Raw genomic sequence first — 228,026 nt, forward strand, 5'->3', positions numbered from 1 at the left:
TCCAATCACCCTATGCATGGCTCTGTGCAAAAAAGCATGACAATGATTGCTCCAATAACAGCGCACTCACAGCTGAGAAAGGTTCAGGCCACACACAAGGCCGCAGCAAGTCCTCAGTCTGTCACAGATGCTCCCCCACAGAGAGATCTGTACAACAGTAAGACTTCCTGCATGAAGTTCCAGATCCCTGATCAACTACCCATGTCTAATGCTTTGGAGTATAATGTTAAAAACTAAATAAAGATTTAGGTTTTGTTCCCAGCACTTTTCCTAGCTTCCACATGCAAGAACAGACAAAGATTCAAGCTGGAATTTTTCCAGACATATGCAGAATAAGCATTCTCCCAAAATTCTCCTTATCTTTATCCTTGTGGATTTGAATGCCTCCTTGAGAAATCTGTCCCTCATTCCCTATTAATCAGAAAAGAGGACATAACAGTTACAATTAGCTTACTCGAACAAAGTTTACAGCCTTGTAGTGGTACCTACCCTACAACTAATAATTTACCACTTGTCATTGATGCCACAACTGCCATTCATTTCTAACTTCCACTTTCCCAATGTAGTAGATCAGAAACAAATGACAGATATGCCAGATCAGTCAGAAGTACTGTCATAACTGCCAACAAATCCTTTGGCTGATTCAACCATTTCATAATCATCTTACATTTCAGTGCACCGAGCCTCAGCCAAAAAGCCTTCATACCCGTGTCTCAGTCCCTACCACAAAAAAGCAAAATCTGAAGACCTGGAACTATAATGCCACTATCAACAGTGATATAGAAAGCATCCAAATTCAATACTTCTGTGCTAATAGCCCCCCTCTGAAGAGAAACAAAAGGCAATTTTGGGGGATGCCAAATGAAGTAGCCCTCAAAATAGATGAAGTTTCTATTTATTCTACTACTTGGGGAAAGTGTAAAGAATGGCAATCTACAATAAAATTTACACATCCGTTCTTGCAGTTTTCAAAGCTCTCCAGACATATCAGTAAACACTCATGGTCAATTCCATACAGATTTAAAAAGCCGCATGAACTCTGAATATTCATCCATTTGCAAGATATATCTGATGTTGTTTTGTCGCACTGTTTCCTTTTAGTAGCACAAGATTTAAAAAAGAACTGATGAAACTCTTTGTATTTAAGAGATTTCTTACAGAAAGATCTACTAATTCCTTTCCTCAACATTAATGCCCTCCTGAGAAGCATTGCTTACTCCCAGGAAAGCTATGTTACTTCCTCAGTAGCTTCTATTAGGCAGCATGTTCAAGTTACAGTTTCTCACCTGCTCAACTCAGAACATATCCAGAATGTTTGTATTTATACATGAATAACTATAAAAACAAGTCCTAGGAATATTAGAGAATTCTGCCTCTCAAAAATAACTTTTTAACAGTATATGTTGCAAAGGAGACAATGAAGTGACTTGTGCAGTGCCCGACAGAATGTGAAGCACAAGCCATACATCAATCTAAAAGACTGTGACCTTGGTTAAATTCTCACGGTAAAGCCTTACCTTGCTTCTGAAATTCCACTCCGCTCCTCCTGGAGCTGCAGTTCCACCATCTCTGCCTTCTGTAGCCCGATGAAATGCGAGCAGCACATGGACACGTGCAGTTTAGCTGCTGTTTTGTGACCACTGCCTAAAGGAATGTGACTTGAAATTTCAGGGTCTTGGTGCTGTTGGGGCAGCTTATCCTGCTCACATTAGAGAAGGGGCTCTTCGCACTCATAGGAATCTTGTTTTATTTGAGGAAGAAATGAAACGTGTGAATAAAAACAGCGTTCTGTTTCTCCTTAGCTGGTAAATTCAGGATTTAACCTAATAAACACTTCTATAGGGTAAGGACATCATCCTCTGTTGTTTTGTTTTTTTTGTTTAAATCCACAGGGTTTCTCTTCCCCTCTCTTCTTCACGTATTCCAGAGGAGAGAAGCTTCAGTGAGCACAGCTACCAGCATTCCAATTTATTCAACAGCAATGCCTGTGGACTGCTACCAGCAGACTGTGATTCTGCTTGGATTACAAGGCGTAGATTAGTAATTCCATCCTTAGTCTCTCACTGTCAATACCGGTAAGGGAACAACTTTTACCCGTGAGAAGTCAGGCAGAGGAAAAGATTGAGACTGGGGGAAAAAAGTGTGGGGCAAAAGGACAGAGAAAGAGAGAGGACACAAGTCCATTAAGAGCTCTATGCGCAAGTGCATGCGGTTAGTAGGAAATGAGGGAATGAGACAAAGGACCAGGGTGCTAACAGAAAAATAGCAAACAGGAGAAAAGAGATAGCCAGATTCCAAGCAGATTTTTTCAATAGCAACAAAAATCTCACTTCCAACATAATCTATGCCTTCTATTACACCGATCCCAGTGTAAAATGGTAGAGATGTTTGAGACCTCACAAAATGCTGATGGATACGACTACATTACAGCCACAATCAATAAATCTCAAGTATACCATAAGAGAGCCTCAAAGCCTTCCCATACAGACCTGTCAGTAAACTGGGACAATATTACAAATAGACAACAAAGGATAATGCAAAGATTGCAAAAATGGAACAACACAGAGACAAGTGAATTTCTTGGACAATGGAGCGGAAGGCAGGAAAGATGAAAAAGGAGGTAAGCTATTTAGACATAACTGATGGAGCACATCAATAACCGCACACCTGTTTTATGTGATGGAGGATTCAGGAATGGAAGAGAAAACAGTGAGAGCAATAATGAGACCTGGGATTAATTTTTCTTTTCCTTTTTAGAGGAACCCCTAGTAGTCAATCCATCACTATACTTCACTACAGTCATCATCTACAATTAAAGACTCTGCCCACTCAGACTAGAGAAGTCCTCTTCATATTTTTATCACAGAAACAATGAGGTTTATATGCATACAAAAGACTCCTTTGGTTTTGCTATAGGTACCTATTATTTTTATGTTATTTTCTTGTCTGGCTTGATGTCTAGCAGGTATGTCACGTAGTCCCAAACATGTAAAATGGGTCATTGACACTAGAAAAGACCAAAAAAGCTGCCTTCTTAGCAGGCACTACCTTGAGGTTAAAATAAAGCTTGGAAAAATTTATTTTCAACCAACTCTACTCTTGGAATGTCCAATCTTATAATCCAAATACAGATGCATTATTGATTACTCTCTTCTTCCTGAGCTTTCTTAGTGCTTTTCATAATAAGCAGATTCTGTGCTCCACACTCAACAACCCAATGTGTAGCCAAGCAAAGTTTATACCCTGAAAAAGTATTGTTTGTTATTGATGACAGGCTTTCTAGCAGTGTTAAGATCTTCCAAAGAGATTGGAAGGAGCCGAAAAACCAGGAAGCTTCAGAGTCAGCTTTTTCAGCTCTAACCCAAACCTGTCAAGTTTGACTTGGACTGCTTAAAGAAGACAGAAGATCAGTTTAAAGATTAAGAATAGGGCATAGAAATAGTTTAAGAGTAGTCAAGGTCAATCTTGGTAAAATTTCTTGAAAAAGAAGAAAAACAATTAAAGGAACCACCTATTGCAGTGTGCAAGATTACAAAAATAACAAAGAAAGAGTAAAAAAAGGAACAAAATTCTGAGGTACTAAGAAGAAATCAATTAAGAAATCGGTGAGCAAGAAGAGAACTCTCTCTGGGAGAAAATAACATAGTGAAAAGAAAAAGCATGAACCGGAGCAAAGGGTAACACATCAAATGTCGACCCAGGATGAGAAGAAACATTGCTCAACTTCCACACCGGACACACAGGCCTCATAAACGGTCTGTTTTAAACACGCTGACCCAAGCAACACTGAAATTCAGGAGATCCGTGGCCGACTTGTAAGCAGCTGCAGCAAAGAACAAAGCGGGGTGCAGACAGGGGCGGGGCAGTGCCAGTTCCCGCTCCGATTTGACTCCAGCCTGAGGGAAAAGTGACCCAAATCACGGGACTCCCGCTGTCGGTGACAGGACACAGGCCCCTTCCCTCCCCGTGGGTGCACCCCACACCCCCTGCCCCACGGCCGTCCTCGCTCCTCAGCCTGCACAGCTGACACCGGCCGCCGCGGTCGCCCGCCACGCTCCGCGGCCCTTAACCTCGTGCGCATGCGCGGCGCAGGCGGGCGAGAATGGCGCGTGCCCGCTCCGCAGGACGGAAGAGCCGGAGCGGGGAAGGGGGAGGAGGAAGATGAGCGTCCGATCGTGCGCATGCGCAGGGAGGCATTCAGCCAGGCGTGCGGGTGAGGACGCTCAAGCACGGAAGATCGCATTCCGGGGGATCACAGGCAGGAAGCGGAGGCTTCTCTCACTCGTTGTCACTTGTCTTTTCCCTCCTATTACATAGTTGTATGCCCGTAACTTTATTATTTTCTGCCCTGGCCTCAGTGGGTTAATTTCGACTACGTGGTACGGTCCCCTGTGTTCTACCCAATAACAAACCGGCTCCTGATAACGTACTTAGTTGATAGGCAGAAACTACTCCTTTGTCCCGTAACGACACTGCACCATGCGCTGCGCGCGCTGCCCCGCCGTAGATATTAGAAGGGGAGGGGAGTCGGGTTTGAATGATAGGACGCTTAGTGGGAGGGAAAAGACAACAGGACCAATAACAACTCCGGATAGCATTGATGAGCAGAGCTTACAGCCAACCCAGCTGGGCGGGCGGGCAGTAGCCTACTGAAGGAGGCGGGGCGCTCGGTTGCTAGGGCCGCGCTGTTGCTAGGGCCTCGGCAGGGCGCGGTGGCGGCAGCCGCTGCCCTCCTCGCCCGCCGCCGCCTTCCCCCGGGTCGGGGAGATGGTGAAGCTCGCTGCCAAGTGCCTCCTGGCAGGTGAGTCCGGCCCCTCCGGTCCCACCCGCCGCGCTGGCGGTAGGGGCCTGGAGCGGGCTCTGTGGGGTGGTGCAGGGACGCCCGGGCCCCCTCAGCGAGGGGGGAGCCCTGGGCGGGCGGTGTCAGGCCGCGCCGGGAGGCGGCCTGGCTTCTCTCAGCCCTTCATCGAGGGGTCAACCCGACGGCGAAGAGGTGGGGAGAGAGGCGACAGCAGAGGGGTGGGGACCGCAGCTCCCGCGGGACGGGAACGGTGGAAATCACGTTTATTGTCACCTCCCCCGTACCCTCTCCCTCCTACCACATGCGGAGAATCAAGAGCTGTGTCCAGGGAGGGTGTGGAGGGTAGTTGGACCAGCTGAAATGCAAGAGCAGGATCTGAAAAAAAGAAAGGAAGGGGGGGGGGAGGGGGGAAGAGTGTTTCTACAAAGTGGAAAGGTGGGCTGAGGATGGAGAAAGTGTGAAGGGAGCAGGGTAGGCAGCCGAGTCCTGCCTCTTGTGGGAGGCTCCCTTTGTGCTGAAGGAAAAATTCATGTCAGAAATTGGGATGATTCTGAGAGTGTGATGGAAAGGTAGAGCCTTAGCAAAGAGTAGAAGGATGAAGCATGTGTGCTTCAGAGAGGTGTCTTTTCCCCCAAGCAAGCTGAAGATTAACCTGGAAAACAAGTGAGGTGAAGACACTGGTTTAGTCAGTATGGATTACGGAGGTGTTGAAAGTAAATACAACTGACTGTTAACACTGAGGGAAGAAAATTTTCTTTTTTTTTTTCCCCTCCTTCTACATTGAAGCTCTGTGCAGCCTCAGCCAGAAGCACAAATCCATAAAACCTTTGTGTGCAGACAACTCCCAGGTTTAACTCTTTGCTCCTTACCTGTTTTCTTTCATCCAGAATAAAATGTTTGCCTTTTTTTAACCTCAGAAGCAACTAACCATCAACTCACACAAAGTCAGGCGTGGTCTTTGGCAAATGCAAAAGAATTAATCTCCCTCGTGCCTCTGTTGATAGTTACTGTGAACAGTATGAGTATCTTGCCTGTCTCTAGATTTGAAACTTACACATCACTTCTAATTTGGAAGTTTCCAGGTCCCAGTACATAGGCTTTGCTTAAGTCTTTCAAGTTTTGTTGTTTAGTGTTACCAAAGGCCAATTCCATGACCATTTTAAATTCATATAGGTTTTCTTTGGATGACCCAGTTACGTGCTTAATCCTCACTGGGTCTGGAGCTGCCTTTTCCATTCTGTTCACAGCACAAACAACAGGAAGGTCCTGTCCCACATGTAGTGTTCCTCAGTGCTACAGTAATATCCATCTATTATTAAAAATAATAAATGAATGAAGCAGACCAGGCAAAATAACTTCTGTCTGGCAGAAGAGACCAATACAGTGAGAGACATAAGAGATGAGTAACCACAACAACCTAAAGAGAACAAGAAAATGCAATTACATAGGTAGGAACAAAAATATCAAGAGATGGAACAGGGAACTCTTGTGTACCTAAGGAAATGGTTATGAAGGACAGAGTGGCTCACAGCATTGGGAGCTGCACCAAGGTCAAAGAGAACAACCGGGGAAAAGGGCTTTTATTAGCAAAAGAGAGAGTATTAGCCCAACAATAGAAAGCAATTCCTGTGTTATCTCAAGGGTAATTTACAGACACACAGTAAAAGATACTGTTGTTTGCACTTACTATGAAAACACTACGAAAAGGTTTTCATTTTAGAAAGACAGTTGGCAGTAGCAGGCATTTTAGAGACATGCTACAGATTCTGGCAGAGTAACAGAAACATGGATGGAATAAATACTGTGGGATGCAGTACTGGCAGATGAGACCAAACTAAATGAAAAGGGCAAGGAAACTTATTTTGAGAAAGTATAGTGATGTAATGGGCAAAGAGGGTGGCAAAGAATAAGAAGAGGGAAAGAACAACTGGGGCTATCAAATTGAAGAAAGGCAACACATTAGCTAAGAATTTGCACCAGATGATGCCTGCACATTTTGGAGCAATGTGTGCCTCTTGATCTCATTTTACAAAGAGAGATCTAATTGTCTATTGAAATACAGAATAGCTTCTGCTCAGAACAGAGTGTTGTCTTCAGCAAAAGCTTGAACTGATCAGGTAACAAACAAGCTGACTTACCAGATTTCCCTGTCTAAATATTATGAGCCCAACTCATCTTAAAGTAAGCAAGCATGCTAAAAACGTTTAAACATGAACTACATTTGGCTAATGCATCTAGGAGCAATTGTCACTATCCAAAACACCCTTCCTCCTCTATAATATTATGTGAGCAGATAGCTTTTCCAATTTCTTTCAAAACACCATCTAGAAAGCTGTAATAGGGTCAAAATATACCCTTTCTGGGTTTATATATTAACAACATAACATAAAAGACTTGTATTCCAGGCTTGGCTGTCATGAGTGTTTCTTTAAGGGTAAAGCTGGAACCACCGAAGTGTTTAATTCCTAGTTCCTGTCCTTTGAACTATCCAGGCTAGTGAGGCAGTATGTGAAGAGAGGATAAGCCCTTTGGGAACATTAAGTAAAGTCTTTGTTTTGCAAGGATTATTATATTTTTCATGGAGTGATATGGGCATATGTGAATTCTGCAGTTCCCTGCCATTGCTTTGGATCTTAAGGAGTTTTGTAACAGAAGGCCAAAGCAGGCAGCTGCTAGGTTTGCCTGAAGTGCACAAGCCATACCAGAAAGCCTTGGCTCTAGAAGAGCAAAAACTAAAGCCCTTTGGTTTTCCTTCCATATAGGGATGAATCAGCAGCCTATTTCTCTCCAGCCAAGTGACGTTTGCTTCTGTTGTGCCTAGGATGCAACTAATGAGCCACCAGCAGCATTGAGTCAGCAAGAGTTGCTCTCTTAGCAGGGGCAGCAAGAAGAGTTCATTGAGGAATGTTACCAGTTTAAGCAGCTTTGTAATATATAAATGACCTGTCTCTTCCCTAAACTCAGTATATAATAAGGATTTGAATCAGGGGAAATGGGTAATCTAAGGAGAGGAAATAGTCTCCTATGCAGCCCAGTTTCCCTTATCACATTGTGCTTTTCTGTACATGATAACATATCTGGGAAATTTTAATTCTTAAGTAAAGGCTGTAGGGTAGACATGAATTTTAAACAAACGGCAGTTCCACCTTGATCTGGGGGCTGTTTACTGTCATTCACAGAGCAGAAATCTGATGTCAGCACCAATATGCATAATGGCAATATTCATTTCCTCATGTGGGTATTGCCTTTTAGATTGTTTTGTGCTTCTTGTGACAGTTATCTTGCCTGTATTCAGAGTTCTAGCATCCAAGCTCTTATGGCATGTAACAGTAACAGAACTGAGGGAAAATAAGATTCTCTATGATGAAACAAAAATCTTTTATGTTTGCGGTTTTGCAGGAGATCCAGCTGTGGGGAAGAGTGCTTTAGCCCACATGTTCCGCAATGATGGGGCTCATTTTCAGAAGAACTACACGCTGGTAAGCATACAACAGGCTCAAACTGCTATCCAACATTTTTCTCAGTGCATGAGAAAACTAAGAAGGTCTAGAACAAAATAAATAATACAATTTTAAGTTGAGGCGTTCGAGGTGGGGTCTTACACGGTTTTCTTTCTCTTACACCTTAGATTCTGAAGAGAAACCTTTTAATATTCTGTAAGTCTTTCCATTACGCGGGTGCTGGTTTTGAAACTTAATGCAGAGTAATTTAGTTAATTTTCTAATTTTCCTGCTGAATCAATATTTTCACAAGCTTTTGTGGTGTTAGAGAGCTTCCCCCTTTAGGGAATGCTCTAAGAAAAAGCATTGCTGAAGGAGAAAGCTTTCAATTCCAACTATTAAATGTGCATGTGGACAGTGTGCTTATCACTATGCAAACATGAAGATGTGCTGCATAGCCCCAAGATAATTATAATCTACAGAAACTGTTCCCAGATGAAGAGGATACAGTTTGCAGTCTTTCAGTGTGAGAATCAATGGTGATGACTAATCAGAAGCAGGATAAAAATAAAAGTAAATATAAGTAAAGTAAAAAAAAAGGAAAATATGAGGGTGGAGGAAAAAAACCCTAAGATACGTTTATTCATTGAAATAAAGATGGAAACCAGAAGTTAAGGATAGAAATAGAACAAACAAACAACCTACAAAGTAGAATGAGATAAAAGGTAGAAGACGCACAAATAACCTCAGTCCCATATGTTAGCTGATCGCATGGTCGGTGCAAAATGTTCTAAGGCATGCTTTAGAGTAGCAATGAGATAGTGAACATAGCCCAGCAGATTTCAGCTAAGTTGTATATAAGCAAATCTCTGAACATTGTTTTTTCTCTGTCTTTCTCCCCCATCAGAGCAAATCTACGTGGCTTTGACATGTGGGTGGGAGTATGTTACCAGAGTTATGAGGCATTCCCAGCAGTTCTATGTTTGATGGGATTGTAATGATTCACAAGAATTGCCTCAATCCAATGCATAGTTGGTATGCAGTTGGACAGGCTCTTAAAAACTCTTCTGATCCTTGTTTTCCTGATTCTTCTTGACAGACAACAGGCATAGAATTGTTGGTGAAGGCTGTGTCAGTTCCAGAGACAAGTGATAGTGTGGTGAGTTTTTCTGTGACATAAACTAGGTCAGAAAGAGACATCCAGAGCTCAAACCTCACTTCAGTCTCCTTCTGGTGGAAGATTGGTTTGCACATTCATAAGGCCGTTAAGTTGCATTAAGGAAATGAGTCTGATCATGTACAATTGCTGATACTTCAGGGTTAGTTTAATCGTAAAAATGTAAGTTTACATACTTGTATCCAACATGACATCTTAAACCAAAGCTGTTGCCAGCTTTGGTAGGATTCTGTTCTGTCCTTCAGGGCAGTCAGGTTTAGTTCATGTTTCCTAGAGCTACAGAACTTACCTGTTATTTTTCCTTAATGCCCTATACTCTCACTAGTGGAATGTGGACCATGTGTATAATTTTGTATGAATAGTGCAGGTTACTGTCCACTCCACATATTCTGTTTCCAATAGGGATGGAAACCAGATCTGGGGCCTTGGAGTAGCCAATAACCCTCTTATTGGTTATACATGAAAAATAGCTATTTCTTTTCTCATACTGTCTGAACTGGGGTATTGTCAGTGCAGGGAACTTGTCCCTTAGGGACATGACACTGCTGTACTGTACAAAATGCAGGAGTTACAAGTTCCAGTATTTACTTTCAAAACCTTTTCCTACACTGCATTTTTTCCTGGCAAGGGCCTTCTTTCTGTTTCCACTTTCAGGAATTCTTCATTTTTGACTCTGCAGGAAAAGATCTATTTTCTGAAATGCTGGAGAAACTGGTAAGTCTTACATAACAGTCCTCTGCTTCCAAAGAAGTGCTTTTGCTTTGAAGATCTGTACTCCCCGGTCTGGCAGATGTAGCAAACTTTGTCTTTAGTGTAAATGGGAGCAATTGCCTCAGTTGCCAATGCATCCTGTTCTACATCTCTAAAACCTGTAAAAGTACTAGAAGAAATACTTTCCAGAGGAAGGAAGGCAGATAGTCATTCAGTTTTCTTACAAAAGAAATAGGGATGTTTAACTGAGAGTCACTGTTTACTGTTGGTTAAAATTTTTTTATTTCTTAGAATAACATTGTTTTGCCTCCACAACCCACAGTGGGTTTTTTTTTTGTGTTACGGTGATGTGTTTGATCCAACAGGACTCATTCTTGTCTTTGAGCATAATAGTGCCCTTGATTTTTTCCTTCACGCATTTGTGTCCTTACTTGTACAGTTCTCCATTGTGTTATCTCCTTTTGAGACATAGGATCAATTAATTGATGTGAGCTTTCATAAGATGGCTAAGTCAACCTAGTTGTTCACTGCTCTACAAGAGGCAATTCCAGTTTTGCCCCTGCACTAGGTCTGGTTTGCAAGGGACCCCTCTAGAAACTGGCTCAGCTTCTCAAACTGGAAGAAAACCTTTCTACTTTTTCCTCTAGGATTAATTTTGTGCTGATTCAGCATGAAGAATCAGCTTCTCCAGGGATCAGATGAATGCCAGAGCTGAAACAAGTAAAGGAGCAGGACTGTGCAGACAGGAATGGGGAAAGAGAGCAAACGACCTTTCCCAGTGCCAGCTATCCATTTAGTCAGCTCAACTGAAATGTGAAACCTCAGCCAGGGCGTAGGATTCCTGTATGTTAGGCTTTTTATTTTTGTCTTAGCATCTGTGTTTGCTGTGTTTACAGACTGGCTGTTGACCACATCAGTTTCATTAGAGCTGACAATGTTCCTTTCTTGCTGTGCAGTGGGAGCAACCCAACGTCCTGTGCCTTGTATATGATGTCACTAATGAGCAATCTTTCAACAACTGTGCCAAGTGGTTGGAGAAAGTGAGGGCTCAAGCAGTTGGAGTGCACATCCCAGGTAAGAAACGGGTGACATTCTTGTTATCTACTCCCCTCTTGTATGACAGCAGTTGTTACCGTTGAGATGTGGCATAGAGCATTTATTTTAAGACAGGGGCAAGCATGGCTTCCTCCAACTCATTTGCTTTTACCACAAAGCAGATAAGGCATGACTATGTTTCCTTTATGGAACCTTTTCTAAGTAGTTGTAGACTGTTCTCCATGCCTCCAACTTTTTCAGCTACTTCTACAAATGTTCCAGCATTTGTTGCTAACAAGTCAGCATTTCTGGGTTGTTGTTTTTCCTTTGCTTAGTTTTGGTTTGTGTTTTTTTTTTTTTTTCTGTAGGTGTGTTAGTGGGGAATAAAACAGACCTGATTGGTCGTCGAGTTGTGGAGCAGAAACAAGCGCAGGAGTGGGCTGAGAAATATGGCCTGGAATACTGTGAGATGTCAGTGGTGAGTGTGTGCTCCTTTCACCGTCTGTGGAAGTGGGTGTCTGTAGTTATCTTCTCTTTCAGGTAAAGAAAGATAATTGGGGGCTCTTTTCCACTTGTTTGTCATTTAACCCTCAGTTTTAAATCTGTCTTTTGTGAAGCAGTTAGAGCAGAAATAGTCAAATGCTTATTCCATCTGTCATTCACAACTTTCTTGTTTCTTTACAGAAGGAGGTGAAAAATTTTGAGGCCCCTTTCCACATCCTGGCAAAGTCATTTCACCAACTGTACAAAGAGAAAGTGGAAACTTTTCACTCACTAGCTTGACGGCTGTGACTGGGATGACTTATTTATCCTCTAAGCTGCTTCTAGTGCCCAGAATCCTGCAGGATGGAATACAGAGGGAAGAAAAAAAGATGAGCTATTTGCTTCTTCATGGTCATCTTCTGGTAATTCAAAATAAACTAGAAATAAGCACGTGGAAAGACACTCTTCTGAAGCTGCTACCTCAACATTCGTTTCATGTCCTCTAACTTGGTTCTCTGTTCATTGCAAGTCTGCTAGGTTGGAGGAGGCGAGGAGTAAAAGGGGAGGGCAGAATGGAAATTGCCAGCTCTTTGCTTTGATATTGTCTTGTTTCTTGTCTGAACAGACTTCCTGCTGCTATGAGCAAGGATTTAGAGGTTTGGAGAAGGAGAGAGGAGGCTGACAGGATATTTTTCAATTTAGGCAATCCAGCCTTGATACATATGTTGCAAGGCAGGACTGATTTGGCCCTGCCGCTTAAAAAGCATTTTCAGTAGGAGACCTATGCTTTAAAATCAAGACATGGAGACCGAGATGTGTGGGGACTGAGCTGGATTTAGGTGTGTTTCTAGGAGCACCCAGAGTTTGAGGCCTGTTTTAACAGCGTTACCCTTATCTGTTGTAGGACTGATATGCTGATGACTAATATGTGTTTCTGACTTAGAATCTGGTTCTTCAGCGTGGCTCACTTTCACTGCCTGGTAGGAACTGTATTGCATCTGTACTGCTGTCACTTGGTAACGCAGTGCCCTCTGCTGGTCCCAGGTCACAAGATTTCTCAAGAAGCTACCTCTCTTGAAGTGAGCAGGACTTCCTGCAGGCACATCCAAACTGGCTTATCTGCAAAATGGGGTCAGATAGCAAGAATACCGCTTTTATTCTAAAGACAAGTCCAAAATTTAAAACAAATTATATTTTCTTCTTCATGTCTTTGTCATTTTATGTGGTTTTGTGCCATTTTTTTTTGTCAGCTGAACTTGGCAATACCATGTTCTCATTAGGTTCAGTTCTCAATCCCTTACTAGAATCAGAGTCCTCTTTCTTGTTAAACTTCCCCTGCTTGTCCTTGAATTTTGGATTAAAGACCACGATTCTGATGTCACTGGTGGAAACAGGACTCAGGAAATGAAAGACAACCTGGCTAAGTTATTCTGACTCAGCCATGTTTGGCTGGACGTTCCATATCAGAAAGGGTAAAAGCCTAGAGAGAACTGCGCTTTTGTGTGGAGTACTGATGTTGCATGTGTAAGAGTCCATTTGCTAATGCAGTATGTGAAAACATCCGTGGTAAGGTACTGTCTTGTAACTAAGCCTGACATTGAGGAGTTCAAAACTGTAACCTTTTTCTTCTTCCAGATTATGTTAACCTCCTTTGGGCAAGGGAAGCTGAATTTTGTAGAGAGTAGGCACTGAGTGATTTTTCAGGCAAGCTTTTCAGGAATCTGTGTTTCAAGACTTTTATATGGGCATTTTATAACCATTTTTATGCCCAAAGTTACAAAAAGTACATTGGATTGAACATAAGAAATATGGCTGCAGATGTTGTAGCTGAGTTTATGAAACACTTAAAGAATCTAGAGAAGCAGCTGGGCTCGTTTCACTGGCAAAAGTGTGTTGGTGCTGGGAATTAGCTAGGGAGCATGAATACCAGCTAAAGAGGTTAAGTAGGAGCTCAGCCCACAAGAAAAGAAAATGAATAGGTTCTTTTACTAGAAGCCACCTCAAAAAATGATGGAACCAGCTGGGAAAGCTCTTGCTTCCACCAAAGAAGGAAGGATTCCTCCATGGGCTTAGGGTAACTAGAAGACTCACTCTTTTTTGAATTGGATTAGCATTACTAGCATTTTTATCTTCCATGGGTTGTTTTGTTAATTCGTTGGGAGGGGGCGGTGTCTGTTGATTTACATGGGCTGAGTAGAGTCTTGCGTGCAGGAGCTAGTACCTCTGACTATTAAAGACTAAAAGTTATTTTGGATGCTGTGCTGATCTAGCTAAAGAACTAAAGAAGACTTGTTTTGATTTGGTAGCTTATTTCCCCCTGGTTCTGTAGATGATGTGATTACAACACAAGACAGATATTTTTTCATGTTGAAACTAGCATGCCAGGTGTGCATGCCACCTGTGACATGGTGTATAGGGGGGATGAACACTGTGGGAATGGGTGATAAAGTGAATCCTGTGCAATCTTTAACCAGGGAGCTCAATCTCTCTGCACCAGAAGGACCTCCCATAACTTCAAATAAACAGCCTAAATGCACCAGAAAGATAAAGATTGGTGAAAGCTGTTTTATTAAATGAATGCAAAAGCTCGAGAATCTCATTAAGGGAATGCTTGCAGTGGTGATTTGTGATTTATAGGGAAGCTGCTTTTGAGAGCTTAGTGAGGAAAAATGCATCCCATGCAGGGAAAGATATATTGCCTGAAAGAGGAAATGTATGATCTAATTAGCTAGCAGTAGGGATTCACCCACTGCCCCTTTCCCTCTTTCCACAGGCCATGACTAGAATTAGAAAAGAGGTTGTGTCTAAAGCATATTGCCCAACTTGCTTTTGACAGGACTATTTCAAGCACTAATGTAGACACAATTTAATGTCCTTCAAAATGGTATGTTTGACAATAACCATCTCAGTCCTTCTGAATGCACTTTAAAAGCATAATATATTGTCCTTCCTGGCTAATGTGGTATACAATACCTGCATGATGCAGGTGATGCTTGTTGCTATTTTCCTAGCTTGTTTGTGACCTTGGTTGTAGAGGCTAGTAGTGAAGAGTGGGTAGAGAACATGGGAGCCAGATATGGGAAGGCTGTGGAAAATAGTTTTGTGTCTGTCTGAAGGAGTTTAGGGTAGTGAGTAGGTGAGCTGGACAAGCAGGATGAGTAAGTCTGAAGCCATTATTAAGTTTCTCTTACTGTGTTCAGTAACTGTTGCGGTCACATCTGTAGGGTGAGGATGCACATTTGCTGCTTATAGCCTTAGCATCACTCTGAATTACAGACACCATGGAGAACAGTGGGAGGAAGGCAGAGAGCCTGTCTGCTGACCAGGAAGCTTGTTGCCTTCTTACAGCTCCCCTACTTTGTCCAGCTGTGCAGTGCTGCAGGTGCTCAGCATGCATATTTACAACCCAGAAGAGACCCAGCTCAACCAGAACTGAAATTTCAAAGGAAGGGGGAGGACACAAACAGTCCTTTAACTGTTCTTAAGAGATACATAGTCCTTCTTTTTCCTGCTTGCTTGTCTGATTAGACAAAAAGCATTCTTTTCTCATTGGAGTCCCTCCTTCTTACTTTTCCTTTGGTCCTTGTGGTTCTGCTGCACAGAATCCCTGTTATACTTGTGCCCTGCTTTACTTAGCTTGATACATCACTAGCTGATTTTTTTTTATCCTTCTAATTTCTGCATTACCTATTCCCAAGGCTGCAAGACATTTCTTCTTAGATTAATAGATGAAAGGAAACAAAAGTGGAATTTTTAGTCAAATTGTCTTGGAAGAAAGAACCTTAAGAAGCTGACTGACATTCTGAAATTTTACTGGAAATGTGTTTGTGTAAAGTTGTCATGTTAAAGATGCTTTAATGGTTTTGTTTTGTCTTGCCAGACATGTTCTACTGTGGAGTGAAATGCAGGATGTAAAATTCCAGAAAGATCAGGTTTTATTGTGGGAGTTAATAGGAGTTTCAAAGCTGATCATACTGTGATAAGATCTGTTCAGTCTTAACAATGGAGTGGTCACTGTTTGTCCTGGTTTGGCCTAAACCAGGCCGATTTTCCTTTCAGTGATTTTTACTTTCAGCTAAGTCTCCTCTAAGTAACTGCACTTTCTGAAACTAACTGCATGTTTTGCAGACAGTGTCTGCTTCCAGGACTGATAACGCTCGAAGTTTGTAGTTATCGCTGAGGCACCGGTAGGGATGTTGTGCAGAAAGGCTCTTGCTGTACTTAGTCTTAGAGAAACCAAGGTCACTGCTGAATTCCTCACTGCTTACGAGTGAAGAGCCGAAGGGGGGTCGCAGCTGCAGGGGGGAGCGGACAGGGCAGGTGACCCAAAATTGACCAACGAGGGTATTCCATCCCATACACGTCATTCTCGGTATAAAGGGGGGGGATCACGAGGGTCTCGCTCTCTTTCTGCTATGGCCGGTGTCCAAGGAGGACTCCGTCTGTTTTCCTGCTGCCCCCGATCCCGATCCGTGCATCCCTGAATCCAGCTCTCGACCGTCGCTAGGCCCAGCCTGGGCCTTCCCAGAGCCTGCCCTGCAGTGCCGGTGGTGACGTGGCTGACTTCAGGGGAGCTCAATCTTGGTTTTGTATATATATTTGTATATATTTGATTATTTCTATTAATATTATTATACTCTTTTCCATTATTATAGTTTATTAAAACTGTTTTAACTTTCCAACCCGGAAGTCTCTCTCCCTTTTCCCTTTCCCTTTCCCTTTGGGGGGAGCGGGGGAGATAACAGAGAGCATCTGCCGCAGGTTTATTATAGCCGGCCCAGCTTTAAACCGTGACACTGCTGTTCATAAAAAAGCATTAAATATACTGAAATGGGGCTCTCAGAACAGTTTCTTCTGGAGATTTGTTCATTTTAGAGACTTAAAACTTAAGAAAGGACATCTTTCAGAAAACTGATCTGATAAATGACACCATTTGTACCAGGGTTATTTCTGGTATAACTTCAGTGACTTAAAGGGCTGGATTTAGTCTTTTATGCCAATTGACTCCCCTGGGTAAGCTTCATTTCTTTACCCGCTATACATCTTGGACCGATCTGACCTGATAACAAAAGACACATGATGTTGTTGAAAATGAAATACTGCCTTGGGGAAGAAGGATAAACTGTGTGGCCTCCTGAGGTCCTCGCAGCAATACTTTCTATAATTCTATTAGATTAAGTGGGGAAAGAAGTAGCGTGGAAAGCACAAAACAGGCTAAGTCATAAACTAGCAATTAAACTGGGAGCTGGGCTGGGCTACAGCAGAAAACGTAAAATCTATCCCAATTAAGAGCTGTATCTCAAGAGAAACCAGGAGCCTGATGCAGGTGCTGACAGCAGGGAAAACACTGCATTTCTGTTCTGTAGGCAGCAACTGCTTTCTGCTGGTGCTTGCACAGATCCATGGGGGTCCACACCCCACTCAAGACTGTGCTCTGCTTTTAATAATTACTGTATCTATGATATTCAGGTGGCAACTGCTTGCAGTTGTTGTTTTATCTGCCTGAATAAAGCCAGCAGTGTGATGGCAGATTATCTGCTAGGAGCAGGAAGACATTCCTATTCTTGACACCATCCATGATGGGATCCCTCTCTCCCATGCATTCTCAGTCCTTCTTTTCCTATCTCATATCCACTTCTTGTTGGAGAATATCCACCTCTGCTTGTTCTTAGCAAGTAATTTTTCCATCTTGCAGATGGTGCTTCATGGAAACTGGGGCTAAGGGACTTCTAGGACCTTCTGCAGCCAAGGTGGAGTCTGAGCAGGAGCTCTTCAAGGGCCATGTTGGCCCCCGCAGCATCTCTTTTAGCCCAAGGGCACATCATCTCTCTGCTTCTCACATCCTATTTCCTTCTCCTGCTGTCATCTTGCCTTGAGAACTATGTCTTCTGTGCCAGTTGCCCTTGGCTCTGTTGACCCGGAACAACAATGCTTGGGGGAGGGAGAAAGAAGATTGCTACTCAATCTTTAGTCTTTGCAGGGTTCTTTAGGTATTGTGACTCCCTGTTGAAGTCACCCGAGAGATGGGGATGTTGCTCAGTCTAGAGTGTAATTTCCTGGCAGGAGACTCCCAGCTGAGTCCTGGCAGCCTCATCTTGGCTGTTCAGAGCTTGCCGCAGTGTAACTTTCGCAGACACTGGCTGTTCTCATTCTGACTTGGAGTTTCGGGTTGGGTTTTTTTGACTCGTTGGGGGGTCTTTCTTTTATTCTTCTGTCACAGCTTCACATGTTTCCTTCCCTAGAGCTGTTTGTCAAGAGAAGCCTGGAATTACTCTCTGAGATCAAATCCAAATCTGGCAATATGTTTAAAAGGGAAATGTGACAGACCCTACATGCCAAGCTGGGCTCAGGGATGGGGTCAGTTTGATGAGTTTCCCTCCAGACAGATATGCATCAACTAGAGAAATGTGGAGCCTGTAATATTTCTGCACAAGTACTGGAAAAATACACGATACGAGGACTTTGAGTTAGGGACTGTGAGCAGAGCAGGTATATAGGCAGAACTGATCAGCTGCTGTGTCCCAAACAGCAGAAATGCACAGGAGCAGTAGGGTAATAGGAATATGTAGGAAAGAGTGGGGTTTATATCCCTTCATGAAGAGCCCAAAGTATTTGCTGAGGCAGAGTGGGAGGGTGGGAATTAGGGGTGGGAAGACCTAAGGCTTTTCCTGGCTTGTAGAATGATGTTTGGAAATAAAGTGGGAGGAAAAGTAATTTTTGCATGAGCTGTTGAGGGTAAATGAGGATACAGGGTAGAGCTGGATGACACTGCAGGTGGGAGGGCAGGTGGTAAGAATAAATAATTGAAGAGACATTTTCAGGGCCAAAATCTCGGGGCCGAGGTCAGTTTGGGGAATTCAGAGCCATGATGAGTAAGGTCAACAGTAGCCATCAGTTTAGATTCAAGATGTAGGGCTTGCATTAGAACAAAGCAGGATGAGTTAAAGTCTGCATGACAGGGTTGACGCTGGGCTTTGATACGGCAGTGGTGAGAATCCAGAATGACAAGCCTAGGTGTTGTGTGGGGAGAACACCAAGCTGTGATGCTATGAGGAGCAGTGGCTGGAGACAGCATATCCAGATGAGACCAGAAAAAATAGAGTAGGTAAGCTAAGGACACTATCAGACTAAAAGGGTGGAGGGTGTGAAGAGATGTTGGAAATTCAGACTGAGTACAGTTCTTCCGAAGGGATTTCTAAGTGGAGGGAAATAGATGCCTACAATTGTTACCCACACATCTTTGTATCATTTAAAACACCAATTAGTTCTAGCCCTATCTCGATTTTCTTTTGCCAGAAAGTGGGGTGGTCTATTTGCTTAAACCTTTTTTTTTGAGGGGGGAGGAAGCAACACATAAACTTATGCCTAATTGTGCTGCAGCATCCTGAATACATTATGTTCATCCCTTCAGAGAATGGAAAGAGGACCTGCATCTCACCTGACCAAGCAGAAGTGCCCACTACAACTTGAGCATTGACATCTCACAACAAAAACTTCATGATCAGTTCATACAGTGGAAGACCTCTCCAGAATATCAATATTTAACCTCAAAAAATAGAAAAATGCAATGTGTGTGAGGTCAGTGTAAAGCAGATAGAAATCACACTGTTCATGAATAAAATTGCCTACAATAAAAAATGCCTTCAGCTCTGCATGGGAGGAATCTCTTCTGTATTGGTTTCCCTTCTCTTCTCTTGCTGATTTGATTCTTGTGACGCATCCCTTTCTCTTAGTCTAACAGTTGTGTGTGGCCATTGTGTGCTATTTCTAGGACTTTGTTTTTGTGATGTTGGGTGGCTTCAGTTTGGGGACTGTGAAACTGGACGTTTTGAAATTCAGGTTGCAGTTGAAGCATCAGGCATAAAATCAGCTTCTAAGGACAGCAGAACAGAGTGTCTAGGAAAGACATCTTACTGGGTTAAGTGCTATTGTCAGCAGAGGGAGATCAAGCTGCAATGAATGTGAAAATGTTAGAAAGAATGCTAGAGGGCTTGGAAATGGGTAAGCAAGTGTGGGTTTCTTGTAACTGAGGTAAATGCAGAGGAAAGGATGCTGCAAGTCTCTGGATGCAGATGTCTGGGGAGGTAGGGGAGGAGGTAAAGGAGCATTCTTGGACAATGTCATGAAACTGGATGAGGGCAGGAGGACAGTTCTGGTATGAGTAAAAGCAGAGTAATGCAAAGTCTGTCCTCTAGTTTCTGCACCTATTGAGACCTGGGAATAGTTCCCTTAAGTGGACTAAGTCATTGCTCTAGATGGCCCTCCCAGCTAAGACTGCCAGTAGGGTGGCTTTCCCTCTCACCAAGACAGAAGTGATCACTGGATGCCATCTTGGTCCACAACCATTTTGATATCTGATTCCTCTATACTGTCCATGCCTCTTGCCTTTTTCCCCTGTCTCTGCACATGGAAGTCTTGTAACTATATGTCCCCACAATTCTGTTACACCTCCCATGCTAACAGCCCTTCTGTTACCTTAAGACTGCTTGGATCCTCCCATGTATTTTTCTTTCTGGGGTTATAAGCTGCTGTCAGGAAAAAAAAAAAAAACACTGGCCTTTTTATCTACTCGCACCCTCTCCTACCCTTCTCCTCTCCATCTGGTGCAAGGGTAGAGCTTGTGCCTTGTTCAGCTGGCTAGTTCTGGCACGAAACTGGACTGGTATAGGAGCGAGAGAGCTGTGCCCATGTTGGATGTGTGTCTCTGTGCGGGTGAGGGGCATTCGAGGCAGGCACCCTTTCCTCCTTTTATCAAACTGCGCTCATTTATTACACCATCTGCTTTCCCAGTGCTGGAGATGATGCTGGGGATATGTGACTTGGGGCACTCAGGCAGAAACTGGCCTGCACAAGGCCGGCCATGTGTTTGCCTCCTAGCAATGCAGCGGTCAGCAGCAAATTCTTTGCCACCGCCTCCTCTCAGTATGGGAGAGAGCAAGCGTGGGCCTTGGTGTGCAGGAGACACAAAGAGATGAAATGTGTGGAGGCAGGAGGGAGAAGGGGGGAGAAAGAGAGAGAGATGGACTGGGGTACATGTGTATCAGCTGGAGAGAACTGTGGGAAGGAGGGACAGACAGACAGATGGGTAGAGTGGGGGAGAAGGAAAGAGGAATGGATTGTAGAAAGAATCAGGCAGGGGGAGACAAAGAAATGGACGGGCTGGAGGACAGTGAGAGAAAGGCTGTGAAAGAAAGAAAACCAGACAGATTTGGCAGGTGTGTGTGTGGTGGGGAGAGAGATGGGTTGTCTGTGGGAGAAAGATGTGTGTCAGTTAGGTACTACAGTAATAGGAAAGCGGATAACTACAGAGATGGAGATAAAGGGGGGGGGGGGGGAATGTTTATATGCCTGTGTAAGGAGGAGCTGAATGAATGACAGTGAGGAAGAAGAGCCGTGAGGGAAGAGGAGAGAGATAAAGGAGAATTATAAGCAGAAGCGGAAGAGCAAGGCTAGAGATGAACTGTGGGGAAAAGAGAGACACGGGAAGGCAAGGCAGCCCTCAGAGTGCAAGCAAGAACTGGGATGGGGCAGGGGGGAGGAAGAGGATTTATATGAGAAGAAGGGAGTGTTTGGGGGTGAGGTTTTCTTATTGGGACCTGAGCGAAGATGCAGGGCAGAGATCAGAGCACAACTCCCCAGTACGAAGCAGAAGCATTGTTACGAACACAGGGCTCGCTGCCAGTGCACAGAGACCCAGCGGACCTGGGAGTGTAAATGCCACTGTGCTAGTGCAGACTGTTTCCTGCCTGCTGAACTGCAATGTGTACCTAAGCATTTGCAACCTGTGGGCTGCCTATTTCCAGTGCACCTGCCTGACTGCCTGGAGCTGTTTAAGATGGCAGCTCAGGCATTTATTTATCCTTTTCTTCCCCCTCCTCTTGCCCTTTTCCTCACAGTGTACTCTCAATGGAAAAGGAGGCGTGAAAAAGCAGTGCCCAAATTCACAGGTGCCTTCTTAATTCTTCTTCATCGTATCATAGACACCATCTTGCTTTGCTGCCTGTCTCGACCTCCCTCCCTTCCCTTTGACCATTTCTTTTCTCTTCTGTCCTCTGTCTTTTTTCATCTTCTTCTTTATCTCTTCCTTCAACTTTCTATAATTTTAAATTTTTACTCTTCCCTGTAACTCCATCCCCCATTCTCTGTTGTGTTCTGGACTCTTAGTTTACATGCCTTCCCTTGTTGTTGCAGCTTGTTCCTTCCAGTTGCCCTGTTTCTTTTCTTCTACTCCTTTTTATCTCTTGCTGATTCCTTCATCTCTGTCTGTCTGCGCCTGTCTGCCTGCTTGCTTTCACTCGCTGTGTGTCTCTCTTGAACTGGGTTGTGAATTCTGTTGGCATCAGAGTGGGACAAACTGTAAAACCGAGGTTCCCGGAGGGCCAGGTTGTGATCATTTTATTTTTACAATGTCCTTGGATGTGTAAAGGTGTTTGTTTGAGGGGGAGGAGCGGTGCATGTGCTCATGTGGGAGAAGAGAGAGGAGTGCAGGCCAGAACGAATGAAGCTTATAACCAATATAGGTCAGTTGCAGAGAGGAGTCCCAATGGTCTGAAAAACACAAAAGTAGTTTGTCACTTCAGACTGGCTACTGGAAAGATGGCAACTGAATAGTTTTATCTAACAGACACCAGCAACCTGGAAAAGTGTCCTGTCAAAGAATGCAGTAGTGGTGAGCATAGGAGGAGGACCAACTCTGCACAGGGGACTGCTCATGTCCCAGCCACCCCCTTAACCCAGGGAATAACAAGCCTGAGATTCCCTTTGCTTGCCTCTGAGCTGTCTTCTCCTGTGCATGTTCCTGTGTCACTGATATGGAGTGGGGAGCATGGCTGAGATAGATACGCTTCCCTGTGCCCCTTGCCAGACTTGCTTACTGTGTCAAAGTGGACAACAACAGAGCAAAAGCAAATTAGAGAAGCACAAAGGAGAACCATACCCCCACAGCCTTGAAGGACGGGCTGGAAAGTCTGGCCAGCCTCTACTGGGATTGGTGCTGTGAAGGAGATCCACATAGCCAGCAGAGAGGCATCATCAAGGTCCTGAGCTTGGTCTGGTGGAGCTGGATGAGCCAAGTGCATTGCTGGGAATTGCTTTGCTCTGCAGTAGACTCCTCACTTCCCATGATTTGCCACAGTATGAGTAAACTCTGCTTTCAGAGCACTCCTAGAGATTTTCACAAGTGGTCTGTAGCTGCAGTGAATGACTGAAAGTGGCAAATCTCCATGAGCCCAGCTTTTGCCCTTGGGACTTCTGATTTCATTTCTATTAAGAAAGCTGTTGTTATACAAGGTCAAAGTTAATCTGCTAAGATGACATTTAGACATTAAAACAGACATCCAGATTTTCAGAGGTGTTTGGAGCCTCTACGTCTCTGCAAAATCAATGTGAGATGCTGACTGCTCAGCACAACTGAAAATCAGGACAGTTCTTCGATGTCTAAACATGGAGTTAGAAGCCTAAGTAGACATATGTGTTTTGCTTTCTTTTTAAAATAGGCTTCCATTCCCAAGGCAGAAAATATCACCTCTCTACCATTTCTATCCATGGTATACTCTTCTGTGCATCACCATAATGCTCCGGTCTAGCATCTGACTGGCTTAATCTGATGTGTTTAACCTACTTCCTCCATAGGAATTCACATTGGGGATCCCAAACTGTTACAATGGTAATGTAAAACTAAATCCTAGGAATTCATATAATGTCTCTGTGGGCACAATACACCAGCTGGCTTCCCCTGAAAAAGTGTCTAGAGTACATGTACATCTCACAGGATGCCTCCCTGACCATGTGGGACTACAGAAAGAAACCCTTCTCACATTAAAATCGGTAGCCCGTTATTGACATCAGTGGGACCTGGTGAAAAGTCACAGGGACTAAATAACCTGTCCGAGAGACTAACCATTTCTCTTGTTTGGCTTAGGGTGTTCCTTCAAGAGTCTCTTTTAACCCTGATTTATTACTGAGCATCAGAGAAATTAAAGGTTCAATATTTCTCCCCTGATACCCTCAACTATCTGACAGGAGAAGAGCTGGAGATGTCCTAAAGAAGATAAAAGTGCATATAGCTGGTTTGCAGAAGGTTTGCCTGCATCACAGAATCACAGAATGGTTAAGGGTTGGAAGGGACCTCTGGAGATCATCTAGTCCAACCCCATCTAGTCAATACCACCAGACCTAGGAGAGCAAGTCTGCCCCATGCAGGAAGCCCCAGTGATACCCCTGTGGCTGCTGAGGACCAGACGGCAACAGGTCATGCTTGGTCTGGATTGTGGCTTTAAATGATGATACTGAATAGATGAGGGTGCACAGGATCCTCTTCTCTGTCCCCATCTGTGCCCTTTACATGGGAAGAAAGTCTGATATCACAGAATACTGAGCAGTGTCAACATGAACCCTCCTCACTATAGGCCTCATCTTTCCCTCAGCATTTGTCATTGTGCTGATGCTTCCAGGAAGATTCTGACAACCTTCAGTTCAGAAAAAAACAAGGCCTTTCTCGTTTTATTCTTTGCAATTGTCTGGTAACTGCTATGTTTACATGAAAACAAGCTTTTTTCTTCTTTAAGAGTCAAACCACAGCTGCTGCACATTTCCTCAATAGAGTTTCATAAACCTGTTTGTCAAGAAATTATGACTTTTTTAACTTGTGCATTCTGAAGTTGACCAAGAGATGCCACCCCTTACCATGAGAGGCAGATCAGGAGCGAGGGTCTGTTCTAGTTACAGTGAGTGGATGGATGGCCAAAGGATTTATTGGGAGCAAGACAGTTACTTGTGCCCATATTTCATGCACAATGGGCAGTGAGACCCATTGCTTCTCTGATCCGTTCTGGAGACCTTTTCCCTCTGCTTTGACTTTAGAGCAGATTCTGATTACAAAACCTGTGTGTAACCTTTTCACCAACTTTTTGTTTCCTGGAATATGCTTCCAGGGTTGGTTGTATGTGGATCTCTGTGGGAATTGTCTGTGCCTGATTTTGCATAGAAATGGGAAGAAAGAAGAGGATTTCCGTGAAGGATCTGGGGATACAACAAAGGAGAAGGAATGGCTGTATGCTCGTGAATAAGTGGGTCCCAAATTGTATTTCTATGGTGCATGGTTTTTGCAGGAGTAAGGGTGTGTGGAGACATGTATTTATTTATATACAAGATGGTCCAACATGAAAGGAGCCTGGGATTACAGATCACATGTAGAAAAATGTGTGCTCTGTAGTGGAAAAATATGAGGGACAGCATCTGGGTGGAGGGGCTAGTGTCTTTAGTTTAACATAGTTATGCAAATACTTGGGCATAGACATGCTGGTGGGATGGAGGAATGTTCTCACAACTGATTTTCTCTGCTAATCTTACTCAGTGAGTTTGTATCTATATATATGCATATATCCTCACTGAGGATACTTTACCAAATACTGGAATTCCAGCTACAGTGACTTGTTAGCAGCCTGCCCTCTGTTAGAGCTAATGGGTTGCAGGCATTGATTTTTTTTTCTGTTGCTATTGATTAGGAGGCCGCTGTACATACAAACCTCAGCACAGCATGGAAAGAGAAAGAGAAGCAAAACAGTTCACATCCCAGCAATTCATCATGCTGGAAAATTCATCCTGGGAATCCCAGTCTTCTCCCACTCTCTCTCTCACATAAAGAAGGAAGCCTTTCCCTTTTTGAAGATATCAACCCACAGGACTCACGAGATAACATATTTTTTTCCAACCATCTTCAAGTAGCAAACATTTCAAAGGTTACCATTCAATGGAAGAAAAGGTTGCATGACAAAAAGGAGTCTTGCATGGAAAGCACAGGAGTTCTAGCTTCAAGACTCAATCTGCAACAGATTTCTTGGGTATCCATGGCTACTCAAGTCATTTATAGCAGCACCTAGATGCCACTAAAATTGGTGCGAATACTTTGGTGGGCTTTGGGATTATGTTCTGAATTTTTCAGTACCTCAGTGCCTCCACAAACCAGTGAAAATTTAGCTTGGAAGAGGATATAGGTCAGAAACTGAGGGAGTTACGTATTGCAGCCTTATAACCTCATACTTGATCCCTGCCAGAGTTCCACTCCTGTCTCACACAGGATTTTTTTCTGTACTCTCAGGGCAGCACCAACACCACTTTTGCTTGGAAACCTACTCATTTTGTTAGACCTCTGTACCCTGTATCTCCCATCTTCTTTCTTCCTTTCTGGTCACAGTGTGACAGTAGAGATGAATCTCCTGTAGTATTTGAATATTTGATGTTTAAACTGTCTTTTATGCTGGTCCTTAAGTTATATGAACCTGAAGATAAGAAGAGAGGACCACTGAGGCTTTTTCCATCTGTATTTATGTCTCTATCTCTCTCATGTCCACCTGCGAGTCTCTGGCAAAACCACAAATCTTCTTTCCTCAGTTTGCCAGTTTGTTAAATTGGTCTAAGAAAACCACCAGCATGCAGATATGATGTGAATAATGTTTCTTAAGTGCTTTGGGACCCTCAGCTTTGGATGCCAGTGATGACTGCTCTGATCACCCCCTCTGCTTGTCTAACCATACAGATATGTGACTTTTTTCAACTTTCTCCAGTGAGATCTCTTAAATATTAACTCTCTTTCTGCATCGTATCTCACTTCTATCTTTCCTCTCCCATTGTCTTCCAGTTCTACAATCATCACCCTAACCCCAATTTATTTTTCCTAACATCTCCTCTGCTGGTGCATCTGTCTATTAACACCTCTACTCTGCCTGCGAATACAGCTGCATCAACTCCATCTCTTTTACATCTCATTACAGGAGCTCCTTCTGAGCTGGCCTCCCCAGGATGAAGATTCCTATGTACCAGTTTTCATACACTATCACTGTCTGATTTTCTCCTGTGTGCCAAAAAGCTCCACTGCAGCACTCAATCCACAAACACTCTATTCAGTTCCATTACCATCCCATGGAGTTGCTTCCGACTTCGTGCCCTTCATCTCCCTTCCTGCATCTTTCTTGTGTCCCTTTTTTTCCTACAGCACTGCCCCTTCTCTCCACAAATAGCAGCACTCTTGGTTTGCCATTGGAAGCAGACTTCCTGCGGCTCCCTGTCTCATCAGCTTCTCATTTCAAGTAATTTAAAATGTAATTTAAAATCTCTCTATTTCCTCCAGACTATTAATTTCTCTCTCCTTACTCTTCTATAGATGTCATTCTGTGTTGCACTATCCAGTGAGATGCGATTGTTGTAAAAATCTGCCACAGCATTTCTAATCTGTATTCTTATTTTGTATTATAATTTTTAATGATTCTTTGCAGGAAAGATGAAATCTCAGCACAGCATCTAGCCACAGCACAAGCAGTCACACAGGACATTCTGGTATTTGCATTGCCTTTGTTCCATTCTTCTCCTGTGGCATTTAGAACTGTAGAGGGATTATTGTGAATGGTCTCAGAGTCTATAAGTAGGTAGCAGGAAGCGAATTATTTCTGGAAATTGGGAAGTGTGAGGCAGGAAGCCGTGTTTAGTCCAGATCCTGGGGTATACTCAGTCCTCATAGGTCTCACTCCTCTTAGCCAGAGATTAAAGAACTCACCACCCTGCAGACCTGGCCTTCTTACACTGGCACTTTCTTTGGGGAGAACGTGGTCCTCTCCTGTTGCTGTATTCACTTGAAACCAAATTGTCAAAGCTGTAGAAATGTGTAATAAAGGCAACAGGTCTGGATTGGTTTGAGGGTCTCTGTTTTGGCCCAGCTGCTGCTTCATCCTCTGTATCTGATTGGATTTGTTAAATGTAGAGATAAGTAATCCTGACAGTTCAGCAATATTTTTCTTGTTATAGATGAAATCTGTAACTTCTCACAGTGTTGGGATCCCCTGCAAGTCCAAATCCACAACCTCTGCAGTGACTGCTTGCTCACCGTGCTAGTCTCACTAGACTCAGATACCAACAGAAGCAAGCTCCTCGAGCCAGAGACAGCCCCTGTCTGTGCAGCCCAGCATACCCTTGACCCAAAGCAGCTCTACCATTTGTAGCAGTAAAATAAACGCTTAACCCCATGGGCTACACAGGTGAGCCCTAAGTGAAAACACAGAGCATCGTCCCTTCTCTCCCTCTACTCTTTGAATGACCTTGCTGTGTAAGCATGGGTGAGTTTTCAAAGGGCCTGAGAACTTTTTGCTTCCGCTCCAGCCAGGTTGCTTGTGTGGCATTACTAGAAGAACTATGCCATACATTTGTGAGAGTTTTTGAGAGTAACTGAGGAGCCCAACTTCCTTCGAGCTTGACAGACTTCCAGAGTCCACACATGCAATGTTTGTGCCTGATGGATTTGAGCGACAGAATAGCCAGATGAAGTTTTTTCCTCTTCAGAGTCTTTCAGGCTCCTGGCCCAACTTTTGTACCCTCCTTTGAAGAACGAGAAGACCACTGGGGTGGTGTTGGAGGGGCACAACCACCAACACAAAAAGAAAATGGCTCAGGGTCCCAAGAATTACTTATTCCTCCTTTATACCTTCCCTCTTCAAGGCCCCTCCCTTCTTTCAGCGGAAATGTCTCAGAAGGGAAGGAGAGGTTCTTGCATGATCTTCTCTAGCTTCCCCAGTTAAGAGCCTCACAGAGCCTCCTCCTCACCACAGGCCATCCCTGTAGAGCCATAATCTCCCATCAGCTTAAGGGTGTTCTCTGCATCTCTCTGCCTCTCAAATTCCTTTGAATCAAGAACAACAGTTCAGAAAGCCTGTCCACAGCTACCATCCTTCACACTCTTGCAGCAGCCTGTACTCAGAGTGCTAAGGTGCATTGGGGCCACCTCCCCCCTTGCCCATCCTCAGCTGTTTGGCAGCTCCATGAGTGGAGAAAGAGACCCCCAGCTCCTGTGGCAAAGGCCAAGGCCAGGAGTCCCCCAGGTGAGGCTAGAGACTGTGTTTGCCCCCCCAAAATGTGTCAGTATTCTCAACCTGCACTGTCTCCTATCACCCTTCCCTCTATCCCTTCTCCTTCCTCCCGCAGGTCCTTTCCTGCCTGCTGGTGGTGATCTGCGTATGGCTGATGCAGACACCATGAGTGCTTGCTGGTAAACACTCCTATCATGGTCTCAACTGCGAGGGCAGCCTGGTCTGTGCCCTCCAAATGGGGGAAATGATCAGTGGTCTGTAGGGCAGCCAATGAGCCCCCTGCTGCTTGCTATAGAGCCCTTCATGTCCAACGGTCCTGGGGGAGATTGTCCTGAAAGGGCAGGTCCGGTCTGCTCCCAGAGAGGGAGAATGGAGGAGAAATAAATGGAGTTATGAAATTGCAACGTGGCTGAAGCCCTCCAACTGGTTCAACTTCCCAGCACCCCCTTCCTTCAGCCCTGTTCCCCCGCACAGAACAGCAGTGAACCTAAAGCAGCTCTTCTGGTCTCTTTTTCACTGAACAATGAATCCGATCAGAGAGAAACAAAATCGGTAGCATCAAGAATTAGATTATTTCTTTCCTTTATGATTGTTGCATTAATGAGCAGCTGCATGTATAGAACCAGGAGGTGAGTAATGTAATTAGCCTGGTGTAATGATACTGCTGAGGAAGAGAGAGAGGATTATGACATACTTAGATGTCAGTATTGCACAATTTTGTATATGTTCCCGGTACTATCGGGTTGTGTCTGACACAGGAAACTTAAATAGTGATAGATTTCAGTCTGCATCCATTCAGGTCATGCATCTTTCTGTATAAAATGAAAATATGAAAGGTGGATTGCATTCTGGGGGGTAGGGGGAAGGGATTCAGTTTGGTGGTTCCTTTCCTTAACAAAATAATAGTAATAATAATAAATTGTCCTTTCTCGTGAAGAATCTTCCCAAAATGTCTGCTTCTTGGAGCAGGCATTGGGATTTCACAGAAAGCTACGAAGTCGAAGTGAGAACGCGGGGATTCACACAGCACTGGTCAGGGGGAGACAGAGGGACGGAAATCGAGCAACACCAAAACATATGCAACTTGCAGCGAACCCGAGAAGAGTGAAGAGCAAGCACTTAAAAAACGTAACAACAGCAATAATAACAGTAATAAAGGCTTATTTTTAAATTACCCTTCCACGTTACATTTCACCCAACTCCTGGGGAGAGAAACGGCTGACCAAAGTTTTGCGCGGGTCTAACCGCGGTGTGCGGGTTGCACTTGCAGCTGCGGGCACGTTCGGCGGGGATGCGAAGGAGGCTGAGCTGGGGCGGGGGGGCGCGGCGATGGGGGAAGAAAGGCTGAAAGCGAGAAAGAGGGAGAGCCCCGGCTACTCCTTCCTCTGGGCTCCTCGGCAGGCCGGGGGAGCAGCCCTTCCCGGGGCTGTCAGCGGCGGGCTAGGCGCAGGGCGGGGGGGAGGCTGCCCCCTCCGCCCCTCCCCGCCCGCCCGCCCGCCCGCGCAGAGCGGAGGAGGGCGGCTGCCGCCCGCGGATGCTGGGGCGCGGGCGGCGCGGGCAGGGCGGGCGGCGCGGGCAGGGGAGCTGTCCTTCAGCACCGCGGGCCCGGCAGCGCTCCTCCCGCCGCTCCGCCGCCCGGGCAGCGCTCCCGCAGCACCGGGGGGCCTGGGACCGCTCCTCCCGCCGCTCCGCCGCCCGGGCAGCGCTCCTGCAGCACCGGGGGCCCGGGAGCGCTCCTCCCGCCGCTCCGCCGCCCGGGCAGCGCTCCCGCAGCACCGGGGGGCCTGGGACCGCTCCTCCCGCCGCTCCGCCGCCCGGGCAGCGCTCCTGCAGCACCGGGGGCCCGGGAGCGCTCCTCCCGCTCCGCCGCCCGGGGAGCTGTCCTGCAGCACCGCCGGCCGCCGCCGCCGCCGCCGCGGGGGAGCCGTCCAGAGCCGCGCCGCCGCCGCCGCCTTGATGCAGTAGCGGGGCCCGGGAGTAGCCGGAGGCCGCCGCGGGGCAGAGGGTGCCGCAGCCGGGCTCCGCTTCGCGCCTGTCCCCCTCCTCCCCCCGGCCCCCTCCCCAGGAGCCCCCCTCTCTCCTCGCCCACCTCCGCCGGGAGCGAGCGCCGCGGCTGTGTGGAAAAGCCATGGGAGGCAAGACCTCGGCACCTGTTCAGCTGAAATCAAGGGCTTACAGTATACTGGGCAGCCTGGCTTGGTGGTAGGAGCGAGCGAAAGGAAGGAGAAGCAAGCGAGAAAAAGTGAGAGGATTGGAGCGACTGCCGCTGCCAGGGGAGAAAAAAAAATAAAAACCCAAGGAGGATAACTGGGAAGGAAAAGGATTTTCATGGCGCAGGCTGCAGAGCTAAGCAAGAAGACTGAAGGTTGCATCTCTGCTCTTACAGTCTCTAACTGTCTAGGTCCAGATAATGAGAGATTGTGTTGAGGATGCTGCTGCTGCTCCCCTGTTCACTGTGGAAGCCATCTCCAAATTAGCCATTACATATGGAAACTGGAGACCAGAATTTTAGAAAAAGGGATTAAGGCGTCTCATTTTGGGAGGGGTTCTCTCTTTATTTGTTTGGTTTTTCTTGGTTCTTTTCTCTCTTTGTTTTTTTTCTTTTTCCTTTTTTCCTTTTTTTATATTTCAACCAGAACGTTTCCAATTTAAAAGGCAAGCCTCTTCCCGTGTGGTCTTTCTAATTTACACTCTTTTCCGTGGGCTTTCTTACCTCCCTTTTTTGATATCTATCTCTCTATATATACCCATTATATTATTAGTCGGAATTATTATTATTTTATTTTATTAAACACACACACCCCAAGAATCAGAAGGCGGTTGGGTATTTGTATAATGAAGAATTATGGGGCTCTTTGACAGAGGTGTTCAGATGCTTTTAACCACCGTTGGTGCTTTCGCTGCCTTCAGCCTGATGACCATAGCTGTGGGGACCGACTACTGGCTTTACTCCAGAGGGGTTTGCAAGACTAAAACTGTCAGTGAGAACGAAACCAGCAAAAAGAACGAGGAAGTCATGACCCATTCTGGATTATGGAGAACCTGCTGCCTGGAAGGTATTTGATTCTGGATCTCCACACCACCCCCCATTTCCTCTCCCACCACCCCATGTTTCTCCCCCTCTCCAAATAAATCCCTCCACATTCCACCATTTTCTCACTTCATTCCTTTCACCACAGATCGAGAGCGGTGGGCTCAGTCACTCAGAGTACAGAGGCAAGAAGACAGGCAAAACATTCTCTGCTCCGTTCCCTTCTCCCTTTCTCTTCCCCACCCTCCCCAAAAATTCACTTCCCCCCTCCAACTTGAATAATGTGTGTGTTACAAAAACACCGAGAGCCTTTCAAAAAGCAGCTGTGCAGTCTGCCTGTCTTCAGCTTGTTTGAAATGCCTGGGAAAGCGATGCCAAAATGCTGTATTATTGCTGTGCTGGGGCTGTACCCACAGAGTGAAATAATTGCTCTCTTTGCAAATGGCTTATTTGCAAAGACAAGACCTGGAGTGAGGGGTGATGTGGGGAGGGGGTGACTGCAAAGCACTTTGGATGAGACTATTAGTTCACTTTAGGAGGGGAAAAGAGAGAAGGGGAAGCAACCCTGTTATGTCCAAAATGCGTCGTACAGTAAATCTAACGGTTCCAGTCATCTTGAGCAGAGTTCAGACCATTTCGTAATGTCTGTAAGCAACCACATCTCACTGGGCTGGGTGCAGAGGGGTCTAGTTTGTGGCTGATTGGTTTGGTTTGGGACTGGGATTTTTCTCCCGTTTGTTATTTATTGGGGGGTGGGTTTTTGTTTGGAGCCTTTTTTTTTTTTTTAAGGTTTATGGTATAGGCTAAAAATAAACAAGTCTCTGAATGGAAAAATCAGCCTAAGTCTGATGTGGTGAAACTGAACAGCAACTCAGTGACATGTCTGATGGCAGAAGAGACACTGCCACAGCCAACTTCTGGAATCAGACGTTCCTAAGGGAGGGGGAAAGAAAAGAGGGGCCAGTGATTCGCTTTTAAATATGTGTTGCTCAGTACTGCTATTGGTGTACGTGTGGGCTGGGGAGGTGGTCTTCAGCCTGTGCTGGAGGGATAGGGACAACCAATGTAAATGCGTGGTTTATGTTACACACGTAGCGAGAAGGAGAGATCGAGAGCCCATTGTAAAAGCCCTGTTTATGAATCAGCTCCTAGCTGGAGGGTGGGCTGCCGGGGGTTTATGGACATCCAGGGGTGATGTCTGTGTCTGTTGGTGTCCACCAGAGCTAGGTGTGCCTGGAGCTCCCCGGTGGGAGAGAACGGCGAGTGGGTGCCGCAGAACTGATTTTCTAAGACCGGCACTGGGAGATGGAAGGCAAGGGGGAGGAAGGAATAAACTATGTATGTCCTAACGTCTCTCACCAAAGCAAGCTAAAGCTGCTGTTTGGAAATGGTTGTGTCTGGGAAGAAGCGCGAATTTCCCCCCCGTTCTTGGTGCAAACGGTTGAGTGATGGCTGGACATGTTTTGAATAGCTAAGTGACTTCATTGAGCGATGGTCTATTTGACGCATACTGCATTTAGTGCCCTTTGTCAACCCAAACTGCTGCCTTTTAACATATCCTGCAGAGGAGCTCTATGCTGAATACTATATGCTGTCTCCACGCCAGAAAATCAATAGCAGTAAATTAATGGGGGATGTTTTAAACACACTCGCTCACACACACGCACACATTTCCTCAAAATAGGTAAATATATAGAGACATATATTAATAAAAAAATGAAAAGCCTTTCACATAGCTATTCATTACAACCAGGGAAAGAGACATCTCCTTAATTAAAAATTAATGAGCAAGGGAAGAAAAAAAAAAAGAAGCCCAAATGCAAAGCCATGCGGGGAACGGAGGCTGTGGGGAAGAACTCCCTTCCTGAGCCGTGTCCCCAAGCTGGAGGGCAGAGGGAGGCTGGGATAGAGACAGGAGGTATGAGGACCCTGGCCGGGAGAGGCACTGAATTCAGATCATTTCTATCTGCCCATAGAGCGGTACCCGGAGGGACGCAGTCTGAGGGGGAGGAGGAAGGGGTGGGTGAGGTTTGTCAGATCCGAAGAGCTCAGGGCTCCTTCTCCTTTACATCTGACAGGACCCCACAGGCACTGTGGAGAAGTGGCTTGCATGGCAAAGGAAAGTACCAGGATGCTTCCAATTAAAAGCTCCGAAGTGCCCCCAGCCCCCATCCCCGACGCTGCGCTACCAGTCCAGTCCCCCTGCCCTCCCTGTCGATGCTCTCCGGCGGGCTCATAGTGCAGCCTTGCACGACAGGTGTGAAATGCAGCCTGCAAGCAAGCTGCACGGCCCTGGCAGGGTGCTCTGGCTTGCGCCAGCCATGTGAAGGTTGGACTGGCCCGTTCCTCAAGCCTCTGGACACTGGGCAGAAGTGGCAAGCGGGGCAGGAGGATGCAATGCAATGCACAGGAGCTGAGCCCAGCTCCCAGTCCCTAGCCTGGGGGCACAGGTTGCACCAAAACATGAATAAGGGCCAAGTAGCAAGAGCATCTCATCAGGAGGCAAAACCAACCCTATGGCCACGTGCTGAGCAGGTCCTGGGCACAGGTTTGCCTCATGGGCTGGCACGGCACAGGGCTGGCACGGCTGCTGCTGGGCTACCACCGCTTGTCTTCCTAAAGCCCCACAACCTGCATGGGCTGGTGGCTGACACTCTCTTGCTCTCAGGATAGCACAGCCAAACAGCCCCACCAGCCCCTAGACGGCAGGCCTCTTGCTGTTATGTCTGATCTGCTTGCAGGGAGGTTTTCTTCTTTCTCGGCAGAAGGAATGAGAAAGGTGTCCCTGATTGACTTGCTCTCCCTGGTGAAAGCTGCCTGCTGGCGAAAGGAACAGAGAAGGGTGCAGTAAAGACTCCTTTCCCCATGATGCAGAGGGTGGGAAGATTTGTGGAGGGAAGGACTTGGTCCCAGGAGGCTGTAAAAAGGGCGAAACCCTTGGACTCTTCACACCTTGCCCACAGTGTGGCAAAGGCACCTGACAAAGGGTGTGGGTCAGACATGCTTCTGCTGCCTGGGGTGGGTGTCAGGGCAGGTCTGTAGGGTGAGAAGAGGTAGTGAAGAGGAGGGCAGGAGGATTTTTAACATGCAAGTAATCAAAGAAGGAGCCCAAACTGCCTCCTGCTACTGGTAGGAAGCCTCTGATGAGGTTGTCTTCATTTTGGGGGATGTGGGGCAATGCTGGCATTAGTCAACGCTGTAGACTGTCAGAGATGGTGGACTCCTCATGTTCAAAATATTGTGCTAAATTGTCTTTTCTCTTCTTGGCCAAGATATCAAACAGCAAAAATGGACGTGAGTTCTCAGTCTCAGGCTGTACACACAGATACGCTATGGTCAGAACTGCAAGTTCCTCTTGAATTTTGGTCCCTGGGCTTTCAATATTCGGGTTCCCCTCTCGTCAGTCATTCTGTTCCCCACAGTGGACTTAGATTCAGCATTTTCAGGTCTTTGTATTGCTCCGAAGAGGAGTGTAATTTGGGATGTTCCTCTTCTATCGAGATTGCTTTCCCCCCTTTCTTGTGTCCTAGAGTGAGCCCCTGTCACACTGTGGGGCTAAAGGTGAAAGGTGGTGTCAGTTCACATTACTGCAGATCACATGTCTGATTTTTTTCCTAGTCTTCCTCAAGATAATCCTTTCTCAGACTTTGGGGTTGCCCCATATGTGTCCCCAGGCCATTCAAAAATCTTTGCTCTTCAAGAAAATTGGCCTTTCTCAGCCCTTTGTCTGCATAGGCACAAAACACACACGTACACCAAGCAATTGGGATCTGTAAGCTCATGCAACACATCGATACTGCACCTCTTACAACTTCGAAATGGCTGCGGATCTTCCAGCCTAATTCCTTCTTGGCCCCGAATGCTTTAAAACCACTTTTTGAGTGATGCCTTGTCTAATTCCTTCATTAGCTCCTGTAGATCTCCTACAGGATCTCAAAAAGTGAGCGACGATGCCTTATCCCGGTCTTATGAAGCAAGCAAATGAAATGTATTTTATATCTGTAGGTTATTGGTTTTGTCATGTTGTCATTATTATTAGGAAAGGGATAAGTCTGGGAGGCTTTTATACCAAGAAGGAGGGAGAGAAGAGTCCAGGGCAGGCAGGCATGAGTGATGCGCATGGGGTTAGACATCCCTGTAGATCTGACTGGTGTGAAGGCAAGTAATTGAATGGATGTTGGTGCAGAAAATAATTCCTGCCTAGAGACCCTTCCCAAGGAAAATTAATGAGCTGATCTGTTCCCTTTCCAGCTTGTTACATATGAACAGCGCATGAGAGTTAAGCGCAGTTTCAGTGTTTGCAAAAATGAAAAGCTGACAGCAAAGTGAGGCAGGGCACAGTCAGCGGACAAGCTTCTGCCAGACAATTCTGGTGCTGCATTGCTTCCTCACGCTGCCTTCTCCCACTGCTGTTGCTCCTGGGCCACCTCTTTTCTTTCACACCCATCTTATGAGTGTTTTTTCCCTCATCTTCCCTCTTACCTTTCCCAATTTCCTTTCTTTTACCCTTCGTTTCTGTTAGCACCCCCAGTTTTGCGCTGCAGAATTGCCTGCTGTCCTACATCCAAGGATCCACAAATCTGCCAAGGTCCTTTCCCCTGACTCTTGCTGTCCTAATCCCGGGGCTTTTCTGAACACACAGTGAAAATAGCAGTAGATTAAGTCAAAGTCTCCGTATCTTCATGATTCAGGAGCAGGAGCAGCCTAGCACAGCCCTGAGATGCAGCAGGAGAGGCAACGGCCCGGCACATAGCTAATTGCTGCTGGCATTGCATCTGCTGGGGAGAAGGAGGATGCAGAGCTGGACAGGCCTTGGATGAAGAGGAAGACAAAGGATTTTAAAAAGTGGGGTGGCATATGGTGAGGGAGAATTACTCGGGATCCCAGACTTGATTGGGTTTGGTTCTCCTCTCAGCTTAAATTCACACCTGACTGTAAGTCACCGAGAAGCTAGGGATTTGAGGGGCTGAGACCTGCAAGCTCAATTCTTTTGTAAGATTTGACAAGGAATTGCTGTTCCTCACCAGTGAGTTGCTAGAATTGACTTTTAAATTGCTTTTAAATTATGAATCTTCCTACTGACAGAGAAAGAGGAATGGGTTAATGTTGTCCTGAAATGCACCAGAAATTGTCTTGCTGAAGAGAGTGAGAGCGAAATGCAGTGGGAGGGACACGGAGATGCAGTGTGGCAGCAGTAATGTATAAAGAAATTACACAGAGATAGAACAAATGTCTCTCTGCCAGGGAGACCAGGAGCTATTCCTATCTAATGTTTCCCTTTTAACCCATCCCTTTCCCCATTCGATCCTCGGAGCCCCCGTCTCACTTCGCTGCGGTTCGGTATGATCTAAGCAAGAGTTTTGGGGGAGGAGGACCACTGAGGTTTGCCAGCAGAATCTCCATATTTATTTAATTTAAAAGCAGTAGCGAGGAGGTTGCCAGGGGCATCATGGAACATTTCAGACTCTCAGAAGGCTCTGCCCCCTGCCCCTGTTTTAAGAGCAGATTCCCAATCAAGCATACCCGGTTTATCCCAGGGGGGAGCCCTCGCTGCTCCATTCTGCGCTGCTTCTCCCTTCCATATTGCACTCGTTGTCAGGGGATGTGCTGCTGCCTTTCATGGGCATGAAACCTTCCCCCTTGCAGGGGGCTTCCGAGGAGGGAAGGGGTCTGCTGCCGGGGGAATGGGTTAGCAGCGGGGCACTTGCTCCCTCTCCTCTCCCCGCAGCCCCCATCCCAGGGCGACAGCTACCCAGCAGGGGAAACACAGATAGCAGAACAGGTCAGGTGTATGCAAAACGTATTGTAAATACAATACACCTAAAAGTTATTTTTCCCTTGCCTGTATGACCCCAGCTTTTTCCTCGCCCTCCATCTTTGACTCATTCTATCCATCTCCATTTTAGTTTGTTCTCGTTTCCCTCCCCTGTTTTTCCTCTTTATTTTTCTCTTTCATCTTCATGTCTCTTCTGTGCTTTTTCTCAAAAGCAGCTTCTCCTTCATTATTTCTCCCTGTTTCTCTCCAAGTTCTCTGAGGCCCATCCCCCTTGCTCTTTCCTCTGTTACATTATCTTGTCCTTGCTCTCCTCTGTCCCCTTTGCTCCTGCTGTCTCATCTGTCTGTCCTCTTTCCTCTTCTCTCTGCCATCATTTCCCCCTGGCTTTCCCCCATCTCACACACAATCCTTCCCCCCCAGCTGAAGGACTCCATCCTTTTGGAGCTGTTCTGCCTCTCCACTCTAAAGCAACTCTCTTCCAACCCCTCTCCAGCTCTCCCCCTCCTCGAGGGGCCAGTGTACCCCCCTCCTTGAAACAGTGTATGACACTGGTTGCTGTTGCTGTCTTCTCTTGCCCCAGTGGCAGCCTGGCTGTCTCTGAGGGGGGTGAGACCCAAGCCCCTCTTTCTGCTCCCCTCGTTGCCTCATTGCCTGTGGTCAAGCCAACATCCCTCCGCTTTGCTGCCTCCAACCTCCTGTGGCCGGAGGGCTCACTGGCAGCTCAGCTGATGAGCTGGCTCATCTGCATGAGGCCAGCAACTGGGCTGGAAGGAGCTCATGGCAGCCCTACATACCCTCCCTGGCAACGCTCAGACATGGATCAGGCCAGGATCCAAATGGAAAATAAGGGTCTCTGTAGCCATAAGCCTGGGGCAGCTCTTGTGCACTACAGTGAAGGATCTCCGGTTGTCAGGAAGAAGTGTCTCAGCAAGCAGTCGTCCTTTTTAAGCTGTTTACAGGGGAATGTCTTTCTCTGAGATTCTCAGGAACACCTCAGGGAGTGAGGTGAATGGGGCTGGGGTCTCTCAATGATCAGCTGAGTGAACCTCAGTGAGTCAGGGCAGAGGGTACTGTTGGCCAGTGGGAAAAGGGAGACTGTGTATCGTGCAGGGCTCTACATGAACCACAGCATCTCACTGCATGCCAGAAACAGGGACACTGCTGTTAGCTGCCCAGTGCAGACCACAGCTGTAGACAGAAAACACACCACCAGCAAATCCTCAGGCATAAGGGATAGAGCAGGGGGGACGGAGAATGCAGGAGCAAGGCCCATCCAAGGAGGGGGTTTGCAAAGTCAGAAAGGGATTCATAAAAGGGGGACTGGGACAAGGAGGAGTAGGAAAGACGGTATGTATGAAGGCAGCCTGCAAGACTAGATGTGTTTGCCTGGAAAAGGAGGTGAATGAGAGCGAAAGCGATTGGATTGTATTGAATAATGAATGGGCTAGAAAAGATGGATCAGTAGCTCTTGATTTCCCCATTTTGTAACACACAGACAAGAGGACCTGACTTGAGTCACCGGAGACCCAGTTAAAGCTTTCTCATTTGATGCGTATCAGGGCTGTGGATCTCATTGCCACTGGAGCTCCTGTGGCCAAGATTTTAACAACGTTTAGCAAGCAAGTGGGCATTTACGAGGGAGTTCACGAAAATTAAACGTCCTCCTAATGGATGTGAACAGCATTTTGGGTGTTTCGTAATTCAGCAATTAAGGCAGTCGCAATAAAAACTAGGATAACATTTCACAAGGGCACTCTATCCCCTATCTGACTGCCATGTGGTTCTTGCCTCTTCCCTGAAACATTTGTCAGGGATTAAACGGAGCTCAGATTTACTTAGTCTGGCATTTCTTTTGTTTCTAGATGCTATGCTATGCAGCTGCGATATAAGATGCAAACTAGGCCCTGCGTTTCTGCTGGTGTCAATGACTGCCCTAATTTGACAAATTAACAGGGAGTTTAGGTATTTCTAGCATATTTTGCTAGGAAAGATCTGGGATAGAGAGCAATTAAGAGCATATGGAATTAAGTGGAGTCCTTTTTCTTCACACCCTAGGGTATAAAGTAAGTAGTTAGCAATGAAGGTGCTATATATGTGCGAAGAATTATTACTGTCGAAGTCCCTGCTTCCCAGAAAGCAATAGGCTTTGGGTCTCTTTGATGCTATCATGACTAAATTAGAAATAAGGTTGCCTCTCTTCTCTTGTATCTGTGGAAATGATTACTGAACTGGCATCTGATGACGTATAATACTGTAGTGTTTGTATGCACAAGAGACGAAGGCCCAATTCTCTCCTCGTTTGCACTGATGCAGCCTCACTGACTTGGATGGAGCCACGCTGCTTATGCTGTCTGTGTAGGCAAGGGGGGAATTAGGCAGAGGAAGGGCTGTGTGTGCTTTAAACAGCCATGCCCCCAAGGTCACTCTGTCTCCCTGCTTTGCCAGTGCCGTACCCAACAAACCAGGAGCTAAATTCACTTCCAGTGTGAGTGGATGCAACGACCCCAAAGTTAATGAGGTTCTTCACTTATTTATGCCAGCTGTTCACCCAGTCCAGTCGTTCCCTTTTTTAACTGCTTCCACTTCCATCACCTTTCACTCTCATTAGAAAAAATCAACGTGGTCGCCCTCCCTGTGAGGCAAAAAACCTCTTATGGACTCCTCACCTTGGATCGGTGAGCGTGTAAAATGGCATCAGTGTCCATGAACCCCCTGGCATTCACCCTTCTCTTTTTCTTCTTTCTGCTTTTCTTTCATTGAATCTCTTTTATTTACTGACAGCTTTCTGTCGCCCAGCCCCATTTATCCCCTTTGTGTTAGAGAAAAGCTCTTCCATAAAATTCCAAACTACATAATCAGAGTTTTCATAACAAGCCCTGCAGGATAGGTGAAATCTACTTCTGTTTCTGTGGCACAGGCTGTTGAAGTTTTTATACTGGCTTCCTATCAAACTATAACTCCCCAGAGAAGCATACGGACTTTATCCTGCACCTCCTATTCCCCCAGAGCATATACTCCTATCCACTAGTTGTGAAAAACAGAAAATGAGGGTGGTATACAAAATCTTGAGAATGCAATGCCATCCTATCCATGGGTAGGAATTTTTCTGATGTGTGTTTTTGCTAGAAGCAGAACAACTACAAATTTCTGATTTAGCGTGTTGTATAAAGTATACATTCTGTCAAATAAAGAATTACACTATCCACCTCCGTCCCCTGGATTTTCTATTCCTTTCTGATTTTTCTCTTCCTATTTCTCAGTTTTCATTCTCCTCCTGAACATGATTTTTTTTTTAGTGTCTGTTTTATTTTTCTCCTCCCACTGCTTCATAACTACATTTCATTCTTAAATTTGCTACTGCTCAGAGAACCACTCTCTTTCTTCAGATCTTGTTTATACTACCAAGGTAACTGCAGTGCAATGGATCATGCTTGAACATTGAATATTTCCCAGGTTTATGGTCATGTTCATTCAGTACCATAGACAAAGCACTGTCAATCAAATCACTTCTGATCCAACCCTGTTTGCTGACTCCTGCAACCTTACTGTGACCTGTCCATTGTAACCAGTAAATTTCTTAGAACCTTTTCCTGGAGCTTTATTTCCTCCTGAAGATACTTTTCTTTCTTTGTTTCATTCTTGGTTTCAATTTTTCTTCATCAGTCCCCTTCAAAGTTGACTTTCTTCTTTTCTTCCCTTTTTCTCCACGTCATCTCTCATGTCTACATTTTCTCCTCCAGCCCTCACCCCTGATGACATTTCTTCTCTTCCCTTCACATTTCTAGCCCATAGTCCTCCTGGGGAGCAACTACTCCCCTTGATCCTATCCCATTCAGCCTTTCTGGAGAGGTGATGGAAAAGGATTGACAACTAAGTGTGTGTGTGTGTGTGTGTTTGCACATGCACACACATGCACACGTGCATTTCCTTTCAAACACAGTCGGTATGAAAGCTTGGTGGTTGCGATGAAGTGGCCTGGCTCTGACTTTTGCCTTTCAGACAGCCATGAGGAGCCATTTCCAAATGCAGATACCCCCCAGAACTGCCTTCAGAGTACAGGGTCTCAAGGGATCAATCATCAAGAAATTCTGCTGCTTCCTTTTAGATTCAAGCATTGCCCTTTTCCTTAGGCTGAGGGTCACGGGTTTTTGAAGGGCAGTGGCAGAATCATGAAAGACGACATTTTTCTCTTCTCATTTTTGAGTGAATGAACTGTGATAATTATTTTTCTGTATATAGCTAGAGCTGTCTCAAAGAAGTGGCAGAGGAAACAGATGGCAGAGGCCCTTTATAGGCAGCTGCTGTTGTCTCTTAAGGTGTCACCATCACAAGAAAAGTGGTTGTAATTGGGGATCTTCAAGATCAGTAGCGCCTGAAAGGACTCAAGCAGAAAAGAATGTCATCCTTCATGAAGGGAAGGGGGTGGGGAGACAGAAATCAAATATTCAGAGACTACGAAATGGTGCTTTAGAGGTGAAATAAAGAACAGGGAATAGGTTGAAGCAACTATGAAGTTTAACTGGATGACATGACTGCAGGATGGATGGTTTCCCTGCTTTTGGGAGTTCATACTTGGCCAGAGACAGTGGGAACATCGTAGGCAGGGTGAAGAGCTGGTTTAGAGTATTTGGGGGACAGCAAGAGGGGCTGGTGTCCAAAGGAAACAACTGAATGAGAGACAGACGTTCCCAAAGCACTGTGGAAATGCAACTGGGGGAGAGGAAAGGTCCAGGAATAGCTATCTCCAGGCTCCTATCTCCTCCAACTTGCTCCAGAGCACTCCTGCAGTGTGTGCTTTTGGGATGGGGAGGTGCTACAGTTTGGTGTAGAAGCCTCTGTCCCAGATATTCCTCAAATAATTTGCATGCCTGGAGCCCTATCACCTCAGCATACACAGCACAAAGAGAAATTGTAAGTTGACCTGTAAAACAACAGAAGTGGAGATGTGTAGCTGCTCCCTCAAGAAATAACCAGGGCTAAGTTCCTTCATATCTTCCAGGCTGGGAGGGATTGCACAGTGGGCTAGACCCCTAAGTCTTCCAGTCATGGAGTTGTTTAAATGTCTTCTGCTCCTCTCGTGTCTCCAAAAGTAGGAGCCACGTAGTCCTTTCAAGGAAGAGAAAATTCACAGAAAAGTTCAATAGGAGGTTTGGGAGGAAACCAGGAAGGATGAGAGGGTCTATCATGAAGTGCAAGGGTTTGGGGTAACAGAGCAGCTGTGAACAGGGTTGGTGTTGGAGACGATTAACTGGAGATTAGCTGAAACACCTCCATTGCAACTGCAACAGTCTCGAAGGAAACAACTGCCAAGAGCAGAGCAGAGCAGTGCAGCTGTTTTGCTGTTGGGAAAGGGAGCAACAGAGAAACTAATATGTCTACTCTGCTGAATGAACTGCAACAGAAACAGCAGCACAGCACACAGGAAAAGCACGGGATTGACAATTTTCCTAAATTTCAGGTGACTGCATAATCATTGCACCACTCTTCCCTAATCGCCACTCCACTCTTCCCCTCTTCAGTCATCACTTTGTCCGTGTGTTCGCAGGAAAGCACAACTCAGAAAGGCCAAGAACAGCTTTCAAGGAATTAATTCCAGGGGCTGTCTAAGATCACAGGAGAAAGGTGTTTTTCTGTGTGCTGCATCATTACAGCTTGGCCCACATTTACAGGAATAGTGAGGGGGAAAGCATTCAGAGCAAAGCAAGACTGAGAAAGAGCACTGTGAGGATGTAAAGGCACCAGGGCCAGTGAGGATTTATACTCTTCTGCAGAAACTGAAGGGATGGGTTGTTTCTGGGAGGAGACTGACTCAGCTGTGGAGGAAAGCATCTCTGCATACTGGAAACAGAAGGATGGTTGGGGCTGGAAGGGTCTGTGACAGCTGGAAAACACAGGGGAGCCAGGACCTGGCCACGGCATGGCATGGGGAGGTGGCAATAGGAATGCAGTGGGAGTGCTAGAAGGACATAATTGAGAAATATGGTCTGAAAGAGGAGAGTGAGTCAGGAGAAACCCTGGGACTCAGAGGTAGGAGAGAACTGAATTGCTGAGAGAAGCAGGAATATCAGCTGGACCTGATGGATGGGGAGACAGACCTCCTCATCCATCTTTGCTGCCTTGCAGAATGGGACAGGTTTTCTCCTGTCTGATACCAGCATCTGCCACCCCTAATAGCCTTTTCTCCCTCTCACAGCTGGTCCAGCCCATGGGAGAAAGAACAGTTTAGACACACATAGACAGTGCAGGATCAATCATATCAACCAACCACAGACTGCACCAATTTGGAAAGCGTGACTAGTCGTTGCCAGCTCCATGCGGTAAAGTCTGACAAAGAAAAGCTAGGGGGAGGAAGAATAAAAAGAGATGGAGTGTAAAACTTTTGTCTCAACTTGTTCTTGCTGAAGAAATTTATCTACGTAAGCAACTTAAGGCAGACGACCACCTCCTACATTGAGTGTCTCTGCTGGTCTCACAGCTGTAAGCACATGAATTTGTCCTTCTCCTGGAGGCCTGGGGTACAGTTTTCAAGGCAGAGAACCCATGGTTTCACCAGATTATCTTTGGTAAAGTACAGGAACCAAAACTTAATGCTCCTCTCTGGCTGCTGCTCTTTGGCAGAGGGTTTCTGAGTATTTCACCTTTTATTGCCATTGTGCCATTGCAGCTGCACCAAATGCTTCACGCAGGGTGGAAACACCCTTATGCTAGACACTGTGTGTACACAAAAGTTGTCATCCCTACATCAAAGAAATGACAATCTAAGATGACAAATGACATATGAAAGGCAGCAAAGCAGAAGACAGCAAACGTGTAGAACTTGTTTCTGCATTGTTGCTTTTGACTTCAGTGAGAGGGTATTACACCTAGAACTTCATTGCCTTCTCCAGAGCAGGCAGAGCAGAATGCAGAACAGGGCACGTCTGCCCTGCACCAGGCAGTGCCAGAAGGAGATACTTGAATAACTCTAAGCAAGCTAGCTTAGGTATTTCAAGCCCTAATGGCTACTCAAGCACAGTGCTCTGCACAGGCAAATTAGCAGCATGTCTGAGAGCTGTCAGGATGCCATGCTTACTCAGGTGTGCTGCTTCCAAGACCCATGCGAGGTCACATTACAATGTGCCATGGAGACTTATAGTAAGAGCCTCTGTCAGCTCTCAATCCAAATCTAACTCTCGTATCCCCATATGGGCATGCCTATGTGGTTGGAGGGGTTTTTTCCCCATACTTGGTAACCACAGGTGGTCTGAAAAGAATGAATGATCACATCTCATTCTGTTCCTATGGGAGGGGTACTGTATTATTTAGGGTTCTGAAAGGGAGCTTGGTCCCAGACATGTCTCTGAGTGCCTGAGAAATCTGGAGCCAAAGGATGCCATCACAGCTGGATTTCTCCTTTGCAGTTTTAGCAGGCAGGGCTGAAGGACACAGAGACTAATCTCCATGTGACCTGCAGATCCTGTCCTTTCACATGAGGGCTGAAGCTTGCTGAAGAGGCAATGCTGGAATGCTTTTGCCCATGTGGTATCTGCCCTGGGGATACACGGCCACTTCTGTCTCTAGGGTTGTCACTTACCAGTGAAAATTCATCGGATTCATGACAAAACTGCAGGATTTACCAGCAAAGAAATAGTTTGTTCTGAAAATAAGTAAAATCTGATCTGGAGGTGGTAATTTACTCAGACACCCAAGAGATCACTTATTTTGAGTATCTTGTTTAATTCTCACTGAAACTGCTAGTTTTCTGTCATTCTTGATCTTAGTTTCCTTGGGAAAAGGTGTAATATGTTACATAGCTTCTTTCCCATAATAAAAACAAAGGAAAGCACTCAAGGAGAGGAAAGCTCCATGGCCATCACTTCACTGGGCTGCACCACAGCAGGGACAGAGGTTGAACCCACATCCATACAAATTCTTAAGACCTATACGAAGCCCTGCTCCTCTTCGGGATCCACAAGAAGAATTAGATCTCTGCAATGGATACACAGTCAGTAGCTTTTCCCAAATAATGAACTAATCAGGAATACTAAAAATAGGCTACATTGGAACATCAGTTCAGCCATTTGGAATGTAGAGCAAACGGCACTGAATGTGTTTAATGAAGTGAAAGAGCTTTGTTTTTAATCACTGAGCTATTGATAAATTGTTGGTAGGTGATCAAATGTGGACTTTGCTTTCAAATGTTGTGACTTCATGAACCTGTCAAGACCCTCTTGAGCTACCCTTGTTCCTTTCACTGCTAGTGTACTAAGACTTTCTGCCCTTTTCAGGACCTAAAGTAAGAATAATTGTGATGTCATTTTTTTTTTTTTCTGGATAACAAACATTTAGCCTCTGGGCCAGTGATCAATTTTCAAGAATAAATGTTCATAGTTGTACAAAATCAGACCCAGGGAACTGGGTCGAATATGTGAGAGAAGATGACAAGATGGGAGACAGATCAGTTCACATCTCTACATGCTGTTATGAAAATAACACCAGGGCATTAGATTAGGAAGATGGTGAGAGCGAATGAGAGAGAATCTGTTTTTTAATTGTACAGCAGCAAAACCAGTGGGGAATCAGGGTAGAACCTACAGCTGAAGGGATATTTCATTTTCATGCAGGGAAGGAAGTAAGCTGGGACCTCATGGATGTTAGGGAACATGCAAAAGGAGTTAGGGAAACTGAGGCTCTAATAGGAAATGTTAGGTCTATTATGAGGGTTGAGACAACACTATTGAACCAGTTTAGTTCATGACAGACCCTATTGGCTGTCCTTCACATGTGGACTAGATATTCCAGCATGTCTGGATTATACTTGGTCCAGAATGACAGAAGAGGAGAAAAGAGTCTTAAACTATTGTCACATTCACATGTCCCTGAATTTATGCCATCCAGGGTTTCCTCTACATACAGAGTGTCTTCAGATGGAATTTAGGCAAAATTATTTGCTATTTTGTGTTATTAAATGGGGTGAAACAAATGGAATGAATTTGAGGACTTAGCCCTATATCTACACTCCAGATGACATATGCTAATACATTAGTGATTTTAGTGGACAGTTTGCTATGCACCTTGAAGCTATCTTTACTTTTCCTTCCAGTGGAGAAGAACCACAGTGTCTTTCTCATGGTTTGCAGGAAATCTCAAACCATATTTGAGATGAAGTTTACATACTTTACAACAATGTTTTATCACTGGTTTGTTTAGCACATACAGTCCTTAACAGTTCTATGTTAATGTTACTGGGGTGAGGGACATCATCCAACCTGTACTTAGCCAGTATAGTAATTCATTAGCTGAATGAACATTTATATTCTGATTATAAACTCACAAATTATTCAGCTCTATCCTATTAGGAACCACGTTTTCCTTTTAACCTCAACTGCAAACCAGCTGTCCATCAATTATGATGTGCTCATACCTTAGGGTGATGAGAGCAGCAGAAAAGCCTAAATGGGTTGCTAGAAAGTGCTACAAGTGAAATAGAAATGTATTTCATTAGCGTTGGGAGGACTGGCCGCTCTTTAATTGGATGAATCACCCAATGGGTGTGTTCCTGAAGCCAATCAGAGCGTGCCAGTTCAGTAGAGACACAGTGAGCAATGCTGTGCTGCGTCATTCAGCGTTCTCCAGTGAGTGATTAAATCCATGTCATTTGTAATAAATCAAATGTTGTCACAGGGTCAAGCTGGTGGGTCATGCTAGGTTATCGTGGCTATTTTGCACTGGTTATATCAGGTACTGCTGTGTCATACATGTTTTTGCTGGGTCATGGGGTCATGCTGCGTTCCTCAGGTACCATCTCTTGAACTCACCAGGAGACCTGCTGGAGTACGTCGGGGGAATGATGAGAAGGGTTTGCTGTGTAGCCCTCTAGTGCACCTGGTTACAGCCTCTTCTCATGAATGAAGTATATCTTCCCTCGAAAATGTGCATTTGTCTCGTTTATTAGTTTAAACAGCCACTGTGACTTTTGTGATTGTCCCCTCCAAAATGACACCTGCCTAAGGCCCAAAACAGGTGAGACCTAGTCTTGAGCCAGTGACTTCAGAACAGAAAACATCATGCTGTTCCACTTAATTATATTGCTGCCTGACTCCATAGAGTCAGAAAGAGATCCTGCCCTCTGCTAACATTGCTGCACATTGCTGATTTAAGTGCTTACTTGGGGATCATCCTGTTACAAGGAAACACCCACATAGCCAAGAAATGCATAAACCTCCTCTCAGTTAGGGGATGTGGCCAAAGGAAGAATACTACAAGTAACAAGACATCATATTCCAGGAGTCCCCTGCTTCATTGGTGTCTTGTTTTGAGTTATGATTTGGTCAGGTATATGTTAGAACAGCCCTGAGGGGACTTTAACTTGCATCAGAGACTAAGCCAATCTCTTCTGGTCTGACGGTGAGAAAAATACAAACGCAGCACAAAGCCACCTTTAACCCCCACACCATCCATCCTGTTTCAGATACCACCGAGAAAGCTGGAATTCCCAGCTTCCCTACAGAAGTCACTTTGAATGGCAAGAATTTAAAATGTTGACATTTTTATGCACAGCAAGACCATTCTAGGATTTTTTACAGATCGTTATGGCCTCCTGTGAGATCTGTGTGGTTAGTTGAGTAGTAACGGATGCTTGCTTTCACAGAGAAGGAACACAAGAATAGTCCTAATAACATTTTTAAACCTCTCAAAATACATTTATTTTCCATGACACACTTGGCACCTACAGAATAGAGAGTGGCAGATTGTAGTATGAAAGTTTTACTGGTACCAATCAGGATGACATTCCCAACCCACTAGTGACATTGCTGGTCAGGTAAACAAAGACTAACAGATGATTTACTGAAGGAAATGTCCCATTTTTCATCAGCAAAAACAGTGCTGCTGGTGAGGTTTCAACTTGTGCTTTCTATGCATGCCATTGTTGTCCTCTGCTCATGGCAACAGAAGTCATTCTGTTAGTGCATGGTTTTTCACTCCTTGATGCATTTCAGCACCCAGTGCCCCTGGAGCACAAGAAAATGCTCCCATGCCCATTCTATACGTGGAAAATTTTGGACACAGGAAGGTGAAGTGGTTAGCCAAGTATACACAAAGACTGAGGCAGAGCTGAACTCACTTTTCGTCAAGTCTTAAGTCCATAACCAGCTCACTCCACGATCCTTCCAGAGCGCTGTTTATATGACCCCACTGCCTATCACACCACAGAAGGGCATTACCTGTTTTCCAAGTGTGAAGTACATAGATGATCTCTAAAGAATCACGGAAATGTCATGGATTGCAATCAATAACGTATTAGAGCTGATTCAAGCTCTACAGTACTTCTTTCAAGCTCCCAGATTCTTTGAACATGCGAGGTCTCTGCAGGAGCTGCATCAGATCTTGCTGGTCTTCTATTGGAGTCAGTGAGTGAGCCAGGAAAAAAGTTATTCCCTCTGCAATTGAAATCAAACTCATATTTTCTTCAGCAGAGCTATTTTAAGTCATTCATTATTACCTTTTCTCTCCAAAGCAAAGCCCATTTGATACTCTGAGGTTGTTAGAACCAAAGGGGAAAGGGAGAACACTGAGGTATTGTTCTTGCTGCAGTTGCAGACTTACTTGGTACCTAAAAAAGTTTTTATTAAAAAACAACTCTACAATGCTTTGAGTGAGAAGAAGAAAATAACAAAGGAAAAAAGAAAAAGAAAATCCATGCTGTTGAAGTCTTGGGCAGTGTCAGGGAAGCAAGGCCTGAAGTTGACATATTGGGTAAAATCCATAGCTACTACAAGTGAGCATAAACCACTGATTCTTATGTTCAGCGGTGATGTGTGTGAGGCTAAGACACAGATTATCTCATTTAACCTTCATGAGGTAAGAAGGATCCAGTACTGAGTTCCTGTGTACATCTGCAACAGATGGTGTTTAATAGCAACAACAGTCACTGTGAGTATGCCTTTCCACGTCTTGCTGGATTCCAGCTTCCTCTTCAGGCTTTCCATGTCAGTTGTAACTCACCTGGAAAAATTCTCAGGTGTGTTTTTCTACTACGAAAGCAAGACATAGAAATGCATCCACATTAACTTGCCACCGCAGCACAGCCTCATGTGTGCTACATGATGCAGGCAAAGACACTCGTTGCCACCTCACATAGCTTGCTTTCTTCCACAGACCAGCACAAGGAATCATCTCACTATCATCCATTCATTTCTTTCTTCACCTGCTTGTCTGTGTTTTTTTGCTTTCTCATTCATGTTCAGCAGGTGCCTTCAATTCCTGAACATGTTCCCAGATCTTTTCCAATGTCAGCTGTGGAGCTAAAAAGGGATTTTCTGAATTTGATTGATCAGGTTGTCACAAACCTGGCTGGGAGCCATTTGTTGGACATTCATCAGATCACTACCGCAGAATCCAGCTGCTGAGCTTCCAGTGTGCTTTTAGCCTCTGGAGCGTAAAGAGAGACAAAAGCGCTACACCTGACTGGGCATCTCCAGGGATGTTTGAGGGGCACGGAGCCTTTATTGACCATCCCCTCCTGAGAGCTTGACCTGCTACTGCAGTTGCCTCTCCCTGCAGGCTTGCACAACTCTCCCAGGTAGCTTAAGTGCAGGCTTTCACAGAATCCTATCAGGAGGCATGAACCTCCTGCCTTACACTTTAATTCATCAGGCACTGCTAGATGTAACAAATGTGTGATAAAGATGAACTTTGCACATAGCGTCTGAACCCATCGTCTCTCAGAAAATACAGATCATGAGAAAACAACATACACAATGTCCCCACCCACCGCTCCCTCTCCCTTTGACTCAGTGAGGGATCTCCTGCCTTCAGATTGCCAGCTCATAATTTGTCTTTTCTGAACATGGTTATTCCCATCACTAAACTAGGCTTTTTCTTTCAAAGACCATTCACTCCCCTCTCTGCCATCCATTCTCTTCTGTGTCTTGATGAAGTTTCCTGGTTTGTTCCTTGCCCAAGTCTTTCTTTAATCTTTTCCATCCTTACTTGGCTTTGTTCAGCTTTTTGAAATGTGCATAGGTCTCAGCAATCCCACCACCCCTGTGTTCAATCTCAGTTGTCACCCACCAGGGTCAGTTCAAGGACCAACTACGGTAGATTATGTATGAAAGACTCTTCTGCCCAATAGTGAGCAGGCATCCATACTGAAACTGCTCCCATAGTAACAGCAATGTAATAACACCGTGATGTCAAGGAGAGCGTGCAACTCACACAGAAGTCCCGCATCAACATGAGGCTCAGGACCAGCTGTTCAACAGCTGGCACCCAGGGAAGAGGCATTTAAACCTAGTGCTATTCTAGTAGCGTTGCAGGCTCAGTAAGTACAAGGACTTTGAAAGAGGTAGAGATATTTATCTCAACAAGTGATTGGGGCCTTCAGCTGCTCATCTGGCAAGTGTTCAGAGCTGTTGGTTCTGGAGGATACCTGCCCACCTGGGTCACCTCCACCCTTTCAAGTTCCTTACACAGGAGCTTGAGGACACAGGTTATCTTCTAGCTGTCACATCAGTCAGGGACCCAGTGCGCAGCATAACCTGCACGTTTTTATAGAGGGAAATAGGTGGAAGCATCACATTATTTGTGGCTGCAGCTCAGCAAATGCACCATTTGCACACTACAATTTATGAGCCATGCTGCGGTATGATTTAGAGGGTGGAGGACAGAGTGCTTTGTTTTCATCAGGGACATGGAGGTAAGGGAAGGCTTCTCATGAACGGGCTGTGAATACAGCTTAGGGTATGAGACGGAATCTTCCTGCGCTGACATGCCCACACACAGACCAATGCACAGATCACCCTTGGAGTAAGGATGACTCAATGGGCTCTTATTATAAATGATCCTTGGCTAACGACATAGACAAAGTAATTTATGGCTTTTCCTGCATTTCTGAATAATCTTTAGTAGGTTGAATTGTCCATAAATCTATTGCTGTTCTTTGGATACAGATGTGAATCCAAGGACTCTCTGACTCTTAAAATGATGAAGTTTGGCAAGCAGAAATCACTTTTTAAATCAAGGATTCACTATTGTCTCATTTAAAACTGCAGGGAGTGGTGACACACTTACAGGAAGTAAGGTCTGATTCTGGTAAACTGGGCTGAAAAAACTTTCCATTTTCAGAGCAGGATGAAACACATGGCAATTATAATGCAAAAAGCATTATGAGGATGTAACTGTTTAAAAGCTGATTAGGAAAAAGAGGGACTTGGCAACCAATCTGGAAGGGTAGTAGAGGGAGGGATGGCTGCATGGCAGGACTCCTGTTGGTGTATGAATGTCTGCACCATAGTGGCATTGTTATCCCCTTCTTGTCCTGACAATATACAGTCAATGGCACTTCAGGAGGTGGGTGGGGGACATCTGGTTAATGAGGAACAGATGGACATCATCGGACGTGCACTATACCTGCTCTTTTCTTCACTGCTCCCTCCCTTGCTCTCTGATTCCTCTATTCTCTCTTGCAGCTGAGCTCTTAAACAGGCCTCCAGTAAAGATAAAGGAAAGTTTCAATTTTGTTCTATTTTATAGTTGATGGGTGGTAGCAGCCATAACTCTTAATTTTCTTTTTTATGCAATATGGAAAGAATTACAATATAGTGACTATTTTTTACAGTACAGTCTTCCCATTGTAGGGTACTCCTGAAATACTTCTGTTTCTCATATAATCCTCATAGAGAAAATGGTGAAATATGGGCTAGACAAAGCAGACAGTGAGGTGATTCGAAAACTGACTGAATCGCTGGGCCCAGAGGGTGGTGATCAGTGGCCTGAATTCCAGCTGGAGGCCAGTAACTAGTGATGCACCCCAGGGGTCAATACTGGGTCCAATCCTCTTTAACATCTTCATTAATGATCTGGATTATGATGCAGAGTATACCCTCAGCATATTTGTAGATGACACAAAATTGGGAGGAGCAGCTGATACACCAGAAGGTCATGTTGCCATCCAGAGGGGCCTTGACAGGCTAAAGAAATGAGCCAACAGGAACCTCATGAAATTCAACAAACAGAAGTGCAAAGCCCAGCCTCTGGGAAAAAAACCTGAGCCACCAGTACATGCTAGGGGCCATCCAGGTGGAAAGCAGCTTGGCAGAAAAGGCCCTGAGGTTCTGGTGAACATGAAGTTGAACACAAGCCAACAATGTGCCCTTGCTGCAAAGGTGAATGGTATCCTGGGCAGCATTACGAGGAGTGTAGCCATCAGACTGAGGGAGGTGATACTTCCCCTCTACTCAGCACTGGTAAGACCACACCTGAAGTACTGTGACCAGTCTTGGGCTCCCCAGTACAGGAGAGAGATTGACAAAGTAGAGAGAGTCCAACAAAAGACCATGAAGATGATGAAGGGACTCAAGCATCTCTCCTATGAGGAAAGGCTGAAAGAGCTGGGATTGTTTAGCTTGGAGAAGAGAATGCTCAGCAGGGATCTTATCAATGTATATAAATACCTGAAAGAAGGGTGCAAAGAGGATGCTCTGGAAGAAGGGTCGGGTAACTTGGGAGGTCTATAGGTACATGGCCAGGTCGTGTAGGGAGAAGATTAGAAGGCCCAAAGCTCAATTAGAGCTCGATTTGGCTGCTACAGTCAAAGACAACAAAAAAAAGCTTTTACAAATACATCAACAGCAAAACGAGGGTCAAGGAGAGCCTCCACCACTTGCTGAATGAGGAGGGTAGTGTAGTGTCAGGGGATGAGGAAAAGGCAGAGGTGCTCAATGCCTTCTTTGCCTCGGTCTTTAATGTCAAGACCGGTTGTCCTCAGGAGACTTGGCCCCCAGAGCCTGAAGTTAGGGACGGGAGGCTGTGTGAACCTCCCATGATCCAGGAGGAGACGGTTAGTGACCTTCTGTGCCAGTTGGACACCCACAAGGCTATGGGCCCAGATGGGATTCACCCCAGAGTAATGAAGGAACTGGCAAATGAACTTGCCAAACCACTCTCTATTATCTACCGGCAGTCCTGGTTAACTGGAGAAGTTCCAGCTGACGGGAAATTAGCAAATGTAACGCCCATCTACAAGAAGGGTCGGAAGGACGATCCAGGGAACTATAGGCCTGTCAGCCTGACCTCGGTGCCAGGCAAGGTGATGGAACAGATCATCCTGAGTGCCATTACACAGCACGTGCAGGACAATGGGGGCATCGGGGCCAGCCAACATGGATTCATGAAAGGCAGGTCCTGCTCGACCAACCTGGTCTCCTTCTATGACTAAGTTGACCCGCTTAGTAGATGAGGGCAGGGCTGTGGATGTAGTCTATCTAGACTTCAGTAAGGCATTCGACACTGTGTCCCACAGCATCCTCCTAGACAAACTAGCTGCCCGGGGCTTGGATGGGTGGACTCTTCAATGGGTTAAAAACTGGCTGGATGGCCGAGCCCAGAGAGCGGTGGTGAATGGGGCAAAGTCCAACTGGCGGCCGGTCACTAGCGGTGTTCCCCAGGACTCAGTTCTGGGGCCGGTGCTGTTCAATATCTTTATAGATGATCTAGACGTAGGGATTGAGTGCACCCTCAGCAAATTTGCAGATGACACCAAGCTGGGTGGGAGTGTCGATCTGCTGGAGGGTAGGAAGGCCCTACAGAGGGATCTGGACAGGTTAGATAGATGGGCCGAGACCAACGACGTGAGGTTCAACAAGAACAAGTGCCGGGTCTTACACTTCAGCCACAACAACCCCATGCAGCTCTACAGGCTGGGGGAAGAGTGGTTAGAAAGCAGCCCAGTGGAAAGAGACCTGGGGGTGCTGATCGACAGCCGGCTAAACATGAGCCAGCAGTGTGCCCAGGTGGCCAAGAAGGCCAATGGCATCCTGGCCTCTATTAGGAATAGTGTAGCCAGCCGGTCTAGGGAAGTGATCGTCCCTCTCTACTCGGCACTGGTGAGGCCGCATCTTGAGTACTGTGTCCAGTTCTGGGCCCCGCACTTCAAGAAAGATGTTGAGGTGTTGGAGCGAGTCCAGAGGAGGGCGACCAAGCTGGTGAAGGGTCTGGAGGGTCTGACCTATGAGGAACGACTGAGGGAGCTGGGGTTGTTTAGCCTGGAGAAGAGGAGGCTCAGAGGTGACCTTCTTGCAGTCTACAACTACCTGAAGGGAGGTTGTAGTGAAGTGGGAGTTGGCCTCTTCTCCCGGGCAACTAGTGATAGGACAAAAGGACACAGCCTCAAGCCTCGCCAGGGGAGGTTCAGGTTGGACATCAGGAAGAATTTCTTTTCAGAAAGGGTTATTAGACATTGGAATGGGCTGCCCAGGGAGGTGGTGGAGTCACCATCTCTGGAGGGGTTTAAGAAAAGACTGGACATGGCACTTAGTGCCATGGTCTAGTTGACAGGGTGGTGTCAGGGCAACGGTTGGACTCGATGATCCCTGAGGTCTCTTCCCACCTGATTGATTCTGTGATTCTGGGTGATTCTGTGATTCTTTCTTCTCCTTCCTTTTAAATGGGAGGGTTTGTGTGCTCCAGAGAAAGAGCAACGAATGGCTCTGGTCAGAGCCAGGTGCAATACCAGCAAATGCAGTTAGGAAGCTGCAGCATGTGCCTTGCTCTGGGATCCCTACAAGCTGTGCTGGTCCACACTTACTGCGTCCCCTTTCCACTCCAGTCCCTGGACCCATCATGACAGCAGGCAACAGAGGCCATTTTCTCACGTGCCATTTCTTTGATATGACTTGTTTAATGATTTGAGAAGTACTTTCTTGAAGCCCATTTTTGGGACTTGGCAGTTTACCCCACTGTGAAAAGGTACTTGTTTATCCATCCCATCTCTCCTCTCCTTAGCTCGTGAGGGTGATTTTTAGAAGAGGTGCAGTGATTAGAGCTGGCAACCTGAATTTCCCTTCCATCCTTCTGAATCCCTCACAGCACATAGGTAGGATTTGTGTCTGTGCTTGTGTGTTCTCATACAGTTAACAGGTGCCAGTAAAGTGGGTTTGTTCGTCTCCCACAAAAATCTGAAAAGCTGAATACAAACGAGATCCTGAGAGAAATACAAATTCCCAAAGGCTTGTGCATCTCACAGCTCAGAGGAGACAGCACAGTGTTCCTAGATGTGCTTCTACAAAGGAAATCTTCCTAAATCCCTGTGTTCCAACCAACGCTGACAAAATAGCAAAATAATTCCTATCAGGTTCTAATTGGCTTTCATTAATACTGGTGGCTTTCATTGAGATTTTCTTCCTGAGAGATATGACAGAAAAGTCAGTCCCTAAACCCCTTCTTGCTCCTTCTTATAACAATTTTACTTCACTACAGTTATGCCTGCTCACAGTTACAGTGCTGAACTGATCTCTCAGTTTAAGTTACATGATGTGCTTATGTAGCATCAGGACAAGGTTTTCCACCTTCCACCTTCCTCTAACTCACCAAGTATGTTAATGTGGGTGAGCAAAGTCCCCTGAATCAGTCCCTTTCAAGGGCAGCAAGGGCAGTCAGCAATACAGCCGTGCTACCTTCTTCTGTCTCTCTAATCTGAGAGCTGTTACAGTGTCCAAAAACGGGATTAATTTTCTGTGTAGGTCTGTTTTGGATAAAAGGCCTCTGTGTCCCTTCTGTGGTTTCTACTCCAGTTGCCTTTGAGACACATTGGGTTTTATATATAGGGCACAAACACAGCATGAACGAGGAAGGAGAACTTCAAAGGAGGATGATTTAGGTTGGGTGAGGTGGAAACCAAGTTAATTCACTTGAGTTGATAATTTCAATGAGGAAAATGGACTGAGTCCCCATGGTATTCTCACCATAGCACACAAATGCTGAGCTAGCATCCAGATCCATCCTCTGCCAGGATCTTGACTTTATGGGCAACTCGGAAGTATTATTCAATATACATCCCAGCCAAAGCATCATGACTCTATCTAATTGTCCTTGGCTTTCCTTCCAAGATCTTTTCCATACTCCCTCTCTTCCTGCCTTTTCCCAAACAAGCCCTCACTCCTCTCTTATATCCATGGGGAGTTAACAAGCAGATTCCAACACAGTGAGTTAGCAATACCTCAGCAGCCTTACAGAGTCCAATAACTACTGGCAGGACGGGGCAAAAAAAAGGAAAAGCCTGTTCATCCCTCTCCTTCTGCCATTCATCAGAGGCTGAAGCATGCCCATCTTAGCTTTATTCTGTAGGACCCTCTGGGACTCTTTTCCTGCCTAGGACATTTCCTTCATTACACTAGAGGAGTGAAGATCCTGACCCCCAAGTAACCTCTGAAGTCCAGAGTGGCAAGACTGTCTTTATACCACTCCTCTCAGCTCAGGTGCTAATTAGTTTTCACAATCTATGCCTGCTTTATTCTGAGGGAACACAAATCCAGCTTTCTGCTGAACACCTTCTTGAAGGGTCCTGCTGTATGATGAAGTAGCCGAGGAATGTTGCAGCCTTGTATAATGCCCTCTTCCTCGTTATCAGAATTGTTAATTTGCCATAGTAGCTGTGGAGGTTGATGCTTCTGCTGCTTCTTGTTGTTGTTCTTCTGCTTCTTCTGCTGCTGCTTCTGCTGCCGCTGTGTTCTCTGGGATTGTTTGAATTCCTTCTCTCCTCGAGCCTGGAGATGTTTTATCTCTTGATTGCTAGGACACAGCTGTGTGGCTTCCCACATTTCCCCCTTTTTTGCTTTTATAACATGTGTTTCACAAGCAGTAAGGTTATATACGGAAGGCTAAATTTACCAATAAAATCCGATGTTAAAAAAGCAGAGCACACCAGCAAATAATGCAGTAAACATTTCTTTTTCAAGTGTGCAAATTGTGAGAATTAGGTCCTAATGGGGATAAAGTAGAACAAAACTCTTTTCCAAACAACCAGATAAGTATTTTTAGCATATTGTGAAAAGCAGTTTTACATTACATCACCCTGCTTGTAACCCCCTTTTTTTTAAAAAATTTTTTTTTTCATCATTTGAACTTTATGAAAGAATAGAACGAGTTACATACATAAGTTACAGGTGTAGTTAGCAACACAGCATTATTTATCATCTAATAAAGCAAACCTAAATAATTTTTAAGATTGAAACCTAAATCATTTTCAAGATTGAATTTGCAATCCTTTTGTATCTGACAGAGAGAAAGTTATACCAAACCCCTCCCCTGAAGGCTACAGCTTGCAAACATTTGAAACTTTTTAAACACATATGCCATAATGCAGATTGCAATACTAAGGAAAAGTTTTTACTGATAATCTCAAGCAAGTATTTATGACCTTTTGCACCAGTGTCCAAAAAAAAAAGGCAAAAAAACCATCCAAAACCATCTTTTCAGTTTGTATATTGATTTCTATCTAATTCTCCCACTTTCGCCCAAATCTTTGCATTGTAGGTCCCTGATACAGGGAACCAGGTACAGTTGTCTTTGATCCATGCTAATAACTGCACCAATTCCACGAATCGAACCTTATAGCCCCGTTCACGCAATAAATGCTGTAATACCTCAGTGTAGAGCTTATGCTCTTGGGAACAAACCTGTCCCATTGTGGAGCTCACGGGTTCCTGGGAACTAGCCTGTCCCATGTTTACTGCAATCATGAAACTCACCGGTTCCTGACGCGCCCTTTACCCCGACAATCGTTCGATCGCAGAGTCATCTCCGGTTTATTGATCAGGTCCCTGTTCGGGCGCCATTTGCCGCAGACTGCTTCCCAATTTTGATGCGGGCTGGATGGAGCTCAGGTGCTGATTAGTTTTCACAATCTATGCCTGCTTTATTCTGAGGGAACACAAATCCAGCTTTCTGCTGAACACCTTCTTGAAGGGTCTTGCTGTATGATGAAGTAGCCGAGGAATGTTGCAGCCTTGTATAATGCCCTCTTCCTCGTTATCAGAATTGTTAATTTGCCATAGTAGCTGTGGAGGTTGATGCTTCTGCTGCTTCTTTTTGTTCTTCTGCTGCCGCCTCTGCTGCCGCTTCTGCTGCCGCTGTGTTCTCTGGGATTGTTTGAATTCCTTCTCTCCTCGAGCCTGGAGATGTTTTATCTCTTGATTGCTAGGACACAGCTGTGTGGCTTCCCACGGAGAAGTGTCTGCCCAAGTTCACTGATCATTCAGTCCTGGAATGGAGTTGGTGTGGTCTGGGAGTTTCTTATCAGCATAACCTCTCTATTTGTCAGCTCCCTTCTCCTCAACCTCATGGTGCAAGTCTTGGCAATAACACCATCTTCAGTGTTCCACCTCTAAATAGTCTTCCATCTGCTAAAGAGTGAAAATTGGTGTCAGTGCACCTGAACTTGTTCCCTTGCAGGGACATTTTCTATGCACTGCCCCACATTTGTCAAGTCCATTATGAAGAATCCTGTTGTGCAGAACTTTGATTCAAGACACACTGCTTTGTAAGATAAATGCAGGTTGAAAGCATGCAGCTGCATTCCTAGAGAAAAGGGCTACAATTCTCCGGAGACCCTCGAAGGTCCAAGGTAACTGCAGTCATGACCTCATTGCCTGCACCAGTCTCATCAGTGCAGTAATGGAATGAACTTGTACAAGCCCCACTGGAGAAGGGGCAAAACTAGTAATCCCGATCGCCTCTTCTACAGCAAGTGTATGCCCAGAAATGACCTGGCGTGCCTCTGAGGAAACCTTACGCCCAGGGAAGGAACTGGGGTTTACTGGTGGTTTTAAGAGTCAGGGGATTTTGGATTTCTTGCTGCAATTTCTTGTGAAATACAAGCTGATTTTTTTACTTTCCACCAGAATGCAGCAACATCCAGTGAAGTGCGTTGCTTTTTGTCTGTTGAAACTACCTCACTGGGATTTCAGGAATCCAATTTTCTCGCTTTGTGCACAGCACTGTCAAATGGGGTGGGATCCATGGTCACCCTAAGCTGAATAAAATGCTCCTGGCCTGAGTTAGATTTCAGCTTCAGTCCTTTTCTCCCATTCAGTTTCAATGGCAAGTTGGAAATAATAATGCATCATGAATTTTAGGTGAAGTCTTGTTTTCCATCCCAAACTGTTCTCAGAGGTTTGCCAGTTGTGAAGAACATCATGACCAGCCAATGGGGTGGGTCAGCTGGAGCACTCATCCTTTTCCTATGTTTAGACTAGCATGGAAGCCCCTCTTACTTTAATATATGATGCACTGACAGAAGTCTGTCAATATGTTTCCACCCTGGGAAAGTCTGTTTTCCCCTATACATGTTTTTCAATCTGATTCCTTTTCTGCTTGTAAGTTCTAGTTACAACACAAGTTCAGCAGCTGGATCCTGTGGTAGGATGAAATTTTACAGTTGCTCCATAGGTATTTATAGTCTGGCCATTATCATGCTATGTATGTATTTTAGCACTGGCTTGTCAGGCTTTGTAATGACATAGCACTGACTTTCACCTCCAGTTGTGCTTGTTTAGATACATCCTCCAATCACAGGGTAGTGGGTGTTGGAAAAGAAAAAGTCGGTCAGACAGTCATGTTAGTTAAGTTTGAATCAGAGGATCACTGAAGCATTCAGGTGGGAAGGGACCTCACAAAGTCTCTAGTCCGGGTGATCCTCAGAGTCCTGGGAGCCAGGGCAGGTGTTTGAACCCAGTGAAGTTGTCTCTGGTCAACCTGGATGATACTGGATCTGGATTCCTGCACCAGGATGTAATGCCCTGTTGATGTCAGAAGGCACAAGGAGAAAAATATCCCTCTGAAATCCCATTTGTTTGGCTCCTTATTCAGGAAATTGTACAACAGCTCAGGGAGTTTACTACCCTCATCACGAGGTGCAAAGTGGACAGGAAAGTTTCAACAGCAACACCAACCAATTTAGCTGTTTCAGATAAAAAGTTGTGGGGTTTTTGCTAAACGTGGCAAAGCATCATGGTCCCCATGTGCTAAGGATCTACTGCTGTAGGTCTGAGAGCTGCAAAACTGTGTCAGCCAGAGCTGCTCAATAGTTCAATGGCCCACTGGACAAATGAGAGGATGAGAAACACACTAAAAGCAATGTGTGAACGTCTGTCAGCCAGTGCCACCATTCTGGAAAACCCTGGGCTGTAATTAGAAACAGTAAGTATTTCATGAAGCACTATCTCCTACTGTGATACATGTTAGATAAACACACAGAAAAGGCTTTAGGCTCTCCTACTGTGATACATGTTAGACAAACACAAAAAAGGCTTTGGGCTCTCCTACTGTGATACATGTTAGACAAACACACAGAAAAGGCTTCAGGCTGGCCTACTGGATCCAGTCCAGTCAGGGCAGCCAAACCTGCAGCCAGAGGAGCCTTCCCAAGCTCCATGCTTCTGGGAGAGGCTGCACCTCTGGGTGGTACTGGATGCTGATGCTCCAGAGACAGCGGCCATGGAGCTGCAAACAGCTTTATGCAGACCCCTGGTAGCAGCTTGGGCCTCTTGTATGATCAGAAGCTTTCCACTTTTCAGTATCGGTGGCTGCATTGGTCACAGGCTTCTCCTCTTTACTGTCACCTCCAGTAATTCCTTGCACACACGTGTATCAGTTACTATTAACCCTACTTTCCTGGAGCCGAATGCCCAGGCCAGATAGGAAAAGGGCCTATGTTAGAGAGAGATACTGTGCTCCAAACCTAATGCTGTGCAGCCAGAGGAACCCAGTCAAATGACTTTACAAATGGCCCCAAATTTGCTTGCTCGTATTGACTAGTACACCCTGTGGCACAGTGTCGCTGTGCTACATATGGCAGATGAGCACTTGGTGTTCTGTTGGTTTTGAAATGTGTGTGATTCCCGGAACTGCTTATCAGTTTTATAGCTGCCTTATAATCTATATGTTAGGCATGTAATGGTGTACGGTAGCACGACTGATCCAGAGCTAGATGTGGTGACACTGTCATCTCTGTCATCTCTCTTTTAAACAGTTCATCGGATGTTTGCAATAGAAGTTTCCAGTACCAACTTTATTTACCCACAGCCATTACTTTGCACTGCAGCCATTTCACTGCATGCAACATCTGAGATTTAATTTCAGGACTTCTCCACTCAGGAGCAAAGGCCTTTTGTCCAGCAAGCTACAAGAGCAGTTTCACTGGCTCAGATTGAGAAGATGGAAGTTTATAACTAATAAAAATGCCAGCAAATCGTATACATTTGGCTGCATTCACAGCTGGAGCCGAGTGAATTGGAGGCAGTGTGAGCTGCTGTAATGTGTCATTTTCTCTGTCCTGCCAGCACATAACTCACACAACTTAAACTACTTTAACTACCACTGGACTCCCCCGCACTTGTCCCTTGCTGCCCAATAAAGAGGATAGTGATGTGGTGCTCCTAACTGCACCTGTAAGACTACCCTGCACTACAACAGTAGCGTTCCTGGAGCAGCCAAAAAAAGAAACATAGCTGGGCAGACTAGTAATTGAGAAAGCTGATATATTTCCACCAGGAGAAGGTAGCAATTCATACCCTCTACCTACCGTTATCCTTAAGTATTGATTCTCCAGTCACATTTTCTTTGTTAAATGGCTTATTTCATCAAGGAGGGATTCTGCGGGTGCAGTCAAACTGGGACAGAGCATATACGTGCATTTGGAGTGAAAAGCGTGTGTGACCTGAATTTTAGACTAACCTCTAGGACCACCCTTTTAATGAAAACTCAACATGCTACATCTCCCACTGTTGGTTAGCTCCTATCATTTGAAGGGATAGTTTACACTTTGATGGGCCTGTTGTCAGGATGTTGTATCCTTATGTGGTGGTTATCAGATGCTCAAGGAGATAGGTTTTAGTAAATATCACATAAAATATTTGTGTGTGATCATTCAGTTTACTTTAAACAAATTTGATTCAATTGTGTTCCCACTCCATTTGTCTGCCTTCTGTGACTGTTCCAGCAACATATTTACTGGCACGGATTTTCACTCAAACAGCAACATTTAAGTGAATATGCTTGTAAAAAGCAAATGTTGAATCTATAATCAAAAAGTATTCACTCTGATGAGGCACTACTATTAACAAGTTAAAGCCAGTACCAAATTGTCACTGGAAATTTTTTTCTGAGGGAAACAGAATTTACACACAATGACAAGAGCTGCAAAAGTATCTGTTTTTCTCGGTGTATTTTTGGTATGTTCTTCCTTTTGGGGAGGCAATGGAAATGAAAACATTTTCCATTTCCAGTTGATAACATAGGATAAAAGTCATTTAGTATGCGTGTCCAGTCAGAAAAGAACTGAATTTCACATCTCTCATACATGCTGGCAGAAATGGACTAGCAAACAGATCACAGGTTGAATTGCCCTTGTGTTGTCAAAAAATGTCAATCAATCAACAAATAAATTAAGGGAAATAATTTTCCTCCAAGAATTATTTGAAAACAGATGGGAGTGAGAGCTAATAGTTTTGAGGGACTGGATACCTCCCAGGCTCTTCAAAAGAGAGAAGGGCTTTCTGTTGATCATGCATGGAATTGTACTTTTATATTGTTTTCAATCCCATCTTTTGTAACATTCATACAGTGTGCTAGAAGAACGCAGGCTGGCCTGGGTTCACAGTGGAAAAATACAAGTCTAAAGTTTTAAAAAACAATTGAAAACAAATCTGAGATCAATTGAAATCAAGACAGAGGGGAAAGAGAGTCCAGAAAAGCAGAGACATGGAAACGTTAATCCAGGACAAGGAAGCAGTATTGGAAAAAGGTATGTCAATAGCTGGAGATGTGGGACACTGAGGAAGTCAGCGCTAGCAGAGAAACATGAGTAATGGCACAGGCTGGAGCAAATCAGCTTGGAAAATGAAGGAAAGGAATTTGAAAATTTGCCTCAAAATGAATGGGAAACCAAGCGTTTGAGATGAAAAAGCAAAGGTGTAATACTAGTTGTGTTTATTTGTACACACAAATTTGGAAAAGCCCTAAGTAAGAACATTTCAAAGGTCAGACCATGCTGTAGACATTCTGACTGGTAGATTTGCTGTTGTGACATACCTAGGTAGAGAAGATGAGTTAATTCACAAAAATGCCCAGGTTATGCCTAGCTTATGCAGAACAGGTTTCAAAGAGGGACAGGAAAGAAATATGGATTACTTGAAGCATTTTAGATTAAGAGGAACTATTCTACCTGTGAAGGAGTTAATTGAGTAAAGCTGATAAAAATCCAGAAGTTTTCTTAGGCAAGAGAGGCTGCAGGTAAGAAGGGAAGAGCCAGTGTAGTTATAAAAGGTATGTGTATTTGAGTACTATTGACATTAAAGCAGCTGGTAGAGCTCAGGAAGTTTTTACTGAAATATTTTTTGTCTGTGAATGTCAGTTTATTGAAGCTGACACTCTGCAGGAACATACTTTCTAGTCTCAGCAGAAATGGTTGCTTAGATCTGAGATGGGATCACTAGTCAGAAGAAGAGAAAGAGAAGAGGCAATCAGAAGAGCCAAATAATTAATTAACTCATCTAGATTACAGGAAATCCCAGGTGAAGTCTTTGCTGGGTGAGAAGAAGAATTTTGAACGTGTTTCCACCATTTCAATATTAATCCTAGCTGCTAGACCACTAGTTCTTCTAGGGCAGGATTGTTTTCTCCCTTCCTCACAGAGAAAAACAACTGAGGAGGTATGGATATATCACAGTACAAACTGAAGATTTATTCTGAAAGTTCTAAAATACCCTGATGCTTTGCACCATCACATCTCTCCACCGCTTACGGCAGAAAGAAGACCCTGAAGCAGCAGTACACTCGTGAATGGCGGTCTCTGGCCCTGATGCCAGAAGTAACTGAGCTCTGTGTGGTCTTGATCAGATGGTATACAACTACATTTTCATAGGTACTCATTTCTCAGTGCCTCATCTGAGATATTTTGCACCTACTGTTCTACTCTGTGTTGTTCAAAGGTGCTGAAGACCTACTGCTCCCTTTCAAGTCCTACAGCAAAGCAATTAGGTTAAGTTATTTCAGACTGGGTTCCCAGAAATGAAGATGCATAAAATGAACGAACACATGAAAATATTGGCCCTAATATCTCTGTGACTCAGCTTTTCCAGCTCTACAATGAAGAAAACTATGCTTACTGATTTTGCTAAATGCTTTGAGCTCTATGGATGAAAAGCAGTATGAATGTTAAGTATGATTATAATTTTTATTAGAAAAAGATTTAAAAGATCATTTATCCCCAGAGAAGGGATCCCAGCACAGAAGAGGCATCCCTGTCCGAAGAACTGCTTGAAAGTTGAGCAGTTGCTAAGAAACAAGAGTACCTTCATCGCAATGAATACCCTGAGACGGATGGAGTGGGCAACCATTTCACAAGACTGCCACGAGGTAAAAAAGAAATGGGACTAGGCGTCATTAGCAGAAAGGAGATCATTAGATTTCTGCACTACGGTCTGCATGAACCTACAGCAAAAATGGACGAGGACAGTCATGTAGGAGAGATAAGAGGGAGTGACTCTCTTAAGCGCTCTATGAAGAATAAGGAGGCTCTGGGTGCTTGTTAAATGGAACAGCGTTGTCGGTGGAGGAGCCTGAGGACACAGCAGATAATGGCTTATTTTCAAAGAGCTGAGCAGCGTACCAGAAGCTAAGGAATTACTGGAAACAGGAGTAAAGTGAAAAGCTGGAGTAAGGAGATAGGCCTAAATGATGAGAGGTACCAGGGTCAAGAGAAGTAGCTGTTTTCTTGAGTGACTGAATTATGTCAGATGTTTCCAGGGCTGCAAAGAGAGTAGGAGGAGAGGCATGAGAAAGGTTTAGGAAAGGGGGGTGTTAAGCCTAAGTGAGATAGATCAGGGCAATCTGTGATTGAAAGATGAAAAAACTATATTGTATTTGTCTGGAAAAGGGCTAAGAGGTGAGAACAACATGGGTGTGCTGGGAAGAATACCAGTGTCAGAGAAACAGGGAGGAAGGGCTAATTGCAGCTTGAGAAACAAAGAAGAAATAGGAACAAAGCTATCCAAAATAAACTGCCCCAAGTCTCCTGCTGGATGTGGTGGAGGGACTAACACTGTTGTTTCTGAAAGCATAATCCAAATGATTGAAAATCAGAGACTGGACAAAGTATCCTGAAGAAGATCTTGAAGTGATGGATTTTGCTTGGTTTTCATTTTGGTTTTTAATGCAGATGGTGTTGGACAGAAACAGAGATTGACACAGCACTGCAGGTATTGCCATAATGGACTAAGAGAGGAAAGGAGGGAGCCAGTCAAACTGCAGATGAGCATTAAAAAGCATGTGGGGAGAATGCTTGGAGTAAATCAAAGGTTTAGTGTAATTCTGAGATGAAGAGACTGGTGCAAACTAAGCAAGAAGCACCAGGCAGAGAGGGAAAAGTTGGGCTTATTAGGACAGAGTCTCAGAGATCAGGAAGCTGAAGGTGAGAAACTGCATGCCAGTAGTTAGGAAAGAAGGAGAAGAAACAGGAAGGGGCAGCATGAGGAAAGAGTCACCACAGTTGGAGTAATAAAGCAAAGACTGTAAGAAGTCTGAAAGATCACAGAAGGTAAGAAAATAGAAGAAATTCACACGCAGAAAATAGCTTCAGGAGTGAAACGAGAGATGAGCTGTTAAAAAAAAAAAAGACATAGGATCTGCTCAGAGTTTCAGAGATGGGAGATGGGGCTTCTCCTGGGTAGGAGCCACAGGAACAGGAATGTTTCTTGCTCGTGCTGGCAGTTCTGTCCTGCGGGAACACTTGGTAGGACATGATCTAGGGAAGCTGCAATAAACAACAGAGACAGTGGTATTGATCTCCTTGGGAACCTGCAGAATGTGGGAAATACTCTGCTGCTTGGATTATCCCCTTGGTCACCTTTGGGGAGGTCCTGGGTTTGGAGGCGATCCCACTGCTTTCCTCTCTGTAGAAATGCTCTGCACCCTACAACCTGTGGGCCAGGATGGGAGATCCTCAGCCCCTTGGTGTCATGTTGTTCTGCTGCTGTGATGGCACCCATCCCACTGCTCACAGATAGCCCTTTCCCTGTGACTGCCTCCCCTTACAAATTAACACTGCTGATGTGTGGCTGATTGATTAGGCAAAAGCAATATATAGACAATGTTTTACCAAGCTATTTAGACCAGATCACGAAAGCACAAACCCACTCAATTCTCAGAGGCAGAGAGGCCCAGCAGGACTGTAGGGAAGGCTTAATACTCACTCTAAAACACCCAGTGAGCACCAGCTGCATTATCTTTTCCTTACCTGCTGTTCCACTTGTGTCACTCTCTCTTCTCGAATCCCTGTGCTCACTTCCAGTCTCCTTCTACATCAAAGTTCAGTTCCTCATTTCATCTTCAAGGCCTCACGTGGGTCTGTCGGAGCTTGCTCCCTCCTTTCTCTCCCACCCTACTCGGTGCTCACTGAGCACATCTCCCCCTCCCCAGCCCCCCTCCCTCTCCCTGCAGCAATGACTCTGCTCCTTCTCTCCTGCTGCCCTCTCCCCTCCCTTCACCGCACAACTTTATTCACCTCCCTCCTGCCTGCCCTCAGGACTCATTTACTGCAGCTAGTCTTTCTGCGTTAATGACTTCCACTTCTCCTACGCCCTTGGCAAGCTTTGCCCCTTCTGACTATTAACTTTGTTTACTATATTACATCTTTAGAATGAGGAATGATTCAGAGATACCCGGCCAAAGACAGGAGCAAACAAGACATGAACATGCTATAGCTCAGCTTGTGACCTTTCTCAGGCACTTCCTTCCCTCATTCCAGCCTGCACATCTCAGACCTAATCTTGTCCCTACTGTTTTCCCGCAGACCTCACCAGAAGCAGGATCCAGGCCTCGTAGTTGCTGCCTAACAGCTGCTGAGAGCCTCTTCTGAAGAGCTGAGCATCCTCACTTGCTAGTGCCCCAAAGGCTGAGGTCTTTGTACTGTGAAATCCTGGGGGCAAAATCCTGCCTTTTTAGCTGCCAATGAAACACTGTGTACACATGATGGCATGTGGAAATCCATAATAATGCCTAACACTATGAGCAGACAGCATTAGCAGGGAAAGGCTTTCCCCTCCCACTCACCCTTTGTCTATCTGTTTCTTTCCCATTGTCAAGATTTAGCATCCTCCACTGAGAGACTCAGTTTTGCTCTGATGCTTGGAAGGCATCCAGTCCCAGCTCACTCGCTTTCCCTGCCAGTCTCCACAGGTATTCTGTACACAGGGCTTCCAGCTAGTCAAGAAATGCTCTCTCTTCTCCCCCCCACAGGGGAATCTCCAAGTGCCAGGGTTGTTACAGGATCCCAGTGGTTAGGCAAAGTCATTCATTCTTGCTCTGATGTGTTAATCACCTCTGCTCCACCTCACACTGTGAAGTGCACTACAGGAAAAGAGGAGCCCTTCAGTAGGAATGGAGGGCAGCCCTGAAGAGGCATTTACACAATGCATTTGTTATGTCAGGCCAGAGAGGAAGTGAGAGGAAAACCCACACGGTTTTGGTTCTAGCGTGGCCAAAACTCATTTTGATTCGCTAAAAGCGGCTGCAGGAGAGATAGTTTCCATCAGAGACTAATGCATAGGCTGAATGTCATGGTGGAGGTTGACATGACTCTAACGTTGGCTTGGCAAAACCAAGGCCGCAGCCTTCCAAGGCTGTGCTGATCAAGAGGGCCAAGAGGACAAGGTCTTGGTGCACAATGTATCTCAGAGGTCGGTTTTGAAGAAACAGACTGATAGACTGAGATGTGACAACTGTGGGTAGATTAAGTGGACAAACAGTCCCCAAGGAACAGCTGGCCAGCTGTGCCTTCAGCAGCAAGAGCTGTCCCAGCAGGACACAAAGAGAAGCTGCAAACATGCTAAGTAAGGTGCATGGTAGCTGACATGAAGTCAGGTAGATGCAGAGACCAGGCTGGAAAAACATGGAGAACTATTTTCCTGTCCTATAAAACTCTGATATTATAAAGCTTCCTGTTCTACGCTGGAGTGGGACAAAGTTGGTTTTTAAAGGATTTTTTTTAGACCAAAACCATTATTTAGATGCATTGAAATTATCAGTAAGCCAGTAGTTTAGGTATTCTCCCTGTTCATCTGGGATTCAGGTGATCAGGTCAAAGTCTCTATATCCCTCTGAGCAATTTTCATTGAAAAACTCTGACCAACTTCAAGAGAGAAAGACTTTCAGCAGTGGCTGTAGCATGGGCAAAAAAAAGAATTTACTCATGGAGAGACAAGCACACCGTGAGACTGAAATGCTGCCGTTCTTTGATCTTGGCACATTTCCTGACTGGCAACTTCAGTTTGAAGGTAAGATGATGAGGTTAAGATCTAAGGTGCAGCACATTTGTTGTTGCTTCACAGGCTGTTGTAGCTAATAGCAGTAAATTACAAACTGAGGAAGGGGCTGGAATTTCAGATCAGTGATTCCAGTGGACAACTGGTAATTTTTTCAAAGAAAAGTGGGCAAATCTGGAAGGAGTTTGGGTTTTGGCAGTCATTAGGAGATAAGTTCTTGTTTTACAGACTTTAAAGCAGGGAAGTTTCAGTTCTGAGACCTACATTACCCCACTTGTGGGGTACATGAAGAGGTACAGTTTGGTGTAAGAAGCTCTGATGTCTCCAGGTAACACAATCTTGGCCACAGCATGTGGCTTGGTACCTGGCTTGGACATGATTCAAAACTCTGTAACGGCCTTTCAGGTTTCTAACTGAGTGTAACTGGACCAGATCACATTAGAAATAATATTCCCTAGTCTAGTATTGTGAGTAAATTTTATCCCATTATGAATAGCCTCCTCCCCAGGACACAAGAGTAATGTTATGTGTAGAGCAGCTGAAAACGCTTCAGAGATTAGCCCTAGCACATAGCTTACACCTACAGACTCTTCTGTAATAAATTAGCGTTCTCAATGGATGAAAAAATATTGGTGCGGCAGCACGGCTTGCAGTCAAGCTTCAAAGAGGTTATTATGACTGAGCAGCAGTACCTGATCCCCCATATGCCTTCTCTGGCTGTGCCACAGCTAGTTTCATGTTCCTTCTTCACAGCCTGCCCTTCAACGTCCCCTTTCCAAATCATCCTTCCCTCACTGACCTCTGCTCACCTTTCTTGTGGACATTGTCCCTAAATCTAGCACTCTTTTCCCCTCCACGGCTTTCTTTTTAAAATCCAGGATAAACTAACAGGATACACATGCACACACAACCGTGAATGTCTCATGATCCTGTGCTGCTACAAACCTCCCTCTTCCAAACACCCCACTGGCACTGTTTGCTTGGTAAATAAGCCCAGTGCTGTGTTTAAGTCTAACTTTTGTTGTAAGCGCTTCAGGAGAGGGCCAAGTCACTTTGTTTCCTTGTAAATCACTGGGGTACCTGCTACCCAGTGGAAATAACAATAATAAAATTATTAATGTTCTAATAGCAGCCTCTAAAAGCTAACACCACTCACAAGGCTTGGCATTTGTTTTTTGCTCAGCTGCATAAAAGGGGACCTAAAATCAAATCTGTGCAATATCTACTTTAACACCCAATGTTTGCTGTGGATTATGAGTAAAGCAGAAAGTCAGAACAGCAGCAGCTCGTCTGGAGACATTGAGAGCCACAGCATAGCTGTGCTAACACAATTTGATCAGACTTACATGGGCCAGCTACCCTGTTCAGCCCTGTGGGGTATAGACCGTGTTTACCAACACCTTCTGAACTCCAGCGACCCAAGTGAAAAATAAGCATGATGTTTTTTTTCATGTGTAACAAAGCAAACTCTGTGTCCTGATTCTTTTAGCACAGAGAGCACTTCTTTCCTACAGCTTTCACAGACCAGTCCAGTTGTTACTTGGGATATTTGCCCTGACAGCGATTGCACCAAAATAATCCCAGGGAAGTATGAGCCTAAAATTGTTTAGGACCTATACATGCAACCCATGCAACTCTTCAAATCCCAAATCCCAGCATAGCTGGAAAACACAAGAAACAATATTAAGCCACGTTTGGATTCAGTGTTCAGGCTGATTGGGAAGGGGCTGCAATGAGAGCTGTCCCCACCCTGGGGACACTGTCAAGGCAGAGAGCTCTGCTTTCTGAGATAGATGAGAACACCAGTGGTTTCCTCCCCAGCTGCCAGTAAGAAGGGGCTTGCTGTACATCAGGTCAGCCCTCCACTCTTCCTGACATGTCTTCCCTCCAGTTTCTTACTCTTTATTTTTTCAGAAGCATTTGGGAGGCTTTGGATCATTTTGTGAGTGAGGACCAGCTGAAGAGTGGATTTGCCAGGGCTGAGCATCCGAAAGAGGTTCGGCACACTCACATTCCCCTCATCCCAGGGTGCTCCCCAGAGCACAGCGCTGGCTAGCCCTGGCCCAGCTGAGGAGCTGCTCTTGGCTAGGCTTCTCCCAAAACACCGGTGCTGCAGGGAGAGACGCAGATACTGCTAGAGGAAAATGCAGAATTAGGAAGTCCTGACCTCTTCCTTGGAGGTTTCATTTTCTGGTTGTAGGCGGTGCATTTCAGGGCATGAAGGGCACAGGGCAGAAAAGCTCCATGAGTGCATGGCTCTGCACATTGCAGCTCAACCTGAAGCTCTGCAGTCAGCGAGGCTTTCTGCCAAGGAAATCCTATGCCGAGTTCCCTCCTGGCCGTCTCTGGTGGGCTGCCTGAAGGGACAGCAAAAATCCCAGCACACTTTCTGAACAGAGTAAGGGACAGCCAATATTCCCTGCCTGGGTAAAGCTGCCTCTGCTCTCTGAGGGCAAGCGTGTGCAAGCTCAGTGAGCGCATAATGGCTGCCATGCTCGTCTGCAGAGCCACCGCACTGGGGGATCTTTCTCAGTGTTGCATGAAGGGCTTTGGGTTCCCTGGGGTATAAAAAGTGCTAGAGAAAACCCAGCCCTTCCCTTATTCTATTTCCTTGCCTAAAATAAACTTCATGCTCATCTGCAGGGCTGGAATAGCCAAAGCAGGTTCTGCATCCACAATGGAGCTGCTCACCCCAACTCAGACGACCGTGGCCAGACCCCAATTCTCACCAAGAGATTGTTGAAGAAAGCAAGTGGTGCCTACCTGCCTTGTCCTTTTCCCAGGAGCAGGGAAGGCAATGACATGAAAGGCCCTGAGGACCACTGGGGCAGGGTTGCAGTTTTCCCATGGGAAGGAAGCTGAGGTATTCCCACACCCTGCTATTCCCCAAAATTTCTACTGCTGGCTGTCAATTATGTTACAGATTTGACAATTCCTATCCCAGGCTGATGATGTTGCGTTGGAGAACACAAGAGACTTGCTGAAACTGCCAAATTGCTAAGCATGTGCAGTGGGGGTCTCTCCCTTCCTCCATGTGTCTGAGCCTTGGAGGGGAAGAGGGAAGAGAGCTTAAGTGGCGCAGAAGAGGGAGGATGGATTGAAAGGTGCCTCTGTCATTGACTTGCTCCATTCTTTGGATTATTTCCCTGGGGGTCTCGGGTATTTTTATTATTAATAACTAATAATAATTTTTATATAGCGCTTTGCATCCTGAAGGACCCTAAAGCACACCACATACTTCATAAGCTAATTACCAGATGCAAGCCTAATTCCTCTCTTTGCTGTGACCACATCTGCTGAAGGAGCAGCTCAAAGTCACACTAGATTTGCACCGGTTTAACTGAGGACAGCGTCTCCCTATAGATCCATCTGGATATGTCAGAGACAAATGCAGTGTGAAGTTGGAGATGAAAGATTTGAATTGCCTTTTCTCCTCCTTCGTAATTTAAAAATGACTAAGGAAATTGCATTCAAAAAGCCTTGTGAACACAGCATTACAATTGCAAGATTCAAGATTTGGAGTTTATGGGAATAGCCAAGTCCAAATTCTCACTGGGGTAGGGGCTCAGCCCACATCTGAACCAAGGCACTGTACAGCTCATGGCTGTGTCCCAGCCTGCACAGGCCACTTTTCACGGTGTAAGGAGGGCTGGTTTTCCCTCTTTTCTTGCCTGGTAAATCTGTGCCTGTGCATGGTAACTTCCAATCACCCTACCACTGACCCAAAACATGACCCACTGTACAAGGTGAGCCTGGCTCTGTCCTCTGACGCATGCTCACAGAATAGCAACACAGTTACATCTGAGGAGAAAAATGCAGCCCAATAGGATGAGCTGAATTATAAATTTTCTGGCACATGGATTTTCTCTGCGTACTTCTAGGGAGAGACTAACCCACCTGAGCTCTAGGTCTTTGAGTTCAAGTTCGAGATGGTTCAGGCCCTATGCCCTCATCCAGCTACGATGTTGTTTACATGCTCTGATTTCTGAGAGTTTGCAGTTGTAACCCTATATGCAAAACCTGTCCTAGTTACAATATTGTTGCCGTGATAGGGAAAAAAAAAAGCAACAGCTCTTTAATAATCCCTTCATCCCATCCACACCATTCCCTCCAGGCTTGCATTAGTATCTCACTTCCTCTGACATCTGGATGTGCAGCCACGGATTGGGATTGCCTGTGGTAGCTATCGAGCATCTCCTCTCCTCCCACACCTTATGCACATCATTTCTCTCTCACTGCAGATAATTGCATCACCCTTCCCGTCACTCGGCTCACAGTTGTAGTGTCACATTTGACTCGTTACAAACACACACAAATGTTCTTGCCACAAATTGCCAGATTTTTTTTTTTAATCCTCTGTAATATCTTGTTTTCTTTCACTTGCCCTTTCTGCTTTGCTTAGACTTCTCTCCATGTCCTGATCAACTTCTGCCTTCACTTTTCCATCTTCTACCCCAGCAGCACCAGCACTTAAGTTGTGCTCCTGGAGTTTAAAACCCAACATCATGCTACAACATCTGAGCACAACTATTTACAAACCTTTTTCTCAATTCTTTTTCTGGCTCCTAGCTCATTTAAAGACCAGTTCTGCCTGTTCTTGCAAAGCAAAGGCAATGGCTTTTACCAACTCAGCTGAAATACCTTGAAAACTCTGCAACAGGGCTCGTATGCCACAGAGTTCATGTGTTTTTCCTACCTAGAGTGACACTAGTCACTCTAACAGCTGTAGAAATAGTTTCCTCTGCTGAGGAATCAGAGATATTGTCAATGCTTTACATATTCACTGAATCACACGGGAAAATATCAGTTAGAAAAACCAAATTATTTCACTGACATCTGTATGAAATCATAACATGCATTTGTTATGTATGTATATATAAAACTGTTTTCAATTCCAGAATGCCAGCACAGCAGGGAAATGTAAGAAATGCAATATTAGGAGGAGCAAAGTAATCCACAGATTTAGATGATTTAGATGAGCCTAATACATTTTTATGTTTAGTACTATTTTCAGAAGAAATACAGCTCAGGTTTGATTCTGCCAAAGTCTAGAAAACAGAGGCAATTTTTTACCAGGGGAGATGTTTGTACTGGATGTATGCAAAAAGGCTTTTTTGAATGATTTTTATTATTGCTATGTTGACGTTTTTCATTTGTAACTTAGACAGATGTCTAGCAGTCCGTGAAAACCAGCCACACACAATGTTTCAGCTTGTAAAGCTCAAACGTGCTGGATTTGTGTTTGCACCAATATGTATTCAAGAGCCTTTGCCCAATTTTCTCAGCCAATCTCACTCTCTGCCTGTGACAAAGCATGGGAAAATTCAAGCCACAGTGAGAATATTTTTGAAAGTTACAACCCTTTAAGAAGAAGGTGTTTATAAATGGAAATCTTCATATAATCTTAATAATAGGTTTTGCTGCCATTGCATCTCCACCCACGTACAGGGAATAGCTGTAGGCAGCTCTGAGGCAGAGTCTATCGGCTACTTAGCAGCACGCAGCAGCGTTACGGAGCGGGGTGGGAAGGCAAAGAGGCTGCCGCCTCCAAGGAAAAATGCAAAGCGATTGAAGGCTGCGAGCAGGCGCAGGGTCCGACCGTAATGCAGCGCGATCCCCGTTCGCCGCCGCAGCCGCAGCACCAGGCAGGCGGAGCGCTGCAGGGGGACCATGCGGGTAGCGCTGGGACGTGATGGGGCTCTTCCGCACTCCCACACTGCCAAAGATCTATGCAGGGGACACAAGCCGCCTCCAGTGGCACACGTGGTGTCTTCTTCTGTCATTAGCCCCCTCTCCTTCGCTAGGTGACTGTCAGGGAGGGATGCAGAGAGCAAGCCAGGAGCAAGAGCTGAAAAAGGCAGAGCAGGCGCCTGGTATTGGCTTGGATGGGACTTCTCTCCCCAGTGCTCGCTGGCCATTCACTCTACCTCTCTCCTTCCACCTTATCATCTCCTCCTCAGTGCTACCAGATACTGGCTTCTCCCACTTTTTTCTCCCCTGCCCATGTATGACTGCACTTGTTTTTCTATTTATTAACCATCTCCTGACTAAACTCATCTCCTCAGAATCGGTATTATCAGGCCATTTTACTGCTGTAGCTTTGGTCATAGTTAATGTGCTGTGCTATACCCCTTCCTTCGTGCTCATCAAGGCAGCAATGGTCCGTAAGGCAGTGTTTGTACCATTTTTACTGCAGTAAACTCCCTTTATCACCTGATCCTTGGTAACAGCTGTAATAAAAATGGTTATTAATAACAAGATGAGGAGAGCTGGTATAATGGTTCTACCTTGTAGGCAGCAGGGATATTCTTTCATAACTATAAGATCAATTTCTATCTTACGTCAGTTCTTTTACAGGCTTCTTCACCACAATATCTGAATGATTTCCAGGGGCACATTAAGTGATGGGGCTTGATACCAGTCACATGTGGTTTGTTCTTTTATCCTCTCCCCAGGGAGAGAATTATATGTGCAACATACAGGTTATGTTGCTAGGGTTTTGTTTGGGTTTTTTAACATATGCACTGCTGCATGTTCATGTTGGAGAAGGCCACATCAAAGCAGACACATTACATTTGGACAGGAAGGTGGCAAGATCTCTGATGGGCCTTTGTTCCCATGGGAATGCTGTTGTCCCAGGCTCACCCCCACAGACCCTCATTTGTTGCCCCCCTGAGCTTCACCTTGTAGTGGGAAGTTCCTCTGTCCCTGAGGAGAAGAGCTGTGGACTCCTTGGACCTAAAATTACTCACCTGAGTCAAAGGTATTGCCACTAGCACATGTGGCACTACCCCGCTGTGCAGGGTCAGAGCTGCTAGAGCAGCACCTGATCAAGCCCAAGAATGACCATCCCTTGTGGCAAAGTGACTACGTTTGCTGGTATAACCCTATACCTTGTAACCAAGGCCTTTAAATGCATATGGAGGCATGTGAAAAGATGGCCTGATTTTCGTAAGGTGCTATGTATGGAGAGATTCCCCAAGAGGGATAATGAGCACTTTTGAAAAGCCAGCCTCTCTTTTGGGCATGTCAGCACAGGGGGGTAAATGCAGATGTCTGTGTTCCCTACCACCGTGCTCTTCACCAGCTCGAAATCTCCCAAAATGATGAGTGCTCTCAAAAGCTTCAGTATTGGAAGGGCGGAGAGAAGTCAAAGGGTATTTCCTGAGCTTCCCTTGGCACTTCATGAATCCTCACTCCTCCCTCTTGAAGTCATGTCAGGTTGAACGTTAAAGCCCAGAGAGACAGAGTGTCACTAGTATCATTTTTTGACAGGGCCGGCAAACCTCCACTCCTGGTTTCAAAGCCCTTTGCCAATATGTGTAAGTAAGACACGCCAACAGTTTGCCACATAGCTGTGGAATTTGTCTTCCCAGCCCAGAGACTAGCTCTGAGTCCCACTTCACCCACTGGTACCAAACAAAGTCAGCTCAGAAATGAGGTCCTGGACCAGAAAAAATGTTCGTGTTTGTGGCTGACTACCCGCCCTTCGTGTGCCGTTTCTCACATTCCTTTCAATGGGTGTATAGCAACTATTAGTTTAATCTGTAATGAGGATTACTTCTAAGGCAGGAATCACAAGTGTGTATTTGGGAGATCTTTCACATGTGTGTAGCCTTCATGTTTATCTGGGAGAAGGTCACATCAAAGTTGAGCATGTTATGTTTGAACTGGCAGGTGGGGAGAAATATCTGGCCCAAATGACTCTAGTGTCTGATCACTTTCATATTTTTAATATAAATATATCCTCAGGCTATTTCCCTGAGGCAGGGAAATACTGTTATTCCCATTTTGAGTGAAAGAGCAGGGTTAAGTGACTTGCCTAAAATGATACAGGGAACATGTGGCAGAAAGAGGTACTGAATCCTTGGCCAACACCAAGCCATCTTTCTGATCTTTTAGAGACAATAGCTATATCCAGCCCCCTTTATTTATTTCTCTAGAAGCCAGCATGCCAAAACCTCTGCTAAATTAGAGAGTGAGACTAAAGGAAAGCTTTCAGTGGATTGCTTTTTTCCATAAATGGAAATATCACAAATCATTCCAGGAAAACAGGTCTTTCTGTTCTCGTTCCTCTTTGTCTGCTTCTCTCCTTTTGGACGTCTTTTCCTCTTCCTCTGGCTCCCAGTTTTCAGATGCACAGTCCTGACCATTTAAAAGTGTTCCTACCCTGCAGGAAGGGAGTAGCTTTTCATTCTTTGGGACTTACTCTTTTGCGATGGATTGCACTCTGCAGGCAAGCAGGATTTCTGAAAGAGACAGGGCTGCACAAAGCGGCACAAAAATAAACCGTATCACCAACAATACTGAGCCAGGTTCTCATCGGGGGTAACTCGGTCTGACTCTCGCTGCAGCAGAGCTGACGGCTGCCAGCTGTCCTGGATAGACAGCATGTACCCAAATGATGACCCGGCCGCATCGGAGGAGGTCTCTCTGAGGGCTGAACACGCACTTAACGTTGATTTTCATGCATCTTGGACATTCAGTCCCTCTTGGCAGTATGGCAGGTTGTCTCTGCTCTTAATGCCCCAGCTGGGCAACTTCTGTCCTGGTCCAGGCACTGGGGAGGGTGCCTGTTGCACTAGTCCTAGCTTGTCCAGACTGCATTTTCCAGAGCTTGGGTAGGCGACGAGCAAATGGTGAGGACCTCATCTAAGGACTCCCAGTAATACCCAGGGGACTTGGCGGGGGTGGGGGCGGTGCTCTGTGATTTTCCATGGACCTGGGCATCCCCAGCCTTTCTGTCCTGAGACAAGTCAGAGCTTCTCCTCCTCGCTTCCTTTGCAGCCTGCACATCCCAAAGCAGGCTGCTTGAAGGATGCCCACACTGATATGCCAGGCTGCAATGAATGAGAGAGAGACAGAGAAACAGGAGGAAGATCTGGTGGGTGGGCACGAGAAAGAGGATGAGAGGAAAGCCTGAACTGCGCTGAGATAGCTGCAGGGAGGAGGTGGAAGCATGTGGCTTAAGTTTCTCAGAGAGGCTTGCAGGAGAAGCCAGAGAGCTCAACCTCTGCCTGTTTCAGGGGTCGCAGCATGAAATAGCTCAAGTCGGGAAGAATGGGAAGGGCAAAGGGACAGAAGTACAGAGGAGACATTGCTCTTACTTCCTTGAGGGCATCTCAGAGCCCTACACGCCCTCCCAAATAATGATTTGCTCTTGCTCAGGCATTCAGGAGTATTACTTATAGTATTACCTATAGGTTGGCACATGGCTCTTCCTTCCCTGGCTCCACAATCCACATGTGTGGCATGGGAAAAGGCTGTTGTGTCAGACCTTGGCAATGCTGCTGAGCTGCTCCATCCCCCTCCCCACATGTGGCCACAGCAATTCCACCAGTACAGGTGCCAGGGAGGTTGCTGCACCATCTCAGCAGGCCACAGATGTCTGTCAGAGAATTGCCGAGTGACCTTGGTGCAAGAAGGGCCATCGAGGCCTTTCCTGCACTGGGATGGCTTCTGAACCATTGCCATCCATCGCTCACCTACTCCGTGCGCTTGCACAGCCACTGGCACCAGCGCACCCACACCATGCCCTCTTTAACACGTCCCCATATGGGACGAGTCAAAGGAGAGCCGTGACCCCCATTTTACAGGGTGGAACTCTAAGGCAGAGAGAAGAAGTAGTTTTAACAGCATGCCTGTGGCAGAGCAAGAACTGAATCTTGTTCTCTTATATTCCCAGTTACTGCATTAATGACCTAAATTCTGCATCCTTTCCCCATCCATCGCCCAGAGGAGCTAAGAGGCATTGGAGAAGACGGTGTGGTAGCACAGGCAAATAGTCAGCATCCAGAGTCACGGCACTCTGTGCTGAGCATAGACAAAGCAGGGGCTAAAGTGGGACCAACGCTGCCCACCCTGCCCTCACAAACACTGGCAGGGCTGAGCCAGGAAGGGGGATCAGCCTGGCACAGTGTATCAGCCTGCAGTAAAGGGCAGCTCCTCAATGCCACAGCATTTCAAGCAAGCCAAGGCTTGGACCCCAATGGCCAAGTTCCCTGCTGAGCCACATTAGTAAGACCTTTTGGACACTCAGTACCAGAAGCAGATTTTCAAAGAGCCTGCATGTCCCCTCACCCTGCCTAAGTGACCGAACCTCTAACTAGCTATCCCACACAAGTCCATATAAGACACCCTGGACAAGATGCAGCATCTTTCCCAAGCAGCTTGATTCTTCACATAGGAATTAAACAGGCTCAAATACAGCAATAAATGGAGCAGGGATAAGGGAGAAGAGAGGAAGCAGGGAAAGGACGGCACAGGGTGAGGAGGTTTCCAGATGCAGTGCCTCTTCCCTCCATGGCTAATTCCAACTGGGGGCTCTGGCCGTGCACCAGGAGCCTCGCCTGGGAGGTGCACACAGGCTCTGCCTGCTCCCCCAGCGTGTACGGGCAGGAGGCACTCAGCATTCAGGATCTGCTGGGCAAAGAGCTGAAACCTGAGGCTGGAGACTTCTCTGATGTCTCAGAGAGCAGCAGTGTTCACGTGCAATGTACAGCAGTGACCACAGCCAAAGGACCAGGGTGACGAGCTGCTCGTCTGTTGCAGGCAGATGGCCCCAGGCAGTCAGGGGCAAGCAAAGGAAAGGACCCCCTTCACGCTGTATCTGCCTTCCTTACAGGTATTTAAGTGGGCAAGTAGCAGGCTGGGAGTGTGGCAAGGGAATTTGCTTGGCTATGAAGCTTTCCTTCCAGAAGAGCCATGGTTGAGAAGCAGGCACTTCTTGAACAGGGTAACTGGATTGGGGATGGGTGATTAATAACCTCCTTTCATAATCCACAGTTTCAATGTGGGAATAACACTTTAGAGGTACAGGGAGAGGCTTTGTTCCTACTTTCTTCTCCTATTACTTACCTCTTACATGCACACACACTCCTCTCTGCTGTCTCTAGCCTCTTCATGGAAGCTCTTTGAACTAGTAGTTAAAGACGATAGGTATCTCAAAAGCATCAGACACAAGTTGACTAGATGCAGAAGGAGCCAAGCTTGGGGGCCAACCTAGAGGAACCCACCTACCTGCCTTCTACAGCTATTTGCTCAGCACTACTTCCCAAAGCATCCCAAACCTTACTCCAGCAAGGTTTGGCCTCAAGAAGAATCTCAGGGGGAATCCTTTGAACTTGGTCCTCCTTCCAGCTATTCCCAAATACCTGAAAGATCACTGCAATTCATCTGAAATGAACCTTCCAAGACATGGCTCCAGGACCTGACACGATTCCTGCAGGTCTCAGTCTGGGTAGGGTTGGCCTGGAAGAGCTCGGGGTTCCTCACAAGCAACGCTTCCCAGAGGCAACAACCACAAGTGTGGTGGCTTTATTGTCCCCTCGCCCTGTACACCCAGCAGGTCCAGCATCTGGGCTCAGGGCCAAGGTGGAAGGCAGCTTTCCCAGGTTGCCACAGCATTTGGTCACTCTCCAGACCTGGGCTCCAAACTCTTCTGCTGAGGGATCAGTCAGCCTGAGCCACTTTGGTGGCTGAACTCTGGTGAGTAGACACATGGGATCACTATGCCTATCCATGCACCTCATGTGGACACTGCATTCCCCCTTTCTGGACCGATTATGTCCATCAGTTCTGTGTTAATGGCCAGTCAGTGCAAGAGTCTAGAGGGAAATGTAAGGGAAGGCAGGAGAAAAAGTTTGGGGGAATCCCACGAGGTATAATGAAATTGCCTTCCACATGGTCACCCCTGTACAAGCATGAACAACCTGATCCTTTGAGATACTAGTCAACCAGTGGTCATGATGACGACATGACTTGAGGATTACCTCTCTGGAGTGGTATTCCTGATTTCAAGAGGAGAGAGACATGAATGACAAAAGTAACAGTCTGGTAGATATCACAGACAACAAAAGACCAGGAAGATGTCACTGGCCTCCTGCTGGGAAGGCTTTGCTGGTCGTGGAGTGTGTGAAAAAGGGTGCCCCATGACTAAAGCTAGCAGAAGGCCCAGTAAGTAAACCAGTCTGACGAAACCCAGCTTCCCTCACTTATGGTGGAAGACTTTTCTCCCGCAGTGCAAAGGGAGTTTTGCTGCTGAGCTGCATACACACACTTGCACCAAACTTCTCATAGCCTTAGTCTGTGAGAGAACACAAAAGGAGGCCCGATAAAGGTACGCAAAAACAAGCAGTCATATGGAGAAAGTAGAGTGAGAGCTTTTGCTCTTCCCGTACCGTACCAGAACGGGATGTGTCCTGCCCATGAAGTGAATAGGCAGCAAATTCACAGCTGAGAGAAACGAATGCTTTTCCACCCAAACCTGATCACCCTGCCGTACACAGCGCTGCTGGAATCCACCGAGGCCACGCCAGGTGAAACACAAACACCCACTGTTATGCTGGTCAATGCTGAGGGAAGGGACCCTGACCCCCATGTTTTGCAGCATGACCCAGTCTCTGGCTCCTCTTCCCATCCCACCTCTCTCAGAGGCGGGCAGTGCTCTCCTGTCCGTCTGTGGCAGCAGTCATACCTGCTGGCCAAAGCCTCTGGTGCTCTCCAACATTGAGCGAGGGGCACTGGGCTAGGTGGGTGCCAGGCTGGATTCAGACAGCAAATCCCATGTTCCTGTGCAAATAAGAGGGAGATACATGTGCTAGTGTGTGAGGAGAGTACCTGGGCATTTAATGGGCATCCACATACGAGCGGGCATGCTGCCTGGGCGGAAGGCAGGGTGGACACAAAGGGCAACGCAGAGGGCGGCTGTTCCTGCGAGGCAGGTTTTGGTGTTCTCATTTGTTCTTTTTTTCTCTTGTTCCCTAGGGAATTTTAAAGGTCTGTGTAAGCAAATCGATCACTTCCCTGAGGATGCAGATTATGAAGCCGATACAGCAGAATATTTCCTCCGTAAGTCCTCAGGCTCTTCTTGCAATGGCTAGTAGGTGCTAGCGTTGGGTGCCTTTTGCTTTCTGAAGGTAGGGTGGTGGAGGTGCTGGGACCTGTGAGGCTCAGCAGGCCAGAGAAGGCGACTCCAGGGCCTCACCACCCCCCAAAAATGGCTCCACTCTCACGTCCCTGGGGCCCTGCCCATGACAGAGTGCAAATTTTGAAATCATAGCAACAACCAGTGGCATTTTTCATTAACGGCAATTAATTACAATATAAATCCAGAATCTTAATTCAAATCCATTGGAGAGCTGCTGAGGGGGCATAAGATCAGGACTGGGCTAGCTGGGGCACTGTGAGTGTGTGCAAGTCTGTGTGCATGTTCTAAAGCAGAGGAAGTTTATATTTCCTTACCTGATACTCCAGCTGCATCAGATTTAAGAAATTAGCTGGATTGTGTCCAAGGAGCACCTGTTTCTATCTTCACCTTTCCCCAAATACCACTCCCCTACAGAGGCTGCAGATCTGATCTTTGCTGATTTTAGTGATTTTAGTGATGGGAATGGGAAGCAGGAATAAGGACAGTCAGAGTCCTTTGAAGAAAAGACCTGGTGCTCACCCAGAGCCCCTGAGAAAGGTGCTGTGCCCCAAGCGCACAGCATGTCTGTAAGGAAACCTAACCTGAGCTCCAAGTCCAGCCTGGGACATGAAGGTGAAGCTCACACCACTTTGCACACAGGGACAGGGAAGGCAGCCAGACCAGCAGGGCAGATCCACATCATGTGTTGCCCTCCCTGATCACAAGTCAGCATTTCCATCCATCCCAGAAGCAGGAGCTTGCTCTTCCTTTAGCACAGCTGAACAGGGATCACTCCTCCTCTTGGGTCCCCACCTTGCTATCCTGCCCTCCCTCCACAAGCCAAACGCCTTTTGACATCACGAAAAGATATCTTCTCCCTTCAGAAATCTGAGATAAGAGCTTTTGACCTCCCAAGGTTAAGCATCAGAGGTCTCCAAAGGCCGAGAGTCTTTCAGAATAGCTTCTTGTCATCCGGGTATGCTCCAAGACAGATGTGGAGACCCAGCCCTGCGGCAGGGATGAGAGAGATAATTTAGGCTCCGTGAGGCTCATTTGTATGTGAAAAGAGGCGGATCTTATGCTGCTTCCACTTGGTTTCTCAAACAGTTCTTTATCCACTGTAAATTGTAAATAACCCAGGGAGATTGCTTCTTGCAGATATCTTTCTGCAGCATTGATCTCTTAATCACTGTGTGGCCCCTGAACAACAGAGCCGAATACTGGGGTTTGATCTGGTTTGGCACAGCAACTGTGCAGGCTGCCTCTGAGGGCAAACCAGCTCTTGCAGAGTTGCTTGGGAGCAGGGAAGCTGCTTGCAGCATCAGCTGCACTTTAGAAAGAAAAGTTGGGGGAAGGGGGCAAACATCTCAAGAAGGATGGGTCTGTTCTCTCAGAGGGAACATGATCTGAAGACAAAAATTGGCCCAACATCAAGACCTGATGGTGTCCCCAGGATAGAGCCCTTTTTAAGAAAGAACCAGGCTCAAAGAGGGATTTGGCAAGTCAATAAAGACTTCTTGGGTGACTCCTGAGGGAAGTGGGATTTCTGCTGTCTTAGACCTGACTGGAGAGGGACCCCACTGAACAGCTTCTTCACAGGACTTCTGCCAAACCGGAGTCCCTGGGCACTCTGCATGGGCTATGCCTGGCAGTACTGGCAAGAACAGCAAGACAGCTGTTTATTAGTATCAGACTAGGCGATGCCCTCATTCAAGGGACCAGGACGATTGTGGGGCAGTGTCCATGGCCTGGCTAGAAGGGCTTAGACTTTATTTCTGACAGCTGTCCCCATAAGGTGTCTTAGGCTTTTTGAAATCAAATGCCTGTTGTCAGAGAGGAAGCAGAAGCATCCTTGCATTTCTTTGCTAGAAGACACTCGAGTTAGGGAGTAGACAGATGATACGAGGAAGCATTGGAACACCATCATGGGTCCCCTTCTCTTTAGACCAAAGGCTCTGGACCCAGGAAGACTGTATGAGATTCTGCCCCTCTCTTGCTGGCATGGTCCTCCTGAGGGGCAGAAAGCAGGGGCTGAGCAAGGCTGCTGTCCTCCCCCATCACATAACGCCCACAGCTCCCCAGGTGAGCCTGCAACTTTGTGTTCACCCAACAGATGTGAATTTCAGAATTAAGACCCAAATAAAACTAATGTGGTCAGCGCCAGGCTGCGACTGACTGAGCATCCCTCTAGAAACCCTCTGAACAGCCGCTGTCTGCTTGATGTTTGCTTACTGCCATTTAAGCTTCGTATTGTCAAATCCTGCCTTGCTTTCCAGAAGCTGTTAAGATGGTTATTATCACTATCCTGTTCCTTGAAGCACAGCCAGGCAGAACTGGAAAGCAAGCAAGAGAGGTTTGTCCCTGCCTTTTGCGTTTCCCATGCACAGGCAGTGGGCTAGGGCCCCCCCTCAAAGAGCCGATTGCTTGTGCCTGGTAGGATCCTGATGCCAACAGGGTCTTTGAAGCACAGTCTGTGCCCACTTAGGAAAAAGTCCTGTGCTTGCTTCAGTAGGGTTCATTCTTGCAGGCAAGGAGGGATCAGCTTTCATCCCCCCTTCCAGATCTTTGCTCCACAAGCAGAATTGCACCAGCCCGTCTGATACCTTTCTTTATCAAGCAAGGTTTCATTTCACACTTTAACAGCTTAGTTTTCTCTTAGGAAGGGAGAAGGGAAGGCCTTCCTAGTTAAAAATTATGAATATTGGCAACACAAACTCAGGCAGACCGTTGGTACCCACTGAACAGCCCACGAGCAGTGTGTGCATGCGTGGATGTGTGCGTGGGTGTGCATATACACAGTCCCGGCCTTCCACTGCGTGAATACGAGTCCCCCAGAAGCTTTGGGGTATGTTTTGCATGCGTGTATGAGCATATACGTGCATCTATGCCATTGCCCTCTGCTGGCTGAGCTCTTCCCGTATCGACCGATGGAGAGCGTGTGTGTGTGGGAGCTGGCACATCCGAACACATCACTGCTCTCTGGAAGGAGCCCAGTCATTTAATCACTAGGATAAGCCTCGGGTTTCGGCACACAGGGCTGGGACTTTCGCTTCTCAGCCCTCACTGCAGCCGCAGAGCAGTGCACAGCATCAGCACTGCTTTTCCCAGCCCTAAAAGAAAAACCTCTCTCCCTGAGATGCTCGTGCTCTTTGGGGAGGATTCAAGATTGAGCAGCTCCATGGGAAGCATTTGGGTTGCTGCTCTTTGAAGAGCGGGCTCGAGCGGCAGCGCCCCACAGGAAGAGAAGCTGGACAGTGCCGGGGATCCCCCTCCAGCCCATAGTCCCCCCAAAAGCAGAGGAAAAGTCAGTGTGAGGAGGGGCAGGCTCCCAGCTCAGCCACTGGCCCCGCAGTGCCCTCCACCTCCCTGCGTGGACCCACTGGCTTCACAGCAGCAGCAGCAGCCAGGGCGCAGGAGAGCTGCTTCGAACTGCTCTCTTTTTCTGACATACTTTGTTTCTCTCTCCCTCCCTCCGTCCCCTGACACCTTTATCCCTCCTTGAATTACTCCCCCCTTGGCACGTTGCCTTCCATCTCTCCCCTTCGCCCCCACCCACGAAATATGCTCGTGTTCCCCATCCCCTCACCCTGGCGCTGTTTCCGTGCCCCTTTTTCCTCTCTCTCACACCTGTGCTGTTCTTTCTGCCCCTCTCCCTCTCTCCTTCGCAGGGGCTGTTAGAGCCTCTAGTATTTTCCCAATCCTGAGTGTGATTCTGCTTTTCATGGGTGGACTCTGCATTGCAGCCAGCGAGTTCTACAAAACCCGACACAACATCATCCTTAGTGCCGGCATCTTCTTTGTGTCCGCAGGTAAAGTGATGCACAGGGCCTGACGCCCTGGAGATGGGCTCTGAGGGGTGGGGGTGGCTGCCCAGCAGGGACACGGTTGCCTAGGCAGGAGTGCATGTGTTTCACCCGCCCTGATGAGCATTATTCAGGGTGAAAGCAGCCTCCCAAGGATGCCTCTTCGCCCTGCCTGCTCACCTAGCAGAGGCAGGCAGCAGCGCCCTGCAGGCAGGGGCTTTCCTGCTGCTTGGGAGATGCTGGAGGGAGAGGGTTCCCCTCCATCCAGCGTCTCTCAGGGACCATCCAGGAGTGCAGTCCAGGGATGTGGAAGGCATGCGAGGAGGGTCTTGCCCAGATTTCCCAAGGAAAGTTGCCCACTGGGGAGGGGATGGGTGGCTGGGGGCCCTCCCGTCCACACCTCCTGAGGGCAGGGGCTCAACCCCACAGCCCCCACCACTGCCATGTGTGACCCTCCTGGCATCTCCCTCTCTCTCCCCCGCCGACCGGCTGGCAGGTCTGAGTAATATAATTGGCATCATCGTATACATATCAGCCAACGCTGGAGACCCCTCCAAGAGCGACTCCAAGAAAAACAGCTACTCCTACGGCTGGTCCTTCTACTTCGGGGCCCTGTCTTTCATTATAGCCGAGATGGTGGGAGTGCTGGCCGTCCACATGTTCATAGACCGGCACAAACAGCTGCGCGCCAACGCACGTGCCACGGACTACCTCCAGTCCTCCGCCATCACCCGCATCCCCAGCTACCGGTACCGCTATCAGAGACGCAGCCGCTCCAGCTCCCGCTCCACCGAGCCTTCACACTCCAGGGATGCCTCTCCTGTCGGGATCAAAGGGTTCAATACCCTCCCATCAACAGAGATCTCGATGTACACCCTGACCAGGGACCCACTGAAGGCAGCCACCACCCCCACCGCCACCTACAACTCTGACAGGGATAACAGTTTCCTCCAGGTTCACAACTGTATCCAGAAAGAGAACAAGGACTCTATCCACACCAACACAGCCAACCGCCGGACCACCCCGGTATGAAGCCGTCACCAGGAGTTGAAAATGGGGCAGGAGCGGGCAGGAGGAGACGGGGTGGGCTGCGGGGTGGGGAGGGTAGAAAGGGGGCAGGGAGCAGCAAGGGGGTGGGAAGAAGGAGGTGGAAGTGCCCCTTGGGGGTTGGGGACCTTCCCAATGCAAAAAAAAAAAAAAAAATCCACAAAAAATAACAAAAACAAACAAACAAAAAAACACAACAAAAAAACAACCAAGGAACAAGCAGATAAGCGGACAAGCAAGCGAGCGAACAAAAAAATAAACAAACAAATGAAAAGGAAACGCGAGGAAAGAGACAACAGTGAAAAAAATTCTTTAAAAAAAAGAAAAAGAAAAAAGGAAAAAAAAGAAAAACTTTAAAACTGAAAGAGATTTAAAAAATAGAAATAAATTTAAAAGAAAATGCATGATTTCCCATGTACCATTATTTTAACATTTAATAAAAACAGACTTAAAAAAATAAAAGGGAACCAAGAAATAACAAATGACAATAAATCAAGTGGGAGGAGGAGGCAGCAGCTCTTTGGATTTTGGGGGGTTTTATTCTTTAATTTTACAGTTTGTTTCCAACTTACCTTTAACCCAGCATGGACTCCTTGGGGGACAGGGGATGGGGGTTCGGCTGGCAGCGACTTCAGTGTCCTTGGGCCAGTTACGGAGGATCCCGGGGTGCCAGGGTCAACCATGACCCACTCCTTTCCCCCCGGATCTGTGGGGAGCCACTCGTCCCTCACGGGTCCATAGGGATTAAAAGTGACTCCTGTCCCTAGGGAGTGCAGAAGCCGATGCTGAGTCACCCCTCCGCAGTGTCCCCAGGGGGAGTCCCCGCTTCCCCAGCCCTGGGGACCCTGGGGTCAACCGTGACAGTGCAACAAGCAAACAGACACAGTAAATAAAGACACACACACACACAGAGACAAAAAAAAGGACAAAAAAAGGTTTCTTAAAAAAAAAAAAGTGGCAATTTTTTTAATAAAACAACAGCTATAAATAAATGTAAATATAATAAGTGGATTTACTTGCAAGAAAAGAGATAGTATTTTTTTCTTTTCATTTTTGTTTCTCCAGCTTTAAACTGTGAAAAAAAAAAAGAGAAAAGCGAGCGGGGAGCCGGGTGGGAGGTGCAGGCAGAAGGCGGGGCGCTGGTGGAGGGGAACCAGGGCTCCATCCCCTCAGGATGCTGCTGCTGTGGTGGGGTGGGACATGGGACGCCAAAGCCGAGGGCAGTGTGCCGACCGGGGGGCGTTGGCACTTGTGCACACGCGTGCCCGTGCTCACAGACACGCGCCCAGGCATGCGCACGCTCTCCTGTGAATGCTCCAGAGGCTCCCCAGGGTGGCCACGCACCCCCCCAAATCTTCCCGGATCCCCCTTAGGTCCCACCAGCGGGGCTGCAGCCATGTCGGGGCACGGCAAGGCTCACCCAGCCACCCCTGAAATCGCTCCTGTCCCCTCCTGGGCACAGCCAGCCCGCCCTGACCCAAAGCTGGCCTTCGGCTGCTTGGCCTTGACACACGTACCCCCCCAGCCCTCATCCCAGGGAGCCCCTTGCTCCAGGCCTAAGCCCCCTGAGTCCCGGCGGCCATGGCAGGGAGAGGTGTGAAGCCATCGAGCGTCTCCATGCCCGCTGGGTTTTGCCCTCGTTCCCCCCTTGCCGGGGGCTCCCGGCCTGCTGTGGTCTCATCCGCAGCGGCGAGGTGAGCTGGGCCCCCGCCATGCCGCCCTGGGACCCCTGGCCTGGCCACAGCCCCCTCACTCCCTGCCATGCCAGGGGAACGGGGCACCAGGGCTGCCAGGAAACAGCAGAAACTGCTTTTAATCCTGCTCCCCCCACGATGGCTGCTGCAGATACAGGCAGGAGGGGAGGCGGCAGCAGGGGAGCACGGGGGGCCTCTGTGACACCCCCCAAGTTGCCAGCCAGCCCGGGGCAAGGACAGGGCCCCTTTTGGGGCGGCTCCCCAAAAGCAGCAGCACCTCGGGCAGGTGCCAGGCCCAGGGCGTGCAGGATGGGGCCACCGAGCCCTTCGGCAGCTCAGACCCACTTTTCAACTTTTTTTCTATCCCCGTTCCTGCTGCTCCAGTTTTAGGAGCCACGCAGTCCCCCGCTTCGGGCCCCAGTGGGGTTTCTGCTTAAAAGCAGCCTGATCCTCCCTGCACCCCCACCCCTGCTGCTTTAACCCCCCCTCCTCGCACTGGGGCAGGGCGGGGGGCAGCAGTGGGAGGGCGTCACCCCCAAAAACAGCATCACAGGGCAGGAGGAGGATGTAAGCGGCTTGGCTGGGTGTCCAGACCCTCCCACTGCTGAAATCCCCTCCTGTGACCCCCCAACCTTCTAAAAAAGATTCACAGGGAACCCCCCCCGCCCTGATGCCCCCAAAAGAATAAGTTAAAGCTGGAACATTCACAGGGCCAAGCGCACCCCTGGGGCCAGGCGGGAAGGGGACCATGCCGGGAAAGCACTGGGAGAGCACTGGGAGAGCGTGTGGGGGAGGCGAGAGCTGGTGGGGAAGATTTTATCTGAGGGTGTTGGTCATGTTCAGCTCAAACCAGTACAAGAAAGCGACCTCCATTTTCTTTATTTCGTGTTTTTTTTCAGACTGTTAAAAAAAAATTTTAAAAAGAGAAAATGACAAAAAAAAAAATCCTGGTACATGAAATAAAGATTTTTTTTTTTTATAACTTGGTCCTCGCTTATGTGGATTTATTGGGGGGGTTTTATTGTGCCGCTGTGCTGGAGGAGTATCTGGAAACACAGCAAGAGAGTGAACTATTTGTCTTCTTTGGTGATTCACTGGATGGTCTTGTTTCAACTGCTCTTCTCAAGCCGGTCTTCGAGATACAAGGAGGAAGGATGAGGCAAGAGGAGAAGGCTTTGTCACAACATTTTTTGAAGTAAGTGTGGGTAAACTCAAGTCACACGTGTCGGCTTTCCCTGCTGCCCTCCAAAACATCTGCTCCAGCCCCTGTTTAGCCCCCAGCACTGCCCCTCCTGTCCCGTGCCTCCTGGGGTGGTGTCACCACAAGGGATGACATCCCAACTCCCACCTGAAGACAGCGGCTCTTGTGGTGGCAAGCCAAGAACTGTCTGTGAGCTCAGAGTTCGCACAGGCTTGAGGGCTCAAAAAGGAAAGAGAAAAGAAAGTGGGCCTAATGTTGTTTTGGGGTTTTGTTCAGCCACTCATGGGATTTCTGGCGATTTCCTCCATAGCTGGGTTGGCAGTGGCTGCCTGGTGGAAATGCTCAGTGTCAGAGCCTGGAGCAGGGAATTACCTACAGCTGGAGCTGCAGACCCAGAAACGGGTGAGGGGGCAGCAGGGCAGGGAGGTGAGAGCCCTGCAAAGGGGACTGGACTCACAGCACGCCCCCTCACCTCCCACCCCACCACGGGCAGCAGGCGTGCCACCAACACACCGAGGTCTCCTTGTCCTCTGCTGGGCTCCCACTTGCTGTGGGACACTCCATGGCATTCTGGAGCAGACCAGGATCCCCATCGGACCCCATCACCACCAGTTTGGAGGGGTGACAGGGAAGGGCAGCCACCTGAGTGAGAAAGCCCCTCCAAAGTGCAGCCAGGGTCTGACTCATGGCAGGCGAGTGAGACCACGAGCTGAACGAGCAGGTGGGACCAGGGAGGTTAGTTTGGCAGCGGTAGGGGGGCAGTGGGGTGAAGGTACACCCAGCTCCAGGTGTCCTAGCAGACACTGATGGGTCACAGGGTGATCACAGCCCCCGAGTCCTCCCCACTGCCCAATACACCTCGAAATGGTGCTACCAGTGCTCAGCATCCAGATCCCCTGGCCAGCACCTGTGGGTCCCCACTCTGGCCCTCCCTGGCCCCCCCTCCAGCCCAATCCCCTCCAGCTCACCCCTCTCCTTTGGGCCCCCAGTAGCACCTCACACCCCCCATGCCTCCCCAGCATGCCCATCAGCACACACATTTCGTGGGCCAGCTGGCGGGACACTTCACCACCGAGGTAATATCAGGGGCACCCGCCGCCCCATTTCTGCTCCTCCTCCGGGGACCGTTTCCAGGAGCAGCCTCACCAAGAAGGAGGGCACGAGGAGGGGAGAGGCAGCAAAGCGGGCCAGGCGCCGGCACTGTGGGACACCCGGGAGCTCCCAGCCCCACCACGCACACTTCTAGGACGCAGCTACCTCCCTGCCCTGTCTAGCTCTCAGGCCTCAAAACCTTCTCACCCCCTCCTCATCCTCTCACCCAGCTCTGAAGCCGCCACCAGTGCTGGGTGCCCCACCCAGGTATAGGTGGGATGAGCTGGAGAAACCCCCCCTCATCTTCTCCATCCTCTCTGCGATGTTTCCAACTCCAGAGTTGTGCAGAGCTGTGGGCAAGAGGGTGCTCCCTTGTCCCTGCCATGACAGTGGGGCACTGGAGAGATGCGTCTCCACTTCCCACATGATGCCCTGCCCGGAGTGGAGGGGGTGCATGGCTCAGCTGCCCCTACACGAATCCATGAGGTGCTCCTTCCTCGCAGGGTGCAGATGGTCTTACTTGTTCCTCTCTGCTTCTCCCCTTCTCCTTCTGGCTTTTACAGGATGGGGCAACCGAGGGGGAGAGGCGGGGAAACAACACCAGCCTGAAATTAGGCATGGGGAATGCTGCTCAGACAGGGCCAGCCTCCATGCCATAATAATTAATACTAATATTCTGCACTTATACAGCACTTTTCATGTTCAAAGCACTTACAAACATTAACTAATTAATCTGTCGTATTAAGTGACGTCTTAAAGGGGTGGCATTGAAAGCAAAGGGCTTGTGTGTGGGTGGGAGCCTTCATTCCCCCTCTCTCCCCCAGGGCACATTAACACTTGGTTGGGTGCGAGACCCTAAAATGTTACCCTGTGCTCCTCCTGGTCTCAGTGCTCCCCACGCCACTTGCTTGCCTCTGCCAGTGCTGGCTGTGTGCTCTGGCAGGCCCTGGGTATACCAGGGGTGAGCAGGGCACCAGGGTCTTTTCCTCCACAGCACTGAGCCACTGAGGTCCTGGGGATGCCGGAGACTCGTGACTGAGAGGTCAATTAAAATATTTGGGTTGGAAAAGTCCCCTTGCCCCAGTCCCAAGCCCCAGCAGTGAGGGAGGAGAGCCAGCAGGCCCTTTGAAGTGCAGCAGGAGTGGAGATGCAGCAGGCAAAGACTGGTCTGATACCTTCAGCCAGGTCCCCATCGCACCCCAGGACTGGGACTTCTCTGGGGACAATGGCCATTCCCTGCTTTCAGGTGCCAGAGAAAAGCAGTGCCCGGCCCTGCATGGGGCTGATTTCTGACAGCCCCCCTCTCCAAATCTGAGGACACACTCTCAAATACTGGCCGGGGATGGGTGGAAGGCAGGCAGGGTATCTGCCAGGGAGAGTGCCGCCCCACTCAGATGGAGCAATCCCCTAGGATGGCTCTGGCAAAGGATCCGAGCTCAAGAGGGCAGGCTCTGCCCAAGGGATGCTGGCAGGCGCTGGCAGTGGTGCCAGGCCTTCTCTCACCGCAGAGGCAGCAAGGCTGAAGAGGGGATTGCCTTTGGGAGGCGGTACAGGGCAAGGGAGTGCTTCCTGCTGAGTAATGCCCAGCTCCTGGCACTGGTGGGTCTGCCATTAACGTGTGGTCACCACTCCTCTGCTGCCTCTCTTGTATGGACCACAGCCAGGCTGGCTGGGTTTTGCTTCTGTGGGAGACGCTCTGAGAGCTCCTCATGTGGGGAAACCCAGATAGCTGGCTATTAAATTAACACCAGGCATTTAACAGCATCATTGCAATAGTTTAAACACCTAGGAGTGGTAATTAGTAATAATGGTTTTGTGAAGGAGGAAATTAAGACCCAGGTATGGAGCCCTGTACTTTTCTCTGCAGATAATTTTTAGTGCCAAATGACTACAGAGAGAGGCCAAGCATCAGACACACAAGCCTACCGTCTTGATGTGTGTGAGGACTGACACTGGGAAGGAAGACAGCCATATATCTCATCTTTCAAAAGCCAAGCACCGAGACCAAGGATGGAGAGAGGCTCGAGAAGGAGAGCTGATGAAGAAAGGGGCTCTGTGAGGAGGTACAGTCAACCTAACGAAAGCTGCTAAGTGAGCAAGGCTGGCAAAGGGCAGGCTGGCTGAATGTCCTGGAGGTCTATCTGAGGGTCGAGGTGGCTCCAGACAACTCGGCATCCCCTCCCCGGGTGCCTTCCAGCTGCTGGGGGCTTCTCCCCTCCTTTCCGAGGCCTTTCTGGACACCCCCTGGAGAGACAGAAAGAAGAGGCAACAGTTTTGGTAGGGTAGGGAGGCAGAGAGAGGGTAATTTCAAGAGCAGCCAAGGACCTATACAGATTAAGGGGATATGAATTAAATGCCACTGGCCTGGGTTTTCCCTCCAAGAGTGGAGAACAAGTTATCTCTCTCGCTAAGCTGAGGCATGGAGCTGGACCCCGTGGGGGCTGCTGCCCAGTACGCCGCTCCTCACCCAGGCGGGGCATTTACAAGCAGTCCCAACCAAACCAAGCACACCCGCACCACATTTTGGTGGCTCTGCAGAGCTCCAGAGCAGCCGTCCAGCCAAAATGCCCCATGGAGACAAGAAACTCCCATCCAGCCCAGGAGAGGGGACAAGGACCTGTCCCCAGGACATGGGACAGGTTTTAAAAAGACCTTTTCCTGGGGATCTGTGCCCACAAAGGTAGGGCGGGCATCTGTGATGTCCCAGTGTCCATGGTGGATACTCCATCCTAAAGCCATCAACCACCAGGTGGTAGAGGGGATGCTGAGAACCTGCTGGGCACACAGCTGCAGTGAGGACCCCACCAGAAGAGCCAGGACCCCGATGGGCCATGCTGCTTCCCATGGGCACAGCAGCGGAGGCAGGAGACTGGCGGTTGGGTGCTTGCCCAGCCCTCATCTTCCTGGGCTGCAAATCCCAGCTTTGACCCAGCTCCAGCAGAGCCAACGCAGACATGAACCGTTCTGGCAGAGCGTTGTCATTTGTGCCAGTTTTACACCACAGAGAGGAGTAACGTGTGAATGATGCCAAACCTTGCTGGCCTCATTTCGCTTGCCCTTTATTGAAACCTCCAGGCCTTGCACCCCAGGCATGCAGCGACAAGGGTGAAATGGCTCATGTGTGCACCGAGGGCTTGGACGAGGCGGCCTCGGCGGCCTCCGCAGCGGTCAGCTCTTGACATTGCAGAAAGTCCGCAGTGAAGGAGCCGGCTGGCCTGGCACCGGCAGCTTCAGCAAAGGGGTCAAGATGTACAGGTATGGGCTGAGTCCCAGAAACAGATCCGCAAGGGCAAAGCGCTGGGCTTGGGAAAGGGTTTTCTCTGCTGCTGCTCCTCCTGCTGCTCCTGATCCCCTCGGGGATGGAGACAACAAGGGACTTTGCTCTCTAGGGACCTGTCAATCAGAATCTGCCACCACCGTTTAATTTGCAGAATTGGTGCCTGCCAGGAGCGCCGGCCCGGCTGCCCGTTCCTGAGCAGGCAGTGCCATCCCGTGGGACGAGCTCGGCACAGCAGCGATCTCAAAGCCGCACCCTGCGGGAGCCGGAGCTGCTGCTCAGCGCCCACCGGAGACGCAGCAGTGGGACCCTTGCCCGGTGTCCCACTGATGCACAGGGGTGGCCGGGGACCATTTCCAGTCTGTCAGGACTCCTCACTACCTCCTTCCCCTCATTCCCCCTCTCCTTCCAGCAGGAAAGCTCGGAGGGGACACAACGATGTAACTCACCCGGACATGGGGGTTTGGCTCACTCCCACCCGGGACAGACTCCAGCCAGCCCAGGGGCAGGTATGATTTTAGGAGGGGAGGGCAGACAACAAAGCTCTTACCCTGGGTTTGGTGGGGCCATGAGGTTCGAGGCAGCATGTCCCAGCAAGCTGCCTGCCATCAGCAAGCCTCCCCACCTCTCCTCCCCTAAATTTTGCAGCTCCTCTGGTCTCTGGCTGGTGCTGGGCTGGGGAGTGTCCAGGAGTGTTTAGCAGGGAGATACTTCACGCGTGCACAAAAAAGAGCAATCCCACTGAGCAGTTCCCAGGTCAGGGAGCCCCATGGCTGCCCCACATCTCCTGCCCCTGCTCTCCCCTGAGGGCTTGGCACTGCTCGTGGGCCCTTTTGGGGAGTGAGAGGTGCAGGGAAGGTCCTTTCCCAGCCCCAGCCCCTTTCCCATCCTCTCCTGCGGAGGCCACAGCAAAGCCTGGACCCGACCTTGGTAGTCAGCTGTGACCTTGGGAAGTGCCTCATCCAGAGGGACAGGCTGCAGACAGGGAAAAGGAGAGAAAGAACGACCTTGGTCTGCTGCAGTGGGAGCTTTCTGGAGCAAGGCTGAGAGTGCGCATCCTTCCTGGCTGCCTCGGGGTGCCTGACGCCCGATGGGGGACATACGCAGCACCGCTTTGCCAGAAGGGACAAAAGCACCCGGCTGACTTCTCCAAAGACAGAAGAGAGCAGATGGCGCTGAAATCTGCTCAAGAGGAGAGGAAGGAATAGCCCCAAGGCTCTGCACTCCCTGTACCCCGAGAGGCACATTTGTCCCCGGCCAAGCATGTCTGCCAGCCCCGCCTCTGACTTCCTGAGGAGCAGGGAAGCGAATGGCAACTGTGGACTTGCTGGGCTGCTGCATGTCCCCTGACACTGTTATTTTTTGTGGGGGCTTTCCTGAGAGTCCCTGGGAGGGGAACAGCGTGTTATACATCATAGGTAGCATTTGCATTCGACTCCTTACTGCCTTGATAACTAGGTCTTTTGCAAATGGGGTTTGACTCTGCTCCCTAGCAGAAATCGCTTGGAGACTCTGCCTCCTGATGTCCTGCTTAGACCTCTTTGCCTGGCTGACATAACCAGTAAGCTTTCCAGAGGAGGGACCAGCCAGGCAGGAGCATGTGCAGCACATGTTTAGCCCCAGAAAATTCTGATTTTTCACTGAGGTTACCGTAACACTGATGATGTTGAAGGATGGGCACTTCTGTGCTGGGCAAGGGCCCTTGTAAAGAAAGTCCGTGTTGCCTGCCGTTGTGCTCACACACACCAGGATCCTTTTCAGGGCAGCGCTGGAATATAACTCAGGCACTGGAGAACCGCAGGGCACAGAGCAGGGTTCCCACAGCTGAAAAGTAAACTCGGCGGTGGGAAGGCATGGTGTGCCTTGCACCCTCCACCACCCAGGGCCCCATCCTCTTCTCCGCTGTTGGTCCGGCTGGATCTACGCAGCATTTCCCAGATGCAGCAGCCGTGACCTGCTTCTGCCTCTGTTGACATTGTTCCCCATCACCACGGTAGCTTGTATCTCTAACGTATTTCTCCTCCGGTGAGGCAGGGAAATGTTGTCCCTCTCTGAACAGCATGGAGATGCCAAACTCCCAGTGGGGAGGCTTACCAGGGTGGCCTGGAGGACAGCCGCAGAGCAGGGATTTGCAGTGGACTACCAAGCTGATACCCAGCCACTGCACCAGCCTTCCTCTCCTTCTGCAGGCTTGGAGCCAGCAGGGACGCTGCCGGCGCCAGCTGCTCTAATTGAGCTTTGTAGAATAAACTCGTGGAATTAGCCTGTTGGCTGCTGGGATAAAATCCAGCGCTGAGTGCAGATCAAAGAAGGCAATCTTGCTGACAGTTTGCAGGGAAACAGCCAGACCCAGGCTCCTTCTACAGCTCTGGAAAGGGCAGTGTTCAGCAGCCAATGATGAGGACAGAGCATTATACATGCTGCCTCTTTGATGACCCATGTTGTCCAGGCCCTGATGGTCAAGCTACAGAAGCCTTAGAAGAGACTTGACACTGGTGATGAAAACGGTCAAAGCCAGGCAAAAGACAGCACTAATTCAGAGAAAGACAACTTTTGGGTGCCCTATAAATTTGTGGCTTTTCCTAGTAGCATGGAAGGAGCAGACAACGCAAGGTCAGGCTCTGAGCCCAGCCTAGAGAAGCAACATGGTTTAAGAAGGGGAAGCCTGCCCTTGCCAGGTTTCTATCTGTCCTTGAGGGCCAGACGGTCTGGCCCAGCAACCACGGGGAGAGCTCAGCATGGCAGGAGGAGGAAGAGGGAGAAAGCTTCGCAGTGAAAGCACTGTGTGCTACCACAAATAATAAACTCAGCACATTTCCTGCGTGGACTTTACTGTACAGACATGGCTGGTCTGAATACACGCAGCACATCTGCCAGGTGCCACCTGCTCCAGCCCCGCTAGATCGCACAGGCAGCAAATTAACAGTCTGATCCGCAGCACGTGCACAGCAAAGTTGCTTTATGGCCATTTTTCCAGGGTTCCTGAAAATCCGATCAAGCACTTCCCCAAAAAAGCTGGCGAGCAACTGCCGCTCATGCAGGGCAGGTTTATACAGTCCAGCCTCTAGGGTACCCTGGAGGGAGAGGGATGAAGGAGCTGGAAAGGAGGCCCCGTGTTGCAGCGAAGCACCTGGCCTGTGAGAACAGCAGACTGAGAAGGCAGATAAAAGTGCAACGAGAAAGATGGGATGCGAAGAGGAAGGCCAGGGAAGGACAGAGGGCTTCTCAGCCTGTGAACACCAGCCTGTGGCAGGAGCCAGTTCATACATGGCCAAGGTTGGTTGCAACGAGAGCCCAGGAGCCAGCAGGAAGTCTTGCTGCCTTAAATACAACGACAATGACTTCAGAAGAAGAGTCTGACCTGAAGAGGGGTGTAAATGTCAGGCTTCTCCGCAGCGGGAAGGCGTTAAGGCTGAAGACTGTTTCCCTTGGTTTCTGGGTTTGTCAAGAAGTGCAGGGCAGTAGAGACTAAGCATATGGCACAGGCTTACGGTGTGTTTGTCATTTAGTGAGGAAAAAGAACCCAACTGGCCATTTTTGATGCATCTGTTACAAGAATGAGAAAAGGAACTACTGGAAAATACTGTGAACATTAGTCTTCCAGTCCTCACCTGCCTCTTTGAGTGGAAGTACAGTCATGTAAGCTGGAAAGCAACCCCTGTTTTAAGGCTTTCCAAGGCATCTTCAGTCAAGGCAGAGGTGATCTGTTTTCTAGGAAAGACCCCTAATGGGTTGGGAGCTTGGACTTGTTTTCCTTCATTTAAACCTGGCAAACCTCTGGTAATGCTGCCTGAGCTGCATATTGTCCTTGCTCAGCAGGAGGCTGCTGCTCAATGCAGAGCCACGTCACAGAGCGACAGCTCTCCAACAAGCCCCAAACTATGGCAGAGGCTGGTGGCAGTGAAGGTTTTAGACTGGAAGAGCCACAGTGCTGGAACAAGCCCCTCATTTACAGATCTGCTAACACCAGCACAGAGCCCAAAAATGGAGAAGTGGGAGACAAGAATGGAAAACCAGATGGGAGCAATTTATCCTGGCTGTTTTCACGAGCATCTTCCAGGGAAGAGTGATTATTAACTGATCAAGTGATTAACTGATGAACTGAAATTATGGATCAAGGATCAAATGATTGCAAGCAAGTGTATTTTGAGTACTTTTCCAGGAAACAACGTATCTCACGTGCCTTTAATGAAAGCTAGACGCCAGGCAGTGAACCATTTGCAGCAGCAGCGTGCAGGGTCAGCAAGACGGGACACAAGAGGCGCACGCAGCTGCAGGGCCCCGGTCACAGCACGGCACAGGAGGCAGGAGGTGCAGTGCCGGGTGTGAAGCGGGAAGCGAGACAGACCTACTCCCTCCCTTCTCCTAGTAAATTTGACCCAAATGTGGCAGCAAAACTCACCTGCTTCAAGACTGGATTTTTTTCTTAGAACCTTTCTTCCCCTTGATAAGAAAGTGGGAGGTTACGTCCGTGCCCAGAGGAGCATTTATCCCACACCAGGCACTACCTACGCATGCTCTCTCCTCCGCCCCACGCCTGTACCCAACTCTGTCCCCAGAAAAGGTAGTTTGATGGGCTAAGCCCAAACTGCACATGGTCTGTCATCTCTGGGAGACAGCAGCAGCATTACATTCTCTTTTAAGCACTTCACGCAGGCTTGGGAGCAAAGAGGAAGCCATGGAAATTAAGGGATTTCAGTTTATCGGTCTATTTGTCATTGCTTCTCTTCATTCATTCCTTAGTCCAGTTTTCTCTTCGGGACTTCTTGCTCCTTTATCACTATCTCCTAAGCAGGACACGAACATGGCAACTCCTTCCCCCAGTCAGCACCGCTGAGCCCGTTCAGCCCATTGCCCAGGCTGGCAAGGGTGAAGGACAGGCACTGCAGGGGTTACCCGGAGCTGGGATTGCACCGAGCCACCGCCAGCAACTGGTGAGGCAGTTCCAGCACTAATGATGTTTGTCTCCAAAAAGGCTGTTTAGGTGAGACAGTTACAAATTGTATTTTATAAACTGTACTTCTGTAAGTGGATTTTTTGGCTATTGGGGAAAAGTGCTTTAATAATCCCACTTCTGATTAATGGCAGGGTGTCTTGGCAAAGCAGAGACTGCTGCGGCTTCAGTTCTTTCTCAAGGAGGAGTTACAAGCGGTAAATAAAGGAGAAATGCACACCTCTGCCTGGAAAATATTGATCTAGACTCTTCTTAGGTAAAAGATACCCAGTAAAACTCTCTAAAGAGTTATGCTTTTTAGCCTGTGAGCTGAAGAGGTCTGTAAACCGAATTCTGCTTTTTTTAGGGGTAGAGAAAATTTCAATCACTCTGACATGTGAACATCTGAGATTAATGAGTCCGGGTCTCTAGGTTTGCTGATTCTTTATTGAGCAACTCAGAGTTAGACCACCACTGCAGTGAATGGTGGTTAACAACAAAAACTCTATACCTTATATACTTTTCAGAATGCATTACGTAAGATATAAAGTCTTTAGTACTTTTCCATGAATGCTTAGTTCCTGAATCTTCTCGTTTTTTAAAAATCCACCACAATCTACTGTCTCAGCTGGTTCTTGTCATTCTGTTCCACTTCATCATTCTGGCTTTGAAGTCTTCAGGGTTGTCTTGGTCACTTATCTCCTTGTTCATCTTCTGTACACACAAATGTTTTTACCCTTGAATTTTAAGAAGGCTTCAGGATGTTCTATTAACTATATACCACAACATAGGCCTAAGGTGAGCGGTTTTCTGCCTCTATAGTCTCATGCTCTTTTGATAAATGCGTATTTTCCAGACAATTATCTTTTGTTGTATCTAAATTTCTAAGAAACTACTGATTAACTTGAGTGGGTTTTAAGACAGCCGTGGAGGGGGCTATACAAGGGCTCAATGAGCAGCATTATGGTTGTGATGTGGTTCTCAGACTTTCTGAGCACCTGTGGAATTGTTTCCTTAGTAATTTTTATCTAGGCCTAAATTCTTTGATCTAAACATAAAGCAAAGCAAATCATTTATCTTCTTCTACAGTCACTTCCCACTCCTGCTCACTTTGGGGTCATTAGGAGGGAACGGGATTTCGGAAAATGACACCGTCGTGACAGAAGGCACAACAAGGCGGCAGACAGACCCCCTTGGCCCGCGCACACGCCGCATGGGACGCAGCTTCGCGGTGAGCGGGAGCCCCTGCGCCCTCCCCGCCGCCCCGCAGCAGCGGCGACGGGCGGCTCTGACGCCCTCGGCCCCGCAGCCGGACAGGGAAGGGAACGCCGGCTGCCCCGGGCGCCGCGGTCAGAGGACTGGGCCCGCCCGCCCCTCACCGCCGCCCCTCACCGCCGCCCTCGGCCCGGGCGCTGCAGCCCGCACAGCCCGCCGGGACACTGGCGGAATGTGTCATGGGGGGCGCTCGCGTCCACCTGCCGCGCGCCGCGGCTTTTCTAGCCCGGCCCTCCTGCAGCTCTATGGCCTTGACGTACCGCGGACTCTGGGAGAGAGGCGCTTTACGGCACAGGCCTTCTCCTGTTCTTTTAATTTTACGACAGCGGGGCTTGGCGGCGCTGCTGTCGCGCGGCGCTGACGCGCGAAGGGCGGGTCGGGGCTGCGCGCGGCCTCTGTTCTCGTCCGCCGCCGTCGTCGTCGTCGCCGTCGCTGCTGCCGCATCCGGTGCCATCGGGGCCGTGACGGGGCTGCGCAGGTGAGGGGGGTGTCGGGGCCGTCCCGCTTCGGTCCCCGGTCCTACCGGCACCCGCCCGCGGGCATCGGGACCCCCGGCCCCGCCCCGGCGCTGCCACCGGTTCCGGTGGGGGCCGGGACCCCGCCTCTCCCCCCCCGCACACACAGTGGCAGCGGCGACCGGGGCTCCCCGCACCCCCGCACCGCGCCCCGGCCGCACCCCTCGGTGCGGGCCCGGCTGGCGGAGGTGGCCTCCCCGCCCTCCCCTCACGGTGCACCGTGCCCTGGCCTGTGCTGGGGTCAAGGCCGCGGTCCCCGGTGCCCCACCGCAGCGGGCGTCACGGCGTGTGGCGGGGCTCACCGTGCGGCCGCTGAGCGTTTGGCGTTTTACTTTTTCTCCCTTCTAGAAGTTTAAAAAATGGCGAAGTTCGTGACACCCGTGATCCAGGACAACCCATCCGGCTGGGGCCCGTGTGCCGTGCCCGAGCAGTTTAAGGACATGCCCTACCAGCCCTTCAGTAAAGGAGACCGCCTGGGGAAGGTACCTCGGTCGTGCCACGACGCATTGGGCTGCTGCTGAGCAAGCCCTCTGTTCCTTCTGGTGTCCCACCTGTGCACACTGCCACCGGTCTTCGCTTCTTACTGCCGCGGCTGTGCCCCGCACTCTTTGCAGTGCGTGCTGACGCTTAGCACAGTTGTGAACAATTAGCAGGGCTGGCAAGCAGAGGTGGGAGTTGAAAGGATTAGTTCTGGAGCGTACAGCAGTATTTACTTCTGCTGCTTGAAGTGCTGTATATAAAGCCAGAGGTGGGGAGAACTGTCAGGTTAATACGCACTTATTTTGACTGTTTATGCTTCTTCTTAGGTGGCCGATTGGACGGGAGCCACGTATCAGGATAAAAGATACACAAGTACGCGTTGTCTGGTGGCTGCTTCTGTGGTTTATTTCCTACAGAGTTTTCTTCAAGCGTCATTCCAGCTTTCATGTCTCACACCTGCTCTGGTGGTGACCTGCGCACCTCAGCAAGAGAGGCGTCTTAAATTAGGAAGCATGCCTCACCCTTGGGAGGGCTCCATGGGACTCTCCCTGTCCTTAGGGCCTGCTCCTGATTTTTGTACTGCCTCATGACCGGGGCTTCTCAGGGAGGCTTGGAGGGGGAGAAAATCATAGAATCATAGAATGGTTTGGGTTGGAAGAGACCTTAAAGGTCATCTAGTTCCAACCCCCCCTGCCACGGGCAGGGACACCTTCCACTAGACCAGGTTGCTCAAAGCCTCATCCAGTCTGGCCTTAAACACTCCCAGGGAGGAGGCATGAGTATCCATTTCCAATTTGTATACCCCAGAAACTATAAGGCCAGACTGTTGCCAAAGTTAATCTCATGGCTATGAGTCTCCCTCTGTCCACTGTCCAAGAAAAAATAATTGGAAAAAAAATACCATGTTTTATTTTGGTCTAATATGCGCTGGTGTAAGGCAGAAGTCCCAATTTATGCATCAGACGTGGGTGAAGGCAGTTGGAGGGAATCTCGGGGGAGAAAGGGGCAAAGCGTCAGGGTTTTTTCCTAGAAGCTTGGTGTCAAGAGGCTTTGTTTTATTTCCAGACAAGTACTCATCACAGTTTGGTGGCGGAAGTCAATATGCGTATTTCCATGAGGAGGATGAGACTAGCTTCCAGCTGGTGGATACCGCACGAACACAGAAAACGGCGTACCAGAGGAATCGTATGCGATTTGCACAGGTAACATATTTTCAGAAACAGGCTCAGAGGAGGTCTTCAGCGGCACAGAATCATTTCGCAACTAAAATGTTCTTTTTTTTTTCTTTCCTTTGTTTCTGCAGAGGAACCTTCGGAGAGACAAGGACCGCCGGAACATGCTGCAGTTCAGCATGCAGACGCTGCCAAAGAGTGCCAAGCAGAAGGAGAGGTGAGGCCTCGGATATGAGCATACTGTGCTTGGGTTGGAGTGTGTGAACATACTGTGCATAAATTTGTGAAGTTACTCTAACAGAACCCACTGGAGATAACAGCAGAGAAGAATTTGAGGATGTTTCAAGTCCAATGTTTTGCTGATGTCACCGGTAGTTATAAGCACGGGTTTCAAACAGCTATCGAAGAATTTAGAAGGATTTTTGAATCATGTTTAGAAAGTAAAGATGACGTTTTAAAGCCGAGTGTACCCTTTCTGAAAGCTGCATTGCAGTCTTTGGAGACGAAAATATTTAAAGAGCTGCTCAGAGTAAAGAACAGATCTTTTAATGCCTCGGGCATCTTGATCAACAGATAGCTCAGCAAATGTTTCAGTGGCCCAGTGCCTAAAAGCATTGCTCCTCTGGTGGTAATTTGGAAGCATAGGAATGGTTGTGGCACCTAGGAATCGAGAACTTCTCTTCATGGCTTTTCTCATATTTGTCACTTCAGAGATCGTTTGCGCCTACAAAAGAAGTTTCAGAAGCAGTTTGGAGTGAGGCAGAAATGGGACCAAAAATCACAGGTAAACTAGCAAGCTTTCTGCCCCCTGGGTTGGTTTGGTTTCTTTGGCAGCACTTGCGGGGCAGCTCTTCTTGCACAAATCCTGATGTGCTGTGTCTCCCTTTCTCTCTCTATCTGTCCTACCTCTGGCCGCACAGCAGAAGCCTCGTGACTCCTCTGTTGAAGTTCGCAGTGATTGGGAGGTGAAAGAAGAGATGGATTTCCCTCGGCTAATGAAGATGCGCTACCTGGAGGTGTCAGAGCCACAGGACATGTGAGTTTCCTAAAGCAGCCGTGCTCTTGCTTCCTGAACTGACAGCATTTTTGGAAAGCAGGAAAGCAAGGGTGTCCTGGCCTGGTCCCAATGTTCTCATTGAGGTACCCAAAGCAGGGGGAGGTAATGGAACACCCAACAGGCCCCTCAGTCCTCTGCGGTTTGTGGGTGGTGTTACCTGTAAGGGGGAGTATCAAGGTGGTCCTCTTCTTACCTCTGCAGAGAGTGCTGTGGAGCCCTAGAATACTATGACAAAGCCTTTGACCGTATTACAACAAGGAATGAGAAGCTACTGAGGAGCATTAAGCGCATCTTCCATACCGTCACTACTACTGATGACCCAGTTATCCGAAAGGTGTGTTTGCTGGTTTGTAACACCCAGTAGTGTTTCTCAGTGCGTGCTGTTGTTAGAGACCAGCTGTCACCATCAGACCAAAGTTGAGAAGGGCAGAGAAATTCCAGATCCCTCAGCTTGCAAAGGAAAAGAAGCATTAGCTGGTATCATTATTTTTCTTAGGTCCAAGGCAGAACTAGATTAATGCAAAACTAGGGATACTGGCCAAGGAAAAGCTGTAATTCTGGAAAGGCAAGCAGAGCGGTACTTGAGCTGTGTTGGGGAAGAAGCTTCCATGTCAGAGACCTGGTTCTTGAGGTTTCTGCTTTTTGAGATGAGGAAGGCTCAGCAGTTTCTCTCTGTGACCTGCTTGGCAATAAGGAGCCATGCCTTTTCTCAACAGAATAAACATTTTGTAATAGGTTTCTTACTTTTTCCTTGTCTGGGTGAGGGCAGGCCTGGATTGGTGGGTAGTACCTCACACTTTGTCTAGCAGTCGATGGTGTCTGTGCCAGCCTAGCTTCCTCAGCATGGGAGAATAAATTAATGATCTCATTTGCCAACACTTCTCGTCCTGGCTGGGAAAGGGAAGGGGTGTCTGTTCTTGTTGCTGAAACACAGTTTTCTCCTCCTCCTGTATTCGTAGCTGGCCAAGACCCAAGGGAATGTGTTTGCCACGGATGCAATCCTGGCCACGCTGATGAGCTGCACTCGCTCCGTCTATTCCTGGGACATCATTGTCCAGAGAGTTGGATCCAAGCTTTTCTTTGACAAGAGGGACAATTCAGATTTTGGTGAGTAAAAGTCCTGAAAGAAACTTCTGTTACAGTAGCTAAAGGGTCTTAATTTTCTTTATATGCTTTTTTGAGTTTGTTCTGTGTCTCAGTGTCCAAACTGAGACCCCCTGGAACAACCTGGTCACTGCAGTACACTTGGTAGTTGTGGGGGTAACTTCTGTATGGATCTGCTCCGGTGTGGGGCTAGAGACTCACTGAAGCTGATGTAGTTAGTCCCCCAGGTATAACCACTTCTGTCTGGTTCTCTTCCCAGACCTCCTGACAGTGAGTGAAACAGCCAATGAACCACCCCAGGAAGAGGGCAACTCCTTTAATTCTCCACGCAACCTTGCCATGGAAGCTACCTACATCAATCACAACTTCTCCCAGCAGTGTCTGAGGATGGTAAGGTCGAGCTGTGCTGGGTAGTAGGCTCTGTGTTTCAGAGGGCCTCAAGAAAAGACTTTACTAAGGCTGCTTTAATACAACACAGAAGTGTTTTAATTGACAGAGGTGTGTTACACTGATGTTCTTTCAGTTTTGAAAGAGGTGGGATTACTTCTGGTGAGCAGCATGACTGTTGTAGAAAGATTCTTACCTTTATTCCAGAGAGAAGAAATGCCGCTGCCGTTGGGGAAGCGGGCAGGCTTCTGAGTACACTTAGTGAAGCTGAAGTGCCAGTAGAAGTACCGCTTACAGCGAAGTGACTAATGTGAAGATGAGGCTTCTCATCAGCTATCTTAATATTTTAGCATTTTTTTATATACAGGAAATGAGCTATTGTTGCTCTAAGAGAATATTTATCCAGTAGGGGAGAACTCCCTCAGGTCGTTACTCCTGACATGCCCTTCTGTTTTCTTCTGCAGGGAAAGGAGAAATACAAGTTTCCCAACCCAAACCCCTTTGTGGAGGATGACATGGATAAAAACGAAGTAGCCTCTGTTGCGTACAGGTGTGTTGATCTCTGATGCCCGGGTTTGACAAGCAGGCAGACTGTCAGCGTGATACAGAGGCAAAACAAGTTAGGAGTGTTACTGATAAAAGCTTTGCCACGAGAGGGATTCCTGGACATCCTCACAGTGAACGGATAGAGGGGGAAAGGATTTTGCCGAGTGCTTGCGTGGATGTGGAAGAAAACAAGGGTCAGAAATAATGAGCTGGATTGTTTGTTGGCAGGTACCGAAGGTGGAAGCTGGGAGATGATATAGATCTCATTGTCCGCTGTGAGCATGATGGAGTGATGACAGGAGCTAATGGAGAAGTGTCATTCATCAACATCAAAACACTGAACGAGTGGGATTCCAGGGTGAGGAAGAATGAGACCCCAAAGCTAGCTCTAACTGCTTCACTGCTGCCTGACATGCCAGGTACAGCAGGCAAGATGAGACAAACATCTGGCGGTGTCCCCTGGGTGGTTGCATTCCACCAAAGGAGTATAACCTTGGTGGGCAAGCAGTGCTGATGGGATTCTCCCCCAGATGCGAGGTAGCTGGTTTGAACCCTCCTGTCCCCAGATGTTTGGCAGAGTAGCCAGGCTGTTCCCGTGCTTCCCTCATGAACTCTTCCCTCACAAATTTCCCTCCCTAACCAGCGCCACAGATGTTGACCCATCCCCACTGTTGGCATTTCTCCCTTTCCGGTGCAAGGGCTTTCCCTCTAGGTTGCTGTTTGCATTCCCTTGTATGGTGTAAGGCAGACAGAAGAAACTTCCCTATGTGATGTCAAGATAGCTGAAGAGGTGACTGCTGCTGGCTTGTTAGGTTGACCATAGTTTTGGTTCTCCCCTCAGTATTGCAATGGAGTAGACTGGCGCCAGAAGCTTGACTCTCAGAGAGGAGCTGTCATTGCCACAGAGCTGAAAAACAACAGCTACAAACTAGCCCGCTGGACATGTTGCGCGCTGCTGGCTGGATCAGAGTATCTTAAACTCGGGTAAGGGAGGGTTTTCACACCAAACATCTTTCAGGTGCGTTTTCTGTGATTTAATCCAGTATATGTCAAAGTGAACCATTTGTAGAATGAGTAATGATAAAATCACCCCACATTTTGAGTGGCCAAGAGCGGAAAGCTTGTGGTGAGCGCCCCAGCCTCGGTGTAAGCTGCTTCCCTTCTGCATCTGGCTGATGTGCCCCCTGATGTGGCTGACCTTGTGAGACCTCACGCGCGTGATGGGCAGGTGACCTCCATGGTTCTCAGCCTGTTTGCTGGGATTGCCAACAAGGGAAATAAATGCAGTGACGGTGCTACCTGTCAGGAATTTGAGATCCTCCGTTCCCTGTTAGAAACTGGGTGGAGAGGAGGTATCACCATAGCCCTTTTTGAACTGTTGGCTTCAAATCAGTTGAGTCTGTGCTGTGGATAACGAACGAGGCATTTGCTAACTTGGTTCTGGTGGTTCTGCAGTCCTAGGTTCCATCCACATATAGGGGACTGATGTATTTGCATCTGTTCAATTCCTAACTCCCAGCTAATCATGCTGTTGCCTAATTTTTATTGGTGGGACTAATTCTTCTGTATCTTTTGTACCACCCCATCTGTTTTCGGTGGTGGAAGGATTCCAGGTACGTTACTGATGGGCAGCTTGTAGCCAGGAGATCCTCTTAGCTCTCAGTGTTGGAGTATTAGGATTTTTCAGCGCAGAAAACAAAACTAAGATGCTTACACTGGTTTTCTTGGTGGTGGTTCTGCTGGCTGGGCTTATCTCCTGATAGCCCTCTTGTTTCTTCTTACCCCCCTAGGTATGTATCCCGTTACCACGTGAAGGACTCTGCCCGCCATGTGATCCTGGGCACGCAGCAGTTCAAGCCAAATGAGTTTGCCAGCCAGATTAATCTGAGCATAGAGAATGCCTGGGGCATCCTGCGTTGCGTCATCGACATCTGCATGAAGCTGGATGAGGGGAAGTACCTCATCCTCAAGGACCCCAACAAGCAGGTGATCCGGATCTACAGCTTGCCTGATGGCACTTTCAGCTCTGATGAAGATGAGGAGGATGAGGAGGAAGAAGAGGAAGAGGAAGGTTTGTAGCATACTGGGTGATACATGCTTTTAAGTGATGTACTGGTCTGGATGAAAAGAGGTAACCTATGAAAAAGACCAGATTTAAAGGGTGAGATCTGACTGGTGCAATGACAAGAGAGGAGTGAGGCTGGAGAATGTGTGGTCCTGAGGATGGGACGCAGTGGTGGAAAAGGTGTGAGTGACACGGGGAGTACTCCTTTGGAAGCAAAAAGCTGAGAGCTGGAAATGCAGATGTGCCTCTATGGATGCTGAGCAAGGACTGATTTTAGCAGGGGAGGGGGGAGAGGACCCAGGACGAGAGCACCAACTGGGAAAACAGAGCCTGCCAAGGAGCCCTTCATTCAGCGGCCCCAGGATTTGGGGGAGTGGGTGGGTGCTGATTTCTGTTGGCACTGGGATATTTTTTTACTACAGTTTTAGAAACGGGAGTGACTGTAAGATGGCACATTTAAAGTTCGTGGTGACCTAGCCCAACTGAGGTAACACAGTGAAGGCTTTTATAAAGTGACGGTTGAAGCTGAGCAATCACTTAGTGTGTCAGTCTGGGAGTTTCAGAGGACGACTGCTGTCTTTGCTACCTAGAACCATCTGTGATCCCCGATGGGTGATCTGCGTGTGCTCTGTAGGCAACAGGAAACCATTTGACCTGGAGCTCTTGCTTCTGTGATACAAAAAAACATCTTCCAGCTTTTTTTTTTTCCCAAGCTGTAAACTTAGCCTGGCTCCTCTGGTTTGTACTATGGAAATTTTAGGTCGCCGCATAATTTGCTCAGGAATGAGCATGTAATTCTGTGGTCTTGGCTGATGGTTGGGCTTGTAGGGGGTGGTGAGGAGAGGCAGGCTCAGGCGGTTGTTCCTGTTCTTCGTTGCGTGTCCTTGACACGGAAGGGTGGTTGTGGGGGTTTGGGTGGTTTTCCTTCCCTAGCTCCCTTTGCTTCATGACTGTTTCTCTTCTCTTCCAGAGGAGGAGAGCTGAGCCCTGCAGGCAGCTGAGGGGGCTGAGGCTGAGGAGGCCACAGCGCCCGGGCCGCCCTCCCTCCCTCCCGCTCTGTGCCGGTGGAGGGGCCGGCGGCGGCAGCGGCCCCTTCGCCCCCACCCGCTCTGCGGAGGCATCGTGAGGGGAGAGAGCGGAATAAAGTGACGTTTGCTCAGTGACGCTGTGCTGTGTGTGCCTGGGGTCGGTGCCCGCCGCCGGGGCGGGGGGAGAGCGCCGGGGGTGGCCTGAGGACGGTGGCGGCCCCGGTTCCCCGCCCGCGCCTGCCCCTTTAAGCGTTGCCCCGCCCCTTGGGCACGTGGTACGCGTGCGGCGGCGCCATGGTGCCGGCGGCGGGAAGCGGCGGCGGCGTCACGTGACGCGGGGCGGTGGCTCGGCGCGGGGCGCGCGCGCCTCCCCCTCACGCACCCGTCGGCGGGCGGCCGCGCTGCTCCCCGCCACCCCGCCCCCCTTTTCCGGCGCGTGCGGCGGCGCGGGAGGAGCGGCGCGGCGCGAACCCCATGGTGCAGGTGCGGCCGTTGGCGGGACGGGTCCGACTGGGTCGCGGCGGCCCCGCGCGCCAGGTGCGCTGCGCGTCACGTGCGGCGCCTCGCGCGTGGCGGCTACGTGCCCCCCTCCGCACGCCATTGGGCAGGGGCGGAGGGGGGGGGGCATTAGGGCTGAGGCCGCTCCCTATTGGCGGGGGAGCGAGGGCAGCGTGGGGCACCCCATCTCCTATTGGCTGATGGGCTTGTGCCTCCCTTTCCCGTTGGCCGTTGAGGCGCCGAGGCACTGCGGGTGCTTGCAGCCATTACCCCACAGGTGCTGCCCTGCCTTCCCGCCTTCTGGCCCCACGCTGTCTGCTGTTGGCTGAGGAATGGGGTCTTATGTGCCCGTTGGCTGGAAGACCTGGACCCCTTTTGCTACTGGCTGTCAGGGAGCATGGGCCCACCCACTACCCCACTGCGGCCTGGGGCTCTGAGGGGTGGTGGTGGCATCATGGCGGCTGGGCCTGGGCAGGGGGGGACTAGCCAGGCTGGGGGACTCTTGTGGGGAGGCCTCCGCCCACCAGAGCCGGTCATTCCCTGGGTGATGCCTCCTTGCCCCTCTCTCCCACAGGGGTGACTGCCCCGGTCCCGCCATGGCCCCAGTGCTCTGCGGGACGCTGCTGGGGCTGGCTTTGTATGCCGGTAGCCTGTGTGCGGCGAGCGGTGCCGCTTTCCTCTACCACGACTACTGCATCATCGGGGCCGGCCCCTCGGGCTTGCAGGCGGCCTATTTCCTCCAGCGAGCCGGCAGGGACTACGTCGTCTTCGAGCGGAGCCACGCTCCCGGCAGCTTCTTCGCCCTCTACCCTCGCCACCGCAAGCTCATCAGCATCAACAAGCAATACACGGGCAAATCCAACAGCGAGTTCAACCTCCGCCACGACTGGAACTCGCTCCTCAGTCACGACCGTCGGCTGCTTTTCCGACGGTACTCTCGCGACTTCTTCCCCAATGCTGATGCAATGGTGCGTTACTTGGAGGACTTTGCTTCCCTGCTGAAGCTGCGAGTTCAGTACAACACAGCCATCATCCACGTGACGCTGGAGAGGGACAGGCAGGCCTGGAACAGCCACTACTTCCTCTTGACTGACCAGGACAGGCAGAACTACAAGTGCAGGTAATGTGTGATCCTGGGGCTAGCCACGCTGCTCTCCACGGGTGTCTTTGAACTTACAGAATTGCAGAATAAATTAGGTTGAAAAAGACACATAAAGGTAATTTTATCCAAGCCCTCTGCCCAGAGCAGAGCCAGCGACGTCAGGTTGCTCACAGCCTTGCCCTCTTGCGGCATGAGTATCTCCAAGGATGGAGATTTCACAGCCTCTTAGAGCCTTAACCACCATCACAGGGGAAAAACATTTTGCAGGGATTGGCGGGATATGTGGGTGGAATAACTGCTCCTGGGAAGGCATTGCCTTTGACAAGCAACGTTATGCCTTGGGCAGCTGAGGAGCTGGCAGGGCAGGCACAAACTGGCTGTAATTGCCATCGCTGCAGGTTCCATTCTTGATAGGTAAGCTTGAAATCACTTTTGTTTTATCACTAGATAATTGATCTCTGTGAAAAAAATAGCTCAGTCATACTTGTAGCCACTGCTGCCTTTATTACAAACTCAAGTGAATCAGTGCGGCAACGCCTCACTTCCGTTGGCACACATGTGCTTAGAAGTTCAGCCAGCTGAAGCTCTGGGCTAGCACAGAGCTGACGGGGGGAAACAGAGAAAAGTGGGGCTGTTGCAGTCGAGGGAGCCAGCTGTGAGAGATAACCCTCAAAGCTGCTCATCCCTGAATCCCCCTTCCCCTTGTCTTACGCGTGCATATCCCGTACCGTCACTGAGCTACATTCTTAAAAACGTAGAAGTTACTCATGTGAACATATGGAGTATATTTGTCACCTCTCCTGAGAACCTCAGCTCTACGACAGCAGGTCGTGCTGGCTGTCACTTGGAGGTGTGCTGGCTCGCAAGCTCGGAGGGGACAGAAGGCAATCCCGGACACCCACACACCGTGAGTGAGTTGCTCTCGGGAGCTGCGTGAGCCAGGCTGGGAGAGCAGACAGTGGTGCTAGCCTCAGCTTCCTGGTGTTTCTGTCTAAGCCACAACAGTTTCCCTAAGGTTTAAGTAAAAGTTCTTATGGAGAGATGTAAAAAGATTACTGTACTTAATTCTAGTGTTAACAACTAGTGATGTTGCTAACATGTTTTTATGACTAGGAGTTACATTTTAAAATATCAAAACCGTTTTCTATCCCTCTGTCCTGGTTTGGCCTAAAACAGACCAATTTTCCTTTCATCGATTTTTACTTTCAGCTAAGTCTCTTCTAAGTAACTGCACTTTCAGGAACTGCATGTTTTGCAGACAGTGTCTGCTTCTAGGACTGATAACGCTCGAAGTTCGTAGTTATCACTGAGGCACCGGTAGGGATGTTATGTAGAAAGGCTCTTGCTGTACTTATTCTTGGAGAAACCAAGGTCACTGCTGAATTCCTCACTGCTTATGAGTGAAGAGCCAAAGGAGGGTCGCACCTGCAGGGAGGAGCAAACAGGGCAGGTGACCCAAAATTGACCAACGAGGTATTCCATCCCATACATGTCATTCTCAGTATAAAGCGGGGGGATCACGAGGGTCCCTTCTCCTTCTGCTATGGCCGGTGTCCCAAGAGGACTCTGTCCGTTTTCCTGCTGCCCCCGATCCCAATCCGTGCATCCCTGAATCCAGTTCCTGTCCGTCGCTGGGCCCAGCCTGGGCCTTCCCGGAGCCTGCCCTGCAGTGCTGTTGGGGACGTGACTGACATCGGGGGAGCTCGGTCTTGGTTTTGTGTGTATTTGTATGTATTTAATTATTTCTATTATTATTATTATACTCTTTTTCATTATTATAGTTTATTAAAACTGTTTTAACTTTCCAACCCATAAGTCTCTCTCCCTTTTCCCTTTCCCTTCCGGCGTGGGGAGGAGGATTAATAGAGAGCGTCTGCCACTGGTTTAATAGCCGGCCCAGCTTTAAACTGTGACACCCTCTTAAAAATTACTTTTGTTCTGCTATACTAAAAGGCAACACAAATTTTTAACCAAAGTAACTTTTTATGCAACATATAATCAACCTGTGAAACTTCAGGATTATATATCGTCAGTGAGTACATATGAGTAGCATTTGCACACTCATGAACAACGGAGGGAGACATATAAGTACAGCACCCACACTGACTTTTGCTATATATAACAATGTTCCCAGTTTTCTTCGTTGGCCTGAGGATAGGGAATAGAGGAGCAGGTCACTAGGAGAAGCTGGGGAGAGGTTTCTTTTGAAACGATGACCTGTGCAGCTGATCCAGCGTGGCTGCACAGGGCACATCACAGTCATCTTCCACAGCAGGAGGAGGAAGAGAGTGATGAGATGGAGCGATGACCCCATTCCCTTAATTCCTGCATTCCCTAGTGCTCTCCCTGTTTTTGCAGCTCTTTGTTGGTCGCCACTGGGACATGGGTCGCCAACGTGGTTAACTTTCCTGGCTCGGAATACGTTGAGGGTTACGAGACTGTGTCCATCAACCCAGAGGATTTTGCTGGCCAAACCGTGTTGATCTTGGGCCGAGGGAACTCGGCCTTTGAGACAGCGGAGAACATTCTGGGCGTCACAAATTTCATCCACATGGTGAGCCGGTCCCGTGTGCGCCTCTCCTGGGCCACCCACTACGTCGGGGATCTGAGGTAGGAAACCGCTCCTCTTCCTCTTTCTAATGCAGCTGGAGTACAAACAAGGAGAATCGCTTCTTGCCCAGGCAATGAGCTGGACTGGCACAGGAGGTGCTGTGATCCTGGGGGTTGCAGAGGAAACATGGGGCCTTCTATCTTTAGGTCCTTAAAGCAGTCCAGGTTGGAGGTGCTGAACATGGGAGCTTGATGAGAGCTCTTCGGGGTCTGTGTGAAATAGGAAAATGTCCCCTTGGAAACTATCATTAAAAAGTGCTGGCTCCCAAGTTGTTCCCTTGCTTGCAATCACAGAGGAGAGCTGAAAGGTTGACTACATCCAGCAAGGGCAGTGAGGCTGCGTTACCTGTGCTGTTCCTGTGAGCCCTGAGGCTCTGGGGATAACCTTTGCACTGAAGGGGAGTGTGGGATGCCTGGTAAAGGTGTCCCGTTTTCAGCAGCTGAAACAGAACTGTGGATCCCACCTCTCCTCCTTTCTTTTAGCCCTTCTTACATTCTCCTTTTTTTTTTGTAGAGCAATTAACAATGGCCTTCTGGACACCTACCAGCTGAAATCTCTGGATGGGCTTCTGGAGGGCAACCTGGAAGATCTGGCTATCGTCAAAGACAAGAAAGGGAAGCTGCACATCACGCTCCGGTTCTACCTGGAGAACAGGAACACCAGTGCAGGCATCGACTCCATCACTCTCCCGCAGGATGAACTGGATAATTTTGCCACTCGTGCACCTTATGACCGTGTCATCCGCTGCCTGGGCTGGAAGTTTGACTTTTCTATCTACAACAGGTGAGGGAGAACCAGGATCTCCAGGAGAGCAGGAATTTAGAGTGAGGGGCTTTGAGTAGGGAGGAAAGGGAAGGGCAGGTCCTCTTCTGGCAGCATTGCCTGGACCTCCATGTGCTCTGAGCTACCTGGTGCTGCACAGTCCCTTGTTTACCCTGCACCTACGGCTGTGTCCCAGTGGGAACATGTGTGCCACTGCCCTCTGACCAACAGGCTCTAGGGCTGAGCAAACAGCAGTGTTGGGACCTGGGTTACACAGAAAAACTTCTGCCTTTAGAACTTAACATCCTGACCTGCCAGATCACATGGAGAAGGCTAGCAACATTTTGTGTTTTGGGGTTTTTTTAGAATGAGGATGGTACAGGTACAGATGGCTACAGAAAGGTTTTGTTTGCTTTTTTTCCCTGAGGATGCAACCTTCACTCCACCTTGGTTTGTCTCAGTACATCGTGCAGTTGAAAATGATACTGCTAACTTCACTGTCTTCCAAAATTCACTGTCAGTGGCTCAGGCTGGAATTTGATCTTGTCCAGAGCTACCTTGAGATAAGTGGCCTTGTCTTCTGGAATTTCCTCGTTGTAGTAGTAAATCCCACTGAAAGCAATGGGGGCATGAAGCAGCGTCTTGCAATGGCTGCAAATATAGTGTGTGCCTTATCAGAAACCCTTTTTATTTTTCCACCCCTGCCTTTCCTGACAGCCTGCTCTTCTCTTTTGCACATCAGCTCCCTTAGAATGATGCCAGGAAAAGGGGATAAAAAGAAGTATCCTCAGATCAAACCCAGCTATGAGTCCAGAGGCACTCGGGGGCTCTTTGTTCTCGGCACTGCCAGCCATTCTGTTGACTTCAGGAAATCTGCTGGGGGCTTCATCCATGGATTCCGGTATACAAGTGAGTACTGGGGTGTACAGAAAGGGCAGAGGTGGGAATTGTTCCCCCCTTCGAAGGAACAATTCATAGCTTACTTCTGTAAAGAGATCACCCTTAGTCTTGTGCTGGCAGTAGGAACAACAAAACACAGCCAAGCTGCAGCTGCATCATCTGAAGTGGAGGAGAAGTGACTTGGGGTCATATCTGATGTTTTTGGTTGTCTGTCTTTGTTTTGTCTTGTCTCTGTCTTGCCTGTTGTCTCTTATTTATGTAACACAATAGATTTCTGCCTGCCAGATGCTCTGCCTCGTGACAGGCTGCGGGTGAGAGGTCTGTGCTGTGGAGTTAAAACCCAGCTGCTTTGGGCAGTAGAGAGAATTTCTGTCTTTATGTGTGTGTGCTCATCCTTATCATTAAAGGACTGCTCAGAAGTAATGAAATATCCCTGAGGACCCCCGCGCCCCCTCACCAACCACTTAGCATCACATCAGCTTTCAGAAGGCATCTCCACTGCAGTTACCAGCGATTGGGGTGGGAGATCCTGAGGACAGATGAGCTGTAAAGCTTATTTATTGTGTCCTGCCAGTATGAGTGTGTGTCATGGAAGAGCGATCAGATTTCTTAAAAGGGTAAGCTTGGATTTTTAAATAGGCTGTCTTTTGTTTCTCTCAATGTCTTAGCTCGTGCAGTCCACCGCCTGTTGGAAAACCGTCACCATGGTGTCCCCTGGCCATCAACAGTCTACCCTATTACACAGCTGACCAATTCCATCATCAAGCGGGTGAACGAGGCCTCGGGCCTCTACCAGATGTTTAGTGTTCTGGCTGACATCATACTGCTGAGAGAGTGAGTGAGTGAGTAATTGTTCTCAGCACTGCACTCCATCGTTTCATTCCTTTTTCTTTACCATTGTTTCCCGTGGTGCCACCACAGAAGTTCCTCTGTTGCTGCCTAAGGACGTTACTGTCACGTAGGCAGCCACCTCAAAACCCGTACCACTGCTGCAACTGGTGCCAGTATGCCCAATTCTGCCGATTACTTCTCTCTCTTAAGGGTCTGAAAGGGTCCAGACCTTCCCTCTAGGCTCAGAGGTGTAGTACCCTTTTACTGTCCCCGGGGAAAAGCTTTCCTTTGAGCAGTGCTCATGTAGAGAGGAATCCTGTAATCTGGGAAAAGAATGAAGTCTTGTAACAGTATCTGCAGCCTTCATAAGCTATGCATCAGCTCCAGCCCAGATCTGTAATGACCAAAAAGAATTACTATCTGATGGCTCTTTGGCCTTAGCCTCAATCAGCTGAGGGGGTGTTGAATCCCAGCTGGCGCTTCTCTGGTGGAAAAGTCTGACGGTTGTGGTTGCAATTCACAGGAATGCCACAGCATTTGAATACCTGGAAGAATACCCAGTTGGAGTCCTGGCTGAGCTGGAAATGCAGACGGGGAGAAAGGCTCCCAATGGGCTGTTTGTCGTCCTCATGGAATATGGGAGGAATTTCTCTGGGGCTGACAAGGATGTCTTCTACTACAACCGAGCCGTGGGAGAGGCGCAGCACGCCTGGCAGTCCAACTTCTTGCACCCTGTTATTTACTTTTACAAACGCCTCCCAACAGGTAAGCTTTCCCGCCTTGCTCTGCTAATTATCTGATATGAGCAAAACAGAGAGGGATGAAGATAATTTAGAGCCAAAGAAGGGGAGGGTACCTGAAGGCATTGCACACCCTTCTCCTCCACTTCCTTCACGTCCATCGTCTGGGACACTTGCCACCACTGTATGAGCTGAAGGAAAAGCTGGGAGTTCGCAGGAAGTTTCCATAGGTCAGGCCAATACGAGGTATGGGGTGGGAGGGATTGTACCAGAGACCTCACATTTGAGAACAGGAACAAATGGGTGTGCTGGGAACTGCCCCATTCCCAAAAAGAGGAACGTTGCTTTCCTTTGCCTGGCACTCTGCCTGTATTTAGCAGAGTCCCGGCAGATGAGGCTGGGCTGTTCAGTGTAACTGCCAAAAGAAAACTGCTCTCTGTGGCCAGCCCAGGTCTGAGAGGTCATGCAGTGACAGAGGCAGCCAAAGGCAAGGGTTTGAAGCTGAGTGTTATATCCAGCAAACAAGCACGCTCAGAATAGATTTCCTTGGGAAATGAGTGTGCTGAATCTTCGCCTCCAGAAGCTTAGGGTCGGGGTCCAGCCTGCCTCGCGCAGAAAGAAGCGTGGTGGGTAGCAGCATTAAAGCTTGAATGCAGCTCAGCCCATGGGGCAGTCCCTGCCCAGGGGGAACAGGAGTGAAATGACGGGAAGTACTGCAGGCAGGGACAAGGGGCAGCTGTGCAGTGGCAGGGCTGTTGAGGACAGAGCTAGCAGAGGGGATTGCAAGTGAAAGTAAGGTAGGGATTAAAAGGTCGGGACAAAAGCTGAAACAGCTGTTGTAGCTGCTTTCCACTCCCCAAGCTCTTTTTAATGCCATTTTGATTCTGAGAGATTCCCTTCATGTTCTCTTGGCAGAACGTGAGATGAGACTTCGGCCCCCAGACTGGCCTCTCCCCCGCCCAGATGCCATCCATCACATTCTGGAGGACTTTCTGACAGACTGGACGGCCCCCAATGCTCACATCCTGCCGCTGAGGCGGTTTTTGGAGAACTGCCTCAGCACTGACCTGCGCAATTTCTTTGCAGGTAATTTGAGCAAGGGGTTGAGGTGGCAGGAGGAGAAGGAGGGATGTGAGGGACAAGCAACAGGAGCGATCTCTTCTGCAAACAGCTGAGATCTCCCTGTGGCGAGCTGGTGGTCTCACTGTTGGTCACATCTGTGATGCACTCCCCACATGGTAAAAAGTGCCAGTGCTGTGTGTACGTCCCCAAATAGCCTTTGCTCTTGCTCACCACCAGAAAGAGACTGCCCCAGGCACACCCAGACTTAGGGAAAGGTGTATGAAGTTGGGTTCAATCCCTTTTCTACCTGCAGCTTTCCTTCCTCCTCCGTTATCCAAACGTTTCTTTGTGCCATCGGGTACCAGATCTCTTTTCATGTGCTGATGATGGGATTGCTTTCCCATGGGAAATGGGAGTGCTGGGATGTGAGAGCTGGAGAGCCTCTGCTGCCTCCCTCCTGGTCTGAAGACTGGTCTGGGGTCCTTCTGCAGGAACCCCACATGGCACACGGAAGGAAGCAACCCTGTGGTACAAGGAAGGTGCCAGAGGGCTGCAAGCTCAAATCCAGCTCCTTTTCCTCACAGAGCGCAGACTGGAGATCTCACCCTGCGTCTCCTGAGCTCTGCAGAATTAAGTCGATTACTCTGCTGCCATCCGGGGCAGGGTGCCGGGTGGGAAGCTCCAGTCATCTTCCCGCATCCGCTCTTGCCTTTTGTTCTGAATGAGTCCTCAAGAGTTTATGGGAGTTTTTCTCTACAGGGTATCTCTGCTGGGTCTGATTTTTGATCCTTTCCCCCTGTTTCAGAGTCCTGTTTCCTGTTTGCCTTCACCCGTCAGAAGCTGCCTCCCTTCTGTCGGCAGGGGTACATGAGGATGCAAGGGCTCGTGGGGAGCGAGGGGCTCCGGCGTCATGCGGTAGAAGCTGGCCTGATGGAGGATTACACTCGCACAGACTTTCTGGGCAACAGACCCCCTGACAGCCACGAAGGGTCACAGGACCAGCTGCTGAGAGATCACGCGATACTGGTTCGTCCGCTGCAGCATCTTGTTAATGCCAAGGACGAGCTTTAACCTTTCTCTCTCCACACTGAAACCCACAGGTGCTGTTGCGACAATATGGTAACACAGATCCACAGCAGGACTCTGCCCTTTCCCGTGCACCTTTTCCATCCCCATGCCTTCCTCCGATCATGAGTTGCCAAAGACCTGCTCAGATCTTGTTGTTACAAAGAGGACCAATGTGCTCTGAAGGATAAGCGAGGGGCCAGAATCCAGCGATGCCGAGGCTGCCGCGTTGTCCGTGCAGAGTTCAGAGTTGCCTGAAGATGGTGTTTGTCTTTATCTCGCAAACCAATATCTGCAGCGACGTCCGGGGGTCACAGAAGAGAGTGCAGGAATGCCTGGGTAACTTAAAATGTCACGTCCCTCTTTGGAGGTGACCTGCCCGCAGCCTAGTGCAGGCTCTCTGGTCCCTGGACGCTGAGTATACTTGAAGATTTGTTTGTGGTGCTGCAGGCAAACTTCCCGGTACTTTTCCTGCGTTTGAGTTAGGGCAGTTGTGTAGCTTGAGTGGAGAGGGGGGGTTTTTAGTTACGGTATAGGTTGGATAATTTGTCATTTCCCGGAGAGCACTACAAGGGACCCTTACCTCCACAAAGGATGAGTAGCTTGCCTGGAATGCTTGGGACACAGAGACGCTGAGCTTGGCTCCACTGTCCTCACGTTTTACTTCTCCCTCACCAAGCAGCCAGGAAGGTTAGCTCCTGTCTTTTGTAAAGCATGACCAACATTTCTCGTATTTGCACTATGTCCCATCAAGAAAGTTTCGGGTGGACTTTGATGTTGTTAAAATGCTTGTCTTCTATTTCTTTTATTCCCCTTCAGCACCTTGAGCTCATACTGGCATTGGCTGGGAGGCTGCCGGCACTTCAGTGCTGCCTCCGTCAGCCACCTGCCTTTGTCTGCCACCTCCCTCTGGGCTCCTTCCCCGGCCCTGGAGTGCAAAGCAAGAGCGGTTTTGAGCTGCACCTTCTGATGTCCCTGTGATACCTAGGAAATAGAGGAGGGGCCAGGGGGAACAGGCTTTTACCTCATAGAATCATGGAATAGTTTGCGTTAGAAGGGACCTTAAAGATCATCTAGTTCCAACCCCCCTGCCATGGGCAGGGACACCTTCCACTAGACCAGGTTGCTCAAAGCCTCATCCAGTCTGGCCTTAAACACTGCCAGGGAAGAGGCAGCCACAACTTCTTTGGGCAACCTGTAAAGAATTTCTCACTCAACCTCACAGTAAAGAATTTCTTCCTAATATCCAATCTAAATCTACCCTCTTCCAGTTTAAAACCGTTCCCCCTCGTCCTATCACTACATGTCCTTGTAAAAAGCCCCTCTCCCGCTTTCCTGTAGGGCCCTTTCAGGTACTGGAAGGCTGCTATAAGGTCTCCCTGGAGCCTTCTCTTCTCTAGGCTGAACAGCCCCAACTCTCTCAGCCTCTCTTCATAGGAGAAGTGCTCCAGCCCTCTGGTCATCTTCATGGCCCTTCTCTGGACTCGCTTATATGATTCTGTGATTTTTATTTGGGGATTGTCCAGGGCAAGAGAAGGGTCTGTGAGTGAATCGGGTTGACTGGCTGTCACTAAGAGCCTGTTCGTTCATTCCCTGCATGCACCGGCATCGAGTGCAGCCCTGTTGTAGATACACGCAGGCACCTTCTCCAGATGTTTCCTCTTCCATGCCCAGATTCCCATGAGACAGCTGCGGGCTGTACGTTCACAGTACGCGTGTCGCCTTAAAGTGTGATTCTCCTGGGTTCTCACCCACCGACTCCTCCAGCATGCTCTGCGTGCATCTCCCAGGGTTGGATCTGGCAACTTAAACCCCGGTGGTTTTGCCTCCGCTTGCTTCCCGTGGATCCCGGGGAGCAGGAACCCAGGCCCCAGCCCTTCAAGCGTGGCTGAGCGAGCGTCACCCTTCCGGCCTCGTTCCTGCTGGTCCCAGTGCTGCTGGAGCTGGCGGGAGGAGGGAGTGCTGGCTCCACATCAGCTTTGATGGGGCATTGCAGTTACGGAGGCCGCGGGGGGCGATACCCCACGCTGGTTTGCAGTCACCCGTGGGAGCGGGGTTGGAGGTTGGTCCCAGTGCCAGGTCCCCGTGCCTTCCTTGCCCACCCGTGCGTGGTGCGGCAGGAAAGTAACGGCTGGCTGCAGGTCATGGGGGCTGCTGGGCTGGGTCCTTCCAGAAAAGCCTAAAGAAGCAGCCGGGGCAGCGCGGCCTCCGCTCAGCCACGAGCCAAGGGCGCGGCGGGACGGGACGGGGCCGCCGCCGGGGCCGCGCCACGTGCGGACAGTGCGCTACGCCCCGGGTGGCGCTCCGAGCGTCCATTGGAGGGCGCCGCCGCCAATTAGCACCCAGGGCTCGCCCCATGTGACACGGCCCACAGCCCGTACAGGGGCGGTGGGAAGAGGGGCTTGAAGGACGGCCACGGCGGCCAGTCAGAGATCGGCGCTTGGGGCGGCGGCCAATCGGTTGGGAGGGCAGAAGTTCCGTTGTTCGCAGCCTTCCTGCTGCGACGGCCAATCAGCGCGCGGGTGGGCGGGGCGCTAGGCGGAAGTGTTGTTAGGCGTGGGTCACCTCCGGGCCCGGCAAGGTGCGGGGTGGGGGCTGCGGCTGGGGGCACCCCCGGCGGTTTGGGATGTCCCCGCTGGGGCGGGTCCTGCCATACGGGGCTGGAGGAGCAGTGCGGCTCCCGGGGGTTGGGGGGTGCCCTTCCGCACCGGTTTGGGGGCTGAGGGGGGAACCCCGTGGCCGGGGGGCCCTGTCCCACTGATGGGAGCTGCTGGGACCCTCTGGCTGCAGGAGCCGCGTCCCGTGGTACTGGGGATCCCGCGGCTGGGTGCCCTGCCCTGGGGGTGGGAAGGAACCGGCCGGGGGGTATGGCTCTCCTCTGTGGGGCTGGGGGATACGAGGACCCTGTGCCTGGGGCAGGGGGCCCTGCCCCATGGACGGGGAGGAAGGTGCGGTCTGTAACTGGGGGGCCCGTGGCGGGTGGGACCCCATGGCTGCGGAGCTGCAGTGGGGTGGCAAGGGCTGGGTGCAGGGGCTCCAGTGCGGTGCCCCATGTGTTTCTAGGGCACCTCCTGGCTGGGGGGTGTGCCCTGCCGAGGGGACTCTGAGCAGGGCACTTCTGCAGTGGGACTGGCTGTGGGTGCACCTGGCTGTGGGTGCACCTGGCTGTGGGGTGCACCCACTCCACATCCCTCCTCCTCTCCCCACAGATGGCCCAGAGGCTGGTGCTCCGGCAGCTGCTGTCCCTCACCCCCAGGACGCTGCTCCCGCAGGGGCAGCCGATGCTTCCTGGCCCCCTGGCAGCACGTGCCCGCCCGGCACCTCACGGCAGGGCCTTTAGCACCTCGTCAGGCTGCAGGAGCACCTTCAACGTGCAGGACGGCAGCGACTTCCAGGACCGGGTGGTGAACAACCCCAAACCAGTTGTGGTGGACTTCCACGCGCAGTAAGTCCCCCCTGCAGCTCTTGTGCCCCTCACTACTGTCACACATGCAGGTGTGTCCCTGCTGCTTACCCGACACAGTGCCACTCCAGGAACCCCGGGGCCATGAGTATACTTGAGGGCTTCCCGAGCTGCGGAGCTGCCAACCGCCCTGCCAGGCGTCTGGTGTTACAAAGTGCTTCTGCCCTTACGGGCACAATCCACAGAGGTTTCACCCGTCAGGTTGCACTGCTGTGGGTGTAGCTACACCCTGCAGGAGCGTAAAACAAAAGTGCCAGGAAGGCATTCCCTGGGGCGGCGTAGCTGCACCTCCCAAGTATTCAGGTGTCACCCTGGCCCCGGTATTGCATCATCCTGCAAAAGACACCTCAAGAAAAAGCTCTGATCTCTCCCTTTTTTAGCTTCATGGATTAAATGTCCTCCTAAAAACACTAAATGATACTAACAGCCATGGAAGAACACTGTGCTTGGTATGCCCCTACACTGCCATGTTGTGTCTTTGCAGTTTTCTTATGCTGCATGCTCTTGAGGCAGGCCTATTAACAGTGAATGCCTTTATGTATTAATAACAGCCATGTGATACCAACAGCAGCATTTGTCATCGATAAAAATGTTGTCATCCTCTTGCCAGTAAAAATATTCCTGGATGTTATCTGCTGGATTAACGACACTGATTATCTTTGTTTTCTCAAGTATTTTCATAGTCCTGCGGTGCCGTCATGTGAGCCTGTTGTGGCTGATTCTGGGCAAACAGGGTATGAAACAGCCTGAAAACTTCTGCTCAAAATAGACCAAACTGACAAACCCAAATGAATGTTAATTGGCATCATCCAGGGAGAAGAGGACAAATAATTGAAAGCCTGAAACCTGATATGGAGGGAGGCTGAGGAGGAACAAAGTTTACCAGAGCTTCAATTTTAAAAGAAAAGGTTACATAGAGCTTTAACTCCTGTTTTCCTTGAACTGAGTAAGTTCACAGCATCCTAACTGGTGCAGTTAGAGGATGCAGGGAGCGTTTTCTGTGTACAGGGACTTGCGAGCTCTGCTGTGCTGCACCTGGGGTTGGAATAGGTGGTCTCTCTTTGAACAGCTGCAATGCCTCAGCGAGTTTTGCAGCTAAAGGGGAATTTCTGTCAGCCCTGCAGTGAGTGCAGAGGGGAAGCCTGTGGTCTGATGATTGGCATAAAGCAATGTGAGTGTGGGCTGTGACCCCCGCACCCGGCAGCGACACTCGCTCTAGGGCAGCTTTGTGGTCAGCGGGGTCACAGCTCTGCGCGTACCCACCAGCAAGGACGCAAGGCAGGGTAGGGATGAATGGCCAAGAAGAGGGGGCAGAAGGACCACCAAGGTTGTCAGAGCAGAATGCAGTGGGATCAAAATGACACAAAAAGCACTGTGAATACTGAATGGGGACCTCTTCTTCCACTCAGCACCTTCTCCCCAACACACAGAAAAAAACCTTTTGACAGTGCCTTTGTGAGAGAAACATTTTTCTAAGCCATGGTTCAGGAATGGTGTTTCTAGGCTGGCTCTTGAATGGAGCAGTGATGGTGGTAAAGGCCCTGGTGTACCAGCAAGCCTTCCATGGCCTCTTCTGTGCTTGTCACCTCTGATGCCCCCTCTCCTCTTTCTCCACCAGGTGGTGTGGCCCCTGCAAGATCCTAGGCCCCAGGCTAGAGAAGATGGTGGCCAAGCAGGAGGGGAAGGTGCTGATGGCCAAAGTGGACATTGACGATCACACAGACCTTGCTATTGAGTACGAGGTAGGAGCCGGAAGAGCGCAGACTTTCTTGTGCTCGTGGTGCAAAGAAGGTCCCTCCCTGGGGAGAGGTGTGTCCGCATGGCGGTGGTGTTGGAGGCCCAGTGCTTACAAGTTCCTGATCCCTCGGTCGCTTGTTAGTAGGTGGATTTTGCTTCTTGGCTCTCCTCCAGCTCCACTGCTTGTGCTCAGCATCCCCATCTCTAATTCTGCAGAAAGGTGTCCTCTAAGCCTTGCAGGCATCTGTCAACGTAAATGCTTGCCTGGCCTCGAGGTGCTTGCAGCATACGCAGCGTTTTACTGTGTGCATGGGCCACTGAGATGCAGGGCAGGAATGTGAAGTAACACGCCCCAGTCTGTTCTGCTCTTGAACGCAGTTCTTCGTGCAGTCAGCCTGTCCTCTTTCGCTTCCTTGTTCAGGATTTCTTCCTGGGTGACAATGTCCTGTCCTTAAGCTGCAGCACAAGGAGGCACCATGGGTTTTGTCTGGACAGGTGGAAGCCAGGTGGGAGAACACACATAGGCAACAGGAGCACGCGTCGCACTCTTGACAAGCGCGGACCTTGGTGCTTACACTAGTATTTCACATGCCTGTTTATATGTTCCCTGTGCTGCCTTGCTCCCAGGAAGAAGCAGAGTGACTGGAGAAGGCCACGGCCTTGGTTTATGTGATTTATTTATCTTTTCCCTGTGTCAGTGATTAGGTACTTTAAGAAATGCAAAAATGCCTCTTGATGACTGTGCTCAGCCCTGTTGTCTCTCCTCATAAACAACAACGTGGTCTGCGGAGTCAGGACATCTTGCTGCTGTGTTTCACAGGGAAGAAAGTGCTTAATTTTCACTCATGTATCACCCACATAGAGCTGCTCCCCCTCTGGAGATGGAGCCCTGCTCCCAGGGCGGAGGCTAGCACAGGAAGCTCCTCAAGTTACCCAGCAAAGTGTGAACCATCTCCTGAGTGAGCTGTCATTTTGTTAAGCCTGGAGGAGATGCTCTGTGCTGTTCCCACACCCTGCCGAGCCGGAAGGAGAAGGAAGTGGCAACAGCTTGTTCCCTCCCACTCTTTCCTAAGGAGATCTTTCTGCCTGTGCTGTGGTGGTGTGTCCAGCCAGCTGGCGCTCACAAAGGTGACTTGCAGCTTCCCCAAGCTGAGCATGAGAGCCTCTGGTGCTCTCCTTGCTGGTGGCGTGCTGGCAGATACACCCCAGGCCAAGGAAGATGGCTACTGGCTCCTGAGCAGTGCTGTGCGTTGGAAGCCTGAAGGCTGCATAGCTCGAGGGTGCTGGTGAGAAGTTGAGGAGGGTAATGTTGTTTCAGTGGTCGTCAGTGTGTAAATCCTAATAGATGTAGGCAAGGCTCTGGTAGCAACCACCCTAAGGAGGAGAGAATAGAGATTATTAGCTTAACCCTTGTATCATTCCAAGCCTTCCAGTAGATCTAAGTAGCTGGGATTACAAGAGGATAATCTCAGATGAGTGGAAAACGGCAAACAGAGTGTGTACATGTGAAGAAAGGTCTTTAAAAAGAGGCTGAAAGTTCCCGAGTTGTGCAGGTTTGATGACGTGCCGTGTGTGCTCTCCCACCGGATGGTGAGTGAGCAGCTGCGGTGTACACGCATTTGCAGGGTCTGCCTGTCTTGCAGCCCTGGTGGCATAGGTGCAGGCAGGAGTGAGGCTGCAGGCAAGGGCCAGCTTCCCGCAGTTCATTCTGGAGCCTCATATACAAACACGATGAAGTTTTTGTTTTGCAGGAGGGCCTGGGGATCGTCACTGCGTCCTCTGCTCTCCGAGTCATGAGTGTATCTGGTCTTGACCATTGTCCCCATGGCTAAAACCCCATCCCTAGGCAGTGTTTGTGAGTAGGATAGTTGCAAACGGGTAGGGATAAAGGAGAAATCTTTGCTTTGATCTTCATAGTTTGGGGCATCCTTTGCAAGGCAGAAGTTTGGTTCATGTGCTGAGCACGTGCAGAGTTTTGCTTCGTCTTCTGGGAAGTTGCTGCTTAAGGAGGTGTGAGCATCAAGGCTGCTGGGAAGACACCAAGTTGACATCAAAGGGGGACCTAAGACAGTGTTTGGGAGAGATAAGGAAAACCAAAGGTGGTATTTGGGAGGGATCAGGAAAGATTTATTCTTTTTTTTAAAGCCATTCCACTGGAGATCAGATGTCTGCAGGCTGAGAAAGTTCTTGTTTCAGGGTCCATGCCACCCCCATGACTCCTCCACTAGCTGCCAGGAAGTCTCCTTCCATCCATGTTTATTCCCCTGCCCACGCACGCAGCCCCCTGCTTGCCACCCGATTGCACAACGTCCTCTTCAGCAGCCTCCTTGGCGCAGGGGGAGGCAGGGCGAGGGGGAGAGACCCCCTGCACGAGCGGAGGAATGCCGCCGCATTCCTTCACATGCGCTGCCATCTGCCTTGGCTCCCAGCCGCCCCGGCTTAGCACGAAGCAGGGATGCGTTTCCTGCGACTTGAAACATCCCCGGCGCCCTTCCCCGTCTGGTTATGCCCAGCACAAAAGTTCTTTCTCTGGGGATTCCTCCTTTTATCTAACATCTTTCATCTCTGGTTGTGGCCTTTCTCTGCTGCTCCAGCCCACTCCTGACCTATTGCCCCAAGAGCAGAAAGGGAGAAGGAATATTTTTGTTTAATCTGCCATCTCTTAAAATTCTTTAGATTCACCTTTTGCCTCGTCCCATTGCCCACGCGTGTGGCCACTGGGAAAGGGCAGCCCCTTCTTCGGCTGCTGCGAGTGGGCAGCTCAGGAGAGCTGCTGGATACAGGGATGGTCATTCATCAGCAGAGCTCGGTCCTGTGTTACGCCTCATTCTGAAGCCTGGGTGAAATCCTTCCCCCTGCTCTGTCGTGCGGCATCCGAGTTTGTATAAAAGCCCCAGTTTCAGATGGGAGAGAACTCCCTCGGTATGGGCGCTGCCAGGAATAGCCTGGATGGCTGTGTTTGTTTATTTATCTGTGTGGTCAGCGCTGATCAAAAACAGCCTGACTTTTTCTCTAGAAATCCTCTTCAGGGAGGAGGAGGGTTTGTTTAGGTTCAGTGCAGATGGGACCCAAAAATAAAAAGGAGGAAAAAAAAAAAAAAAAAAAGAAAAAAAAGGCCCCAACTTTGCGCTCTAGAAATTCCCATGACATTTGCTTCTCAAGCAGCAAAACAAAGTACATGCTCTGTTAGCAGGCTGCCCTTGCTGCAGCTAGCAGGAAGGAAGCTGTCAAAAGTATCATGTTTTTCTGGGCAGAGGCAAGTCGCTCGGTGCCCCTGGTTCTCACCCAGCTCTGCAGCGCCAGCCCCAGACCTGCCACCCGTTCTCGGGGTTTGCTCACCAGCATGAAAATGGGAAAAGACGGAGGGATCGAGGCTGCATGAAGCTCATGGGTACGCTGGTCAGCATGCAGAGCCCTGTAACTTGGTGTTAGCTGCTTCTCTGTAGTGCTTCGCAGAGTCGCCCTTTCCTCACCCAGGCCGTAATGGCCTCACGCTGTTGCTGGTTGGGCATGCTGGTTTTTTGGATGGAGCTGGGGCAACTCTGCTCATTATTAACCCACTTTGCAAACCAGAGGGAGGCTCAGTGGAGCTTTCCCCTTCTTAGGGAGGGAGAGACCAGTTGAGTGCTGTGCTGGTACGGTCCTCTCTCACCCCTAAAATCACAAGGGAGCATGTTGGCAGCACCATCGCCAGCGCTGGGGCCCAAGCCCTCTGGATCTGCTCTCTCCAGTCACTAGGAGGAGCTGAAGATCGTGGGCTGCGGCAGTCGCAGCGCTCCCATCCCTTCAGATGAGGCTGCACAGGCCCTGGAGGACAGACAGACTGCAAGGACGCACACAGCACTGGCCAGCCGGGACCGGGTGGGAAGAGAAGCACAGAATGTCCCTTTCATCTCAGGCTCTCGATGGGAGAAAAGCCAGCCCTCTGGCGGGTTTCCCGAGGAAGGATTTGCAGATCCTTGCTGGCAGCGGGGCTGGCAGCGCATGAGGGAAGGCCCCGAAGGCTGGCAGGGACGCAGCAGGCGAGATAAGGACAGGACGTGTTTTGGTGGTGAGGGGAGGCTTTGCAGAGATAAGGGCACCAAAGCTGTGGGGTCAGAAACACGACCAGATCTCTCTGCTGCCACAGCTCTCTGAGCTCTGGTTGCTCCTTCTCTCGATCGTGTCCCTGGGGTCTCTTCTGTTGCCGGTCAGCCAGCAAGTCCCTGGGGAGCGTTGTCATTTCCACCACTGTTCTCTTGGATAATTCCCAGAAAGCTTCGTACTGGGCTAAAAAAGCAGCGCCCGGAGCAGCGCAGTTGCCTGCTGGCTCTGGTCGCAGGGACTTCTTCACTTCTTACCTAATCATCAGGGATCTGCAGGGGACAGCTACTGGTGTGTGACCAGTTCAACCACTGAAAACAGGAGTAGAAAAGGAAAGATGGGATGGAGGGGGTTGTCATTACCACGGTAGGATGGAGCTGGAAATCTGCCTGTGCAGTGATGGGGGGACCCTACTCCAGCTCCAGTCCTATCTGGGGAAGAATTCGGGTCCAGTCTGATACCACCCTGGCCATAAAATGTCCAAAGGTCGTCATGTCTGAGAGGTGTCCTGGTAAAAGGCTGGGTTTGTTTGTTTATGATAGGACAAAAGGGAAGGAGAAGAGGAATTTGTACTGGAGAGGGGCAAAAAGCTTTACCTGTTTGTTTTTATATTGGCTTTGGGTTTGTCTTTAAAATTTTGGGTCTTATTTAAACACAGAAAGCTGCTCAGCCTTGACCTAAGCAGTGCAATGTAAGTCAGTGCACAGATGAGGCCACAGGGAGAGGAAGAACATGGAGCTTGGCTGGCCTGTGTTTTGTGAGCAGACATGTTACCCTTGAGCAGTGTATGCTCAGTTCCCTTGTAGCCACTTCTTCTGTAGAGCTCCATTTGGGGCCCGGGTGCAGCTGGGCTCCCCGCAGCCTCTGCTCACCTGTGTCTCCCTGTTTCTCTTGCCCCCAGGTGTCAGCAGTGCCAACCGTGCTGGCTATGAAGAATGGAGACGTTGTGGATAAGTTTGTTGGGATAAAGGATGAGGATCAGCTGGAGGCATTCCTCAAGAAGCTCATCGGAGCCTGAAGTAAAAGGGTGGCTGTACCTCTGCCTCTGGACACGTCCACTTTGTGCATTCCTAGCCTGGGAGAGCTGGGGGGCACGTGACCTGCCTACCTTGTACAACCTGGCGTTTTCTTTTGGTTTGGGGTTTTTAGGAGATGGACAGTGTTGTAACCCTTCCCTCCTGCTCCCCCTTCTCTCGAGCAGCAGTAGTTGTAAAGGGCGCTGAGGAGCGGGGCTGCTTATTCTCAAAATGGGGAATGCAGCTGGCATTAGGAGCCTGTGTTTATCAGCAAAGCTCTGACGCGCAGAGCTGCTGCTGCTGAATTAGGAGGAGGAATGTTTTTCTCTTTGCCTAGCATCTGATAGCCCAGAGCAGAGGGCAGCTGCTCCCTGCAAGATGTGAGTACATACCTGCCCTGGGTGGGTTTGTTTAAAGCTGAGAATGCCTCTGCCTTGTCTGTGAAACCTGTCTCTTTGTCTCTCTGTCCTCGTGTCGCTGGGACAGATACAACTCCTCCACAAGTCCATGGGCTCCCATCATAATTTTATAAGAGAAAATAGAAGTATTTTATGGATCTGCTTTTGTAGGTCTGTAATAAAGAGAACTTTGTCGGTCACTGCTGTCTACCCGGAGAATAAAACTTGATTCTCAGAAATCACAGGGAAGTCCCTTGTCTGTCCAGAGAAGTGAGAGGGAGTATCAGCAGCACAGTGGTTGGCTTCTAACAGTGGGTTGGGAGAGTAAAAGTTACGACTTGATCCCTACTAAAAGGTAACGTGCCGAAAAACAATCAAGTGGATTACTTGCACGAGGCTTTCAGTGCTGCTTCTAGGACCCCCTTTGGGTGCTGCTGGATCTGGGATGCCAGAAGAAGGACTCGCCTCCTGTGCACAGAGGAACAGCAGCTCATTGCGCACAAGGAACCTGAGCTGTGCTCGCTGCCCCCACGCTTTTCTCGCTCCTTTCCTGCCCGAGGAGCCTGAGAGCCTCCCTCTCCCTTGCATGAATGATTAAATCTGCTTACGCAGGTGAGCCCTGCCAAAAGGCAGTCTTTTGACTTTAATTGCCCTGACCTTTAGACTAAGGGAGGCAGTTGCATGTTCATATCTCTTCCTCCTCCTCCCCATATACACCTGTTTCCAGTCAACCTGGCTGCTAAGTGCTCCCAGCCTCCTTCTGCGCTTGTAGGCAAAGTACAGCACCAGGGCTGATGCCTACCGTGATGCTTAATTCCAGTTTGCTTATCTAAGCTGCATGAGAATGTTGTAAGTCCTTAATAACCATGTACAAGCTGCTTTTATTTTTTTTTTCCTTCCTTCACAGCTTCTGTTTCCTTCAGTCACTCTTAATGCTGCTTTGGCTCTGCTCAATTTCACCTCCCTGGAATAGGTTGTTACCAGTGGCAAGGCAATTTTTTTTCTGCAGCTTTGCTGTAACAGTTTATGACCTTTGAAGGAGCAGGGGAGTGGCGATCCAAGTCCTCCTGCCTGTCTTGCTGCAACCGTAGTGCTGCAGGCATCACTGCTCCCACCTGCTTCCATCACCCCTGGGGCCTGGGCAGCAGCACAAGGTGGTGCTGGTCCCCTGAGATGGGTACCTGCCTGTCCAGGCTGGGCTGATCTCACCTGTGGTGTGCTGCTAGGCATGATGTCACTTGGATGTAATTTGATAAAGAACTGTTGGTCAGTTATGATCAGTGAAAACTGGCATTTTATTTTATTTGGGAGACCACAGAAGCTATGCTGCTTGTGTCCTCCTCATGTTTCAGGCTGGGCAATTTGCCCTGGAGTTTCGGTGTTCCTGCTCTGTAAACACTTCTAGTAAAGACTCCATTTTCCTGCATGAGCAGGAAAAGTAGGGGAACAACGTCATGCACTCGACAATAGTCAACTTTCATGCTTCACCATCCTACAGAACAGGAAAAAACAGTGCCTTTGCATTGTGTAATTAAGGGGCAGTATAAATTAGCTATTTTATCACTTCCTTCTTAGGAAAAGTGGAGCTAAGGTGCTATTCAGCTGTTAAAGCGCCAGCACGCTTTATGGTGTGTCATGTGAAAGCCACAACTGTTTCTTTGAGATAAATGCCGAAGACCCACGTCCACGGTGCCCTGTGGAAATCCTTCAGAAACAGCATCATGGGTGGTGAGAAGGAGGGGTTTGGGGGTACCTTGAGATTCCCTGAGCACTGCAGAGTTTTTACCACAGGACAGGACTCGAAGCAGAAGGATGTTTTCTGTGGCAGGATCTTAATTCAGCTCCCTGTTTGCCGACTGCTGGGGGAGGCTTCAGGGATTCCCACAGCTACTGTTAATAACAGAGGAGGTGCAAGCGGGAAGCACTACCAGCAGTGTATTTATGTAGCGGTTAAAAGAGGGGTTGCACAGCAATTTTCATGCCACCTGAATGTTATGTTGGTCTTTCCTGAGAGAAGGGAGCTGAAGCAATAGGTAATTCCTCAGCAGCAGCTGCTTTTTCCATGTCAGCTGGGAAAATGTTTCCTTTCTGCTCACTCCAGCAAGGATGCAGTTGATTTTCCCGTTCACAGTGAGGTACGTCAAATGTCCCTCTGATCTGTTACGCTTTTGCGCTCTCCTGCCCAAGCCTGCCTATATTACAGCAGCTTTCTCTTCTAATGTTCCTGGTTGCTATTTTAAGAGGACATGACAGTCGGTGCCTTCCCAAAGGGAGCAAAGCTCAGCTAAACCTGCTTCTCCCTCCCCATGTATGTTCTGAACCCAACACCAAGATCTCCCCCAAAGGTCAGGCGCAGCGCCTCTGCCCTCACAGTCTTATCCACGGCATCTGATCCCAGGCAAGCGGAGGTTTTTCAGTCATTTCTCTTGGCTTTACACTTGCATCAAGCCTTAACACAGCTGCTCCTTTCCCCAAGGTGTTTGTGCCTGCCTGCTAAATTCCATGTTAACCTCCAACTGCTCTGGGCCACAGTGAATGCCTGCAAGGAGGGAGAGCTGTGCTACCTTCTCTGCTAGGGGTGCTACGCTGAGAGCAGCTTCAAATGCTGGTAGAGGGTGGAAAATTCATGTTGTCTGGCTTGCAGTACACAGGGGGTTGTGTGTATGTAGTTCCCTACAGCTCTGAAGGGGACAGTTTTGGCCACGTTTGCCTCTGATAAGGTCTGGCCTCAGCAGCCCGGCCACGCAGCATTGACAGTAAATCCTTTGCTTTATCAACATATTATATGGTTCCTCCTGTGCAAAGAACAAAACAAAGACCAGCTCCATGTCGACAGGGAAACAGCCACCACTGACGCTGCCCTAGGAAGGGCCTTTCATCAGCCTGGTGCGGGCTGTTTGCACTAACAGTTTGTTAATCCCTTTGAGCTTTCCTCCCCCCACCTCATTTTTCTCAACTAAGTAATTATAGGATTCAGACAGAATCGGCAATTAAATTCTCCAACCCTGCAAGGCTGTTTGTTAGCAGCAATGTTAAGCTCAGCGTTGTTCAGAACTGTTGCTGAATTGCGTTAAGTGCTCGCTGTGAGTTTCAGCTTCCTGCAAGTTAAAGAATAACAGCTTGCACAGCTGCAATACCCTAAGCAATAAAAAGATAAAAGTACCATAGGCTTGACTTCCAGACCAAAAAAACCCTAGATCACCTGTTACATAGTCCCGTCCTCGTTACCTGCCCCTGCAGCCCGCCCAGGCTCAAGTCCATCACCCAACACGGGTGCCTTCCTGCCGCTCTTCTCAAGGACACGGGGTGCACTTGTGAGCTTCGTGGTTTCTCTGTCTCTGCAGCTTTGTAACTTCAGCAACACTTTCCCTCTCAAAACCTTTCTCAGGCAAAAAACAGAGGCTGCAACTCACAGCAATAGTGGTAGCTGCAGGCTGGGCTCGATGCCGGAGGGGGCTGCTGTGCTGAGCCATGCCTGGTTGCTTTTTTCCTCAATGTGCATTCTACCACCCAGGGAAGGATGGAGGCAGGAGCAGCCGGGGAGCCCCCAAATTTCTTACACCCAGAGGAGCCAAATGGGTGTAGGAGCCACCAGAGACCTCCGGGAAAGCTTCAAAATGTGGCACACCACATCTCAGTGGGGATGGAGTAAGGAGAAACCCTGTGGCTACCTTCCTGGTGGCAGCCGGGGTGAGGCAGATGGGGGAACCGCTCCTCTAAAGAGAGGCCCGCGGGGGACGCTGGAGCTGCTCGTGCCCTGTGGGCAGAGGAGAGCTGGCAGCTGCAGGCAAGAGGGCAGCACCCAATCTGGCATCTGCCCACATCGACCTCCTAGGCCCTCATAATCCAAATGGTCACAATAAAAATGCACTAAAATTGGCTGGGTTTTCTCCATGGCCTGCAGCTTCTGTGAAGTACTGTCCCTGAACGTATATGTCTGTGTTTATCCACTCGCATACTCTTGTTCTGTGTTGTGGAGAGTACCAGGAGCTTCTGGGGCTCACAGATGTCCCAGGAGGCTGTAGCTGCTGATGGAAGAGGAGAAAAGCCAGCCTGCTTGCTCTCCCATTCAGGGGAAGGCTGAGCTCCCGGTACCCTTCTTGGCACATGCTACTCATCCCTCTGCTGCTGAAGGCACCCCAGCTCCATCGCTCCTATAAGCGGAAGAATGGTTGAGCAATACTGAAAAACAGGAAATTTTTGCAGCGAGAGTCCTCAGAAACATCCACTTCAAGTTGTCCAGAGGGTACATAATGCACCGGAGGTTTCGGTGGTTTCCAGGGACGATGGTGACCTCTGGCCTCCCGTGCAGCTGCAACTCCTCCATGCCGGTGCCACGCAGTGGGCAGCAAGAGGGTGTTTGTCCCATCCAGCTCTGCACACCCATAGCTTCATGGCCTCGGGATGGAGAGGATTTGCATCCCCCAAGGTTGCTTTCTTGCTCCATCATGAGGCAATAACACTTCCCCGTGGGGCCCGTAGCCGTGGGTGCAGGGACTGCACAGCTCCTTTCCTTGTAGGTGGCTTTAAACGCAGGGCTGTGCCGTGCTGCAGCCGGCAGGTAACGAACGCCCTGGGTCTGGCTAGCACGGCGGCTGTGATGGAGACGGAGCACCGTGCTGCGTGCAAGCTCCAGCACGCCCGCCTGTATTTATATAACATCGTTTTGCTTTAATCTGGCTTTTTAAGTAAATTGTCAAAGCCCTTTCTGTTCACTAGGAACCTTTTTCTTTTTTTTTTTTTTTTTGACTGCAAGTTTCATCTTTCAAAGCTTGGCTAGTTTTGAGTGATGCTGAAAAACCCCATTTTCAGTGGGTTTTTGTTCCGTGCCTGTATTGTTCAGGCAAAAGTGGTTGTTTTCTTTTCATCCTGGCATAGCTCAGGAGTGACTGCATGGTCTGAGCTCAAACTTTCTAAAAATACTCACCCGTGAGGAGAGATCCAGCATGGCAGCATTCAGACCCAGAGATTAACGCCTTGGAAAGGTGTGGTAGTCTGAAAAGAAGCCGGTGGCAGCATCATGCCAACTCTTTGGGCTCTGTAAGCCCTGGAGCTGCGATGCATGGCAGGCAGAGAGGACCTGCAGAGCGCTGTGGGTCTCTCTGGGCTGCCCTGACCCAGGTACAGGGGAAGTCCATGCAGCACCTGCAGAACCAGCCCAGGGGAAATACTGTCTGCGGGGAGGCTATCGGGTGACTCAGAAGTCATAAAGAAAATAACTTTTTGCTGCGTGGAGAAACAAGGCTGAACGATGAGCCTCCTCCTCACCAGAGGCTGGTCTTCATAACCACATCCTCTTCTCGGAGCGTGAGACAGGCGGCTCTGGGGGAAGGGAGGATGGCAAGGACTGAGCAGAGCGAGATCAGGCATATGACAAATTGCAGGAAAGCATGTGGGAGCTCCTTTTTGTCCTTCCAGTGGCTGATTGCAGGAAGCTCCCCAGGTGACGGCTTTAGCAGCTGCTGGGGCAGGAGACCTTATTGTTCTGCGCTCGTGTTTATAGACATGCCAGTTTTTGGCAGGAAGCTACAAGACAAAACCCTTACATTCTTCTTTCTCACTCTCCGGGTTTGCTCTCAAGGGGCTGATCCTTCAGCTTGGCTCTTTCAGCTTAGCTCGCCACCTGAGGAGGTCCAGCTTCCCCTTTCCCAGCCAAGCTAGGTCCCATTGGCTTCGCCCTAAGATCCTGGCAGGAGCATGGAGACTTTTCATAGAGCTTGGGCAATATTAAAGGTTGCTGCTGTCACGTCTGTCACCGCATTTCTAATGCTAAACTATGCGGTCACCCAGCACACCAACCCCCTTGTACCTGTCTGGGCGCTGTTTAGTTCCCGTTCCCCTTTCCCTAGCCTTGGGCTCAAGTTCTGTTCTCAGTTTGGGTTTTCTTGGTGACACACAGAGGAAGCATGTTTGAGGTTTTCTTAATCTGTCTGGCATTGCACAGGATGGCAGAAGCTGGCAGGACCCTTGAGATGAAAGGATGCGGGAACATCAGGGACCCATCACTGCTGGTCTCACTGGGGCCTGCAGCACGGAAACCGATAGCATGTGGCTGTGTCCGCAAGCAACCTCCTTAGGTTGCTGTCATCTCCCTGTTCTGCTGCTCCCCACTATGCTGTGCCTCCCTGTGACACTGTGCCAAGCCCGTGGCAGCTGGCAGCACGTGGCTGAGCCAATGGCGTGGTTTCCAGCCTCATCCTCTTCAGCCTGCAGCCAGGGGCACAGCAGCTGAGCTCTGCCAGTGTTAAATCCCGAGCTGTGTTCCCCTGCCTCCTTTTCCTTCCCTCCATGGGGTTTTATACCAAGGCTGGGAATGAAAGTCACGTCCCCTCCGAGGAATCGACAGGCTGCGGCATTTCCGGAGAGGACAGCCATGCGCTGGAGGCTGCCAGTAGCAAATCCCCCCGCCACGGGGCTGACGGGGCAGGCAGGCTGGTGTGTCACCGGTTCTGCTAAGGGGTGTCAGCCAGGGTTTGCATGGAGTGGATGCGCCCGGTGTTGTAATCTCACCTGGAGAGCACCTGGCTGCGGATCAGCCCCTGCCACGCTTGCCTGCGCCCGTGATCTCATGGGGTTTTGCAAGCGCTGGCCGGGCACAGCCAGCCCACAGTGAGGGAGCTGCAGGGAAGGCGTAGAGCCTGGGGTGATTCAGCCAGGGAGCCTCTCTCCCAGCTGAGTCAGGCTTATTCCAGTGTCTCCGTGCCCTGCTACGGGGAGGGGGATATGTCTACAAATTGCCGGAGCCCCCACAAACTGGGTTTCCCCAGCACTGCTGCCCCTCTGCGCCCCCAGCACAGCATCCCGGCCAAAGCCGGCTCCTGCCATGGCTGTTTCCTCTCTGCGGTACCGCTGCACACAAACAGCTGAATCGTGTCAGCCCGGCGGGCTGCGCTGCCCTGATAAATGACCCAGTTCCTGAGAGTGGGGACGGAGCTGCCGACGTACGGCTCCCTAGACCGAGGGGAGGGCAACAGATGGCCCAGCCACACCGGGGGGGACCCCACCACGCATCTGGTGTCTTCTCTTGCCACACATACAGCAGCACGGATAGCGTCCAGGGTGTTTAAATGCATAGCTTCTGCGTTGCAGAAGGGGTGAATGAGCTTTCCCTGGGCAATAGGCTCCGGGGGTGACTGGCAGCACTGTTGGCACTTCGGAAAGCCGTGGCCAAATGCTTGGAAAAAGGGGCCATGGAGGCTGGGCGCCTGCCAATGGTGCCCCCACAGAGATGAAGGAGGGACAGCCTCTGGCTGTCACCCATGGGTGCCTCTCAGCAGCACCTCGAGCTCGGTCTGGGGGCACTAGGAGACAAAATGCCACCTAATGGGGCCGTTCTCCTGCCCCAGCCTCCACTGGCTCTGCCCTCTCCCACACCAGGACAGGGGGATGGGACAGGAAGGCCCTCGTTATTCAGGGCTTGCTAATTAGACGGGAATGTTATCTCCAGCCCAGATGTCAGCTCTGACCTCCCTCTAACCTTCTTCTGGAAATCAAAACAGACGCAACTCTGTTTATTTTAAAATAATAAAAATAAGCATTTGGGGTGAAGCAGGAAAACCTGGCCCTGGGGGTACGGTTGGGGAGGGAGGAGGGCACGCGACCAGATAAGCCTGGTGAGATATGCCAGGCTGCAGAGCTGGGAGGGATGGGCCAGCCTGGGCAGAGAACAAAGCCCCATGGCTTATGGTGGCTGTGCACATATTTTGGGCCCTCTAACCTATATCCAGCAGCGGTGATGGAGCAGACATGGCTTCCCATCCCATCCAGCTGGGCCTCATTGGTCCAGAGGTGGAACTGATGGGGAAGGCGAGCTGAGTTTGTATTTTACCTCCCTGCCTTGCTTTGGGATTGACCAAAGGGTCTCAAAAGGAGATGCTGATCCCTGGAACGAGCTCTGAGTTTCAAACCTGACCTGACTGCCTTTTGCTCATGCCACCTAAGGCAGTCCCCGAATTGTTTCAGACTAAAGGGAGCCGGGTGACATGTCCCTGGTTTGTACTAAAAACTTGTTTTATTGCATTTCTGTAATAATTTTCTATAGCTGGGGAGCAAACTTTGCCCAGCTGTGAACTAGTCCAGGCCTTTGAGTGGCTCACCCTATGTCAACCCACGTTCACATCTCCATTTCCCACAGCAGACTGCATTGCTTTGCTTCCTCTTCTTTGTAAACCCACAGCTCCGTCCTGGAGCTGAACACCGAGGAGGTCTTCACCTGGCATCCCTTATCTTCTGTGTCCGATATCCAGGCACCTTGGGCTGCAGCACCAAAGCTCCTTATGACAGAGGCTTGATGGCAGTTCTTCCTGCAAAATGAGGAGTGGGTGTGACACTCCTGAGAACCTCCTGTGACACAGTTGAGAACCAGCACTCTTGGGCTTTCTCATCCTGCTGCAGCCTCTGTAGCTTGGGGCAGCCGCTGGTCCAGCCTTGGCCCTACCCTGCCCAGTCCATTTACACCACAGGAACCAGAGTGTGGCCTGCACTGAATGGCCCCAAGCCTTCTCTCCAGGGACTCCTCATGATGGGGCTTTCAGGTGTGTAAGGTGGACTGGGCGGAGCTGAGCTGCACACTCAGCCGGCAGTGCAGAGATGCCCTGTCCCTGTCTCCCTCCTCCCTCCCTGCCTGCTGGTCGTGTCCTTGACCTATCTGTCAGCCTCGTACCTAACCCCTCATATCCTCGCGGTGCATTTCCTCCATCCACAGCCTGGAGCTCATCTCAGCTTTCCCCATTTCCTATCTTTTATGCAGACTTCAGAGGGATCGCTCATCATGCCGCAATCCTGATATTGCAAAAGGCACCGCTTAGTTGCAGTTATGTGTCATTTTGCCTACTATTATCCCCAAGACAGCAAGCAGGTAAAAATTTTGAGGTCTTCCTTCTCACTTGCCTCCTTTCATACCACCTGCTGGCCCACTGAGTAATGAGTGTTTTTTTTGACGCTCTGAAGGTTGTGCCTCACAGTTATGACATCATGGCAGTGACGCGTTGCCCTGGGGCAACAACACCAGAGCAGAACATGATTTCTGTTGTATCCTAGTCCTAGCTGCCACCTGGTACACCCTGTCTCCCTGAGCTTTAGGGTTACTGAAGCAGAGTAATAACTGAGAAGTGAGTAATCGAGAAGCTACCTGACCAGATTTAGACCTGACTGCAAACATCTTCTCTGATAACAATGTGAAGGAGGATCTGTGCCTGCTAAGACGCAGAGCCACTGAAGGAGAAGGATGGTGCACAGACATCCCTCGGTACGCATACGGGTGGCATTCACACAGCATACATGCAGTATAGCTCCACTGACAGAAACCAGCACAGCACCCCAGACTTGAGTGAATTTGTGCCCATTTTTATGACCTAAACTTCTGAACCAATATTTAAATTGGTGGAGGCACCAACTCCCTGTGTGACACTGTGTACATGCACTAACACAGGCTGGCACTGTGCATGCACACCCCAACACATGCACTCGCAAAGACTCGTCCTTTTACAAGTAGGCAGAGACACCTGCCCTTCTCCAGGAGGTGAGAAGGACAGTTCCTCAGGCTGCTTCACGATGGTCCTTTGCCTTTGCAAGAGGGACATTAAGAAACTGGAGCGACTTCAGCAGAAGAGCATGAAGCTGGCCAGGGGGCTGGAGCATCTGACACATGAGCAAGGGCTGAGGGAGCTGGGTTGGTTTGCAAAGGGAGGAGCTGGCGTGTGAGGGCAGTTATCTAACTGCTGTCTGCTACTACCCAAATGGAGGTTATGCAGAAGGTAGAGATTGTCAGAGGTGCTCAGTGAAAGGACAAGGGGCAAGAACAGAGACTGTGGATTTGCCGTCCTCAGAGGGTTTCAAAACCTAGCGGGATATGGCCCTGAGCACCCTGATCTAACTTTAAGGCTGGTCCTGCTCTGAGCAGGTAGTTGGACTGGAGACCTCCAAAGTCACCTCCTACACTACATGATGCTGTGATTTCGGTAATGCCACGTGTTTGGCAATAGATATTCCTTAATTCAGATACTTTTCCTATCCTATTAGATACTGATTGCAACCACTTGCATGTGGGATGCTATAACAGCCCCTGTGACCAGCCATGCAGCTGGAGTAAATGGTATCACTGGAAAGGTGGCTTTCTGGTCTCTCCTGGGCTGCAATTCCCTCATAGTTTGTGACCAGCTTATGTCTGGCTGCCCATGACCGTGCATTTCCAGCACCTCTCTAGAATCCAAGTAGTCAAATGGACCAAGAAAATGATCAAGCTGGAAACATCTTTCTTTTAGTTCAAGTCTATTTCCAGCTGGATCAGCTGTCTGTGTCATCTGGGACTGGCAGTGGGAGTGTGAAGATCAGAGAAGGGAGGGGAACAGGACTTCTTCCTTCAGGGGCTGCTCAGACTTGGGTTGGCTTCGTGCAGTCATCAAGCCCCAACCCTGACCCTTGTGAGGCTGAGGAGGAACATGATGTTCCACCCTTGTAGGTTAATCTAACCCACATCACTCATCCTGGGGAGAAAGGGTGCACAGCTTCTCTTTCTTAAGTCACAGACAGCCTACAAGCAGTTAAAGGGTGGCTGCTGTGGTAAGCTCAGGAGAGGGGGGAATCACCTGAAATCAATCCCACCTGTGAACCACTCCCACACCTCCTGCCCCCTTTGGCTCTTAAAATATGTGGCTTGAGAAATATAAAAACTCAGTATGTGGTAGGGAAGGTCATTACATCTGGTAGCTCATGTACCTCTGTGCAAACCTGGGTGTCTGAGCACTGGTAAGCCCGTGTGGTAGCATCCAGTTCACTCAACCCTGCATTTCTGCGACGACGTGAACATCGCCACGACTTCAAGAACTGTGTTATAGAGGAAGCTCTTGGTGCCTGTTTCCTCTTTTATAAAACAGAGATAACTGCCTCCTGAAGTGCTAAATATGACTGGTTTTGGTAAAGATTGCTGCCGGTCAGTGTGTGCTTTGTCCTCTGAAAGGCCAGCCCTCTGCAGCTCACAAGCAGCGTGGCTATTCCCTGCCTCCTGCCTGCTGCTCCTTCCCAAAACATGCGTGTTCACAGAAGGAGGTGGGTGCTGTGACATCCTTTTTTTTTTTTCCTCCCATTGGGAGAAATTGAGTCACACTGGGGTGATGTCCTACAGGCTGGCAGCAGGCCCCAAAACGGAGTTACAGCCTGAATCCCATCTCACTGTATCCCCCTCCCCATCCCAGCCACCACATGCATGTGGCTTAACTTTTTGTGTCCTTGGTTTAACGAACTTGTGTCAGGAATTTTATGTGCCTAGCAACCTTATCTGATGACAGTGACATTCTTAGCATGTTTATGTTCAGTTTTATTTGTAACCAGTTTCCAGCATAGTTCAGCTGGGTGGATTGAACAGGGTCAAAACGTGTAAGAACCCAGCGCGCACACTGGCAGCTCAGCCAGAGATACTGGGGGGGCTCCAAAGCACATCCAGAGGCAAAAGGATCTGCAATGGAGTTTGTGCACCAGATTTGCCAGCTGCAGCCTTTCACACACTCACTAGTGTCCATAAGCAACACTGGGAGGGCAGGGGGAGGGTTGTTTGTTTTTCCTTTCTTTTTTTTTTCTTCTGGTTCTCAGTACTGTCACAACCAGATGGGAATAGGTTTCCCACGTCGGATGCGGGGGACCCTCCAACACAGTGCTCCCAGATACCCACAACATTACAAATGCAGACGCTTTTGCTTCACCACAGCTCCAGCTAGTAGGAGGTATGGGGGAGAAGGGGAGGGGATCTGGGTAATTCTGTAGTTTGAAATTTAAACAGCTGGATTCAGCGAGGGTTCCCAGGGTTTTTCCCAGGAAGGAGGTCAGTGGCTTGTGCAGGCAGATAGCCTGGGAGCAAGCATCAGGAGTGCCCCTTGAGGCTCCACCTCCGCAGCTCTGCCTCGAATGGAGCGCTCCTGCCCATATAAGGCTGTGGTTGTCGCAAGGAAAAAGAGCCATAGTTGTACAGTCGTTACCTGCCTCGCTCTGTGCGAGATTGGGCACCTTCCCAAGTCAGACTTTTCCTGCCTGTGGCTTCCGGCGCTCCCCTCCCCACTCCAGCTCCAGGAAGGCAGTGTTTCCCATGTCTCTGCTCACGGATGTGCATGCCCAGGCTACGAAGTCCAACTTCTCCAGGTGCTCTGCCCTGCACGACTCCTTGCCTTGGACTGTTCAAAGTGTAGAAAGCCTCCGGCCTGAGACTATCCGCTTGCTTTACAAAGTGTTGCAGGAGGGGAGCTGCAGCTCACATCTCTATGTGCCTTTCTTCATCAGCTCATGGGCCAAAAGTTTCCTTAGTTTGAAGGGTGGCACTTTCATTCTTCAATTGAGAGTGTATGTAGAGGGGAAGGTGTAGGAGGAGAAAGAAAAACAGTACAGCAGGGTAAAACAAGATGTTAGCAGAGACTGTAAGCAGCCCTACGCAAGACGTTTCTGCTTGCTTCTTTTCTAGGGTATGAGATCCCACAGGAGAGGATGCACCTAGGCAGGGGACTGCATGACAGGGAAGGAGCTGTGGTGACCAGCATGTATGCAGGGATCACACCAGCTTGCTGAGCTTGGCCCTAATCCCATAGCATGGCTCTTGCACTTCTCCTGCAGGGTTGCGTGCACCCTACACAGCCCCTGGGGACCTGAGGCACATGGGGGTACACAGTGGGGGAGACTTAGCTGTGCCATGCAGCCAGTGCTCTTGGTGTTGAGGGAGGAGGCTGTCCTCAGGGTCTTATGCTTCAGCATGTGAGCCTTCAAATGGCCACCTTCCCCCATCTTTTCTCTCTAGGAAAATGGTCTTCTGAGGGCATATTGCCCTTTCTGAGACACAGTGCATTCCCACAGGGAATACCTAAATGCAGAGGAGACCTTGCTGTCTCCTGGAAGGAGAAACTTATCATGATGAAGAAGATGCTGTGGGCTGAGGAGCAGCAGCAAAGTCCTAGACGAGCAGTCAGGAGACCTGGTGTATCCATTAGACAATTATTTGCCTGTTTCCTGATGTGGCTGAGTTTTACTCCTTCCCCCTTCTCAATTTTTCTCTAAGTAATGAAGCAATTCATTGTCAGTGCATATTTTAAACACTGACTCTCTTGGTTCCTGTCTTAGACCCAGCACACACTTCCCAAAAGTTTCCTGCGGGCCCCAACTACAGCTAAACATTTTCCATCGTATGTGAGGCAGCTCTGTGTTGCCATGGGGTCCTTGGTTCTCTGACTTGCCAGGTCAGTCAGGGTAGTATCCTGTACCCAAGTCCTGCCTGAGACCTGAGGTAGGCATTGGGGCTATTCTCAGCCTTTTTTGATTTCTGATTTCTCTTTCACACTGAGTTTGTCTGGTCTGTTTGACCTTGAAAGCTCTTTGGGGAAAGCAACAGGAGCTGATCTTCGCTTGAGAATCAGTCTGTGCTACTGCAATGCAGTGAGAAAGGAGGACTGTGGTTTGATGCTCAGAAATAAAGGGGGGAATGGCTATCTTCACTAGATATCTTCACTAGACTACCTTCAGTCTCTTCCAGAGAGGAGAGGCCAGGTTGTTCCCAATGAGAACTGCTATGCTGGGGAGGCTGCCACTGAGAATTATGAGTTTTCCCCTAGACAGTCTTTTCCAGGTCTGCTGGCAGGCCAGGAGACACAGACCCTGTCGGGACTGTAGCTTGAGCTACTCTTTCCCCAGTCCCACATAAACACTGCTCACCTGGTTTCTGAGCAGCTCCTTGGATGCAAAGGCAACCTTCAGGGAACACAGATGTAGCCCCTCATCTATGCTTGAATATCTGGGTGCCTTCTACATTGTAAAGGTCTTGGGCAAACAGCACTATCACAGGCAGCAAGAGAAGTGTGACACTGACAGGAGACTGAATCATAACGTGCTTCTCCGGATACTATGGGTTAAAGTGCCTCACTCCACCTTTCTCCAGAAATTCCACGGAGAACAAGATTAGAGAGCAGCAGTGTGAAAGGTTTCATGCCAATGCAGGGTGTAAAACGTTTAGCATTAAGATGGCAGTTGTCCTTATAGTACAGTTTTCCGTCATGGGGATTGCCTCTTTTTGAGGCAGGAAGGCTGCCCCAAGCCCCTGGGTTTCTGCCTTCCCTTGCCGGGAGGCAGAGGGAGGAGGAGGGGTACCAGTGCCAGGGTGGCTGGCGCTGCCCTGCGGGACAGCCCGGTGCCAAGAGGTGAGGTCATTGCCATCAGGATGAAGCATAGCGTTGGCAGGGAGGAGGGCAGAGGCCTCTCCCTTCCCAGCTGCTGTGCGTCTCTGGGTCTGAGCGCACGCTGAGCGGCCAGCCAGGGCACTGGCAGGCAAAAAGAAGTCCCACGGGCCAAGCAGGGCCCGCTTTTTAAAGCAAACTTTGCTTTGCAAATGGGATGGATGGAGAGGGTCTGGAGGAATTACAGCTCGCAGCCCCTCTGGCTTTCCCCTGTTTCCTCCTCCTGCGGGGGTGAGGGTAGCACTCCTTCCAGGGCATGCAAACCCCCATCAGATTCTTTCCCATCCCCAGGCATTTACACCCAGAGTCCTTTCCAGGGGACCATAATCTAGATTTTCAGTTTTAAAGGAGACTTTACAGTGATCTGAAAAGACCTTGGGGCTCTTGTATCCTAAAGAAGCACAAAAAAAGGCATATTAAGTGCTTCTAATTATACCTTATTTTCCCTCCTGCTTTACATATTTTCCTGCTTTTTTTTTTTTTTTTTCCTTTTCTTTGCTAATTAGAAGACTAATTTTAGAAATTAGTCATGTCCACTCTGGAAAGCTAATAGAAAATTAGTAAAAATATGGTGGCATGAAAATGAAAGTAAGCCTGGGGAAAGGTAATTGTTTATAACTGAGGGGTTTTGTTAACTCCTGTGCCTAATTAACACACTACAAAGGGGAGCCTTTGTTGAAACTTCCACACCCTGCTTTCTCAATTAAGGTACAAGAGAGATCATAATAAAAAGAGCTTGGAGACAGCTAGTACGTCCCCTAGCAAAGCCAAACCTGATTTAACATTCCTTAAGTAAAAAAAAAAAAAACAAAAAAAACCCAAAAAAACCCACATACCTTCTTTTCCTGCATATGATTCTTTTTTCTCTACGTAATGCAAAGCTCTTTCTCATGGATTCTTAGTGGGAACAAAAACCTTAAATTATGATCCTCATCACTGATGTGTTTTTAGCCCACAGGAAAAAGGGGCTGGGATGATTATTTTCAGGGTTATGATGGCTGCTAGAAAAAACTTTGCAGGAAAGCTGAATCATCGGGTGAGCATCTTGTTTTCATCTCTTTGTGTTCTGCTATCCCACATCTAAGGGGCAGCTTATGAAAATTCAAAAGGCTTTTATACAATTACATTCGTCTATAAAGAGTCAAAGAATTATAGGCCTCTGTGCTGTCTCGCAATTAGCCGCAAACTTATGTACAGGTGTGTGTTTAAAGTTCAGTGTTAGATGCAGTTGTAATCAGGAGAATGGTAGAGTGGCAAGTGGTTTAAGGATGCTTTTACACCATGTGTAGACAGAAAAGACAAGGAGGGAGCGGACAGGATTTACCACAGGTTGAATGCCTTGACCCACCAGGTAGAAGAGAGCAGAGCTATCTTCTTATTTTGTGCTTTAGATTTGTATCATGCTTGGGTCTGTAAATCAAAGTCCAAATATTCTCTTCCACAAAAAAACTTCTAATCTCTTTTTTTTTTCTAAACCAGTGCAGAAGGCAGCAGTGCCTGCAGGACTCCTTCCATCCCAGCCTAACACAAGCTGCTACCTCACATAGAGGAATTTCACAAGAAGACCCCGAGCAATTCTGTCCTATGGGTTTAGTTCCTCTAACACTTTCCTGTCTCTTGGTAGCTAAGAAATATTGCAGAGCAGGTGCTAGCCTGCAGTTGGGCAGCTCAGTAGCCTGCTACTCCTCAGTGAAGTATTGATTTTTCACAGGAATTGTGTGTTATGCAAACATGTAGGATGCCCAGTGAGTTAGTTTCTTTGTTCCAGAATAATCCCAGGAAATGATGCTCTGATAAATGGGAAAGAAGGTGACCATGTTAAACGGAGCTCGTCTGCACCTCAGCTAAAAGGTGATTTCCCACAGTAATGGCACCTCATGTATCTCTGTTGGTATTTTCTCACAGCCTACAATACTTACACCTCAGTAAGTCCCGGCTAATTTTCTGCCTTCGGTGCCAGTGCTGTCAGTTCAGTTTTCTGGTCTATCCACCTGACTCTAACATGGGGCTGAGAATAAGGACAGTGCACGGATCTTCTTTGTGCCCAGTTTCCTGCACTGGCCCATATGTTTACGAAGGCAGAGCAGACCCGCAAAGCCGTACAGAACAGTCCATGCTGACAGTGGGAGGCCGGAGGAGCTGGGAGAATTGAGGAGCCTCTCAAGGGAGCAGGAAAAAAGTCCCAAATGTGGGAGTGAATCTTGGCAGAAATGAAAGGGGGGTTGTTGAGCAAAGCATGCGCTGGCTCCAGATGCACAGAGCTTGCAATATGTTACGCTGAGAATCTGTGGGTGTGTTTGTAAGACCTGCCGCTGACTTGCAAGCACAAAGGATGTAGCCTCCTCTTATCAGAAAAATGTGGGCTTTAGTCTTTCAGAGGAGGGAGAATGAATGCTTGCGTAAACTTCCTATTGAGTCTTCTTTCTGGCTGTAGCCCGAAAGAATGGTCCCAAAGTTTGGCTTTAACTGGACTGACTTTGGTTTCTGGCAGACATAAGTGGTGTCTTTAATTGTGGCAGGCTATAAACGAGTTAGTTCCCCTGCAGTTCCCACAACAGAGCTACAATGAGAATCTGGATGACTTTCTACAGCACTGGAAAAATCCCTTGTTCCTAGCATCTCTTGGGCATACTAGAATATTTCAAGCTAGTTTCACTTTGTCCTCTGCCAGCTCCCTGGAATGAGAACCACAGAACCACTTCATTTGAGCAAATATTTGGCCTTGATTACTATTGCAGGCTGAGCCCAAAAACAAACAGCAAACATGAGGTAAGCTGAGAGGCACCATCAGTGGAGCAAAAGCTCACACAGTAACCCCAGGAAAGGCAGCAAGCTCCAAGTAGGGGTGCTCTCATGTTTTTGTAAGGAGGGGGAAATATATAAGGGGCAACTAAATTCCTGCTATAGGAAGATGCTTGGGGAGAGGAAGAGGGAAGAAAACACCCAGTTAGATGCCTTTTGTTTAGAGGTCCATAAAGGTGACTGATGCTGAAAAGCAATTAAAACAATGAAAAAAAAAAAGTGAAGTAAGCTCAACACTATCACCTTTATGTATTCTCTGAACTTAGTCCTATTTTCCAAATAGTGTAGTCACCCTGCTACTGAATTCTTGGTTCTGTGAAAACATGGCCCAGCCTGAGATGTAGGGAAGGCAAAGAGAAGCAAAGGTAGTGTAAAGCTCTCCACAGCCCTACCTTATCAGAATGAATTAAACAGCATTTAGATGGATTTGTCAATCTTTTAAAAGTATTTTTTCCTTATCAATATCTGACCCAAGCCTAGCAAGTATGTTTGCTACCTGAGCGTCACAAGCATGACAGGTGCAGAGTGACAGACGGGCTGGGGCTGGATGTTATTCTCCTCTCAACTTATCCTCTGCTGAGTAAGAAGAATGCCCCCAAGCCCTTCTAAACTCAGGAATCTGAAGCATTTCTTACCCCTCTGAGAAAGGGAGAAGGAAAAGGAGGTATGTGAGATGTTAATAAAGGATCCTTAGCAATTGTTGAACAAGGGAGCTGTGAGGCCAGGACAGACAAGCCTAAAATTACATGCATTGTACTCACTGAATTATCATCACTGAAGGAGCTAAAACATAAAAGATTATGTGAAAATGCTCAGTTTGTTTTCTGCAGCAAAGAGTTGCCGTGCTTATTTAAGGCAGGTAACAGGATGTGTTCTGCTGGCATTTTGGACAAGACTGGGTAGGCCCATGGCAGAAAATTCTGATTCCAAATCTTCATTTTGGGACAAAGACACTTTTGCGGGATGGCTTGTATTCCTGTTGGCCCTTTTGTATAATGGTGTTGAATGCCAGCTTTCTCCAAATTTAAAGCTGAATAGAAAATAGTGAGCAGCAAGAGAAGAGGGCCAGAGGAAACAAGGTTAGGAAGGGGATATACTGAACTAAAAAATGCCTGTTGCTTAGCATTGTGCTTGCATTTAGGTGGCAGAGATTATTATATTAGAAGTCCTTGGAGGTAAAGAGCTCTGGGTCATTATGCTTAGTATGTCAGATCAGGAATGTGGTATCTCTAACCATGCGTAACGGAGTTGTAATCCCATCTCTCAGGGTTTGGAGGAACTCACAAGCTCCAAGAAGACTTTTCCTCTGCCTAAGAGAGAAGTTTTCATTTAGGTGTGTTTCTGAGGATACCTCCATGACTTCAGTCAGAGCACAGCTGTTTGATAGCCTGCTTCCCCAATAAAGGTCCCTTCTACAAGATAGTGTCACTCCCATTTTATTGAAAGGAGTGACTCTGGCACAAGATAAACATACTTACTGCACTACATAACCGACAGGTACAGATTTATGCCTCTGAACAGTATCCCAAATGAGCAGAGATGCTGGATGTAAATGCTTTGTTTTCCAGCTGCAGATCTTGTCATTAATGTGTTAGGAAAATAAAAACATGTTCCTCTTTTACTAAAGCTGAGGCAAGAACCACAATGAGGGAGCAGGAGTTCAGCAGGTTGTTCACATGGGACTCTGTGGGTGGAGGGCTGGGGAGAGGTGAAAAGTAGAATAACTGTTTTAAATGCTAGAGTATGCCAGGTACGGCTCCTCCCCAGTCTTGCGGTGCAGGTATAGCTCCCTCTTAAATTTTCTTCATCAGCAAAGTCAATTTGAAAGACTCCTGCCACAGTGCCTCAGTTTAATCCCTTCAGTTGTGCTGATGCATCTCTCTGTGGGCCTATAAACTAGATCAGTGAACTGATCTTTTTTCTTAACCTTCTTTTTTTAACTCTACTTCAGTGATTCAGTTTACAATATGGCTTTTGAAACACCTGCATCAGCACCGCTGGAGCAGTGGTAAACTATGACACAGCACCAGGAATGAATGAATAGTGGGAGAATAGACAACATCTTAAAACATCATGGGGCATGATGGAATCGCACCCCAACATATGAAAACAAGCCAATTAAGCCGTACCTTTTTTCACAACCATGCCAGAAGTTGGGTAGTCATGCTAAGGGTAACATCATTCTATAAGAAAAGGGCTATTCTCCTCCTAACATCTGCTACTGGCTGCTTCTGAGACAGGTTAATGGGCCACGTTTCCCTGACTGTGGTCCAGTGCAGCTCTTTTATGTCAGCTGCTCCTAGTAGAATTTGGATGAACAGAGCTAGAATTTAGGCTTAAATGGTTAGTCACTAAATTTGTAAGCTCTGACCCCCCAGTGGAAACATCACTTGCTTTCACTCCTTCCACATCTTAAGTTCATGGTTTTCCACCTTCTGCACTCTCACAGTTTGGATTTGGCATTTGTTACAGGAGCAAAACAATAAAGAATCGGTATAAGGGGAAAAGGAAGTTATGTGGTAATGGATGGTGTCTAAATTGCAGACAAATTTCAGGCTCTTCAGAGGATGTAAGCATGAAGTTGACAGACATATGTGGCTTTCTTCTACAGACCCACCTCCGAAGAGCCATTTCCTTTCGTTATAGTATGTGAAAATACTTCAATTTCTCATCTGCATCTACAGCTGCTGCTTTGTATAGGTGTACATATTAAAGCTGCTCCAGGGCTGCTTTTTTTTGAGAAATTCTAAGTATGAATCTGCACTGAAACTACTGATGTTTCAGGCTTTTGCAAAAGCAGAGCTCAGGCTTCTTAGCAATACCAGGTTGTGACATTCTCCAGATCTGTACACACGCGGTTTCTGTCTAAAGCTGCTGCGGTTAGCGTTTAGCAATGTGACTTCTCCGATGAAGTAAACACCTTTTGTCTCCGTCACTCTTCTTGTTTCACTCTCGTCAGTAAGAAACTAGTTTTGGAATAGATTCTTCTGCCTTGCAAAGTATTGAAAATTATTCACCAAAATGAATTTAGCCACTTTACCTGTTTGTCAGATATAGAAATCAAATGTCCCTGCCTTTACTGTTGATCACAGAAGTGCAGGCTTCTCCAAGGGATTGCTGATTGCCAACAAACTTAAGCCAAATTGTCTTGGATTAGACCACTGTAGGGGAAATCACTGTAGTTCAGCAAGGTGGGAATTTGTTTGGTCTGCAGTTAAGGCTGGCAAATTGAAGAGGCATCTCTGGATGCTCACTGCTTAGTAGATTTTTTCCCCCCCTAGAAATACTACAGTACCATTAATTTACTCCCACCAAACTGGTAAATCTCTCTGCCGTTGAGATGATGTTTTTCAGAATTCAATGACCATTACAGGTTTGTTCTTCCAAAGGATGTTGCCTTGCAAATATTGATGGAAAATGTGAGTGAAGTTGATCAGAAGGATCCCAATAAACATCCTGTAAATTTGTAAAAAGTCACAGATGTATAAAAGTAATATAATAGCTTTTTTTAATCATACCGGTTTCTCTCTGAGGTGTGTCTCCTTTCCTGGGTAACTTCCTGCCACCAGATCAACAGAAAAACCTGTTGTACTTACTTTCAAAGTAATCAAGCTATAGAAAACAGATATTTCAAATCATCTGACTTGTCTCAACTACCACACAGCTACAAATCTGACCATAAGGGATACACAGAGAGTTTTCAAAAGAGGTGGGATACACTTTTTCTTAAGGGAAAGGATGGTGTAAGCCCACAGCGATCTTTCTTCTGAGCTCAGTTTTGATGCTTTACTGCTGAAGTCATCAGGAAAGTTTTGATATTGATTAAACAGGACTGGGACCAAGTTCTCAAATTTGAAAAAAAAAAAAGAAAAAAATGCCAAACCTTAAGAAGACAGTCCAGCCTGACCTTAGACTTAAATCTCAGCATCAGGAAGAGCAGAGTACATATGGAAATATGAGAGTCAGAAAAGAACAAAAATTTTTAAAATGCCCAGTATCATACACTTCAAAAATGACTTTGTGGCAGCGTTTTTATGTTGCATTTCATGTTTGCAGTCATTATCTTTTCTTTCCCACATTAGTACTGCTGTCAGTTCATTCCACCTTTTGTATTTCTTTCCCAGCTAAGATCTGCTATTTTTCTCCTTTAAAAGCTTTATTTAGACTTGATACTAACTGCTTTCCTTTGCTTACCTTCCATTTCTCAACCTCTTGGCTGAAGGGGCAGCCTCTCCTGTCCTTAAAAACCTTTTGATATATGTAGTTACCTCCATTGTTTTCATTCTGCTTCATTTTCATGGGAGAATTTAAACCCCTGTTGTTCAACCAGTCAATATCCTTTCCACATGTTGGTCACTTTTTTTCATAGATCAAAATGAGTCACTGGATACTGCAGATCATTTCACCACCTAAGGTATCTGGTTATGTAGGTACCTCTGGTTGTCACAGTTGCAGCTTCCTTTCATTTTCTGCCCTGATGTACTAAGACCTATCCTGTATGTTCCCTTCTCACTGCCAAATTAAATTCTCATTTCTATTTTGTACCTGTATTTACATTTCTCATCTCTGCCTTTAACAATGACAACTCTAGAACCCTGACACTCAGCTGTACAAACCTTTCAGTAATTTCTCCCACTGCCTTTTGTGTCTTGAGATACAAAGGTCTAGCATTGTTTCCAAACTGCTGCAGTGAATCTAAGTCTGAAGTGTTTCACTTGCACAAGAGCTGCTTACTCGAGACAGTTCTCTGCTAACTTCTCTCTTTATTCAAGCCTCTTTCACTTCACTTGCCTCTTCCATTTTTAACTTTGATATTGTCATTGGTAAACTTCACCTTGCATTTTCTGTCACTGGCACCTACATCTGCAAATCCTTGCAGGAAGTACGAAGCCCCAAAAGGAGGGAGCCTTGTATTTTTGCATGCTTGTACAATGTGCAATAAACCTCATTTGCACAGCTGGATCTGACATACGGACTTATACATGCTGTACTCTTTTCAGAAGGACTTTTGTCTTGCCTCTTGGCTACTGCTTCCACCTTTTACTTGTCCTGAAGTTCAGCCTTGAGGAGCACTGTAGTAAATGCAAAGAGGCACAATTACATCACCTCTACCTTTTCACACCTCTCCTGTTTTGGCATGCCTATTTTAAACCATTTCCAGCCTCCTTTAACATACGCACTGGCTGTTCAAACACCTCAGCACCATCAGGGGCTGCTTACGCCGATGCTTCTGCTTGCCTCAGTTCTACCTTGAATACTGTGTCCAGTTCTGGGCCCCGCACTTCAAGAAAGATGTTGAGGTGTTGAAGCAAGTCCAGAGGAGGGCGACCAGGCTGGTGAAGGGTCTGGAGGGTCTGACCTACAAGGAACGGCTGAGGGAGCTGGGGTTGTTTAGCCTGGAGAAGAGGAGGCTCAGAGGTGACCTTCTTGCAGTCTACAACTACCTGAAGGGAGGTTGTAGTGAAGTGGGAGTTGGCCTCTTCTCCCAGGCAACTAGCGATAGGACAAGAGGACATAGCCTCAAGCTTTGCTAGGGGAGGTTCAAGTTGGACATTAGGAAGAATTTCTTCTCAGAAAGGGTTATTAGACATTGGAATGGGCTGCCCAGGGAGGTGGTGGAGTCACCATCTCTGGATGTGTTTAAGAAAAGACTGGACATGGCACTTAGTGCCATGGTCTAGTTGACATGGTGGTGTCAGGGCAACAGTTGGACTCGATGATCCCAGAGGTCTCTTCCAACCTGGTTGTTTCTGTGATTCTGTCCCTTTATCGGATGAAACAAAATTCCGACCTGCATCTTCCTATCACTGTTATTTTGCACTATAAGGCAACAGGGTTGGGAACTTCTTGACCGGCTGGGGATTCCCCGCCGCCCCCCACCCCTGCAGCCCATCGCCCTGCTACCGGAGGCTGACCCCGAGTTCCGTCTCCCAGCCCTGGGGGCACGCTGGGGCCGGGGTCTGAGGCCGGTAAAGCCGAATCCCTCCGGAGAGCCAGCGAGGCAGTGCCCCCGGAGCTGCAGCGGCTCTCGCGCGCCGCCGGTGCCCGCCCGGCGCGGGGCATTGTGGGGCGGGGCTGGCCTGGCACGGCCTGGCGCGGGGGGTTGTGGGAGCGGCTTGGCACGGCTCGAACCGGGAGGCGGAGGGGAGCGGGAAGCTTGGCCAGTCCCCGTGGCCGGCGGGGGGAGGCCGGGGTGCTCCGCCCGCCCCTCCCGAGCCCTTCGGCGGCCGCCGCTGCCGGCCTCCGCTGCGCCGAGCCCCGCCCGGGAGTTGCTAACCGCCCCCTTCCTCAACGGCTCGCCGCTTCCTCAACGGCTCGCCTCCGCCTTGCGGTCGCCTCCTATTGGCGGCGGCGACCGTCAGCTCTCCGTAGCCGACTTCGCCATTGGCTGGCGGTGCCGCGGGAGGGGCGGTGGGGGGCGGGTCGGCGGCGTTGCTGGGCCGCGGCGGCTCCTCCCGGCCGGGCGCCTCGCAGTGCCGGTGAGCGAGAGGCGGTCGCGGTGCCTGCGGGAGGAGCCGGCAGCCTGAGGACGCCACTCTCTCGCCGCGAGGAGTGCAGCCGCCGCCGCCGCCGCTGCGGCGTTTCCCTCCCTCGCTCCCTCCGCCGTAGCCGGGCTCAGGTGAAGCCGGTCGGGTGGGCGGTGGGCGCGGGTGTCCCTGGTTTGTCCCCACTGGCGCCGCGCTTCCTCCCTCGCGGGTTTCGCACCTCTTTGTCCGGCCGGGCGAGAGGGTGCCGCTCTCCCTCAGCCCTCCTCCGCCTTCCCCGCGGAGCCGGGAGGGAGGCAGCCCGGCTGGGCGCCGTCCTGCCGTGCATGGGGCGCTCCCCGTCCCCCCAGCCCTCTCCTTCTCCTTCGAGGGCGTGTGAGCCGCCGCGCCGGACGGTTGCATTATGCCCGGGGAGTTGCCTCTCTCCTCCCCCCGCGCCCTGCTAACCGGCCTCCTCGGAGGTGCGGTGGCGTTATTCGCGCTCTTTTTCACCGGACCATCCCTCTCTCCCCACCCTCTGGTGCGTCCCCCCCGCTTCCCTCCCCTCGCGGTTAAGTGTCCGTCCTGTGCAAGTAACGGGTAGGGGAAAATCGGACCGTTTGGCAGCTGTCAGGGCTGTAGCCTGAGTCACGGGCTGACAATTCTCCCGCAGACATTGCAATGGGCTTGGCTTCCGCCCTCAGATCTCGACTTCCTCGTTCGGTTTGGTCTGTACGGTGAAGCCAGGAGAGAGGGAGGAGGGAGCGACAGGGCAAGATGAAGCTTGCAGTGAAAAAATCTCTTGCAGATAGCTTGTGCTTTCAGGCATCACCTCCAACCGAGTCGGAAAAGTTCTCCGGCTTTTAGTGGTGTCGTTACCAACCTGTCTCCAGTAGGTGTGGAAAGGAACAAAGTTTCATAGCCCCCGAGGGTGGTGTGTGCCCAGTGGGTTTAATAAGGATTGCTCCTAATTTGCCTAAACACAGGGTGAAATGAGTTTTAAAGCAATATCATGCTTCTGGTAGTAAAGTGGAATTTTTCAGAAGTAATCTGCATTGGTCAGGAAACTTCATGCAGTGGCTGTTAAATTAATTTTTTTTTTCCTTCTTACAGTTCTTTTCCTTCCTCCTTTTTTTTTTTTTTTTCTCTTGAAGCACTGTGTGTGCTCTTCATCTTTCTTCTTCCTCAGGTTTTTGTTTTGTATCCTATGTCATGATGTCCTGAGCTGCATTCCATCAGACTGGACTAAGAACCTAAGCTTTTTTCTAAATGAGCAGGTCTGACCTAAACAGCATAATCTCTCAAGTACTGCATAAGAAATTTGTGCTTCAAACTTGAAGAGATACTGTAGTAGATGGACTTTGATTTCTGTGCCTCTGCCCTACACTATAAAGAAATATAAGTTAATTTGCAGGGCGGCTGTTGAGCCATAGCTTAAAAGATTAAATTACCTGTCCTTAACTCATGTACATCTCCTGTCCATAAGCCTAGATACGGTAAAGTTTTAACTCCAAAGTAGCAGCGCTCTAATCAGTTACTGCTTGTGTAAAGATGCTTTTGAAATTAGTCACTAGGTAACAATGTGACTAAGTTCACTTATCCGTGGCATTCCCGTAAAAATGGCAAATCGTGGTGCAGATATGTAGACTCATAGATGCAGTGTCTCTAACTGTAGTGCTCTCTCCCAAAGTTTAAATGAGATAAGGAAATATTTTTGTTAACTAGAAAGTTGTAATGAGGGGGAAGCAATTGATAAATATAAGCAGAGCTGCCTTTAGCACAAGAGTTTTGAAGTTGTTAATCGCAATTGCTAAAACTGTATAAACACAAGATTGTGCTGCTAATCTGACCTTGTAAAAATAACTAGAGTGAAATCACGCAACAGTTCCGTGAAGCTCCATGTCAGGTGGAACTGTTTAAATTGATGTGTTCTCCTTCTTGATGGCTTTATTTGTTGCGCTTATTCACAGTGTGTGCACTGTCTTTCTGGAGGTGGACAGGCAAACTTTCAGTAACTATAAGGTGGCTGCAAAATCACTAGTAGTGGATAGAAATGGGGGTCTGAACTTCTCATATTTACTGACCTGGAAGCTCAAAGTGAGTATGACCAGCACCAAGCTGGTGAGTTACATGGTTCTTTTTGTAATATGGTGGCATCTCTTGGATACTTGACTTGTATAGCCAAGATCTGATTTTGGAAGTTCTCTGGAGAAGAGACTTTGGCCTCAGAGTTTGCTCTGCCAGGTAGCATGTGGCTATTTCTGTATAAACAGGAAGACTAAATAGTCAGGTTCTGTCTGTCCCAGAAGAATGGGTGTAGAAACCGAAAGCTTTTTATTGGACTTTGTTTGCATAGATTGTTAGGATATTCCTACCCTGGTTCTGCGATTGTTTTTTTTTCTTTCAAGTTATTCTCATAAGAAAAAAATTGCCGGGTGATATTTTCATTTGAAGAGAAAAAGAAAGAATAAGCTATTTTTCATTATTTCCTCTAGCTGGATTTTGATATGCCTCAGAGTGTTTTAAGATGACAAATAGGTTGTGAGAGCTACACCATAATCTTTTAAGTGAATCAGTAATGAATGAGTAATAGTAGTAATAATAAAAAAAAATTACATGTCCAGTAAAGTTGTAGCAAAGAGATTAAAAGAATTTCTCAGTTAGGAGGCTGAAATAATCTGTGTTGTCCAGCATATTATTTTTGTATTATGAAAAATTCTGGATAGTGTTCAAACTGTGTAGTGGGTGGTAGCTCTAATACTCGTGTTTGCATTGAAAACTGCCTGGTGGAGTCAGATGCCACAAGTGCTTAAATCTCTTTGCAGCACTACTTGGCACTGCAAATATTTCTACTACAAATGTTGAGTCTTGCATTTGCCACTGCAACAAACTGTCTTGAAAACTTGAACCATTATTATCTTGTCAAGTCTTTAAAAATAATGTACTAAATGTTTATAATAACTAATAATTCACAGGTTAGTCCTCTGTCAGATTATTCACATGCAGATACAAGGGAGTGTATGTGCTGTATGGCATGGCTACTAACTGCATGAAAATATACCAGTTGTACAGGGAGATTAAAGTAGTCTGTCTATGCCCAAACATTCAGGTTTTGTTCTGTTAATCTCCAGGATACTGAACAGATGGGACAGGACACGTCATAGGTATTGTGATTTCTGAGCTGATTCTGCTGAATCTTCTGCTTCTACCCCCATCCCTAGGCCCGTGTCTTGCTCAGATTTATGTCACTTATGAATTGGTGTGGCTATAATAGGGTGAGACTATAGGTAGAGGAACCCATCTGGTTAATGCAAGGTTTACCAAAATGGGAAGTCAAAGTTAAGGTTGTCTTAACCCCCACCCCTGTGTACTGCATCTGCTTTATTGTGTGGTAACTTCAGGTTACTGGGTAACGTGCTGAAGCTAACTGATGATTAAAGTGTATTTGAGAGGCCCATAGTTAGTGTGCACATCTACTAAAAGGTGTCCAAATCTTTAATCCTGAGTGTATGATTTAATACGGTTTTGTTCGACTCAGTAATGCACTCAGTGCCCTCTAACATCCGTTTTTACCTTTGATTTCTACTATAAATATCTTACTAGTCTTTGTTTTCGTAGTTTATAATTGAGGCACAGCTGTTTGCCTGTTAAGTGGAGAAATTGTGTGCCTGACGTTAGGTCTTCCGTGGGTTGGAACAAAACTATAATAGCGCAGGATTGCCTACAGCGGCATTGTTTCTGCTGGCAATTGCTCTAGCTTAATGGTGGCTTGGTGACCTTGTGCCTTAAATTTCTTTTCAGTTCAAGCACACCATGGTTCTAATTGAGTTTCCTAGTGTAGAAAGAGATGGAAACTAGCAACCTGATTTAAATAGAGTATGATGAGACAAAAACACAAATGCAACTTCTGCCCTGGAAGCTAATGCAAATGGGTGTTGTCCAACTAAATGCATCAATTTACAAGTTCGTCTTAATTATGGTTTATCTGCTTCACTTTTTTCTTTAGTGGCTGTGAGAACTTGTTCTGAGTACTTGAAGTAATAATCTCAACACTGATTTGTCTCACAACCGTGGGCTACTGTAGTGGCTTAACACCTTCTGGCCTTAGTCCAACCAGTCATGTTCAGCGCAATGGACTAGTCCCTGTTTTCAGTTAATGGCCCTTTGGCCTGTTACTGTTCAGCACAATATTTTGCCTTTCTGAGCATCCTAAAAAGGCTAAAGAAATAGCAGTGTCTACAATTTTCCAGTGATGGAACTGGGATTGATTTCATTGTACGATACTTCGCGAGCTAGTACTGCTAAGTCATGTCCTTTTTAAATGTGGCAAAGTGGAAACTGTAAAATTGATCTAGCATACTTGTCTACTGCAAATTATTTCTTATAGAAGTATTACAAATGTATTGGTGTTTGATGCAGAGAGGTATAATGAAATATAACTCTGCATGCTGTGGTTTGACTCCATGACCTCTTAATGAAATTTGTGCTGCTAGAGTTTTGTACATAGAGTTTGGATTCTGCTTGTCTTCATGACTAGAGATTTAAATTTCTCCTAATGCATGTATGCTGACTCTACTGAGAGTAGTAAATAAAACTACAAGGATGAATGATTTCAGTAAACTCAAGCTAATAATTAATATATGTTGAGGGAAACTTAACTTGGAAATCTGTATCATAAGGTCTCCCTAACTCATGAATACTTCTATTCATCAAGAACTACCATTTTAATGAGTCTCGGCAGGAAATCCATTGTGATATATGCCTCAACACAGAACTGGAGTTCTGATTTGAATGAAAGCAAAGTAGGCATTCAAACTTGTAAGAAAAGAGAAATTTTACAGCTCAACTTTGACAGTCCTGTGTGGTCTGATTTTTTTTTTTTGTTGTCGTTGAGCAGCTTCCTGTTTAAAATCTATGATTTCAAGCATGTTCTTGTAATAGTTTACTTCCCTTTTTATTGTTTGTGATGACGAGAGTATATTCATCAGTGTTTTTCTTCTAAGGTTAAGACTTCACCAGTTCACCTGAATTTAGGCTCTTTTAATCAACCTTGGAGGTACAGTAGATTTGACTTTGGTTAAAGTTGGTTGTGGCCAACACTCAATCCAGCTAGTTTTACTGATGTACTTAGAGTTTATTTAAATATCCAAGCAAAAAAAAGGAAACATTGAATTGAACCTACAGCAAAATTTCAATTAAAAATTTAATTTCAGTTGCTTCTGTCTTTTTCTCCAAATGTGACTTAAAACAACTGTTGTATCAGTTTGTAGGTAAATTTTTAATCAGTAAGCTCTTTTTGGCAGGGACTGTTAAACTGTAGGTCTGCTTGCCTTTTAGTGCTAGAGATTCTAGTCTTGCTGTGCTCCGAATTGATAAAATCAATTATTTTGAGAAAAGTGTGAGTACAAATCAATTTTCATTAATAGTGTTTCTTTTTCTTGAATTGATAGTCTATCTTAGGCCTTAGGCATATTCCAACAAATATAAGATACTTAAATGTAACAAGTTGGCAACAAATACTGAATGTAACTCTGAAGTCAAACCAATGAACTGGATGAGAAAGTTCCTGGCTAAGCACTTGGAACTAGTTGGCTGATGAGGTAAACTGACTTTTGACAGTGTTTTTAATGTAGATGAAGAAAAATACTCTCTGGCTTCCGTTTTGGCTGTATCATTCGTAGTTTAAAATGTAGAGGAAGATACTGACATTTTTCTTTCGTCTTTTTTCTTCATTTTTTGGGGGGGATGGGTGGCTGTGTTTTCCACTGTGTTCAGTTAATGGAACAGATCAGAAGGGGTGGAGTTGAGATGAAGGTATCCAGAAACTGGCAATTTAATTCATAAATTGCTGATTGCAAATAACTATCTAGAAAACATTTTTAGTTACTCTTTGCTTGTAAATGCATCTGAACTAGTCCAAGAAAAACTTTTTTTTTATATATTAATGGAATTAATAATAAATTTTTTTTAGCAGAATTCCACTTAATATATTTTATTCTTCATAGATGTTGTTCAGATGCCTTTACTTCTGTTGTTCAGAGACAGAGATGTTTTTATCTCTTTTTGACATCAAGTAAAAGGTATTCAGACTTTACAGAATTTTTTAAATAAATGAATATGGGAGTATGGATACAGGTATATGGTAGACAACAATAATTAAGTAACTGGATACTTGAAACCGTCGTGTTTCAAATGGACATGTCTGCTTACTGGCAACGGGAGTTTTCTTTCGTAGAGGAGCGCAAGCAGAAAATAAGATTTCTACACAGGCACAAAAGCTCTTTAAACTCTGACCTAAACCAGTTCACTTAGCTTTTATTGTCTGGGTTATACTGCAGTATGAATGATTATAGCAGATACTAAAGTCTTTGACCTTTCATTACAAAGTAAATTATTCTGAATTGTTTTAATGGCCCTTCCCAAGTCAAAGTTTTGTGTAGATGAACTCGAGCTTGCAGTTTAATGCAGTATATGATGGGGAATGTAAAATGAGAACACACAAATGTGATGAGGGAGATCTATTAGTCATCATTTTTCTATGAAAAAGGGATTGCCAATTTATTAGGCAAACTTAGGTGTAACTTCTAAAAATTAAGTATCTACATATTGTCTGTATAGCACTGGCATATATGTGCACACAATCAGTTTATCTTCTTCCTCCACATAGTGGGAGTTAATCTTTTTAGATCCAAAGTTTTTTCATAATGGGCAGAACTATTAGATTTTAGTAGATTTTAGATCTTTAATGGTCTAAAAACTTGATATAGATTTAACTGATAAGTATTACCACACTGTATTATACAAATTCTCTCAGGAAAAAGCAGAACTGCACTAATGTTCAGCTCTTGCTCATGTAGATAAGGAGAGGAATATCATAGAACCATGGAATGGTTTGGGTTGGAAGGGACCTTAAAGATCACCTCGTTCCAGCCCCCCTGCCATGGGCAGGTACTTCTCTGGGCAACCTGTTCCAGTGTGTCCATATGACAACACTGTAGTGTATATCATTGTGGAGAATGTTGCTAATTATGATGGAAACTTGTGAAACAGTTCTGCTACTCTATGGTCAGTATTTCCTCATGTTGTGCCAGAAAGCAAAACTTTGTTGGAAACTTCCAAATTATATTTGCTTCCTCTTATTGGGACCATGCAATGTCATAGTATGGCAGTCTCCTGTCAAAAGTGGATAATTTTCTTTTGTTCCAAAAAATTCTTTTCCTCTAATGCCAGAATAGAGAAAATTTTATATGCCACATAGCCATGATGGTAATGATTCAGACTAGGTTCCTACTTCAAGTGCCCTTGCTTTTACTCATTTCAGTTTGAAAGACAAGTCATTTCTTCTTTAATACAAGAATCAGTGCTTCAGGAGAACCAGACAGGAGGGCATGGTTGGGTGAATTCTAAAATAAGAGATGCCTGGTGCTGTTCCTTTTTAGAGATTGATATATTTGACATTTAGGGAAGAAATCATAGGTCAGGAAAGGAACAAGCTAACCAGAAAACGAGCATGATACTGAGGTGTACAGACCAGGCAAGTGTTCCTTGTGCGCTCTGCTGCACTGAGGGCTTTCTCCAGAACGTTGGTTATAATGGATAGCTAAGTAAGGAGCCACGAAGCTGTGCAAGACCTTGAACACAGTAGGGAAATGTTGCAATCGGAATGTTTCAAAGTTTTTCAGACCATCTTGAACTTGATATTTATGCTCTGTGAGGTTGTTTTCAACTTGGCGTCCTTATACATCCTGGAGCTTAAGGCTATGTAGCTTTTCCGTCAGTGTAGGAGTTGCTGTTGTTCTCATGTCCAGAAGGAGTCATTCTCTTCCTGCCCCACACCTCCAAGATCACCTTCATAAACAGAGGTAGGTCCTCTTAATGAATCCCTATGTATAGCTAGAAGAGTTGAGAATCAAACTTGGGCCCTGTAAAGGTGGTAAACTTCTCTGCCAGGGTTTTTGCCTACCATCCCCATAGCTGCTGTTAATGGTGGAGCAGAACTATTTGAAACAAGAATAAAAATATGAGATATAGCAGAAGGCTATTTGTACACAGTTATAGTTTGGCACAGTAGGTTGAGCTGTAGGTGTCTAGAGAAACGTGGTTCCCTGCTGTAATGTAAAAATAACATTTTTTTAAAATGGTTTGCCAAATGTATTTGCACTGATTCCTGGTTCTTTCCAATATGATCTGGAAGAAAATTCGTATTCTTGATGCTGAGATCAAAGCAAGTTCTTGGTTAACGTAAGCAAGAATAATTGCTCCTGTAAGATGACTTTATCTTAGACGCAAATATTTAGCATGTATGTTGCTAAAAGAGTGAACCAGAACCATATTTTTCTTCTCTGTATTTAGGTAGACTTGTTCTACTCTTTGTTCCCTCTTGTGATTAAATGAAACCTGGAGATGACAAAGATAATAGGGAGTGCTAATTGATATAGAACTGCGTATTGGAAGAGCTGCCTTACACTTCAGTGCCCCAGAGAGTTCTTGGCAGATCCCTTTTTAGCCTTAAATCAGAATATTAGGGAAGGCATGAAAAGTGACCCTGAGATAACAAGGACAGGCTGAAACTTTCCAAGCTCTTCCTCCCTCTCTCATGCAATGTCCCTAGGGAATTCTACATGCCTGATCAGAACTTTTGCAGTCTGTGATGCCTCCTGAAAACAAGTCTTCCAGCAAAACAGCTTGAACAGCAGGGATGGGCTGCAGTTTTCTGAACTACAGCTGTCTCCTTAAGTGGGATTACTTTGCTGAGTGGTCATGAAGAATGTGTTCTCCCCCTGGAATGTTTTCCTTGTGGGCACACTGTCTCTGGAAGAGGAATTCTCTCCTCTGCTGAGAAGGCATGTACTGTACACGAATTAATGGGAAACAACAGTTGCAGAAAGTGTATTATGCAGGATTGTAAACTTTGAATATTTATTCAAAGTGAATGGGGTTGGGTGGCAGCCAGCCTAGCTTTGTCATGCTAAAGACTGGACTTGAAATCAACAGAAGGCTACCCCCCGCCCCCCACTCTCTAAACCAATGTTTGGTGCATTTAAACACTGTGCTTCATAGAACTGATTAACTTTATTGGTGCCATGTATGTGGTAATGTGCCTTTGTGTCTCAGTTGAACTGAAAAGGTGCAATTAAAATACGGGTGAGCATACCCTCCCTAGCATTAACTTAGGGAAGCTATGCCTGGCTGTATTTGCCCATAACCAACAGTGGTTAATTTCTTTACTGTATGCAGTGTGGTTGCCCAAGATCGTTTCTGTGCTTGTACAGCCTGTGGTGAAGCCCGCGCTATCCCGTTTTCACTATTTGTACCCAAAACTAGCGTCTTCAGATTGGTATTAATTTATGTTAGAACTACATGTGCTGTGATTGTAACTTCTGTTTTCCCAGTCTTGCCCTTCATTTGAACCCAATGGAGAGAAAAGGTGACTACTAAGTAGCACGTAAGGACAATGTCTTACTTGTGCATGGCTTTGTGGCCTATGCAGTTTGCCATGGAAAGTCCCAGCTTCACAGAGCAAACCTCCTGTGTCAGCTGTTACAGTAGAATATGCAAGTGCTGCTTCACACATACCAGAAAGTGGTGCTTGACAACTGATGAAGAGAGCTGGACATGCAGAAACCGAGAAACATTTATTACATGTTCATTGTTCTGAGGATACACGCCAGGTACCTTTAGGCCACCTGGAAGATACAGAATTCCCTTCAACTTCTTTCTTCTGTCTTAAGTGTAGTCTGGTCAGTAGATCACTTCTGTGTAATACAGGTATCATTTATACATTACATAAGTAGATGCCTCCTTGATTCTTGGAGCCCTGTGCATACAGAGAAGAAGGCACTTTAGTGCTCTACCTTGAGTTTAACTTACAGTAATAAACATGGTAGCTGGCAAGTCTGGGCAGCACTACAGTCAATCTGAATATGCAACAATAATTGCCAGCAATCTGCATTCCAGTTGTGAAATAAATCTTTCAACAATGCATTGTGTGCGTCAGACCGTGACTAGAGAGGAAAGCAGTGAACTACAGTAAGCCTAATAGCAATCGTTATGAATCCCAAATAAAGCTGAACTAGAAGAAATGAGTCTGTGTGGCAGCATGGAGTTCTGAACAAAAGGGGTAAGTGTAGCTGAATGCCTTCAGCTCAGGGGGCTGTTAGCGAGGGAGTATTAATTGCAAACTTGTCTACTTGCCTGATGTATTCTCTAGCAGGATAACTGAAATTCATGATTCTTGAGTTCAGTCTGAAGCATCAGGCACTGGTATGTCACAATATACTGAATTTGAGAAACAAGCAGATAAAACCAGTCCATCAGTTCAGCTTCCTGCCAGCTTTTCCCCTTCCCTTCCTCTCCCCCTCCCCCCTGCGATTCATTTCTCACCTTTAGTGATTCAGACTTCAGTTTTTATATAAGTGTAACTTAACAAACTGGAGCAGTTTGTGCCTACAAACTCCGCAGTTTTCTTTTCCATGAACATCCTGGCACGTGAATCTGTGAAGTGTCAGCCTAGTATGTCCTAACAGATGAGATCTGAACAGTTTCTTAGTGAATCCAAGGGAATTATAGGGGTGGGTTTTTTTGGTGGGTTGGGTTTTGTTTTTTAATGTTGTTAGTTCATGGTAACTGTATGCAGTCTGACCACTAAAGTCTACTTTGCTTTCTAGCTGCACTTAATCCAGCTGTTTCTGTTTGTTTGAACTGTATTCAGCTGGCTGGGGAAAGTGAAGCAGTTGAGTTTGCAAAAGTAATGCAAGAAATAGCTGTTCAGATTGTAAACTTAATAAGGATTCCCGTCATGTGAATGTTACTGACCAACCTTGATTTGAATCACTAGCTTCTTCTCAAAGTCAGATTATTTTTTAAATGCTACGTACTAACAGAGAATCAAGTTTCTTCACTGAGGACGATTTAGTTGTAACTGAAATGGGACTGTAAGTGCCCGGCAGTTGCTGTAATTTTCTAGTGTAAAAGTCTTGTCTTACCTGTAGAAATGGTGTACGTTCCTTTTGCTCTGTGGAAGGGCTTTTTGTCTTGTAGGCCATTCTGTCATAACCTGCCAAAGGTAAGCCAGTTGGGAAAATGGCATGGGATCTGTGTTCCTGAAATGCTTTTAAAATGTGAACGATATAAACAAACAGAAATAACTTGTTTTAGTCTAAATGTGTTTGCAATGCTATTTATTGTCCATTCTTTTTGTCACCCTGATTTTTAGGGTAGTTCTTCCTGCAGTGCTAGTATGAAGCCCAGCAGACGAACCATGTGGGGGGATCATTTAGTGTGAAATCACCAAAAGTTTTTATAACAGTGCCTTACTGGTGGATATGAAGCAGAAGAAAACTTCTAGTAATTACCCACATATGTACATTTTTACGCAGGCGCAGTCTTATGACAAAGTTCTGAAATGGTGATCTGAATCAGCAAGTATACAGTACCTGTATCTGACTATTTTATGTTCTCTATAGCCCAGTATTTCACAAACTTCTCATAATTCATTAAAGCAGGGAAATGGTTTGTGATTAAAGCTGTCTATTGCAATGTTGTAATGCATCTTTGCTAATAATGAAGCTGAAGCCTGAAAAGAACAGTGTGGGGACCCCTACTTTGATGGTGGTTTGGATAACTCAAACTAAAAATGCTTTCCTTGCCTAGCTAGTGCTCTAAGACTTGTTAGTAAGTGTGATGCTTTAACTGTTGCCATTAATGCTCTTCTGAATATATTAATTCTATTTCTACTTCATCCATTACCTCAACAGTTTAGCATAGCCCAAGCTCATCTTATTGAGCAGTGGCTCAGTCCCAGAAACACTTCTGTGGCTGCTGACAGAGTAAACATTGGGGAGGGGGAAATAATACAAATAGTTCTGGAAAATTAAATTGCAAACAGAGAACGTTCTATGCTTTTAGGAGTTGCAAAACACTATAATCTAAAGGAAGGGACCTTACAGCAGCGGCAGCTTTTAGACCTTTCCAAGCCGGACAAGGTGCTTGTTTCCAGGCTTTGGGGAAGCACTTGATACTTTAAGTAGGGAGAGGAGTGCGTTAAGTGTCTCATAATTCAAGCCTTAAGGCTATGAAATTGTAGGAGGCTAAGGCAAACTTCTGTCCATATGATCATATTCAAATGAGGGTTTGGGGTTATTCTGCCTAGTTCAAAGGGAATGCACGGCATCTTAACTTAAAGCCAGTGTTTAATTGTTCATCTCAAAAGAATCTGTATGGAAATATGTATGTAAAGGTTCTTGAATTTTTTTTTAAGGTTGGACTGCATATTATTAATGTCTTGGTCCCATCATGTTCATAACTGTAGATACTGCTTTGCCTCCATCTGTAGCTGTATGGCATCTTTGTGGCAACTATGTAGTTAGTTAAATGGCAAAAGAATGTTTTTTGGCACCTGAAGTAGTGGAAAACAAGAAACCTTTGACCAGCCTGTTCCTCAGACTGCTATGAACCATAATAAGGGAGCATACTGGGTTAACAGGAAAGTGACAGTAGTGTTTCATTTTTGGAAACAATACTAGGAAGGAGGAGGCATTTGAACTCAAAACAAGGATGGTCTGTCTTCCTTCTGTATTTTTGTCTTCTTACCTATAGACTGGTGTTGCATCAAAAAGAAGATTGTTAACGGTGTTTTCATCTGACAGTTGCACAATAGCCATGTAAAGATAAATGTCCTTGCCTCACATAATTATCTACACCCAAAATGCAAACTACTAGGTAAACAAATTGCTTCTTAATTTGTTCCTAAAATGGTATTGACTTGCATTCGTTGTGAGTTGCATGCAAAGACCTTACTGGATTTACTTCCTTGACCACTTAAGGGGTTTTTAGAAATGCCCAGTGAAATGCAGCATAAGCTAGGAAGATAAGTTTTGGAGCCCATGGGATGGAACTTGCTGAATCTGATTCCTCTGGTACTGTTCTTGTGGAGAAGGCAAATTAAGGGTTGGTTTGTGGTATTGCTAGTTTAGAGGCCCTGTGGCTTAGAAGTCAGCCTCGAGAATAGCTGTAATACCATGTTATCTTAGCGTGATCCTCCAGTTTTTTAGTTCTAGTACCTGAGGATTCTTCTCTTATGGAGCATATGAAAACTAGTTTGAGATGGTGAGAATAAGACTGTTTGCTGCTGCCATGCAATAGGGCAAATTTTCAAGTCTGTTTGAAGTTTGAGATGCAGACCATCTTTGAATCTCCTCATTGTTTAGTAGTACTGGCATAAAAAAACCTTAAGTGTTTGGTGAGATTTTAGAATAGTCATGTTAGACTATTTCTCTTTTCAGTGTGATAGTTGTTATTTTCAGTCCTAGGAATAAGAAGAGAGAGATGCTATAGAATGATCCCTGACTGGCTGAAGGATGCAGTCCTGCTGTATGCGAGACAATTTGGTGTTCTCCTGTAAGGCATTTGATTAACCTCTCTGTAGCTATCTTCTTTCCTTAGTTCTCTTCAGATCTAGAACTGGCTGAGCATACCCCTTGAAAGATATCTTGTTGTCTAATGTATTTCTTACCCCAAAAAGAATCAGTCTTTATCCCAGAATCAATCTCCAAGGTTTATTGAATACATGTACTCTAACAGTGAAGAGGTGAGGAATATGTTTCAGTGTAATGTAGGACACTTCAGATGGCTGGTTACTTAGGATTCCTCAGGAAATGATGAAACTGAATTTAGCTGAAGCGTACTGCCTCTGTGTCCTGCCTGATTATAGCCAAAAAAGGCAACTGGTTAGATTCTGGGAATTGCATAGGCAGGAAACTGTGTAATGGAGGGTAGAGCACAGCTGTTGCCTTGCCAAACCTGATACAACTCTGAACACAATTGAATATTTATGTCATTTTTTTCCCTTTTCCCCTCCTTCCCTCAACTCCCTTTTCTTAACCCTTTGACCACAACCTGCAGATGATACTCTGCATTGTCGTGGGGTCTCAGTGTCTTTTGTTGTATTGTTAGTCTTCTGTGTTTCATAGAATCATTTAGGTTGGAAAAGACCTTTAAGATCATTGAGTCCAACCATAAACGTAGCACAGCCAAGCCCACCACTAAACCATGTCCCTAAGCACCACATCTACACGTCTTTTAAATACCTCCAGGGATGGTAACCACCACTTCCCTGGGCAGCCTGTTCCAATGCTTGACAACCCTTTCAGTGAAGAAATTTTTCCTGATATCCAATCTAAACCTCCCCTGGCACAACTTGAGGCCGTTTCCTCTCATTCTATTGCTTGTTACTTGGGAGAAGAGACTGACACCCACCTCGCTACAACCTCCTTTCAGGTAGTTGTAGAGAGATAAGGTCTGTTTCTAATTTCCTATATACTCTGTCAGGCTAGCTGTTGTACTGTCATCTTGGAGCAATCTTGACAGCTTGAACTTTTCATGGCAGCCTCCTGATTGCTACATCTTACCTCTGCAACAAATCTCTTCAGATTTTAGTGGGTACACAATGGATTTTCAAAAAAGAATATGAAAAGCCAGGGACGAGGAGCTGCTCTGAGAATCACCATTGTGGTGACTGAGGTGGAAGTGTAAGTGACCCTGTGGGGAAAGAAAGATGAGGTAAAGTGTGGGATAGCTGCTTGGCATATCCTGTAAGGCTTTTAAGACAAAGATTTTAAACTCAAGCTAAAGGAAATTATTATTTATAGAGTAATTTTCTCTTTATTTGCTAAAGAATTTTTGACTGTGAATGTACAGCTATCCATATAGTCTCTGGCACAAAGTTGCATACCACCTACAGTGATGCATTTGTTGAAAGGAATTTCCCTACATGCTTACAAATCACTGGTGTGGGCATTTGTGCCCATCATTATTATAGCTGATGTTTTTCTGGCTTCATTCACTGGTTGCTAATGCTGGGACTCAACATCTATTGTTGCTCTCGTGCATATTTCGGGAGTTGAGCTGCTTCTGTCCTGCTCTCAGAACTTTTTTGTCCGTGGTATCTACAGTCAGACGTCGCCTATTTGATTTGCAGGCTGGTTTGTAAGTATGTGTATGTTCTGTAGCAAAGTTATCCCTGTAGATCCTGACAGCCTCTTATCATATAAATATTGATATTTTCATTTCCTGTTTTTTTGGTGGTAAAGGGCTCTAGCTTCTATCCAAGCTATGAAAAACATATATTGAGGACACTGGTATCTTTGTGAGGAAGGATCCAAGAGGTAATGTTTATAGGACCTTGTAAAGAGGCTGCTGTTACATGGTTAATGAGCCTTGATGTATGCAGTCCTTTCTTCTGATTGAAAGGATTTCTGAATGGTACCAATAAAATTGCTGCCCTATAAACTGGAAAATCCCTGGTGGTAGTGTTCTGGTTTTGATGAAACACTAAATCTAGGGTGCCATTTTCTGAGCATGCTGCCTAAATCTCCCTCTTGTAGGGGTGGTACTCTCTCCTCTACCTGACCACAGCTTCTTAGAAGGATCCCAGTAGAGGATTTTTGGCTGTAAAATTTCCTGACCACAAGTTTATTCTGTTACTGTCTTGGAGGTATTTTGCTGCTGAACATTATCTAGAAAAAAGATACAAACTGGTGGGCTGGGTGTTGCTACTAAGCTGGTGATGGAAAGTATCTAATATTGGTCTTAACTGGAGTCCTCAAATCATCGATAATGTCTTAGCAGCAACATGTCTCATGTATTTTCTAGACTGGTATATAGCATTTCTAAGAAGTTGTGGTGTTGGATTTGTAGCTTATAACAAGGAGATAGGAAGTAAAAGTGTTGATTAAATATCTATGACTATATTTCTGAGCTAATATCTCTACGAAGCAAAGCAGTGAAGGGCTAATCTTGACCTGAACGTTACTGACATAGTATCTGATGCTATGAGTTTTGGCACATCTTACAAATTGGTTGATGCTTGCCACTTTAATGTGCTTTCTCTTTTCTGCCAAATAATGGCTTCCAAATGCTTAACGGTCAGTGTTTTGTTGTTGTAGGGGTTTTTTTAACTGCTTGCTAGTTTGGTTTTTTTCATTCTCTTGGCAAGCAGAACCTTGACCTTTTTGGAAGTTTGACAACTTAACAGTGCTTACTAACATGAAACTAAAGGAGAGGGAGGCATGCTCTGATGACCAGGGACTCGGAGTACTTAGCATGTGCCTGTCTGCCTCTAGGAATTTGCAAGGCAACTTGAGGCTTTAAAAATACCTTTTTTTTTTTTCCCCTCTCTTTTTGCAGGTCCCCAATTCTAAAACACAATGTCGCAAAGAGATGCAGATAAGTACCTTTATGTGGACAAAAACATTATTAATAACCCGCTGACTCAGGCTGACTGGGCAGCTAAGAAGCTGGTATGGGTTCCCTCAGAGAAGAATGGGTTTGAGGCAGCTAGCCTGAAGGAAGAAGCAGGAGATGAGGCCATCGTGGAACTGGCAGAGAATGGGAAGAAGGTGAAAGTAAATAAGGATGACATCCAGAAGATGAACCCCCCCAAATTCTCTAAAGTAGAAGATATGGCAGAGCTGACATGCCTGAATGAGGCTTCTGTGCTTCACAACTTGAAGGAGAGATACTACTCAGGACTGATCTATGTAAGTAATCTTGTCTGTTGGGGTAAGAGTTCTTGATTACATAGTATGTGAACTTACTGTAATCACTTTGCTTCTAAAATGTGTATGTTAACCTTTCATTGCCCCTATATGCAACTCTCATGTGACCTAGCTTCCTCCCTCTACTTAAAATTTTTTCACTAAACTATACCAATAGTTAATGTTGAAGCTTTCAAGGAATGCTGTGGTAAATCTGCCTTTAACAGTTTAATGTCTTCATTTGCAGGATGTTTTGAATGCCATTTAACTTTCTTTTAGTAAGAAGTGAGAGCAGTTGGAAAGTGGTAAACAGGGAGGCTGATCTGAACTGAAACAAATAATATTAAAAACACAGTCCTAATATACCTAACATCTGAATTGCTTTTTCCCACGTCTGGAGCTTCAGTGGGAAAGAATGCTAATACCAAGCTTTTTGTGTTACAAAAATTCTGGATCTCACAGTGTCTCACTAGAGAAGGCACATATATGCCTGCATGGGCTTATACATAGGAAATATTTCCTTTTTTTTCCACCCTAAAATGGACAAGAGCAGAGATTCCTGCTTCTTATTACTGTGGAAATGACAAAGATACCATTTATGGGACCAGTGGTCGTACCCAATGAAGCATGCAGCAACTACTTCACTGAATACCAAAAGCAATAAATAGAGAAAGGTGGAGAAGGAGAATTTGGAACCTTGACTTGGTTCTTCAGTTCACTTCTGATTTTCCTCTTCATGTGGCCTCTGTTTAGGCAGCAGATGTTGGTTGTGTTAGCCTCTACTTTATTAATACTCTGCAGGCATAGAATGAATGCTTAAACTCAGCAGTAATGTAAAATTTGGGTGCAGTGATTGGTTAAAACGGGAACTAGTGTTTCTTGGTTTATTTCTTCTCAGTCTAGCCTCTGCTTACAGAATTAAAACAGGACTGCCTGAGATGGAATCCTGAGGGATGTAGAGATGCTGGATGTTCAGTATTTTTAGGCACTGTGAAATCTTCTTCACAGTAGATTAGAAGATCTATTAAAATAAAATGTATTAAAGAATAAATTTCATATGTAAACATGTATATTAATACAGTCCTTGAAGAAAGTCTGTCTAGATTTCCCCTTCCCCTCCTTTTTGTGCTGCCAAACCCCAAAAGCTGCCTCTCTTGTCATATGGAGAAGACAACATAAGTAAAAACTCTCTGCAATATCTATCTGTACGTTTTAGGGTTTTTTTGAATGCTTACTGCTTCATCATACCAGAAGGGATATAGGTTTTTTTTTGTAGTCATCTTATGTGGCAAGGTATAGATGATCTCTTCTGCACTAACAGGGACTGGTGGTATCTAAGACACCACATAGAGGGAATTCACCCTAGCTCTCCATCTTGGGTAGAGAAACCTTTGTGAACTGTTGCCTTGTAAGTTAATGAGCATCAACACAAGCTAGAAACTCTGGCTTCAGCTAATGTTGTGACCACTGCTCTTCTGGAGTGGCACAAAGGCGTATAGATAACTCTTGCAGAAATTATCAGAGAACATCTGAAGGATGCAAAGCTGATATAAATGTAGTCTGACTCCCACCGTCTGATGTCAAAATTTTGAGGCCTGATGTAGTTGGAAGCTGATGCAGTTAATTATTCAATAACTCTTTTGATTATTGGTCAAAATCTGTTCTCAGAGGAAAGAATCTTGGTACTGAGATGAAATAGGATGTGCAAGATCATGCGTAACATTTTTAGAACAGGAAGCGTTGCTAGGTTATGTAAGTTGTTGAAAATAATTCAACAGCATCTCAAAGTCTGTTGCACACTATGCAATGGGCAGTTTCACATATCTTGCAAGATATCCTCTGAAATGTCAGACATAGTCTGTGACTGCAATAAGTTCAGTTCTTCTAATTAGATTGTAAGAAGTATAAAAAAGTCCCCACACCCTTCACACAAGTAAACCTGGCATAGTAATGCTCTATTACAGAACCTTGGTCTTGCCAAAACCATGTTTTTGTGCACTTGTGAAATGGACTGATCTCACCTGTCAGCAGTTCTCAGCAAGTCAGGAGATTAATGCGAAGGCTTAAAATACTTTCATTGGAATGGCTGTTAGTTGATCATTAATCCTCTTGAGGAAAGAGAATACACGCAAGGTATCTCTAGCATAAATGTCTCTGGAAAGTTCATAAGCATAATTTAGTTCCACTCTTGTCCTTTCTCCGCCAGCAGGGCTGTGTGTTTTTGTGGCTTTTTCCTTTTTCTTTTTTAAACTTTATTTTTCTGTCTATCCATCCTATAAAAGGAAGGGGGAAATCTTACGGCTGGTGCAGACAGATTTTGAGCAGAGAGTGTCAGACATTTAAAGAACTAAGAGCTTGAGTCTGACACCAAATTGCTGTTTCCATGTGCTGATTGGTTCTGCACTGAGGTGACTTGTTAATAGACTGGCTTTCATATTAACCCTTTCTATTTGGAATGCTTTTATCAGAAGATCATTTTCAGCTTCTGTGTTGCTTACCTGAACTGCCTTGTTTGTATTCAGTGTGAAACTCGAAACTCAACCTTACGTGCTCCAGTTATTTCATAGAAATTAACAGTTGCTGGAAAATAAACTCTATGATGCTGTCAGCTTTGTGCCATGCTGCAGACCATCCTTTCAGCTCTTCAGAGCTAGTTTAGCAGTTAGAAAAATAAAACTAGTTCCAGTTTGGCCTGTGTTTCACTTGAAATAGTTAGCGAAAGGTAATGCCAGAATTCTATTTTGAGATAGTAATGTCTGAAACGAAGTACAGATTTGCAAACCAGCTATGCTTATGCTAGATTTGCCTTTCAATTGGAGCCTTGGGTTCAATTCAGGGATTTATGCATGTATGTCTTTCCTTGTACTTTAATAACATTAAGATGACTCTTGTCTTCTCTCTGGTAGGGCTGGCAGCTTCTGCTCAGTGTAATTCAACTTGCTTCCTATATAAAACTCTTGTCAGTGTGCTTGACCAGCAGTCATGACATGGTGGTCTCACTCAGTTGCCAATCCCAGCCATGATTAGTTGCCTCTCTTTATTAGACAAAAATATCACCTCACACATCTGTCTGCGATCATTATACTGCAAGGAAACTTCCCTTAGGTATTTCTCCTGGCAACCAGAATGCTGGAAGAAGGTGACAGCTTCTTCCTGCATACCTGCTTCATGGCTTCGTCGCTCTAATTGAAATTAATGTCTTCCATTTTCTAAACTGCTTCTCTCATACATAAGGCTGATTCAGTCCAGCTTCAGACCTTTACACTATTTTTACTTGAAAAGAAACAATTCTAATTTGTCAGCAAATGGCCATAAAAAGTCACACAAATAGAGACAAGAAAACTTTACATTCATTGTGGAATATTACTACAGTACTTGCTGCCACTTTTCTTTTGCTCTCACTTCTAATCCCCCAAAAGCAGCAAACAGGCATTTAGCTTTATTAACATCTTCAAAGGAGAGGTACGTTCGGTCTGTGGCATGAGTTACAGTTTTGTTGGCGGGGGGGGGGGACAGGGACTATATAGGGCATCTTCTTTTGATTACTATGTGCATGTTGCTGCTGCCATGGGATTTGAGGCAAGATGGTTGCTAATGCAGACAGCTAGAACTGGCAGCCTACAGGGTTTTTGTTTGCTTGTTTTCCAGAACTATGATAAAATTACAGCTTTTCTTCTAACAGTTCAGTTGACTCCAATGTCAGTTGTTTCCATGCCACTATAAGGAAACAGTGTATTGCGTGTACTGTGAACATGCTACTCTCAGGTCAACTCCTTTCTACCTCTTGGTCCTACTCTGTCTTCCACTAGTGTAGTCAAAGGTCAGGAAAGCATGTCCCAGTCCTTCAGCTGCTATTCTGTGCTGTACGTGTACTGTCTGACATGATGGAGAACTAAAGCTGAGGCAAAAGGAACTAGCATTGCCAAGTTGGTTTCTGCTAACTCCTTAAACTGTTCCTTCCAAGCATTGCCTCAAACCTAACCTGACTAGAATGTCTCACTGAAGCTTAGCTTCCTGGAACTTTAGAAGTCCTACATTAAAATGTTTTTAGCCAACTTTCATAGTTTCCTGCTTTGGAAAGAGATTTAGTATTTTCTGTAAGCTGTTCACATATTCCTCAAATATTTTTTTAAAAAAATATTTGGAGATCTGGAAACATTTCCTGATGGTTTACACTGGGGTATGGAAAAGGAACCTTAAATACATCTAAAAAACTTGCTTTCGGGGGAACATAGGGTGAAAGCTGTATCTGAATCTGCTGCATATAAGAGTGGGCTAATTACTTAATGTTAAGCCAGCATGTAGAAAATTTGGATGTAAGACCGTAAACTGTGTAGTAGATGCTATTTTCACGCTTCTGGTCACTGTAGTCTAATCCTTACCTTTATCTAGCTAAAGAGGCTAAATCTGATTTAAGTACTCTCTGTGCTTATTGTGGAGAACTCTTTACCACTCTGAAGTACTCTTCACTGAGCAAACAATAGAAGAGATGGTAGCAATAGAAATAAAAAGTGCCAAATGTACTCTCTTCTGGTAGCACTGCAAGTTGCTGTAGAAAGCTACTCCTCTCCAGATGTTTCAAACAGCTGCCCCTAAAATTGACAGGGAACTAGGGTAGCTCTAAACCTCATGAGCAAGGCTTGGAATGCTATTCTTAGAATATCTAGGGAATATCTAGGAAACCTCTGCTTCTCCTATTCCCTTTGCAAGTAAAATATTTGTCAGGGTTTTTTTAGGTATTCAGATCTCAAAGATTTTTTTTGTTTTGTTTTAAGAAGCTTAATATTTTCACTAGAAGTATTTTGGCACTTGTCTTCCATTAGAACTCTAGAATTTAAGCCAGTGGAAACCAATTGAGATATCGAGGTTTGGTGTCAAAGGTCAATGAATTAACTATCTGAGATGAATTAGAAGTAAACTTTGGCAAAAGTTGCTGACTCTTTGAGTATGGAATACTTTAAAATTGTTTTCTATATTAACTAGTTCAGTACTATACTACATGAATGACCTTGCAGTTTTGAATCTAGTTCTAGTTATACTCGTTACATTATAAATCATGAAACTGTTCAGGCTGGAAGGGTCTTAAGGAGGCCGTCTGATCTAACTTCCTGATCAGAGCAGGGTCTGAATTCAGCCTGGTCCAGTGGCCTTGAAAACCTCTAAGGAGTACACTGGTCGTATTTTTCTTTTAGTAATTATTTTCATAGAATCATAGAACGGTTTGGGTTGGAAGGGACCTTAAAGATCATCTAGTTCCAGCCTCCCTGCCACGGGCAGGGACACCTTCCACTAGACCAGGTTGCTCAAAGCCTCATCCAGTCTGGCCTTAAACACTGCCAGGGAGGGGGCAGCCACAGCTTCTGTGGGCAACCTGTTCCAGTGTCTCACCACCCTCACAGTAAAGAATTTCTTCCTCAGATCTAATCTAAATCTACCCTCTTTCTGTTTAAAACTGTTACCTCTGGTCCTGTTGCTACATGCCCTTGCAAAGAGTCCCTCTCCTGCTTTCCTGTAGGCCCCCTTCAGGTACTGGAAGGCTGCTATGAGGTCTCCCGGGAGCCTTCTCTTCTCCAGGCTGAACAGCCCCAACTCTCTCAGCCTGTCTTCATAGGAGAGGTGCTCCAGCCCTCTGATCATCTTTGTGGCCCTCCTCGCTCCAACAGTTTTGGCTTGAAGTTTTGTTACATTGTAGTTGATCAATTACTGGATAAATCCATAGCAAACATAGAATCATAGAATCATTTTGGTTGGAAAAGACCTTTTAAGATCATCAAGTCCAACATGAGGCAGAACACAAAATGCATGTTTCTCAGAGCTGAGCACCTACTTTATCTAATGAAATGGACACTTGAATGTAGGAACTCTGAAAGGAAGAAAAGCCAGTCCTAGTGGACTGTTAAGTAGTGAGGGAGCAGGCTAGTTTGATATAAGTGTGACTAATGTGTCAGTTGATGCTCTCTGCGTGCTTGGAAAGGTTGAGTACAAGTCAAGTTGATATGACTTTAGCTTTGCTCAAATTCTAATATTGCTTAGGGGGAAGCATCCCACATGGCATCACTGGAGGAAGCACTTAAAAAAGAACTGCTTGGTTTTTTTTGTTTTTTCCAAGTAATATACTGTTAAAATGTGCAAGTATACAACATTTTTAATTCCTGTCTTTATTTGCTGGGGCTTTTTCTTTCCAGACCTACTCAGGCCTGTTCTGCGTAGTAATCAATCCTTACAAGAACCTGCCCATATACTCAGAAGAGATAGTGGAGATGTACAAAGGCAAAAAGAGACATGAGATGCCCCCTCACATCTATGCCATCACAGACACAGCCTACAGGAGTATGATGCAAGGTGAGTGCTGACTCAGATAATGACTCTTGTGGAAATCACAAATCAAGATTGCAGTCAAAACACTCTAGGAGAACAACAACTCAGTGCTATCAAAAGGCATTGTTGTCTTCTCTGTCCTTGCTTACAGACACCTTGTACTTGGTACAAGCTTTTGTGCTCAGGTGAATAGCTTTCTTCTGCTCTAGTGGACTGAAGAACCTTGCAGAGTCTGGCAAGAGCTAAAGTTGATGTAAAGAACAGACTGGTGTGAATGCATGCAGTTCAGAGAAGCAGGCAACAAGAACTGAAGTAGTAAACTTTCCCTCTCAGTGGTGAGCCTATGGAACAATAGCTGTAGGTGGGCAAGTAAGTGTTTTGGTTGATGGAGGCTTTTAACGAAAGTGTTTAAAATTCAGTCATACAGTCTGGTTGGGTGAAACAAGCTTAATATAACCTGCATTTTGAAGTGTGATGGTCAGTGGTAGTTTTACTGATCAGGAGTTGTTTGGTTACATTCTTATTCTATACTGTCAGGCAATATTAAATATATCTGTTGGCTTTTCATAGAACAAAAGAAAGCAAGCAAATTGACCTATTTCCCCCTCCCTCTGTATGCAAAAAAGAAGTAAAGAACCATTTATATTATATGCTGCTTGTTTGTCACTTGAGGACTTTTAAATATGGAGCTCTGAATGTCCTGTGCATATCCCCCCTTCTGAGAGGAGGTCTTTCACAGTCAGTGCTTGTGTTTGGGATGCTTGGAGAATGTTCAGGTATGGAGGTATTTTATGCTTTTCTTCCTGTTTGTAGCTGGGTTATATAGAGGCATGTTTTGTAAGGTTTAAATGATAATATTGGACAGTTTGATTTGGCATGGCTTGTATGAATTCGATTACTCCTTTGTTTTCTGATGACTAGCAATGATTAAGGTGTTTGTCTCTCCTAGGTCTTGTCATTAGCCTCACTTTTTTGAACAAAGGCCAGATATAATAAAATCATGCTTTAAAATTCAAATTAGACTCAGTTTTAAAGAGTTCTGCTTTTCCCCTGCCCTCACTACCACTTTCACCTCCAGGCGCAGGAGGACTATAACAATATGGTTGCCCAGAGTGGAAAGGGAGCAAGAAAAACTCCTTCCACTTATCTGCGTTAGTGGCTTTAAACAAATTTTATGTGTGGAGAATGCTGAGAAAGGTTGCTGAAGTGTGCTGCCATGCAGAGCAGAGCACAATGGAGAGCTAATGTGATGGATCGATGAAGCTATATTTGTAAAAGCCTTAAGTGAGGTGGGGAGGGGTGAGCCATACAGACATGCTGCAGTGGCTTGGTGGCAGGGTACTGATGGCAGTTTGTTGAAGATGTGGTAATTTTTGAAGAAATACAGCTATACTACTGAAGTGTTACTCGGAAAGGAATGCTGTATCCAGACGAAAAAACCTGTGAACCTGAACCTATACAAGACCTCAGTTCTCTCAGGCAAAGACTGGATCTGCCATGAAGGACTAAGGACAGATGCACCGCCTATACTATACAGGGCAGCATGGTTGTCTGTAAACTCTGATCACTGTTCCGCTTCCTTTATTACTTCCTTCTCTCCCTTGCCCACTCCTTGTCAGCTCAAGTGCCAATATATATTTTTCTTAAACAAGCTATTGACTTAACCCTACCAGAGTTGCTGTTCCCTAAAAGAAATCTTCTCTACGTAGAATCAAAACCAGGTTCTTTGGCATTGTTGTAAGGAGACTGAAGAAGTCCTTTTCCCTCTATAGACAACAGTTAAACCATTTGGAACTGCATGTGCGTGCATCTTGTCCTTCATCCCTGGCAGATACATCAGTATGTGGCAGTGGATATCCAGACAGCTGCAATTCTGCAACAACGGACAGGTGACCTTCCCTCATCCAATGATGGTTCAGAGCTAGTGATTAATCTACATGGATATTTTCTTTCCTTTTGAAAGGAGAAGGTGTCTCTGTCAGACAACTGCTTGAGTGATGTCTAAAACTCAGAAATCCCAGACTTGAATTGCTTTGGTGTACAAAGCTAAAGAATGGCAGCCCTGCCTCTGTTTTCCTAGCATGGGAAAGTTGCTGTGAGCTCTGCTGGAGTGTTTACTTTTCCCAGAACAATTCTAGCTATGCAATATTCTCAGCAGTATTGACAGTCTAGAGGTTTCCCCTAGCTCTTCTTTGCCTGGTTTGAGATACCTTGTTGCTGACTTTTTGGAACACTTGTTGGATGTATCATTCCCAGTTAGCTTTTAAACTAGCCTGTTTTGACCTACTGAACTAGATTTGGAAAGATTTTTGTGTGTGTCTTGCTTCACGTGTGCTTATGTGTGATAGCAAGAACCCTAGAGATCGTTTTAGGGTTATTTGCTGCCTTTTTTCCTTATTGCAAAGGGTAACAGTAGCATTCCGATGTCTGCTACTGGGAGTGAAGGTGAGTAGGTTGTTGCAGTGTCTCTGGTCCTGGCTAGCCTCTAGGGCAATGGAAAGCAACATTCCTATTCCACTTTCTCAGTTTTGCTTAGCGGTGGGGGAGGCTTGGTGCAGCAGCCGGTGGTATGGCAGGAATCTGTACAGAGAATAGAAGATGAAAGGGTCCGGTGCTCCACATGAGCCGGAGGCATTTAGGATTAGGCTGCCTTCCCTAGGTTACTTTCAGAGCCCTGAAGACCGGGAATCCTTCATGGTCTGAAGAAGGATAGCAAGCTGTTGACTCTGCCATCTGTCAGCATGGAGTATAGTTATCTCTAAAGCTGACAGAGCGGAAAAGCCTTGCGTGTTAATTGATTTGGACTCTGAATTTTTTTTTGGTTTTCAGTCAATTTATGGTGTTCTAATAAGCAGGCCATTCAAAGGGATGTTTGTCAGGAAAGGAATTGGGAAGGGAGAGGATGATTAGAGCTTTATTCCAACCTCTGCTAATCCAGAAACTATTTAACCCTTTTCAGGCATCTGTGCTGATAGACTATGGGTGAGCTTGGTCACCTTTTTGTGTCTACCCTAGTTACTCCATTCACAAAAGTATTGTGTGGCATTTACATATTCCAAGAGGTTGAATTGCTTTTTGTTAAATTTCACCAGAAGTACTTCCTTGAAGCAATTATATGATGGAGAACATGTTCAAAGTGATTTTTTTCTTTTTTTTTCTTCTTTCTCTGACCCAAGACATTAAGACACAAAAATGAGATGAAAATGTTATTTTGCTGCACGTTACTTGGAGAGACTTCCTGTGCTTCAAGATCAGAACTCTGAAAAAGTGTAAGATTTTTGTTTTTGGAGAAAACCACCATTTGTCTTAAAGTTCCTGTTCCCTGTGTAACCTGGATGCCAGAAGCTTCAGGTCTGACTGCTTTCAGAAGAATTACTCTTCTGGTGCTGATGATTGAAGCATAGTGCCTGCAAGTGGAGCAGTGTCTTAAATAAACAAATCATTATTCTAATGCAGCAGATGTAGACTGGAGTCATACATTCTTTACCTCGGTTCATAGTCTCCAGGGGATCTATTTAGAAAAACATGTTTTCAAGCTGTTAAACAGCACCTGTTTGTCTATTTGGAAGACATATAGGGAATTTTCTATGCCAAATACTGATAGAAACTAAAAATTTCATTGGTGTCTGGAGCATGATGGCTGTTTTCATGTCAGTGCCTGAAACTTCTGTAATAGGTTAGATCAGTATGGTTATTCTGATCTCCAAAGCTCAACCTGCTCAACTAAGAGATAGGAGAGGGAACAGGCAGCACATTGCTAATGAATGTGCTCCATCTCCTTTCTCATCCAGTTTCTCCACATATTAGTGTAGGGCTACTAACGCTTCACTGAACAAAACTCTTAAAATCATTGTGCAGTGATTAAACCCTCCTTGACCTTGATGGATTAGTCTGCAAAGGAGCCTGTGCAGCCAGCACCTTGCTGGTATTCACTTGGGAGCTCAGTATTCTCTGGGTTTGGTGTTTAAAAGAAAAAATTCTGAAGCGTAGTAACTTCATGATTTTTATTGGCCTTGTTACACTGAGGGAGGAAACAGTGTTAGCTATTGTAAGACAAATCACTTGCTGTTGTAGATCTTCACATGCACCTCAGGCCCAGTTGTCATTTTCACAAGAAACAGTCCTCCAGATCTGCTTCTATAGAACATGACCCTGAAGTATTTAATTTGTAATTCTGAGATGTTTACATATTTCTTAAGTTTCCGAGCTAGTAGAACACTTCTGTTTTAACTTCCTTGGTTTCAAGTCTTCTTTCTCAGTGTACTTCTTAGCATTGGTCTGCTATGCTGCACTGTATATTGCACTGTCCCGAAGTGCATCTTTATTTTCTACACAATATTCTGTGTGTGCTTACCAATTCAGGGATACTTGATTGACAGAGCTGTTCAGATTATGTAGAGGCACAAATGTCTCTTTCAAGTTGCATGTAAAGGTCAAGTTCTGTTTCCACTAAACCCAAAAGAATATAGCCTGTGGTTTCACTAGTTTGTTTCCAAGATTTGTCCACATTTCTGATGCAAAGGGCAACATTAAGTTTGGATGCTAATTACGGAGGGTGTTCGTTTAGATGGTGTTTGTATTCAAATGGCAAGAAAAGACGTACGTAGCTTCTGATTTTCTTAAGTAATGTTTTGCGTGCTTTGAATTACTTGAGATTTCTAAATGCAGCTCTCAAAATCTGTGTCTCAAAACTGTGGTTTTCAATATAACAAGGAGCTAAAAAAGAGTCCGCTGCCCACTTATTTTTTAGTAGTTACCACACCCTTTTCTCCTCATTCCTGTAAACCAAAGCAGGAGCTCTCTGGCAGTCACTTATGTAATGGTTCAGCCCTTACAGTCAGTCTCCCTGCGGTTCACTGTTTTAGTATGATGAGCTGCCTGAGCTTTTACAGGCTGTATACCAGGTTTTTTTTTCCTGTGAGAACTTCATAAACATTTGTGTAACCTAAAATTACAGCCTAACTTGTTTTCCTGTTTTGCTATCTCCAGATTCAGTTAAGGAATGCTAGAGAAAGGGGTATGGGCTCTAGTCCGAAAATGGCTTGGGGAAATAAATATTTGCATTTGACCCAGTAGGTTATATTTCAATTTTTTAACTGGAACTTCTTTTTCTCCTCGTGACTGTCCTCAAACTTCAGATAATGCAAAGCTGAATCTTGGCACTGCAGTGTTCCTGCCAACTCAAGTGATTTTTCTATTTTTTTACATTTTGAAGTTCTCTTGTTGAGAGCTGTCTTGGGTATGCTGTGTTTGTCCTTCATTTGATTTCTTTCTGTCTTTTTTTTTTTTTTTGGTTGGTTTGTACTTGATGATAGGTTATTAGCATTTTGAAACTTCTCTATAATGCGTTCCTTAAATGATAATGCAAAAACAGGCTCTCAGGCTCTGTTCTGGTGTTCCCCTGGAGTGTTTTTGATCCTACTCACACCAGCATGTAGGTTAAAGCACCACAGTAATCATATTAGATTTTATGCCAGTGGGTTTGTTCCGAGTAGTACCCTGTGTCAAGTGCCGGGGGCTCCTCCTGTGTTAGAGCCCTGAGGGAAGGATGTTGGTTGGAAGATTATGTTGAGGTCAGAACAGAAGATTGAGGAGGGACTGAGGAACTGAAACTGCTGCATAGTTGAAGCACTTACATGCATGTAAGCCTAATTCTTGCTTTAGGTCAACTCTCTAACTTGGTCAGCCAGCCAGTTGCCTAAGTTGGGCTACAGGCATTGACTGCGATGCTAGGGGAGCAGTATTGCAACGGAAATGTAGAGGGCCAGGCTGCTCTGTTCTGCCAGATGCTCGGTGGTTAGGAGTTGGGTGGTACCATCTAGCTATGGTTAAGCTTTCAGCCTTAATGAGTCAGCTATAGGCAAGGGACTGCAAGCCAAGCCTTTGCCTTTCAGCTACACTTCCTCTTAGCTGGAGAGATGATGTCACCATTGTGTGAATGCTATATTACTTCTCCTTTTATGGAGATGAACAGGCTTGAAACTGGAGTCACTCATGCAGAGGAAGTGGGTGATAAAGGCCTGCTAGGATGTTCTGTAATTGAGACGTGGAGCTTAAATTGCACATTCTCTTCTAGCCTCCCAACGTTTTTCTTCTCCCATCCCAAAACATCTAAAAACAAAATTCAAGAGTTTGGAGCTCTGTTAATTTATCAATCAATTATGCCAATATATTTGACTGCAGCAGTTCAGCATTCATTCAGATTCATTGTTTTGCAGTAGAATGTTGGCTGAGGACTTCTTATATACAAGATGTCTCTCTTGTGAAAACAAATTTTCGTTTCATTAAGTTTTTAATGTGTGCTGAAGGGCCTGGACACAGTCTAAAATGCAGTCTTTTATTTTTGGACTGAAGAAAGTCACGAATGAGTTAGATATTATGGGTTTTTTAACATAGTAAAATTAATCTACTGATCTTCTTATACCATACCGCTGTATAGCTTAAATTTGAAGGATGTTTTACTTCCTGAATTTCTGTATGCTTGAGGCTGCTGCTTCTTATGATCTCTTGAATACAATGGTGATGAGAGCTAAAGAAGAGCCTAGATAAAAAGCTTTCCTTGCCAGCTGGTCTGAAATACAGAACTGTTGCTATAATTAACTAATGAGTTGTTATTCTGGGTTGTTTTTAATAAGTGACTCTGTTTAGGATTGAAAAGCAGATGCAGATTTCTTTTAATCAGGCGTTTCTTGATTGTGTTATTATAAGCAACTGAGTTTATGGTACCCAGCACATTCTCTTTTGCTGAGTAGGTTGCTTGCACAACTGACAATGGCGTAAAGGCAAGTGCCAACTGAAGTTGTGCAGTACGCCTATGTTGAATGATCCTTTAAAAAAAAAAAGGGGTGGAGGTGGTCTCTTGTCTGGGCAACTGAATTCTGATTCGTGATGGCACAAGTTGGTATTGTATGGAGAATGAATATCAGCATTTAAAGCCATTCTTAATTGGAAGTGTGTTGAAGAGTTATGCTTTTGTGTGCATTAGCTCTTTGGCCCTTTGGTCGGCTCCAGTTTCCTGTTGCTCAACACATTATTCGAGTTGTCTGTCTGTACACAATTAGAAGAATTCCAGCTATCCCAGTGACTGCTGCTTTGCAGTCCTGGGAAAGAATTTCCCCCGGACTGCAAACAGGAATGTTGCCTTTTATGGCAGCGTCTGCACGCTGGTGACTTGCCTGCACTCGCAGGTACGTTCCTGCTGGCTTAAAGCAGAGGTGACTAACGCAGCTGCAGCAGGCCACCAGGAAAGTATGTTGGGGGAGGAAAACTTAGTGCCGAGAGGGTTTTGAACACTGTCTGTGACTTTTCCTGCCTGAGCACCTTTCAACACCTTGCTTTGTGTTAAGGCGTGGAAAAATCCTGTGCTTGCCCCTTTGGGGCTTCCTCAGGTCACTCCCGGGTGCTGTTGCTACCTTGCCTTATTGGAATGAGTCTCGAAAAGAGCTTTTCAACTAAGTGCAACAAAACTTGTCATGATCAAAAAGTGTTCAGTGCCAAAGAGCTTCTGAGTATTATCTAATGTTGGTTATCTTTTTCTGTTGGACAGTTGATTTATCTGTCTGCTTACCAATGTTTGTTTATTTTTTCCTGGAATAAGGATCCTCTCCTGGAGGAGAGGGAAGGGAAGGGCATACACTTTTCAAGTGCTTAGGGCTACATTGCCTATATGAGGAGCCCCAGCTTGTAATTCCAACACTAGAGTTGGCTACTGGGAGTAAGGAGCACCTTCCGTAGAGTTGGGTTTTTTTTTTTTTTGGTTGGTCCTCTCTCTCAAATTAGTTTCTTAGAAGAGCCTGCGTGGTACCTGAATGCGAGTATAACCTTTTCTTGGACAAGTGGGCTGCTTATTTATAGTCAAGCTTTTGAAAGTCAGATGTTATTCAGAGGCACAATCTTTTCCTTTCACATAGCTGCGTTTTGATAGAGAATTGCACCCAGGTGTCGCACCACTGAAGAATACATTTCCTTAGGCAATCCATAAATGAGTCATTAGTTATTCCCCTGATCCACCCTCAAAGTGCCCAGTCACGCAGAGGGCTGGCGTGTGTCTCCTGAGCCCTTGACCCACTGGGAACCTTGAATGGGTGGTGCCTTTGAAGCTGGCTAACATCTACTCTGCCTGTCCCTCTGCAAAAGGGGCGCAGATCTTAGAGGCAGTGAATAAAATTCAGCACTTGAAAAAATGAATATGCAATGCTAGTAAAGCTGCAGTATCTAGTTTTGAATGCTTCAGAATTTGCTGGGCCAAACCCATTTGAGTGATGATTTTCTTCTCCTTGCTTTCTTCCAGTCTTAGGGCCAATCAGCTCTTTCTGAGAACAAGGATTAACAAGGATAAAGCAGATTATTTTCCTCTAATTTTTTGTGCTCATCTGCATACAATCACTTTCCAGTAAAGAAGCTTAAGAGCAGGAGTTGCCTGTCTGTAGGGTGTGAACCTAATGTTTCCATTATTGGTTTCAGAATAATTTGAAAAAAAGATAGAATCTCAAATTTGTTAGATTTACCTGCTTTCCTTATTCCATGAAAATGTGTGCAAAGGCTAGATATACTTCTCTCTTCATAAACTGTGATGACTACAACAAGCTACTAAGGCTGTTGTGATGTAGGCATGAGCACTCTCCAGTCTGCCCAGTGCTTCCAGATGGTTCCTGGTGGCTTGGGGGAGGAATGGGATGCAGACTGGGGAGCAGGGGGACATACAGGGTGGAGGGGTGGATGAAAGGTTAAACCAAGGCAGAAGCAGGGGAGTGTGTTCAGACAGAAGTGGTGGAAGAGCAGTGGGATGGAGGCATGGTGGAAGGACTGCATATGAGGAAGTGGAATCGTAGGTGAAAGCTGAAAGGAGGTTAGAGATGTGGGAGAAGATAGTGGTGGATAGGGTGGGTGACCAACTTGATAGCCTTTTATGAGGATGTTACCCGGTGGATAGATGATGGTAAAGCTGTGGATGTGGTCTATCTCGATTTCAGTAAAGCGTTTGACACGGTCTCCCACAGCATCCTCGCAGCTAAACTGGGGAAGTGTGGTCTGGATGATCGGGTAGTGAGGTGGATTGTGAACTGGCTGAAGGAAAGAAGCCAGAGAGTAGTGGTCAATGGGACAGAGTCCAGTTGGAGGTCTGTGTCTAGCGGAGTTCCGCAAGGGTCGGTTCTGGGACCAGTTCTATTCAATATATTCATTAATGACTTGGATGAGGGATTAGAGTGCACTGTCAGCAAGTTCACTGATGACACAAAACTGGGAGGAGTGGCTGACACACCGGAAGGCTGCGCAGCCATTCAGAGAGACCTGGACAGGCTGGAGAGTTGGGCGGGGAGAAATTTAATGAAATATAACAAGGGCAAGTGTAGAGTCCTGCATCTGGGCAAGAACAACCCCATGTACCAGTACAAGTTGGGGACAGAGCTGTTGGAGACCAGCGTAGGGGAAAGGGACCTGGGGGTCCTAGTGGACAGCAGGATGACCATGAGCCAGCAGTGTGCCCTTGTGGCCAAGAAGGCCAATGGCATCCTGGGGTGTATTAGAAGGGGTGTGGTCAGCAGGTCGAGAGAGGTTCTCCTCCCCCTCTACTCTGCCCTGGTGAGGCCGCATCTGGAGTATTGTGTCCAGTTCTGGGCCCCTCAGTTCAAGAAGGACAGGGAACTGCTAGAGAGAGTCCAGCGCAGAGCCACGAAGATGATTAAGGGAGTGGAACATCTCCCTTATGAGGAGAGGCTGAGGGAGCTGGGTCTCTTTAGCTTAGAGAAGAGGAGACTGAGGGGGGACCTCATTAATGTTTATAAATATGTAAAGGGCAAGTGTCAAGAGGATGGAGCCAGGCTCTTCTCAGTGACATCCCTTGACAGGACAAGGGGCAATGGGTGCAAGCTGGAACACAGGAGGTTCCACTTAAATTTGAGGAAAAACTTCTTTACGGTGAGGGTGACTGAACACTGGAACAGGCTGCCCAGAGAGGTTGTGGAGTCTCCTTCTCTGGAGACATTCAGAACCCGCCTGGACGCGTTCCTGTGTGATATGGTCTAGGCAATCCTGCTCCGGCAGGGGGATTGGACTAGATGATCTTTCGAGGTCCCTTCCAATCCCTAACATTCTGTGATTCTGTGTGATTCTGTGACATAAGTTCTGTGACTGGAAAGATGTTATCATCCACAGCTGGGAATTGAACACAGGAATTAGTATGGCTACTGGTATGTCAACATGAAAAAGAAAAGGTTTCTGCTGTTACCACCTGCTCCATTGATACAATAGGCGATGGTGCCTCAAATAAATCAGCTGTGTAGGACTTAGGCTGCTGCTCAGCATTGTACTTTTCAAGTCCATTCTGTACAAAATAAGTTAACAAAAAATTGTCACTGAACTTCCAGTGTTTCTTTTGGGGGTCAAAGCCTCTGTTTGATGTGAGGTTTTGGCACTTTGGGATTTGTAACGGTTCCTGTCCCACTGCCCCTTTCCCCATTCCATTTCCACTGCTCTGCTGGTTAACTTTTGTAAGTCAGTGTCAGCCCAGTATACTGGGGGGAGGGGACTGAAGAACAAGGAGATATACATCAAACTGTCACTCTCTGGTAAAGAAATATTAAGTGAGAGAGTTCTGTATGGTTTGTAGAAAAATTGAAATGCAAACAATATTCTTTCTGGATGAAGAAAACTAAATTGTGATGGTGCCATTATACTTTGGCAGATGATGGGAGGTTGGCATCTATTGCCAGAAAAGGGGTTACCTGGCCATATTGTTTAAGATACTTGACAGAGTTTACTAGTTCCTGGTTTTGTCTTTGGTGTCAATTTAATTCTGTAAGAAATTTAATTTTAGAGTCTCAGTCTAACTGCTTTTTAAAAATTTTATTCTAGATCGAGAGGATCAATCCATCCTTTGCACGTGAGTATTAAAGTTGTCAGCCTGTCTGGATGTCAAAGTCTGTGTTAAAAATCTTGGTTGGAGGACTCTCTTAATTGTAAATGCTGGGGGTGGGTTCAGTAAATCGGGTAATAGTGCAGAGTCAAGGAAGGTCCCACTACAGTTCCTCCAATATATATATGTAGTCCTTTCTGCAGAATAATTTTCATAAGAATTGGAGGAAGAAGGGATATTTTGAGAGAGTGCTCAAACTCCTAAAGAAATACAGCTTTGTCAACGGAAAAGGCTTGGAGAAGTCCTTCAGATTTGATGCAGCTGTTGTGTTTAAGTACATTCATACTGATGAGGCTCATACAGTAACAGATACTCTTGATACAGCAGTTTCTCTTCTAAACACAGCAAAATTTGTCGGCCCTCAGTTCTGCTTAAGGACTTGGTATGTTTCTTCTTGCAGTCAGGAAGCTTCCTTTTGAAAGATTCACTTCATTACCTTTCACCCCTAGCTCTACAGCAGCCTCGGGATTATTCCTCAGCCACTTGGCATCTTTGTATCCAAGTGACTAGAAAACACAGTTCTTTATTGCCTTCCCTCCTCAGCGCACACATGCAGAACCTGCACCCGGGAGCAAACTGGCTGAGGGCTAGCCTGCAGTTCAGCTACACTGCTGCTGCTTGCCAGTACAACTTATTTTCTCTTGGTTTCAAGGGAGGTGCCATAAAGGCCAGAATGCAGTTAAGAAGCTCTGTAGCCTTTTGGGGGTTAGAGATATGAATATGTCCCCTTATATATTGTTTGTGAATGAATTGCACATTTTCTTTACAGAGGTGAATCGGGAGCTGGTAAGACAGAGAACACCAAGAAGGTCATTCAGTATCTGGCTCATGTTGCTTCCTCACACAAGTCTAAAAAAGACCAGGTAAGGCCTGGGTTTAATGGTGCTTTGTTGCTGTGCTGACTTTGGACAATAAATATATATTGGCTGATGTTGGTAAAAGCCATATTACTCAATAAAAGCCTGGATACTAACATTTATCAGGGGACTGAGGAGGACAGTGAACTGTGAAACAATAAGTTTGTCAAAAATTGCAAGCCAGGGAACATTGTTCTAAGTCATAACTCGTTTGAATTCAGTGGAGCTACAGTGGGTATAAACTCATCCACAACCTCTTGGATTCATGGGCAAGTGCATGGGCAATAAATGCTATAAATAAAGCATCACCAATACTGATCTTTTTACAGAGATGTATTGCTTGTAACCAGTCCAGGCAGTGTAAAACCTTTATAGATTAGGTCTGGCTATCATATAGACTGTCTCAAAACTGGAGAATACAGTGACAGGCTAGTGGACATCAGCTTAAAACTGTAAAACTGTAGGAAAACATTAAAAGGGTGGAAAACAGCCAAGCGTTAACAGCGCATGAAAGGAGGGTGGTGGTGATGGTGGGAGGACTTTAAAGATGTCTCACTTATATTTTTTTCCCCCTCCCTCTCCCCCGATGGACTATTGCCGAATTCGTCAGTTGTATCCTCGTAGGTGAGCTGCACGTTTACTGCACGTTCTGCACCAGGAATGCGTTTTCTGTCCCATTGTGTGATTTTTTTGAGCAGCTTTTCACTCCACACCAATATCACTTTCTGCAGCTAAAACAAATCCATAGACAATTCACAATTTTTTTTTTTTTTGTGTGGTGCACAGTAATCTTTTTGTGAGGATGTTCGATTGGAGACTAAAGTAATATCAAGAATACTTGTGTTCTGTACTCAATACTAGTTTGCATTTAAGGCTTTTCTTGCAGGATTTTCCCAGATATACCCTTCAAGAAGTATTCCTCCAGGGCAATAGGACTGGACCAGGCTTTCCTAGAACCATAAGTGTCTAGTGTGTGTGGTGTTCCTAGTAAGATAAATGTAGTTAGGTGTTTAGCTTTCTATTCCCTGCAGTGAGATGTGGCTGCAGGTTGCAAAGAAAGGTCGGGGAGAAGGCTGTCGTGCAGACGGGGTGTTCCAGGACTGTGAGCTTATTAGCCAGAGCTGAATACGTTGGAAATGTTCACTGGTGAGCTGTGTAATGAGAGCCAGATGCCACGTGTGTCCACTGTATCTCTACATAAGAGTTTTCCCATAGTAGCTTAATGTGTAGGCATGTTTTATGTGTGTAGAGTATATGAATAAGAAGGCATCTCTGCATGCAGGCATACTATGTGTGTGTTCACACATAGTAATAAGTAACTTCTGGAATTCAACCAAAAAAAAACTTTCTACGTGCCACGCTTTCAGACATATGAAGGCTTTTTCCATGGTCTGTCAGTAGCTTTATTTAGAAACATTCTCCTTTTTTCTTTTTCTTTTTTTTTAAGTTTGGAAAATAGAATCATGGGGTTGAGTTAAGTATTCTTCCACTGCTTATCCTTGAGCAAAATTTCAACCACCGAAGCAGGACAGGCAGTCTGCTTAGGAGAATTAAACAGTCCTGAGTTGGACTGGTTGGTGATTTGCCCAAGTTTGATTATTTTTTTTTTTTCCCCCCTAAGTTTTGATTCTTCCAACAAGGCCTGCAGCTCACATTTTGCTCCACTTTTGTGACTAGTAGCACTGGCCTTACCAGAGAGGATTTAGAACTGGAGTCTTTGAGTGTTAAGTGGTAAACAGTGCTCTATGCAACAATTCTTTACAAACCTTAAACTTGGAACCAGATTATAAGGGTTTATGAAGATGAATACGTTAATTTTTTTTAGGATCTCGGGTATACTGGCGTCAGCAGATTTATTCTTTAGGGTTGACTATGATAGTGTCAAACCTTTATGCTGCAAAACTAGGCATGGAACTTAACCAATTATAATATAGAAAGTAGTGGTGCTTTATCTACCAGAAAGGTTTCTTGGCTGTCTCCTCTTAGAAGTTTTGGATGTAAGCCCTTGTTTTTCCAAGTATCGGAGCAAAGTCAAATTTATAAAGCATATTCTTCAACTCCAGCTCTCTTGTTTTGGAGGTAGTGGCAGCTTCCACCAAGCCCAGTGCATTAGTATATTCAGCTAAATGGCTTCTAGCTGCATGGTGTGACTACTAAGCACATTAAGACTGCTTTTGGGGCCTACTGAATCTGATTATATAAACACTTTTTTCATTTGATGAAATTTTGTTTATGGAAGTTGAGACTTCTTAAATCATGTAATAGTTTTTTCAAGATGAGAATGCTCACAGCTGATCAGAAATTCATGGGCAATAGTTGCTAATGCTTAAATATTTGTAATAAAGATCAGGTTACTGATGATCTTTCTCCCTTCCCCATCCAACCCACTGTTGTTGGGACTCAGTTATTTGCGAATCTCTCACATGACTGCAGAGAAGAATACAAAAGCAAATCCCTAAAGTGGAAAAACCAAAACAAGAAAAAACCCAAACACCTTCCCCCATCTTTTAGTTTTTTAAATTGCATGCTGTTAAAGCTAACTGTGATTTCTAGATGCCTTTCTCCACACTTCCTGAAGAATAAATGGCTGGCAAAACTTCTACCTTGCATAGAAATAATTCCAAAATGTGTATGAGATGCAAAAAATTCAGAGTACAAGATAGATGTCAAGGATTTTAGTTGCTTTAAATTGGTGGTGTAACTTCAGAGAAGTACAAAGAGAGCATAGTGAGGAGAGTGCTCTGCCCAACCACAGGCTAACAGGTCCAATGGCTGTTATTGCTTCTGTTTTCATGAGGAATATTGTACATACTTCAAATGCATGCCATGTATTAAACAAATTTGTTTCAGGTCAAGGAATGGCAATTAAAGGTGTCAGAAGATTGGCAGCGTCTTAATGACAGGAACCTTAGAATTTCTAAAAAGCTTGTGACAGACAGCTCTGTGTTGTCCTGGTTTTGCTTTGCAAAATTACCCATTGTATAATAATAATAAAGAAGTCTCTTCCTTCAGTGAAAGGAGACCATCAAAATTTACGATAAAACAACCCAACAAATTCCTCCCAAAAACTTCTTTCAAATGTTGAAGATAGTGGGACGGTCTTTTTAAACAGACAGCATACAGTGAGGATGGATACACTGCAGTAATCGCAGACGCTTAATCTTGTGCCAGTGCCGTGACATGCTGAGAACTTGATCTTCCCACTGTATCATGGTGCTAAGGCAAGTCATGAGAGCTAACTGACTTGACCAACTCTTCAGCATTTTCCTTTCCCACAGCTTTATATTGCTGTGAGCCTGAGCTGGTGTTCTCTATGTATATTGCTACCTTGGTTGTTCAAGAGACCTAATCACCTCTAAACTACTGTTTCCCAACACCTACTTGACACTACTGGCACTTTCTTCCTGAGTTACTAAATAACAGGAAGGTCTACAGTATGGATTTCTATAAACTTTTGATCTTTGTGTAGCTAAGCATGACCTTAGTTTTATTTTTAGCCAAATAATTAAAATAGATTTGATGTCAAAGCCTGACTTCTGTTTAGAGGGAAAAATGGACTTTTTTATCATCTTTTCCCTCCTTGTTCCATAGTTGAGTTGAAATGCTATGTTGCTGGCATCTCTCACGTGCATAGTAACAGATTGCAGTCACAAAGGCCTAGGACTTCACTGCAGGATGGGGAGGAGGAATGGGGTGAGGGAAGAGCGTTCCAACTTCAGTACCTATGTCAGAATAGGAGAGGAAACGCAACTACCACACAGTTCCAAGGACTGAACCCTAGTTTCAAGGTTTTCTCCTTACAAAGCCACATGCTGGCTCTGTTGTGAGAGAAAGATGTCCCAGCTCAGGTTCCCTTGCCAGGGCTAACTCCCTTGTTATATATACTTGACAGTGAATGAAAGTGTTTGCAGCAGCTGCCCCTTCTGTATATGTGCAGTTCTACAGGGACTGAGGGTCTTGTTTGGCCTTCCACTTTGCCAACATGAAGTGAGGTGATGGTGGAAGTAAGAAATAAAGACTTCCAGTTCTTTGTACAGTTTCTCATATATCTTCCTCTTTTTTTTTTTTATTGCATGTATTTTTAGAGAGACTGCGTAAGGACTAATCTGTTTTGTAAGGCACTTTGAGAATGAATAGGAACAATTTTCCTTTAGAAATACCCTTAAATAATTTGCCCATAAATTCCAGTTCTCATGAATCAAACTTCGTTTCCATCCGTCATGCACAGGAAGACTTGAGTACTTACTGATAACTGCTAAAAAGAGAAACATTAATCTAAACTGTCATTTTCTGTCTCTAGAAGCTTTTTAGGTAATCTTGACATATGTAAAACTCCATGCTTTTAGCAAAGAGGACAAGTAATTTTTAAAAACAGACAGGGATATATCTGGAGCCTGCAGGGAAAGGTGTATGTGCTCCAATGGTCTAGTACTTGGCAGGGGTAAAGGTTCTGAATTTTCTTTTTCTACAGCTCCAGCATTTTGTGTTCCTTGAGGGGAGGAGTGTGTGAATATGGCAGCAGAACGCAAGCGATCATGCAGTTTGTGGGATACCACTAATTCTCTTTTTTTTTGTGTGCCTCCTTACAAAGGAGCTTTTTGCTTGTTTGTATTTTGTAAGATGTAGACTCTTAGTGCAAGCTTTTTGTTTTGTTTTGGTTTGGTTTTTTTAAACATTAAACCTTTTCAGACTAACTTCTTAACCTACTCCTAGCAGAGTTCAGGGCTATCTTGCAGTAGCAAGACAGGATTTTCCTCACTCTTCCAGCCCAGATTGTAAGACACGTCTGGGATGAGGGCCTGATCTTGGATGATACGGTGTTCCGCTTTGATCCTGGAAAGTCTGTGGGATGTTATGGCCAAGTGGCTTTGAAGGGCTTCTTGTTAACAGAAAGGCAGCACTGGGATGCCCTTGTGTTGAGGAAGGCATATTTGTGAACGTTCCTGTTTTACCAAGATAACTAATGAGTCTCCTTTGAAGATTTAAGGGATCATCTCCTAAGGTTTAATATGGCTTCTCTACAACAGATGCCAAGCTAGTGTGAACTGAAACTTCAGCGCTGGTTTGACCCAAGGTTAATGCAGTGAACCACTACCTACTTTATTAATTTCTGATTTCTCTCTAGGGAGAACTGGAGAGACAGTTGCTCCAGGCTAATCCCATCCTGGAGGCCTTTGGAAATGCCAAGACAGTAAAGAATGACAACTCCTCAAGATTTGTGAGTATTACTATCCAGCATGGGGTGCAAGTATTCTACACTTTCCAGAGGGAAGACTTGGTCTGCTTTTGGGTGAATTGCTGTCAGGGATAGGACAGCTGTTTGTGAGTGACTTCCTTCAAGTTAATCTGGGAAGTGAATTTCATTCAGTGAATTATCCAGAATAGACCTGATAGGTCTCTGGAATGAAGGAACCTGACCCTGTGCCAGGATCATCTATGACGATTTTTATTGTAAGTTTATTACAGTGGTTTTATCCTGGAGAACAAATTCTAGTCCTTATTTTGCTTGCTTTGAAGACCAATGGACAGCATCTGACAGGCAGATAGGGGAGCTAGAGCTGTAACTAAATGAAAATGGTTGAATCTAACAGTAAGCGAGGTGGAACTGTCTAGATCATATAATACATGAAACTGAAGGGACCCTGGTTGTGGGAAATCTAGGCTGAAACATAATGAATTTGAATTGTAGGCTGTCTGAATGTCAGAAATGTCTGAAAGTGTTTGGTGTCGTCTTTGTTAAATTGCTGTTGTGATCAGCAGGCTTTGCCTATTGACTGACCTTAATGTTTTGCCTACACCTGCCTAACCTGTTCTGAATTTCCTTTCCTGGATTAAAAAGAGAACGTTTACCTTTGCTGTTACTGTTGTTACCAGACAGAATGACTACTAATTTTAATGCTGTTTTCTTCTCCTTAGGGGAAGTTCATCAGAATCAACTTTGATGTCAACGGCTACATTGTTGGAGCCAATATCGAGACCTGTATCCTTTCTGTAACCACTTAAAAGGAGAAGTTAAAGGCTACAGAGGTGGCAGTAGTGGTACCTAGCAATCTCTTCACAACTGGCTTTGTTTGTCAGGTCAAGAAAGTGGTAGGAAGCACTTAAAATTATGCTAGCAAGATTACTGTTGTAGTCTCCTGTTTCTTCGTATAGTGTTTTGTGACCATCGTGATCATGGTGGAAATCTTTTCTGAATGAATGAATTCTAATCTTAGGAGGCTGAAATGAAAGCATAAACTGAATGAGTAGCTTTGGAATTTCATAAGCCATTCTCACTTCTGTCCAAGGCAAGTAGGGATGGATGGCCACTATTTTTCTGGGTTTTATCAGTTAAGTCACTCTTATCATAGCCATCATTCAGAGACTGGCCGAGCTGAGGTCAGAAGCTCAGTGGGTTGTTGCTAAATCAATACCCCTGTTAATTGGCATGAGGAGAACATCAGGTAGTATGAGTTCTTTCTTCTGCCATAGAATAGGAAGCGATTTGTATGGCCTGCCATATACCTTGACTCTCTGAAGATCTGCTGGAGAAGTCACGTGCAATTCGTCAAGCCAAAGAGGAGAGAACCTTCCACATCTTTTACTACCTGCTGTCTGGGGCAGGGGAGCATTTGAAGAGTAAGTATGATTTTGTTGTAGTTATGGGGTTCTCTCATCACAACAACAGAGGGTCCAAAACACTTGTAGGCTAGGACCTCTTCCTTCATAGTTTCTTGGCTTGCCTTTTAGATATGGTCATCCCTCCTCCACTTCTTCCGTACACTCATACATCCGTCTGCCCTCCTGCTGCGCTTCTCAGTTCCTGAAAACTTGCTTCTGTGGTTCCTTCCTGCACTTGTCTCCTTGCCAGCAATGACTCTACACCCTTCCTTATCTAAATCACTGTCCCATGTTTAGTCTAGTCTTGCATGATGTAAATCCTTCTAGTGCAGGAATGGTCCTACTGTGATGTACTCAGCATTTAACTCAGTGGAGCAAAGCTGCTAGCACCTAAGCAGCTCTAGAAGTCTAGGATCCGATCCTAGTGCCCCTAGCTTTAATACCTCAGCCTAGTAATCAGGGTCCATGTTTTGCAAGAGCTACAAATTGATCTGGAGGAAGGACAGAAGGAGAGAACTTTTCACTTAGTTCTTACTGTTTCAAGAGCTCTATGGTAACTTTCACCTGACTTGAAATGAATGAAGTGTCTGAAATTAAAGGCAAATTTACTTTCAAGTTAATCCCTGCTTCTTACAGACTTAGGGCATAATGATGATTGATGCTACTTTGGTGGAGTAGTCCAGAGGAGGGAATAGAAAGAAATAAGGCAGAAAAACTCCAATTTTATCTAAAATACATTAAATGTTCAGCCTGCAGTAAAACTGGGCTTGATCCCAGATTCATCCAGCACCTGCTAGCATATACAAGTCAGAAATTGGATCTCAGTGGTAGATTGCTGTCTACTTAAAAAAAAAGCAAGCCATAGTAACTTCTTTCTCAATTCTTTCCTAAGCTGATCTGCTGCTGGAGCCTTACAACAAATATCGCTTCCTTTCCAATGGGCATGTTACGATCCCAGGTCAGCAAGACAAAGATATGTTTCAGGAGACCATGGAAGCAATGAAGATCATGGGCATCCCAGATGAGGAGCAGATAGGTATGAATCCTCTGAAGGGCTTGAAAATGCAAGGAAATGAAAGAGGGAACAGATCATATCTCACTGGAGCTTTTTTGTTCTGGGGTTCTTTGTTTGTTTTGGGTTTTTTGTTGGTTTTCTTTTGTCTGGTGTCCATTTCCTGCCCCTCAAATGAACAGTGTGCAAGTAATAAACTTAGTGGCTTGGGAATGACCCACCTCAGGATCTACCAGCAGAGTTTCAGTTTATACAGTTACTGTTAGAAGTCAAGCAGCTAACGAAAACATGCTTCTGCTTGCTGTTTTTGTTCCCAGTCTGAGGGCTGTATATCCAGTTTATGAATAACACATGCAAGATACAAGAATCCCCTCATTCTTTTGTGCAGTGCACAGCTGTGTGCTCCCCCTATCCCTACGCAGTGGCTTTAAAGTATCTAATCCAACCACTGCTGGATTAGTACTTTGAGAATGGCCTGGTCATAGTGCCTTTCTTTCCAGCTTAACACTGAACTGCTGATCAGAAATTAATATTGTCTGATTCTGGGAGCACAGTACCATGACAGTGAAGCTAGAATTGCATGCAGCCAGCACAAAGTGCGGTGATAGGTATTTACCAGAGCTCTGGGCTGTCTCATTCATGATCTGCCTCACTGGTTGGGAATCAGTGTTCTGCAAAATCTGTTTCTAAATGCATACGGTCTTCTAAAACTAGGACTGTTTTTTTCTCTACACTGAAGCAAGCATCTGTGGTGGTTTGAGGTCACCACCTCCTCTGCTGGAGGCTGCAGCTCTTGTGGCTGTAGGAAATGTGTGCCTGTGCCTTAACTATTGCTCTTCACAGTCCAGCCTGCTATGAATTCACGCTGTCATTATCCACAGTTTAGTACACTTCTTGATATCCTGAATCATCGGAGACTGAAACTGCTGTATGGAGGTGAAGAGACGTTTGCCTAAACCAAATGAAAGAATTGGCAGCCTAATTTATTGTCAGGATGTCCTGCTATGTTTCTTGAGCTGGGTTTTTAATGTATGCTCTAGGGTATGTCTTTGCTGTCACATAGATGAGCTATTGGTTCCAGCCACTACAGCAAAGATAGCTTTAGTGTTTTGCACTTGCTGTTCAAAGTGTGAAGTGCATTGATATTCCCTATAGGCTTAGAAGAATAACATATAGTAGCTAGCTGGATGGTAGGCTTACTTAGTTTTGATGTGAAGTCTAAACACTAACTATCTTCATTTATGAGACAACATCAAAATAAGCTGTCTGTCCAAGTGCCAGGACTCCAGATTCAACTGTCAAACCACTAAATTTCATAACATGCCACTAGGAACATGTATGTTTCTTTTCTGTTAGTCCTGATGTAGCATATATGGAGCCTCTGTTCACTCTGCTATCAAAAGGATGTTGTTTTAAAACAAATGTTTCTGTAACAGGTAGAAATTAGGGGACGAAAAAAGCTTTAGTACAAGATCCACTTTGCAAGTGACTGGCAGTTAACTTTGCTCAAGGCAACTAGAGGCTATTATGCAATGAACTTTGGTACATGGTGAAAATTGAATTGATGTTATGGCATTGAAAAATGTCTTTCCTGTCCTAGCATCTGATGCTGCTTTTGTGACATGCACCATTTGAAGAGTATATCATTAGCAACGGGTGGGGTGCTTCAGCATGTACCAATAGTTATGGTGCAAGCACTTTCACCCACATCATGCTGCCCTTCATACATCATAATGTATATCTGTATGAACTACAGACCTTGGTCAGGGAGCTGAAAGTGATACAGAGTTAAAGGAATAAAATCTTCCTTCTCTTAATTGGTTTGTACTCTTAATAACTGTCCCTTTCCTGTGTTTAACAGTAGTCATTGAGGAAAATAGTGAATTTTGTCCCTCTAACAGAAAACAAACATTTTGTCAAAAAATATAGATGTTGCAGGGTGGCGCATTACCCTCAATCCTGTCTCCTACTTTACTATAGTGATGTTGAGAATGGGTCAATTTGCAGGCTGTGTAGTCTTGCACAGGAGGGACAGGGAAAGTCCTGTGTCCTGAATGGGAGTCATATAGAGGAATTACCTGTGGTGTTTTTTCTCAAATTCCACGAAGATCTCTGGGATGTTGAGAAGGGCCTCTTAACCATATCAGGAAAGGTAATTGGGTCATATCAGGGCTTTTGGTGATGTCTGACACTAAGCTATTATTATTATTTTAAAAGGTCTGCTGAAGGTTATCTCAGGTGTTCTTCAACTTGGCAACATAGCCTTCAAGAAGGAGCGTAATACAGACCAAGCCTCTATGCCAGACAATACAGGTAACCAATCTCCTTCCCCCCTGCAAAGAAAAATGCAGAAAAAAGCCTACAGGAAGCTCTTGCAATTAGAAGAATGTATTACAGTGTGTAGGGAATGCTGGAGTCCTGGTTTTCTATAAGGTGAATTATTTGCCGAAGGAGCTGACATGCTCCTTTATACAAATACACACTGTTTTGCCAGGCATGTGTTTGCAGCCACCCATGGGCAGGAATGTGGCACTGTTCTTGTGACAGAGCTGGGCAGGAAGTACTCGTGACGACCAGATGAAAAGGATTACTCTACTGGAATATGTAGTATGTTTTAACCAAGCTAGGAATGATTGCTCCTACAAACCTATATTATGAGACTTTAAGGAATGTTCTTTGCTGACTTTGTAGGTACACTTGTAACTGTAAGAGTAAGGTGGATAGTTTGTGGTGGGTGTAAAGTATGTGTACATATTTTAATTGCGCTGCCCATTGTTGCATGTGTACGTAGTACCGTCTTTCACATGACAGAAGGCTATCTGTTGGAAGGCTTAACTCTTAGACCCTCATTATAGATGTACTGCAGAAATGTAAGAGGCTGCTAATTTATCTTTAAGTGTTTATAATTTTGGCTATTATTATTACAGAAAATATGCTGTAAATGGCATTTTGGGGAGGAGAGTAAACCATTTGGGTTTTGGATCTTGAATCTGAAATACAGAGTTGCCTCAAAGACTAATCGCTAGATGAAGACAGAACAATTAGCTTGATTAAGAAATCCGTTACTTGACAGATCTTTAAACTGATTACAGGCTATGAACTTCCTAAAGCTTCCGTGTTATGACTTAATGGTATGACAGTATTGTTTCAAATTTACTCTTGTGGCTTCTGGAGAAACTCAATAACCTGTAGTATGGGTTGCAAGAGATTTTGGGGGGATTTTTGGATTTTGAAGATATCTTTCTTGTCTCATCAACCTGTTTTTCATTTCACATTTTTTGTAAGCTGTTTCATGGCTCTTGGGAAGGCAGTTGCAGGAATGTTTTTCTTTTTCTCTTGCTTTCTGTGAGAAAAACAAAAGAACATTAATCTCTGTTTCCTCTTGCCGTCTTCAGCTGCTCAGAAAGTGTCTCACCTTTTGGGTATCAACGTGACGGATTTCACTAGAGGTATCCTGACTCCTCGCATCAAAGTTGGGCGAGATTATGTCCAGAAAGCTCAGACCAAAGAGCAGGTATGCATTCTGTAAAAATGAATAAGTACTTTAGTCTTTAATCTTGCCGCCACAAAGCGAAGAAATGTATTGGAGGTTTCTGTAGCATTTAATGACCATCTTTATGACTGCAGTGTAAGGCAACAGCATTTGAATAATGTAGCATACATATTGCTTCTAGTATTTGCTCACTGGATCTGTATAAAGATAGAAATCACCCTGCACCTGTAGCACTTTTTCTCATCTGAAAAAAAAAAAAAAAAAAAAAAAAAGGAAGAAGAGAACACAACTCTCCCTAGTTTTGGTGACTGGCTGTCCCAATGGGATAAGTTCCTTCAGTCTGTATAGAAGGTTGACATTTCAAGTTGCTGTCAATGCAGAAAGCACCATTTTTGAGTAGGTCAGCTACTACAGTGGAAGAATTTGCTGCTCACCCTTGAAACTGATTGTAAATCTTGTAACACTGTTGAGTCAGGCTGAAATCAGACCTAGGAGCTAGTGGCCTCCGGAATGGAGCAAAGCCCCTGTGCTTACTCACTGCATGGCTTCTTTATGAACATATCCATATTCTCAGTGTAAATAAACATGCCCCCATAACACGGAAGGGATTAGGAAGACAGGGAAGTCTAGAAGTAGTCATAGGCTGCCTTTCCATGCTGCCTTTCCATTTTGATATCTAATTTCTTACTATACATAGTATTTTTGTGTCAATTACAGGTAGGGTAGTGGCATGGGAGGGAGGGATTTGGCTTCACGAATCCTAAATTACAAAAGAATATAAATTCTTTTCTTTGGGCCTGTGAACACGCTATGTTACTATAGGCTTTGGAGGTGACTGGACATAATTTTTCAGCATTGGTTTCTCCAACAGGCAGGATCATTAAATTTGGCTTTGACACACTAATTTAGTAAGACAAATTCTTTGCTCTTGTTTATGGAGTATCGCTGTGCCATCTGCTTTTCATTGGGAATAAACTCTGAAATGAGGCTTGTTCAGTGAATTTGGTGGTGGAGAGAAAATTTCAGACTACAGTTGGGCCATTAGATGCTGAAACAGTGTAATCTGTGGCTTCCTTTGGATTATAGTGTCACTCCTGATCTTCTGTCTTTTTTCTGTTTAGGCTGACTTCGCCATTGAAGCGCTGGCTAAAGCCACTTATGAACGTATGTTCCGGTGGCTGGTTATGCGTATCAACAAGGCTTTGGATAAGACCAAGCGACAGGGTGCATCTTTCATTGGAATCCTTGACATTGCTGGCTTTGAGATTTTCGAGGTAAGGAGATGTCAGGTCCTTGCACTCAGCACGGTTTACCATGGAGCAAAGACCTCTGAAGGAAATTGCGTTAAAACTGGAAAAAACAGTATAGTTTTGGAAAGGATGTGTATTCCACTTTTGTTAATTGAGATCTCTGCTGGTGTGCACTGTCAGATAAGTTATTAACTAACTTAAGTTGTTCATTCTTTAGTATTTTATGTATTCTGTGAACGTTTTATCTCATTGCTGTATATTCTAGTGCTTACATCCTTTTTGGCATGTGCATTAGAATTATTTTAGTTTCACAGTTGAAGGTGTTCTTGATTCTTTCTAGCTCACATCCTAAGAGTTTACTAACCTACAAAAAACTCTTTTAAAATGTCATAGAGTTGTGGATAACCATTGGACTTAAAATTTTGTGTCCTATTAGTCTGTCCCAAGATATTTAAGGGATGACCCACTGAAACCCATTAGCGTCATTAAAAATTGTTAGAAATAGTTTCTTCCCGCTGATGAGTTTTGGAAAAGACAAAGACAGGTTAGACCAAATTAGATCCAACATAAATTCTGACCCATGTATGCTCCTTTCTATAAGAAGCCTGAAAATCAGGGATCAGAGTGTGATTTCACACACAGCTAAATGGATTTAACAGCAGCTCCTTGATGTAGAAAAGGAGTGAACTTGCTTCTTTTCCCCTCTGCTGCTCCTTGATGCAACTGCTTGTACTGTTCACCTCTCTAGCCCTGTGGAAAATATTTTCTTAGGATGTTTTATAATTGAACCAGTCTGCAAAGGGGAATCTGAGCATAAAAACTGATGCAAGATAAATGTAGGAGAGGAAGAGTTGAAGAAAGTTGAAGGAGAGATGGAAGTGGGAGAGAGGGGAAGTGGGAGCTCCCTCTGTAGGTGGCAGTGAACTGTTAGGCCAAACCATTATGTCTGTGAAACAACAAATTTATAATGTGGCTTTGCATTATACTTAGTCTGAAGCAAACACAGGCTGCCATCCGAAAAGAACTATCCTGCCATTATCCCAGCCAGGCAGCTCCTATCAACCTGTGTTATGCTGGATCTAGCTCATGTGCAGCTGCAAAGTGAGTTGGACCAATTTATTCTTTAAAGGGAAAACTAAGACACAGAAAAGTTGATTTATCTTTCCTTTTTTCTTTTTGTTTCCCCTCTCTGATCAGTCTACCTTTGGTTTCATGGTTGCTGGATCTGATGAAAAGGAAGGGAGTGGAAATACATGGTTAGGAATTACTGAAACACGGAGGAGGTAGAACAGGACCATTCTCTAGCAGCTGCATTATGTTTAATGTGGTCTAACATGAAAATGCACCCTGGGTTATTAACCTTGTCCTTACAGTTTGAAGAAATCTGGAGATGTTGAAGAAGTTTGCCTCACTTTCCTTGCTCCAATTTTACATATGAGGATTAAAAAGGGACTTTCCAGTCCACATGCTTATAGGAATTTGTCTTCAGGCTTCTGTTGCTTCCTCTTCCTATGAAGAGGACTTGCCAGCTCTGAGTTTGTGAGAAAACTGTAGTCTCTTATATTCTTGGGTTAAGTAGCTGCAGCAATTCTTCTGCTGTTTACAACTAAACATTCTTTGGCAAAGTCTGAGGAACAGTGTGTATGAACTTCTCTAGGGATTGCAGCAGTGATGCAGTGGCACGTGAGAGGAAAGGCAGTTCATAAGCAAATGGGGTAATTGACTGACGAAGGGCTGTCCACCGCACACAGAACGCTAGCTTAAATTCCTGAACTGCAGATGTGATCTTTTGTGCTAAGAGAATAGCAGGTGTGTCTTCAAAAGCAACTGTTCAGACATCTTTCTACCTTTTTCTTCATTAGCTGAACTCCTTTGAGCAGTTGTGTATTAACTACACAAATGAAAAGTTGCAGCAGCTCTTTAACCACACCATGTTCATTCTGGAGCAAGAGGAGTACCAGAGAGAGGGCATAGAGTGGAATTTCATTGACTTTGGCCTGGATCTGCAGCCCTGCATTGACCTCATAGAGAAGCCGGTAAGCTTGTTGTTCTTCCATCAAGCAGCAAGAAATGGCTGCACTAATTTTGTCACCAATAAGTCTGTTAGTATCAGTTCTGTAGGAAATCTTGTATGAAAATAGATCTAGTCAGACACTTTTTCCATCTCACAAAATTGTCTTCGTTTGTGTAGATCTGCATGGTGCTAGATGTATGTGTGGCTTACCATAAGTGGTGTGAACTTCCTTACTTAACTAGAAGTGTGATGAGAAGCTGTGAATCTCCATTGCGTTCAGTCTGCTCTAATGAAACTTGGAAATTTAAAAATTTTATAGTAGATGTTCCAATAGTAAGGTCTAGTTTATGAAATGTTCTGCTATGGTCTTCTGTGTTTAGACACCTGGATATTTGGAGAAGTGTGATAGTTTTCATTCTATTAAAAAGATTTTTTTTTTTTCCACCTAAAACAACCTAGGCAAATGTCATGGAAAAGACCTTCTCATAAAAATGTTCAGAATTCAGATGAGGATTTTGAAGAATTATTAACAATTTCTGTTAGTATGGAACTAGTTGAACTTGATACCACACAAGTGAATGTGATGGGCATCAGGCTTATGTATCTTTTTTTTTTTTCCCTAGCCATCTAAAGGTGTTAATTGTTGGTGTAGTCATGTATTTAATGATATTTTTGATGTTTCCCTTCTTTAAGGCTGGGCCTCCTGGTATACTGGCCCTGCTGGATGAAGAGTGCTGGTTCCCAAAAGCAACAGACAAAAGCTTTGTGGAAAAAGTTGTACAAGAACAAGGCACCCACCCCAAATTTCAGAAGCCAAAACAGCTGAAAGACAAAGCTGACTTCTGTATCATACATTATGCTGGCAAGGTAAAAAAATTAGTAGCTAAAATGTGAACATTGCAATGTCTACTGTATTTTCTAATGCGTAACCACTGCTTCTTAGAAATGGCTACTTACCAAAATGGCTGCCTGTGAGAAACCTGTGGAACATTTTACAAAGTTGTTCCATTGCTGTGTACCTTACAGGGCCTGAGGGGATTTTCCTGCAAATTATATATGTGTAGTTGAAGACATGTCAAACTGACACCAATTTAAATTTGTTCTCTGTGACCTGGTGAGATTGAAGGTAGTTTCAGAAAACTTGCAATCAAGACTTCATCACCAAAAATGATGATGAAGTTATTTCTGTGTCACAGTCTGGGTGGTGCAAACTGGCATTTGCAAATCCATTCCCTTTACTGACAGACCAGAACATGCAGATGTTTGTTAGGGTTTGAAATTTGTAGGTATGCTTGCTTAGGTGGCAAATCTAAGAATGATTAGGTAATCTGTTTTTGGTTGTGCAAACCTCAGTGCTACTTCTATAGACTTTGCAGGATCTTGTTGCATCTTGTGCTGAAGAAAATCCCCCCTGCCCCCTCCAAGTTTTTTGACATGTTTATCTTCTCCAGGTGGATTATAAAGCAGATGAGTGGCTGATGAAGAACATGGATCCACTGAATGATAACATCTGCTACTCTTCTCCACCAGTCGTCGGATAGTTTGTGTCTGAGCTGTGGAAAGATGGTATGTAATTAAACTTAATCTCATTGTTTTCTCTTGTTTTATGTGGAAGAGTTTGTTTTTATCATCCAAAAGTCTGTATGAGCTGTGTTGCTTTTTTCCCTGAAGACTAAGCCACCCAAGATGAGCATTATCTGGAACATCCTTTGCTTAGGTCATGGTATTGCATTAAAAGTTCACTTTAACTCAAGAGAAAGGTTCACTTGCATCAACTTGCATTAAGCTTGCTGCATATATAGCAATTATTTCTCGAAACCAAGAATGCCCAGGGTAAAATATGAATGCACCATTATGTCCCAGCAGCTTGCATAGCTGCAACACTCAAACACAAGATGTGAGGTTGAATCTATGTTTTCAGTCCTGCAACTAGTATGTTCTTTCTGCAGTGTTGTTCAGTATTTTACTCTTATCTTCTCGGGGTTTATCTGCTTTTGAGTCTTACTGTTGTTGTCACTTTCTGTGGTGGGTTTTCTTTGATGTCTCTGTCTGTTGCAGAGATGCAGAACGTTCAGAGAGCCTATTTCTATCAACACTTTCCTATCCTTCATCTAGAACCAGGTGACTGAGAAACCCAGCTGTCGTGTCATGTGTGTAATGCATCCTAGAGCCATGCAAGAAATGCTTCCGTTAACTTCTCTTTGTCCCTTTGTCATACCTGCTTGTCTTTCTTGTTCATTTCCTCTGCTTTGTGCTAGTAGCTCCTCACGGACTTTTAAGACAAAAGCAAAACTCTCACCTTGCAAGTGGGTACAAGAAAAATATGGACATTTTCAGGTGCTAAAGGTTGCTTTTGCAAGACTTGCATAGCAACAGCTAAAAGCAAATCCCTGTCAACTGTTTGAACGTAGAGTTAGCAAGGCTGTATTTCTTGCAAGATTTGGAAGGAAGATTTCTGAGACTGTGTTTAAACTGAAATCCAGTTTAACATTGACTCTAGTATTGGGATTTGACTTCAGCTGCTGATCATTTAAAAGAAAGTTAGTTTGGCAAAGGAACTTGACTGCATGAAAAATGGCTGTCAGCAACTTGTGCCTAACAAGGCCTTTGCTGTGTGAGGCTCCCTTTGGACTTGAAATGTCAACTGAACCACAGCTGGACAGTTCTCATTTATTGTTCTTAGCTGGATCTTCTGTTGCAAGTGACTGTCCTTTTTGCTATCTTGATGTAGATTGCAGGGCTCAAGATTTTTAAGAGGATTGTTCCAGCCACAATCTGGGACACTCTTCTGTGGATTTCCCTGTGATGTCATCTTCTTTTCTTTCTTATGAGATAACCTTGACCCTATTCTAACAGCTGCTCTAGAAGTGAGCAGTTCTAAACTAATATTAGCTGAAAACCAGAGTATCCTTTCTTCTTTCTTCTTTTGCAGGGGTTTCTCTTAAGTGTTTTTTGGTTTTGTTTTTCTTAAAAATCAGAAGCCAGTTGAGCACTAGTTGATGTATTTTCTGAAGTTAAGATTGAGAGCCTGCGTGTAGGCATCAGCCAACCACTAAAGATAAAGTGAAATAGTAGCTTGAAGTCCTTAATAAAAATGTACTGAGGGTGTGGAAATTTATAGTGATTCAGTTGGTTTTGGTTGGGTGAGTGAATTTTTATCTCCATGTAGAAGAGCAATGGGAAAAAGTAATGCTTTAGTTTCTTCTTGCCCTTGTTACTCTCAGGTCTAGCTGGCTTCTAGTGAAAAAAACAGATCTGTGGAGTCCACCCATCAAGGTGATAGCTTCATCAGTGCTTGGATGTCACTGTGACATAGTGGAGAAATTGTTGGGGCAGGGAGTTCTGACTTTCTCCTAGTGGTATTGTTCATGTCTCTGTCATAGAATACTTGTACTCCAAAAATAACTCAAACAGTGGTATCTTGAGGTGTGGTTTCTGTCATGCCGTTTACCATGTTTGCTCAGTTTACAAGTAGATACGGCTTTTCTGATCACCGGTCGTGGCAGTTCTGCCTGTAATGCAAGAGTGAAGCTGGGCTCTTTCTCTAACTGAGGCCCTTTCTGGGTCAGAGTTAACTAATAGTTGACTCTGCTGGGCTAGCAGCTAGAACTCTTGGTTTGTTTTTCATTGTAACCTAAGCAAGTAGAAGCATCTGAAACTCACTTCTAGATTGCTCTTCCAGAGCTGCCATCCAGAGCATCAGTAGAATATGTTTGGGAGTAAGTTTGATTCCATCACTCAAACTTCCTGTAGTGAGCTGTTGCTTTTTTTTCTTTCCTGCTCGTATCCCTGCACAAATTCTGTACAGGTGTCGACATCTGTGTAGAGATGAAGCAAAAAGGATCCTGCAGCTCCTCTCATCCTGTTCTACCCAGATGTTCTTTGTACGTTCCAATGCTTCGTTTGTGACAGAATTATAACACTCTTTCTTGTGCTCTCTCTAGTTGACCGTATTGTTGGGCTGGATCAGGTAGCTGGTATGTCAGATACAGCATTGCCAGGGGCCTTTAAAACCAGGAAGGGTATGTTCCGAACAGTGGGACAGCTCTATAAAGAACAGCTGGCTAAACTGATGGCTACCTTGAGGAACACCAACCCCAACTTCGTCCGTTGTATTATCCCCAACCATGAGAAAAAGGTAAAGACAGTTAAAACAGTACAGCCCATGCAGTCTTACATGGGCTTACAGCGGGGGCTTGTGCCTGGGTTGCTATCTTTTGTCAGGTTTTGCAAGAGATCTTAAAGTGGTCCCATTTTCTCAGGATATCTTTTTAAGGTCATCCTAAATAACTGTATACGTACCACAGTTTTGGAGACTGACCTTTGCAGTTCTTAAGGTGGCATAAAAGCTTTCAATTGCTTCTAACTGGAAAAGGGAGAACTAGCTGCTTTGCAAAAAAGAGGGGGAGACAAGGGGGTAAGCCCCTTTGGTAAAAGCTTTGTGGTATTTATAAAACATGCTTTTTCCTCACTAGGCTGGAAAACTAGATCCCCACTTGGTCCTTGACCAGCTTCGCTGTAATGGAGTGCTGGAGGGAATCCGTATTTGTCGTCAAGGTTTCCCCAATAGAGTTGTATTCCAGGAATTCAGACAAAGGTAAGGCTTAGAAAAGAATCTGAAGCAGTCTTTACCCTGGCAAAGGTAAGACATCAGTGCAAAAACTGAAGTATTTTATTGCAACCAGACTGCCACTGTTTTCAAAGGCAGCAACACAGAACATCTGTCCCTTGGTATTCCCTGGCACAAAGCCTCCCAAAAGCATCTTTGACTTCTCTAGTAAGCATGTAGTTAAGGTGCAGCGTAGAGGACCCTATCCAAGACTGCTGCTTCATACTCTGTTGTCTAGAGATGCAATTTTTTTCTTCTAACAAGACCGTAAGCTGTCAAATTCATAATGCCATAGAAATGCATTACTGATTTTGTTGTTATTTTCAAATATACTTAAGTAACTAGTCTAACGCTTCCTCCTTTTCAGATATGAAATCTTAACTCCAAATGCAATTCCCAAAGGATTTATGGATGGAAAGCAAGCTTGTGTGCTGATGGTAAGAGACCCCAGAAACTCTACTTGAATAGAATAAACTTTATGGGTGTGGTATGGAAATCAGAGTTGTGCATGTTAAATACATCTTGTACTCACAGACCAAAATTTCAAAGTCAAATGTTTTGTCTGAGAAGAGGGTACAAAAAGCTGTCTCTTGGCTTTGCAGATGGAGGCTTTTGACTAGCATGAGGTTCAATAATCCTAGGCAAAGAGGATCTTTCTGTTTCCACAGATGCATACACTTTGAGATGCCAGCAGCATTCATGGAATCAAAATGCTTAGAAGCGTTAATGCTATCTTTAGCACATGCTTAAAGTATGAGCTTCAGCAAACTTCTTGTAACGGCCTGCTGATGACAAATACTTTCAGTGAAGACTCCAATTAATTTCTGCAGAATTGCCTCCTTCAAAGGGAAAGCTTTGGCTCTGTAGCTTGAAGACTAGGGGAGACTGAATTGAATTCAGCTGTAAGGGGTTCCCTTTTTTCTATCTTATACCTTATTCCTCTTAACTAGTGTAAGTGTTGACAGCAAATCCTTTAAAGGACAGGAAAGTTGGTTGGGGTGCCTTTTTCTGACAAAGATTAGGACTGGGAAAAAATAAATAGGAAGGATTAACAGATGTGTTTCCTTTAGGAAAAGGAGAGGGCTCTTGGGACTAGGCATATGTTCCTCACAGCATCCTTGTAGTTCTGCATACTTGATGTGGCGTTGTATTAAACAATGCTTTCTATCACATTTTCTGTCTCTGGTTACCTCCATTTCATGCCGTGCTTGGCTGAGCTCCAGCTCCTCTAATTGGGACAGGACTTTACTGGGAGCTAGCAACTTTGGTTGGCCTGAGTGGCTCACTGTAGGGAAGGGATATATTACAGCCATGAGACACAAATATGTTTTGTGATGTTTCACATGAAGCAGTCTTTGCAGGAGATGAATTCCCCTCTCTCTCATTTTAGATCAAAGCATTGGAGCTGGATTCCAACCTTTATCGAATTGGACAGAGTAAAGTGTTTTTCAGAGCTGGGGTTCTTGCTCATCTTGAAGAAGAGAGAGACTTGAAGATCACAGATGTCATTATCGGCTTCCAAGCATGCTGCAGAGGCTACCTGGCCAGAAAGTAAGGACAATATTTTGTAAAGTACATTTTAAACGTGTATTTCTCTCATTCAGGTACAAGTTTCTCTTAAAAAAAAAAAAAACTGACTAGAAATTATTTTTTGTCAGAAAGGCCAGGATTTATTTGTTGTATGTAACAGTTGATGGTTGTTCTAGGGTTTTCTGATCTCTGTAATGCTGGACTTCTGGCACCTGCAAGAAACTCAGTGTGCTGCTATCTGACATTCTACCAGAGCAGTAAAGTCTATTTCTCTCTATAGGAATACTATAAAACAGGGAAGGTTTTTGACAGAAGAGCTACAAACTGCATATGCGAAAGTAAAAACATCTTAGTACAGTACTGATCCAGGAGGTGTAGGATTTCTCTTAAGCTCTTAGTTAAGACTGCAAGTGGTACAGTTCTAAAAACAAAAGTTGTATCTGTCAGATTGGCAGGAAAACACATCTCTGTTTCAGATCTCCCTTTTCTGAAGTGAAAATAGTGAGGCTTTTCAGATTAGAAGGCATTAGGGAAAAACTTTATTAAATAGGAAATTGAATAAAGGAAAGGATAACCACTCTTACCTGAGGGGAAAAAAAACCTCTAAAAGATAGAGGAAGTTAACTGGAAATTTTGCTTTTTTTTTAGGAGGGAACCTTGTAAAGTAAAAATGTAGAGGTATCTAAGAAAGGGCTTGGTGGAGAGAATAGCATGCTGCTGTGGGTTCTCCTTTGTCTGACCTCCACTTACCTTGCAGAGCCTTTGCTAAGCGCCAGCAGCAATTGACAGCCATGAAAGTACTCCAGAGGAACTGTGCTGCCTATTTGAAACTGCGGAACTGGCAATGGTGGAGGTTGTTCACCAAGGTAATATTTTTCCCTTTGCAATTTTGACAGGTTGGTTGCAATTTCAACTTCTCAGGTTGAACCAGAGCACTGAAACCACTTCTTCTACAAGTGGGCTGGCTTGCAGCTACGCGTTGATTCATTTAGGCAGAGAATATCATAGCATATTTTATAGCTATGCAGTATGCCTGCATAAACCAAGTGCAAGGCTATACCCAAGTAATGTTGTGGAAAAGCAGAACTCATCTTTTCATGCTCTGTGCATAAGAGTAAGAAGATCACTTGCTTTTGTGGCATGGCACTTCAAAGAGTCTCTTACTACGTGGCTAGTCAATTTAGCTAGACAAAAATTGTTAATACAGGAATGGCTTGCCATCTCTTTCTCCAGGGTTGTAAGGGCGAAGGAAAAGCACTGAGATCTGATCTTGTTGTTAGACTTGTAGATATTTTACCTTTATAAAGACAATGAACACATGAAGAAGTTGTCTCTTTTCTAAATCTATGGGGTTTCTTGCTTTTTACCCGTGAGACTTTGCAGCTAAATGAGAGTTGAGAGCAGAGTTTAAACTTTTTTCTTCTCTTTCCTATGAAATGACTTCTAAGGGTTTCTGATGGAGGAGCAGAGAGATGGGTGGTGTTTGGTTTTTGTTTACATTGACCTACCTGTGGATTTCCCCACTGTATGGTAACTTTTTTACTCTCCTGCTATTGCTACTTAGCCCTTGAGGGTCTGGAATTTACCCAACCCTTTCCTGGTGCATCCCATCCTGGAGGAAAAGTTGGGCAGGCAGAAAGTGTGTTATTGGCAGAGTAGATGATATCTAGTGCTCTATGGTCCTCCCAGTGTTCACAACAAAACAGTTGGTTAGTCCTTCAAATATGACATTTACATAAAATGTTGTTTTATTCAATGCTTATCAAGTACAAGAGCATTTCTTCCTGTTTTCCTTGTTCTTTATTCACGTCTCATTCCCATGGTTTCCCTTTCAGGTGAAGCCCCTTCTGCAAGTAAGCAGACAGGAAGAGGAGATGATGGCCAAGGAAGAAGAACTAATAAAGGTCAGGGAGAAGCAGCTAGCTGCAGAAAATAGACTGAGTGAGATGGAGACCTTCCAGGCCCAGGTGAGTTTGCAGATCTCATGTGTAAAAATCATTCTCTCTCTTTACCTGGCCAACTGCTTGAGAGCTCCTCCTTTGCTTTATTGGTCTGATGGATAAGCTGCAGGATTCCAGCTTGTTGAAATATGTGACTTGGCTGCCATCTTGTTCAATTTCCTTTGCCCTTCTTCCCAGCTCAGTTCCTCTAGTAGGTAATTTTGTTCAGTGACCACCTATCCCCCTCCTAGAGCCATTACGTGAAGAAAAGTCTCCTTTGGCTGAGTATTATAGCAAGCTGGTTGAATTCAACCTTGTCATTAATGGAATCCTTTTTTGTTTGGAACACAGAAGGTGGCAGCAAGATTGTTTTTCTGTAGGGCTGACAATTATTTGTGTTACTTTTGCATGGGAAAACTAGACAATCCCCTTATTTCAAATGGATATGGTCTTGAGAAATTTGTTAAAGCCAATGTAATATGTGGTTGCAGCGCATGGTTTATGGAGAACAAACACTTAAAAACTATGTTTTGATATTTAGCTTTTGATTAGCAGCAGGAGCTGCTGCAATGCTTAAGACTGTAACTGCGAAACACAAGAGCACATAACTTCACTTAACACAGATTGTTAAGTGCTTTGGCAAATTGGAGCTTGTCTTATTTCTGGATTTGTGTCCACTGTAGCTAATGGCAGAGAAGATGCAGCTGCAGGAACAGTTGCAAGCAGAAACTGAACTCTGCGCTGAAGCTGAGGAGATAAGAGCCCGCCTGACAGCCAAGAAACAAGAACTGGAGGAGATATGTCATGACCTGGAAGCAAGGGTGGAGGAAGAGGAAGAACGGTGTCAACATCTGCAGGCTGAAAAGAAGAAAATGCAGCAGAACATCCAGGTAATAGCTTAGGAGTCCTGTCTCTTGTCAGTAAAGACGATAGTAAGGGTTAGAGTGGTTCTTCTGCCTCAGCTTGGAGGGAAACGAGAGAGAGAGAACAACAAAAAAAAAGCATAGAAAAATCTATCTGTGGAAATAGCAATAGAACACAGCGATTCTGGTGCTGAGCCTGAGGCATTCAGTCAGTCATCTGGAATGAGCTGTTCCATTCTTGAAGATGATGATGATGATGGCCACTTGTCAAATAATTAGACAAGTCTTTGCTTAAGCCAGGTGTTTTAGGAATGGTAGCACTCTTTGCAAAATAGCATTGTTTATTCTGCTAGAAAATTTGTTTGTTAGAATGCAGTATGTTGCATTAAGTCATGACAGAGATGTCACTTCTGGAAAGTACTAATACCTTGAAGGGTAAATAAACCTTCCAAGTTCTAGTATTGCTACTGTGCTGTTACATTGGTTAGTGAGCAGCACTGACAAATACCTTGCTTTTTGGTGGGTGTTGTGAAGGAACTAGAGGAGCAGCTTGAAGAAGAGGAAAGTGCAAGGCAGAAGTTGCAGCTAGAAAAAGTGACTACAGAGGCCAAATTGAAAAAACTGGAAGAAGATGTGATAATTCTGGAAGATCAGAATGTCAAATTGGCTAAGGTAAGACTCCTGCAGCTTCTTACACAGGCTGAAGATGTGCAGGTGTTTCTCCTGAAGCAGTGCACCAAAGGCTGACCTTTCCCATATTACAGGGAAACTTATGAACAAATTCAGTCTTGTCTTTGACAACTCTGACCTGCATTTTTGAAATTAGCTGCCTGCCTGTATTCTTTACAAGTCAGTATTGTATGGTATTTAAATGGCCTTGACTAAGTAATGGTCCGTGAGCAAACATTTTCTGATACATTGTTATGCCAAACAGTATCAAGTTATTTCATAAACAGACTTCCCTTTCAGCTTTGAAAGGGCTATCAAATACAAATCTTTAACCATTTATTTGAATACTATCTGTAATCCTGAGAGGATTTCTTTTGTTCCAAGTTTCCTCGTAGCAGGAGTGGGTACTTATGACATTGACATCTTTAAGCACAGTCAGCTGTGGAAAAGTCCCGTGTAATTCCAGCAACTGCTTTGACACTGCCTTCTCAATTCTGCAGGAAAAGAAACTGTTGGAAGACAGAATGTCCGAATTTACAACGAACCTGACAGAGGAAGAGGAGAAATCTAAGAGTTTAGCCAAACTCAAGAATAAGCATGAGGCCATGATCACGGACCTTGAAGGTGGTTTTGGTGTTTTTTTTTCCTTTTAAAGGCAGATCCTGCGAAGGACTTGCCTGTTTAGTTTTAGGTGGTTTCTTGTTAAAATTTGTTGAACTTCAGTTTCATTTCTAGAGTTTTAGTCCTCTCCAGTTTCTGAGGGGGTTAAAAATTAGTCTATAGTGTGTATGCTATTGATTGGTTTGATAGAGCTGTTCAGTGGCTGGCTGAAGGTTATGTGCCTTGTCAGCTGAGCCCTTGATCTAAATAAAAATCCTCTCCAAAGCAGCAGGCCAATGGAGAAGAGAGGCTGGTTCTCTTTCTTCTCCTGCTGTGGAAGTGTCTTCACTTTTCTGCTTCCAGCAGCATCAATCTGTCAGGGTTAGTGCTGTTTCTGATAATCCTGTTTGCACAAGTTCTTCAGAGTTCAAGCTAGAGGCACTTCATCTGGAGAGTGCCCAGGTTAACACAGCAGGAGCCAGCCTGTTTAGTTTCAGTAAAGGGAGAGCAGACCTTGTGTTCAGCATCACTTAATGAGTGCTTACGCCTGTGCGGTGTGGGTGTTGGGAGAGACTGGTATTGTGCTGGCATTGTTTATTACCGTGAAAGGGGGGAAGGTGGTTTGGCTGTAAGATGAGGGAAAGGGAAATTGCCCAGATATGTTACGAGGGCAAAATATGGGGGCAGTTGCATGTATAGAGCCTGACAGAATAATGCACTCCAGCTACAGTTTAGACAGTTGTATTATTAGGAAAGAAACTATCGCTTAAATAGCTTTATTGTCTCTGCTCATACAATGTTCTTTAAGTATGTCATCCATGTAACTTAATGTGTCCCCATCTCCATCAGAACGTCTGCGACGTGAAGAAAAGCAGAGGCAAGAATTGGAAAAGACTCGTCGAAAGCTTGAAGGAGACTCCAGTGATCTGCATGACCAGATTGCTGAGCTGCAGGCTCAAATTGCAGAACTCAAAATGCAGCTGGCCAAGAAGGAAGAGGAGCTGCAGGCAGCTTTAGCTAGGTGAGAACCTGACCTGCAGGGTTCAGGGACCACCAGGTTGGGAAGTATTTCTTGTCTTGTGTCACTTGGAATAGGGACTAAATGGAATCTGTGGCTGTTGTGTTTCAGCCTGTGGACTGTTAAGATCCATGTCCTTGGCATCAGAGTTCTTTGGCTGCTGCTTGCTGCCACGTTCTCTGTACAGAGCTAGACTATGAATGTAATATGCACTGCACACATTTCACTGGAGCAGTAAGATTTCAGAGGGGGTTAAAAAGTAGTGGCAATGCACTGTCTCTCTGGTAGTTGCTGTATTCGTCTATTCAGTAAAGTGTTCAATTTCCAATGTAAAATGGTGCTTTCTCTTCTGCTTTCTTCTGTTGTCAGTCTCTCTCTGTCCCCTTCCTCAAGGTAAGTAATCACGCGCTCTCAAGTATTGGGAAATAGAACTTAGAATTTGTAGATGACATATGGATCAAAGTTTAAATGTAATATTGTAGAGCTGACCAATACAAGCTTTTTTCCTTGATTATTCTTGGTAGGGCAGGTGCTTTTAATTTACATATGGTTTAAATCTGGCTCTGACGAGAAGCCTATGTTGAACACAGGGTGGAAGAAGAGGCAGCTCAGAAGAACATGGCTCTGAAAAAGATCAGGGAACTTGAATCCCAGATCACTGAGCTACAGGAAGACCTGGAGTCAGAGAGAGCATTCAGGAATAAAGCTGAAAAACAGAAGCGGGATCTGGGAGAAGAGCTGGAAGCATTGAAAACAGAGTTAGAAGACACGCTAGATTCTACAGCTGCTCAGCAAGAGCTCAGGTAACTCCAACATGTAGCTGTGTTGTCTTACCTTGGTTTGATTTTTTTAATAAATGCTACTGCATCCAGTCTTTTACTAAAGCAAGTCTTTGCCTTTATCAAGGTAGGCTGGTTAGCAGCCTCAGTGATGAAGGAGGTAGTGTGCAAGCTGTAGTCAAGACTGCATTACCTCACCTGATGTAAGAAAGTTAATTTGCTCCCTAACCATTGTGTTAGCAATACCCCTGAAATTTCAGGCTATTACTTCTTAGGCTGAAAGTAATGCTGCCAGCTTGCGCTTAAGAAGGGTGCAATGCTAAGTTCTAAGCTTTCAAAGTGTCTTTATAGCTTGTAGGGCTAAACAGACCTTGGCATTTTTCTGCATTAGAGATGCTCTTGGTGGATATACACATCTGTTTGATTCTTTTCTTGGCATCTAAATGGAATTTGTGAATTTTTGCAGGTCAAAGAGAGAACAAGAAGTAACGGTTTTGAAGAAGACCCTTGAAGATGAGGCAAAGACTCATGAGGCTCAAATCCAAGAGATGAGGCAGAAACATTCACAAGCTATTGAAGAACTGGCAGAGCAGTTAGAACAAACCAAACGGGTATGTGGAACAGAAACACAAGGCCAAAGCAGTCAACGTCCCTGAAATGATCGCTGCTCTATGACCATGTCTTAAAGCTGCAGAAGAACATGAAGTGTTTGTGGTACTAGGCTTCTGATACATGTGCTCTTCTTGCCTTGGTAGATCATTTTTCCCTATGAAGCGTATTTGAAGTTGTTTTTTTCCCATCAGGCATGTTATACTGCATAGCCAAGACATTCTTTTCACTGCTAGCACTTGTTGACTTGTACAACCTTTAATTCGGAAATCTGATGGTGCAAGACTATCTCCTGTATTGTTGTCTTCTCTGATTGTTAGATTGTCCTCTGCTTATCAGTGGCAGGCTGTTCAAATTGTTTTTTCTGAGTAAGCAGTCTACAACTTAGCTGCTAAACATGCAACATAAGCTTGCTTATTGGAAAAAAAAAATGTACTCAGTGGAAGGATCCTGCCATATCTAAAGTCTGAAGGGTTTTACTGGGTTTTTTTTCCTCTTCAGGTGAAAGCAAATCTTGAAAAAGCAAAACAAGCTCTGGAAAGTGAGAGGGCTGAACTGGCCAATGAGGTGAAGGTTCTTCTGCAGGGCAAAGGGGATGCTGAGCACAAGCGGAAAAAAGTAGATGCTCAGCTCCAAGAACTGCAGGTGAAATTTACAGAAGGTGAAAGAGTGAAGACTGAACTGGCTGAGAGGGTTAACAAATTGCAGGTGAGTGGCATGGGTTTTTCTTAGCTTCTGAATCAGCCCAGGGCTAGAGAGAAAAGGTTGTAAGATGGTACCTCCCCATAGCTAGTTCAAAAAATCTTGTTCCTCCTGAGGATAAAGTTCCATAGTTTGCTTCCCAAGGACTAGGCAAACTCCTTAACTCATTGCCAGGGCAAGACATTTGGATTGGTGTCACTTATCATGAGCACCTGAGAAGGTGGAGTAACAGTTGCCATTTGAGTTTTGTAAGTGTTGAAGTATCAGCATGTCTGCTCCCCTTCAGCATGCGGCGGTTTGTACAGTTCAGTTCTGTAAACATTCAGCTACTTGCAAGCCTAGAGTGGCACAAACAGACTGATGATTGTGTAACTAATTTGGAAGGCAGTGTCTTTCTAATGTGTTTGATGGTGGTGAGGGGTGGCTCAAGGGTGATATGGAAATTTAGGGTTTTCTCCTTCCTTCCTTCAAGGCAACAACAAATCTCTCTGATTCACACAAAGCATTGTTTTCTACCTTCTCCTTTATGGAGGGTTGTCATTAAAAGTTGAGCATTGCCGGTGTGTGCACTATCTTTTGGAGTGTGAAAATGTAATTTTGAGACTCTAGACACAGTCCTGAAGCAGATAGTATAAAATAGAAGAGATTTAATTTAATAGAAGCTTTTAAAATTCTTGCCAGGCTAAAAATCTCATATAGGCCTTAAAAAAAACATAACAACCAAAACCAGAAGGCTGTTGCAACAGAGGTGATCCCAAGTAAAAATCTCTTGTTGACTTCTCATATTTCATCCCTGGGATTTTGGAAACGATGCATTCATTCCCCTGAGAGATGACACACATGCCTTACTGTTGAGAGGTGCCTTAATTTTCACTTTCAGGTCTCGTAGCTGCTCACCTGTTCCTGGCTTTGTTTTTGCTGATGCAGTTAATAACTGATACTCCGATCTCTCCTTCAGGTCGAGTTGGACAATGTCACAGGTCTTTTGAACCAGTCTGACAGCAAATCAATCAAATTAGCAAAGGACTTCTCTGCTCTGGAATCACAGCTTCAGGATACACAGGTGAGAGCTTGCATCTGTCTGTGGTGCAGCTAGTGTCCATTACAAGTTCTTAAAGTGAGAAATCACTCTGGACACCATTAAATACTGGATATACAACACTTTAAAGGATTGGGTCTAGCTGGATTTTTGCTAAGGGGTTGTATTGCATGGCATTGAGAGCATTTCTACAGAAACAAGCTGTTTATCTTCCTTCTGCTTCCTCAGTATGTGGAACATCTGTAACTTGCCCTGTCTTAGGTTTAGAAGTCCTCCTCTGTCACCTTTCTGCTTGAGAGCTCTTTGATGCTAGAACTGCGCTGGAATGCTAAGTTCTTGTTTGAGATCTTCATAGTCAGTATTTGACAGGGTTTTTGTGTGTGTGTGATTTCCGGTAACTTTGTAAAGTTAAGCAGAGAATTTTATTTCCCAGTGGATGTTGGGAGAAGTAATAGATTCAAATAATTAGGTATTTTTTCAGGAAAAAATCATGCTTGGTCTTATACTTTGGCATAAAACAACCATTTACAGTTAATAGAATATGACTCTCTTGGTAAAGCATGGAGTACCAAGCAGAAGGTTGGAAGGGAAAGGAAGAGCATGCCAAACCTCAGATGCTAAGTAACCTTGAACAGTCATTGATGTTCTGTCTACTTATTACTCTTTTTAAAAAACAGACTCAAGGATAGTGCCCAATACAAAAAATAATGCACTAGTTTGAAGACTGGTCGTCTTGGTCTCTACAGGTCCATCAGCACCTGCACTGGCAGCATAAGTCAGTAAATGTTGGTAAAAGACCAGTGTCTTACAATTTTGCTAAGACCAGTGTTGTTTTTAACCATGGTAAATCACTTTAGCCTGTTTCCATTTATTTGAATATGAGAAAGTCATGTAGCAGAGTACAGTCATGCTGTTGTTGGGAAAGGTTTTAATGCTTTGTGTGCTACTTAGAGGACTCCAGAAAGGACTGTGGATGGCTTGTGTAGTGAAGTAGTATACTTTAATCATTAGAGTGTATGAGAGAATAGGACGCTTATGAATCTTTTGTTTCTACATGGACTCACTGGAAGACAATTATTTGAATTCTGTCTTTAGTTGTCTTATTTGTGAAATAAGTTGCATACTTAAACTCAGCTTCAAAAGTACTCATTCTGGAGAGAGTGGGTGAGGATTGTGAGCCTTTAAAGCCAAGGAGCGGTGCTGAATTCCACTGGGGTGTTTGCTTTATAGGAGCTGCTGCAGGAGGAGACTCGCCTAAAACTGAGCCTCAGCACTAAGCTGAAGCAAATGGAGGATGAGAAGAACAGTTTCAAAGAGCAACTGGAAGAGGAAGAGGAGGCAAAGAGAAACTTGGAGAAACAGATCTCTGTTCTTCAGCAACAGGTACAGAGTCTGCATCCCATAAACCAATGACTTCTGAGAGGAAGCATAAGTGCAGATCTGTCTTGAAGGAAGTAAAATCTAAATGCAGAATTGACTTCTAGTAACAGAACCTTTCCTGGGAAAGGGTGATTCTGCTGATTTGGGTGAGAGAGGAAATTAAAAGGTCTCTGATGATAATCATTCGAACTGCTTGTAGATTTCTATCCAGGAATTCCTTTGGGAATTTAGTCATATAGTAGTATTTGAGGGGGGAGTAATACCTTCAGAAATGAGCAGACTTGTTTCCTCAACTTCTGGTGCCAGTAAACTACATATAGCGTTATCTGTGGCATGGCTTCATGTGTGATCTTTTCTGTCCTTCAGGCAATAGATGCAAAGAAGAAGATGGATGATGGTCTGGGCTGCCTTGAGTCAGCAGAGGAAGCCAGGAAGAAGCTCCAGAAGGACTTGGAGGCCTTGAGCCAGCGTTATGAAGAGAAGACAGCTGTGTATGACAAACTGGAAAAAACAAAGACCCGCCTGCAGCAAGAGCTGGATGACCTTGCTGTGGACCTGGATCATCAGCGGCAGATCGTTTCTAACCTAGAGAAGAAGCAGAAGAAGTTTGATCAGGTATGACTTCAGTCACTGGGCATCCAGTAGGTGCATCTTATTGACAGGTCTGCCTTAAGACTGTCTAAGCAATGCTGCTTGGAGAACGCATATTTATTTCTGAACTAAGGCGTAGCATATAGAGTGGAGAAATAAGCTTTCATAGAAGTAAATTTATTCTTTTCCATACATAGGAAGTTTAGTGATGCTCCTTTTCCCAAAGGGATAACATTTATGTCAAGACCAAGATCAAGTTCAAAGCATTGTTTGCAGAATATCTTTGAGAGAAAGTTGGAAATAATAGGTTGGAGGCCTAGGGAATCAGAAGTTTGTTCATTTGGGGTCAGCACAGTTATTAAAGGTGGGATGGCATGCTTCATTCTTTGAAGCTGCATTTTCTTGGTTCCTTCTATCCATGGCAGAACACTATTAAGAAGGCACTAATGAAAAGATGCATGTTTACCTTGTTAGAAAATTGTCAGTAATTTCTCAGAATACTGATGCTGTGCTTTTGTAGCTATTGGCAGAGGAGAAGAACATCTCTGCCAAGTATGCAGAAGAACGGGACCGTGCTGAGGCAGAAGCCCGTGAGAAGGAGACTAAGGCCCTCTCCCTGGCCAGAGCCCTGGAAGAAGCCATAGAGCAGAAAGCTGAGCTGGAACGAATCAATAAGCAGTTCCGCGCAGAGATGGAAGACCTGATGAGTTCAAAGGATGATGTTGGGAAAAGTGTAAGTGTGAAGTTAAAATACCTGGGCAGGAAATGTCACACAGGTGATACTGTTAGTTTAATACTGCAAAAAGCTTATGCTAATGTGAACACAGAGGAACGTAGTAGAGAATACTAGAGACATTGTGTATTTGTGAATATTGTGTTAGTATTATGTTAGTAAGTGAGAAAGATGAGTTGGAAGAGCCTGGAAATGACCCAAAGGAGGTAGTGGCAAACTGAAAATTAACTCGTATCATTGTGGCAGAGGTGAAGGTGTGATGTGAGCCTGATATGTAAAATACAGGGATTAGCCAGGCAGTGGAAGACAATAACCCCAATATTTCAAGACAAAAAACGTTATGGTAAGCAGGAGGAAAAGAAAAAAAAAATCAGAGGCTAAAAATTATTTTCTTGAATTCCATCAGAACCAGAGGTGTCCAGCTCTGGTAAGTCTGCAGTAGGTCAGGACTGGGCTAACAAATTCTTTTTTTCTTTCTCCCCATCACCACACATACATGACCAGAACTAATTGGTATTAGTGATTCACACTGGCAGCTTGCAGGTGTGCAAGCAGCTGTCTTTGAGGGGTATCTCTGCCCTAATACAAGGGACAGATGCAGTGTTCTTAAACTTTTTTTGCTCTCAGGATAGGTAAAATTGTCTGCACTCTTTGGGGAAACCTCATGTGTGGTACTGTGCTGTAGGTCCATGAGCTGGAGAAGGCTAAGCGAGCCCTGGAGCAGCAGGTGGAGGAGATGAAGACACAGCTGGAAGAGCTGGAGGATGAACTGCAGGCCACAGAGGATGCCAAACTGCGGCTAGAAGTGAACCAACAGGCCATGAAGGCACAGTTTGACCGGGACCTCCAGGGACGTGATGAACAGAATGAAGAGAAGAAGAAACAGCTGATTAGACAAGTAAGAATTGCTCTGTAAATCCTGAAAGTGTTCCGTACACAAAGGCACTTGTGTCTGAAGATGGTTAGACAGGCAGTGCCAATCCACAGATTCTGTTAATGGTAACGCTCCAGGCAGCACTGCAAAACTGTGAGAGACTTTCCTCCTTGTGTGCATGATTGTTCAAACAGCCTTTGTCTATCAAAGGAACCCGTGTAGCTTTATTAGTGAGGAATGTTAGCCCCATCCCCCTGCCAGGAAGAATGAAAACAAGTCACATGCTTGCACTTAGGTACAGTTTGAAAGGGGGATGCGAAAAGTAGCTGTTGGGTAGTCAAGGAGCTGAAACGCTGATGCCTGTATTTCTCCATACAGGTGCGGGAGATGGAGGTGGAACTGGAAGATGAACGAAAACAGCGCTCCATTGCTGTGGCTGCCAGGAAGAAACTAGAGATGGACCTGAAGGATTTGGAAAGCCACATAGACACTGCTAACAAGAATCGTGAAGAAGCCATTAAGCAGCTCCGCAAACTGCAGGTGAGAAGCTGCAACTGGTTTAGTTGTCAGTGTAGAGCATTTACCCAGGGAAATGGGATACAAGATTTCACCTCATGAGAGCCATGCATCAGTGTCACAAGAGCAGCAGAGCCTTGTAGCAATTTACCTCAAAAAAGATTTATTGGCATTTCAAACATCCTTTTAACCCTGATCTGCCTGTTTAAGTCCCTGGGAGACAAGCTGTAGGGAAAGTCCACTCTAGTGCTTGCCTCATGTCAGTGTTTTTGGAAAGGATTATGGAACTGCAAAGCTAGAGGGACTTAAATATCACTTAGGCCTTCTCCTGCCCCAAGACAGTTCTGTTATGCTTTTGTAATTCCTACAGGCATTTGTCTGATCTGTTTTTAGGAAAAACTCCAAATCCTCCCTAGACTGTCCACTCCATTGTTTCACTAAAAAGCTTCCTGTACCCTCCCTTCCCCCCTCCCTACATCTGACAAGATTTTTTTTTTTCTGCAATTTAAGCAGTCCTGTTTGCTTCCATTACTACTTCTCCTTGTTACTCGTGAAATAGTAAAATATTGATTCCTTTTATTTTTACAGCAACCTTTTTGGTAGCTGAAGATTAATGAGAATCCTTGTTTCCATTTTCCCTCCATGTTTCCCATAAGACAAAAAAAACCCAAATTTGTTAATGTGGATGCTCTGAAATTCATCCTTTTTTGCTCTCCCTTTTCAGGCACAGATGAAGGATTACATGCGGGAACTGGAGGACACACGTACTTCCAGAGAAGAGATCTTGGCACAGGCCAAAGAAAATGAGAAGAAGTTGAAAAGCATGGAGGCAGAGATGATCCAATTGCAGGAGGTAATGGAATATGCATGCAAGTCAAGGGCTGGTTCGTTTTCTTTGGCCAAGAGCTAAGTGTAGCAGTCTAAGCTCGAGTGGTTATTTCCTTTCTTTTGTACTTTTTGCTCTGTGCAAATATGAGGTCCACTCCAAAATCCAGAATTTGGCCCTTGAGAGCTGTGATAGAAGTGTGCAAAACACAGGAAGCTGTGGGGTGGGTGCAGAACAGACCATGTCTTATAATTAAGTCTGGATCTAGCTGGAGACTGTACCACCCATTACCAGTAACTACTTTTTCCTATGCTGCGTTAATTGGTAGCTTCCCATTGGATCACTGACTGTCTCATATTCATTCCAGGAACTTGCAGCTGCTGAGCGTGCCAAGCGCCAGGCCCAGCAAGAAAGGGATGAGCTGGCTGATGAGATTGCCAACAACAGTGGTAAAGGGTGAGTAATGTTCCCTGTTTAAGGGTGGAGGAGCTGGTTTGAGAAAATACTTTGCAGGCTGTTATTTTTATGTAGACTGCAGCATGCACTGTATCCCCTCTGCTCTTGAAAGATTGAGCTTATTTGGTAAAATTAGAAGTGGTGAATTTGCCCCAAGGCATTAATGCCACCAACACTGCTTTAATGATTCTGTGTCCTATAGGGCACTGGCCATGGAGGAAAAGAGACGCCTGGAGGCCCGGATAGCTCAGCTGGAGGAGGAGCTAGAAGAAGAACAGGGCAACACAGAGATAATCAATGACCGGCTCAAGAAGGCAAATCTTCAGGTACCTGTTCAGGCTGCGTGTGCCAGTAGGGGTTCTCTCGTCTGTGTAAATTGTCAAACTGCGCTCTGAGTAATGCCAGCTGCTGCTTTGGGTATAGTACAGGCCCGCAGAAGTCCGTAGAAGCAAGCAAGATGAAACACCTGAATACTACAATACAGAAAATAGGGTGGGCAGTCAGAGCTGATGTTAACTCACTGGTTTTGATCATTTAAGTCATTGGGTAGGTGGAACAATCTCCCAAGTTTATTAAAAAAACAAACAAACAAAACAACAACAAAAAAAACAAACTCCCAGTCCCTTTTTTCCCTATTAAGGGCTTACGAGAAAGATGATCTGTAGCACGCTTCTCCAACTTGGCGTGCTGAACAGTGCCATAACGTGTTTGGAAAATGACTTTTCTGCCAGATCTATGCTGCTTCAAATGGACTATCCATATGGAATTTGTTAGGCTGCTATAGAAACCATGATCTTAATCTGCCTATTCTCTGCCATATGTTATCTGCCCAGCTCTGAGAGTCAAGCACGTTGTTTTCTTAGCGCTCCAAAGCCAAGGAGCTAGGCTGATGGTTTTCCAAACGGCTTGTTCACTCCGGTGGATGAGAGCATAGTTCTCTGCTTGGTTGACTGTCAGCCAGAGCCCTGGCTTGGAAGTGGACTGAGTTCTTGCCCTTCCACCTTTGAAAGTCAGTATTTTTAAGCTGCTGCTTGGTAGGGGAAGTAGACAGACAGCAAATAAATGATAAATTAGTAAAGCGCACGTATTGGATCCACTTGCCTCAGGATTTTTGTAATTCACTAAGACTGATAATTACTGTGTTAAGTGCCAAACCATGGCCTTCACCCCAGAGAGCATTGTATGTGATTGGCAAATTTAGCCCTAAGAGGAGGTTGATAAACCTGTTATTCAAGGAATTACTTTGAAAATCTGGGTAAACTAAGATACTTTGAGAAGTGCCCTGCCTACAGTCAGCTCCCTCTGCATCAGAGTTATTCCAGGTATTCAGCTTACCCTGAGGGTTCCTTTTCTTTGCGTGTCAGCATGTGTCTGAGAAATAAATCAGCCTTTCAGGCTGGAGCACTCGATATGCTGAGTACTTCTCCTCTACACAGATTGATCAGATGAATGCCGACCTGAATGCTGAGCGTAGCAACGCGCAGAAGAACGAGAACGCTCGCCAGCAGATGGAGCGCCAGAACAAGGAGCTTAAGCTTAAACTGCAGGAGATGGAGAGTGCAGTAAAGTCCAAGTACAAGGCTACCATCACGGCCTTGGAAGCGAAGATAGCGCAGCTGGAAGAGCAGTTGGACATGGAGACAAAGTATGTCCTAGTAGAAACTCTGTCTGTTTTACAAGCCTCCACCCACTCTAGCATTTTAAGCTCTTCTGAACAAATTCTAATTTGTCTGAGTGAGGGCTTCATCCTAGGTATGCTGGGTTGTACAGATGTAAGATCTTGGCAAACCTTCCTTGTTTTTCACTGTAGAGACTTATAGCTTCTTCCAGACTTAACCACTCCTAAAACTGCAGCTGTGATACACTTGCCCCTCTGTACCTTCAGGAAGGGTCATATCTATGTCACATCAGTGCCTTTTGGTCATTTCTGGGAAACATTGCCTCCCATCCCCTTTTTTTCTAAGTTAGGAGGACTTTTGCTGTCTTCCTTGTTTCTAACTTGCCCAAGTCAGGACATCTTGTTGGGGACAACAGGAGATAAGTTCTTGTCTGAGCATCACTGTATTTCTGTGTAGGGAGCGCCAGGCTGCCAGCAAGCAGGTGCGCCGTGCCGAGAAGAAGCTGAAGGATATCTTGCTGCAGGTGGATGATGAGAGGCGTAATGCTGAGCAATTCAAAGATCAGGTGTGTATAGTTACCTGCAGCATTGGTGAGTCTTCTGGTGGGAGGATTTCCCTTCTATGACCAAGGCATCATCTGCATATAAGAGGGCTCTGGCATTAATGTTGCTATATATTTCCCTTCTTTTCCCTGACTGTGATAATTACAGGATGACACAGATGAAAATGTAATGCTTTTAAGGAAAGGCTTGGAGCTGTCAAGTCCTAGGCAGCTCCCTTCAGAAAGGGAAGAGGGGACTTCAGAAACTCTCCTTTTTGCTAACTACTGTGCTGTAACTCTGGGGAAACAATGAGCTCTTCTTTTTTTTTTTTTTTTTTTCTTTTTTTCCCCCCCATACACGCTCAGGCGGACAAGGCAAACATGCGCTTGAAGCAGCTGAAACGCCAACTTGAGGAAGCAGAAGAGGAGGCCCAGCGAGCCAATGCATCCCGTAGGAAGCTCCAGCGTGAGCTGGAGGATGCCACTGAAACAGCTGATGCAATGAATAGAGAAGTCAGCTCCCTGAAGAGCAAACTCAGGTAAGGCGGAGCATTTTGTGCTACACCTTGGCAGCCAGGCCAGTGTGGTCTTGTTGTAACTGCCCACAGCAAACAGCGTGGCCAGGTACTTCCTTACCTCTTCCCAAAGCCTTTCCTGGCTGGTGAGTCCAGTGAAACCTTGTGTTACTGACGTACTGTCCGTCCTTCCCTAGGCGTGGGGACCTGCCGTTTGTTGTGACACGTCGAATTGTCAGGAAGGGTGCAGGAGAGTGCTCCGATGAGGAAGTGGACGGCAAGGCAGATGCTGGTGATGCCAAAGCTACTGAATAAGTCCTCCCATTTGACCCAGGTTATACATGATGGAGTGACCCATCCACTCTCCCCTCTTCCATTGGACTTTCAGCAAATCCTCTCCTCCTGAATTGGCTGGGGATCTGCAGAGCAAGCCCAGCTCTGTGTATCTGGAGCCATCGAGCATGTGTGTTCCTAGTTTCCTCCTCTTTCCAGTTTCCTAATCCTCTTTGTATTTAATGCCAAAGAGTCCGGGCTCTGAAATCTGACCAGCAGTTTGGCCACTACAAAGGCCTGTAGAACTGTCCGTGCCGTGTCTGCTGGTGAATCCTTACGCAGCTTGGAGGGAGTGGGGTTAGGGAAAGATTATTTTTGCTGTAAATCTCCTTTTGTCTTTGATTCTAGCTGCAGGGAAGCGCCCTCCTGTATTCTTTCCCCTCCCTCTTTGTTTGGTTTCGGCAATCATGTTCAGTGACCTCAGACTTCTGCCTCTTTTAATCTGCCCACCCACGTGGTTTGGGAGCAGTTTCAGGAAAAACGGTGTGCTTTGGCCATGGCAATTTGCCCTTTTCTTCTTTCACATGTTTCCAGGGAGGGGTGAAGAGGGAAGCTCCTCTCGGGACCAGTTATCTGGAGGACTTGCCAAAGTTGTCTATTTTTCTTTTTTTTTCTTTTTTTTTTTTTTCCCCCCCTCTTCTTATTTTTACTGTCGGACAGATCTCTGAAGTGCAATGATGTCCTGTTAGTGTCTCTGCCTCTGAGCGGTTTCATCTAAGGTAGTGTGGACCAGTAGTTAATAATGACAGGCTGGGGAAGCAGAACAATGTCCTTTTGCTTGTCTGAGAATCTCTGGGGGACCAAATATATTTAATGGTAATAGACAGAATCGAGGGGAATTTAATAGGCTAGTGGGCAGAGGGTGGGGATAAGGGGAGGGAAATCCTTTTATTGACATGTCCAAGCCTCTTGCACCTGCTCTGTAACCAGGGGTTGGGATTAGTTATTGTGCACCATTGACTAAGAGTATATTAAAAACCCTTTAATCTGCACAGATATATGTAAGGCCTTTGTATCTCTCGTAATAAGTAATTAAGAAAAAAAATAAAGGTCTTTATCACTGCCTTTCTATTGGGACCATGGTTATATATAGATAGTCTTTACTTTTCTACACCGTACACTGGTTGCTGGATTTACCTGTATTCTTAACCATATTGTATATGCTGCATTTAGACCTACTTATGAGCGAAGGAAAAATAATTAAATATGAAGCACCATACTGTACGCCTGAAGCGCTCTAAGTGCAGGAGCCTCGTGTCCCAATTGCTGTCACAAAAAAAACTAATTTTTTTTTTTTATATAATAAAAGTGCCTTAGCATGTGCCTCAGCTGTGTGTCACCACTACAGTCAGTAATGGTTTACTGGTGCTCCACTGATGTTACCAATAAAGATTATCCATGTGCTGCAGCCTGTGTGCGTGTGTTGCCATTCCCTCCTTCCCTAGGTGCGGTGAAGACCATACACGTCGCCTCCAAAGGTAGCAGCTGTGGTGTTGGAGCATTGGCCAGTCCTGTCTGCAGCGCTGCAGCCCTCCCCTGGTGCTGAGTGACTCTCTGTAGCTGAAATCAGGTGTTACAGTACCCTCGGTGTAGCAGCAGGGCAGCTGGCAGTGGCCAACACCGGGGATTTCGGAGGAAGATAACGCACCTTGTTTGTGTGCTTTCAGAGAGTTACTTGTTCAAAACACGAGGCTGTGAATTTGAGCTGAGCTAGTTCTGTTCTTGGCCTGGAGGTGGTGTTTCTGAGTCTGTAACTAACAAACGCTCTTCTTTGCTTTTATTTGCAGTCTCTGGAGTCACTGGAAAGTGAGCTTAGTGGAGGAGGTGATAGATGTCTCAAAGTCTGTTCTATCAGTGGATTGTCAAAATTGCCTTTCATCTTCCAGCTTGTCCCTAGAAAATCTATTTTTTGTTACATGTTTGCTAGAAATTGAATAAGGAACTTGTGGCTGTATTCATCTGCTGGTCCGTGGCCCCTCAAACTGCCCCAGGTGCTCACATATTCTGGTGTTACAGCCATGGCATAAAAAGCTAGAGCGTGGCACCAGCACCTGATAACTGTAACCTCGTCCCTCTCATCCTGGGTTGGCAGAGTTTTAAACCTTGATGAGAAAGTCTGAGTTAGAAGATGTGGCTGGGGCTGGGTGAGACTCTGGGTGGAAGCGATGGGGAAGGAAGTGCTGGTGTTCACCACAAGGGCTACGGTGCAGCTGGTAAGTGCTGCTGCCAAGGCCAGCGCTGGCAGACAAGGAGCAGGGAGGGTGCAGCTTACGGTAAACTCAGGAGAGCACGTGTGTCTACTGCTCCCAAAGGGTGGGATTTCTGCCTGAGCAAATGTTGAGAGGGGAAAAAGGCTTCTCATTAAGAAACTTAAGTGTAGATAGAAGGGAAAAAAAAAAAAAGGGGGGAGATTTGCAGAAGGAGGAGGCATGAAGACTCACCATGCGCTGCTGGGCAAGTGGGTGTAGTCACATTCAGGGGTCAGCGTGAGTGTGAACAACTTTTGATGCTATGTTGCACAGGCTGCAGCTTTTACAAGCCTGAATAGGGATTAATTTGTAAAGGGACAGAATTGTGTTTGTGGTGCATGGAATATGGGCGCTGATGTCTTGCGTATACATTGTTAAAAGTAGGACTGGAGTCCTATTATTCTCACCTGGGAGTTTACAGGTTCAGTTTCTTCGGTCTTTTTCAAAAGTGTTTTGCAGAAACACGTATCTCTGTGAACAGCTTGCCCTCTAAATTGCATTGAAATTGCTTTCCCATCATAGGATCATCTTGAGCTAAGGCCAGTTGGGCAGGTGCTGCTGTGATACAGAGCAGAACTGCCTGAACACCTGTGTGCTGACGGTGTGCTGACCCTTTTAAGCTCAGGCTGCTTTTTGTGCCCTTTGCGTTGCTGTGTGTGAGCCGGTGTACTGCTTGGATGCTGCTCTGTCCCACGCAAGATGGAAAGAGACTTGTGTAGTTTTCCCACTGGCACAGTACTTTCCTTCAACTTTCCACCTTCTTGTGCATCCCCATGAGAGGGCAGAAATTAGTCTCCCACAATATTTTCCACTTTGCAGTGAAACCTCGAGCTAGCACATTCTCGTGGCTCTGGATTAGTTGCTCTGTGGATTTCCAGAGCTGCTAAATGCCTCACACAGGTTTTCCTGAGATTTTGGGGACAGTCTGAGTAGGTGAGTGGTTACAAATGCTGTAATAAATAAGAGTGCAAAAGGGATTGAATTGGGACCTGATCTGCAGGCCCCGTGAAAGAGTTGTTCCTGGAAGTTGGTGCTGGAGCTCTGTTTGTTGCCTGCACGATGCAACTTCAGGGCTGATCCCAGCAGGCAGTGGAAGGGTCTTAATGAGAGGGGGCACACAGACGTAGTTTCAGAAGATGCAAGGGATGGTGGTAAAGTTGATTTCAAACATTCCTGTCCCTGCACCAGCCTCTTGTGCTGGCACAAAGGATCTGTAAACCGGATCATTAAATATAATAAAACTGGCTAAAAAAATAATAATAAATTGTGGCGATGCAGGTTACCGCGGGGCCCTCGCAGGCTGTTGTAAGCGCAAAACCGAGGGGTAGAGCTCTTACAGCCTCAGGGAGATGGAGGTAAATCACTAAACCTGCAGCATCTAGTCCTGCTGTGGAGAGCCTTCCCACACTGAGAGCAGCTAGGCACTCAGCTTGTTCCTGCTCTAGCTTCCCCCAGGGCAGAGTGAAGACAGTGGCCATTAAACCCAGTTCCAGCTGGGTTCCCAGGCTGTGGCAGCAGTGACCTGCCAGGTTTAGGATTTAGCCCTCTTCCATTTCCTCCCCAAACTGTTTCAAGTACCACTTTAATGTAAATAGAGAATCACTTCGTCAAAGCCCAGGGTGCAGATTAAATGGCTGCGGGGCTGGGGTGCATCAGTGACAGGCATGGGAAGGAGGGAGCTGTGGTGGAACACTGCAGCCTTCCCTGCCTGGAGGGAGACGTGGGTGAGGGAGGCCTCAGAGCAGTGGTTTGAGTGAGCTGAAATGAAAACGCAGGCTGCTGAAGCCCAACTTGGAGATCAGGGAGCAACAAACCCCAGTGGCATTTAAAGCATTAATTGTTGGCCTGTGCTGTCCAGGAGCATCCCTCTGTGCAGATGCACAGCCTGGCTCATGGCACTTGGAGTGGGGAGGAAGCTCTGGAGCTGGCGTGGGTCCCCCATCCTGGCTGGGTACAGGCCCGGCTCCCTGCCCTGGAAGCCCAGCCCAGTCCTGAGAGCTGCTCAGCCTGTTCTGGAGGTGCCTTGTCCCAGCCGTGCTGGCAAGATCCCAGCTGTGTGGCCTTCCCTAAAGAGCCCCAATCCTAACTTTGCCCAGGGGCATGTCCTTTTAAACTTTGTCTCCAAGCACAGCTGGAGACAATATACCCAGTTCCAGGACAGATAGCTAATACCAGTAGATAACTGTTCGCCGTCTGTCTGGACCTGTTTCTTTCCTTCCTCTGATGCCAGCAATGGGAGTAAAAGCAGAAGGAAAAGGAAGAAAAAAAAAACCCACCAACCTCCCGTCCTAAATTTGTGACTCTCCTGTCCTTGCTACCATTTTGAGCCAGCGCGTG

The 228,026-nt window shown here is 46.3% G+C and overlaps 6 protein-coding genes across 10 annotated transcripts; all 6 read left to right on the top strand.

Moving 5' to 3' along the window:
• Window positions 1–4,665: 4,665 nt before the first annotated feature.
• On the top strand, window positions 4,666–19,301 carry IFT27 (intraflagellar transport 27). Of its 2 annotated transcripts, XM_068401862.1 has the most exons (8): window positions 4,666–4,801; window positions 8,201–8,280; window positions 9,341–9,400; window positions 10,073–10,132; window positions 11,086–11,203; window positions 11,533–11,642; window positions 11,849–12,069; window positions 19,059–19,301. In XM_068401862.1, the coding sequence occupies exons 1-7, from the start codon at window positions 4,768–4,770 to the stop codon at window positions 11,945–11,947; spliced, it is 561 nt and encodes a 186-aa protein (XP_068257963.1). In that variant the 5' UTR covers window positions 4,666–4,767; the 3' UTR covers window positions 11,948–12,069; window positions 19,059–19,301. The 2 variants fall into 2 exon arrangements, with proteins under 2 accessions (XP_068257963.1, XP_068257964.1); XM_068401863.1 differs by lacking the exon at window positions 9,341–9,400.
• A 12,044-nt stretch (window positions 19,302–31,345) lies between these two features.
• Window positions 31,346–86,128, top strand: CACNG2 (calcium voltage-gated channel auxiliary subunit gamma 2). The gene is made up of 4 exons (XM_068401944.1): window positions 31,346–31,556; window positions 81,152–81,235; window positions 84,962–85,102; window positions 85,593–86,128. Exons 1-4 carry the CDS (start codon window positions 31,346–31,348, stop codon window positions 86,126–86,128), a joined length of 972 nt encoding a protein of 323 aa, XP_068258045.1.
• Window positions 86,129–99,947: 13,819 nt separating this feature from the next.
• EIF3D (eukaryotic translation initiation factor 3 subunit D) lies at window positions 99,948–108,105 on the top strand. 2 transcript variants are annotated; one of them, XM_068400992.1, is made up of 15 exons: window positions 99,948–100,093; window positions 100,479–100,612; window positions 100,937–100,982; window positions 101,676–101,812; window positions 101,914–101,999; window positions 102,494–102,566; window positions 102,703–102,818; window positions 103,041–103,173; window positions 103,799–103,946; window positions 104,203–104,333; window positions 104,795–104,880; window positions 105,105–105,234; window positions 105,718–105,860; window positions 106,667–106,947; window positions 107,912–108,105. In XM_068400992.1, the coding sequence occupies exons 2-15, from the start codon at window positions 100,490–100,492 to the stop codon at window positions 107,923–107,925; spliced, it is 1,647 nt and encodes a 548-aa protein (XP_068257093.1). In that variant the 5' UTR covers window positions 99,948–100,093; window positions 100,479–100,489; the 3' UTR covers window positions 107,926–108,105. The 2 variants fall into 2 exon arrangements, with proteins under 2 accessions (XP_068257093.1, XP_068257095.1); XM_068400994.1 differs by having other exon boundaries at window positions 102,706–102,818.
• Window positions 108,106–108,424: 319 nt separating this feature from the next.
• Window positions 108,425–118,326, top strand: FOXRED2 (FAD dependent oxidoreductase domain containing 2). Its single transcript, XM_068401322.1, has 9 exons — window positions 108,425–108,452; window positions 109,042–109,587; window positions 111,928–112,179; window positions 112,694–112,963; window positions 113,685–113,851; window positions 114,511–114,676; window positions 115,197–115,438; window positions 116,329–116,499; window positions 117,281–118,326. The coding sequence occupies exons 2-9, from the start codon at window positions 109,064–109,066 to the stop codon at window positions 117,544–117,546; spliced, it is 2,058 nt and encodes a 685-aa protein (XP_068257423.1). The 5' UTR covers window positions 108,425–108,452; window positions 109,042–109,063; the 3' UTR covers window positions 117,547–118,326.
• Window positions 118,327–120,060: 1,734 nt separating this feature from the next.
• On the top strand, window positions 120,061–128,476 carry TXN2 (thioredoxin 2). 3 transcript variants are annotated; one of them, XM_068402066.1, is made up of 4 exons: window positions 120,061–120,121; window positions 120,750–120,985; window positions 122,622–122,745; window positions 127,725–128,476. In XM_068402066.1, the coding sequence occupies exons 2-4, from the start codon at window positions 120,750–120,752 to the stop codon at window positions 127,839–127,841; spliced, it is 477 nt and encodes a 158-aa protein (XP_068258167.1). In that variant the 5' UTR covers window positions 120,061–120,121; the 3' UTR covers window positions 127,842–128,476. The 3 variants fall into 3 exon arrangements, with proteins under 3 accessions (XP_068258167.1, XP_068258166.1, XP_068258165.1); XM_068402065.1 differs by lacking the exon at window positions 120,061–120,121 and adding an exon at window positions 120,236–120,345; XM_068402064.1 differs by lacking the exon at window positions 120,061–120,121 and adding an exon at window positions 120,433–120,488.
• Window positions 128,477–151,702: 23,226 nt separating this feature from the next.
• MYH9 (myosin heavy chain 9) lies at window positions 151,703–224,839 on the top strand. Its single transcript, XM_068402083.1, is given in 43 exon segments — window positions 151,703–151,859; window positions 167,890–168,242; window positions 174,425–174,581; window positions 185,412–185,439; window positions 186,242–186,335; window positions 191,455–191,547; window positions 192,246–192,309; window positions 192,849–192,947; window positions 193,822–193,965; window positions 196,159–196,254; window positions 197,337–197,455; window positions 198,556–198,708; window positions 200,547–200,720; window positions 201,392–201,565; window positions 202,150–202,209; window positions 202,211–202,235; window positions 202,238–202,264; window positions 204,643–204,836; window positions 205,174–205,295; window positions 205,675–205,744; window positions 206,698–206,858; window positions 207,595–207,703; window positions 208,673–208,804; window positions 209,461–209,667; window positions 210,175–210,312; window positions 210,810–210,933; window positions 211,759–211,930; window positions 212,518–212,730; window positions 213,173–213,317; window positions 213,817–214,023; window positions 214,976–215,080; window positions 216,287–216,439; window positions 216,803–217,051; window positions 217,548–217,760; window positions 218,446–218,658; window positions 219,013–219,174; window positions 219,875–220,003; window positions 220,344–220,432; window positions 220,635–220,758; window positions 221,869–222,077; window positions 222,508–222,616; window positions 222,959–223,131; window positions 223,305–224,839. Coding segments are annotated over 42 exon segments (5,880 nt in total). The 5' UTR covers window positions 151,703–151,859; window positions 167,890–167,909; the 3' UTR covers window positions 223,423–224,839.
• Window positions 224,840–228,026: the final 3,187 nt, after the last annotated feature.

Source organism: Nyctibius grandis, chromosome 5, assembly GCF_013368605.1.
Source record: "Nyctibius grandis isolate bNycGra1 chromosome 5, bNycGra1.pri, whole genome shotgun sequence".
NCBI lineage: Eukaryota > Metazoa > Chordata > Aves > Nyctibiiformes > Nyctibiidae > Nyctibius > Nyctibius grandis.

Coding starts and splice junctions, on each gene's coding strand:
- TXN2 (XM_068402065.1), top strand. CDS start 120,301: ATGGGAGCTGCTGGGACCCTCTGGCTGCAGGAGCCGCGTCCCGTG. Junction 120,986..122,621: donor GTGGTGGACTTCCACGCGCA/GTAAGTCCCCCC, acceptor TTTCTCCACCAG/GTGGTGTGGCCCCTGCAAGA. Junction 122,746..127,724: donor ACCTTGCTATTGAGTACGAG/GTAGGAGCCGGA, acceptor TCTTGCCCCCAG/GTGTCAGCAGTGCCAACCGT.
- EIF3D (XM_068400992.1), top strand. CDS start 100,490: ATGGCGAAGTTCGTGACACCCGTGATCCAGGACAACCCATCCGGCTGG. Junction 101,813..101,913: donor ATCGTATGCGATTTGCACAG/GTAACATATTTT, acceptor TTGTTTCTGCAG/AGGAACCTTCGGAGAGACAA. Junction 105,861..106,666: donor TCAGAGTATCTTAAACTCGG/GTAAGGGAGGGT, acceptor TTACCCCCCTAG/GTATGTATCCCGTTACCACG.
- FOXRED2 (XM_068401322.1), top strand. CDS start 109,064: ATGGCCCCAGTGCTCTGCGGGACGCTGCTGGGGCTGGCTTTGTATGCC. Junction 109,588..111,927: donor AGGCAGAACTACAAGTGCAG/GTAATGTGTGAT, acceptor CTGTTTTTGCAG/CTCTTTGTTGGTCGCCACTG. Junction 114,677..115,196: donor GACATCATACTGCTGAGAGA/GTGAGTGAGTGA, acceptor TGCAATTCACAG/GAATGCCACAGCATTTGAAT.
- IFT27 (XM_068401862.1), top strand. CDS start 4,768: ATGGTGAAGCTCGCTGCCAAGTGCCTCCTGGCAG. Junction 9,401..10,072: donor CAGAGACAAGTGATAGTGTG/GTGAGTTTTTCT, acceptor TTCCACTTTCAG/GAATTCTTCATTTTTGACTC. Junction 10,133..11,085: donor CTGAAATGCTGGAGAAACTG/GTAAGTCTTACA, acceptor CTTGCTGTGCAG/TGGGAGCAACCCAACGTCCT.
- CACNG2 (XM_068401944.1), top strand. CDS start 31,346: ATGGGGCTCTTTGACAGAGGTGTTCAGATGCTTTTAACCACCGTTGGT. Junction 31,557..81,151: donor GAGAACCTGCTGCCTGGAAG/GTATTTGATTCT, acceptor CTTGTTCCCTAG/GGAATTTTAAAGGTCTGTGT. Junction 81,236..84,961: donor TACAGCAGAATATTTCCTCC/GTAAGTCCTCAG, acceptor TCTCCTTCGCAG/GGGCTGTTAGAGCCTCTAGT.